Source organism: Gopherus evgoodei, chromosome 1 (assembly GCF_007399415.2).
Source record: "Gopherus evgoodei ecotype Sinaloan lineage chromosome 1, rGopEvg1_v1.p, whole genome shotgun sequence".
NCBI classification, from domain to species: Eukaryota; Metazoa; Chordata; order Testudines; family Testudinidae; genus Gopherus; species Gopherus evgoodei.
This window is the reverse complement of record NC_044322.1, coordinates 188,829,616-189,117,973: the sequence shown is the minus strand read 5'-3', so window position 1 is coordinate 189,117,973 and position 288,358 is coordinate 188,829,616. Positions and strand designations below refer to the sequence as shown.

General features: G+C 45.3%; 5 protein-coding genes and 1 long non-coding RNA gene across 7 annotated transcripts; 3 read left to right on the top strand and 3 right to left on the bottom strand.

Moving 5' to 3' along the window:
• Positions 1–10,894: 10,894 nt before the first annotated feature.
• Positions 10,895–30,580, bottom strand: POGLUT1 (protein O-glucosyltransferase 1). Its single transcript, XM_030580649.1, has 11 exons — positions 28,978–30,580; positions 26,437–26,527; positions 25,675–25,818; positions 22,715–22,850; positions 19,899–20,020; positions 17,409–17,468; positions 15,608–15,707; positions 13,474–13,532; positions 12,631–12,798; positions 11,802–11,858; positions 10,895–11,216 (listed from the first exon to the last, which is right to left on the bottom strand). The coding sequence occupies exons 1-11, from the start codon at positions 29,054–29,056 to the stop codon at positions 11,060–11,062; spliced, it is 1,173 nt and encodes a 390-aa protein (XP_030436509.1). The 5' UTR covers positions 29,057–30,580; the 3' UTR covers positions 10,895–11,059.
• A 29,163-nt stretch (positions 30,581–59,743) lies between these two features.
• Positions 59,744–62,386, top strand: LOC115644312 (olfactory receptor 2G3-like). Its single transcript, XM_030548505.1, has 2 exons — positions 59,744–60,657; positions 62,335–62,386. The coding sequence occupies exons 1-2, from the start codon at positions 59,744–59,746 to the stop codon at positions 62,384–62,386; spliced, it is 966 nt and encodes a 321-aa protein (XP_030404365.1).
• A 44,820-nt stretch (positions 62,387–107,206) lies between these two features.
• BCL9 (BCL9 transcription coactivator) lies at positions 107,207–181,468 on the top strand. Its single transcript, XM_030580635.1, has 9 exons — positions 107,207–107,511; positions 167,266–167,348; positions 170,169–170,469; positions 171,743–172,059; positions 173,236–173,425; positions 173,923–174,022; positions 174,487–176,725; positions 178,773–179,033; positions 180,003–181,468. Exons 3-9 carry the CDS (start codon positions 170,417–170,419, stop codon positions 181,115–181,117), a joined length of 4,275 nt encoding a protein of 1,424 aa, XP_030436495.1. The 5' UTR covers positions 107,207–107,511; positions 167,266–167,348; positions 170,169–170,416; the 3' UTR covers positions 181,118–181,468.
• Positions 181,469–187,888: 6,420 nt separating this feature from the next.
• On the bottom strand, positions 187,889–209,792 carry ACP6 (acid phosphatase 6, lysophosphatidic). The gene is made up of 10 exons (XM_030580625.1): positions 209,094–209,792; positions 201,102–201,230; positions 200,887–201,017; positions 200,286–200,365; positions 199,197–199,284; positions 197,460–197,592; positions 189,562–189,662; positions 188,780–188,875; positions 188,382–188,547; positions 187,889–188,062 (listed from the first exon to the last, which is right to left on the bottom strand). The coding sequence occupies exons 1-10, from the start codon at positions 209,289–209,291 to the stop codon at positions 187,925–187,927; spliced, it is 1,260 nt and encodes a 419-aa protein (XP_030436485.1). The 5' UTR covers positions 209,292–209,792; the 3' UTR covers positions 187,889–187,924.
• A 450-nt stretch (positions 209,793–210,242) lies between these two features.
• On the top strand, positions 210,243–240,548 carry LOC115659878. Its single transcript, XR_004002660.1, has 3 exons — positions 210,243–212,407; positions 217,581–217,703; positions 239,971–240,548. It is a non-coding gene; the product is annotated as an uncharacterized LOC115659878 (long non-coding RNA).
• A 3,412-nt stretch (positions 240,549–243,960) lies between these two features.
• Positions 243,961–271,601, bottom strand: GJA5 (gap junction protein alpha 5). Of its 2 annotated transcripts, XM_030580606.1 has the most exons (3): positions 271,278–271,601; positions 246,074–247,184; positions 243,961–244,484 (listed from the first exon to the last, which is right to left on the bottom strand). In XM_030580606.1, exons 2-3 carry the CDS (start codon positions 247,158–247,160, stop codon positions 244,474–244,476), a joined length of 1,098 nt encoding a protein of 365 aa, XP_030436466.1. In that variant the 5' UTR covers positions 247,161–247,184; positions 271,278–271,601; the 3' UTR covers positions 243,961–244,473. The 2 variants fall into 2 exon arrangements, with proteins under 2 accessions (XP_030436466.1, XP_030436456.1); XM_030580596.1 differs by lacking the exon at positions 243,961–244,484 and having other exon boundaries at positions 245,299–247,184.
• Positions 271,602–288,358: the final 16,757 nt, after the last annotated feature.

Sequence of the window (288,358 nt, the reverse complement as noted above, 5' to 3'; positions counted from 1 at the left end):
ATTGTGATTTGAATGTAAGGTGATCTGACGGCAAATGTGAAAAATGGGGACTGGGGTGGAGGTAGGGGGGTAATAGGAACCTATATAAAAAAAAAGACCCCAAAATCAGGACTGTCCCTATAAAATCGGGACATCTGGTCACCCTATTTGAATGTATGGTTGGAGGAAGTTATGTTTCAATCCTGATGCTTAGGTCATTCACACCAGTGCCTCTGCTTACGGTTCCTTACATTACAGTTCTCTGTATGGTTCAGTAGGATAAAAGGATATTTAAAAAAAATACAAGAAATGAAACCAAAGTTATATTCCTTTTTGAAAATGCAAAAATATAGTTCAGGGAAACCTTAACCATGCAGTACCCAGAACTGAAGAAATAAAAGAGGGAGTAGTACTTCCCCTAGATCTCAGAATCTCCAGTCCCGAGCTGGTCCTTGTGTATTTTAATGTTCATACCTTTTTTCTTCTTTTTAAATTCTGACTGGAAAATTAGTGCTGATGCTCTGAGACTAAGCTCTTGCTGCTTATACCCATTCAAAATGCTGCTGGAAATGATAATTTGCCTGGCTCATTGCTCTGACTACATCATCCCTTTCTATCGCTCCATTGGCTCATCCTTCTCCATCTCATCGAGCACAAACTACATACCTTCACTTTCAGAGCCCTTCCCAGCCAATCCTCACCTTACTTATCATATACGCCGTTGAGTTGGCTCCTGCCTCTGCATTGCTAATGATGCCAGCCTTCATCACCCACTTGTTACATTTTTTAAAAGCACTTTCATATTCTCTCCCAGGCTGCCCCTCAAGCTTGGGAGGAGCTCCCCATAAACACCTGCAAGACTATATTCTTGTTCTCCTTCAAATCCCTCCTTAAAGCTCCCCTTTGCCACGATGCCCACAACAAACTTGACAAGAGTTAGCCAGCTGATGTGTTGAGACCTCTGCCTATCATACTTACCAGTATTGGCTCACTGTTTCCTTGGGCTCCCCAGTCTCTGTCTGTATTCACCTGTTGTCTCGTCTTAGGGTATGGCTACACTTGCAGCTGTACAGCGCTGGGAGTTACAGCTGTCTTCGTACAACTGTGTAGGGAAAGCGCTGTAGTGTGGCCACACTGACAGCTACCAGCGCTGCAGTGTGGCCACATTTGCAGCACTGTTGGAAGTGGCTGAACAGGCATTCTGAGATACCTCCTAAAACCTCTGGAGGCCAATTACAGCGCTTTTGGTGGCCACACTGGCAGAGCAGCGCTGCATCACCAGCGCTGCAATCGTTATACCCCAGGCAGAGCAGGAGTACAGCCAGCGCTACAGCCAGGGAGATGCAGCGCTGTATGTGCCTTGCAAGTGTGGATGGTAAGTTGCAGCGCTGTAAACCCACCACCAGCACTGCAACTCTCCAGTGTAGCAAAGCCCTAAACTCTCTGGGGCAGGCACTGTCTTTGTATTGCATTTGTACACCGCCTATCACAGTAAGATCCTGGTCCTTAATGAGGGCTTCAAAACCACAGTTGCACTACAAATGATATACTCACAGACTAGGACAGTTTTAACACACTGCCCCAAGAATGTGTTACAAATGTTACTCTGGAGAGAGAAATCACCCCTACGATGGAGATGGGACTTCAGCCTCCTGCCAATGCAATCTTTGGCTTCTCTGCTGAGACAGGCAGTAAGAGGGCCAATTAGTTGCACCTGGTTTAGCGATGTGACCACCTGCCTACAAGGAAATGAACTTAGTTCCCTAAATTATTTCACATGGGCCACTGAATAGCTTTCAGGTGGTAACAATTTTTAATCTCTACCAATTTTGGACAAGATTTGAACTAGAGATTTAAAGGTATATCGACATTTATGGTGATGTGTAGAGTACTGACACTATATGCCCAGCTAGCATGGGCATAAATAGCAGTGCAGATGGGGAGACATGGCTTAGGTGAGCAGAATGCCCTCCATGCCTGAACCCCCAAGGTATAAACCCAACATGGTTCTCTACACACCCAGAGTGCCCTCCATGTCTACACTATTTTTACAAGGGTAGTGCCCTGTTGCCTTCCTGCTCTCTGAGCCTTTTCCAGTCACGTGTAGCTATACACCACAGTGACAAAGGTGGACACAGCCTGTCTTTCACTGTAGCATGTAGCAACACATGTAGTGCCAGTACTCTACATGCTCCCTTAAGTACAGATATAGCTTTAGATGCAAGAGGCTCCACTTCTCAATTCCATTCCCATGAGCTACCCAATTCCTCGAAAAACATCTCCTCAAAGAGAACAAATAGTAAGGAATGTATATATTGCTACATCCTGCTGGGTAGAACAGCTGTTGACTGTCCAGTTCCTTTATTATGATAGAATCATTCTTTTGGTTGAGAAATAATTCAGCCAATAAAAAGCATTTTTTGTTTTTAATCCAAAAGCACTTCATTAAAAACAAAAAGGATTTAAAAATACAGTAGATAAATCTATCATTTCAGATAATTCCATCTTCTCATTAAAACCTGTCATTCAAGCTTTTATTAAAAAGTCTTCCAATATTACACAGTTCTGACTCCAAGCTATTCATTTCCTGATTTCATTCTTTTACATGCTGGCTCAGTCCAGCCAGTGGTCCTGTAATTGGCGCTCTGCACTGGAAATTGATGTTTGCCTGTCATGTCTAGTTCTTCCTGCCCTGTACTGGGGCCTGATGTTGGGGTGTGTTTGTGTGTGAGAACTCTGCAGCACCCCAATCTGCCAGAAGTCAGAAAAATCAGGTCACGATTTTTCTACTACTCTGATTCAGTTGCCAGAGGAGGAGGAGGAGGGGGTAAGTTGTTACCTCCATGTCCCCTCTGTTTCCACTCCCCACCCCACCCCACCAGTTATCTAAGTAGCACATGGCCAGCCAACGAGTTGCAGTACTCACATGAGATGCAAGAACCTCAAAAGAGTGAGACCCCAAGCAGTTGCTTATGCTGTTGTGCTTTCAGACAGTCTTAGCACTTTATTTCATTCTGCAGTGAGCCCACCACACAACTAAGGAGCCATGTTGACGGGCTGCAAAAAGAAGTGCTCCAGTGACATCCAACCTTGCATATTCAAAGCCAATGTGCTGAGAATCATGCAAGCTGGTACTGTTAGCACAGCATGCACATGGTCTAAGGAGACAGAGTCTCAGCTCACAGAGACGGACAGTTCACAGTGTACATGGATAAGACAGAGGTTACTCTGTGCAGTAACTGACGTTCCTCGAAATTAGCGCCCCTGTGGGGGCTCCACTCCAGGTGTTGGTGCGTCCCTATGCCTTTGCACGGAGATTTTTACAGTACTCATACTGATCACGCACGCGCAGAGCCTTCCCCCACCCCCGCTCTGAGTGTACCTTAATAGTATGCGTGCATGACCAGTCTCCTCAGTTTCTTCTCTACGACGGAGGCTACCTCAACTCAGAAGTAGAGGGGAGGAGGGTGGGCAGAGGAGCACCCAGAGGGACACTCATCTCGAAGAATGTCAGTTACTGCACTAAGTGAGTAACCTCCTCCTCTTCTTTGAGATGTCCCTGTGGGTGCTCCACTCCAGGTAGCTTAAAAGCAGTGTACCTCAAGGAGGTAGGGACTTTGGATTTGGTAGGAATGCAGTAAATAATACAGCTCTGCCTAATTGTGTATCAGAGAGAGGGCTGTGAATAAGGGTACAGTGCTTAACAAATGTGTGTTCAGAAGATCAAGTGGCCACTTTACAGATGTCAACTAAGGGAACTTTACATAGAAAAGCCATGGAAGTAGCCACAGATCTAGCGGAGTGAGTTCTGATGCCGACTGGAGGCGTAACTTTCTTTATCTGATAGCACAGTCAGATACACTCAGAAATCCAGTTTGAAAGTCTCTGGGTAGAAACAGGTGTCCCTTTGGAACGCTCCGTGATGGAGACAAAAAGTCTAGAAGCGTTCCTAAAGGGCTTGGTTCTATCCAAATAGAAGCACAAAGCCCTGCATACGTCTAACATATGCACTGTGGATTCAAAAGAGTTTGATGTGGTTTAGGAAAGAAGGTTGGTAGGTGTATCTGCTCATTGATGTGGAATGACGAATGCACCTTTGGAAGAAATTTGGAGTGTAATCGAAGGATAACCTTGTCCTTAAAAAATAGTGTATATGGTGGGTCCACCACGAGAGCTGCTATTTCTCCTTCCCGTCTGGCAGAGGTGATTGCCACTAAGAATGCTGTTTTCATAGAGAGATGTAAAAGGGAGCAAGTGGCTAGGGGATCAAATGGTTGTTGAGTTAAGCAGGTTAATACTAAGTGAAGGTCCCACAGAAGGGTAGGAGGTCTAATGTCTGGGTATAAGGATTGGCGTCGTTTGAGAAAATGCTTGGTGACTGAATGAGCAAAAACAGAGGTATCGTCGATCTTGTTATGAAAAGTTGTAAGAGTGGCTAACTGGACTTTGATGGAGCTGAAGGAAAGGCCTGATTGCTTAAGGTCTAATAGATAGTAAAGTATGAGTGGAAGAGGTGCAGAAGTAGGAGGAAGTTGTTTAGCTGAACACCACTGTGTGAATCGCTTCCAGTTTCGGAGATAGCAGAACACAAATCTACTAGCATCACCTATGTAGAAGCACTCTTTGAACCTACTCAGAGCATGCTGGTTCATTCTGGGAGAATAATATAGGAACTAAGCTTTGAGATGAAGCATGGACAGATTGGGATGAAGAAATCGGCTGTGTTGCTGCGATAGGAGATTCGGAGTGAGGGGCAATGAAATTGGTGGGTGAAGTGACATTCTGGGGAGGAACGGAAACCACGGTTGTCTGGGCCACGACAGGGCAATCAGAATCACCGTAGCATGATCTGTTCCTATCTTTGTCAGAACTTTGTGGAGAGCAGGTATCAGGGGAAAAGCATAAAGTAAGTCCTGATGCCATGGGACCATAAATGCATCAACCAAGAGAATGTTTGCCCAGTCCCACTCTGGAGCAAAATTCGGGACATTCAGTGTTTACGCAATTGCAAAAAGGTCTATGGTTGGGTAGCCCCAAATGTGGAGTATGTTGCGGATGATCGTCTCATTTATCTCTCATTCATGATTCCTGGGAAAGTGTCTGCTTAATTCATCCGCTGTGGTATTCATAGCTCTGGGAAGATAGGTGGCTGATATCTGGATGTTGTTCGCAGGGCACCAATTCCAGAGCATCATAGCTTCTGTGCAAAGCAAGTGAGAGCGAGCTCCTCCCTGCCTGTTTACATAGAACATGCAAGAGATGTTGTCTGTCATTATCCATACGTTTGTTGCGGATTAATAGGAGGAAGTGATGGCAGGCACTGCATATAGTTTGAAGTTCTAGGACATTTATGTGCAAGGAGGTTTTCGGTTGAAGACCATAGCCCCTGGGCTGTGTGGTGGAAATGTGTGCACCCTACTTTGTGAGGGATACATCAGTAGTCATTATGAGGGATGGAGCATCCTGGAGAAAGAGGACTCCTGAGCAGAGGTTGGAGGGAACTGTCCACCATAGAAGAGAGTCTTTGACTCTGAAAGGTATGGATAGAGGCTTGTTTAGAGTGTGCATATTCGGTCTGTAAATTGTAGCCAACCAAGCTTGGAAGCACCTCATGTATAGTTGTGCATTTTGGACCATGAAAGTGCATGAAGCCATGTGACCTAGTGACAGTCTCGAGAGGTGACCTGAGGACTGTTGTGAAGTTTCGTTGCCATAGCTTTATGCTGTTGAAGCGGTCGGGAGAGAGAGATGCTATTCCAGTCCAGGAGTCGAGGTGTGCTCCTATGAACTCCAGGTGCTGGGTAGGAGATAATGTGGAATTGTTTTTATTTGTAGGTGGAGGGATAGGAAGCAAGTGACAGTGAGCTGTGTGAATCAAAGCTCTCCCTTGAGCGTTGAGGTGACAATCATCGAGGTAAGGAAATATTATGACCCCTTGTTTCCTGAGGTAGGCAGTGATTATGGGTAGGAGCTTGGAAAAAACATGGGGGGTGCTGGATAGGCTGAAGGGTAGCACCCTGTAGCACCCAAGCCGAGGGTAAAACGAACAAAACGTCTGTGGGCCGGATATACAGTCACACGAAAATAGGCGTCCTGTAGGTCGAGGGCTGAAAACCAATCGCCCTGTTCCAGCGCTGGTATTATGGTGGTGAGAGTAACCATTTTTAACTTTTGCTTTTTGATAAATTTGTTGAGCTGCCTGAGGTCGAGGATCAGTCACCATCCCCCGGTTTTCTTTTCTGTTAAGAAATAATGGGAATAAAACCCCTTCCCTCTGTGTCGTTCAAGCACGAGTTCCACTGCTCCCAATAAAGGAGATGTTGTAATTCTTGGAGGAGCAGTTGCTTGCGAGAGAGATCCCTGTAGAGGGAAGGGGAGGGTGAGCGGGTAGAAAGGAGGCAAGGATAGGAAAGGGATGGAATAACCAATTGTGACGACCTCTATAACCCACTTGGTGGTGGTAATGTTCTGCCATTGATGGGAGAATGGTCATAGGCAGTGTCCAAAAATAGGGACATACATTGTAAGTGCTGAAGTGGGAACGTTGTTCTCTAAACCCTCGACCAAGGCTTCAAATCTGCTTATTAGTTGGAGGGGGTTGAGATGCTGCCGAGCAATTGGGATGACGACACTGGTATCTGGGTCTCTGGCATTGCTGTTGCTCATGTGATCTATGGAAGTGCTGGGTATATGCGGGGTAGCGTGGACATTGGTAAGGTTGAGATCTACATTGTTGCTTTCTGGTTGTAGGCGTTTGAATTCCTAAGGACCGGAGAGTTGTCCTTGAGTACTTTATTGAATGGAAGTACATCATTCGTTGTGGAGGCAGAGTTTGTCGCCCTCAAAGGGAAAATCTTCAATGGTATTCTGGACCTCTCGAGGAAAGGAAGAAGAGGAGAGCCATGAACCTCGGCAAATGACCACTGCTGTAGCAGTGGATTTTGCTGCAGTATTGGCTGCATCGAGAGCCGCTTGAAGAGCGGTATGTGAAATGATTTGTCCCTCGGAAACTAGAGCCATGAATTGTTGTCTCTTTTCTTCTGGAATGTCACCAATAAAGTCTATGAATTTTTTGTAATTTTTGTGGTCATATTTTGCCAGAACGACAGTTTAATTAGCAATGCAAAATTGTAACGTGGAAGATGCATATACTTTACATCTGAGCAGATCTAATCAGATGGGGTGGAGGGGGGAAACTGGTGTTTGGTCTTTTGGTTGACTGCATCTACCACCAGCAAGTCTGGCACTGGATGAATGAAAAGGAATTCAGAGCCCTTGGAAGGGATGAAGTACTTGCCGTCCTCTCGTTTACAGGTAGGTAGGCTTGCAGTGGGAGTCTGCCAGATGGCCGTAGCAGGTTCCAAAAGGGCTGCGTTGATCAGTAATGCAATTCTAGAAGAAGAGGGCTGCAGGATGTCCATTAACTCATGCTGCTGTTCAGGAACCTCCTCCAAGTTAAGAATTAACTCACTCGCAACTCTTTGAAAAGGTCTTGAAATTTTGAGAAGTCATCCAAAGATGTCAGGGGAGGAGGAAGTAAGGCTTCATCAGGCATAACAAGTGGGTCTACTGGGTTGGAGGCATGTCGTCACTGATCCTGCAGTTGTGACGGTGCTGCCTGTTGCATTACGTCGGAGGCAGGTTCATCAGCTGGCGTTGCCGGTCAGGTGTCATGCCTGGCGGTGGTGGCATAGCGAGTGTGGTCTCGAGAATAAGATGCCCATGGAGCCCAATATTGCCACTGTGGTGGGAAGGGCATAGGTGGTGCCATCCAGGGTTTATGCACCACGGGGCAGGATCCCGAGAGTAGGACGAGGTAATTTTTCTATGACCTCTATTGATTGGGGTCTGAGGATGGGAGATTTGATATGGTGAAAATTCTCCCTGCAGTCCAGCTTCCTTATCAATGGAGAAAGGCTGTCCAGACCCTGACTAAGCATTTGGAGAGAAGTAGGTATTAAGTAGGGGTGACTGCAGGATAGATGACACCAGCCGGTCCCTTGATTGTGTAAATTGTGGTGCTGGGGCTCCTCTGTAAGTTGAGGGCTGTGCAAGAGAAATCTGCTGTGAAGTTTCTCTGCACTGGTGTCCTGAACATTGTTTCACTGCTGGCCAGGTCAGCAGGTGCCGGTGCTGTGAGAGCAATAACAGCCTGCAGGAGGGGTCAGGCATGTCAGAATGTGTCAGCCCCACTTCCTTTGTGGTGCCGAACAGTGCCATATGAGAGGCAGGCAACTGGAAGCCTGAAGCTTTGGCACTGGAGTTTTGTGTTACCGCTGCAGGCGGGTTTCGCGCAGTGCCAGAGGAGCCCAGGGTGTCAAAAGTGCCCAGCTGGGAAAGCGCTGGGAGGGAGGCTGCAGACCTGCCCGGGGAAGTCTTGTCCCACAAAGTTCCCTTTGTGGGTGAGAGAAAGTGCCGTTTTTCAATCTTTGAGGCGGGGGGGGGGGGGGGGGTGGGGGGGGTGTGCAGCAGAGTCAGCACCCAGGTCTGAAGCTAATCTTAGAGATTTCTGAAAGAAAAGCAGTTTTAGTCTCAGCTCCCTGTCCTTCCATACCCTGGATTTAAGCTTGTTGCAGTGGGCACATTTTGGGGGGATGTGGGACTCCTCCAAACATTTTATGTATTTTGAATGGCCATCTGAAAGAGGGATGGCATCATTGCAGGTAGAGCAGCGCTTAAAGCGTGGGGAGCCAGGCATGTCGGAAGCAGCTGCCGCTGACAGGAACAAAGAAAAAAAATTATGTATTTATTTATTTATTGAGAGAGAGAGATGGTAACTAAGTACAACTGGTAACAAACTAACTAGGAAGGAATTTGAACAAAGGAAGAGAAAGTCTCTAACAAGTCTGCTGAGTTCTGTCTCAGGCCAGGGATGGTAGAGAAGGAACTGAGGAGACCAGTCGCACACACGTACCATTAAGGTACATTGAGAGCACGGGGGGGGGGGGGGGAGGCAGGCTCTGCGCGTGCGTGACCGGTACGAGTACTGGTGTAAAAATCTCCGAGTGAAGGTGCAGGGATGCACCAACACCTGGAGTGGAGCAATCACAGGAACATCGCTCGAAGAAGAACCCAACTTTTAAAACATAAGTTAAAAGTGCCCAAAGGAATGCACAGACTAAAACCTCTATCCAGATTATCCTTGGTCAAAAGACAGCCGGTCTTTATGCAAGGCCTTGAGATTATTTAGGGCAAATGCAAGGGATGGGAGGTGTACACCTTAGGGTTGCAAAGACAGAGAACATTGTGCATTATGACCACACCTCACATCTCAGGATCAGAGAGCACTTTAAAAACATTCATCCATTATCATAACCCTCAGTGAGGTAGGCAGTTTAGCTGTTCAAAAAGTACTTTTTAGTGTCCAACATGGCGTTAACATCTGGGTGCTTTACAGACTTAAAAACAACAGCCCTAATCCACCCATAACTGTAACCTAAAATACCAACCATGGCTGCTGACAGGAAATACTTGTACCCAAACTGCCATCACACAATCACAATAACATTGGCAATTTGCCCCAAATAGGAGTCTATACATGGAGGGATGCATAGAGGGTTTAAATGACTAGCCTGAGGTCCCTTGGGGCTTGATCCAAAGGCCACTGATGACTCCCACTTACTGCAATGGACTTTGGATCAGGCTCAGTGAGCTAGAGATAGGGGTGGTAACAAAACCCAGGAGTCTCGATTGCCAGTTCCCTGCTCTAAGCACTAGAGTCAACCGCCTCACTGATTATATATGTTCTCCGGGAGTTTTGGGTCTAGCTAACGTGATTCACTATCACTGTACACAAACTGTTTTGAAGTGACAATAATGCTGCTTGCTGTAGCTTTACAGCAATGGTTTTCAACCTTTTTTCATTTGCAGACCCCTTTGGAAATACACTGTCTGTATATATAGTTGAATTCTGTTCAGTCAGTTTTCAGTCTTTCATGGACACTTCAGGCAGAGTCCGTGGACCCCGGTTGAGAACCACTCCTTTAGAGTATGAGATAATAAATCTAAGGGTATCTCTACACCAAGGGATTATTCTGATTTTACATAAACCAGTTTTGTAAAACAGATTGTATAAAGTCGAGTGCACGCGGCCACACTAAGCACATTAATTCAGCGGTGTGCGTTCATGTACCGAGGCTAGCGTATATTTCCAGAGCATTGCACTGTGAGTAACTATCCCATAGTTCCCGCAGTCTCCCCCGCTCATTGGAATTCTGGGTTGAGATCCTAATGCAAAAACAGTGTCGCGGGAAGGGTGTAAATTGACGACACATACCCTGAAACACCCAAGAAAATGTTTTTGACCTTTCAGGCATTGGGAGCTCAGCCAAGAATGTAAATGCTTTTCAGAGACTGTGGGGATGTGGGATTAGCTGGAGTCCTCAGTACCCCCTCCCTCCCTCCATGAGCGTCCATTTGATTCTTTGGCTTTCTGTTACGCTTGTCACACAGCACTGTGCTGTGGCCGCTGTCTATCATAGCCTGGAGATTTTTTCAAATGCTTTCTCATTTCGTCTTCTGTAACGGAGCTCTGATAGAACAGATTTGTCTCCCCATAGAGCGATCAGATCCAGTATCTCCCGTACGGTCCATGCTGGAGCTCTTTTTGGATTTGGGACTGCATTGCCACCCGTGCTGATCAGAGCTCCATGCTGGGCAAACAGGAAATGAAATTCAAAAGTTCGCGGGGCTTTTTCTGTCTACCTGGCCAGTGCATCTGAGTTCAGATTGCTTTCCAGAGCAGTCACAATGGTGCACTGTGGGATAATGCCCGGAGGCCAATACCGTCGATTTGCAGCCACACTAACCCTAATCCGACATGGCAATACCAATTTCAGTGCTACTCCTCTCATCTGGGAGGAGTACAGAAATCGGTTTAAAGAGCCCTTTATAGCGATATAAAGGGCCTCGTTGTGTGGACAGGTGCACGGTTAAATCGGTTTAACGCTGCTAAATTCGGTTTAAATGCGTAGTGTAGACCAAGCCTAAGGGAAGAAGAGTAACAGAAGGTACACCAGTTTTTGGATTTTCAGTGACCACCAGTCCCAGGCCTTGAATTGGAAAGAGAACCACAATGGTTTTAAAGTTCTGTTTTCAAGTGTTTGGAGACAATCTCATCATAGTTTTTCCTCCTCTTAACTTTGTAAGTCAGGGCTTTAGAGTATTCAGTCAGCAGAGTCTCCCAGTAACAAGAGACATCCTCCATCTGCAAGTGGTCCATGATGAACTGGTGCCCCCTGGAGGCAAAGAAAAATAAAGTGACAGCTCAAAGTCAAACTTTGTTCCTGGAAGATGAAAAATCCTTGGATTTAGCTATTTTTTTTAAAATGGGAAAACATGAGAATTTGGATGTACAGCGGTATATACTGTTTATTATTAATATTAATGTGACACCTTTCATTACCACTAGCAGCTCTGATGACTAATTATTCACAAGACAGGTACAGCCTAGCAAGTGGCACTGCAAGCTTCCCCTACATTGCCCCACCAATCAGTCCTATTTGACATTTATTGCCAGTTCTGGTGGTAGCATTTTTGTGAAATGGACATTTGCTCCCTGGGGCTAATTCATTTTGTACAGTGAACAAAAGTTATCAGGATCTGATACCTCTTTGGAGGACTATTGACATGGATCAGATTTGAACTAGAGGTGAAGAGTTCTGTTATCAATACCCTGCGCTCGCCACTCTCCCTGCTGAAGATAACTACATTGTGCACTGTTATCACCAGGTTGTACTTGACAGGTATCTCTTTTGAATGCTGTACGCACAAAGAGTATTGGAGGATGGGTGTTTGACAATCAGGAAGAATACACAATTTACCTCTCTGAAATTTCTTGTGCTACATCATCATTTTCCTTTACAAATTGCAACAGCTCCCTAAAAGGAAAAAGAAAAATTGCAATAAGTATTGGCTCAATGCATAATACCACACACCCAGCTAGTGTGTTGTGGCAGAACTAGATTTGGGGATCCTAAAGCCAAGCATGTGGCTGGTGCTGCTACTTTCATAACCAAACTTTTACCAGTCTTGGGGGGGACAAGGAGGAATCTGAATTCTGGCAGCTGACGAATGTTTGGAACCATTAACAGCTAAGATGACTGCTCTCCTTTTTACTCTAAGTCAGAAATACTGAGGGCTTGTCTCAATTTTCACTTCTAACCTTTAGGTTCAAGGTATGCTGAACATCGGCAACATCCTCCTGGCCTAGATCTCAGAATAGATATTACTACTAAAAAGGTAAGGAATAATCAAAAATACCTTCAATAATCAAACTTATGTTAGAAGAATGTCAACATTTACTGTGTATCTCTAATGAGGCCAATAATATATTTTTCCTCAACATGTCTATGGCTCTAAACTATTTCCTGTATGACTAATATGTACTGAGAATTGTGTTTGTTTCTTTTACAAAGAAAGGAGAATGAAACATATATATCTCCACTGTCTAAGGGATCAGCAAATGCCACATGATGTTCTTTCTACCTTTGGTGCACTGAATACGAGCAGAGCGTGGGTATTTGTCAATACAACCCAAGCCTGATCATACCTTGAGTAGCATGGGTAGCACAGAGCCCACTGCATGAAATACTCTGCATAACACACTTGGGATCATTGAGTCATTCCAGAAAATCAACTCTAGTCTCCTACCTGACATCAGAGAGGTCTGGTTTGACTGGTATGTAATGTACCCAAGGCTTCAGCTGTGGGTAGAAGAACTCAAGCCACTCTTCCCCTACATGAAAGACCAATGAGCTACACAAGAAGAGGTGTTTGAAGCGGAAACTGGCTGCTACCCCTCGGAAATTAAACAGGTATCTGTAAAAAAAAGAAGCAAAGAAAAATTTGATTTTGTATTGGCATTCCCCATCCACTAACTCAGGATTTTTTTAAGCACTTTTTGAAACTTTGGCTGCTTTTTAAAATCTGAAATGCTAAGTGCCCTCACCTCAAATGAAAAATGTGCATGGAGAGACTAGGCTCCAGCTAACAGGTTTGCATTTTCCATCCCCCCTGCCTCTAATGTAAGAACTAGTGACAAAGTGAGAACAAAGACACTTCACCTGCCAAGGTCAGATTACAGATACCAGACCAAGAGCTGCATTTCTTATGCCATGGAGATTAGTAATATATACAACTGTAGAGAACCCTGAACTCAGGGTTTGGTAGGGAAGTAAAAAGGACATGCTTAATTTTAAACATTTTGGTGTAAAGGAGGCTTTTGTAGTTAGTTTCCACAGAATTCTTCAGTTCTCCTTTACATTCCAGACTTGGCAGTCTCTTGACACTGACATTTAAAGAGGCCAAACTAAGCTCTCCCAAACCTTCAGTTGACTCCACATAGGTGCAGAGATCTGCCTGCCTGCATGGATTTAGTTGCAGGATTGGGGCCTTAAAAAGAAAATGACACTTTAAAACAAACAAGCCTAGCAACACTAACAATCAGACAAGATTTCAGCAGCTCCTGAACAGATTTATTGAGCAAAACCTCACTTGTATTTGCAGTGATCGACCAGAGGAATTTCCTTCGCAGGCGGTTTCCCAAGTGTGTCCTTCAAGAAAATGAGACTTCAAAATATTACTTCAGTACAATTTATTTTCTGATCACATTTTGCGCAAGGCTTCTTCTTCAACAAACCATAAATACGGCTAAAGTCTCAAAAGTTTCCCTGGTCATGGAAAACCAGTTTGGCTTCTAATTGCATCAGCATCTTTGGGGGCCTCTCTCATCTTTACCTGAGAAATATTCTCTGTCTGTTACAAACATTCTAAGAGCAAGTCTCTTACTTAATGACTATCAACAGGGTTGGGCTTTAGCAATGCATTTTCCTCATCTGTGTGTGCACTGGAACTTCTAAGTTAATAGTGCTGGGGGAAAGTGTTGATTAGTGTACAGGAACTGTTAAAAAGCCTCCAACGTGTTCCCTGAAGAGTTAACAGTCAGTCACAGTGAGAGCTTCCCCCATAACAGAGGAAGGGTTGCAACCTCCTGAGCAGATGCAGATAGCAAAAAGCCATGTTGGTCACTGACTCCCAGACCCCCATCCTCAGCAGACACACACCCTCAATCACAGGGGCCAAAATAATCTTTGCTACTGTCTCTGGTTGCTTCTCCCACATGTCTAAAACCTCAGTGAACAACAATGGCTAAACTCGAGCAGAGAATGCCCAGCCCTCTGTCCCCTAAAGAGCCTGCTCTGCTACCACAGTCTGAATCTAAGTGATGGTCTTTGCAAACTGACAAGAATTTTCCTCACTGACAATGAAATATCTCAGTCCAGCTTCCTAGAAGGATGCCTTCAGTGGGTCAGATCTTTCTTCTCAGAACAGCAGAAGATTGTTATGGGCAACAGTTCCTCTATAGCCTTCATGGGTGGAGTCCCATGAGGCTCTACCCTCCCCTCTCCATTATTGTTCAGCACATATATGAAGCCTTTGGGGGAGCAGGTCAGACAACCTGAGCTGAAGTGCCAGCCATTTCCAGATGACAGCACCAACTCTATATCAAACATGAGCAGCACAGTTGCCCAGATTTCTCAGTGCCTATTCAAAAGCAGCACCTGGAAAAAGAGCAGCTGGCTAAAGCCAAACCAAGGGAAGAATGAGCTAGTAGCAGAGGGAAGCACTTCAAAGAACTTGCTTCCCCCACAATTGTGGGCATCTCCCCTCAGTTCGTCAAGTCAGTCTCTAGCTTTAGGGTTCATTTGGACAGGTTAAGGCTACTAGATGCTCAAATAACCAGGAGAGCAAAAGATAAAAAGAAGATTGTGCTCTAGTCCATCAAACACAGACTGGGCTACAGCAATCCATGAATTCATGACCTCCTGGTCTGGTTACTGCAACTCTAGGATTGAAGCCACCCACCCTGGGAAAGCTCTAACTGGGATAAAACACCAATAGCATCACAGGTCATCCTGACCACATCCCTCCAGTGCTCCACTCTCTATATTCAGTAGGGAGTGCATGCAGAATTCACTCTAAAGTAGGGTGACCAGACAGCAAATGTGAGAAATCGGGGTGGGGGTGGGAGTGTAATAGGCGCCTATATAAGAAAAAGACCCAAAAATCAGGACTTCCCTATAAAATCGGGACGTCTGGTCACCCTACTCCAAAGTCTATCAACCACCAGGGGGAGATTCACAAGTGCTGGAAACAGAACTGCATAGGACTTGTGTTACACTAAGGGACTCATGCCTGAAAGAGATAGAAATGACCCTGGCTCTCGCTGCATTCAGATCTACACGGAAAACTCCTCTCTCTGATGCTACTTTCTCTTAACAACCTCTTCTGTCTCTCTCACACATACACAAGAAAAAAAACTCCTCAAGTTACTTATCCTACAGACTGGGAGAAGGGGGAGTGCTTGTTACTTATTTTTAAATACTTGTGAGATGCTCAGAGACTGCAGTGATGGAGCCATGCCCGTACCTACATTAGACAGTTACAGCCATCCGATGGCAATAATTTGAACGCCTGACTTAGAAGTGGCTTAACTAGTGACACAGCCTCCCCCACCAATATTATCACCAGTCTCCTAAGAAGCAACATTTACATAAAGCACTTGAAATCGCCCTTTTTAAACTATTGCTTCCTAAGCTGCTTATGCAGTTAGCTCCTTAGTGGTTACTTTTTCAGATTTCCAGGCCTGGTTTTTAGTGTACTCAGCATCGACGAGTTCTGGGTTCTCTCGAGACAGAACAATGAGGGGATCCCTCTCAGGACTTGTTCTGCAAGAGAAACAACATTCAGATCAGTCAGTGTCATTCTGAATGTCTCCAATTCCGCACGCCTGCATGACAGCCAACTAACAATGGGATTCAAGACAGAAATACCTCCTAGTCTCTATCAGACTGGCTCTTGTGTGGCCTGAAGGCAATATTGGTAAATGCTGCTCACAATATCTGTAGGAGGACATATCTGGGGGAAAGGGGACAGGGGGTATGTGAAATGGAATAACTAAGTGATATTCGCTTATCCCATTTAGTTTTAAGTGGTATAGTCTTTAAACATTATTCAGAACAAATCAGCAAAAGAGCTATTATCTTCATGCCTGATCCTGAGAAGTGCGGACTACTCTCAATTTATATCTAAATTATGAAGTTCAGAGATGTTTAGCATCTTTTAGGATTAGGCCCTTTGTTAGGAGAAAAATTAACATGGGTGTGACCTGAATGAAATCTTCATTCTCTTTGCCCCCTGGATACACTATTGAGAGTTGCACATTTTCATGTCTGTTTTCTTAAATGCACAACCTATAAACAATAGGACAAAAATAGTCTGCTCCTTCCTTACTTGTCCCATCATTGCTGCAAGGATACTTGCTGAGTCACTAAAGTGCACTGCTGCAGAGAATTACAAAATAAAGCATACAGATGCCCAAAAAGGAGCTATGATGATACCAGACAAACCTTCCAATGCATATCAAAATAGCTGTAGTTCCCATTGCAAGGGAAGCAAAATACAGAACAAAAAGAGTCCTTATTCAAACCATTCATTAATTAAGAACTAAAACAGCTGAACTCTTCCTAGCACACTCACCACCGCTATTGTTATATGTATATCTTACTACACTAAATTAGTTGCAAATGGCAGCGAATGCTTGGTATATGAGCCGAGAGGATGTTGTACAAGGTGGTGGACCCAATTTGCTTTTCAGAAACATATTTTGGTTACATTTTTGGTTAGTACCTAGAGAAAATTTCACAAGTCCAGACAGCTGACACTGTAAGGCACTGCAGCTAAGAGCAAGCCTCCCAGCCCAGGTCAACAGATTCAGGCTAGCGGGGCTTGTGCCAGCACACTAAAAAGTAGCTGTGTGGATGCTGCGGCAATGGTTGAGGCTCACTAGCCACCTGAGCTTGGATCCAGGGAGCAGGGTGGGTCTGAGCTCGAGTAGCTAGCCCAAGCCTCTGCTAGTGCCACAACGTCCACCGCTGCTATTTTTTAGCATGCTAGTGCAAGTCTATTTATTTGGGCTGGAAGGCTTGCTTCCAGCTGCAGTACCCCTAAATGCAACCCCATGCAGCTCCACTACTGCTCCTCAAGCCAAACATATTCTGCTTTCTTACTGATTCAAGCAGAAACTAGTGACTGAACCTAACTCTGTCAGATATTTTTCCTCATGAAGTGGACAAAAACAGCAGTAGCCATGTGGTGGGCTGAGGGTGAAACAAAGCATTATTTGCTGTGCAGCACTATTTCCCTTTGGCATGGTCTTTGCAATATTGCCTACACTTAGCACAGGAAATGTCATAGAACTGGACATACTGCTTTTTAAATGGCAACTGCTGTGTCAAGTAGTACTTAAAGATCCCCAGAAATAAAAAGCTAGTGCATATTTTCATCAGCCTTATTTTGGTCTTAATTAAACTGGCACCTGTTGGCAGCCTATATTGCCAGAATAACCTGGAGTTGGAAAATGCACTCACCTGGATCCTCGAAAATATCCTTTGGAGATTTTTTTCTTCCACGGCCATTTTTCTGCAGATCTGGAAACATTTTTTAATATGTGAGAATAAATAATTTAACACAAGCATGAAAAAGTGTCCTCAGTTTCTGCAGTATAGTCACATTTCATTATTCTTGAGGTTTGATGGGAACCAATTCTTTCATTAGAGCAGAAAAACATCTCGGCTAAGCCCAACAAGACGGGCCTTTTCCACAGACAGTAGCTCTCTAGCCAAGATGTTATAGGGGGGTGTATATCAATCTATACACACAAAAACAAACTCTTTCCTGTGTTATCAGTAGTACTGTGAATTATTGAAACTTAAATCATTCTAAAACTCCAGTTCACATTTCACTACTTATCCCGCTGCTTTCCTTTTTTTGCATTTCACTGAGCATCGGTCATGCAAATCAAATGAGCACTTTCTAGGCATTTTTACTTTCTACTTCTCTTGTACGTGCAAAACATTGTTCAGTCCCTAAATTTGCAGGCTAATGGTTGCATGAACCACCTTCGTTTTAAATTTAAACACATCACTGAACCATTAGAAAAACAAAATAAAAAGAAAGTTTAAATATACTGCTTGTGTGTCTAATGTGTATGTTCACACATCCACCAAAACATATGCATGTCAGAATTGTTATCCCACAAGATTAGTTTCTGTAATCCTTGTCCTTTCTTCCCCAATGTCTGTTGCTCTCACTTGTGTCTTGTCTAAAACATAGGTCCCAATCCTGCAGTCAGCTCTGTGCAGGTAAACCTTTGCACATGCATGGAGCCCCAATGAAGTCACTGGGGGTCCATATGGGTGGGAGAATCTGCTTGCATGGATCTGATTGTACATTTTTTAAGGTGGAAAGCTATTTTTAAAAAATCATGCCATTAGATGCCTGGCGTAATTCTGTGCTTGAGAAATAATGATTTATTTTATTAATGCTCCTCCAGTTTTTTTTTTTAAACCTGTATTTTGGGCATTAATTATTGCCTTAGGAATTCAAGGAGGAAAATACTTAACCCTGGGGTCTGTTGCTAATAGATCTTTGCTTCAAAATGCTTTGTTTCCCATTGCATTCCTATAACTGCTCACCTTCCCATAGCCTAAGGGCAAGTCTACACTACAAAATGAAGTTGACCTAGGTTATATCAACATACAGCCGCCGCAGTAATTAAATCACTTTTGCAGGTCCACACTATGCTCCTTGCATCAGCGGTGCATGTCCTCACCAGGAGTGCTTGCACCGATTTAACTGCCAGTGTGGGGCATTGTGGGATGGCTTCTGAAAGGCAGCAACAGTTGATGCAAGCAATGCAGTGTCTACATAGACACTGTGGGGTCAACCTAACTACACTGACTTAAGCGTAACACCTCTTACAGAGGTGCAATTAAGTTGGTGTAGTGGGAGATTTACATCGGTGGGACTGACATTTTAGTGTGGATGCTTACGGAGTTAGGTCGACGTAAGCTGCCTTAGGCCAACCTAACTCTGTAGTGTAGACCAGGCCTAAGTGCTGCTCTCTGAGGGAGACCAACCCTTAGACTGACAAAAGAATATCATGGCCAAATGAAAAATACCCTCTCACAAACTTCTCGTGGCTTACTAGTCAGTTACTCTGATCCCCTAGGGTATGTCTACACTACAATCAGACACCCACAGCTGGCCCGTGCCAGCTGACTCAGGCTCATGGGGTTGGTGCTGTGGGGCTGTTTAACTGCAGTGTAAACATTCTGGCTCGGGCTGCAGCCTGAGTGTTGGGAACCTCACAGGGATGTCTACCCTGAAATTAAACTGCAAGACTGGATGTCTACACAGCAATTAAACAGCTCTACAGTCCATGTCCCACAAGCCCGAGTCAGCTGGTACAGGCCAGCCATGGGTTTTTTAATTGCAGTTCAGACTTACCCTTAGATCAGTGGTTCTGAACTAGCGGTATGTGTAGCCCTGGGGGTACACAGAGGTCTTTCAGGGGATATATCAACTCATCTAGATATTTGCCTAGTTTTGCAACAGGTTACATAAAAAGCACTAGCGAAGTCAGTACAAACTAAAATTTCATACAGACAATGACCTGTTTATACTGCTCTATTTACTGTACACTGAAATGTAAGTACAATATTTATATTCCAACTAATTAATTTTATAATTATATGGTAAAAATGAGAAAGTAAATAATTTGTAAGCAAGTAGTTTTTAAGTGAGGTGAAACTTGGGGGTACACAAGACAAATCAGACACCTGAAGTGGGTAAAGTAGTCCGGAAAGGTTGAGAGCTATTGTCTTAGAAAAGTCCTGTCTCTTCTCTTGTGTAAAAACAGTCCCCCCGAGCACGAGATGATTTGGCTTCAGGAAAATAGACCTAATTGGCTTAGAAGTTATTGTCACCATATTGCATCAATGCTAGGAGGTTCTCTTGCATAGTTGTGCTGAGTGGTTTCTTTTCTATGAAAAAAACTCCTCTCTCCTGAAACATACCTTCGGAGGTCCTCTCTCATTAAGTCCCAGCGCCCAAGACCTGTCGGGTAAATTGGCCAAACAGCTGGTCCCCCTTCCCAAAACGTCCAGGCGGGATACATGATATCATGGTACTCAGAAGTCTTAAAAACAAGAAAATCACCGGGAATACAAGTGGCCATGCATTTAACCAAGTTTCACCCTCACCGTTAAGAAGAGGAGCAACTGGGCTTTATTTAAAAAAAAAAACAAAAAAAACCACACACAGGTATTTAGCCAGTACACATGATAGGGACAATTCCTTGTAACTAGCCTGATGTGATAGACCCAGGCCAGTTGGGAACAGCAGAGTAGCAGAAGGCAGATATACTGGCCACTGGATAAGGAGTTTTCTGTTCCCTGACAGACCAGAGCAGGGGCTGCTCCATGCTAATGAGAACACCTGACTCCAATTAACCTTAGAGTCAGGTGAGGCTGTTAAGCACCTGACTCTAATTAAGGCCCCTCTGATGCTATAAAAGGGCTCACTCCAGTCAGACCAAAGAGAGGTAGGGAGCCAGAGGAGAGGAAATGTGGCTGAAGGGCTGGGTAATGACGACACCCTGAAACCACTGGAAGGGAGTCTTACAGTAAGGGTGAAGAAGGCATTGAGAGACAGAAGCAGGGGAGCTGTGGAGAAGTAGCCCATGGAAATGTATCAACTCTGGCAGTGAAAGGTTGGCTGCCAACAGATGCTGCCATTAGGGTCCCTGGGCCAGAAACCAGAGTAGAGGGTGGGCCCAGGTTCCCCCCAACCTGCCACTACAGAAACCCCTGGGAAGAGAAGACAGGTCCCTGTCAGGAAGGGAGACTCAATTGTTCTTGAATAAACCCGTAGGGACAACAAAGACTATGGGAGTTCTCTCACCAACCTCCCTGCTGGCTTATGATGAAAATGGCTCAGTAGACTGTAACCCTGGCCCTAGAGAGAGAAGGGTTACATGAAGGTCACAGTGACTCTCTGAGGCTAACATAAACCGCGTGGGACCCTTGGGGCAAGGTCAGAGCTCTGCCACACTGAACATAAGCTTCCTGAACAGCTGGTGTTAAATAAGCCATTTTTGTGACTTGCCTGGCCTTCTTCTGGTTTCCAGCAATCTAACATTTTACTTGGGGGAAATGTTTCAATCAAATGCCCTCACACATGCAGAGCACGGATTGCAGGTTTATCCAGGGAAGCAGAACCAAACTTAGATTCTGTTTCTCAGTGTGTTGCCCTCACTTACCGCCCACCCCCCGGGAATGTAGCAGTGCCATCCTTGTAGTACTGAAAGGCCACATGCCCAACAAAGAGTCTGGTTTTGTTTGTGTATGTATGTGAAGGGGAAAGAGGTGCTATGTGATTTGCTGGACAGTTAAACCCAGTATCCTGCCTCGGGCCATGGCTAATACCAGATGCTACAGAGAAAGGGGAAGAGAAACCCATAATGCACCAGATTAGATGTACAATGCTCTACATGGAGAAAAAAAATACTCTTCCTGACCACTAGCATGATCAGTGAATACCCTGAAGCATGGCTTTCATTACCTTTTTAAAAAGATATGAATTATATATAGCTACAAACATTAATGGTCATAAAATAGGCAGTACTGTTATGACCATTTCCTGCAACACTTTGCCATCTAGGCTGCTCATGGCTTCTCTTTAATCCACATCAGACTTCCTGGGGACCATCCTACAAGTCACCGTAAAGACATAATCCCTTAAGCAATGCCACTTAACTTCACTAGCCAAATGGCCCTTATAGGAATTGAGCCTCCAATGGTCTATCAGCACTTCCCAATGGCTCTGTAAAAGCATTTGTACTGTACCCCAACTGGTATCTGAGCAGCTGGCTCCATTGGCCACATTCCACTTGAAATAAAGAAGGAACTTCAATAAACTCCTGTAATTTTTCACAGCCATGATGTAATCTATAAGCTAGAGTTCACAGGTGTGACCTCATAGCTATGAGAAAAAGTTACCGTTACTTTTCTGGACTATCAACCAAGAGGATTATAATATGCAAATTAACTCAAAGTAACTATATGATGGTCAACTGAGTTTTTAGTGAGGCCACAAGCCCGCTCCCTTAACAGTGATCTTAAAATGAAACTATCAGGGTTGGCTCTAGGTAATTTGCCGCCCTAAGCATGGTAGGCAGGCTGCCTTCGGCGGCTTGCCTGTGGGAGATCCCTGGTCCCGCGGATTTGGCGGCACGCCTGTGGGAGGTCCGCTGAAGCCGCAGGACCAGCGGACCCTCCGCAGGCATGCAGCCAAAGGCAACCTGCCTGCCGCCCTCGCAGCGACCAGCAGAGCACCCCCTGCGGCTTGCTGCCCCAAGCATGCGCTTGGCGTGCTGGTGCCTGGAGCCACTCCTGGAAACTATAACTTTATCAAAGATCTAAAGCTGATAATGAACCACAGGGAGAACGGCACTAAATCCAGTGGCGGTATGCATCACCCCACTGTTGGACTGATGAAACACTTATCTGGAGCATGAGCTTGTGAGGGGGTCATTCCCTTGAACAAATTTCTAATTCTTTGCACTGGAGAGCTAGAAGGAGAAAGTCTATAAATATGAAGAGCAAACAACTCCAGGTTTTGTATCTGAAAGAAAAGGGTAATTTTGACTTGGAGCCTTTGGGCATCGGAAAAAGAAATTACATTGTGGTAGAACCCCTACTCACTTAAAAATTCCTGTGTCCCATTAGGAAAGGAATTTTTAACTTCTTACTCTTGTGACTGCAATGAACTAGAGGATGAAATGCAGGTCACAGTGTCCCTCACTATCACAAAGGTGCCTGCAGACTCTCACCTTGCTGAAGGAGAATACTGGCATGACTGGCTTCATCCACTTGGGGACCTGGGGGTAATCTCGCACATTGATTACCATCTCCATGTCTGGGAGGCGGCTGCTGATCTTCAGAATGAAATGTTCGACCCCATTACATCTGCAGAGAATTGACATACAACGAAAAGCCATGAGCAAAAGGTTTGGTGTCACCAGGCCTTTGCTTCCCCCACCAGTTACTCTTCTGAAGGGGCAGAGCTGAAGAAGGTGGAAAAGAAAAGCTACAAGGGAGAATGAAGCTGGAGGACACAAACGCTGAAGTATGAGATGGCCAGGTTTGGGGCTAGTTGGAAACAAAGACAGTGAGGTAATTAATGCTTTCATCTTCTCCATGAACCGTTGGGACTCTTCTGTCGAGTGGTACTACTGCCTACTGAGTAGGTTTTTCTACATGTATTATAGATAAGGCCCGACTTGAATCATGGGATGATTGTCAAAAAATTGCAGCTGAGTTGTAGACAAGCCATGGAAAACTGCAGAAAAGTAATATTATTTTTCTGCGATTTTCCACTATCAGCCACCCGGGGCTGAGAGCAGGGGCACACTGCAGAATTCACAATTATTGCAATATTGCAAGTTAAGTACGGCCTTAATAATAGACATTTACATAGTACCTGTCATCCAAATGCCCCAGAAGCACTCAACAAAGTGTACAATCTGTAGACAATAGACACAGCAATCACTCCACCCACTAGTGAAATTCAGGAAGGCAACATAATAACAGTTTCAGAGCGCACACCACTACTCAGCTGCCTAGGACAGGAAATCAAGACTAACCCATCCAAATGGAACTGCCTAGGGAATCTAGAGTGGCAGAATGTAATTATAATCATGCAGGGTAAACATTCCTACTCTGGCAGAAAAAACTGCCCTGGGATTGTTTATAAGTGGTCAAAATCTTAGTTTTATGTCTCGTTTGAAACAGCCCATTTCAAGCAAGACATCAGGCTGGAGCTGGCTCTATGGGTGACTCAAAAGTAGCATGGCACCAACCAAATCATCAATACCACTTGTTGAAGAACCTGGGCTTTTACTAGAATCTCCCAGCCAAGGACTGACCTAACCCAACCATAGGAAATTTAACGGGTTAGCCCTTATTTAGCATTCACGTCCATCACAGAAGAGTTCTTCACCTAATGAGTGACTGAGGAAGCCACAAACATAATGCAGCAGATCAGAAGAGAACAAGATAACTCTGTTAAAGTGATTTCTCCCCAAGTGAGAAGATTTGGTCAGTAGGCTGTGCACTAGTGGAAGACACTGCAGTTCAATTCTTAGGTCAATCCTTTACTCTCAAGCACATAAGCAGGGAAGGACCCCTCATCCGTTTCCTTCTAGGTTGGCAAGGGACAGAAGCAAGCATCTCAGGTCACTTTGTAGCAGGGTGAAGTGATTTCAATTAAGATAATGTAATTAACTGATTTAAATCATATGCATTTTATTTTGTTAAAACTATTTAAATCAGGTTGAGATTCTGTAATACTAATTTGAAAATTTGTGCTACTGAAACTTTACATTAATATGTACAATGAACTAGATAATAAATGCTGGGTTTTTTAAAATGCTGTTACTGTGAGGGGATTTTAATCATCCAAAATTGCTATATAGAAAAAAACTCAAAATATTGAAAATGAAGGCTCTTAGCCTGAAAAACTTGGGCACAGAACTTTAGTCCCACAAATAGTCTCACTGACTTCCATTACTCAGATGTTTGAAGTTAAACACGTGCATAGAAGTTTGCAGTCTCTGAAGCTAAAACTGTATTTCCATTAAAAACTTCTCTTAGAAGCAATTTTGTATTGAAGTGACAAAGATTTTGACACTATGTTACCAATGAAAAGTTATTTATACTTTCAATATATTAACAAACTTATTGTGAACTTTTTAATACACACAAGTGAAAAGTTACAAAAACAGAGCCAGTACCCAGATTTATGTACCTACTGGTGGGATTTTCAAAAGCCCCTAAGCAACTTGGAGAGTATGTCCCAGTAACTTCAAAATAGGAAACCTCTAATGGAGGACAATAGTTTGGTCAAAACATTTCAAGCTTTCTTGACTTTAGGAAGTGTAGTCTATTGAAAAGTTGTGAGAATGTTACTGAGGCCCCTAGACATGTTTGTTTTTTTCACATGTCACAGATGAGCATTTTAATCATGGAACCTCCTTAGCAGAAAAAAATAACTATGTAAAACCTGAAATCCAACTAACATTTAAGAAATTAATTAAAGAAACAATTACAAAACAAACCTGTTTTAATGATTAAAGACCATTAAATAGGAAGAAAGTAAAAAATGAGCAATGCATTATAAAAAGATAATTTTTTTTTTAAAAATCATAATTTAAAACTAAAAAGATATTTCTGAATTTTTTTTAACCAAGATTTTCACCCACCCTACTTTGCAGTAAACCCTCCTGGTTAACTGAGGAGCAGCACTGATGGATCGTGAAGGCATCTGCATCCAACCCTTTTCACTAAAGGGATGTTACTATGATAGAGGGTGCAAATGAAGGGAAAATAGATTAGAATCTTCCCTCTGGATCCTCTCACTCCATTGAACAAAAGAGCACTAAATTATCTTCCCACACTATAAAGGTAGCTTGGATACAGTCACTAGCCCTCTCTGACCCTCAATCCAACCTTGATCCAAGCAACAATGAAAATTATCCCTTTCAGCCAACCTTGCTCCCCACAAAAATTTAAGCCAGCCTTCTCTGGGACTCTAATCTCTTCTAACCCCTGGTCCAACTAATTGCAGAGCCTAGATTTCAATCCAGTGCACGCTTCATCAGGATCTTCCCTCACACAGTGGGACAGAGACCTGTCAAAACACTCCTCCGTTCAGTAAGTGGTCACGTGGCTGGTTCTGGAGTAATTTTTTATTTCCCTGTGGCATGGATGAGATTTTCTGCATTGCTCTCACCTAGCAGGGAACATGCAGTCATGCTCACGGTACAACTTGCTCTTGATGATCTGGTAGTGCGTCCCAAGCTTCCGGCTAACCACATCGGACAGCAGGTCCTTGGAGATGCCTCCTTGAAAGGGAGCCAAGTCCCGCTCCCTAACACTGAGAAAGAAGAGACACCATCTTTCATTAGACACATTAGGGAAGATATTACATTCCCAGTTCTCATGTTTCCTAACTTTACTCTGATGGCTTTCTTGTCTTCCAAGTACTCCACTGTGTAGGCTGCACATTTTGATTCTTCCTTCTCTTCCCACCACTGTCTTCATTTAAAAGCATGGTGCTGTTTAGAGGTATCAGATAAACATGGGCAGAGACTAAAGCCCTTATCCACAGGATTGTTAAAGCACAGGAAGCCAGTGATGCAGTCCTGCTCTGCAGTGGCCATCAGCAGGAGGGCAAAAGGAGCATTTAGAGTAGACTATGGTCCAGTTAGTCACCTGCTTTACTGCTGATGCTGCCAACAAGGAGAAAATTAGGAGGGTAGCTTTTGTGTGTGGATGTCCCTTCTCTAGGAAACAGCAAGAACCATCAACTAATTTTTTTTAGAAGGCCATCAATAGTGTTCCCTTTAATACTAGTTTTCCCTCCTTGGTTGAAGATATGATAGGTTAGCTCTCAGCCACTTAACAGCTACACCCTACGTATCAGTGCACTGCAAGAGTATTTTCTCTCTCGTGCCAGAGGGCCCCTCAAGCAACCAGGAAAACATGCCCTCACCTTTGGTAGCAGCTGCAGTTCTCCCTTATACATGGTCTGTAGCTCTCCACTGCTCTGTCAATCTGGCCAATGAAATGTTTCCATTTTGCATCTGGAAGAAAGAAAGAGAGAACAAAAAAGACTTAATATAGTACATCCATTATATTATCACAGCAGCTACCAGGAGATGAATGGATCTTCCAGTCCATGAAAGCCAGCTGGTCTGATGACACCAATGGTGTGTGTCGAACACCACAGACCACTTCTGTTCTACTCTTATCTATGTGTCTAACACATTACATGGTGGTGCTGCCTCTAGGTGTGAGAGGGAGTTGAATGTCCATGTTTATTAAGTTCATGACTTCTCCATTGAAACTGTCAGCAAGGGGGTGCCAGAGGTGACAGTGGTTCTTTTAATGTGGATTCCTCAATCCAGATTGAAAGAACAGACTCAATTCACATAAGCCACTGAACAAGCATTAGGTAGCAATGACTCTGGTCAGTGCTAGAGAGAGCTGGATTTGAACCTGTGGTTTAAAGGAAAGTATTTTTACTTGTACATGCTACCTAGTTAAGACATGACCTAATGGCTAGAAATTGAAGATAGACAAATTCAGACTGGAAATAAGACATCAATTTTTAAGGGTGAGAGAAAATAACGACTGGAACAATTTACCAAGGGTCACGGTGGATTCTCCAACACTGACAATTTTTAAATCAAGATTGGATGTTGTTCTAAAAGATCTGCTCTAGGAATTATTATGGGGAAGTTCTATGGGCTGTGCTTTATAGGAGGTCAGACTAGATGATCACAATGGTCCCTTCTGGCCTTGGAATCTGGGAATCAGCTCTCCTTTGATTTTTCCCCACTTCTGAGAGGGACAGAAAGAAAGCTCAGTAATGTCTGCCCCTTATCTCCTAGGTACCAGAGCCCAAATCTTGGATTCCTGTCAAGGCATTGTCCTTACTCAACCAAACATCTAGATAAAGGGACATGTGTGATGTAGGTGCTGTATATTACTAGGACTACTCCAAAGCAATTAGTGAACATGCACAGAGCCATCTCAAGAAGGTGCACTCTGCAGTAGCTGGGCTACTCTCCTATTACAACTGTAAAATACCTCTGTCACTGGGTGGGCTAGCCTTTTAAGGGGACAGGTATCAGAGGGGCAGCCGTGTTAGTCTGGATCTGTAAAAAGCGACAAAGAGTCCTGTGGCACTTCACAAACTAACAGAAGTAGTGGAGCGTAAGCTTTTGTGGGTGAATACCCACTTCGTCAGATGAACGACATCTGATGAAGTGGATATTCACCCACGAAAGCTTATGCTCCAATAAATCTGTTAGGGTATGGCTACACTTGAAATTTCAAAGCGCTGCCGTGAGAGTGTGGTCAGAGCGCCAGCACTGCACGTAAACCACAGCCCTTACGGTGTAGCTTGCAGTGCTGGGAGATGTGCTCCCAGCACTGTGGCACTGTTTACACTGAGGCTTTACAGCGCTGTATCTTGCAGCGCTCAGGGGGGTGTTTTTTCACACCCCTGAGCGCGAAAGTTGCAGCGCTATAAAGCGCCAATGTAGCCAAGCCCTTAGTTTGTAAGGTGCCACAGGACTCTTTGTCACCTTGTAAGGGGAGTGAGGCTGATCCCGACCTGTGCCTAGTTTTCCACCTCCCAGGTGATGAGTTCAGATTTGGCTGGTGGTTGGGTCATGTGGTCAGGCATCACAGGATGGTAGTCTGGGTGAGGCTTTATATAAGAGGGATCCTGCTTTCTCAGGAATGAGAGATCAGGAGTCAGGGTGAGTCTTTTCAAAGAATCCTAAAGTTGGCTGGCAGAGGTACCCTGCTTAGAGAAGTCTGAGGAGCTGAGGCCTGATACAAGGGTAAAGAGTAGACACAGACCTACAAGGAGGCTCCTGTGGGTGGCACTAGAGTAAACCCAGGGTCAAAGAAGAAGCTCTTTATACCAGCTGGTTGGAGCTACTTGCAATAAAGAACAGCAGCAAAACTCTTCAGAGGGAAATAGAAGTCCAGGAGAAGCATCATGAAGTGGTGAGCCTGGAGAAGTCTCCGGCTTTCAGTTAAACTACTTTATACTACCAAATGAAACCCCAGAGTGGAGAGTAGCTTCATTTGGATATAGGAGCGTGTACTTCCTATCCTAAACTACGCCGCAGACAGCATCTGAGCAGAGTGGGTTGGTCACGGAGGCCTGCGAGGCGGCTGAGGGAGCTTGCACAGTGACCAGCAGGAGGCTGATCCAAACGGAAGGGGCAGCCTCTCCTAGGCGGGCAGAAGAGCTCCCACGGGACCTGGCTGCAGGCGGGGATGGGGGCAGAGCTGCAAGGGCCCGGAGCGGAGAAGCCCGAGCCCTGGAGGCGAGAAGAAGCGAGCACTGGGGACGCAGGGGAAGGCACGAGCTGGGGAGGACGACTGAGAGCCAGAGGCGGCAGCGGGCAAAGCAGGACGGGTCCCGGGGCTCTGGGGGCGGGAAATACCCCGCTCCCCAGTGCGGGGGGGGGTGCTGCTGGGAGGGACCCCCGCCCCGATCGCAGCCTCTCACCTGCCGCGCTGCTCCCCGGGCTGGGAACCAGCTGGGACCAGGCAGCCACTCGCAGCGTCCACGCCACCAGCGGCCCCATTGTGCAGCCCGGCGGGCAGTCGCCGCCCGCTTACTGCGCCTGCGCGCCCCCGGCCAGCCCCTCCATCTTCCATCGGGCCGCCGGCTGATTCAAGAAAAAAAGGAAGTCGGGGGAGCGAAGGGCGAAAAGCGCCCCACACAAAGATGTCCGCCGCAGCGGGGAAGGTGGTGGCGCGCCCCGCACAAAGGTGGCCGCCCTAGTCAATTCCTCATCGGTCACATTGCTGCAGCGCATCCGGGACAAAACTCGCTTTGCCTGCTGGGAGTTGTAGTGCCGGACGCTTGCACGTTACATCTCAGAGGGATTTGGGTGCAGGTCTGGGACATCCCCAGCCTCCCTCGGCCCCCCCCCCCCCGCTCTCAGCCCTGGGCAGGGGGTGCACCCAGACCACTGCCCTTCCCTGTCCAGGGTGACTGCGGTGTGGATTGCAGCCCTGGAGCCCCTCACTAACCCTGCTGGCTTGGGTGTACGCAAGGAGCACGTGAACGCCACCTGTGGGGTGGGTGGGAATTGCCCCACCTCAGGGGTACAGTTTGTATAGTGGGGGGGGGTGCTAAGAGCCATGGAACCAAACTGTAAACCCTGTATATGATGGAAACCACTTCACACCAGGGGGTGTGGCAGCACCCTAGTTCCAGCACCTATGTCCTGTCTCTTCAGTAGGGAGACCAGCTGTCCCAATTTTATAGGGACAGTCTTGATATTTGGGACTTTATGTTATACAGGTGGCTATGACTCCCCACCCTGTCCCAATTTTTCCCACTTGCTGTCTGGTCACTCTACCCCTCCAAAGGGCACTGCACAGGGTAAGTAAAGGGGGTGAGAGCCAGGGCTGAGGGGTTCATTTGCTTGAAGCTAGTGCCCAGACAATGCACTAGTGCTATTACTGCTGGAAGTCTGTGTCCATTTCTGGTGTCAGCCAAGAAGGAAATTGGTAAATTGGAAAGAATTCAAAGAAGTACCACAAGAATGAGTAAATGATTAGCAAACATGTCTTATAGTGAGAGACTCCAGAAGCTCAATCAATTTACCTTAACAAAGACAAGGTAAAGGGGTGACTTGATCAGTCTGTAAGTACCTACATGAGGAACACAAACTTGATAATGGGTTCCTCAGTCTAGCAAACAAAGGATAACAAGATCCAATGGGTAGAAACTGAAGCTGACAAATTCAGACTTGAAATAAGGCACACATTTATAACAGTGAGGGTAATTCATTATTGAGAAAACTTAACAAGAGTTGCGGTGGATTCTCCATCACAGGCTGTTTTTTAAATCAAGATTAGATCCTTTTCTAGGTCAAACAGGAATAAATTCAGGGATGTTCTCTAGCTTGTGTTATGCAGGAGCTCAGATTAGAAAATCACAGTGATTCCCTCCGGTCTTAGGGCTTCTCTTCACGTACAGCACAGCAGTGGTGCAGCTGTGCTGCTGTCGTGCTTTACTGGTGATGCTACTATGCTAACAGGAAAGCTTCTTCCATTAGTGTAGCTAATCCACCTATCTGAGAGGCAGTAGCTATGGCCACAGGAGAAGCTTTCCCATCAACATAGCACTGTTTATATTTGGAGTTAGGTCGGTATAACTATGTCACACAAGAGCTATGGATTTTTCACACCCTGAACAATGTAGTTATACCAAGAAAAGCCTGTTGTGTAGACCTGGCCTTATAATCTATGTATCTGTGAATTTGCTACCTATTTTCAAAAGTGCCAACCAATTTGAGAAGGCTGCATTACTGTTTTGAAAGCCACTTTTTTTGTTGGAAACGATTAGAGAGAAAAATATTTTGAGAATGATGCCTTGTCCACAGTGTCTAGCAATGGCCTGTGTAACTATGTTATCTGAAACCAGTTTGAAGTAGTCTGTTAATTATGGTGTGACTTTAATACATAAGAGAAGCGATACATCTTCCTGGAAGGATGTTACAAGCTGGACAAAAAGTTTCAGAAAATAGTCAATTTCTGAGAGTAACGGTAGTCACCCCCTCTCCTTTTTTTTCCTCTCTCCCAACCATCCCTTATATGTGCTTCTGACCCTGTCTATAAACAAATATTGAAAACCTGAGATAGATAAGGCAGTCTCAGAGCAGATAGGAACTACCTTATTTTTTGAGATCCGGGCGAGTGGGATTCTGGGAAATGTAGTAATGTAGTCCTTGCCTAGGGCAAAGCAAGCTAGGAAGTCAGGGAAGTATAGGAATCCTGTCCTCTCCCACGAGTATGTCTACATTACATTACAGATGCTATGGTGGTGCAGCACCATAGTATAAATGCTTCGTACAGTGGTAGAAGTGTTTTTCTATTTGTGTAGTTAATCCACCTCCCTGAGCAGCAGAAACTGTGTTGTCAGAAGAATTCTGCCATCAATCTAGCTGTGTTTACACTGGGGGTTAAATAGGCTTAACTATGGTGCTCAGGGGTGTGAATTCTGAGTACCATAGCTATGTTGCCCTAACTTCTAAGAGCAGACAAGTCCTAAGTACCTGCAAGGAGGTAGGTTGTACTGAGAGACTTGCCCAGGGGTGAAAGTGAGCTGGTAGGGGCTGGTACTCCATACTGGTAAGAACCTGCACCAGTCCATACCCAGCCCACATTAAGGCACTGCTTTAATGTCCCTGCCCCTTTTGTCTCCCCTGTCGGCAGCCCTGCTGGTAGGATCCGTACAGGCTGGGCTGCTGACGCGGGTGGGGTGGAGGGGGTGGAAGGGGATGGACAGCAACATTAAAGCACTTTAAGGATGGTCCTTTGCTGCAGCAGAGCTTTAAGGATCCTCAGGGGGGCAGGGACATTAAAGCACTGCATAGCCATTTACCATGGCAGTGCTTTAACATTACTGCCCATCCCTACATTGGTGGTCCTTTGCTGCGGCAGTGCTTTAATGTGCCTGTGCCCCCCAGTCGGCGGGGGGGGGGCACAGCAATATTAAAGTGCTGCATCGGCAAAGGGCCCTATAGTGCTTTAATGTCCCTGCCCCATTGTCCGCTCCTCCCCCCCGCAGACTTCTATGGGTGGGGGAGGGGTCAAAGGGAGCAGTTGCCCTGGGGCCGGCAATTTAAAAGGGTCCAGGGCTCTGGGTCCTTTAAATCAACACGGGAGCCCTGTGCAGTGCAGACCAGGTGGCCTGAAAGGGCTAATTGGGGAATGCTGACCCCCAACCCTGCCTCATCTGCCCAAGACCCCACCCCTTCCAGGGGCTGGGGCCAGAGCAATCCCCCCCCGCACCTCTCCCCCCAGCTGTACCAATAAGTGGCCTAGCTTACTTTCACCCCTAGACATGCCTGAAAATTATTGGTACATACAACAAGGTTTTTCATTGTTTTTCCTTTTGCTTTGTAATTTTTTTTTCTTAAATGCAGGTATCTGACGCTGGTCTCATCTGATTTCTAAGAAACTACAGAAAAGCTGAGAGACAAGGCTGCAAGGAAGCATCAGGAATGCTCTGAACAGGCATTTTGTGTGTGGTCCTGGAAAAGTGGAGAGAGAGCTTTTGGGCCAGGTTCTGGCAAAAAGAAGTACAGAACTGTGAGGTTTGGGGCTGTGAGCAAGGAAACAGTCTCCTATTGTTTAGCTCCTCCCATGTTCAGGGAAACAGAAAGTTGTACATTCTCTCTAAATGAAAAAAAGATTGCATTAAAGGTACCTGAACCCATCATAGATTTCTTCTCCTAACTGGAACAACCTGCAGGGACCTAAACTGTGATTAGCCACTTAGGTCAAAAGTGGTAACACTACCTACAGTGAGAAATTGGAAAATCTAAGGCATTCCTCGTATGCTGATCCAAAAAACTTTTCTTGGCATATGAGCCTCCTAGCAAAAACCCATTAGGTCAGGAAAAGAATCTACTCCTCTCAATGGTTGTCAAGAGCAGTCTTCTTGCTTTCTGTTTAAACAATCAATTTTTCTGTTCCTCTTCTAAGCTGTTACTGTTGCAACTGTGCAAGTGATGTGAATAATCCTAAAATTAAGAACATAAGAATGGCCATACTGGATCAGTCAGAGGCATAGGGACACCCAGAGCAGAGGGTAGCATCCCTGACCATCTTGGCAAATAGCCATTAACGGACCTATCCAATTCTTTTTTTAATCCAGTTATAGTTTTGCCCTTCACAACATCCCCTGCCAATGGCTTCCACACATTGACTGTGCATTGTGTGAAGTAGTATTTCGTTTTGCTTCTTTTAAAACTGCTGCCTATTAATTGTGGTGGCTAGGCTTATAAATCTTACAAAAGCCTGAAAAGGCAAGCATAGCGTGAATGCCTTAGATCTTTGTCACCTATACAGTTGCCCGAGACCCCATCTCTCCCTGGGCCTTCCTACACATCTAATCGAACTGCTATATTACTATTAATAGTGTTGTTCTCTATTTGTCTCCCATTTCAAGTTCCAGAACGTATTTCCCCATTGTTGCCTCTGATCACCTACTTGTGGCATCCATGTCCTGTGTCAATGTTCTCACTGTGGTTGCCTCTCGTAAGTTGCATGCCAACCTGTCACACAGCCAGTAGGACTGTAGTAAATGGCTCTGCAGCAGAAGGTTGTCATTTGCAGTGCTCTCTTTTAGGCAGACAGCAGAAATAGTCAATAGCCACTAAGTCTTTCCAGGGCTCAACTCATTTGAGGTAAATCTACCTTCATGGTCAAGTTTAAGAAGAGCAGCAAAGAGTTCTGTGGCACCTTATAGACTAACAGACGTTTTGGAGCATGAGCTTTTGTGAGTGAATACCCACTTCATCAGACGCATGAGGTTTAAGAAGTTAAGATGCATGATTTTAAGAAGAAACTCCTGTGAAGCCATAGATAGACACTTCCCCCCACCCTCCAGCTTTATGTAATGAAAATACCTCAGGCCATTGGTGTTTGCTTTTGGAATATGCAGCTTTTCTTAAGCTTGGAGCCTTCCCAAAGTGACTTGGCTGTGAGCTTAATTGGAACCCCTTAATTCTCATTTCAAATACCAACCTTGCCTCACCTTCCCTCCTCTCCCCAATTTCCCTCTAAGCCTGGAGCTTTGTGGAAGGAACACCTGGCTGTTTCAAACATCATTCCTCCCTCAATTTTTCTGTCAGGACAAGTACCAGCAGAAACCCATTTTCATTATGCTCCATCTGCCGGGAGCAGAAAAGCTGTTGGCTGTAAACCTGCAGTGTGCAATGTCCTTGCGCAGATAGTCATTATGGCACAGAAGATGGGTGCTTGGGGAAGAATTGTGAGATCTCAGGGCCCAATAGAGGAAAAAGCTATAGGTTGTGCCGTGCTGCCAAATCCAGATCTTGAGTCTCTCCAGGATCCCAGAATTTGGAATTCACTCCTCATTCCTGTCATCTGCTATGCAACAAAGATTCCCTCTCTTTGTCCCTTACATCAGGCTGTATTGAACAGCAAGTCCTAGGTATGCTGTTTAGTTCCTCAAAGAATGGACAGGCCTTTCCTTCAGCTCTTGACCTTCATTCATAGTCATGGGCCTTTTGGTGTTACATAGTACTGCCACCCCCAGCAGTTTGAAAATCATGATTCAGATGTCCCCCAAAATGAGATTTTTTAAAGAAAACCATTGTGATTCTTGGTTAGTTTTCAGACTCTCTTGTATGTATGAGGGAAGGCGGTGACATCTACTGTTGTCATCTCAGTTTACAGTAAGTAAAGTGACTTATTTTGGGGAATGGGAAGGAGGCCACTGCAGGAGCTCTGAATAGAAGATCCAATTGAGATAAAATTGCAAACTTGCCTCAGATACTGCCTGATAGTGTAGAGGGCTACAAACCGCAAATTTCCAATTACTTCTCCACACTCCCAGTCCCACATCTGCCCCTTGGTCTCTGTGCACCTTGTCTCCTCCTTGGCTCTTAATCTCCCACCCTCGCCCTGAGGTGGCATGCGGGGCACCTGCAGAAATTCTTCACCCCTCACTCCCAGGCCTGGTGTTGTCTAGCTAGAGAAGAGCTGCCCACCTCCATTTTTTTCTTTTTTCCACAAGAAGAGAGGAGGAAGCAAGCATCCCTGAGCTGCTGGTTCTCTCAGCTTCCTCCTCTCTTGGGACAATGGCATTGGCTGCTCCTTCTGCCTACCCAAAAACTTCTGTGGGTCCTGGGGCGAGAGCTCTGCCTGCCAAAAGCAGCAGCTACGGTTAGTTGTGCTTCTCCAGGATCCAAGGAAGTAAGGAAGGCAGCCAATAGGAGGCCCTTCTATCTTGGTCGGTCTGAAAAATCAGCATAAGCAAAGAACTTCTTTCTCTCTCTCTCTCACCAACACTGCCTGCAGTAATGGCCAAAATCTTAGGGTACGTCTACACTACAGGGTAATTTTGAATTAACTTAAACCGGTTTTATAAAACAGATATTATAAAGTCGATTGCACGCATCCACACTAAGCACATTAATTCGGCGGTGTGCGTCCATGGTCCGAGGCTAGCATCGATTTCCGGAGCGTTGCACTGTGGGTAGCTATTCCGTAGTTATCCCACAGTTCCTGCAGTCTCCCCTGCCCCTTGGAATTCTGGGTTGAGATCCCAGTGCCTGATGGGGCAAAAATCATTGTCGCGGGTGGTTCTGGGTACAGCCTCACCCCTCCCTTCCTGAAAGCAGCAGACAACCATTTCGCGCCTTTTTTCCTGGGTGAACTGAAAGCAAATGCCATAGCACAGCAAGCATGGACCCTGCTAAGATCAATAGCGCAATCGTGGACGTTGTAAACACCTCGCGCATTCTCGTGCAGTCTATGGTGAACCATGAACTGCAAAGGCAGGCGAGGAGGAGGCAGCTACGGCAGCGCGGCGACGAGAGTGATGAGGACATGGACACTGATTTCTCCCTAACCATGGGCCCCCGCGCTTTGGAGCTCCTGTTGGTAATGGGGGAGGTTCTACCCATTGAACGCCGATTTTGGGCCCGGGAAACAAGCACAGACTGGTGGGACCGCATAGTTTTGCAGGTGTGGGACAATTCGCAGTGGCTGCAAAACTTTCGCATGCATAAGAGCACTTTCTTTGAACTTTGTGACTTGCTTTCCCCTGCCCTGAAACACCATAATACCAAGACGAGAGCAGCCCTCACAGTGGAGAAGCAAGTGGCAATAGCCCTCTGGAAGCTTGCAACGCCAGACAGCTACGGGTCAGTCGGGAATCAGTTTGGAGTGGGAAAATCTACTGTGGGGGCTGCTGTGTTGCAAGTAGCCATAGCAATCATTAAGCTGCTGCTATGAAAGGTTGTGACTCTGGGAAACGTGCAGGTCATAGTGGATGGCTTTGCTGCAATGGGATTCCCTAACTGGGGGGGGGGGCGATAGATGGAACCCATATCCCTATCTTGGCACCGGAGCACCAGGGTACCCAGTACATAAACCACAATGGGTACTTTTCAATGGTGCTGCAAGCACTGGTGGATCACAAGGGACGTTTCACCAACATCCACGTGGGATGGCCAGAAAGGGTTCATGACGCTCGCATCTTCAGAAGCACTGTTCTGTTTAAATGGCTGCAGCAAGGGACTTACTTCCCGGACCAGAAAATAACAATTGGGGATGTTGAAATGCCTGTTGTTATCCTGGATGACCCACCCTCCCCCTTCGATTATAGCTTGCTTATGGAAATAAAGTCACTATCGTTTAAAAAGCATGTATTCTTTCTTAAAAGTCATTCCCTGTAAGCAACCCACCCTCCCCCTTCAATTACAGCTTGCTTATGGAAATAAAGTCACTATCGTTTAAAAAGCATGTATTCTTTCTTAAAAGTCATTTCCTGTAAGCAACCCACCCTCCCCCTTCGTTTAAAAAGCATGTAATTATAAAAAGAGGAAGAGAATTAACAAGGTATCCCGGGAGTGGTTTGGTAGGAGGACAGGAGGGAAGGAAAAGGCCATTAAGCACATTTCAATGTAATGACAGCTTTTTGGTTGGACTGTCCACGGGGGTGGAGTGGGCTGGTGCACAAAGCCTTCCCTCACGCGTTCTTACACGTCTGGGTGAGGAAGACATGGAACATGGTGAGTAATGAGGGTGGTTAAACATGGGCTGCAGCGGCACTCTGTGACCACCAGACGTCGGAGGATGTCAGTTTGATCACGCAGCAGCTCCAGCATTGCATCCCGCCACCGCTGATCTTCCTGCCGCCACCTCTCATCTCGAGCGTCTCTCCTATCCTTACATTCACTGGCATCTTTCCTGTACTTTGTTACCACGTCCTTCCACTCCCTCAGATAAGCTCTTTCATTGCTGGTTACTTCCATGATTACGGAGAACGTTTCATCTCGCATCCTTTTCTTCCTCCGCCTTATCTGAGCCATCCTTGGGGATGGAGTAGGGAGGCTTGAAAAATGTGCAGCTGCATGAGTGGGGGAAAATAGGGAGAGAAGGATTATAAAAGATACATTTTACAGAACAATGGTTATACTCTTTCACAGTGAACAATACTATTCACCTTACATAGCACATGTGATTTCACTACAAGGTCGCATTTGGAATCTTTTAATATTGAGTGCCTGCGGCTCTGGTGTTACAGATCAACACAGACGCAGGTCCAGGCATCACAGTTCAGCTTGCATGCTGTCATGATAAGGCATACCTTCTACCTTTGCTGCTTCTTTCCTGTTAACAAGGAGCAGCAGACGCCAACCCCTCCCCCCAATCCAATTCTCTAGAATTGCTTTACCCCTCCCCCGACCGCATGGCTGGTATCATGGAAGATCACTGCTAATCACCAACCTTTCTCTCCCTCCCACCCCCCACCGCGTGGCTGGTAGCTGGGAAGATTCCTGCTGGCCAAACGCTAAAAATCTCAGCGCTATCCTTCCTCCCCTCCCCCATCTCTCTGTCCCCTTACTTAAATTCCTTAATTTCAACCAGGTTACCATGAACGATATCACTCTGCTGAGGATAACAGAGCGAGATAAAGAACGGATGTTTCTTGAATGCCTGAAATCACCGGGACCATACGCAGCTAGGCTTTGTCATGCAATGATACCCGATTACTTGCTACATGCATGGTGTGGTCAAATGTCCTACCATGGTGGACGGAACAAGGCTGCCTTGCCCAGAAACCTTCTGCAAAGGCTTTTGGAGTACCTCCAGGAGCGCTTCATGGAGCTGTCCCTGGAGGATTTCTGCTCCATCCCCAGACATATTAACAAACTTTTCCAGTAACTTTACTGGCTGCTAATGCATCCAAAGCCCTCATGGCAAATCAATCATTAAAAAAACGCTTGCTTTTAAACCATGTTTTATATTTACAAAGGTACACTCACCAGAGGTCACTTCCATGGCTTCACTGTGTGGGCTAGTGGCCTGGGAGGGCTGGGAGGGTAATTCCGTCTGGGTCACAAAAAGCTCCTGGCTGCTGGGGAGAATGGAGTGCTGTGTGCTCTCCGCAAGCTCTTCCTCCTCTTCTTCTTCCTCATCTTCCCCCTCCGCTAAATCCTCATCCATGGTTGAGATTATAACCCCCACCTCGGAATCCACAGACAAGGGGGGGGGGTAGTGGTGGCGCAGCCCCCTAAAATTGCATGCAGCTCAGTGTAGAAGCGGCATGTTTTTGGCCCTGACCCTGATCTTCCCTTTGCTGCTTTGGTTTTCTGGTAGGCTTGTCTGAGCTCCTTAACTTTCACTCTGCACTGCACTGAGTCCCTGGTGTGGCGCCTCTCTATCATGGTCCTGGAAATTTTTTCAAAAGTTTTTTCATTTAGTCTTTTGGAACGTTAGCACTGAATCCTCTCCCCATATAGCGATAAGATCCAGTACCTCTCGTGCGGTCCATGCTGGTGCTTTTTTTCTATTCTCAGGAGACTGCATTGTTACCTGTGCTGATGAGCTCTGCGTGGTCACCTGTGCTGATGAGAGCTCCACGCTGGCCAAACAGGAATTGCAATTCAAAAGTTCGCGGGGCTTTTCCTGTATACCTGGCCAGTGCATTAGAGTTCAGATTCTTGTCCAGAGTGGCCAGTGGTGCACTGTGGGATACCACCGGGAGGCCAATAACTTCGATTTGTGGCCACACTAACCCTAAATCGATATGTTAATATCAATTTTAGCTTTACTCCTCTTGTCGGGGAGGAGTACAGAAATCGATTTAAATTTAAAATCGATTTAAATCGATTAAAGAGCCCTTCAAATCGATATAAAGTGCATTGTAGTGTGGATGGGTAGAGCGTTAAATCGATTTAACGCTGTTAAAATTGGTTTAACTGTGTAGTGTGGACCAGGCCTCAGCAACAAAGTGTGAGAGTTGATAACACCTGTTGCAGCTAACTTGTGAGGACATTAACAAGTGACCTTCATCTGTTGCTGGCAGTTTGTTGGACTGAATGATGCCCTGTTTGGAATGTCCAGTTGTGCACTGGGTTTTCCTGAATTACCGGCATTTGGCTATGACTGGTTCTTGTAGCTCCAGATGGCTACCAGTGCCTGATTATCTGTCTCTGGCCAGCTGGCAGCACATTCCTAGAAAATGTTCTAAAACATGCTTGATGAGAAAGGAGTTGTTAGCAGGACAATGCTGGAGAAGAAGCTGATACCGTTTAAAAGAGAAGGCAGATGAGCTCTCTGATGCATGCAGAGCTATTACCACTTGTAAACATCTTCTGGCAAACTTGACCTTTGGTCAACAGACCAGTAGTCCAACTGGACTATTAACACACAGAGGTAAAGGTTTATCATCACAAATATCTGTGCCATGGTAAGGATTCTAAATCATGTGTGATCCCATTAACAAGTTAGACTAGGCTAGGTGTTATCATACAACCAAACATGTAGTAAGTTATTTGGTATGTTTTATCAGCTTCATATACGGCATATCTATATTGTCTGATTTGTCTTTACAGTCACTTCTATTTCAGTGTTTTAAAAGTGTTTTTGTATGTTGTATCTGTATACAAAAATAGCATGAGAGGAACTAAGAAATGTATAATGCATAGGATGTGATGGGATCCCCAGGGTAAAACCTGGAACTGGGGTACCACTATGCCCCTGTAGAAGAGTTCGGCTGAGTTCGTCCCTCTCTGGGATGGCAGGGAACCAGACCACCTCACTACATCCCTCAGGTTATTTTGGGGGAACTAGCCTGGCCAGAGCAACGGTAGAGACAAACAAACAGCTCTATTCCACAGACCCAGGCCCTAGTTCAGGGCAGGGCAGTCAAGAGTCTTTTGCTCAGGCTCTTAGGTAGGGGCTGAGCAACAGTTAACACAGACCCTAGCCCTAAATCAGGATGGGGCAGTAGAGAGTCTACGGCTCAGGCCCTTATGCAGGGGCTGAGCAAACAAATGAATTCAAGAGGCCCAGGCCCTGGCTCCGAAGGGCCTGGGGTGAGGGGGAGACTGCTACCCGCATGTTAGGTGGCAGGGGGGACACTCCACTGCGCCCCAGCCCAGGGCCCCAGCCGCTGCAGAAGACCCACTGCTGAGCCAGTGGGGATCCTGGCCGCAACACACTGACATCGGCTCCAGCAGTGCTGCAGCCAGACTAGGGTCGGCTGCCCCTGGGCTACTTCCTACCTCCCCCTCTACAGGTACCTGCGTCTGGACGGTGTCCTCCATGGAACCAAGCACCATGGGCTCCTCCGGGTACTCGGCGAGCGGTAGGCTTGGCAGCTCCTCTGACTGGCTTGCCACAGGCAGGCTTAACAGCTTCCCTGGGGTCTGGTCAGCATCAGGCCTTGGCTAGTCTGGCCAGTCCTCAGGTCAGTCGCAGACTGCAGGAGTCTGCCCACTAGGCCACAGGCATCTGGCTTTTCTGGCAGCCGGGCCTCTAGTGAGCTCTGGGTTTGGGCTTTTGTACTTCCTGTCCTGTGCCCTGACCTCTGGGGAGCGGGCGCAAGCTCCACTGGCTTCGCCCACTTTGGCATCCAGAGGGACTCGTTCCCCTCCAGGGTGGTGGGGAACCAGACTGGCTCACTACAGCACCTTAACTCTCCAGCCTGGGCTGTTCTCACAAGGCTTTTCTTGTGACAACAGCTAACCCGTTCCAGGCACTGTTATCACTCAGTGCAATAGCATGTGGAGCCTGACACCAGCTAAATTTCATGAATGCTCACTGAGCCACTCACAAATCACACAGGGAAAAGCACCAGCAAATCTCCCAAGCCCCCAGCCTTGCACCCCAGGACTGTATCATCTTGCCCTGCTCAGAAGCCTGACCAATGTAAGTTCATTACCCAGTCCGCCCCTCCCTCAATGTGGTGAGGACACACGCCAGCCTTTGTAAATTGAGCTGTGATTTTCCAAGCACTTCAACCAAATCACACACTGTTTTAGATAAAATATAAGACAGATCTATTAACTACAGAAAGAAATATTTGAAGTCATTATAAGTGGTAGGCACAAAAGGTCAGACATAGTTACCAAAGAAAATAAAAGGTAAGAGTAAGCATGCAGTCTAAATTCGGAACCTCATTAGACTAACAGTATTTGGATTAAGCAGTTTTCTCACCTCACTGGATGTTACAGGCAGGTTACAGTCCTTAATATACAGGCTTTCCCTTTAAGCCTGGGACCAGTCTTCTCAGTCCAAGTCATTATCTTCCCCAGAATACTTGTTGCTTCCAGCGTAGGTGGGGGAGGAGAAATGTAGAAGCACGATGCCACTGTCCCCTATCTTATATCCTCAGCCATGTGCCTGAAAAATACTAGCCCAAATACATCCTGGTGGGCTTTGCTGAGTCACATTTGCTGAGCAATCCCCCATCATGTGATGCTTGTGCAGCTCTCTTACAGCATTGTAAATCCCTTGTTTACAACTCCCATGCTGACTAATGATCATTTAACACCCTCCTGGGAATGGATCACCTCCTTTGTTGTCACTGGAGAACTGTCAGTGGACACCCCATAAATTTACAACATATTCAGTAACAACCATATACCAAAAATCTCAAAATATGTATGTCAAGGCTGCTTCCCCACTCTGGCACTTTGAGTGCAGAAGGTGGGGGCCCGCAAGGATTTTAAAAATTAATAGTGGCCACTCCAGGCTTGTATTAAACTCCTATGGTCACAGCTTCTCTCTGATCCTGGATGGGTAGATGCTGCCACCACCTAGGTGCAAAAAACAACAACCCCTTTTGAGAACCCAGGAAGGAACACTTGGGAGTTCCTTCCTGTGGGGTACCCTCAAGCCCTTTCACCTCCCCTTGCCCGGGAAGAGCTGAAGAAAAAAGAGAAACCAGCTGTTGCCACCAGCTAATTAAACAACATACGCACAAACCTCTTAGGACACAAAACCCCAATCCTGTTCTTAAAAGAGGTAAATTTTATTAAAACCAAAAATAAAGAAAATACATCTGGAATTTAGGCTTTTGCCAGATTAAAAAACTCCATTTACAAAATTTAAACATCAAGAATAACCTTCTTGAGGTCCAGCTTAAAGGTCACAAGCAAAACAAAAAGCATTTGAGGTTAGCACAGAGAAGTCCACAAGCCTTACAGAAAACAAAAGAAATAAACCTAATTGTGTCTTTCTAGAGATCTCCTAAACTACTGACATATTTGGGTAGTTCTGGATATAATCTGATGATTTCCATACCTGGCAAAAATTTTTTTACAGCAGTCATAGCCCTGACTTTGCTCTGTCCCCTCTCTCCAGAGAACAACCACAGAACACAAAGGGAAAGCTTTATTCCCAATTTTAAAAAGTTCTAGCCCTCCCATTGGCTCTTTCGGTCAAGTGCCCACTTCTTTCCTTTTACCTGTGGGCCTGTTAACCCTTTGCAGGTAAAGCAAGTAAAGAACAAACACCCAGAGTGATTCTATAGCCAATTGGCTGGTTGAGTGTCCACAAAAGGGAGCTATCCCTCCTCTCATTTATCACCATGTATATCATTAGTGTGTATGAAATTACCAGAACAAGGGGCTCTAGCAGATCATGACCTTTCGTATGATATCTTACATGGCATGCTTTGTATGAAATATGTGATAATTATGTGACGGTGAATATGAGGGTTCCAGGTCGCTCCCTTGAGGTACAGAAATCTTTTCAAATTTCTGGAGACAAGAAGGTTATAACACTGGGTTGTTCCAGAGATCTCTTAATTTCCCTGTAGTTGCTAAACTTTATTATTTTATTGTAATTTGAAACTTCACTGACTCAAACTTGGAGCACCAATGAGTTTGGGGAGTTCTATAATCTTGTATTGCAAATCTTCAGGCCAAAGATCACCTATGGCTCACCTCTCACTTGCAACCAGGAAAGGAGTCAGCCCTGCAGCACAATTCTAACTAGTACGAGTGCAGTGTGAACTTGTTTACTTTCTGTTATGGAGATGATGATCCTAATTATGGCCTAATATTGGTATGAACAACTGCATGGCCAATATCTCTTTTCCCTATGTGCCATCTGCACTTATTTGATTTTCTTTCACTCTTACAGATGTAAGGCCACAATGTATCAGTGGGACATTTTGTATATGGTATTAATTGTTTATGTTGAAACACCTGCCTCCATTCACTCATCTTCAAGGAAGGTGCACTAATATCTCTGATAGGATAGCAGACTCTTGGCCTCTGCTCAGGCATGCAGGACTCTTCTGTTGAGACTTCTTGATACCCAGGGATTAAACTCTGCATAGAGATGCAGGGGTATATTTTTGTTGAGTCAGTCTGGAGTTACAAGCAGGTGTATCCATCTAGCTCCATCCTAGACATGTAAGGGGGGTGAAATTTCACTCTGAAGCAGAGGGAACTTGAGACTGAGGTCCCTCTGGGAAACTATGGGAACATCTGAATGTGGAGCGAAAGCTTAGCAAAAGTTTATGGGTTTTTTTAAGTTGTTACGTTCAGGCCATGCCCTGTGTGTATATAGCCTCTATTCAGAACAAGGGGCAACTCCAACCATTAGTCAGACTTCTACTATAGGAAGTGCTGCTTTTGCTGTGTAGCATGTGAGCTAATAAAATTATCAGTTTCTTCATAACTGTACATACTTTCTCATTAGCAGAGATCTGTTCTGAAGTTTGAGACACAGAAGATAGTACAGAAAAAGCTGTGTTATCCGGCACTTTACCACCCGGAAAGCTCTATAAACTGGCATTTCTGATCTTCATTGAAAGTCTGGTTTATAGTCCAGTTGGTGCAGGGCCGGCAGGCTCACTACCTGGCTCCATGTAGCTCTCCTGAAGTGGCAACATGTCCCTGCTGCTCCTTGGCAGAGGAATAGCCATGAGGGGTTTGGAGTGCAACCTGTTCCTAGGCAGAGGCATGGCAGGCGTCTCTGAGCACTGCCTCCGCCTGCAGGCACTGCCCCTGCAGCTCCCATTGGCCAGGAACCAGCTGCAGAGCCAGCATTTGGGGCAGGGCAGGGGCAGCATGAAGAGCCACCTAGCCATGCCTCCACCTAGGAGTAGCAGGGACATGTCGCCGCTTGCAAGGAGCTGCCTGAGGTGAGTGCCGGCTGCATCTGGCACCCCGCACCTCCTCCCACACCCCAACCCCCTGCCCTCAGCTCCCTCCTTTGCCCAAACTCCCTCCCAGAGCCTGGGCTCCGCACCCCCTTCTGCGCCACAGCCGTGAGCCCCCTCCCACACCCAAACTCCCTCCCTCTTAGTTAACTGGAATTTTTTACTTATCAGCGCCTCCCATTCCTCCAACAGGCCGGATACCAAAGCTTTTACTGTACAAATAAAAGTTTCAGACTTGTTCCTGAAATCTGTCCAGCACCTTCTCAGACACCACTCTCCCATTGCACATCAGTTGCAATGCTCCAATGCTAGGCTTCGGTCTGAAGAAATGTCATCTTGCATAGCACACTTAGTATGCTTATGGAAGTAGGAAGTAACACAACTAAATAGGTTGTCTGTTATAACCTAAACATCTCTATTAGCCAACTCTGTCAGGAAAACGGAAGCACGGTAATCCTTACTATGTATCATTCTTTATGTGGCTGAGCACTGACTTCATTCAGAGACTGATCTGAGATGTCAAGTTACAGAAACACATCATTTACTTTATTTGAAGCACTCACTTTCCTTAAGACCAAGCTGACAACAGACACAGACACATAGTACAGTTTTCCAGCCAGCTTACAGTATCAGTCACTGAAATAAACATGCCAGTTCACGGAATGTTGCATTTTCCAATTTTTCAGGCTTAAACCATTATCGTTCAGTTGTTCTAAACTAAAGTATAACTCTCCTTGCTTTCTTAAGTCATGGAACCCTTTAAGCCAAGAGAAACAGCTAAAATGTGGGGAAAGCCTGGACATCAATAGTCCAAATTTAAAGCTTCACCTGGCTAAGTGCTGAATTTTAGTCACAAATAAGGCATTCTAACATTGTGTGGAATCCATGGTGAAAGTGTCAAGACATGGAAACAGAATCTAGAGAACACAGTGCTCCAGGAATCATTGTATTGATTTCTGAGACATATTTGTTATCTCACTTGAGTAAATCTCAAGAAGTAGCTATTTTACTTACCATACACTCCCAACCCAGGTGGGAGAACTATAGAGTCTACATATGCATGACATGGAAGCAGCATAGCTCAGGGAATAGTACACTGGACTGCGCTCCTGGAGACGTGTTCTATTTCTAGCCCTCTCTCTAGCCTGTTGTGTGATCTTGGGAGAATTGCTTCACCTCTGTTAACTTCCTCCCTTAGGGTATGTCTACACTACAAAATTAGGTTGATTTTATAGAAGTCGATTTTTAGAACCTGATTGTATACAGTCGATTGTGTATGTCCACACTAAGCACATTAAATCGGTGGAGTGCATCCTCACTACTGTGGCTAGCATCAACTTACAGAGCATTGCACAGTGGGTAGCTATCCCACAGTTCCTGTACTCTCTGCTGCCCATTGGAATTTCGGGTTAAGCTCCCAATGCCTGATGGGGCAAAAACATTGTCGTGGGTGGTTCTGGGTACATGTTGTCAGGTCCCCCTTCCTCCCTTCCTCCATCCGTGAAAGCAACGGCAGACAATCGTTTTGCACCTTTTTTCTTGAGTTACCCATGTAGACGCCATACCTTGGCAAGCATGGACCCCGCTCAGCTCACCGTCACCGTATGTCTCCTGGGTGCTGGCAGACACAGTACTGCATTGCTACACAGCAGCAGCTCCTTGCCTTTGTGGCAGATGGTGCAATAGAACTGATAACCATTGTACATCTCCTGGGTGCTCCTGACAGACCACAGTGAAATCAATCAGGGGTGCTTGGACAGACATGGCTATCCCCCTCTTAGAGCACCGAATGGGAGCCAGAGACTCCAGGTCATTCTCTTCTTTAAGTTTCATCTCATGGAGATTCAGTCCTGCCTGGAATATCATGCGAGCTGGAGGCTTCTGCCTCAGACTGCTCTCCCAGGTGACAGCACCGCGTGGTCGCACCTACCCCAGCCTATCCCTTGCTCCCATGGCTCATGAAGCCTGGTCAGTAGTAAGGAGCAGTTCAATTATAGGCTGAGCAAGTGCAGAATGGTGGTAGAATGTGCCTTTGGATGTTTAAAAGCTCGCTGGCACTGTTTGCTGACTAGGTCAGACCTCAGTGCAACCAACATTACCATTGTTATTGCTGCTTGCTCTGTGCTCCATAATATCTTTGAGAGTAAGGGGGAGACGTTTATGGCAGGGTGGGAGGTTGAGAAAAATCGCCTGGCATCCAATTTTGAGCAGCCAGACACCAGGGCAATTAGAGGAGCACAGCAAAATGTGCTGCACATTAGAGAGGCTTTGAAAACCAGTTTCATGACTGGCCAGACTTTGATGTGACAGTTGTGTGTGTTTCTCCTTGATGCAAACCCACCCCCTTTGTTGATTTTAATACCCTATAAGCCAACCCCCTCCCCCCTTCGAAATAAAGTAACTATTGTTTTGAAACCATGCATTCTTTTTTTATTAATTAAAAAAAAAAACAACAGCAAGATAACAGACAAGGTAGCCCGGGTGAGGTGGAGGAGGAGGGAAGGACAAGGCCACATTGCTTATTGTAACCACACTAAAAATCAGACTGTTTGAATGACAGCCTTCTGTTGCTTGGGACATCCTCTGGAGTGGAGTGGCTGGGTGCCCGGAGCCTCCTCCACCCTACATTCTTGGGCGTCTTGGTGAGGAGGCTATGGAAATGGAGAGGAGGGTAAGTGGTTATACAGTGGATGCAGCAGGACTCTGTGCTCTTGTTGGCTTTCCTGCAGCTCCAACAGATGCTTCATTATATCTGTTTGCTCCCCCATTAGCCTCAGCATCGCATCCTGCCTCCGCTCTTTGCACTCACTTAATTCTTTCCTGGTCTCTGCCACTGAATGCCTCCATGCATTAAGCTGTGCCCTATCAGTGCAGGAGGACTGCATGAGCTCGGAAAACATGTCATCGTGAGTGCGTTTTTTTCACTTTCTAATCTGCGATAACCTCAGGGATGGAGATGAGAGGGGGAGTGTAGAAACAGTCTACACTCTATGATTCTGCATGATCATCTGTGCTGCTGAGTTCGCCACGCTGACCAAACAGGAAATGAAATTCAAAAGTTCCCGGGGCTTTTCCTGTGTACCTGGCTAGTGCATCGGAGTTCAAAGTGCAGTCCAGAATGGTCACAATGGAACACTTTGGGATAGCTCCCGGAGGCCAGTACCATTGATTTGCATCCGCACTACCCCAAATTCAACTCGGCAAGGTCAATTTTAGTGCAACTCCCCTCACCAGGGAGGAGTACAGAAGTCAATTTTAAGAGCCTTTAAGTCGATAGAACAGGGTCTAAATTTGACCTAACCCCATAGTGTAGACCAGGGCTTAGTTATTCTTATCTATTCAGAATGAAACTCTTCAGGGCAAGGCCTGTCACTGTGTGCCTATGGGGCCCAATCTCAGTTGGGCCCTCTATGTAGTACCGTAATACAAGTGACTTTTCAGAACTTCATTGATACTAGCAGGTTGACTTCTAAGCTATCACCTCCAGCAACAATTTTTCCAAAAGCATTTGCTGCTGGATCATATATGTAAATAATTAACTCAGCTCCTTAGTTCACTGTCCATAGACTAAGAAGTGTCTTTGAAAGCTGCTCTCCTCTGAATTCTCAAGCTTTCTTACTCCACTTTAGAGATTTTAAACTCTCGGTGATCTAAAAGACTTCCTGTCAAAGGAAAAATGACAGGGAAACTATTTAGTCCACCATTTGTATTTTGCCCACAGACTCCTGGGACAGTCTTTCATCTGCCTCAATTAATAAAACACTTTAGTCCCCAAAAGGACTCTTAGTGTGTTGAGGATGAAGAATAGGTGGTTGCCTCATCAACAGGAAATACTCCTCAACATATGGCTTTGCTTAACCTGTGGCTTTGTTTCCCACTTTTACTGCACTGGTGCCAATGTGGTGCCAGCTCCAGCTACTTTGATATGATGCAAAGGGTCTGGGCAGTGTGGGGCAGATGCTCCAGCACAATTCCCCTCTGTTGGAATGAGGAATTCTCTTCTGGAGCCTGCTCCTACCATAGCCATCTCAGCACTAGGTTTGGGGCAGAGCACAACTCCACTCAACCAGTACTCACCTAAAGAGGAAGAATGATTCAGTGCTCTAGGACACTAGCCTGGGCTAACAGGGAGCTGGGTTTAATTCTCTTCTCTACCATAGACTCCATGTATGACTTTGGGCAAGTCCCTTAGCCTTTGTGTATCGTTTCCCCATCTGAGAAATGAGGAGAATAGCACTACTGTACCTCATAGAGGTGTTGTAAAAATTGTGAGATGCTCAGATACTATGGCAATGGAAACCTGTGAGTACTACGGATAGATAGCCTTGTGTTAGAGCTGTGGGTGGGGAAGCCATCCTGTTTTGTGCAGATCTCATTGTCCCAGCTTTTCTCCTGACCATCTTCAAGTAACTAAGCAGGTTTTCCAACACTAAAATGTCATGCTTTTTATTTTTCAAAAACTTCAAGGCAGCTCTTACTTTCCCTAAATCCTACCAAATAAACTACTTTTCAGGACGCATTCTATTTGAACAACTTGTCACAACTCTGATTGTTAGGCTGAAATGACACAAAAGGTTTGGGGCTCCATTTAGCTCTGCTAAAAAATTCTTAGTTTCTGAGCATGCTTGATGGACTTTTCAATTGCTGTGCTTTTGATTTCTCCTTTCCCTCAAACTAATGGTTAATTATACCCCAAAGACTGTCTGTACTGTATTACAAGTTTCAAACATCAGTCACCTTCACTGAAGCCCTGTTCAAAAAATGGGGGGGTAAACTTTTTACCATAGAAAGTGTCTGTCTTTTATTCTTGTATAGCTCTGAAGTGCCTGAAAAAGATTCTGCTCAAATCAAACTTAAAAACAAGTTGCACCTTCAACCAGGGAAAATTTCAGTCACAAGAATGAATGTTACAGAAAGTTATAAAAACAGGGGGATAAAATTGAAGCTGTTTTACCATTTTAATAATAGCATGTACCACCTAACCAATGGCTATCTGAGAAAACTACTGTATATGGAGACAGTTACATGATTGTTATGTTGAAAGTGCAAAAATTAAAAATATTCGTTATTTAAAACTGCAAGAGATAGTGTATCTTACCAAAAGGTTCTTATTACAGAGATGACAAGCAAAATGATTGTGACTTCATGGCACTTCCCATTACATTTATCCAATCAGGAGTTACAACATAATTCCAAAGGTATTATGTTCCAACTTTTTCTTGCATGTCAGAGTTGAGAAGCAGGTCAGCTTTTCTGTTTTTAACTAGCTTGTATGTGGTACAATTTCCTTTCTTAATGAAGCCTCAGGACTCCTAGTTTCTAATTTAGGATGGAATAAAACGAGTTATGCTGTGACTTTCAGTCATTGGAGAACTCCCCTAATGTGTATTCACACCTACTGTTTGTCTTATGAACACGCTGGTTCCTTAACAATGCCCATCGCAGCTAATTTGCAACTACAGAGTGTAAACATTGACTTCTAAAGTTTTTTAATAGAGCCCTATGCAACTTAATTATCCATTATTGGCACTTGTTTTCTAAAGGTGATTAGTCTGAGGAAATTAAACTTTGCAAGAGCAAGGTCTCTGGTGGCAACAAGATGGACAATTTCTTTTTTCAAAGTAGAATGAAAAGTACTCCCGTGGGTCATGTAGCTCATCCCTCCTTTCCTCAGGCATGATTTCCTTTCCATTAAAATGTCTCTTATTTAAATGTCTGCTAGAATGTTCTCTCTTGTTCAGTTCAAACTTAAACTTCAATTTTACCTTAGTAATGGAACCAGAAACCCTAAAATGGATCAGAACTTCTTCAAAGTTTGGAAAAGTTCCCCCACTCCTTCTCTCCTGTGGGTCACTTGCTTTCACTGAAATCCATCTGGTGGCTTAGCAAGTCTACTGATCTCTGAGCTAGCTGTCCTCAGGTTCTTGAGTCCCAAGGTCTCCATGAGGTTTGAGGATAATGCAACCTGGATTCTGAGACTAATTTACCTTGGCCCAAGTGAAAGTACTTGAGCTAGATTAATCCCTACCACAACTCCATTGATTTCAACAGGGTCACACCAAGGATGAATTTGGTAGAGCTAGATTCTCCTCTGTTTACACCCAGTTTGCACAGATGTAAATGACTACTTGTGACACATGGTCAGAAAGGGTTAAGCAGCTTGCAGGCTAACTGACCAGATTCAGCCTTTAGGGATAAATTGGTAGATAATGTTTGTGTTATTGTTTATGTACATATATATTGTTAGAGGTTAACAATGTAATGGAGCAGTCTCTGTCTATGCTGTATTCTGTCAATTCAGAGATCAAAAGGAAATCTTAACATTTAAATGAACTGTAAAATAATGATATCACTGTATTCATCCCTGTTTGAAATGTATAGCAAATCACTTGCGAATGGTGGAAGTCAGGCAATTGCCTTATGTTAATTCTTGTAGCTAATTACCAGTGATGCTTAGGAAATAGGTCTACTTCAACATCTCCATGATTGCCTATTGTTCGCATAAGGACTCCGAGCTGTCAAGAGAAGGCCTAAAATTTTATAAAAACTCTTGGGTCCTGATCTTTTTAATCTCAGATCTGCTTGATGCGTCATGCTGGGGAAGCTCAAGTCATAAGACTAGGATCTCCAGTCCTATCTGGATCACCCTGAATAGCGACATTGGACTATAACCTATGGACTAATTCTGAAAGGACTCTTTGCAACTACAAAGCTCACCATCTGCTATGAATCTGGTCTCAGAACTCTACTCATGTCTGTATGTATATTGATTTTTTAACCAATACTTTCTTTTCCTTTTAAAAACATTTTAGTTTAGTTAATAAGAATTGGCTGTAAGCATGTATTTGAGTAAGATCTGAAATAATCATTAAGCTGGGAGATAATGTGTCCGATCCTTTGGGATTGGTAGAACTTTCATACATGATTAATAAGATTTTCAGTAATCTTTATCATATTTGACTTGGGTGTCTGGGTGGAGGCCTAAGGCTGGGTTGCTTTACGGGAACTGTGTTGTTGGCTTCTGGGTAACCAGTTAGGTATTGTAGAAGCTGTTTTGTGCTAGTTTGGTAAATCTAATTATTACAATATCCACCAGCTTTGAGGATTGTCTGCCCCATTCTTTGCAGCTCACCCTAATTGAGTAACTACAGCATGGCTTCCTGGGATCCCAGTCACACTACTACATGGACTCTCATATACCAAGGACCTGATCGGATCACAGCAGAGAGCAGAACATGAGGGAAAGGGTGGTGGTCCTCAATGAAATACTGAAGGGAGAAAGTATGAAGGGGTGAGTGGTGGGGAGGGTAATGGAAGTGTTTTGATATTCGGAAGAGTAAGCTGTGAAGTAATCAGGAAAGAGAAGGATTGGGAAAGAGAAGGGCAAGATGAACGATGTGAAGTGAAGAAGGGAGAGCATAAGAAAGGCCATACTGGGTCAGACCAAAAGTCCCTCCAGCCCAGTATCCTGTCTTCTGACAGCAACCAAAGGCAGGTGCCCCAGAGGGAATGAACAGAACAGGTAAACATCAAATGATCCATCCCCTGTCACCCATTCCTAGCTTCTGGCAAATAGAGACTAGGGACACCATCCCTGCCCATCCTGGCTAATAGCCATTGATGGACCTAGCCTCCATAAATTTAACTAGCTCTTTTTTGAATCCTGTTGTAGTCTTGGCCTTCACAACATCCTCTGGCAAATAGTTCCACACGTTTACTGTGTGTTCTGTGAAGACACAAAAAAGTTGGTGTTTGTTCAAACCTAAGACGTGAAGCTCAGCATCACTCATTTGTATTGAAGACAACATACCCTTATTGTTTTTTATTGGTAAAGTTTTGCACAATTGTTTATCACAGATAGGTGTGCATTCCCTGGGGATATCAAAAGCCACATATCCAGAGCCTTCCTTCTAACTCATAAATGTCAGGATGGGGAGTAGAGCTAGAATTTTGGAGGCAGCCTATTGCTCCTTTGGGGCCTAATCCAAAGCTCTTTGAAGCAAATGGGGGTGTTTCCACTGACTATAATGAACCTTGTATTAGGCCCTTCACTGGCAGCATAGTGCTCTCATGCTGATAAAACTTTTATTGCACCACCGCAAGCTATACAAAAATGAAGCAGGTACTCCTATAATTTAAAAAGGGTTTATACATGACAGAGATGATAATAAATGATATTAGGAATAGGTGTTAGAGATTATTATAAACACATCCATAAAAAGTGTTTGATAACCTGTCTAGAGTCCACCTGGCTGCTTATAACCATCTATGACCATTATCGTGATCCGTGTAACATGATTATAACACCTATTAATCACTTATTAATGCTTCAGAAATATATCCTTAATATACAGTGTGATCAAAAACTCTTACATGCACAAGATTTTAATACTTCACTAGGACTATTATCCTCGGTCTGTGAAACCAAATGCCTTAGTTCCAAGGAGTCCAGCTGTACAGAGAACAGAGAGGAAAATTTAGAAAAAACTCAAATGATCGAAAGTCTTTCTTTTAGACATAAAAATACTTGCAGCATCAAGCTGTGATATTGAGACTTTCCAGGGCTGGAAGCAAGTCTTGGACCCCTGTGATACTGGGATTTCCCCAATGAGAAATCTCCCAATTTTAGACATGATAGGTCACGGATATCTGACCTTCAATTTATCATAGATTCAATACTAAATAGTATCTGTCCTGGGCCTCAGGCCAGGGTAATTTTGAGGGGAAATTTACCCCTAACGAGAATATGGAAAACATTCCTCTGGCATACTGTTGCTTTGACTTTGTCAAGTTGGAAACTGCTCTGTGTTCCAGAAAGTTTGAAGTTCCTTGAGAGGATGGAGATAGCACAGATGGCAGAATGCAGATGAGGTGCATGATAAATGTGATTGCTCATATTGTTCCACTGTCAGGCTTTGGAGTGCAATCCAGACCAGTGAGAAGTTGTGTCACTGACTGCCCTGTAACCCTTTGTGCCTTAAAATGGGCTGCTGCTGTAGCTTCCTGGCCTGGATGCTCCCAGCCAGCAGACAAGCATGCATTGAGTATCTGTATAATAAACAGCCTGGATCAGCAACTCTGACTCCAACAGCCTGCTTGTTACACCACAGCCACACTCTGGTCTCCATTATGCTTGATTACTACTAGCCAAACAACCCCAATGCATGTCTACTCATAGAATCATAGATCATTAGGGTTGGAAAGGACCTCAGGAGATCATCTAGTCCAGCTCCCTGCTCAAAGCAGGACCAATCCCCAAGTGGCCCACTCAAGGATTGAGCTCACAACCCTGGGTTTAGCAGGCCAATGCTCAAACCACTGAGCTATCCCTTGCCCCCTGAATTTCCCCAAAACCATCAGCCCTGAAATGTTCAGCTCTCTTGTGGATCACTCAGAGTAAAAATGAAGTTCTTCTGCTCCTCTAAAGAGACTATACCCAGCAGCTTGCCACTTTAACTTGAGTTAACAATCACTTCCATTCAAATACAGCACTGGACTGGTTTAGATTAAAATAAAACAAGATTAACAACAAAAGGGCATAGATTAAATTATGCCAAGTAAAAGAAAGAAAGGTAGAGATGGTTATAAATAAACACAAGTGAAAAGCACTCATCTAAAATCTAACACTTAATCTAGCAAGACACAGTCTTTGTGTAAGATGGTTTCTCTCACCAATCACTCTTTGTCCAGCATGGCTGACTGTCTTTGACTCAGGACCTCCCACAGAAGTATAGGGTGCTATTTCTCCTCATCTTCCTGGGTGAAAGATAACTTGGTATTGTTTGCTCCTCTTTCTTATATTTCAGTGAACCTTTGAAATGGATTCTTCTGAAGGCTCTCCCTCCAAAATAAAGTTCATTCAAGCTGTGAGAAAGGAGACATTGAATCTGGTGGTGAAGGAAGTTCCATGCTGGTTTCTTTCCCTGCTGTTGTTTTTTGTAATGCAAATTGGGCTGTTCCTGTCCACTCCAATGCAAATGAATGGCCACTTGGCATATGATTGTCAATGGACTCTGATGATACCTGGCTGGAGGAACTGGCTAGTCCTTTGTCTGGGAGAAACCTGTTTACTCCCTCTCCAGACTTGTCTGATAAACACATTTCAGTTCTTTTCTTCACATTTGTATGGTCCCTTGAGTGTTTAGTATACACATCAGATACAGGAATATTAATGATCAGTGTGTTATTAGTTTTCCAGTGATACCTTACATGACACATATCAGATATGACATTAATGAATTGGGGTTCACTGAACTGGTCAGGTCAGCTGAAATTCACTACCAGATACCAGTCACCTCTTGCTCTCTTGCATTGGGATGCTGATAGGGACCCATCATTGTCTACATCACATACATGGAGATGTCAGTTCCATAGTTGCATGATACTTACTTGCCATGTACCTTTCACTGCATTACTTCCCCACTAATCCACCTGCCCCACTTCACATCCACAGTGCTGATAAATTATAGAAAGCTACGACAAGCTGGATTTAAGCTGTGAATAAGACTAATTTGAAAATGAATATCTGTGGATAACTCTTGTGGGTAAAGGGCTTTAATCCTTAGTGATGAACACACTGAATATGTCCAACTTGAAATTTCAGCTTTTTGAGCTTTGAATAACAAAGCATTTTAACTATTTTTTTAAATTCAGTATGTCTTTTCTTCACTCTCACTGTAGCTTAAATATTAGTAGTGGAATCTTGTTCAATTTTTCACCAGTGCGCAGAATTCAAGGGGGGAAGGGTCAGAGAAGTTGAGGATGATTAGGGGCACTGAAAAATTCATATGGAGATACTGAAACGACTGGGATTGTTTACCTTGAAAGGAAGACCCATATAGGGGAAATGCTGATAAAAGTATATTAAAAATGAATGGTCTAGAGCAGGGGTCGGCAACCTTTCAGAAGTGGTGTGCCGAGTCTTCATTTATTCACTCTAATTTAAGGTTTTGCATGCCAGTAATACATTTAAACATTTTTAGAAGGTCTTTTTCTATAAGTCTCTAATATATAACTAAACTATTGTTGTATGTTAAGTAAATAAGGTTTTTAAAATGTTTAAGAAGCTTCATTTAAAATTAAATTAAAATGCAGAGCCCCCCAGAACAGTGGCCAGGACCACATACATGGTCCTGTGAATGCCACTGAAAATCAGCTTATGTGCCACCTTCGGCACACGTGCCATAGGTCGCCTACCCCTGGTCTAGAAAATGTAGATCAGGAAGGTCTGTTCTCTTTCTCCTGTAACCCAGGAACAACGGGAAATTCAGTGATGCCAAAAGGTGGCACATTCAAAACTGACAAAAGGATCTTTCTTCCCTGACTCACTGTGTCATTAGATTGCAGAACTCATGGCCACAGGTTCAAAGAGGGATTGGATTTATATATGGATAACAAGAATATCTAGAGCTATAGGGATTGATAAAAGTTTTGGAATCTGTACAAAGTCTCATGCTTCAGGTCTCAAACCAATCTCCAGTTAGTAGGGATTAAAATAATACCTTAATCTGAGGGTCAGCAGCTTATTCCAACTCTTCCCACTTTTTTCTTGCACTTTCCTCTGAAGTATCTGGTGCTGACCAGTGTCAGAGCCAGGATACTGGACCAGAAGGATCACTAGCCTGATCCAGAGTGACAATTCCAATGGAAGTCCAAAAGGGAAATTTCTGTCATGACTTGAGAAATGGAAAGCTGGGGACTTACTTTGCAGCTTCCTTGCACCTTGTAGAGTCAGTTACACCTGAGTAAAATGGTGCCAAACCAGAATAATAGTATTTGACACCCACTTCACCCTTTGCATTGATGATTCCACAAAGGCGCAAGTTGTGAAGCTGGCCCCAAATGCTTTAAAAAGAGTCCCGTATATGGGCACAGGTCTGCCCCATGTGCACTGGAAGAATAGTTATGGACCTTCACCCAAAGACAAATCTTCAGACATAGATCCAGAAACCTAAGCCATCATATACTTTGCTTCTCTTATGGCATGCACAGATCTGCTAAAAGTTTCCTGGTAGGTACTTTTTCTCTAAATGAACAGAACTTCTTATTGTATACGTTCCTCACTGTTTATCACAACATGAAAATGAATATTAATAATTGTCTAGTTGCTGCATACATCCCTGAGATATTTCTGTGAACAGAATATGTCCCAGAGGTCCTGGACACATGGTTAAATACTGCTTTCGGAGGGAAACCATAGGAGTCCAGGATGAAAGGGTTCTTTTGTTCACTGGTAAGTCATGCAGTGTTAGATGTTCATAAAAGCTAGAATTTCTCTTATTTACTGCACCGTGTGCAAGTGACAGTATTTTGGATTGGGCTCTTGTTTGGTCCTGGATTTGTTCTTTGCCAGAGCTGCTTATATTACCATAGAATAAACCTTATTTGGGGGACAGGAAAACGGCAATGCAAGGCAAACCTCAGAAATGGTGGTTTGATCTGTAAGTGAAGCCTGGTAAGTACTTCCATGCTACTTTCCTTCTACTGTCTGTCTATACAAAACAGTGTATGGGCTGGGTTCTGCCACCCTTACTCACATCCAGTAATGTAATCCTTGACTAGCCTGACTGGAAATCAATGTGACCATTCAAGGAGCAAATCGTCACTCCATGTGAATAAGGGTAGCAGACTCTAGCATTCTGTCAGTAAATGTGAAGCCAGTTTAAACTTTTACACTGAATTGATATCAAATACTGACCGGGTAATAAGTGAATACTAATCCTGACTATTGGCTGCTCCCATCTCATTTCTGTTTAAAACAAGTCCCTAGTTTCAGTCCAGTTCTGTGTGGAGAAGTGTCTATAGCACAAATGCCATCACACTTGGTACTAAGTGGCCATTCCCTGGGCAGTTCAAGCACCAAGATAGTGTGGTAGCTGGCTCCTGGTGGCAACCAGCATGAGTTATGCACTTGACAAATAGTCCAGGCTTATAATGCTTCCTGATTCCTCAACCCTAGAGCTGGCAAAACCCACACGAAACAGTTAAAAAAAAAGTCTTCTCAGGTCTGCGGTTAGGCACACTGCTAATGGGATACTAATGTGACTCCTACTATATCAGATTAGAGACTGAATTGAGGAGCTCTGTTTCCAAGGATGTCATTCTGGCTCTTTGCAATAGTCCTAATTGCAAGCAAATTTTTCTCAAGTTTCTTTAACCTAACAAGAGTACCTTGGAATGTATCCTTCTTTCAGCAGACAGTTATGTATGTTAGACCCTCATGCACTGACAGAAGAGACATCTATAGCTACAGGTTAACTGAGGGCAGGTTGACACTTAAAACACTGCAGCTGTGGTGCTTCACTGAAAACACTACTGCACCGACAGGACAGCAGAGTTAATCCACCTCCCCGAAAAGCTGTAGCTATGTCAATGGAAGAAGCCCTGCTGTTAACGTAGCACTGTCTACATCCAGGTTAGGTTGGTATAACTGCATCACTCAGGGGTGGGGATTTTTCGTATACGTTTATAGTGTCGACCTGGCCTATTTTTGCTTCCAGGGATTGTAATATAACACAGAACAAAACATGCCCAATTTCCTTTTATAAGCTGAAGGGGCAGGTATTTCCCATTTATTCCCTGCTTTCACACTTTACAGTTGTAAAGTGTGGCAGGATTGCAATGTTGAAGCAGTAGGCTCATGCAAGATTCAGATTTCTTGTACTTCTATTGCCTGCTTCCCCCTATCCTCCACCTCTCTCATGTTCTTCCTCACAGGAGAAACTATCCTTCCCATCCTGCACCTGTTCAAGTCAATGCAGGGTTTTTTTGCCATTGACTTCAACGGAAGTAGAATTAGGCCCATAATGCTAAAATATCCCCAACTCTGCCTTGGATTAGATGATTCTCCCTTTATGGAAGTGTAAATCTCTTCTAGCTATTTTAATTGCCCTTCTCACTGTACTTGAGAACCACTTTTTTTTTATAGTCAGTCTGATATGTGACAGCATTGGAGGGTGAACATAGTACACTAACTGCTACCTAATGTAATATTTCCACAGTAATTCCTCTAAAAATATCTTACCCGCTTGATTGCTTTTGTTGTGAACTGGATAATGTAACACTTACCGCTGATTAAAACTCATAAGGCTTCAGTTCTTATTTACAGTAACTTCGCAATCAAACTGAAATGTCAGATCCTGAATGTTGTTTATGTGTCTAAAAACTCTCAGAAAAGAAAGAAAGAAGGCAAGAAGGTAGGGATATCCTACAGATTTGAGCTAGTTTGCATAGTTTAACTTTAACTTAATTCTCTCTCATGGAAATGTCCAAATGGATCTTATTAGGCCATGTTGGGACCAATAAAATGTAGATCTGACTTAGCAGAAGTCACATTGTATGAAAAATACCCCATAAAGAACATACACACAAAACTGAAATAAAGGAACAATTTCTTAATTATATAAGTGAAGACTGAAACAGTAACAAACAGTGGGAACATATTGTGGTGGATGGAAGTAATCTATTTATAGAGTAAAAAAATAAATTAAAAAAAATTTAGTTAAGGTTTAACTTAAAGAAACCCAACCATGTACAAGTCTGGAAATACACAGTTAGGGCACCTTAATACCCTTAACTCTGCCCTTTAGGGTAACCCTGGCAGGGGAGGCTAAAAGCTAGATGTGTCTTTTAAAAACTGTTCATTTATCATTGGACTTCAAACACTAAAAGTTATTAATCACATGGTTATTGCATGACATCACTACAGGGCAGAATTAAAGTTGTTTGGGTGCCTTAACTGCATCTCTAGATCTTTGCATGTCTGGATTTAAGTTTAACCTTAATTCTGAATGTTGTGGGTTTATAATAGCTGCTTTGGGGATAAATACACATCTCTCTAATATATCTTACCCGAAATTTACTGATATGTGCTGTCAACTATAACGCCTTCTTCTTGTAGTTTTCTCTTTTGTCTGGGAAATAAGAAGCATGCCATTACTAACCATGGCAACCACACTTCCCTTCCCCTCGCTCTTCTTTCGTCTGTCTTAATTTGTTATATTTTGCCCATGCTTAGACTGTAAGCTCTAGGGTACTGGGACCATGTCTCTTATACATTCTATACACTCAACTTAATGTATTAATAAAATAACAATAGCTCACTGTGGCAAGATCCCCAATTGATGTAAATTTGTGTAGCTTCATTGAGTTCAATGGAGCAAATGCCAATTTGCACCAGCAGATGCTCTGGCCCCCTACCTGAAAGATTCTTTAGAAAGAAAAAGTGGTGTTCATTGACTATTCTCATTGTCTGCACACTGACTGTTTCCCACATCCTTTTCCTTGACAGATATTTTAAAAAGCCACTGTGTAAATGGGAAATCAAACACACATAATGGAATTCATTTTCCTGGGCTTTTCAAACCATCCCAACCTTCAGATGTTATTCTTCCTGGTGTTCTTGGTCATCTACATGGTAACCCTCCTGGGGAACACGCTGATCTTAACCCTGACTAGGGCTGATCCAACCCTTCACACACCCATGTATTTTTTTCTTAGTAATCTGTCCTTCTTAGATATCTGCTACACATCCGCCACAGTGCCAGTCATGTTGGTCAACTTTTTCAGGCACAGGAAAACCATCTCATATGCCGGGTGCATGGCCCAACTATTTTTCCTCATTACGTGCGCTGGTACAGAGTGTGTCCTGTTGGCTGTCATGGCTTATGACCGATATGTAGCTGTCTGCAAGCCCTTGAGCTACCCAAGCATTATGAGCAACAGGCTTTGTGTGCAGCTGGCGGGGTTTTCATGGCTGTGTGGCTTGGTGAATTCCCTGGTGCACACTGTCCTCACATCAGCCATAGTCATATGCAAGTCCAATCAACTCAGCCACTTCTTTTGTGATGTCCCATTGCTGCTGAAGATCTCTTGCACAGACACCTCTGTCAATGAAGCTGTGCTTCATTTGGCTAGTGCCTTGATTGGACTGAGCCCTTGTCTGTTCACTGTGGTCTCCTATGGCCACATCATCAGCGCCATCCTGAAGATCCAGTCGATCAAGGGCCAATTCAAAGCTTTCTCCACCTGCACCTCCCATTTGATTGTGGTCATCATCTTCTACAGTACCTCCAACTTCAATTATAATCGGCCCAGCTTAGGCTACTCTCTGGACATAGACATCTTGGTTTCGTCATTATATTGCATTGTGACTCCCATGTTAAACCCAGTTATCTATAGTCTAAGGAATAAAGAGGTGAAGGGTGCATTGAAAAAAATGGGCAGAAAATATTTTGCTGCAGTGGCCAGGCCCAGAGGAAAGGAGGGGGAATGTCAATGACATGAGCTTTGCTTTAGCACAGAAGAAAGGGAGCCCCCATGTAAAACGAGTAGCAGGGCATCTTAATCTGGGTTTGCTGAGCTCCATGAAACTCAAGGGTTTGGTGACTCTCGAATCACTTTGTGGAGGCTGGTTCAACAATCAGACAGATTTGAGTTTACTGCTAATTCTTATTACCCCTGGAGCCCTTGACTGAGATAAGAGCCCCTGGGTGTTTACACAGGGGATAGCACAGAGTGAGAACAGTCTCCATCTGAAAGAGTTTACTATCTAAGGCCACAGTCCTACAAATTAATCCATCTGGGAGGACCTATGCACCTGTAGGGGAGCTACATGTGTGCAAAGAGGCATGACTCTGCCAAATTACCTTCTGGGATTGGGGCATCAGATCAGACAAAGGGAAGAGAAGGAAGGAAGTATTATCCTCATCTCACAGGTGGGGAACTGAGACACTGAGATCAATTGATTTGCCCCAGGTCACCCTGGAAGCCTGTGGCAGAACATGATCTCCTGAGTCCTAGTCCCTTGTCTTATCCTTCTCAGTGTCTTCCTTAATTTTGTTGGAAGCTACTGTACAGAGGCAGATCTCTTTGAGAGGCCCAGTCCTTTGTGAAGGACTAACAGGCATAACCTCCGGAAGCCAACATTGTTTGCTGCAAAGGCATCAAAGAGCATATGCTTCAGTTGCAAGGACTATCCAAACTGCAATGGTTATGGGCCAAACAGTATGCTAAAGACCTGAGCTTATCTTCAAACCAGAGTAAATGCCTATAGCCATCCATGCTTTCCATATAAACTTCCACTCTATGTTAAATCTGGGTTTTCTCAAAGGACAGTGTCTGTTTGTAGCTTTGAATCCAGAATGGTGTTGAGCTCCTTCCTCTCCTACTGAAGTTTGTAAGAGTTTCAAGGGCTCCTCTTACCTTCTGGATTTGGCCCAAAGTGAGGGAATTAAGCTTGTGAACTTGGTCCAGATCTGCCCAGATGCACTTGGTGCGGAGAGAAGAGGAGGTGAGAGTAGCAGGTTCTGGGGCTGGGAAAGCTGAATGCTCCCCTGGAGGCTGGACGACTCAGTTTGAGAAGGGCAATGTGATTCTCCTGCTCTCCCACTAGCCTACTGCTTGTACAATGAACTGAGTGTAGATGGACAAGATGACTCCATAAAGCAGATGGGGAAGATGTTTCTTAGAGAAGAGAGAGTAAGAGTTTGCCGTGTCCTTAAATCATAGGCTGTAGTAGTAAATATGGATTCTGTCTCACAGTCGTGGGAGTGGGCTGGATACAGCTAACTCATTTCAGGGAGACTAGAGCCCAGTGGAAATTCCACTGCCCAGATTCTGCGTTGTGGGACAGCTGCTTGGGCTGTGCTGCCAGTGCACAGAAGCTGGTGTCAGCAGCTGTGTATTTCCCAGGGGTGAAAGTAACTTACAGCACTTACAGGTACTGCTGGAGTCCTGAGGGGGCGTGGCCTCATCCAGAAGAGGTGTGGCCTCTCAAGATTTACAGGCCCTGGGGCACCAGCTGTGGCTGGGAGACCCAGGGCCTTTAAATCAACCAGGGGCTCCCAGCTGAAGAGGTGGCTGGGAGCCTCCCGGAGCTCAGGAGCAAATTAAAGGGCCCAGGACTCCAGCCGCCAGGGGGAACCCCGAGATTTGCGGAGCTGGGATAGAGATTTAAAGGGCCCAGAGCTCCTGCCACTGAGGGGATCCCCGCACTCTTTAAATCCTGGCCCCAGCCCAGCCGCCAAAGCCGTGGCCAGGATTCAAAGGGCTCTGGGCTGCCCACAGCCGCAGGGAGCTCTGAGCCCTTTAAATCCCAGCTGTGGCCGGGATTCAAAGGGCTCTGGACTGCCTGCAGCCGCGGGGAGCTCTGAACCCTTTAAATCTCAGCCACGGCTAGGATTTAAAGGGCTCTGGGCTGCCCACAGCCGCAGGGAGTTCTGAGCCCTTTAATCCCGGCCCCAGCCCAGTCGCCGGAGCTGCGGCTGGGATTTAAAGGTCTCTGGGCTGCCCGCAGCCACGGGGTGCTTTGAGCCCTTTAAATATCAGCCACGGCCAGGATTTAAACGGCTCTGGGCTGTCCACAGCCGCAGGCAGCCCAGAGCCCTTTCAGTCCCCACCGTGGAAGCCAGTGCAGTCCAGCATGGTGTACTGGCTTTTGCCAGTATGCCGTACGGGACCGGACCGGCTTACTTTCACTTCTGGTATTTCCCCAGTGTAGAGGGATCCTTGAGGAGTGTGAAGCCAGGATGGTGGCCCCTGTGCCACCTTCCCTCCCTGCTGCCTGCACAAGAGATGGTTTTTGCCTCATTGATTCCATTCTGCCATACTGGCCCCTTGGATCAGCTGGTATTGGCCAGTTCTACCATGCTGGGGTATTGGCCCAGTGCCCCAACACTTGCAAAGAAGGCCTCTCTTATCTGAGTACTGCCCTGCCTGACCTCTGCTTGTACTCTGATCTAGGGGGAACTGAAGCTAAGGAAGTATTGATGCAGTCCAGGACTGGACTCATGGGCAGGGCTGGTGCAACCATTTAGGTGACCTAGGCAGTCGCCTGCCTAGGGCGCTGGGATTTGGGGGGCACCATTTTCTTCGGCAGCAACTGCGGCGGCTAGATCTTCAGCCGCCCCAGTTGCTGTCGGCATTTAGGCAGAGGGAGCTGGGCAGGGGAGCGTGGGGAGGGCCGCCTGCAGCAAGTAAGGTGGGGGGGCAGCACGCAGGGAAACTCCCTGCCCCAGCTCACCCCTGCTCCGCCTCCTCCCCAAGCACGCTGTGGCTGCTTCACTTCTCCCAGGCTTGCGGCGTCTAAGCTGATTGGCGCCGCAAGCCTGGGAGGCAGGAGAAGTGAAGCAGCCACAGTGTGCTCGGGGAGGTGGTGGGGAAGGGGTGAGCTGCTTCACTTCTCCCACCTCCCAGGCTTGCGGCGCCAATCAGCTTAGGCAGTGCAAGCCTGGGAGGTGGGAGAAGTGAAGCAGCAACGGCATGCTCGGGGTGCTCGTGCTTGTGCTCATGCGTGGAGCAGGGGTGAACTGGGGTGGAAGGGTGGAGGGTGGGGAGCTGCCGCAAGGGGGAGGCCTCAGGGCGGAAGGGGTTGCCTCAGTGTGGGGGCACGGGGTGGGGGGGGGCACAAAGTGGAAGTTTCACCTAGGGTGTGAAACATCCTTGCACCGGCCCTGCTCATGGGTCACAAGAGGACTCTCTCCCCGCACCTTAAAACAATCTCTTCCTGGTATTCAAGGACCAGATCTTTGCATGTCCCAGCCAGCCAGGGGTGGACAATGTGAGGAAAATGCTCAGATTGGTGGTGCATCCTTCAGTTCAAGTAAAATGGCCCCTCATTTCTCAAACAACATTAATGCAATTAATTGCTTCTACCAAAATTTGTAACAAGCTTAACCTGCCTTTCTGCCCCCAAGTCTCACCCTGCTCCTTAGTTTGTGTTTCAGCCTGCTTCAGCCTCTATTCCCACTACCACAGCTTTCTGCAGGCTTAGATATTTCCTTGGGTAGTGTGCAGGGGTGGAAAGGAAGGCTCCCCAATGCTTGGATTGGGTACACAGAGCCAGCTAAGCAGCAACCTGGTGATTCTCTAGCGTAGAAGGCACTAGGATCTGAACCAGTGGCTCAGCTACCGAGATCAGGGAGCTGCCTGGAAAAAAAGGGGAATCCAGGAATTCCTAACATTTTTCCAAGCAGAGTCTTGTCAAGAGCCTGTCCTCAGGCTGTGCCTGCCACCTCTTGTCACATGATGTGCCACACTCAAAGGAACTGAAGGTAAGCACATGGGGCCAGCTTTGTATTTACACTACAGCCTCTCTTAAACTGTCAGAGTGGTGTAATTGGGCCTGCGTGAGTAATGGCCCCTTATAATGGCATTATGTGCTTATGGAGAGCTTGTAGCTTACATCCTCAACATGCTGCTCGTGGTTTGGGGAAAAGAGGCAGCTCTTTTCCCTCTTGGTATTGATCTTTTGTTCTGCGTACTAGGGTTCCTGGCAGCTTCTGGCTTTGGTGTAGCCTCGATAGTCCAGAGTGGATGGCTACAATTGCCAGCTTTAATTTCTCATGCAGTAGAGTAGAGCGGAGTGATGTAATTTTACTTTTGGTAGTGAATTTAGTGCTGGTGAAAGGTCCCAGCTTGGCAGCCATGGAGATTAAATGGTGTTGAAGCCCCAAACTGTGGGGAGAGCAAAGGGTTCAAGCCACAAGCTGTGTTCCTCATTCAGTTTTCATGACAGGGTACAGAATACAGCTCCCCACCCACCCCCAAGAGGCATCTTGCTCTGATTGTGTTGAAAGCTGAGCCCTGCTCTGCAGCTCCTGCAGTATGGAAGAGCCTTCCAGCCATCTCTCCTGCTTAGTGACTTCCTATCTACTCTCTGATCTCATCAAAAAATCTGGCTTTTAGCTCTTACCCATACCATTCCACCCCTGCTCTGCTATATGGTGTACACAAGGCCTACATATCATGTCATTATGCAACCCTATATATGGACACAGATCTTTTTATTTGTACAAATTGTGCTCCAAAATCTGTTTTCAAAACAAAATAAAAACATCAGGTGTCATCATGCAAGATGCTGCAGTCTAGAAAATAAAGTAATTTTAGACAGTTGTATTAATATGTTTAGAGATCACTAGAGCTGGAGGTGGAATCCTAGAAGTGAATCAATCTACACTGCATCCATCATCCAGTTAAATAAGTAATGTCAGACTGTCCTTTCTCTTTGTCACAGCTGTCGTTGATGTTCCCCTGCTGGACACTCACCAGCCTGCTCTGTTATGGCTGATGCATCTCCGCACACTGAGTCTGAGCAGCATCCCTGCATTGTTCTGGCTACTCAAGCTCACGCTCAGGCTGTACACTCCATGTCTGGTACCTCTTCTCGGAAATGGGAGCCTGCAGTCCAGTAGTCCTAGGTCCCAAGGCCAGTGCTGACCCCCTCAAATATCCCCAGTAGCTCAACCACACCCTTTCCCAAATTGCCACCTTCAGAGTACTCTGGTTTTCACTTTGTCAGTTTGGAGATGCATGACAGTTAGAGCAATGAACTGCAAGGCTTTGCAAAGTAACTTAACCACACACACCTTATTCCTAGAGACAGCATAGGGACTTACAGATCTATGCCAAAATCACAAAACCCACACACAGAAACCAAGCCAATGGTGTCCTTGTGAATCTGAAGGCCTTCAGGTTTTTGGAAAATCCTTCACTGCCCCCAGACCCTCCACTCCTTTGGCTCAGCCTTCAGGTTCTCTCTCCCTCCCAGGGCCGGCTCCAGCTTTTTTGCCGCCCCAAGCAGCGTCGAGAGGAAAAAAAACAACCAAAAAACACAAACCAATTGAGTGGCCACCAAAGTGCCGCTGAAGAGGAAGTGAAAGACTAAAGGGCCCACCACCGAATTGCCACTGCAGTCCTAGACATGCTACCCCAAGAACAGACGGACCTGCCACCCTTTTCTATTGGCCGCCCCAGGCACCTGCTTCCTTCGCTAATGCCTAGAGCCAGCCCTGCTCCCTCCCCCTGCAACACACTCTCCTTGCTTTGCTCAGGTCTGGCATCAACAGGTTCCCCTTGCGCAGAGAGCATGAACCTTTTGGACAGCAGTTTCTAATGCCTCCTTGCCTACAGAGTAAAGGGGACTTTCCAGTTTCCACAGCACCACCCTTGGGAGAGTGTAAGTTTTGTGAAGAGTTCAGACAGTTTCTATTATCATTTAGATAATGGCATACAGAGTACACTTATAAAGTTTGCAGACGAGAACAAGCTGGGAAGGGTTGCAAGTGCTTTGGAGGACAGGATTAAAATTCAAACTGTTCTCCTTTGATGAGGAATTTCCATTGCTCCAACTCATCTCCCTGCAGTCAACTTTGGGGGGAAAACCAGTTTCCTCTAGCATAAGAATTGTTCTATCAGCTCAGGGTCAATCCATGTGAACCATTCTTGTGATTGTCTTGTAGCTGTTTCCAGACAGGGAATGTAATACAGGAATCAGCCATTTTCTGACAGGGACTACGCCTCTTCACAGTGAAGATTAGCATTGTACACAGCCTTCATAATGTCAGTCAGAACTCATAAGCTGTACGAAGATCATTTCCCCAAACTGTCACAGTCTTCATCCTTCACCAGTAATAAATGACAACCAGTTACGTTCCTGGTGAGGTCTTCCCTATTTGAGCAGCAGGGGAGTTAGTTGAGCTGCTTTCCTAGAAGATTAATCTGTGCACTGATCCTGCAAACACTTAGACAAGTGCTTAACTTTACACACACACACATGATTGCACTGACATTAATAGGGCTACTTTTGAGCAGAGAGTTAAACATGTGCATAGGTGTTCACAGGTTCAGGGACCTATAGAAGGAAAGTTGAATTCTTGCCCTCGCTCTCTGGATCCCAAAAGTGAAAGGACCTTTTGGATTACCTACACTGACTGATGGAGAAGAGGTTCTTGGCATGGACAGACACATTTTTTGAAGGCTTGGGGATTAAAGTATTTGAACAGGAGTTGGGAGATCCAGGTACTCTTCCTGGCTCTGCTGCAGTTTTGTTATGTGACTTAGGAGCAAGTCACCTAAACAGATTCTACTTCATCAATTTCCCCACCTGAGATATAGGGATAATACCTAATTGGAGGTGTTGCAAGGAAAACACTTAGAGATCCTTAGATGGGAGCACTAGAGAACAGCAGAATTTCTACTCTGTCCACAATCTGGATTCCTCTATGTCCAATAAGCCATTTCAGAGAGGATCCCTCCAGGTTCCACCACGTGCAGAGCAGAAGAGAAGCCCATACATTTTCTATCATTCCTTTAATGATTCAAGAGATTGCTCATGCTTCCTTCATCACCCCTAAAATTGAAGGGATCCCCCCACCCCACCCCAGTACGGAAATGTATTTCTAAGCTTTATCTAGGTATGTATGGCCCTCATCATTGTAGTATCTGAGCACTTGCAATCATTTATGGATTTTATCCTAAAAGTGGGACATATTATCCCCATCTCTCAGAAGGGGGAACTGAGGCATGGGGAGGAACAAGTGATTTGCCTAAGGTCATGCAGAAAGTCCATCACCAAATCTGGATTTGAATTCAGGTCTCCCAAGTCCCATTCCAGTGCCCCACCCATAAGATCATTCTTCCTCCCTATCTCACTCCATGCTATTTGCCTCCTCACTTACATAGCAAAGGGCACTTTCCAGTTTCTACAGCACCACCCTTGAGAGAGTGTAAGTTTTGTGAAGAGTTCATACAGTTTCCATTATCATTTAGATAGCACCATACAGAGTACACTTATGAAGTTTGCAGACAATACCAAACTGGGAGGGCTTGCAAGTGCTTTGGAGGACAGGATTAAAATTCAAAGTGATCTGGACAAACTGGGAAAACGGTATGAAGTAAATAGGATGAAATTCAATCAGGACAAATCCAAAGTTCTCCACCGAGGAAGGAACAATCAACTTTACAAATACAAAATGGGAAATGACTGCCTAGGAAGGAGTACTGCAGAAAAGGAACTGGGGGTCATAATGGACCACAAGCTAAATATGAGTCAACAGTGTAACACTATTGCAAAAAAAGTGAACATCATTCTGGGATGCATTAGCAGGAGTGTTGTAAACAAGACACAAGAAGTAATTCTTCTGCTCTATTCTGCACGGATTAGGCCTCAACTGGAGTATTGTGTCCAGTTCTGGGTGCCACATTTCAGGAAAGAGGTGGACAAATTGGAGAAAGTCCAGAGAAGAGCAACAAAATGATTAAAGGTCTAGAAAAGATGACCTATGAGGAAAGACTGAAAAAAATTGGATTTGTTTAGTCTGGAAAAGAGAAGACTGAGAGGGGACATGATAATAGTTTTCAAGAACATAAAAGGTGTTATAAGGAGGAGGGGCAAAAATTATTCTCCTTAACCTCTGAGGATAGGACAAGAAGACATGGGCTTAAATTGCAGCAAGAGAAGTTTAGGTTGGATATTAGGAAAAACTTCCTGTCAGAGTGGATAAGCACTGGAATAAATTGCCTAGGGAGACTGTGAAATCTCCATCATTGGGGATTTTTAAGAGCAGGTTGGACAAACACCTGTCAGGGAAGGTCTAGATCAGGGGTGGGCAACCTATAGCATGCATGCCGAAGGTGGCATGTGAGCTGATTTTCAGTGGCACTCACACTGCCCAGGTCCTGGCCACTGGTCCAGGGGGCTCTGCATTTTAATTTAATTTTAAATGAAGCTTCTTATACATTTTGAAAACCTTATTTACTTTACACACAACAATAGTTTAGTTATATATTATAGACTTATAGAAAGAGACCTTCTAAAAACATTAAAATATATTACTGGCACTTAAATTAGAATGAATAAATAAAGACTCGGCACATCGCTTCTGAAAGGTTGCCGACCCCTGGTCTAGATAATATTCAGTCCTGCCTTGAGTGCAGGGGACTGGACTAGATGACCTCTCACAGTCCCTTCCAGTGCTATGATTCTACCACCAGAGTTTTACAGATAATTTCTTAACCAGTCGGAAGCAGGGAACACCACTCACCATCTGCCTGGCCATGATCATACTGCAGCTCACTGTCCGTATCATGAAAGAGGTGAGTTTTGAGGAGAGACTTGAAAGATAAGGTGGTGGGTTTGCAAACTTTGACTGGGAGCATTTCCCACTTGTAAGGGGTGGCACGAGAGAAAATACTTCCTGGAGAACTGGGCAATGAGGCTGTCATTGCAGAGTGGTTGGGTTATAATATTTAGCAATGTACAGATGTTTTTTTGAAAACAAGCATTTTGATGGCACTCATCACCATAGGGATAGGGAATAGGAAACAGTATTACTAGCCCAGATGAAGTATGGCAGAGCTAGGAACTGGACTGGTGAGAGGTGGGGGTTTTTTTAAGGGAAGCAATCCATCATAATATGAATTTTATTTTGGAAGTTTGTCTTATCTTCACTAGAGGGCAGCACAGGCTAGTAATAAGGAAGCGGGCGGAAAAACATCTTATGAGCTGAATACCTAAATGGTTATTTTCTTAGTAACATTGTGGCTGGGAGAATGAGGCTTACTTGTATTTTCATCCCATATTTATATTCCAATTTAAATCTAAGACCCAGGAGCTGACTATATAGAGCTGTGTTTGGTTTTTTTATGGTCTCCTCTCTAATTTCTAAGTTTCTTTCCTCTCTCATTTTTGTCTTTATTCTATTCTTGCTGTCCTCTCCCTGCCTGTCAGGTTCCTTCTGGCTCCCTCTGTCATATGTATGTAGCAGAGCATGTTTTTCTCACAGCAACATAGCCCTCCCTCTGTGCAGCTCTCTCCATGAAATGGAGCTGAACAATTCCACAAGAGCAGCCTTTTTTTTTTAAATGCCATATGCCAAGAGACCACTTCTCTTATGATGTTGAATGCATTTATGCTGGAAACACCTTGACAATGGCAGCATTGTGGTGTTTCTGCCAATTCATATATGGATCAGAATGGGATTAAGGACTGAATACTAACGAGACCTAATATTTGATTGCACAAATATTTTGTAAACCTGAGTTAAATTTGGGCTGATCCTGTTTGGACCCAGCCAAGACACACTGTCCTGGAAGTAGCACAGTAATTTTTCAAGAAGGAAGAAGATCATCCATCCATGTACTATGAGTAAGCAAGGGTGAAACTGGGCTGGGTCACAACAGGTCAACAACCTGCCCCTTCTTTTCAGACTTCCATGTTCTGCAGAATTTACCTTTTTAAAAAAATAATAAAAGCTAAATCTCTAGCCCTTATAGACACTGATGTAAACCGGTATAGTGAGTAATGCCTGCTGGGATTTGTACAGAGCCTGAAATGACAGTAGCGCTGAGAGGCCGAGAGCTACCCCATTCCTCTCAAGGCTGTTCTGAGCTATTCCGCTGCTGCCAAAAAAAGTTTCATTTTAGTGGCACAGGTGGATGGTGCTTGAGAGATACTGCCTTTTCCCTAAGTTGACCGATGGAGACAAAAAGATTAGAGGGGTTAATCAGAGCGCTAGGAGTGAATTGGTTTCCATAAAAAGGAAGCTGATCCGACAGAGGCCAGCAGGACACCCAGTGGGCAACAGGGTCTGGATCATTTGGTGATTACCTGTTCTGTTCATTCCCTCTGGGACACCTGGCATTGGCCACTGTCAAAAGACAGGACACTGGGCTGGATGGACCTTTGCTCTGTCCCAGTGTAGCCATTCTTATGCTCACACAATGTCTGGTGGTGGGTGTAGGGCCAGACAGCTTCTTCCCTGGCTCTAGTGACTGCTGCTCCTTCCTCTGTTGGAGGCAGTCTGCAGACTCAGACAGACACCACTGCAACAGTTACACCTGGGTCAGATGTTCAAGACATAAGGGCTAGAAAAAATAATATGACAGATGATTCCAGCGTCATCTCATGACTCTTTCCAGGAGCTGAGACTATCGATATGTGTCAGTTGGACCTAAGGCTTGATCTGGCCTAGGCATGTTTACTTCAGAACCCCTCTTACCCAGAGCCAAGCCTGAGGAGTCCAGAACAGCCCCTGTGATCATATTTTGACTAGGTTCACAGTCTGCTGTGAATGGTTTCAATTTGGCATTTCAGGTAGGTGGAGCTTGGCTTGCAGACAAAGCTGGGTAGTACACCACCAAACTCTCCCTTTCCCCTCATCAAGTCAGGAGGGATTGGATCTGGATAAAAGCAGGGGCTCAAGTGCTGGGGCTCTTGGTCTCTGTTCTGTATAAACTCACTGAGAGACCTGCTCAAAGCCACACAATCTCCGTGCCTCAGTTTCCATACCTACAAATGGATAATCCCTATCTCACAGGGTTATTGTAGGGCTTAAATAACTCTTACAACATGTCTTGGGATATAGTATCCTATTCAGTAAAATCAAATGATTAATTCAGTGTTTTTTCTCTAAGTACAGCTATCGCTTTGCAGATGTTCACAGCTGCAGGTTCTACTGCTGTCTCTGGTGGTATTATGGACTGGGATGTAGACAATCTGTCCTTGTGGTCAGAGCAGGAGTCAGGTCTAGTGATCAGAGCATGCAGCCAGGCTGGGGAACAAAGCCAAGGGTCAGCACCAGATTCAATTGCCGATTACCAGAGCCAGGGGTCAAGCCAGAGTCAGAGCCAGGAATCGAAGGTGAGGGTCAGAGCTGGGATCAGACATCAGAACCAAGGGCCAAGCCTGAGTTAGAGTCAGATGCCGGAAGCTTGGGTAAGAACCAGGACTAGTAACTGCTGATTGGAGGCAAGGTATAAGGGCAGGAACTGGATAAGAGGCAAGGATCAAGTTCAAAGCTGGAGCATGCCGGAAACAGGAGCAAAGGCAGGGGCAAGCCAGGAGCAGAGCAGGACTCAGGAACAGGGGTAGGTGCAGGAGGCAGGCACAAGCAGAGTCCAATGCAGCAACCACAAGAAATCACCTGGTTGCTTAGACAAACTTCCTGCGTTTCCTTCTGGCCAAAATAGCATGTTGGACAAATCAGTGGTGCTGGGCAATGGCACCCTCGGTGGTGCCTTGGCTGAGGCTATAGTCCTGCTAGCTCCTTGATCCACCAGGTTTCAGCAGACAGTGGGCAGAGGCCAGGATGCAGCAGATGCCTGGGGACTCTCAGGCCTGCGTTCAATACCCAGGACATCACAGAAAGAGCCATTCCAGAAAGTTCTTGAATTCAGTGTTTGCTGTTGCTTTCATACCTTTTACTCTCTTGCGCAGACTTGAGCATGACCCTGTCTGTGCTCTTTGGAATGATATATTCCTGATCAGAGTCTTGCAGTTTTTAACTATTTTGATCATGGTCTAGTTCAATTAGTCATTGAAACAAGCTGACTCAGCTGAGACTGGGAAGGAAGAAAATCTTATACATTTCTTTTTGTTTTTTAAGGCATTAGGAGTTATCCTGGGGATTACAGACCAACAAGTCTGACTTTGGTTAAGTTTGGTTTGCTAGCAGCTAAACGGGCTGGAAATGATAAGCTAAAACACCACAGTGAGTATGACATAGAGGGACAAACCAACACAGCCTCACCAGTCTATTGGAATTCCTTGAGGATCTCAATCAGTTATTGTTTATTCACTATTTTTAATAATACATATTTGGACTTTTCAAGAAACCTTTCATAAAATAATGTATAAGAGGCTATTAAGGAAATGCAGTAGTCATAGGGAAAGACACAATGGTTTAGAAACTGATTATAGCACTGCAAACCCCAAGCAATCAAAAACATGAGGCAGACCTCCCCCAAATCATGAGAAATAACGGTTCTAAAATTTCAGTTCTGCTTATTTGCCTTCTAGTGTTTTTAACCTTTGGAGTAGCTTTTCTCCCAGCCATGAGAGCTAGAAACAGTCACTAAAACAAAAATAGCAGAGTCTCACAAAATCCAGTGATTCCAAGAGCTGGGGCTTTAAGATGCTGCAGATACTATGGGACACCACTAGGAACTACAGAAATATGAGGGGACTGGCAGCATGAGGACAGATTAATGTAAGTGTAAACAAAGGGCAAGTGACGCACATTGGAAGGAACAGTTTGAACTACTCAGACACACTGATGCATTCTAAATTAACTAATCTCAGAAACAAGTTCTAGCGTCATTGAGGACAGCTCAATGGAAACATCTGCTCGATGTGCTGGTCAAAGCAAACAAGATGATAGGTTATAGTAAGGAAGGGATACAGAATAATACTCAGTATTATACTGCTATTATATAAAGTGATGGGACAGCTTCACTTTGAAAATTGGGCTCAGTGCTGATCACCCCATCTCAGAAAGGATATAGGAGAAACAGAGAGTCTAGAAAGGGCTACAAAAATTAGATGCATGGGTAGAATTTGGTATGAAGAGAGATGAAAAAGATTGGGACTGCAGGGCTGGGGAGTAGAAAAAATATGAGGTGACATGATTCAGAGATAAAATGAACAGTGTAGAGAGGTTAGATTGGGAGTTCCTATTTGGTCTCTTGAGAAACAAGAATAAGATGTCTTAATTTTGTTGGGTAACATTTCTAACTGATAAAAAGACATGCTTTACTACATACAGCACTTTTAAGATCTACTGATGAAGAGTGCTATATAAGAGCTGGGCATTATTATAATGCAAATGACCTGCAGAACTCATTGTAACATTGATACTCAGACACCTGCTGAACTCTTTAAAGGATTAGATATGGACAACAACACCCACAGTTATTAGTAAGGATACAAAGTTATGAAGGCCATATACACTCCTGTGTAAGAAAACCACCAACCACCATGGCTAGGAAGAAATTGCCCTTATGAGCAGGATATCTGTGCCCTCCCCCACTCTACTAAAATGCACCTATTATAGAGTTTCTTGGACTTCTTTGGAAGCATCTGGTACTAGCTATGGTTGAAGTGGGGAGACTGAATTAGATGGACTGTCAGTATGGCATTGCCTATGTTCCCGTCCCATGTTCCTCAATTTTAAGACTAGAAACTAGGAACTTCTGAAGGAGATTCCCTGCTCTGACTCTTAACTCCCTCTGTGTATGACTTTGGGCAAGTCACTGAACCTCTCAGTGCAATTTTTTTTTAAAAACACCTAAGTCACTTGGATGCTTTAAGTTATTGCTTTTCAATGAGACTCATGCTCCTAGGTCACATAAGGTAGGATTTTCAATAGCATCCATGTCTAAATTGTACAGATGGGAAAAGGAAACCATAAAACTCACCCAGGAGTAATCAGTATTCTGTATCTGCCAAACCCTTACCAAACATGAATGTTACTATTATTCCTTTGGCTGGTTTTCCAACCCTGTTCTTTTTAGTTTACATTTTTGAATACAGAGTAGTCACTTATGATCCAAAATTACCTGGAAAACTATAGAGGCACATCTCACTCCTTGCTGATACCCCCAGGAGTGCCAACTGCTTGCTACATTCTCCATCCTTTGTGCCATCAATGGAAAGTAAAAAACCTGGATATCCACTGTTGCTTCCTTCCTAAAATTTCCTAAGAAAGGCTTGGTTATGACTGAGTGAGGGTTGGCAGATTGTTAATTAATATTGTACCAACAGGGAGGCATTAATAGTCCTCATCAGCAACAGTGCTGGGTATAGCCCAACCTTTTGCCAGCTATGAGATGTGTGGGTTCACTGGTACAGATTTCTCCCTGGGGCCCTCAGAATCTCTGAATGAGACTTGAACACGACGCGTGGTGCATTTGGTCTTTCCTGGACTGGCATTGCTTTCTGGGTATCAGAGCAACATTCCTGAATCTGATCAATTTTGTCTGCAAAACAAGATGAGAGAAACATTCAGTCATGAGACTGGGAAACAATTCTTATTTGTAGCCCCGAAGTGCTACTTCAGTAGTCATGGATCAGGACCTCATTGTGCTAAGCACAGTACAAATGCATAACAGAAGATATGTCTACACAGCAAAAGCTGTGCATGGTAGGGTGACCAGACAGCAAGTGTGAAAAATCGGGATGGGGGGTAATAGAAGTCTATATAAGAAAAAGACCGAAAAATCAGGACATCTGGTCACCCTAATGCATGGCCTAGTCTGCATGAGCTAGCTTGAATCCAGCTAGCAGGGCTAACAATAACAGCCAAGACCGCATAGCGTGGACTTCGGCACAGGTAGTACAAGCCCAGCATAGACACTGTGTGTGTACTTGGCTCACTCTGAAGTCCATGCTGTGCTGTCTTCTCTGCTATTATTACCTGCACTAGGTGGATTCAAGCTAACTTAGGTCGGCTAGACTGTGCACAGCTTTTGCTCTGTCAACATGCCCAAAGAGGCATTCGCTGTCCATAGACTTTACAGCCTAAGGCCTGGTCTACACTGCGGGGGCGGGGGGGAGGGGGGAAGGGAAAATCAATCTAAGTTATGCAACTTCAGCTATGTAGCTGAATAATGTAGCTGAAGTTGGCATACTTAGATCTACTTACCACGGTGTCTTCAGTCCGGTGGAGAAGCGGAGTCAATGGGAGAGCACTCAGCAGTCAATTTATCACATCTAGTCTAGACATGATAAATCGACCCATGCTGAATCGATTGCTATCCGTGGATCCTGCGCATAATATAGTCATGCCCTAAGTAAACCAAGGTTAATCATTTGTCCACCTAGTAGGAACAATCCTGCTTATGCTGCAGTGGAGAAAAAGAGACTTGCATCATGGCTGCTGCATAGACTTGTAAGATCCTAATTCTACAAGCAATTATAGCTCTGCTACCATTAAGGCCAAGCGTGACTTTTAAAAAGATGACTCTTCTAAATACTGTAAAATCTGGGTGCTCTCTCAGATTGTCTTGAAATTTGCTGTGCCTCATGGGGGCATGGGATAGCCTTGGTAGTCAAAATGAGAGGTCATTTGAGTCAGGGGTTCCCGAGATAAAGGCCCCTAAAAAAAAAAATCTTGTGTTCCTGAGATACAGCCCCATTAAAAAATAAAAAATAGCATGTGTTTTACAAGCAGACTCTAATTTTACTTTAGAAGTATTGTTAGGGAAATTAACATTAATTAAATAGAGGGAAGATGAAAGACTCTACCAAGCAGTTATGATAAATATAATAATGAGTCATGCTCCTCACCCATTTTCTAAACAATGGGACTGAGTGTGAACAAAGGAAAGCAAGTCACTGGGTCATGTAGTCAAGCAGTTCCTGATATACAGCCCCCTAACATGAACTGCTCATAAGATTTTCATAGTCTTATAATTTTGGAGGGGTGCAGAGCTAGGCCAACAGGGGAATTGGAGCAGTGCTGAGGAGCAAGATGTTGGGGGTGCCAGGTGGACCCTGTCCTTTTACCAATCTTACAGCTATGCTCTGGCATGACTACTGAGGGGCCAGAACACACCAGACAATGATCCCTGTTAGTGCAAGGAATTATTTCAACATGGTTTTTGAAAACCCACTTCAATGACTAGAGCTTTGACAAAGAACAGGGTTTCCAAAACTGTCATTCTTCTACGATCCCTCAATGAATAAGGGATCATTCTTGAAGGGACCTTTGCTCTCTGGGAGTGTAAAAGCAAGGACAGAGCAGAACCACAGGGGAAGAAATTAAGGCACTTTCCCCTGCCATGACATATGTTGAGTGGTGAGAGGAAAGGGCAGTGGAAACATCTGTGCTCTCCCCCATTCTACTAAAAATACCCTCCAGAGTTTCTCCACCAGGCCAAGGCAGGGAACCCAGAGATTCCCCTTCCTTCTGCTGCTCACAATCAGGGGATGGAAACCAGAACACTTTTCTTTCCCATGCTGCCTCCAGCTGTGGGGAAGGAACCCCAGGCTCACCCTTTCCCCTGCTGCTGCTGCTGCTGCTGCAAGGGGAAAAGGGGAGGCTGTGCAGTGGTGGGGGCACTTCAGCTCTGCCCCCAACACTTTGACATCCATGCCTCCCCCCATTTCTGTCCCAATCCCACAGGTGCTGGCTTTTTCCCTTTGCCTGGGGGTGCTCAACTCCTGCTCAGTCTCAGGCCTGCCCCCACTCCACCTCTTTCCCCAATGCTCCACCCCTGCCCCGCCTCTTCACCCAGTTCCACCTCCTCCCCCGAGTGCCCCTTGTCCCCTACTCCTCCAGCACACCATGGAACAGCTGATCACAACTGTCGGAAAGCGCTGGGAGGGAGAGAGAGGAGTTGATCGGCAGCGTTGCTGGCAGGTGGGAGGTGCTGGGAGTGGGGTGGGGGAAGCTCATGGGTGGCGGATTTGTAGAAATTTTGGTGGTGCCCAGAACCCACTCCTGCTCAAACTCTGCCCCCCAAAACTCCTCCCCCCCACCTGCCCAAGGCTCTGGGAGGGAGTTTGGGTGAGGGAGGAGGTCTGGGGTGTAGGAGGGGTGCAGGGTTCAGCCACTGGGAGGGAGTTTGGGGATGGGTGGGGGTGTGGAGGGAGGGGGTGCAGGCTCTGGGAGGGAGTGGGTTTGGGGTGGGGCTGAGGAGAGGTTTGGGGTGTGGAAGGGGGCTCAGAGCTATAGCAGAGGGGTGGGGTGCAGGGGGTGTGAGGGCTCTGTCTGGGGCTGGAGATGAGGGGTTTGTGGTGCTGGAGGGGCTCAGGGTTAAGGCAGATGGTTGGAGTGCAGGGGGATGAGGGTTCTGGCTGGGGCTAAATATGAGTCAACAGTGTGATGCTGTTGCAAAAAAAGCAAATGTGATTCTGGGATGCATTAACAGGTGTGCTGTTAGCAAGACACGAGAAGTCATTCTTCCACTCTACTCTGCGCTGGTTAGGCCTCAACTGGAGTATTGTGTCCAGTTCTGAACACCACATTTCAAGAAAGATGTGGAGAAATTGGAGAGGGTCCAGAGAAGAGCAACAAGAATGATTAAAGGTCTTGAGAACATGACCTATGAAGGAAGGCTGAATGAATTGGGTTTGTTTAGTTTGGAAAAGAGAAGACTGAGAGGGGACATGATAGCAGTTTTCAGGTATCTAAAAGGGTGTCATTAGGAAGAGGGAGAAAACTTGTTCACCTTCCCCTCTAAGGATAGAACAAGAAGCAATAGGCTTAAACTGCAGCAAGGGAGGTTTAGGTTGGACATTAGGAAGAAGTTCCTAACTGTCAGGGTGGTTAAACACTGGAATAAATTGCCTAGGGAGGTTGTGGAATCTCCATCTCTGGAGATATTTAAGAGTAGGTTAGATAAATGTCTATTAGGGATGGTCTAGACAGTATTTGGTCCTGCCATGAGGGCAGGGGACTGGACTTGATGACTTCTTGAGGTCCCTTCCAGTCCTAGAGTCTATGAATCTATGAGGGGTTTGGCATGCTGGAGGGGCTCAGGGCTAAAGTAGATGGTGGAGGGTGCAGTGGGGGGGTGAAAGCTCTGGCTAGGGGTGTGGGCTCTGGGGTGGGACAGGGCTGGGGATGAGTTTGGGGTGCAGGCAGGCTGCTCTGGGATGGGGCCAGAGAGAAGGACTCCCCCCAGCATTTTCCCTGCTGGCAGCAGCAAGCTCTGGTGGAGGAGCCCCCCTTTCCTGCCCCCCCAGCAGCACACTCATCCCCACCACTGTCACTGCATGTGCTCCTAGGGCTCCTCTAGGTCCAGGAATCTCCCTCACCTCCCCTGTGATGGGTGCCGGGGGGGTGCTGCATGCGCTTCCTCCCCTGCTGTTGCCCCTGACTGTAGCCTCACCGGGGGTGAGGGATGGGGCTGCCTCCTTGCCCAGCATAGGACAGGAGCGGTGACTGGGGGGCTGAAGGGAGACTGTGCTGGTGGAGGGTCCTGCAAGAAAAGAGAAGGGTCTGAGGTGGACAGGCAGGCTAGTCAGTCTGCCCTAGTAGTCGATATGGGGGGCACTAGGACCCTGCGGCAGCAGTTGCTGCAGGGAGGCAGCATGGAGCTGCACGGAAGAGGCAGGGATGCTCTGCTCCCTCTGGGGCCCAGGGACATGCATGGGGTCAGCAAGGAGGGGCCAGGGGAGAGACCCATCCCCAAACATTGGTGGAGCTGGGCCCCTGGGCTCTGAATATTGCTGGTGCCTGGGCACCACGTGGGTATGGAACTCGCTGCCCATGGCCGAGCTGGCTGATGGTGGGTGCTAAGCACTGGCTAATTTTTTTCCGTGGGTGTTCCAGCCCTGGAGCACCCATGGAGTCAGCACCTATGCCTACACCTTCAAAACATACCCCACTGGCTCCATGTCAGTCCTCAGTTCCTGCATTCTTTGCCCAGCTCCCTAACCCGAGGGGACCTTGCTGATGCCCACTCCTCCCTGGGAAGGAGGGAGGACCAGGCTGCCCTGGACAGGGAGAGAGATGGGACATGAGGAGCTGATGCAAGGGCAATGAAGGTACCAACTGCAGCCAAAGCAATCTGAGGCCAGTTTAACCATTGCCAAGGAGCAGAGGTTGTGGAGGGGGAAAACTGGGCTGTGGAACACAGGGGTGCTTAGAAATTATTTGTAAACAAACAAGAAAATGAACTACCCAAAAACTTCATTTAAAACAGAATTAAGGTGCCTCATGCCCTTCCAGAAATGTTGAGTTCAGCAACACTCAAACCTCTGAAAACCAAGAGGTGAGGTCATGCCACCCCTGCAATGCCACCTTAACTCTGCTCTTCTTGCATGATGCCTGAACGTGTGCAGACTAGCCCTGTACCTTTACTGATGCTACTGAACACTCTAGGAACAGAGCACAGGATCATTGCAGGACAAAGTCTAACACCTTCTTGTTGCTAAGGCCAAACTCTGATTTAGGTAAGGCATAGTGAACAGGAGCTACTTACAGATGGCCTGCACTCAAACAATGAGCCTATGCAACAAGCCACCCCAGACTTGCAAAATGTTAGCACCTTTTCTCCATTGCCCTGAAGATTCCTTCAGAGACATTGCCTTCACTTTCCTGTCACTAAGGCCTAGGGGCCACAATCAGGCATGTCAAACTCCATGACAAGCAGACCCCTGTGCACTGCTTCTTTCTGACACAAACTGCAGAACTCAGTGCTGAAATGAGGCATACTGGACCCTTCGGGTGTACCTAGGCCTCTCCTCCTGTCACAGCAACAGCTCTTCCAACCTGCTCCAACTGTCCCTCTACTCTTCAGTACAGCTACACCTACACTCAGTGAATCTGACTGGAGATAAATGCTGTCATGGTGGTGACAAGCAGATAAATGCTGCAATTCAGATCTGGAAAGTAGCACAAACAACCACACCTTCTCGTAGTCCTTCATGTCTCCTGCTTGTGGCACCACCCTTCAGTTCCCACTTGATATTGGCAAAGGAGATGTTTTGGCTATACAGCCATCCCCTCTAGCTATGTGAACACTGAATATTGCACTAGGACTCTGCTTTTCTGTGGCAATCACCACCATTATAGCTGAGGATTTGCAAACAATTAATTAGCTCCTTCCCTGTCCCTCCCAACACTCCTGTAAGCAAGGGCAGTGTTATCCCTGTTTTATAGATGGGCAAAAGAGAGACATTTAGTGACTTGTCCAAAGTCACACAGGCATCCTGAGTCCAAATCAAAATGCATTCTTGCCACTACCCCACCCACACAGACTTAGGGTATGTCTACATCTACAATTTTGCAGCGCTGGTTGTTACAGCTGTATTAGTACAGCTGAATAGGGCCAGCGCTGCAGAGTGGCCACACTTACAGCAACCAGCGCTGCAAGTGGTGTTAGATGTGGCCACGCTGCAGCACTGTTGCACACCGCGGGGAAGGAGACTTGCTTGGAGGGGGGGTCGTGGAATGCCAGAGCACACCGCGGGGAAGGAGACCTGCTTGGATGGGGGGTCGTGGAATGCCAGAGCACACCGCGGGGAAGGAGACCTGCTTGGAGGGGGGGTCGGGGAACGCCAGAGCACACAGCGGGGAAGGAGACCTGCTTGGAGGGGGGGTCGGGGAACGCCAGAGCACACCGCGGGGAAGGAGACCTGCTTGGAGGGCAGTGGAGTTTGCTTAATTACCGGAGAGGCTTCCTCAGGTATGCTGGGATACCTGCTTATTCCACGGAGGTCAACAAAAACGCTGGTGAGTGTCTACACCTGATGACCAGCGCTGGTGATCCAGTGCTGGATCCTCTACACCCGAGGCACGACCAGGTGTACGGCCAGCGCTGCAAACAGGGAATTGCAACGCTGGTAATGCCCTGCAGGTGTGTACACATCCTAAGTTGCAGCGCTGTAACCCCCTCACCAGCGCTGCAACTTTGTAGTGTAGACAAGCTCCTGTCCTGACTAGTAAAGAGACTCACCTGCCCTGCAGCAAGGAATCCAGCTCCTTATCTCTCATTTCACAGAGCTGAGGAGGAGCCCTTAGCCAGAGGGAACCACTAAACCTGAGCAAGACTGGAGATCTGGAAGCTTACCTTTTAAATCCATGGCTTCCCTGGAAGAAGCAGTTGGTTCATTAATCCATTTCTTCTACTATGTAATTGTCAAAGAGACACTGAAAACTATTTCAAATCCTATTGATCCAGTCCTATGCTGTTTTATTTCACAGTGGTGTGTTTTTGAGGAACTATAGTAGCTCAAATGGGACCTAGAGATGTGTCAAGCAACAAATCTGGAAGGTCTATGCAATTATTACTCGCTATTCATATTGTGGGCTCTTCTAGACACCACAACCTAGGCTGGAGATCCCACCCCTAGGCACCACCCACCCACACACACACGTTAAAGATTTCCCCTACCTAGAGAGCTTACAATGTGAGTATAAGCCTAAAGACAACAGGTGGAGCCAGCAAACAGCCGGGGGAACACAGGGTAACAGTGAGGTGGCTGTGACAAGCAATGGTCAAGTACACCAACAATATGCAAGTGCTGGAGCATGCCCAGGGTGAATGAAATCTTTCCAAAAGCCTGCACCATCTTGGTATGAGCTGGCTGCTCTTGGCAGTAGAGGCGGCGGGAGCCCCAGCCTTTTAAATAACCCCTGGAGCCCCGCTGCTGCTACCCCAGGGCACAAGCAGTGGATCTCTGGTGGCAATTTAAAGGGCCTGGAGCTCCAGCCACTGCTGGGAGCCCCAGGCCCTTTAAACTGCCACCTGGGGAAGGCAGGCTGCCCCAGTACAGTGCACCGGCTCTTGCCAGTATACCATATCAGGGTGTACTGGCTTACTTTCACTTCTGCACATACCACAATTTAACACAACATCCTTCAGTTTCCCAGTGCTCTGTGTCTGTATCATGCACAGTCATACATGTAAAGCAAGGGCAGCTGCTGCTACTTACATATTCTGTATGTGGTTTTCAGTCACTGTGAAGTGACATGTTAGCATGCCAGAGTCTCGTTCATTATTGGAATTAACCATATAGATTGCTTCACCATGCACCACCCCCACCCCCAGAATTGAGAAAGAGCTATCAATCTGTCAATCCTTCCTGTGTCCGGGCTGGGTGAGGTTTCCTGTGTTGAGTCAAATTAAGCCACTGGCTCCACTCCTGGTGGTGCCCTTCTGTCAATTTCTTTAAGTTTCAGCTTTATAACCATATTCCCCTGAAACCCAAAGACTTTGGTTTCCAGGAAGCTGCCCGGTGGGTCATGGGAATAGCGCTGCTGGATCGCTAGTTGGCATCGTTTATGGTCGGAACTATGACGGTATCTGATCGGCTTCGAACCTCCGACTTTCATTCTTGATTAATTAAAATATTCTTGGCAAATGCTTTCGCTTTGGTCTGTCTTGTGCTGGTACAAGGATTTCACTTCTGCCAGCACAATACGAATGACCCTGGTCGTTCCTCTTAATCATGGCCCCAGTTCCGAAAACCAACAAAATAGAACCGGAGTCCTATTCCATTATTCCTAGCTGGAGTATTCCAGTGACCAGCCTGCTTTGAACACTCTAATTTTTCCAAAGTAAACGCTTCAGAGCCCCAGGACACTCAGTTAAGAGCATCAAGGGAGCGCCGAGAGGCAGGGGCTGGGACAGGCAGTAACTCACCTCACAGTGGACCGCCAGCTCGATCCCAAGATCCAACTACGAGCTTTTTAACTGCAGCAACTTTAATATACGCTATTGGAGCTGGAATTACCATGGCTGCTGGCACCAGACTTCCCCTCCAGTGGATCCCTGTTAAAGGATTTAAAGTGTACTCATTCCAATTACAGGGCCTCAAAAGAGTCCTGTATTGTTATTTTTCATCACTACTGACTGCCGATGAAAATAAGGTAGGACCAGAAGCCAAATTAGGAAAAGAACAAGTTAAAAATTACTTAGACAAATTAGATGTCTTCAAGTGACCAGGGCCTGGTGAAATGCATCTTAGAATATTCAAGGAGCTGACTGAGGAGATATCTGAGCCATTAGCGATTATCTTTGAAAAGTCATGGAAGATGGGAGAGAGTCCAGAGAACTGGAAAAGGGCAAATATGGTGCCAATCTATAAAAAGGGAAATAAGGACAACCCAAGGAATTACAGACCAGTCAGCTTAACTTCTGTACCCAGAAAGATAATGGACAAATAATTAAGAAATCAATTTGCAAACATCTAGAAGATAATAAGGTGATAAGTAACAGTCATCATGGCTTTGTCAAGAACAAATCATGTCAAACCAACCTGATCACTTTCTTTGACAGGGTAACAAGTCTTGTAGATGGGGGAAGTAGTAGATATGGCATATCTTGACTTCTGTAAGGCTTTTGATACCATCTCACATGACTGTCTCAAACAAACTAGGGAAATGCAACCTAGATGGAGTTACTAGAAGGTGGGTGCAAAACTGGTTGGAAAACCATTCCCAGAAAGTAGTTATCAGTGGTAACAGTCATGCTGGAAAGGCATATATAGTGGTGTCCCACAGGGATCAGTTCTGGGTCTGGTTCTGTTCAATATCTTCATCAATTATTTAGATAATGGCATAGAAAGTACACTTATAAAGTCTGCAGACGATACCAAGCTGAAGGGGTTGCAAGTGCTTTGGAGGACAGGATTAAAATTCAAAATGATCTGGACAAACTGGAGAAATGGTCTGAAATAAATAGGATGAAATTCAATAAGGACAAATGCAAAGTACTCCATACAAAATGGGAAATGACTACCTAGGAAGGAGTACTGCAGAAACAGATCATAGTGGACCACAAGCTAAATATGAGTCAACAGCTTAACACTGTTGGAAAAAAAAAAGCGAACGTTATTCTGGGATGCATTAGCAGGAGTGTTGTAAACAAGACACAAGAAGCAATTCTTCCGCTCTATTCTGCATTGATTAGGCCTCAAATGGAGTATTGTGTCCAGTTCTGGGCACCATATTTCAGGAAGGATGTGGAAAAATCGGAGAAAGTCCAGAGAAGAGCAACGAAAATGATTAAAGGTCTAGAAAACATGACCTATGAAGGAAGACTGAAAAAAATTGGGTTTGTTTAGTCTGGAAAAGAGAAGACTGAGAGGGACATAACCGTTTCCAAGTACATAAAAGGTTGTTACAAGGAGAAGGGAAAAGAATTGGACTTAACCTCTGAGGATAGGACAAGAAGAAATGGGCTTAAACTGCTGCAAGGGAGGTTTAGGTTGGATATTAGGAAAAACTTCCTAATGGTCATGGTCATACGCACTTGAATAAATTGCCTAGGGAGGCTGTAGAATCTCCATTACTGTTGAACCTGCTCTTAAAAATCTCCAAACATCTGTCAGGCATGATCTAGATAATACTTAGTCCTGCCATGAGTGCAGAGGACTGGACTAGGTTACCTCTCATGGTCCCTTTCGGTCCAATGATTCTATGTTAGCATCACCCTTTATTAAATGATAAAGTTATTCATTGTGTAACCAGGCACAGACTTGCCCGACGGTGCCTCCTGCTGGTCATCTCGGGGAATTAACTTTCAGCCTTCAGAGAGCCCCCTATCGGCCGGTGTCACACTACCACTGGCTCCCGTGTCGCTCCCAGATCCCAGGTAACCCTTTCACTGGGTGCTGCCTCCTGGCAGTACCCCTACTGTTTCTCCAGGTCTCCCCACTCAGGAGAACTCCCACCCACAACCCCTCACCTCAGTCGTAGGCAACTGCCAGTCACCAACTCACCCCCGCACCCTAGGGCAGACTGCAGTATAAGCCACTCATCACAGGTCTGGACCTGCTGCCTCTACCTATTGGTGGGCTGCCCCTTTGCAACCCCAATACTTGTCTTAGGCCCTCAGCTAGGCCCGCAGCCTGGGGGTGTTTCCAGGCTGGAGCTCCCCAGCTTCTCTAGCCTTCCCCCAGCCCTGCTCCACTCCCAGTACCCTGCTCAGCTCCCTAGCAGCCAGGCCCTTCTCTCTCTACAAGCAGAGAGAGAGTATTTGGGCTTCTGGCTCACAGTCTCTTATAGGGACCAGTTGGGCCTGATTGGGGCATGGTCCTAGCTGTTACTGCCTTCTTCAGTCAGCCCAGGCTTTTCTTCACAGCCTCAGCCCTCTCCCAGGGCTGGCTTTAACCCTTCTAGGGCTGGAGCGGACAACCACCTCGCTACACACACACCGCCCTCAAAACTCCCACCCTTGGGGATGGGAGGGCACGAGGGGACTCATGGCCTGAGCTCCCTGAAATTGGCCCTCCAGGGCCGCCTGCTTCCCCTCCGTAGAGCTTCCATCTTTCCCTTGCCTTGCTTCTTGACTCTCTTGCCATTCGCAGTGACTATTTTCTGTTTTTCTACTAGACTAAGGAATAAGGGTTGTGTGGATTTAGAGGCTTTTATTGTAGCTGTAGGTGTAAAATGCCTATATTGTGTCTGTAATTGGCTTAGTAGCTCTAATTTCTCCCTCTTTATTATCTTTGAATTGTTTGTCAGATGTTGTCTCCGAATTGACAGCTGTAGTGGTGGTAAATGGTTTGACTGAAGGAGGGTTAAGTCTAAATTGTGGCAGGATCATTTATGAGTGTCTTTCATCTCCTGTTAGGTCCCAGTTCTACTCCTACTGAAGGCAATGGAAAGACTCCTTCCACAGTAAAAGAACAGTAGTTTTAGATCAAAATATGCAGGATTTAGAATACAGTAAAAGCCTCTCTAGATCAGCCAGCACTGTATGATCGAGCCATTTCAAGGCTACATGTTACAGATAAGTGGTTTTCAGTTGTGCATGGTTTCTTCAATGGTTCAGTGTGTTCACACTAATCAGTCTGGCTTGTGCACACCAGTTCAGCACACCTAGTGCTCCCTCCAATTCTTACTGTTCTAGTGCATTGTAGGTCTCCCAGGTACCTATTCCATAGTTCCTGCATTCTTCAGACGGGGCTTCTAAAATAAACTGCAAAATATTGTAGCACTACAGAGGCCTTCTGGGAGATTGGATGAAGGTCCCAGAATTCACTGTAGATTGCCATCTTTTTCTGTACTGTCTCCATCCTGGACCACATCTCATTCTGGACCACCTGTGTCATCTCTTTGCAGTGGACTCAGAAGTGGGGCTTACTGAGCAATGCAAAAACAAAATGATCTCTGCAGCTCAAAGTTAGCAGTGGGCTTTCAGCTATGAAGGGGGGCTGCCAAAAAGCAAGAACTAGTGGACTCTGGTGTCACTGAGGTCAAAGAGTCTAGGCTGCAACTGCCGATGTTATTCAGGAGTTGAGACAAATATTGGGATGCCAACATCCAGTGCTTAATTTGTAATGAAAACAGTGCCAAGGCTCAAGCAATTAGGTGCCAGATGAGGATCACATCCAATAGCTGGTGGAAGAGTGTCAAACTGAAGACCCCTAGAGTGTAGGAGAAATAACTGCTGACTGTGCAAGGAGACCTTTTCCTCTCACTGGAGTGAGCTTATCCTGCCACAGGAATGCCAGGCTGTCTGAAAGAGAGTTCGGGTCACCATGAACAAGAGAATGGTAACTGCTCTGTGGAAGCTGTAAATGCAGGCAATTATTGATCTGGGGGACATCCATTTGGAATTGGGAAATGCTCCGTGCAGGCTCCTGTGCTGGCGACAGAGTTGTGTATGGCAATATGTAAGCTACTGCTGGGGCATGTGACAAACATACAAAACATCCCTGACATCATCGGGGGGTGGGAGGGTTAAAAGCTGGGTTTCTCAAGAGGAATGAGGCCAATGATGGCACTCATTCCTGTTTGTACTCCCCCATGCAAGCCAGCACAATGTGTCATCTGAAAAGAATGCTACTCTCCAATGATGAAATCCTTAGTGGATTGCAGCAGTTGGTTCCTAAATACATTGGTTTGCCTGGCAACCTGCATGCTGTCTGCATTGTCAAGAACTATGAGCGAATGGCATACTCATCCCAGCTCACACCATAGACATCCATGTGGAGCTGTAACCACACTGCGATTCTCAAAGGCCTCATACCCACCTCTGCCTCTGGCTTGTGAAACCCTACCCTGATTTCATCAACATGACTTCAGTTGAGGCAGGGGTACAATGGTGGCTTAGTGTGAGAATTTGGAAGGCAGAAGGCAAAATGGAGGTGTCTTCTGATGATTACTGCTATTGAAAAATTTCTTATTTCTCCTCCACTCCTATTAGTTCAACCTGCTGTATTGTGCATATTTGTTTTCTTAGAGATAAAGGGAAGATAGCGAGGAGAAAACCAAAGCTGAGGAGGTTACTGAATTTACCAGAAAAAGCACGTATTTGTGGTTCAGGACTACACAGCAGCTGCATACCTTCAGGTCCTACCACTCTCTTCATATATTTGGACTGCCAGTATTTTCTTGGGGACAGTGGATGTTTTGAGCCAGAGTGTGCTCCAGCTCACTGAAGAAGAGGCAGGTTTGCGTTTCTGGAGCAAAGTTCCAGTTACTGTCCTGGGCCTTAATGAACTTCACCAGCTCTGCCATTAGTCCTAGTGAGACTTGGCACTGCACTTCATCTCAAGATAGGCCAGCTAAAGGGGCACCTTTGCACCTACTAAGATGTTCCAGATACTGGAGTTCAGCTCACACTAGATCCCTACACTGCCCCAGATACCAGAGGAGGATGCTAACATCCACCTTGGACCAGTTGACAGTACCATCGCAGGAAGACTTTACAGCAGCAGGCATTATTTCAAAATCCAAAAGCAACAAGTGGAACAAGAACATGGCTCTCACACAGAAGTGGATGCTGGCAACAAGGTGAGTACTAGAGTTAGCTTATGTAAGTGTGGGGCATAGTTTTCAGGTAAGAGTCTTCCCGGACTGTTGCACCACAGAATCCCAGGGCAGGGAGCACAGAGTGCAGACAGACCATTACTCAGCATGCTACTGAGAGGCAGGCAGTGGTATCGTGTGACGGCGCTGGGTGGACCAAATCAACTGGGCAGCTGCAACATCTCATTGCCTCTTAATGAGAAATAGAAACAGCTCACACTGAATCGCAATGGGTGGGGACACGTATAAGACTTGCCTGGAACTTGTACAGCTGTAACTGTACTTGTGTGACACTTGTGAAACATTAGGAAATCTCTCTGTATGGCCACAAAGTATTCCTGTTCTTTGTACAGGGGCCACAAATATTTTTAATGCCAATGGACCTTGGATGAGCCAATATTTTATATAGTGAAGTACAACCAGTAGCCCACCCTTCTCTCACATTTGTCAGAAGGGAGAGCACAGCATTATGCCCTCCCTCCCTGTGCTATGCTGCCACAGCTGTGGTCAACAGGTATGCTTGAATTTGCCCCTCCCAACCCACTATAAAGAAGATGGGGCAGCTGACAGGGGGTTCTCTATGACAGGTCCAGGACTCACGAACGTGCTCCCCCCTTGAAATTACCTATACTTGGTGACAATCTGGTCATGCTGCAAAAGACCTGATTTATTTTTTTCTGGAGAGGGCTGAGGGTGTGTTTCCCATGACAATGAATGGGTGGGAAAGAGCTTTTTCTTTGAGTTGGCAATACTCATTTTTGAATAATTATTAAGGCTACCAGGGTTTTGTTATCACATTAAATATATGTTAGGGCACCTACAGTCTTGTATTGGCATCTTTTTATTATTTAATTAAAAAATATATGCAAAAAGCCAGATGCCACTCTTTGCTCTCTACTGTTTCATCATCACTTCTATCCAGAGCTCTCAAGCATACCAGATTTTACAGCACGTTCTGCAAGTGAAGCTGAAACAGAGTGTTAGTTAAATTAGATAAGAGAGTGGCTCCAAATTTCCTGCAGTCTAGGGGAAGGTGCACAGAGCTAGGAGCCATAATATCATGAACTCTGGTTTGTTTTCTACTGACTGCCATTTGTATTTCATAGCACTTCATAACCCTTATGATTAATCAAGACCATGTACCCCTCCCATTCCAGACAAGTATTAGCCCCTCCAATTTTACAAATGAAGTAATGGAAAAGTTTCACATGATCACATCACGTAGTGCTAAGATTAGAACCCAGATCTCTAAGATGGTAAATGGATTTTAGCCTGCCACCAATGCTACTTTTCAGGCCCCAGGGGTCGGCAACCTTTCAGAAGTGGTGTACCAAGTCTTCATTTATTCACGCTAATTTAAGGTTTTGCGTGCCAGTCATACATTTTAATGTTTTTAGAAGGTCTCTTTCTATAAATCTATAATATATAACTGAAGTATTGTTTTATGTAAAGTAAATAAGGTTTTTAAAATGTTTAAGAAGCTTCATTTAAAATTAAATTAAAATGCAGAGTCCCCTGGACCGGTGGCCAGGACCCAGGCAGTGTGAGTGCCACTGAAATGAGCTCAAGTGTCGCCTTTGGCATGCGTGCCACAAGTTGCCTACCCCTGGGTTACACCTATCTGATTTGATGAACCTATCGCTAGCTACTGCTGTGACCTCTAGACCTCCCTTCCCAGATCAGGGGATAGAACCCAGGAATCTTGATTTCCAATATTCTACTGCTGTCTGGCAGATACTTTGTAACTACTTGGCAAATTGTGAGTCAAGTCACTATCAACTAGTAGATCTCCATACCAACAACAATTATTCCTGTAGCTCTCCTCCTAGCATGCTTTACCAGGAATCTCAAGAGTGAGAGTTCAAACTTTCCCAGTGACTCATTTAGGTGGACCTTATATTTGCATACAAACTTGTTTTTCCAGTTTTCTTTTTTAATGGTTTATTAAATTCACACATTCAGAACATCCTTTAAAACTAAAACTTAACAAATCTGTCAAATATGGTGCAACAAAATACAGGTGTACCACACAGGTCATTTTTCACACACTTTGATTGATGGTGTCCCACATGCGCAGGTTTGAAAGTTAAGAGGTATGTTTGTATCATAACAGGAATCAGGAGCAGCATAGGGATGGCAGCCATGGTTCATCTTCAATGCTTGATTGTAGGTGTGCAGTACAGGGGTCACACTACAAAATGCTTTAGTCAAGAGGGGAATAGAACCTATTACCCCTTTTCTGTGACTGTACCTCATCTTTTCAACTTCGACTGTTCCTGTCAACCTGCTTCTGGTGGTATTTGCTGCAGGGGGTTGCTTTTGATCTGCATCCTGCTTCCTTGCCTGCCCTGGCCTAAATTCGGTGGTACCTGCCCCACAAGCTAGGGTTGCCAACAGTCTTATATTATGAGGGAAGTCCCTTATTTAAATAAAAAATTGCCTGTCCCAGAATAAATTAGTATGGAAAGCCTTTCAGCCTGCACTTCATCAAGGGGTGTGGTGCTGCCAGAGACTGCTCCAGCAGCAATAACCCCCCCCCCCGCCACACACACCCCTGAAATGCAAGATAAAAGGCATGTGTGATGCTCCCAAGGGGTAGCCAGGTTTGGGAGGCACCTCACCAATGCCTGCTCTTTGAATGAGGAAGTGTTGTCTGTGACTGATGTGGCTCAGCTCCCTGAAACCACCAGCCTCTAGCAGCACAAAACACTACCTTCCAGACCTCCACAGATCTAGCTCTCTCAGTACAGGTATGTAGACCAGCTGACTCATCTCCTGCAGCTCCTCCTGCTGGTGACTTCCTGGAAGTAGCTCATTCCAGCTCTGGAGCACCCTCTGCAGGCCAGTGATCCGCCTGTCCTCTGGCCCCCATGTCCCTCCCTGGACCCCAGTGCCCCTTTAACTGGCGTGCTGCCCTCTGGCAGTACCCCACCAATCTGGGTCTCCCCACAGGGAACCACCAACCTACTATCCCCACTTCAGCTCAGTTTTGGCTACTGCCCAGTCTCCATCTAGCCCCCATTCACTGGGGCAGACTGCAGTATCAGCCACTCATCACAGGCAAAGGGGTCTGGACTGGCTGCCTTTACCCACCCTCAGGCTGCCCCTCTGCAAGCCCAATACCTAGGTGGGCCTAGAACTAGGACCTGCAGCCTGGAGAGTTGCTAGCCTAGGGCTTCCCAGCTCCTAAGGCCTTTCCCTAGCCCTGCCTTACTCTAGGTCCCCTGAGTGAGTTCCCCAGCAGCCAGCCAGCCAGACAGGTAGGTAGGTAGGCAGGCAGGCAGGCAGGCAGGCAGACCGACCGACCTCCAGTCAGAGAGAAACTTCTGCTTCTGGCTTCCCTGGCCTTCTTATAAGGCCCTGTTGCTCAGTTTGGGGCATGGCCTGAGCTGTAGCCACTTCCCCCAATCAGCCAGGGTTTTACCTTGCCCAGCCCCAGCCCTCTGCAGGACTTTTCCAACCCCTCCAGGGTCAGAGTGGGTGCTAATCCTGCTACAAGATAGCAATAGGCACACACCAACCCCTGAGTCCTCCAGGCATTCCCTGTAGCATCCACCCCCTGATCCACTGAACACTCACAATTACCAGGCCAGCTGTTCCCAAAGGAACAGTACACCACAGCTTATTAGTTATACCTAAGAACATAGCTCTGCTAAATGCACAGCACTTAAGATATATTTGTAGGAAAAACAAGAATAAGTTTAGAGATTCAAGTGAGTGGGTAAGAATACTGGAAACAAATGGTTACATACAAAACAAAATCATAACATGTTGTCTAGAGACTAAATTTAACTAACAAGTTATATCCTTCTTCAGACAGGAGACTCTCACCCAAAGTTCTCACCAGTGTTTTCAACCAAGCCTGGCTAAGACCCCTATTTTGTGATGCAAACTCACTGTCCATTTACTTCCTAGGTGAGAATTGATAAGGAGTCTTCTTTGACCCCCAAATACGCCAGAACATCTCAAGATAGGGTTCCGCCATTGCTGCTTACCTCTTCCTGTTACTTTTCTGTCTTTGATGTTTTTTTACAATCCTTCATTAGCATTTGGTTCAGACTGAGTGGAGGCCCATTGTGAATCACACAATACTCAATTTACATGTAAATAGGCAGAAGGATAAACATCTCTTGTCTGAAAGAAAACTTGCTTTTCACCTTTGCTGGTGACCAGTCACTAGATACAGACGTGAAGAACATAATTTTCAATGTAGGTATGTAACTCCTCACATAACCTCCATACATGTGTGGAAAGGGTAGCTGGTCCTCTGTGACTGAAATAGGTCCAGCACTCCTGTGTCAGAGCAGGAGGGGTGAAAGTAACTTACAGGACTTACTGGTACTGCTGGAGTCCTGAGGGGGCATGGCCTCTCAAGATTTAAAGGCCCTGGGGCACCAGCTGTGGTTGGGAGTCCCAGGGCCTTTAAATCAACCAGGAGCTCCCAGCTGAAGAGGTGGCTAGGAGTCCGCTAGGGCTTAGAGGCAAATTAAAGGGCCTGGGGCTCTGGCCGCTGGGGGAAACCCCGAGCTTTGCGGGGCTGGGGCAGGGATTTAAAGGGCCCAGAGCTCCTGCCACTGAAGGGAGCCCTGAGCCCTTTAAATGCTGGTCCCAGCCCAGCCACCAGAGCCGTGGCTGGGATTCAAAGAGTTCTGGGCTGCCTGCAGCCGCAGGGAAGCTCTAAGCCCTTTAAATCCCGACCCCAGCCCTGCTGCTGGAGCTGCAGCCGGGATTGAAAGGGCAGTGGACTGCCCGCAGCTGCGGGCAGTCCACTGCCTTTTCAATCCCCACCATGGAAGCCGGTATGGTCCAGCACGACGTACTGGCTCTTGCCGGTATGCCATAGCAGACTGGACTGGCTTACTTTCACCTCTGCAGAGCAGGTGCTCTGAATTGAGCCAATTAAGCCGGTGGGGCTGCAGCTGGTCTATAAATGGTCAGAGGGCATTTAAGGAGGGCATGGCAGGAAGGGGAACTGTAGAGTGAAGCCATAGGCAGTGCTCCCTGAAGAAAGGTGTTGGGTCTGGGGAAGAAGACCCACCAGAGGCCGTACTGGGCTGTGCCCAGCTTAAGGCTGGATGGAGATTTGTTTTTGTGTTTGTTTTATTTGGAACTTTATAAATAAATAAACCACACCCTACCAAGGGCTGTGGCTAAATGAGAGGCTGTGTGGGGTTTGTTTAAGGAACCCTGAAGAAGGGGGAAATGGGTGGGGCACACTAGAGGCACCCTTGGCCATGAGGAGGTGCTCAGGTAGTGGTCACCATGTTACTATGCATTTTGCAATGATATTAATAATGATTGGGACACTGGTTTTTATAGGAGATCTCAAGTGATACTCTGTGGTGAACTAGAATGGTACCTACCAGACCCAGGAGGAGATCTGTGTAACCGCTATGTATCCCCTCTGTGCTTTTGGCAGTTGGCATTCAGAGAGTCCTGGGTCACAGCATCCTGTACTGATTTAGAATGCTGATGGAAGGGTAGCCAGGCCAAATTTGAGTGGTGTTGCTAATAGAGAGGTGACTGGGCCAAATATGATTGGCTGTACAACCTGGTGCATGTTCTTGCAACATCACTCAAATTTGGCCCAGCTGTCCCTCTATCATGCATATTCCATGTTTTTGAAAGACAATGCTGGCAACCGTACCAACAACACTCCTATTTAATGTCAAGCTGGTACTTGACTTTCTGGTATAACTATTTGTTGAAAGACAATCACAACAGATGTTTGGGCCACTTATAAGACTACTGGCACTATATGCTTGTTTTTTAAAGTTGCTGTAACTTCAGGTACAAATCTGAATTTAATTGCACACCTAATTTGCATGTTCAGTTGCCATGAGAGTAGCCACCTGATTTGCATCAATAGCTGCATAGGCAAATTACACACTTTTTCACAAGTCTGGTTGTCCCTGTGCATGTCCACATCCTTGGCTCTTGGGAGAGGAAACGTGGACAAGGAGATGATACCGCAGGAGCAGCATCCAACAGTTTCTGGGAATTTCATGCTGCCTGTCATCTGATGCACAAACTGAGGGTGGTTATAGGTGAGTGGCTCACCAGCTTCTTCACTCCCCCTAGGGTTTCCACCACAGCACGTGCTGTAGGTTTGCTTTTCACACATTGTAAACTTCATCTTTTCTTTTTCACTGATAAAGCTCCAGAAAATGCACTCTCCCCAAAATCTCACAAGCATGATATTTTGATCAAAAGGGACTTTTTGTCTGATGCACTGAGGCAGATAAGAAGTTTCCAGAAATTTCACAGAAAATGGAATCAGAATCAGCTGGAGGAGAGGAATGGCAGCATTTTACCCAACATGTCCTCACCAGTTTGACACAGCTCTGACCCGCTGTCCCTTGTGCAGGTTGGGTTGCTAGGAGAGGAAAGCTCTGCCCTCATAAGTATGCCTAGCTCTCTCTGCTGTTTATTCAGTTCAGCTCCACCTGTTGGTTACAATAACAAACTGCACCATTTCATTACATGGCATTACACCACCATAAAACAATGAAATGGCAACATAAATGTTTCCCCCTCAGTTTGAAAGGACGTAAGGGTACTCTTATACTACACTAGTTCAGAAACTGCCATTTGTAATAGTCCCTTTTCTACCTATAACCACACGTTAAAGAGTACAATAACCTTGCTTACAGAGAGTTCTAAGAGCAGCAAGCCTGCAGTTTTGCCAACCCTAAGTGTTCAAAAATCATTATTCAGGACCTCCAGAATCAGGAGATTGTCTTAAAAATCATAAGATTATTTTATAAAACACACTTTTGGTTCTTTTTATTTGTCTTCCAGTGTTTTGAGCCTTTGGGGTACAGTTGGGTCACATTTTTCAACTTTTTCTCCACAACTTGGAAGACTAGAAACTTACTTTTTTAAAAGTAAAAGCTGAAATGTTCACAAAATCTTATGAATCCAGGAGCTGGGGCTTTAAGAAAAATATCTGCTATCATGAGAGATGGCAACCCTGACTGCCTGCTTGAGTTTTAAGGCTCTCTAGGAATTTAGTGAGTCTGACCATGAACTGCATGTAGTGCAGGAGCAATGTGGACTACATTGGTGATGGAGAGGGACTGATGGGGCTGAGGTAGAAGAGCCTGTCAGTGCTGCCAAATGTGAAAGAGCACAATATTTCAAAACAACTACCACAAGGGAGGCAGGGGAAGAGAGCAATCAGAAGCAGACTGTATGTTATAGGAAGGAGTGTACATATCAGCAAATACAAAGAGGTCCATGAAGGCAGAGCCTTCCAAGTTAAGAGTAACACATTCTAAACATAACTCTCAGCTTTCAGGGCAGCCACTTGCATGAGGGAAAAAAAAATGGACAAGGAGCCGTGATGAGCAGAATTGTGAATGGCTGGTAAACGGGTACAGATGAATCACTCCCTCTGTTCCTGATGTTTTTCACTGTATGTGTAAACAATGGACCTGCTAGATGCTCCAATCTTGTGGAAGATGGATAGTTAGTTGGGTATATGTATGACGGCTAAACTATAACATTTACACATTTTTTAATATTACAATTATACCTATTATTTGTGTTACCGTAGGGCCCAGGAGCCCCAGATACAGACCAGGACCCCACTGTACCAGGCACTGTACAAACACAGAACAAACCAAGAAATTCCAACTGGTATCACTGTCCTATTATATCAGGCACTGTACATACATGTAGTAAGAATGACTCCCTGCCCCCAAAAGCTTACAGTCTAAATAGACAAAACAGACAACAGGTGTGAGAAAGGAACATTATTTCTTCTATTTTATGAATAGGGAACTGGGCACAGTGAAATTAAGTGACTTGCCCAAGGTCACAAAGGAAGAGCCAGGAACCAAGCCAGATCTCCTGAGTCATAGCCTAGTATAAAACTCACTCTACCATCCTTTCTGTCTAACCCAGTGATACGCAAAGTGAGGCTCACAAGCTGCAAGGGGCTCTTTAATGTGTCTCCTGCGCCTCTTTGCAGCGCATGATATTAAAACACTGTGTGATTTAATTATTAACCAGTCAGGATTTTTTTACTATGTTATTAACCAACTGTAGTTGATAAAACGATAATACTTGGTCAGTCATTTTGCTGTGAGAATAATATATATCTCAAAAAATAGTAAATGAAACAATGAATTCAATGAATGTGGCTCTTTTAGGTAATGCTGATCACTAATTTGGCTCCTGAACCACTGAGATCTGAGGATCCTTGCACTACACAGAGTATCTACTGCATATAGGAGTATAATTATACCAACCTCATGGCTCACCTCCCATTGTAATGTGTTAACTGCAGTTCAAGGATCAAATTCTGCCCTCAGATGTAACCAGGTAACCCCATTAAAAGGGTTTGTGTGTGTAGCTGGGAGCAGAATTTGGCTTTGATCATTGACAAGAAGCTCAAGAGTTGGGTGAGTCCTTTCTACAGCGTGTCCTGAGCTTTGGGAACTAGAAGTTCTGTATTAGTTTGGCAAAAGGGTGAGATTATAGTGGGGCAAACCTTTTGTGTAGTGACCATTTAGCAATTGCTCCCAGAACCTGACACACATGCTCACCAAGACTAGTGGATGTTCCATTCATCGTACCACTAGATGCACACAGCTGTATGTCATGCAGGTGCACAGACCAAACTGGCAACATTGCACCTTGCCCAGCTGCAACTGTGGTTCATGGTAACATCCTTCTGCAGAAAAGATATGTCTCCAGAATGAAGACATCAGAGTGTGCACAGCAGCACATTCAGTTTTCCTAACTGGCCTGATACTTTCAGAACCCCAATATATTATCAACTAATTTATATTCAGCCCAGTCATGGGCTTGATGATGAAGCAAGCACTGGGTGTAATTGCATAGCCTGTATTATGCAGGTCTACTAGATGATCATCATGGTCATTTTTGGCCGTAAACTCGATGAATCTCTTTTATTCGTGTCAATAAAGGAGTGTGGGGAGCAACCTATTGCACGTTAACAAATGTTGCATTTCACTATAAGGGATAAAAACTCCAAGGATGCTGCTTTGAACAAACATACTATAGCAACAACCATTATAATGGTCCTGTTTTAGGGACAGGAAGTGAATATTTCCACTAGTTAAAGCAACAGGGGAATGTACAGTGGATAGGCCCAATACAATAGCTCAAACTGGACTCTTGTGAGTTGTGGGAACTAGTGGTCCTACGCTTAAGAAACGAATCATGGTAACTTTAAAAGCCACAAGTGACCAGGACTTTTATTTGATGTGCCATTTGAAAAATGGTATCTGTATCATAGATTATTGTAGACGCCTGCTGTTGGGGTTTGCCCCTCTCTGGGGCAGCGGGGAGCCAGGCCGTCTCACTACACACCACAGCAAACGACAGTTCTGGGCTCAGACCCTCAGGCAGGGGCTGAGCAACCAGTTTAGTATATTAAGCCCAGGCCCTGGGGCGGGGCGGGGCAACAAACAATAGTTCAGGGCTCAGACCCTCAGGCAGGGGCTGAGCAACCAGTTCAGTAAGGTAGGCCCAGGCCCTCATGGGTTCGTCACGGCCGGGGCTGGGTAGTAGGTCCGGCAATGCCTCCGGAAAGTCGGCCCAGGGTAGCTCCAGCAGCTCCTCCGGGTAGCAGGCACGGGGGAGCTCTGGCGGCTCCTCCGGGTGGTGGGCGCGGGGAAGCTCAGGCTACTCTGGGCAGCTGCTCTGGGTCGCAGGAGTCTCCCAGTCCTGAGCTCCCTGAGGGACGTCGGCTCGCTCGGGCTGCTGGGGCTTAACTGAGCTCTGAGGACCCGCCTTTATAGTTCCAGGTCGGTGCCTAACCCTTTGCGGGGGGGACTCAGAGCTCTTTAGCTCCACCCAGTCTGGCATCCGACTGGGCTCTTCCTCCTCTGCGGTGGCGGGGAGCTAGGCTGCCTCACTACACACACCCCCACTCAAGTCTGGCTCCCGTGTGGCGAGGCCAGATCCTTCCAGGCCTCCCAAGCGGGAAAGAAAGTCCGCATTAGCATGGTCCTTCCCGGCCCTGTGGCGAATTGTAAAGGCATAGGGCTGTAACGCCAGGTACCACCGCTGTAGTCTCATATTATGGTCTTTCATTCGGGCCAGCCACTGGAGTGCGGCATGATTGATGACCAACATGAATGGGACTCCGAGGAGATAATATTGCAATTCATCACAAGCCCACTTTACGGCGAGGGCCTCCTTTTCCACTACTGCATAGTTCTTCTCCCGGGGGAACAGCTTCCAGCTGATACAGACGACCGGATGCTCTTCCCCGTCGACCTCTTGGGAGAGGACAGCCCCGACCGGTTCACGGCAGAGGCTTACCTTGAGTATCTGGAATGCACTATCGCACTCTCGGGTCCATACTACTTGCCGCGGGCTGTCCTTGGTCAACAGTCCAGTCAAGGGGGCTGCGATCGCCGCAAATTGGGGAATGAACTGCCAATAATAGCCGACCAGTCCCAGGAACTGACGTACCTGGAGTTTTGTGGCCGGTGGTGGGCAGGTTGCAATGACCTGAACTTTTCCTACGAGAGGTTTTACTTGTCCATTACCTATGGTATGCCCCAGGTAGGTCGTTACTTGCCAGCCAGTGTGGCACTTCTTTGAGTTGGCGGTTAAGCCGGCTGCCCGCAGGGACCTCAGGACTGCGGCTACCCGTTCTAAGTGGTTCTCCCATTGGCGACTATAAATAACCACATCATCCAGGTAGGTGGCAGCGTAGTCCCGGTGGGGCTGGAGGAGGTGGTCCATCAGCTGCTGAAACGTGGCTGGGGCCCCATGGAGGCCGAAGGACATCCACGTAAACTGATACAGACCTATAGGGGTGGCAAATGCGGTCTTTTCCCTGGAGGCCAGCTCGAGGGTGATCTGCCAATATCCCTTGCTCAAATCAAGGGTGGTGATGTAGCGGGCCTCTCCCAACTGGCTGAGCAGCTCATCTACCCGGGGCATCGGATACACGTCGAACTTTGAGATGGCATTGACGCGTCTAAAATCGATGCAGAACCATTGGGTGCCATTGGGCTCCGGTACCAGCACTATCGTGGTGTGCCATTCACTTTGGGATGGTTCAATGATGCCCAAGTCCAGCATGGCTTGTACTTCCTCTTCGACAACCTGTTGCATGTGATATGGGAGGGCCTGGTCGCGCCCTGGATCACAGCCCCAGGCTCTGTCTGAATGGTGTGCTGGATGAGGGTGGTGTATCCCAGTTGGATTGTGAAGGTGCCGGGTCTGTTTGAGTTGTTCCTCAGTCAGTGTATCTCCAAGCTGGGGCCCTCTGGGGTCCTCCGAACGTGTTACCTGGGGACCCAGCTCGGGTTCCAGTGGGTATGGGTTAATTAAGAGTCCCTCTTGCTCCCGCCAAGGTTTGAGAAAGTTCATATGATAGCATTGCCTTTTCTTGAGCCGGTTGGGCTGGTGGATCTCATACGTGACAGGCCCGATCTTTCGGAGCACCTCATAAGGCCCTTGCCACCAGGCCAGAATCTTTGATTTGCTTGAGGGGAGGAGGAGTAAAACCCAAACTCTGGGTTGGAAGTCACGAATCCGCACATCCCGGTTGTAGGCCTGGGCCTGAGCTTCTTGGGCGGCCTTCAAATTCTCACACACCAGGGCTCTAGCCTGCACAAGGTGCTCCTGGAGCTGGAGTATGTATTTTAAGAGGCCCTGGGCGGATGACGGGGCTTGCTTCCATGTCTCCCTCATGAGGTCCAATAGGCCCCGTGGGCAATGACCGTACAGTAGTTCAAACAGGGAAAATTTTGTGGATGACTGAGGAACCTCCTGAACCACCAGTAGCAGAAGTGGAAGTAACTGGTCCCATCAGCGGAGCTCTTCTTGGGGGAACTTGCGCAGCATGTCCTTAGGGGTCTGGTTAAAGTGTTCAACCAACCCGTCGGTCTGGGGATAGTAGACTGACATACGTAGTTGCTTAATCCCCAGGAGCGCACACACCTGCTGTAACAGCCGAGAAGTAAAGTTGGTGCCCTGGTCCATGAGAATCTCTCGAGGTAGGCCTACGCGGGCGAAGATCTTCACGAGCTCACCTGTGATGTTGCGGGCGGTGATGTTTCGGAGGGGTATGGCCTCGGGGAACCAGGTAGCATAATCCATCATGACCAGTATATACTGAAACCCGGCAATGCTTTTAGGGAGAAGCCCCACCAGGTCCATGGACACACGCTCGAAGGGGGTTTCGATCAAGGGCATGGGGACCAGGGGCGCCTTGAGGATCTGTGCAGGTGCAGCCAACTGGCAGCCTGGGCAGGACTTGCAGTAGTTCCTTACCTACTGGCGTATGCCCAGCCAGAAGAAGCGCGTCAATATCCGGGACAGAGTCTTCTCGTGGCCCAAGTGTCCAGCCGCCAGGACGTCGTGGGCTAGTTTCATGATGGCTCGCCGATGGCACTGGGGCACGAGGAGTTGGGTCTGGGACTCTCCCATGCAGGGGTCCCTCTCCACCCAATAAAGGCGCTCCTGCCGCAGTTCAAAGTGTGGATCAATGACAGTGCCATCAACAGTGGCCAATTACTCGTATGCCCGCTTGAGCGTGGGATTGGCCCTTTGATCACGGCAAAAGTCAGTGTGAAGCGAGGGCTCTCCAACAGCTTCCGGGGGCGAGTCCTCTGATTCTCGTGTCGGCTCGGTAGGGTCAAGCACTTCTCCTTCCCCTTCCCCAGTCTCGGCGGGGTCTTCTTCCAAGACTGGCGTGACCCTCAGGTGTTCCCCGGTGTTGCAGCGGAGGACTTCTGGGAACTCTGGCCAGTCCCGCCCCAGGATCACTGGATATGCAAGGCACGGGGCGAGACCCACCACCATCACTCGGGTAACCCCATCGACTGTTAGCTGGGCTTCAATACTGGGTAGGGCCATATGTCCCTGTGGATGCACTGCAGCCGGATCATCCCCAGACGGGCATCGGCCTGGGGGCCTAAGTTTTGGCGGATCAGCGTCTGGCCATAGCCTGAATCAATGAGGGCCACCATTGGGTAACCCTCAATGACCACGGGCACTGTGATCTTGGCGGCTTGTGGACGTCAGGCACGGGCTTCCCCTGAGCAGACCTGGCCAAAGTTGCACTCCATCGCTGTGCAATCCTGTCGTAAACGGCCATACTCCCTGCAGGAAAAACAGGGCCCAAGGTCCGCCCATCCCGGCCGTGGACATGTTCCTGCGGCTCCCCGGGGAGGGCTCCGGTTGATCCCTCGAGCGACTGGAGAAGGTGCTGGAGCTTGTCGCTCTGGGGCCTCCGCTGGATGGGGCCGGGGTTCTGGACCCCGGTAGGAAACTCGTGAGTCAGCCCAGGCAGGAGACCCCCTCCTCTCTGGGTTAGGGCGCCCCAACCCGGATGGGGCTGCTCGAATAGTCAGACCCACTGGTGCCTCAGTGGCCAGAAAGTCCTCCATCAGGGTGATGGCAGTGGCTAGCGTCGCAGGCCGATGGCGGAGGACCCAGGCCTTTCCTCATGGCAGGAGTATGTGGACGAATTGTTCCAGCACGATTTGTTCAGTGAGCTCCTCCGAGGTTCGTCTTTTGGGCTGCAGCCACTGCTTGCACACCTCCCTTAGCTCCTGGGCTACCATCTGGGGCCGGGCCCCTGTAGGGTAGACCAGGCTCCAAAACCGCTGCCGGAAGGTCTCCGGACTCATGTCCAGGGCATCTAAAATTGCAGCCTTTACTTGGCTGTAGTCCTGTGCCGCATCCGTGGACAGGCCTTGATAGACCGTCTGAGCAGTCCCAGTCAGGTACGGGGCCAGGAGGGTAGCCCATTGGCCTGGGGCCCACCGAGCGACGACCACCACCCATTCAAACATTACGAGGAAGGCTTCTGGGTCATCGCTGGGGCTCATCTTCGTTAGCTGGATAGGAGGGGCGTTGCCGAGTGGAGCTGGGGGCCCCTCTGGCTGGGGCTCGGTGGGACGGGGCAACAATGTTGCCAGCTGCTGCAGGCATTGCTGCTGGTGGTCCCGGTTCTGGCGTCCCAGTTCCAGGATCAGCTGCTGCTGCTGCGTCCCAAGCTGCTGGACCAGTTGCTGCTGCTGCTGGAGCTGGGCTGCCTGCTGCTGCTGTTGGTTCTCGGCCAAAGATTTCATCAGCTTCTGGTACCACGCATAGACGCCTGCTGTTGGGGTTCGCCTCTCTCTGGGGCGGTGAGGAGCCAGGCCGCCTCACTACATGCCACAGCAAATGACAGTTCTGGGCTCAGACCCTCAGGCAGGGGCAGAGCAACCTGGGCCTGAGTGTTGGGGCAAGAGGGAGACTGCCACCCGTGAGTGGGGTGGCAGGGGAGACGCAGGCCCACCCACTCCTCTGCGTCCCAGCCTGGGGCCCTAACAGCAGTAGGCAGCCTGCTGCTGTGTCAGTGGGGATCCTGGCCACAACACACTGACATTGGCTCTGGATGTACTGCAGCCAGACTAGGGTCGGCTGCCCCCGGGCTACTTCCAGACTCCCCCTCGGGGCTTACCTGGATCCTGGGGTCGTCCTCCACAGGGTCCAGGTGCATGGGTTCGTCACAGCCGGGGTTGGGTGGTAGGTCTGGCAACGCCTCTGGAAAGTCGGCCCAGGGTAGCTCCGGGACTCCTCCAGGTAGCTGGCATGGGGGAGCTGCGGCAGCTTTTCTGGGTAGCAGGCGTGGGGGAGCTCTGGCGGCTCCTCCGGGTAGTTGGCATGGGGAAGCTCTGGCAGCTCCTCCAGGTAGCAGGCGTGGGGGAGCTCCGGCTACTCTGGGCGGCTGCCCCGGGTCACAGGAGTCTCCCAGTCCTGAGCTCCCTGAGGGACGTCTGCTCACTCTGGCTGCTGGGGCTTAACTGAGCTCTGAGGGCCCGCCTTTATAGTTCCAGGTCAGCGCCTGACCCTTTGCGGGGCGGGCTCAGAGCTCTTTAGCTCCACCCAGTCCAGCCTCCGGCTGGGTTCTTCATCCTCTGGGGCGGTGGGGAGCCAGGCCGCCTCACTACAATTATAAAGCCCAGAAGTGACCATTGTGATTATTTAATCTGACTTCCTGCATAGTACAGACTACAGAAATTCACACAGGAATGCATCTGAAACATTGAAGCATAGAATAGCATTACTCAGGAGCAGAGCTTGAGTTGTTGCCCAGCTACCGGCTAATAAGCATTATCTATCCACCTCTTTTGGTCAGTGTTTTGACTCAGTCCTCATTACTTTGTATTTTTTCCATCATCACTTCCATAAGTCCCATCATCCCCATGTCCCTACACAGGCACATGCTGAGAGGACTAGCTCCCCCTACAAATCACCATGTAGGTGCTACTCAGTCCCACTTATCCACCTAATGCACACAGTACAGAAGCAGTTTGATTGGATGCAGCACCTCCTACAGTGAGGAGAAGTGCTCCCCTGATATCAATAAGCCCCATCTTTTCACTGATGGATGGGAGTTGCTGTGTCCAACCAAGCCACTTTGGTGTGGCACTTTGACAGCATAGGCAGACAGGAGAGAAACCAAGTGGGAAAAAGTAAGTACAAGTGTTAAAAGGGGTGGAGGAAATGGTTAAGACATAAGGAGGAAAAAGTGTCAGAGGAGGATAGCATGTAGGAGGAAATACAGAAAGCAACAAGGGAAAGGAAAGATGGACATCAGTGAGAATTAGGAACCTTGTACTTAAGTGCTGTCCTGAATTGGGACCAAAAGGAGAAAAACAACACAAACGAGAAAAATTACCGAGAAGAGGGAGAGAGAGGAAATCTACCTTACCAAGAGCAGTCAGTCATAGATTAAAGGAACTGCTTCAAGATGAGCCTATTCAGGCATTAGGAAGTTTAGGAGTGATAAAGGAAGACCAAGTCATCTGCCTCAAGACAAGAAAAATGGTAAGGGAGAAACTTGAAAATAAAAAAGACACAGGGGAAGCAGAGAGGGAAAGGTGTTGCCTCTTCTTGTTAGATGGAATATGGCCCAAACAGGCTCTGTTTAATGTTTAACCCTACGATTATTTTTCACAACAAACTGAACATGGGTACTTATATTGGTCAGGCTTTAGCCAATGGTGGTCAAGAGGGGTTCCTTTCATCTCCAAAATATTAAAAAACCCAGAGCTCTTTTTTGAGGGGGGGATGCAGGGAAGGGAAAGAAAAGTGGATTGCACCACACTGATCCACGCCTTTGTGACATATGGATAAGATTACTGTAACTTGCTTTACTAGGGGTTATCTTTGAAAATGATTTGTAATCTGTAGCTGTCATAGAACATGGTATCAGGACTATACAACAGCCTTTATTTACAAGTCAGCAATGCCCATGTGCACAGCCTTCACTGGCTGTACATAAGAAATGTTAGCAACTGCACATCAAAGTCTTACTGTTACTACTGCAAGCATTAAGTAATATAGGACCTGTCTCCTAGAAGGTTGTTGCCTTTATGTGCCATTGAACAACTGCACTAGATGAAGCTGGAACTGAATCATCCTGAGGTGTAATTTAGCTGTAGTTTTTGGATGATTAGAAATCAGGTCCTTTTTTGCTGCGGGTCTGCAACTCTAGAATACTCTGCCCATTGATATGTACCAATGTAAAGCCCCCTATTCAGGACAGCACTTAAACTCATGCTTAAAACCTAGCATGTGCTTAAGTGTTTTGCTGAATCAGAGCCTATAGCCATAGTATCCTTCTAATCAAAGCTTAAGACAGTTTTTGTCTTCTGCTTAGTTCTATTGGGGCTATCTGTGATTTTATTTATAGAATGGTAGGTTATCAGGTTGAAACTCTTTCCCCAGAATTAGTATATATATATTATATATATATATATATATATATATATATATATATAAATAAAAGCACAAAAATATTATTATTGTTATTACTATATTTTTTTAGGCTAGGTCCTTTGTCATCCTACTCCCTGCCCAAATACATCCCTAAATTAGAGATACAGAGCCTTCAGCCAATCTCCCTTCTCTTGACATCTCTGTCCCCCTGCTGCTTCGCCCTTCCATCCTACTAATTTCAAAACATCTTAAACCTGACCAAGGCTTTGCCCCTGGATTGTGTGGAGGTAGGATGCTAAACAGATTACAAAATGCTTGACTAATAACAGGTTTGTTTTTGTTTTCCCTCACCTTGAAGTTCCAGCCTACATGCTCCCCGAAACCTGATTTTTTCCCCAAGATTGCTTTGAATCCATTTCCCCTCCTCTTTGGTATTACACTAACCTTTCCATGCCATCAGGAAATTGCTTAATGCATTACTGGAAGGTGTTCAAATACTACAGTGATGAGTGAGTATATAGAATAGAATAGAAAAGAAAATGTGCACAATTATACATCTGAGCCATTTTTATATAACAGTTGTCTCTGATTTTTCCCTCCCTTCCTCCCTTCTCTTTTCATCTCGCTTTTTGACATCTTTACTCATTCCTCTGTCTCCCTCTCTCTTTCTCTCTTGCACTCTATCCTTCATTCTTGGTAAGTACCTAATTTACATCCTGTCCCAGTCCCAAAACTTCAGATTAGGTCTGGGTAAAATTTTCTCAGTGAAACCCTGAACCTGGCAAAACCTTGTTTTGGAGTTTGAATATAGAGACAGCATGGGCTAGTGTTTGGGGAGTCAGCTCTAAATCAGGAGAGTTGCACTCTCTCTTCTGTTACTGAAACACTATGTGACGTTGGACAAGTCATTTAATCTCTCTCTGTCTCTTTCTCTGCCTATGAAATTAGGACAATAGAACTTATCCACCTTTGTAAAATCACTTTGAGATCCTTGGATGGTGAATATTATTATTATTTCAAATGAAATTATGGAATAAACTCACTGAGTCATGTGCAAAACTTTTCCGTTGAGACTTGAAGCAAAACCTTTTGTTGTCTCTGGACAGGCATATATTTTTCAAGACCGAGTTTTGTGGTTTTGTTACAAAACTTATGACAGTTGGTCACATGGTCTGTCTTCTGGGCTGAATGAACCCTCATGAATTCATACACAATGCACAGAGCTTAATGAATCACACCACTTAAGTTTTGGTTTGCCTTTTACTGAACTGAGTTTGCATGAACCTGAATTTCAAGGGGTGAGGAACCCTGTGAATTGAAGCCAACAAAAAAAGTTTGCCCAAACCCATGTGAACCACAACCAACAAGTTATGCACAGCTCTACTACAAATCCTGCCCTCAATACACATATGTAATTACCTCTGATTCTCTCCTGGGTATAGAGGACAGGGATGTGGCCAATGAGAGCCTAGCACTGTGTAACCTTAGCTCCATACTTCCCGACTCTTATGGTTTACACTACTTGTGATTCTCACAATTTTTCCTCCAAAAGTGGCTTGATCGTTATAATCCTTCAGGTTGAAGTGAAAACCATCTCCTCCCATTACATCCCATGTGAGAGGACTTGTGGTTAGAGCAGAAGATTGAAACTCAAAGGACTCCTCAATTCTATTCCCAGTTTTTGCTACTAACTCCGTGTGTAATCTTGGACAAATCACCTAAATTCTCTATACACTTCCCCCATCTGTAAAATATGGATAATGATACTTCCCTACAATGGGTATGGGGAGGCTTAATTAATTAAGATTGGTAGGACTTTTACAATGCTTAGGTGGGAAATGCAATGCATTGTGTTATTTAACTCTGGGGATGGTTTACCTTTAAGCTAAAATCTCAACAGATTGAGGTGGAGACAATTTTGATTGGGCAAAAAATCCTGCCCCCCTCAAGATACAGAGTAAGCAATCTGATTTTTTTATCCCTCCTCCTCCTCCGCCGATGCTCATTTGAATTATTCCTCCCCGCACTGGGATCCTTAAAAGAGAGAAAAGGTTTTGATTGCACAGTGCTGTCTGCACAGCTTCTCCCTCTGCCATTTTACTGGGACACAGCAGACAGCTTTCTCCCTGCCCCCAACTCAGCCTGGGCTCTTTCCTGTCTCTGAGCTCCCCCAGTACAGGAGCAAACTGAGCTGCCTGCCTGCCTGGTGTGTGTGTGTGTGTGTGTGTGTGTGCAGCTAGGCCTGTCACTGGAGTTTTAGTTTGCATGCTGAAGAAAGGAGGCGGAGGGAGGGGGAATGTCTTGTTTGTGGCTTGTCAGCAATTGCTTGAGACAAGCTTCCATGTGTGAAAGCTACTTGGCATGAATGCCTGGGCTGTACCAAGTGCCGCGGCAGCGAGAGGGGGAGGCAGAAGGAAAACAGATCAGGCCAGAGCAGACAATAGGCCCCTAAAGTGTTCCCCCTAAGTTGCTTTGATGTTGTCCTAGTGTCTTGGTAGCAGGAGGCCGGGGATTGCAGGCGCAGGGGCTCGTTGTGTTGGCAGCCGCGGCCCCCCCCCCTCGCTGGGCGAAATGACTCCCCAGGAATCCCGCGCCTAGCAAGGTAAGAGCCGGCAGCCGCAGCCCCTGCTCCCGGCCCGAGCGCTCCGTGCTCCGGGGCTCGTTCTGCAGCCCGCTCCAGTGGCGGCGGCGGGGCCGGCCCCGCGCTCCCCATCGGAGAAGCCCCGCAGCGGGACCCCCGGGCGGACCCCACCGAAAGGCGCCCCCCCCGCTCCAGCCACCGGGGCAAGGGGGAGGCTGGCGGGGGGAAGCGGGGCACTGCAGGCTGTAGGAGGCCTCCTGCCTCTCCGGGCTCGGCTGCGGAGCCGCCGCGATTGCATCGCACCCTGCCGCGTCCCGGGGGCTGGGGAGGCGATGCACGAGAGCTGGGGCGCTCGCAGCCCCTGGGCTACAGGGACGTGGCAGGCGGTGGGAGAGCTAGGGGGAGCCCGAAACTTTTCCACTGCCGGGGCTGGGGGGACTCGGTGGAGAGTTTGATCGCTCGCCCTCCGTGCCTCCGTTTTCCCCCATCTGCAAACAGGACGTGGTGATAGTGACCTACCTGAAAGGGGCGAAAATCCATAATGTTTGTAGCCTGCCCTGCGAGCCTCAAGTGGAAGGTGCTAGAGAAGGTCAAAGTATAACATATTTATAATTAAAGAGACCCTGGCAGAACAAGACTAGAGAGCGCCGATCCAGTGTCTCAGCGTGTCTAAAGGAACAAAAAGCTTTTCCCACCTGTTGGCTTCTGTCCTTGTGTCTTTTTGGAAGATTTATTGGCCGATTAATAGTGAGAATGAGGTGGGAGGAGGGATTGGAGGTTTCTTCCGCCTCTCCCCCCCGCCCCAGTACATCTATTAAAGAAAAATAGTGAGATGCCAGGGAGAGGGAAACCCAGGGTCTTTTGTCACTGTGTATCCCAGACCTTGTGTTTTTTGGAACTAACTGAAGCAAAGCAGATCTGTAAACTGCCATAGGGCTGGAAGATTTTTATTGTGGATTTTGGAGATTAAATGAGATTTATTTACAATTGCTGTTTATCAGTGAGTAAATATGTCTGTGTGAGGTCTGTTTACTCACTAGTGGTTTTGTGGCTATAACCTACTGCTGCTGAGGTGATGGTGTGAAATAGCAAAAGAGGGTAATGCCTGAATCCTGTTTCCCAATCCTTACAAAATTAAAATCAGACATTGTTCTTGACTTTGTGAATTTTCTTTCTTTTGAGATAAATTCTGATATTTTACTGAAGCAAAACTTTGGCTCTAGGTGGATCCTCCTGATGTCTTTTAACTTTATCACCTACCATAATTCTAGAGTTTTCCTGATTCTTGCTATTTGTTGAAAAGTAATTTACAGGAGTGTGAACTGCACAAATGTTGATCAGCCTAAGGTCTTGACACAAGCTAGGACGTAGAGGAACTGGAATTGGGGGGGGGGTTCATGCTTTTCCAAGCAAGGCCTGGAGGAAAACATCATGTGTTAAAGAATCTGAGCAGAATGGGAGATGTGGGAGGGAGATGAATTTGGCCTGAGACCCTCCTCAGTCTAGCTAGGAAGATGGAGGCTCTGGTATGGTGCTGCAAAAAAATGTAAAGGAGAAATTCTACTCAGTTTCCCTCTGCCTCACTCCTCCATGTCAAAACAAAACAAAACAACCCCCCCACTAAACCAAAACTGGTGTTTGATATAACATGCTGCACTAGCTCTGTCTCATACACTCTATAGCATTAAAGAACACAGTTATGGAAATAAATAATAGCAGAGGGAGAATTTGAAACGTCTAGTCAGAGAAGGAAAAAAAAAATTTCAGGTCAGATTTTAAATGAGACTGACAGACAGTGAGGCAGTGGGATTAAGGAAGCCTGCTCCAGGTGGCAGGACCTGCAGAGGAGAAGGCTCTGGCACTTATGGCATTGAGATTGGATGAAGAGATGGAGAGGAGCCCAGTGCTTGATGAACAGACTAAGCAGGGAGAGAGGAGATCTAAGAGACAGGCTGGACCAATTCCATGAAGGGTTTTTTAAAAAAAGAGGGAATTTTGGAGTAGATCCTGACATGAATAGGGAGCCACTGGAGTTGTCAGAGGGCAAGTGTGATGTAGCTGTACTTCATTGCAGATAGGAAAAGGGAGAGAGCAACATTCTGCATATGGTGGGATTTAGGCGGGCCATAGAGAAAGGTGTCACTATGTCAAGGCAGGTGGAGATGAAGGCATCGGTGAGGTTTTTAGCAGGGGCCAAGTCAAGTATCTGGATAAACAGAGATCCTCAAGGTCTGCCTCTCATGTTAGTGATTTGTTGCTGAATTTCTGTTTTTATGCTGGAACCTGGTAACAAAAAAATGATCATCCTGTACTCCACATCCCCAAATAAATGTGTATTAAATACATCATTTTATGTGCATGCCCCTAAACACTGCTCCTCTGCACACATACGTTCACAGCAACACCACATGCATAACCACAAATGGTTCATGTATCTACACAGCGTGTTATTCCTGCAAAAGGGACAATGCACTTGGTTCATACACAGGTATGGCCTGATTCTCTATTGCCCTGCAACTTATGTGATAGTTTACGCCAGTGCACAGTGGATACAAAATGCTGTCACATCAGAATGATAGCCATTTACATCCACTTTACGCCGGTGTAAATGTCTGCACAAGCTGAAGGGCAGTTGAGAATCTGATCCATGTGTTCTGTACTATAGTGACTATGTACGTTACAATGGTCCTGTGCACCTAAGAAGACTCTCACCACAGCTGCTGTCTTGCACATTTGTGAAACAGACATCACACACACAAACCCCATACTACAAAACTTTTACACCACACCACACAGGAGTCAAACATACCACAACTTGTTCTCCTTATTAAGATGTAAAATAGGAAAGGCAGTTTCTGCTCATGGGATATGTGCATATCACACTTTTTGCACACAAGAAATACACACAGTCAGTGTGGCACCTGCTTAAAGTCAGCCCAGACCGGCAGTGAGTGAAAGTTACCACCTGATGGCTTGTCCATGTCTGTGTAGCTTCAGTTTAGTTCCTAGTGGATAAAGGTCAGGTCACAAAACAAAACCCAACAATAGGGAGCACTAATTGGCCCTTTGGTGGCAGTCTTAGCAGAAAGGCTAAGGACTGAATGGGCATGAAAACTGGGGTGGTGAACCCACTGGCCAAATGCTGAGAATCTGCACATAGTGAACAGTGAATGGGAGATGACAAAAGTCAAAACTAGCACTGCATTACGGGTGTCAGAGCAGTCCATGCTAGGGGCAAGGAGAACAAGATGCTGCTTCCTCTTATCATCTGACGACTCAATCTGCTGTCAGCACAGAAGGAAGGCTTGTGCATATTTTATGTCACTTTCCTCCTTCCAGGACAAACTGCTGATTTGATCAGATCTGCACTCTAAAATCGTAGATGCGCTGATCAGTAAGTATGACCTGAGGCCAGTTACAAGCAGTGGCCTCCTGCCTCTTGTTTCCTTGTGGACGTCAGTTACACCCTATCATGCCTTTAAGGGAGAGCACATGCAGAACAAACCATGTGTGCCCCTCCTAAAGTACAACACAGAATGCAACTAGCTGGATGGAGACAGAGGCAAACAATGGCAATGTGTCAGGAGGACATGGGGGCAAATTGGTCATTCTTTTCTGCTGTTTGGTAATGTTTAAAAGGAGACTAAAGTAGCAATTTGGTTTTAATTTTTAAGCTTATATGAGTTGCCCTGGTCAGTTGGTGCTTGCAGGATTTTCATGTGCAGTTTAGGATCTGTGGGGGTTGGCAGTAAATGGTTATATTTTATTTTCTTCAGACAAGATTTTTGGTTGTTTAAGGCTGCCAAACCAGGGTTTTTCCTAGCCTGCTCCACCAACATTATTTCTATATAGCAGAGACACTCAAGTCACAAACACTATTCCTGCACACTGAAGATTTGCACACCTCAAATGCTCTCTACATACCAAGAAGACGTAAATCACAAACTTTTTTTTTATGCTCTGGATGCACACACACAGAGCTCTGGAGACATACTGACCATCATAAGCACCATTCCTGCACTCTAGAGACCCAAACATTTTTACTACACAGCGACATAAGCAACTCAACTAATAGTGTTCTTACTTTCTGCTTCGCTGGGCCCACTTGAGAGACAGTATGTTCTAGTGGACTGAGCAAGGGGACTGAAAGCTAAGAACGTTTGAGATCTTGACACTGATTTGATGTGTAGCCTTAGGCAAATCAGTGGTAAATCTAGCATTAACCTCTGTGTGTCTCAGTCCCAATCTGTAAAATGGGGCTAATACTTACCTACCTCCTGAAGTGGTGCATTTTAGGTTGCTAGGATAAAAGTTTGTAAAGTGCTAAGTGTTTTTTTTGGGGGTGTACAGTATTACAAAATCATATAACATTATACAAACATGCAAAGCATCCATTTTTACACACAAACAGGTGAGACTCACTTGTTATAAATTCTAATATAAACTAACTATGCATGCACTCAGTGTTATCTTGAGTACTCCAGGATGTTCTATTCATTCAGCAAGAACAAAACAACTTTTCAGTGATATGCATTATATATATACCCAAGCGAGAATATTATAAACCTATTGTACACTTGATATAACAACTATTGTCCGCATTCCCAGGCACAGCAAGACTTTGATTAACAACGTACGAGTGCCTGAAGCAATATCACCGCAGACTGTGATCTCCCAAATTAACCAAGGTCTGGTCAATATCTGGGTTATAAACTTGGAATGATGCGGTGTGGGGAGAGTGGTGTGTGTTTGTGATTCGGTATGCTTCCCTCTAAGGCAGTACCGAACCAATTTCTCAGTATGTTGTGAGGGGACACAGTGCTTCAGGACGTGAGGGACCAATTTCATCCTTGCAATAGGCAGCCACAACTCCCACAGAAGTCAATGGATCTCATGTCTGCTTATTCCCAGGATGATTTTGTCTCAGTGTCTTTCAGATGAGATATAAAATCTAAATCCTGACCACTTACGACCATTAAAGATTCCATGGCAATTTTTTAAAAGTGAGGTCTTAGCCCTGGGCGCTTGGCCAGATTCAAACTCAGGAAATTGCATTCCATCTAGATAAATTTCCCCTATAGTTTATTGAATACAGTATTCATCGCTCACTGTGCTAAATTGTCATATAGTGTTTCTCTGCAGCCCTAAACAGTTGCTGTATTCCACCATAGAGGTGGCCACAATTCCTTGCAGGGAGAAGCATTTTCTTTGTGTATAATTTGTAAAGCATTTTTGGGATACTTCTGGCTGCAATGTACTATATACATTTAAGATCACTGTATGGTTCAAATGAATGTGAAAATCAATTTGCAAGCATACATGCAAGAAGATATGATGCAGTACCATTTGCACTGTGGGCAGGTAGTTAATTAATACACCTTTTTCTGCAACAGAGGAATGTGGGCCAGATTTTTAATATTCTGCTTATGTAGTTTTGTGTCTAATTTATATGATTAGTTGTAATTGTGTTTGCAAATGGTCATTAGGCATGTCATTGCCCATTTGCCTGTGCAGTTGCCATAACTGACTGTGTAAATGTTGTAACTGCACACACAGGTATACAACTGTCCATGTAAAATATTGATGATCTGGCCTTCTATGTGCAAAAATGAACTAAAAATGTGAGCATCTCTGTTTAATTGGACTCACCAGCATTTTTGAGTGGAATGCTTGTTTGGACATTTTGCAGTGTTGTCATTCATATTTTCACTCCAGGAAGAAAGGGTTAACTAAGTAATTAGAGATGATTAGGTCTTTGTTTCTCATGGTAAATGTAGAGAAAAGTTACAGGGGAGTTATGGTGAGAATTTTACAGATCATGGAGAAACTATGAAAACATGCAGGGGCAATTCCCACTGAAGTCAGTAGGACTTTCTTTAGCCATTGAGTTCAGTGGCTGGAGGAGCCGGGCCCTGGCTTCTAGAACCAACTGCACCTTTTGAAGATGCCTAATTATAAAATATATGTTTGTGTTTGGACACAGCGCTGATCACTGATGATAGACTGACAACTGTGAGGCCTGAAGAAATTTATTTATCTCCAAACAATATAAAGCATAGACTGCCACAGAGTAAGTTTCCTTCACACTGCTCTGCCAGTGGATTTCAACCTTGCCTGGTGGGACTACCTCTGGGGCTGAGAGAGTAGTTCAGTTTTCCTGAGTATTCATTCTTTGGCTTCTATGTTGACATTGCTAGCAAAGGGCCAGTCAGTACTAGGTGATAGAATCTCTCTCAGCTGAGTAGAGACCACTAAACTCATTCCACATATGCCTCTCAACAGCTATGAGAGAGGAGCAGTTTTTGTCTTTACCTGGGCTGGCTTTGAAGTAAAAAGCTGTATATGCCATGCAAGGCCTCTCATCTATTCAGTTCCTCTTACACTGAATTTTAAAAATGTTTTTGGATACCTCTTGACTTCTTGAGTATCTGGCTGCTACCATTTCCACCTTACATGCCTTTCCTTGTAATCTAATCTATCAATATATATTTAATGCACCCAGCACCTGAGTATCTAGGCAGCAGATCTCAGCCTTCTGTTACTTGTTTCCACAAATGTTGTCTTTAAGTTATAGTGGATGCTTTAATTTCACCATTTTTCCTTTTTGCTCTGTACTGTTCTCAGTCTCATGCTTGAAACTCAACACCACAAGTTCCCTCTGCTCTGTTTCTTTGCCTTGGATTTCAGTCTAGTGGCTAGAGCAGGATACTGGAAGCTAAGACTGGGTTTTCTTCTCATCCATGCCACTGACTTACTATATAATTATGGGCAAGTCCCATTAACCTTTCTGTGCGTCTGTTTACCTAGCTACCTTATAGGGGCAAAACTTAATTTACTGCAAACTCTTTTGAGGGCCACAGGGTGCTATAGAAGTGCAAAGTATGTGTTAGAAGTGTTATGTCTGACCCTGACCTCGCCTAGCCTCAACACTCCTGTGGAATATTCTCTTTAGTCTCTTACTAAAGTTTCTTTCATTTTTCACCTGCACATTTACGCACTCTGTCAGCTGCATGTAAAAATACCAAGCTGTCTGAAGTCATAGAAATATTTGTATAATCCTGACAGCTGTGACAAACATTCCTCCTCAGCAATAAACAAACAACATGCGCAACCTGCCATTAACATAGGTTTATAGCAGCTGAACCTCACTCACTGATCTGGGAGGGGGTACTGGGCAGTTCCTGTGCAAGCGAGTCTTAAATGTAGTGTTGGCTGAGGTTAGGAGTACACAGGATTTGGTATACTTCCTGTGGGAGAGTAATTGGGGAGCCTCGTGTAGGTGTTTGTGCAAACAGGCAATAGATGGTTGGTTTATTTGTGGTCTTACAGTGGATATGTGGCTCAAATGTGTATGGCGTAGGGGTTTGATATTTATTTATAGGCACAAAAAACATGTTTTCAATAGTGCAAGTTGAAATGTATACAGTACAAATTAAACTGTAAATATATAACATTTTGTTTTCAATCAAGTCTTACTAGATAGATTTACTTAAAGATTCTTATAGCACAAGTTTCTGTAGACACCAAGTCTTTCCCTGTTTTCCCTGAAACCAGCCTTCAAGCAGCTGGAGTGGGCCAGTAGTGGTACCAGCATTGTCAACACTGCCCCTGCCTCTGCAGAGAATTCTCTAAGCAAGCATCCCTAGCAGCCAGATGTTGTTTATTTTGCTGTTTTTTAGATTAATTTAATATGAATATCCATAATTCAGAGTCTAAAATTGGGTTTGGTTATATATCAGAAAGTGTAGGTCCCTATCCAAACCTATGGAGGCCCCTAAGAGAACCTATGATTCTCCATCCCCACAATCTCTTTTCCCTCCTACCAGGCTTTTCTCCTTCCGGTATTGTGGGGGAGGCCCTCTCAGATGTGTTTGGAGGGAGAATGTCAGGTCTGTTCCTTCCCCAGCACCTTAAGGAGAGGGCATCAGACTAGGAGTTGGAAGAGCAGGGGTCTCTTTCCAGCTTTGTCACTGACTCACTGTGCCACTCAAGTCTGTGTCTCAGTTCCCCCATCTTTAAAATGGAGATAGTGCTTTACCCACCTTTTGTGAAGCATTTTGAGATCCATGGATGTAAAGTGCTAAGTGTTAATTGTGGTAATTATTATTACCTCCACCTTCTCTTTTTTTCATGAGGGGGTGAAGTGCTTCTCCTTCTGGGTCCTTACCTTACTCTCTGCCCCTTCAGGTCTCCTCAGTTTCTACTGTGGTTCTTTTATCTATCCTTTCTCTGTAGCCTTTTATTTGCACTTCCTCTTCTTCTATGTCATTTTCCTCTCTCTCTCTCTCTCTCCGCATGCCCCCTTTATTCTGTAGCACTCTCTTCTCCTGTCTCCTCTCTTTTGTTTGTTCCCATCCCCTCTAAAATGCTTCCAACTGTGTTTCTCCACTTTGGCCCCCTTTTGTGTTCCCTCTCTCTGTATGTCTCCTCCTCCCCGCAGCCTGGGAGATGACAGCTGCTTCTGCAGGACTGGCTGGTGCTCTCTGAGGAAAGGACAATGCTCCCACGACTGTACAAAGCAGGTAGGAAGCTTATCCTTTCCCTACCTCAGCCTGTTCCGCCACCAGTGTTCTGCTACACACAGAACAACTGCATTGGGGCAGCACTCAACCTGCTGCCTGCTCTGTACGGAAACACCCTCTGTTTTCAGGAGTCCACTTGTATAGTTTTTGCATTTTTTATTACACTTGGTTGTCTTCTCAGGACAGAGAATACCCAGGACTGAATTTAAAAGTCCAGGATGGTTAGCAAGCAGCCTGTGGCCCAAAAACCAAACAAATCATAGTTCTGTCTAGTGCTTTACTCTTGAGCCTTAGTATCCGTGGGTATTAGTGAAGAAACAAAGACTTTATCTGCATACGTAGAATTGGATGAACAAACCCCAGTTGAGGCTACAGTGCAGGCCCCTAGCACCTGAAAGTGGAGCTTTCCCTCTGACAAAACAGGGTGAGACCCCTCTGCATGTGAGGCGGCTATTTTTGATTGTGCTTCCTGTGATCCCTTTCTGTTCTGTTCTATATAGGTTCTTTTACTGCACACCCTACCAGAGTATCTGAGCACCTACTTCCCTTTAGAGTGCCTGATTCAGTCCCAAGTCTTGCCTCCTGAGCTCACCCTGCCTGCTTCTTCTGGAACACAGCCACAGAGCTTTCCCTCTTTTAATATCACGAAATCACCACCCTTTCCTTTCCCACAGCTTCCGGTCCCTGTCTCAGTTTATCTGCACTCCATGCTAAAAACACAGATCATTAGCCTAGCTGGATGCAGTGTGATAAACTCCTGTGGTACCTAGGTAAGTTTGAAAGAGAGCCAGTGGGGACATGAAGCAGCGCTCTCTCCCAGGGAGACCTACAGTCAGTTGGTCAGGAAACGTCTCTCTTTCCTAGGGAAATACACACCCAGAAGGCAGAGAAACAGTACCAATGGATTATGGAAGTGTCCTCTCCTCCATGGCCATTGGAGAGTTACATTCTGCCAGCAAGAACCACATGCAGCAGGGCAGGAGAACTACACTCTGCGCCTAAGAGATCCACCACCAACGAGGGAAGAGACCTGCCCTCTCAGTCTAGACAACCACAGCAGCAGAGCCACTTTAGGCATAATTGTTCTTGCACTTGCTTTAGAAAGCCCCTTGATACAATTTAAGGAACATCCTGTATCTCCATTTTCCTCCAAGAAAGCTGGAGTGGATAAAACCTGCTCCTTCACCTCCTTGGAGTGACAGGGATTTTGTTGAAGGAAGATTGGCCAGAAACAGCTGGTGAGGGATTGTATTTCTTGCATAGCCTAGTCCCCTCCCCCTCCCCTTTAACTGTTCCACCTTCCTCAGAGTGCTTAAGTATTGAGGCACTCTTGTCCGGCAAGGCAGACTAGATGCGGCTCCCTCCACAGTTTACCCACACTGGTCCATCAGTCAGCCAAAAGGGGATCAGTCAAGTGGGCGAGACACCAGAGTGTGCTGGTGTGGGTTAAAACTCAACAGCCATTTTGAAGGAAGGGCTCATGTGATTTCTCTGCCTCTCTTGGGATCTCATCTCATCTCTGGATATCTCTACATCATCCCTGCCGGAGAGTATTTATTCATAGGGGGCTCTTTTAGCTTCTCAACCTTCATTCTCCCATCCAAACTGCTCCTGATCCCTCCTCCTCTGCCCCTGTAACAAACCTCTCAGCCTACTCCCCTCATCCCCAATGGAGTGCCCCAGCACGTTTCATATCTCTCACAGCCATTTCTCTCCCTCTTCATACATGTTTCCCCTGCTCATTCAGTCCCACTGTGGCTCTATGCTGGGTCACTGCAAGACCCTTGCCATCATGTTCGTTTGCCTGGCCTGCTATCCTGTCTTGCTTCCCAGCTGGATGGTTGGGCTGAGAACCACAAGCCAGAAGGTGGGTGGCATTGAGAGCACAGGCCAGAGATCAGTGAGGGCCCCTGAAAGCAGAGAGGTAGGGGAGATTGGGACTCAGTCCAGGCAAGTGACCCAATTCACCGTACTTCCCTGACCACCTACGTAGGCATCCTTAGCAGCACGTGGCTAAATAACCCTTTTGTTTTCCAGGTATCCTCCACCTCAGTACTAACCTATTTCTAAAAGGCTAATTAAACCACTTATTGCTTTCTGGATATTCTGTATAAATTAGTCTTGGGGATTATGTAACAGCCCCACAGTACATGCAATAGCGTCGTTGGCTGCTGTCACCCAGAATTCAGTTCCTAGTATCATTACTCATCCCCAGGATCAACTTGTGAAAATAATGGCAATCATTGCTCCCTCATTCATGTCTCTCAGCATCATGGGAGTGAAAGGTGGAGATGGCTAACCTCTTATCATTTCTAACCCTTCTCATCCACAGACCCTTACATTTCAGTGGGTCCTAATTTTCTCAAAGCTTATCTTTAGGGGCTGAAATGTTTTATGTATGGTCTCAGCCCAATAGGTGAGCTTTTTTTGGAAAGCTTGCATAAAATCCATTCAGCTGTTTATGAGTCACATGAGCATAAGTAGAAACCAAACCCAGAAACTAATTGTTCTGACCTTTACTGCACTCAGAATACTCAAAAAAGACCTTGTTTTAAACCACAAACTTAGGGCTCTGTTCTAGCTTTGTACAACAAGAGTCTGGGTTGAGCTGGGGAGGAAGGGGAAAGGATGGAAAGTCAACAGCATCAGGCCTTGGAGGCAGCATGCAACCCATAGCAGCTCCTACACTTTATTTTTGGAGGTGCAGTCTGTGCCAGCCCATGTCTGCAGGCCATTATGGAAGGGGAGCAAGGCCAACGGCCTTACCTCAGACAACGTCACTTTGGGGTGTTTAGTGCAGCTGGCAGCACTAGTACTCTCCTGGTACTTGTACTCAGGGAGAGCAAGCACCAGGATTGTTTCGGTCCCCTGCCCATTCATTGGGTTCCATGCACCAGGGATTCTCAACCTTTTTATTTCTGAGGTGCCCTTCCCTTCCAACATGCTGTAACAACTCCATGGCCCACCTGTGCCTTTTTTGCATATCCAATTTAAAGCTAGGGCCAGCATTAGGAGAAAGCAAGCAGGACAATTGTCCAAGGTCCCATGCCACAGGGGGCTTCGCAAAGTTAAGTTGGCTTCATCCCCATGCAACAGGGTTCAGGCTTCAGCTTTGGCCCTAGGCAGTGGGGTTCAGATGTAGGCTTTCTTCCCTGGGCTCCAGTGACTTTAGCGCCAGCTTTACTTTCTAGTTTATTTTGGCGGACCCCCTGAAATGTGCTCATGGACCCCTGGTTGAGAACCACTGCCATACATCATCTCCCTTTCATTTTCATATCCTCAGCATATCGGTTGCCCTGGGTGAGGAGTATGGGCATTGCTAAGTTTGAAAAAAACAGTCTGTTCAAAGGACAAAGTCTTGGAACATTTGAAAATGACACCATGAGCCTGGCTGGAGGGGTGACACTGTGAACCGCCACTCTTATAAAGCTCCCTAGGACTACAGGATTGTATCCCAGCAGGGTCAGCCCAATCTTGATCTGAGGGAGACAGCTGAATTCTGTGCACTTTACTGTGAGTTGGTCTTTTGGAGAAGAACAAGGCTCTGTTTGCCATGCGTGCAGAGTAGTAATGGTAGTAAATATGTATACCGTGATGAGTTGGGAGTGGGATCCCATTGTTCTGGTCAGGGTAAAAAAGCAGAAAAGAGACAATCCCTGCCCTGAGTGATTACAATCTAAAACAAAAGAGCCCATGATGCTCTCTGTAAGATTAAGGGTTTTGCCTCGGTGTGCTTCACCAACATTTTCCCTTTCTTCCCTCTTTGACCTGTGGCTTGTTTGCCTGGTTTTTGTCCTCCAGTTCCCATAGTGACTCCTGTCGGTAGAATTTGTGCAGTACTTTGGGACATAGGCATTGCATAAATACGTTATTTATTACTGATTTTTCCTTATCAGTTTCAGTGTACCTGTGGATTTCAGCCTAAGGACCCTCCCCTTATCAAGCTGATGTTCACTCCCAATCTAAAACTCCTGAATTCCTCCCCTCAAAACTTAAAGATGACGTCAAAAGAGACCCAGCAGATCTGGTGTCATGATCTGCTGGACGCCACCCAATCACACCTCTACCACCATCTAACTCAGATTTTGTATCCTCTGGTTACGGTCCCATGTATAGAAATCCTTCTCCCGCCCCCCCATCTTCTTGGTGTCCTAATGTAAGCAAATGCATATATTTCAGTGTTTGATTGGATAGTTCCTCCAATGTAGGAAAGCATGTGCATTCTGAAGATGCAATCCAATATACCTTATGTACTCGTTCATTAGCCCGTTCGTTTATAAGCCAACCCCCCCAAGATGGTTAGGTAAAAATAGCAAAATCTGTATGACCCTTTCATAAGCCAACCGTAATTTCAGGGATTGGCAAACTTTGGTTTCCGGCCTGTTAGGGTAAGCCTCTATTGGGCCTGGATGTTTTGTTACACGGAGCCCCTCAGTTCCCGGTGGTTGTAGTTTGCTGTTCCCAGCCAATGGGAGCGGCGAACCGCGGCCACAGGGAGCTGAGGGGCTCCAGGCCTGCAGACTCTCCAGGTAAACAAAACAACAATGTATTAGATATTCAATTCAATGATTCCATAGGGTTTAAAATCATCAATTTTTGATGTAGACACGTTTATAAGCCAACCCCCGCTCTTTGATGCATCACATTTTTACCAAAAATATTCAGCTTATGAATGAGTATATATGGTATCTATATGGATGCATTTTTGTCTATGATGGCACTTGGCCTCTGGGAGAGGCTGCCTGGGTGAAAGGGTTTAGTAACTGGAAAGGAGTGACAGGCTTGCCAGGGAGTGGAAGAAAGTTTGGTAGATTGAGATGAGGTTGAGAGATCATTATGGATGGGAGGAGATTGGATGTGTTTAGCAACTGGAATGGGATATCAGATTTGGGACTGCCTTGTACATTAATTTATTTAGCATTAATTACATTATTATTGTGGTTAATCACACATTGACAATGCTGGCCAGACAAAAAAGAAAAATAAATCAGGCACTTCAAGTTGGTGTTGGAATTTTGCAGGGTTCACATTTAAAAGGCATTGTAGAAGAGCAGAATGTTGAGACATTTGAAGAGGCAGGATATGTGATTCATGAAAACGTGGTGACCTTTCCAAGGATAGGGGGCAATGTGGAAGAAGGCATGAAGATCCTGGGTAAAATCTTGGCTCCAAGCTTTCACCCTGAAGTGGGAGAAAGCAAAAAAAAAAAAAAAAAAAAAAAAAAGTGAGCAGTTAAGGAGGGAGCCTAGGGAGTTAGAGGGTGAGTAAGAAGAAAAGCGAGAACTGTGTACAGAGTTGTGCAGGAGTTTGAAGTTAAGGCTGCGGACCCTAAATTTGGTGCAGATAGTGAGGGGAAGCCACAGAAGGGATCTGAAGAAGGGAGTGACATGTTAAAGGAATTTAGGCAAGGTTATCCTAGCAGAGGAGATTCATACAGGGAATTCTCAAATATGAATCAGTAAATCCAAAAGTTAAGATTCTCTTAGGAATGTATACTTGTCTACACTGCAGCCATGAGCCACCAGGCTCTGATCTTATCTGGTGTGACAAGCTAAGCAGAAGACTTTGAATTTTTCAGATACTGCAGGGTTGAGGGCCATATAGGTATCTATGATAGATAGATGGACCCAGATCAGACTCGGACGTGAGTCCTTCCCTCTCTCCCCTCCCTCATTTCCCTCCCCCCTCAAAAAAAAAAGCCAGTTGCTGCAGAAAATGATATTGGTGTTTCATAAGTTGGATTCTTCTCTCAGTCAATACTGAACCACTGCCAAAGAATACTAGAAGGGGGGAAATATGCTGCAAGAGATATCATCTTTCAGATGAGGAGTTGAAATTGTAAAATCCTAACCACTTTTAGTTCTTAAAATATCCAGGCTAAAATATGTTTCTCTAAAGCCTTGTTTATAGAATTTTGTCTCCCCACCAGTTTAGTTGTGCTGGTGTAGGCAAAGCGATGGTGGTTTATCCAGCCCTTCTCAGAGCAGATCTGATGACACGGTAATTAAGGCAACTGCTACCACTGAATATCTTATCTATACTAGTGTTCTCAGCATTGAAGTGGTTCAATACCTAAGGGGGGAAATATTATATACACAGCCTAATAGGGTTATACATTTATTTTTTTCTATCCACAGGGGCAACTAAAACTGTGTGCTAATGCGATTAGATCATTAACATGGTTTTGTAGCATAGGGAGCGCTTTGCAAATGATGGTGTTAGCCAAAACCACCCTCTTTTCCCACCCATAGCACGGAGCAAGGTTCAGACACAGTTACTAAATATAGTTAGGATGTAATTTCTAATTATATTCAGCACTGATGCAAACCATATTACAACCACACATTGTCATAACTGTATTTGAAAACTGTTTAAGACCTTGCCCTTTTTTAGGGTTTGTAATAATTTTTAAAGGGAACCCCTTTTACATCTGTGTTCTGTATGACAATGCTTATTGCCCCATGTTACAATAGAAATAGTAGTAAGAATCTCCAGATATTGGTAAGCTCACTGAGGAGGTAAAAATGAACTTGAGTGAGAAATCCCTCTGTTTTTTGACTTTGTGTGAGTTTGACTCTGGTTGGATGCCACATTGCTAGGCCAGTGTGACAGCTAGGGTTTGGCTACACTTGCAGCTGTGCAGCGCTGAGAGTTAAAGCTGTCTTCGTACAGCTGTGTAGGGAAAGCGCTGCAGTGTGGCCACACTGACAGTTACCAGCGCTGCAGTGTGGCCACATTTGCAGCATTTGCAGTGGTGTTGGGAGTGGTGCATTATGGGCAGCTATCCCACAGAGCACCTCTTCCCATTCTGGCGCCGTGGGTTGTGGCAAGGGGGCAGAGGGTGTGGGTCATTCTGCTTCCTGTCCCAATGCCCCATGATGCATTGCTTCACATCCCAGCAATCCCTGTGTTTCCCTCAATGTTTGGCGCCTTCTTGCATCTTTCAACGGTTTCTGTGCAGCACGATTCTGTGTTCCGTTTCAGTCTGCGGGAAATGGAGCCCGAACTGCTGAGGAATATGCTGACAAGTCTCACCAGCACATCACGTTTGGCAGTTGAGCTATTCCTTAAGATTCAAAGTGACAATGAGGAGTCCGACGATAGCGAGTCACGTAATGCATACGACACGAAATTGCTTGTGGCATTCACAGACATGCTCAGCACCGTGGAATGCTGCTTTTGGGCTTGGGAAACAAGCACTGAGTGGTGGGATCACATCGTCATGGAAGTCTGGGATGACGAGCAGTGGCTGCAGAACTTTCAGATGAGAACAGCCACTTTCATGGGACTATGTGAGGAGCTCGTGCCCACCCTGCGGCACAAGGACACGAGATTGAGAGCTGCCTTGCCGATGGAGAAGTGGATGGCTATTGCAGTCTGGAAGCTGGCAACTCCAGACAGCTACCGATCAGTCACGAACCAGTTTGGAGTGGGAAAGTTGACCGTTGGAATTGTGTTGATGCAAGTTTGCAGGGCCATTAATCGCATCCTGCTAAGAAGAACCATGACTCTGGGGAACGTGCAGGACATTCTGGATGGGTTTGCACAAATGGGTTTCCCTAACTGTGGAAGGGCTATTCTGGCACCACCCCACCTAGCATCCGAGTACGTTAATCGGAAGGGGTATTCTCTATGGTTCTCCAGGCGCTTGTGGATCACCGTGGGCATTTCATTGACATTAATGCAGGCTGGCCTGGAAAAGTGCATGATGCACGCATCTTTCGGAATAGTGGCCTGTTCAGGAAGCTGCATGCCGGGAGTTTTTTCCCAGACCGGAAGATCACAGTAGGGGACGTCGAAATGCCCATTGTGATTTTTGGAGACCCCGCTTACCCGTTAATGCCATGGCTCATGAAACCATACACAGGGAGCCTTGACAGCAGCAAGGAACGGTTCAACTACAGGCTGAGCGGGTGCCGAATGACTGTGGAGTGTGCTTTTGGCCGTTTAAAGGGGCACTGGTGATCTCTGTATGGGAAGCTGGACTTGGGGAAAAGCAGCATCCCCATGGTTATATCCGTATGCTGTACCCTCCATAATATTTGTGAAGGGAAGGGTGGAAGATTCAGTCAGGCACGGACCTCTGAGGTTCAACGCCTGGAGGCTGAATTTGCACAGCCAGAGAGCAGGGCTACTAGAGAGGCCCAGCATAGGGCTGCAAGGATTAGGGATGCCTTGAGGGGGGAATTTGAGGCTGAAAACCAACAGTAATGTTTGGTGCCTTGCACGGGAGTGAAGTGCAGAGGTTACAATGTTAGCTTAGCAAACACAGAGTCCTACTGATATGCAGTGCCTATTTCTTTCCTGGGCTAAGGTATCTTTGACTTTCTGCAATAATAAAGACTCCTTTCGAAGCCAAGAATTCATTTATTTAAAAGAAAATTACTTTCTTGACACACACACAACTTTTTGGGAACCTAAAAGGGCAAGGGGGTGGGGTGGGGAATTGTACAGTCACAGGCTTGAATATGTCCTGTCTGGAGTGCTGTGCAATGACTGCTGCACTTCAAGATGGCTATACTGCATGGTGAGGGGGGTTGAGTGCAGAGGGTAAGGGTCATAGTTCTCAGGGCTGGTTGGTGAACGTACAGGTGTTGGAGGCAGCTGGTGGTGGTAAGAACCTGGATGCTGGGGAAGGGGGTTTTCAGCTGACATGGGGGAACAAGAGAGAGAGCTTTGGGACAAGGGGTACAGAGGGGGGCGGGCACGGTAGTGCTCTTCATGCATGGCTACAAGTGCCTGAATAGAGTCCGCTTGCCGCTCCAGGATCCTTATCAGCTGCTTCGTGCTTTTCTTCCTCTGCGCTGCGTTTTTCTGGCGGATCCTGCTTTCCCTTTCCCTCCAGTCCTGTGCTTTTTGATTCTCTGTAAGAGATTGCTGCATAACTTTTTGCAGCATGTCTTTTTTGCTTTTTCGCGGCTTCTTCCCGAGGTTTTGTAGTCTCTCAGCTGGTGATAACATGGACAGCTGAGATCTCAAGGTTGCATCTGTAAAGCCAAAATGCAACACTTAACAGAGGCAGCATTGTTTATACCAGACAAAGTTATTCCCCCACAGTAACAGTCTTCACAATAGCATAATTTTCCCATGCCAAAGAGAGTGAACATAACCCACTGGAGCCCCGAAATGGTGAGTAAAGGGGACTGGTTCAGGGCTGTACTGGGGTTTCTGTGCGTTGGGGAAAACAGACAGCTGCAGGGGGCACCTGCACTGAACACTATCCCAACATTTTCCACAGGAGGTTAACCTGGAAGATATCTTGCTGCTGCGGGTCACCTGGGAAGCACGGGAGGGTCTTCTACTGCAATGCGGATTCCGCCCTGGCCCCTATGCAGCTTGCCTGTGTCTTGCAATGGTCCCCTCACCCCTCGCGGCACAGTGGTGCAGCTGCGTTAGCCTGACTGGGACAAGGATCACAGTGGCTCTCCCAATAACCTTGCGCAAGCGCATTGCCCACACTCTGGCTGAAACTTTTGAAGAGATTACTGAGGCCGATTACCACGGCGTGATAGACCACATCAATGCGCTGTTCCGCATCTAGGCATGCATACATGCAGCCCTAACCCTCTCTCCTCTCCCGAAAAATTTCCATCCTGAAAATAAAAGCCACTTACCGGGAACCCGCTCCTCTGCTTGTCCTCCACCAAGTACCGGCTGCTGCGACTGGCTACCTTCCTCCTGGCTTGAGAAGAGCTCCTGGCTGCATGCCTCCTGGGACTCCGGGGTGTCTCCTCCCACCCCAGTACCCTCACTCTTGTTTCCTCCTCCTCCTCCCCACCCCCCACTGTGAAGTGTCCATCGTGATCCTCGGAGTGGAGGTCGGGTCACCCCCAAGTATTGCTTCCAGCTCTTTGTAAAAATGGCAGGTCGTGGGGGCAGTGCCGGAGCGGCAGTTTCCCTAGTGGGCTTTGCAGTAGGCACTCCGCAGCTCCTTCACTTTAACCCTGCACTGCAGCGTGTCCCAGTCATGGCCCCTTTCCAGCATGGCCCTTGATACCTGCCCAAAGGTATCGTAATTCCTACGGCTGGAGCGCAGCTGGGACTGCACAGCTTCCCCCCTGCAAACGCTGATGAGGTCCAGCAACTCGCCATTGCTCCATGCTGGGGCTTGTTTGGTGCGTGGAGGCATGGTCACCTGGAAAGATTCACTGATTGCACTCCACACCTGGCTGAGCAAACAGGAAGGGGATTTTTAAAATTCCTGGGGCATTTAAAGGGTGGGTCTGATGGTTGGTCACCTGAGGCCAGGGCAGTAGAGTTCGAACTGATGAGCAGAGTGGTTAGAACAGGCATTCTGGAATACCTCTGGAGGCCAATAACAGCGCTTTTGGTGGCCACACTGGCAGCGCAGCACTGCATGAGCAGCGCTATAGTCCTTATTCCTCAGGTCGAGGTGGAGTACAACCAGCGCTGTAGCCAGGGAGTTACAGCGCTGTATGTGCCTTGCAAGTGTGGCTGGTGAGTGAGTTGCAGTGCTGCAACTCCCCAGTGTAGCCAAGCCCCTAGACTGATGGGGCAGAATTCCTTAGGAATGAGGTTTCCCTTCAGCCGAAGAATGTGGGGGTTATTAGAGAAATGGGAGTTGACTTTTAGAAGGGTTATCTCTTCAGAAGAGATGTTCCATTTCAAAAGCAAAATTCTGAATAGTCCAGGAATGATAAAATCACCCTTGTTTTTTCTTGTGAACTCCTAGAAGTCATCTATGTTGTATAAATGAGATCATTTGGCCTAATTAGTTCCAAGCTTAATTAGCAGTAATTATCCCAACATGGGAGTAATACCCGAGTAGGAAGTACCAAGTCCTCGATTAGATAGATCTCTAATTGGTGTTACAGTATTGTAATTAAAGCACGCTTATACGCCTCTGCCTCAGCAAATGATTTGTTTTATGTCTGATTAAACAGGGAGTCCAGCAGCCTCAAGGAGGCCAGGTCTTCAGCACTGATTGAGATAGTGCATTACGCCCTGTCGTAGGAAAGAAGCAATGAATCATGTATACTATAAAACACTGTGGGCCAAATAATTCCTGGTGTAATACTCCTGAAATTAATGACATTGTGAGAGAGATGAATTTGGCCTGGAGTGTCTAATCTAGATCTGTATAACACCCAGTTAAACATTCATTGGAATATGCACTTTGGCAATTACACATGCAGATAAATGCAAGTGACTTAATCTGCGTTTGTGATCACTGTATTGCAGGTGTGAGTTTAGGTGATTGCTGTGTGATCTTTAGATTGCACATTCCATTCAAAGTTTGCATGCTGTGGTGCCATGCGTCCCAGAATGCACTTTGCCCCTCAGAACTCTGCAGACTTTGAAATTGGTTCTGCCTGATGTCATACAGCGCTTAAAAGGGTGCCAACAATTTTCTGTCTGGAAATGTACCTACTGTAGTTATAAGTAACACCTAAGATGACTACAACTGAAAGAAATTAACAAACAGGCAAACAAAATTGTTCCCCTTTCTTTCAGCATTGTTACTTTGTGTATAATCTGTTTCTCCCTTGCTGCAAACACGCTTGTAAACATCAGAGAAGCAGAAAAACTCACACATTTTTAAAAAGAAATTAAAAAAAATATCAGAAATGGTAATTGTCTGAAATTAGTCAGCTTCAAAGCTTTCAAGTTGTCTGTGTCTCTTTAAGAAACAACCTCCTAGGAACTCTGGAAATGCAGTGCTTCATTTCTAATCTCCTTTGTTATGCACCAAATTATGGAATGGGTGAGTGCACTGTTTCGATTCTTCAACATATCCCAGAGATTGTAATCATAGACATGTGGTGGACCCTACTACTCTGCACCAACAGCAAACAATAAATAATAACGAAGTTGCATTTCTAAACCAGCCTTTTTTCAAGGATCTCAAAGTACTTTACAATCACTGAAAAATTAAGACTCACAATAACATCCTGGTGTATGATTCCATTTCACAGATGGGGAAATGGAGGCATAGAGTGGTTAAGTATCTTGTACAATCTTGCATAGCAAGCATCAGGCAGAGCTGGGAATAGAACTGAGATCCTGTGCTTTAACCACAAGACCATCTTTTTACTCAACTGAGAGGAGAGGAAGAAGGTAGGAGGGAGCTGGCTTTAGCTTGTAACCATGATTTTAAACAATTTCTAAAGACAATTACACACTAAAGAGTAGCTTGCACCCACACTCCTCAAGATTGCTGTTAGGATGACACTTGTAATACCAAAGGGTAAGCTCAGTATAATGAGTGTGTATATATTGGTTCCTTCATGCAGACGCTGACAGATTTTTCTTTCCCTTCCATCCCTCCTTTTTTCACTCTTTCTTTTTAAACAAGGAAATTAAATGCATAAAAATATGCAATTGTAAGGGTGAGAATTTAAAAGCCTCAACACCAGGACATTCAAAAGTTAAGGTTCCCATGGCAATATTAACTTGGCCATGTTGCATATATGCTGTTTTGAATGACTGTTTATGATGTCAAATGGATACTTTAATATATATATGTTCAGTATGTCTAAATTAAGTTTGCCATGGACTTTAGGGCTGAATTGTACCTGGAAGGCACAGCTCCTCCTGGTGTTAGGAAGAAACAGAACTGCATTGTCTCAGTAGGATCTGTAGAATAAACTGTGCCTTAGGTTTCAGAGTAGCAGCCATGTTAGTCTGTATCCACAAAAAGAACAGGAGTACTTGTGGCACCTTAGAGACTAACAAACTTATTTGAGCATAAGCTTTTGTGGGCTACAGCCCACTTCATCGGATGCATGCAGTGGAAAATACAGTAGGAAGATATGTATATACACAGAGAATATGAAACAATGGGTGTTACCATACAGACTCTCGTTCGAGTGTGTGTGGTAACACATCTTCCTACTGTATTTTCCACTGCATGCATCTGATGAAGTGGGCTGTAGCCCACGAAAACTTATGCTCAAATAAATTTGTTAGTCTCTAAGGTGCCACAAGTACTCCTGTTCTTTGTGCCTTAGGCAGGCACAACTAGATCTGGTTGGGAATTTGTCAAACTGATTTTCTGGTAGAAAATGCAGTTCTGCAAAATGGAAATGTTCTGTGAGAAAAGATAGGGCAAGGACTGCAGTTGTGCTCGGCTCCTGTGTTGGGGCATGAAGGCAGCACCTGGCACCATCCCTTATGAGGGCCAGGTAGATTTCTTGAGTTATAAGATTTTTAAATTTTTAAAGTTAAATTCTAAAGTGCTTATTTGGTTTTTGCTCAGTCGCTACTTCAAGAAAACTCCATTGTCACCAGTGATGGCTTTGACTAAGTAAAAACTGAGCAAAACCTTCAGGATTTGGCACTGAAGCCTTAATGTTATATCACTTTTTTGTAAAAGTGGCTGATCCACAATACAAGGTCAAATCCTGAGGGTCTTACTCAGCCTTTACTCAGGCCCTACTTGCACTGGGCTTTTTATTGGATGTTTGTCTGAGTAAGGACCTCAGAATCTTGCTCATTTGTCATTTCTTTTGAAGGACAACATGGTTTCCCTCTCTCTCATAATCGGCACTGGATATCTACACACCCTTTATACCAAAGTGCCTAAAGAATGTTGTCATTCATAATAAGTGAAAACCTAAAGAATAGACTTGTTTTGTGCCATCTGCTGAAATTCATTTTTGTATCTGAGAGAAACTGTGCAGGGGCATGGAAGAGAGGAAAAGAGGAAGAGATTTTTCCATACAGCACTGAATGGTGTTGCATACTAGATAGAGAAAAGCTGACAAATATCTGAATGTATAGAAAAGACTTCTAACCGAAAGGGAAGAGTTGTGGTTTAGGTTAAAGCCACAAAGGAAGTGAAGGAGGTTACCACTTTCCTGTCTGTGGGTAGATGGTTCTACTCTTGCTTATCTGAAGGCGTTGCTGCAGCTCAGTCTTCCTCTAGGCGCACATTCATCACTATACAGCTTCTAGAGAAACACTAGACTTATGGCTGGGTCCTGCCACATGTTGAACATCTGCAATGTCCAGTGAAGTCAATGGGAGCTGTGAGTTCTCAGTACCTCTCGGAATCAGGTTCATGGTTTAGTTTGCAGCCTCAAATATTTTAAATTTATTTTTAAGGCTACAGTAGATAAAAATCAGTGTTTTTTCTTTAAGAAATGTTTTTTATTTCAGTCATTTTTAAAAATGTAAATGAAATTCAGGTTTATTTTTATAAATAAACCTATTTAAAATTAAATTTTAAAATATGACAACTTATACTAAGGCCTAAATTTACTATAATCTATTACAATCGTTTAAATTAAATATTAAGCAGTATATGTTTGTTGTCCAAGTTTTTTAAAAAGTCAAACCACAGAACTGGTGGAAGTCACTGGCTAAGCACCCGGAACCAGGGTTTGTTGAAGTGCTAAACCAGCTTTTGACAGCAGTAGCCTCTTCTGCAGGTGCAGAGAGAATATTTTCATTTCAGTGTATTCAGTTAGTTCAGTTCAATGACTAGTTAATTAAAAGTTAAGATACCAACTGGAAGTTGAAAAAACAGGAAAGCTTGTGTACCTCTTCCAATCTATGAATAAAAACTAGGTCTGAGAGAACAAGATCTACTAGTTCTAAAATATTGAAGGACATGGTGATCAGAAACAATCAGTTTAGTTCACTCACTACAGATAATACTTCCTTTGTTTAATAAATCAGTTAGTTTTAAATGCAAAACAGGTTTTGATAAGCTTCCCCCCCCATTATGTATCCAGCACATTTAAGGTAGTTATACTGTATTTAACTAATGAAAAACAATTTTAAAATGTTGTTTTGGTGCATTTTTAATTGAACTCCAATTTCCATCCAAAACACAAATCACACAAGCTTGACACAAATCACAAGTAAAAAATTAATCTAATGAATAAGAAATGCATCATTCACTATCTAACAGTATACAAATGTAAAAATTAATAATAAATGTATGTTAAGTTCTATAATTGCTTAAATAAATGTGTACAGATATAGTGTATCCTCCTGGTAAATACCAAATGTAAGATTATATTTTGTTGGAAATGAGCATATTTTAATGGTTACCAGCCAATGAGAAGCAACATTTCTTTAGGCAAATAACTAAAGTACCAAAAGAAAACAAGATTAAAATTGATTATTTAAATCAAGGTTTCCTGCTTGCTGATTTCAAATCACCTTGATTAAATCAGTCCCCAGTTTAAAACACATGTATTGTCAGACAGAAACTAGTTCTCCTTGTTTCTTTCCCTCTTATTGACTTACAGTCAGCTCTCTTTGGAAGAACATCAAGGGCCATATTTGGAAATCAGTGGGATTACCTGAAATCAAGTTAGTACAGAATTTGTCCTGAAGTTTTGGAACTATATGCAAGTTGTGTTAAATTTTTCATATCATTTAATTTTGACCACTCTGTATTGCCCTTGGGTTAGTCCTTCCACCTCTCCTTTAATTGTTATTGAGTCATGTCTTTATCGTGATGCTAGATTTAGCACTAATTATTTGCCAAGTCAGTGTTGGTTCTGCCTGGATTTTTATTTCAAATTTCACCTATCCAGTCTGTCGGCTTACTGCAGATTCTGCATACATTTCAGCTCTCCGTTGTTTGTGGGTGATTGACAGTTTCTGCAGCTATCCCAGCTATGTCTGGCTGACTTGTTTGTTGATTTAGGGCAGATTCTGAATGAATTTGGATTCCTGTACTCTGTGTTGCTGATGTTTCCCTTTAGTTTTCACTGTGTGTTTTGTTTTGTTTATGGATCAGAGGCCTTAGCTGCATCTGACTGAAATGTTTGTTCTGTCATTGTAAGTTCTCATGGATTTCTATAGCTTTGCTCTCAATCACAGTGAGCTAGAGTGTTAGGATGGAGTGGCTGATTGAACCTGCAGAAGACATACCAGGAGACAGATGAAAGAATGTAGGATAGTGAACTAAGAGGGAACTAACATTGAGCAACCACCACTCTGAGCTCTGGAATGCAAACCAGGCCCCTTAACCCAAGCTGTTAACTGGATACAGCACACCTAGCCACTGTCACTGACAGTGATTTTATTTTATGCAACCTGTGCTTTCTGATGATACCGCATTATTGTACGAGACAAAAGTATTTGAAAGCTATTCCCTGAAGAGCCATTATGTGTTATGTAGTCCCTAACCTTCCATTAACAGCTCACCCTAACGCCTAACCCTGATCTTGGGACGCAACAGAGGCATTTCACTTACCAGGTGTGAAATCAGATTTTGCCATGTGGGGATTATTGCTCTATCAGGTGTGTTACATTATCTGGTGTTTTAAAAATGGCTTTGTTGGAAATACAAGATACCATTAAAGATTTATGTGTGGCGAATGAGTCCTTTTTTTGCAGCATGTTTTCTTTAAGAGACCTTCACAGTATTGATTTCAAGAGGAATGTTCCCCTCTGTTTTGCAACTTTTCCTTCGACTATGGATTTCCAATATTATCAACTGAACATGTGTACAGTTCCTACCCTGGCCTGTACTGTAAAGCTAGAGTACCTCACTGGTGGTCCCTAGGGACCACTTTTGAGGCTAAAAAGACTGTTAGCTCTTCATGTTCTTTCAGTCCAGGACTTCCCCCAGTGTTACTCCCTTCTCAATCCAAAAGATGCCTTGTCATCTAGCTAGGGCTGTGGGTCCACTTGCAAAGTCTGCAGATGGATCCAAAATCCGAGCTGGGTAGACCCTGTGCCCTGCTTTCTCTTAGAGTGAGAGAAGTAATCTCAGTATGTGCATTTGTTTTTGAGCTTCCTCCTTCACCACCACTTCGGGAATCCTTACATCCCTATAATGGCAACTAGCAATGTTTCTCTGAAAGGCGAGGTTTAATGGGTTAACGCACAGTTTCATAGTAAGACCTAGCAATCTGAGTCAGTTAAGACTAATTTGGAGACGAAACTAAGATTTTGGTACCAGCAGGTCATCTTTGGCCCCACAGTCACGAACAATGGACAGTTAAGAGGTGCAACTCTTAACAGAAACTCTCAAATCCTTGGCCCTGCGAATACATGAACTTATGTGTCATTACACTGCTACCAGAGACTAACATTAGTGACACTGATTGTCTACACTGCCACTTTCAGTGCTATAACTTTAGTCGTTGAGATGTGTGAAAAAACACCCCCCAGAGCGACAAAAGTTTTAGTGCTGAAAAGCACCAGTATGGACAGCACTTTATTGTCGGAAGCCATGCTCCCAGCGATAAAGCTCCTACTGCTCGTTCGGGGTGGTTATTTTTTATCACTGGGAGAGCTGTCCCCCGGTAACAAAGCGTGACTTCACTGCCTATGTCACAGAACTGTCGCGCCCGTGCTGTAACTTGGGCAGTGTAGACGTACCCTAGGATGCCAGGATTCCTGTATTTATTAAGGAGAACCCTTGGGCAGAAATTCCAGGGTCAGCATTCATTCACTCATCCCTCAGCCCAAGGACGGCAGCCTGGGTGTGGGGGGCAGAGCTATATCTGGAAGAGTTGTTGGTTAGTGAACTACAGATGTGAGTTCGATCTCTCGTTGATGGGTCATACGTGTAGTATATTGAAATCCCAGATTCAGTTCCAGATGCCAAGCACCTGGACTACGGTAATTGACCTAATTTACTATAGCCTTTGGTCCTCAGAAAGTGCAACTCCATTGAAGTCAGAGGATTTGTGCCTGCTTGTGCCAGTGGTGAAGCTGGGCCTTTGAGTGTCCCTGTAATTCTTCCAAAATGCAGAAGAGACTCCCACCAAGTCATATGATTTTTCAGTCACCCTACATGCAAAACAAGGAGTCAATGAAAGAAACAGCAATCCTCTTTGGAGAGTAACTTATAGGAGTGGTTCAAATAACAGCTTGCAAAACATAGTTTTTAATGGAGGGGAAGACATGATACCAGCTAAAAGCAGAAATTAGCAGGTCCCAGAGAGTCATAATGGTCACTGCGCTTCCTTCCCTACATGCAGAGTCCTACAGTAGGTCTCCGTCCTATCTCCACTCCTGTTTAACATCTTTTTACAGCAAATCTTTAGGAAACATCATAAGATGCCATGGATTGTGATGCCAGCAATGTGCATTCAGCACAGATCGTGCAGTCTTCCACATTTCTCAGTGCAGGGAGGAAATCATAACTTGAATAAAGAACATAACTGAGCCCGGGAAACCTCCACCACTTTCTCCTCAGCTGAAGGCATCTGCACACTGGCAATTAAAATATTGTTTACAGATGCTGGGTCTTGCTGGCCTCCTTCTTGATGTTAGATACTCAAAAAAGAGCAATCAGCAGCTCTGGCTAGAGAAATGACTCTGTCTTTTCTGTTCAGAAGATGAGTTAGCCCCAGCACTCGAAGCATTCCTCACCTCTAGGCCCGACTATTGTCATTCACTTTGCCTGTGTTTGGATTGGAAGGATACGAAAGACTGCAGCTGATAAATAGTGCAGCAGTCTGTCTCCTAAACCAGACAAGCCAAAGAGAGTATCACCTCTGTGCTTCATGACCTGTGCTGGACCCCTGTGCATTACCAGCTCCAGTCTTAAATGCTTGTTCTGGTCTATGATATCTGATGGGATGGGAATATACTATCTCAAGGACTGCCTTTCCTTCTGACAAGAGTAGTACTCTTCCTGATCTGCTTTGAGAGGCTGTACAAATCCTACCCTTGTCAGAAGGAGAAGCAGACCTTGAGATAGTAGGTGCTTATCCTATCTAGGACCTTGTAGATAAGAACCAGATCCAATCCAAAGTGCTTGTAAGCCACAGCAGAAGAAACTCCATAGCATGCTCTGAAACATAGGCCAATGAATAAAACAAAGAGTGAGGGGGAAATCTGCCTTTTCCTTTTGGATGGAGTTCTTTTGTTTTATAGAGCCCTGATACAGCACCTAAATATCACAGTGATTTGTGCTTTTGAAATTCATTTAATTGAATTAAATACAGTAACGCCTCACTTAACGTTGTAGTTATGTTCCTGAAAAATGCGACTTTAAGTGAAACGGTGTTAAGCGAATCCAATTTCCTCATAAGAATTAACCCCGCCAATTTACATTAAGTTCCAGGGCAGCTTCCCCTACTCTGCAAGTACCAGAGGCGCGGGGTTCAACCTTCAGCCTGCCCACTCTACTCCTTCCCCCAAGTCCCCACCCTTGACCCACCTCTTCTTCCCCCCCCCATCCTCCCTCTTTACTTTGTTCCCTGCGTCCAGGCTCTTCCTCCCTCCCTCCCTTCCCTTCTAAATGCCAAGCCAAGTGATTGCCTCGTAGGGAAGGGAGGGGGGAAGCACGCCAAGTCCTCGCTCTTCCCCTTGTCCCTTCTGCTGGGGCAGTCAGCTGGCTTGCCGTGTTCGGGAGGCATGAGAGGGAGGGGGAGCCTGCGTGCCAAGTCCTCGCTCCTCCCCCCTCCCTCTCCTGCCTCCCAAATGCCGCAAGCCAGCTGATTGCTGCTGGCAGGAGGCATGAGGGAGGGGGAGTCTGTCACAGAGTCCTCGCTCCTCCCCCTGCCCTCCTGCCTGGGGCAATCAGCTGGCTTGCCGCAGAGGCGGTAGGGAGGGGGAGCCTGCGTGGTGAGTCCTCACTCTTCTGCCCTCCCTTCTGCCTCTGAAACACAGCAAACCAGCAGATTGCTGTGGGCAGGAGATGGGGAGGAAGGGGAAGGCACTGATCCACAGAGTCCGCCGGTGGGCGGTAGGCGCTGGGGGGGAGGGGCCCGTAGGGAGGCTGCCAGCTGTGGAGAAAGCAGGCAGCCAACCAACGTAAGAGTGGAGCATTGCAGAACTTTAAATGAGTATGCTCCCTAATTGATCAGCAACGTAACAATGAAACCACACTAAGCGGGACGACTTTAAGTGAGGAGTTACTGTATATACAAAATTTTAAAAAGCAGCTGTCCATACACTCTAGGCTCCCTTGACGTTGTTTAATCAACAGATGCTGAAAATTCCTTAATTATAACTTCAGCAACTCCATTAGACCCCCAGCCAGCAAACATAGGCAAATTAAAGATTGAACCATCCTTCTCTCACCCCTAACCACCCACGTAAGCTTCCCCCTTCTTCATAATGTGGAGAAGAAAACTGAGCTTTCCAGGTGCCATAACAATAATCAAAAGCAAGCTAGTTTGGGTTAAGCAGGGAGAGCAAGTTCTGAAATCAAGGGGGCTTCCCCTAGAAGGACCTGTCAGCAGCTCTCTTATACCGAGTGGTTGCCAGTTTAAATGCTTCTGCTGATTGCAACTGCAGCAGTATGGCAAGGTGAGAGGTGTGATCCAGTAGGCAGGTCCCAGGCCACTTAGGGCTTTATATGTCAAGTGAAACATATTAAAATCTACCCAGAAGCCAACAGTCAGCCAGTGCAGATCATGGAGCACTAGTGTAAAAATGCTCGTGGTAGGATACATGGCTTACGAAGTGGGCTGCTGAATCCTGCACCAGCTTCAGTTTATGAATGGATTTAAAGTGCAGTGCCATGTGGAACATATTGCAGTATTCTAATCCTTAGATGACAGAGGCATAAATGACAGTTGTCAGATCTGCGTTGGAGAGAGACTGTCATTACTTCTTGGCCATATGTAAACTTTAAAAAACCAGCTGTCCTGACATTGCTGCTACCTGATCCTTTAGTAACATCTGGGAATCTAACCAGACCCTAAGTCTGAACAAAAGCCAAACACACATCCCCAGTCAAAGGAGCAGATGTTATCTTCAACTAGATTATATTTGCTACATCTTCTGGTAGTTTCCCGCAATCAGCATTGCTTCAGAGTTGTCTGGATTGAACACCAGCCAACTAGCTCTCATCTATGCCCCAGTCTCAACCAAGCAACTGCCAGTCGATAAATTAAAGAGAGAGAGTGAGAAGAGGGAGTATTGAATGTATTACAGAATGAAGCATGGACTGGAGTGGCTGCTTTATGGAAGAGGCTAGCATTGGGGAGTAAATTATAGGGATACGGGGAAGAATAGAGGCTGTGATGTTAGAGAAGGTTGTTATTGAAGCACACACAGAACAGAATTACTGGATAGAGGGTTGAGTAATATAGTTAGAAATAGTCATGGATATGTGATGTTTAAGGAAAATAAGTGTCCTTCAAGAACCAGTGGGAGATGAGTGCACTTCAAGCACCTTTTAGGGAGCTGAGTGGCAAACTGCAGTCCGGTTAGTGCTCCAAGAACCTCTGCGACCCTGTGAAATGTTAGAAAGAAAAAAGTTGCAGTAACAGTGAATAGAATTCATATTTCATCTATCTGAGCATGAGTATCTCAAGGTGAAATAACAGAAGGAGAGGAGGCGGGAATATTGATTTCTGCCTCACAAAACAGACAACAACGCCTACATTTTCATGGCAGGCATTTAAGCATGTGACTCCCATTCACTTTAATGGATCAGTCTGGACTACAGTGAGAGATTGGTTTTCTCCTTCGTGTACAATGTAAAGAGGAAGTCATGCTAAAGTTATTTTTATTTTATTATAGCATTGCAATAGAGATATTGAGCCAAATTCCACCCTTGGAGGCTTGTGCACGACTCCCATTGATTTCAGAGGGAAGTATAGTCTGTGGGCCTGATTCATCAATGCCTTTGGGCCAGGATGCAGGGTTGCACCCTAGGGTACAACTCCAGCTCAGAGGGCTTTCCCCAGAAGCCAAGGGGTCTGGGGTAGCCAGGTGCGAGTTACGGTAGCACCAGAGGCCAAAGGACCCCTGGCAGCCCAAGAAGTGTGTTCTGTATTAATGCTGGGACGATTTCTCTTGTCTTTTTCTATTTGAGGACAGAATTGAGCCTCCCATAGTTATTAGTGCTGAGTGGGATACTCATTCATCCACAAAGAGATTAGCAGAGGATTGCACAGGATGGACTACCATAGTTGTAAACCCCCAGTAATGGAGATGCCACGTAAGAAAAAGGACACTCCTACTGAAAACTCTTTTCTTCAGATGTTCATAATAATCTCAGAAATATTCCTTCTGTGCTGAAATTTCATTTGCTTTCTTTCAGGCCAGGGAAATACAGAGGTGTATGTCAGGGCAATTGATCGGCTTTTTGATGGGTGCAATAAGGGTGGTTTGGTGGGGGGATTGTTGTCATGGACTAGGCATGTGGTATAGTTGGATAGAGGCAGGATGTGGGTAGTTGGCAACTTGTGGGGCTGTGGGAGAATACTTTAAAAAAATTAAAGGTATTAAATAATAATAATAAAAAAGTCTAAGACTATCGTTTAACTTAAATGTAGAGCCCTGCGCAGACACAAAATGTATATCCACGGATATAACGCAGATATCCACGGAGCCGCAGGGCTCTAGCAACAACAAGCGAGACCAGCAGGGCGATGGCCAGTAACTGGGCCAGGAACTGCAGTGGCGAAAACAGCAGAATGTTGGGCCATCACTCGCAAGAGGCAGTGCCCAGTCTTGGCAGATACTCCGATCTGGCTGTGCTGCCCCCAGCCCTGCCCACTAGGATAGGCACCAGGCTCACTGGCAGCAGTCCCTGGTCACTCTGGTGTATGTAGTGGCTGGAACGCTCCTGGACAGGAGTCCTGTCCAAACGGTGGTGTGCAACATGCTATTGCTGCTGCGGTTCCTGGCCCGGTTGCTGGCCATGGCCCTGCTGGTCTCAGTCATTGTTGCTAGATCTCTGCAACTCCGTGGATATCCACATCCATGGATATAAAGTTTATATCCACACAGGGCTCTACTTAAATGCACAAAAGTCAGGACATTCTGAAGCCAAGCTCCCATGGCTTGTCCACATCTAACTGCGTGTGTAAACAAATACTCTATGTAATGTATGTCCAATGTAGCTGAGTTCCTGTGCAAACTTCAACTTTTGAATGTTCTAACTTTTGTACATTCAAGTTCTCAATCTTAATTTTGCATGAATATATGTTGTTCCATGTGTTTCATGAGCATATATTTTTCCATATTATGTTTATCTGATTTTCCTCCTGGTTTAATATAGCTTCTTTTTTTTAACATGGGAGATACAGTAATGTTGAATTTTTATCTATATTGCTAGCTAAAGTTTGCAGTGTACCTGCTTAGTAACTGCTGAGGCTGCTTTCTTTATAAGATGAGGGTTTCCTACAGTTGCATTTTTATTATGGATCAGGGAGGTTTTGTCTATTTGATGTCTAGATGTGGACTACTATCTTGAAAGGGGCAGATCAGGCCTCTGTGATGCAGGAGATCAGACTAGATGATCACAATTGTCCCTTCTGGATTTGGAATCTATGAATCAGAAATGTAGGCACCAATCCTGCTAACTGTTCCAGAAGTCAGACCACTGGTTCTGCACAGAACACCATTTATTTCAGGGGGTTCCCTGGAGGCATAGGGAGTCCCAGAATTGTAGAGAAGTTTGCAGGATTGGAGACCTAACAACTTTTAAATAGTTTCAGGTACTAAAACTACCTCTGAGTTCCTCTGCCAATTTTTACAATCTTTACAATAATGTTCTAATATTAACAATGTATTTTTGCTCTTCTGTGGCCATATGAAGTTCCACATGAACAAGGGAAACTCAGTGGGCCTACTCACATGAGTAAAGTTAAGTATGTGCTTAAACGTTTGCAGTAATAGGGCATACCTGATTTTGCTGGTGGCACAAAGAGGTTGACTGGACACACAATGTTGCCAATTGCAGAGAGTGACCAAACTGGAAAAAATAGCAAAAAATGTAAGCTATTATAGTAATCTTAGGAATTACTTGTAGCAGTAATCACTAAAACATTTTTTTTCAGATAGAAGAGTGGCCTTTAAATTAATAGTGGAACTTTAACTGCCTCTTTCACACTTCCCTGTTTTAGACTCTCAGCCTGCAGTGAGTTTCATGCAGGCAGCCCCCTGTGCCTATGCAGAGCTCATTGCAGTATTACAGCTTTAATCACCGTGGTTTCTTACAGAATTTATTGTTACCTTTCTGGAAGGCTCATTATAACAGACAGCCATGTAAAATATCAACCTTAGAGGAGAAAAAGTCATGGTGTCTGATTCTGTATGGTACATGCACCTTGTTTAATAACTTACACTTGAGCAAAGTGAGTTGGGGGAAGGAACTCCAAAAAAGCCTCCTGCCAATTGGAATTCTCCATTCACAACAGTGGAGCATTTTACACCCACTTTGCAGAAATGTACTCAGGACTGCATGAAGTGCAAGGAAGAGAAGATTAGATTCTTAAGTAGTGTGTGGTGCTTCAGTGCTAAAAGGGTACATCTCCACAGCAGTTATACACCTGCAGCTGGCCTGTACCCACTGACTCAGGCTTGTTTAATTCTGGTGCAGACATTTGGGCTCAGGCTGGAGTCCAGGTTCTAGGACTCTCCCCCCTCGCAGGGTTCTAGAACATGAGCTCCAGCCTGAGCTTGAATGTCTACATAGCGATTAACAGCCCCACAACCCCAGCACTGTCAGACCGAGTCTGCTGACATGGGCCAGCTATAAGTTTTTAATTGCTGTGTAGACATACCCTAAAGGTATAACCACTTTGAAAGAGGGAAATCGTACTTCAACAGATAAAATTATGCCACATATGTTCTAACAGACAGTTGTTGGAGGTAAAATGGTCTAGAAACTGAAAAGAATAGGAAGGGTTTTATATGCTCCCATTCTGTTCCTGTTGAAGTCAATGATAGAGTGTCCGTAGATGTGAGTGGGATTAGGGCCCAAAGGGCTGCTAATGCAATAATTATATCATCTAAGTGTAAGGAAGATCTGTAATGATCTGTGTGGTAACTGTTGGTAAATAATGAGTTCTTAATGGTGACTGCCTGTCTCTGCTCTGGGAATAATGGTCAGTCCATTGTAAAGAAGAAGAGGAAGCAGAATAATTTTAGGACTGAAGCAGTAGGGCTCTTACTCACCCGAAGGGCCTGATCTACTCATTTTCAAGCAAAACTCATGTTTTACTTGGAACAGCAATGTGTATCTACAGTGGGGGAAGAGGTTTGACTGGAGTTAATGACAGATGGGCAGGGGCTACTATATAATTTTAGAAGAGAATAAAGCCCATGTGCTGACACTTATGCTGTTAATTGTATTTGCTTGAGTAGCCCCATTGAATTCAATGGGTCTATACTTATGTGTGTAAAATAAGTACTGTACCTGTGTAAGTTTTTTCAGGATTGGGGGCTAAAAGCATGAAGGCAGCTATCAGAATATGCAAAGCTCTGAACCATATATAGAAAGCAGAACATAAATGTATTCAGCTGGTAGGCATGTGAACCACTACTGTTATGTGGCTAGAACTGGGGCTCCTCAGCTGTGCATCATAGCCCAAATTGTAGAGGACTGTGCTTTTGAGCAGAAAGATTGAGGTTGTTTTTCCTGCTGCTGCTATGAAGTTCTAAGATCATGGTATACAGTGTGGTGACAGTTGTGATGTTCTGGGTGTTCTTGGATTTGTTTTAATACTGTAAAGAACCAGGAGAGTTGGATTATTTGCAACAGCTTGTAAGAATATAAATGGGAAGGTGAAGGCCTCCTTGAGTGTAGTGTAGTTGCTGACAACCTCTAAAGCCCTGAATGGTCTGGGATTTGGCCACCTGAGAGACTACCTTTCCACCTTACAACCTGTCAGAGCTATTAAAATCAGCAGGGAGGCTTTTGTTGTCAGTTCCCATGGTGAAACTCTTCAAGGCCAGCAGTAGGGATTTCTCAGTTGAGAATTCCTGCCTTGGGAATTCACTCCAGTTGGCATTTTACTGTAGATAATTCCCAGAGGGGATAGGGCAAAGAACCAACTTAACTCTAAGAGTAAAGTAAAATGTTCTGATAACTAATTTCAAGAGCCCCCTCCAAAGAGAGGAAGGAATAGACACAAGGTGAAATGGGAGGAGAAAAAAAAGAGAGGATGGTGGCTTGGTGGGGTTTTTTGAGACTGAAAGAATGATTTGCCATTGCCATGCAGTTTGGCCAGTCATTTTTGCCTGTATGACCTGGTACCTTTCTGATCTAGTAGTGTTTTACACCCATTTCATACACAGGGGGCAAGGCAGTGGAGAACCATGCACAGGGAAAGTGCACCTGTTAACCTGTTGCTAATTTTGTTTTTTGTCAAGATTAATCTGTAAGGCTGGTATTTTCAAAGGCACCTAAATTGAACGGCAACTGGGTGCCTGACTCCCTCTGGCACTTGTTAAAATCCCAGCCTAAACTGCCTGGTCTCTTAAGGAGACCAAGATTGTGTCCATGATGTCAGTAGGAGCAGGACTGGGCCTATATGCGAATCACCAGTATTGCACAGCTCTTCATTGTTTATTACAGTAGCACTTGGAAGCCCCAACCACAGTGCGGCTCCATATTAGCGAGTATACACATATAGTGAGAGACAGGCCCTGCCTCCAGAAAGTAGGCCTGTCAAGCAATGGCGTAGCCAGGTGCTAAGTGTAGGGGGAGCAAACATAAAAAAGGCAGCCCCCCTTGGCTCCTCCTCTGGCCACGCCTCTCTGGCTCCTCCCATTTCCCCCCCAGATTAACCCCGGGGTCTGGCTCAGGACTCCTGCGGGCTTCCCGGGGGTGCGGATACCCCCGTCTCCCCGCGGTCCCTGGAAAGTCTCTCCTGCCCAGCGCGCCCTGCTGGTGTCCCCCGCCGGGCTGTGCCACCCAGCCCCACTTGTGGGGTTCTGTCCCTCCCACTCCAGGCTCCTGCGCTGCACCAGGGCCCCCCGTCCAGACAGCACAGCCTGCACCCCTCCCCTGCAGGCCCGGCCCCGGGAAGCCCCTTGCTCGGACCCCCGCAGTGCAAGGCACCGGATCCCCGCCGCTCAGCTTCCATCCTGCACTGCCGCCTGTCCCCGGCCTGCTCCCGGCACTCAGTGCGCTCCACGCGGGGCTCACTAGCCAGGTGGCTTTAAAGGTGCAGGGGCCCTTTCGTCTCCCCCTGCCTTCCCTCATCCGCCGCATTAGCAAGGGGCAGGGAGCGCTTGGCCGCCGAGCCCTGAGCCGCCGCAGGAGGTGGCTGCGGCGATGTTGGGGCCGTGCTGAGTGTGGGGTGCGATGGCTGAGGAGCCCCCTCTCGCTCCTCCAGCTGCACCTGCCTCCCCCTCCCCCCGGCTCCTCTGGCTGTGCTGCCGCCAGCACCAGCCCGGCAGGCGCCGCTTTTTGAAAATGTGCTGAGGGGAAGCAGCTGCTTCCCCTGTACCCCGCTAGCTATGCTCCTGCTGTCAAGTGATTAATTGCAATTAATTTTTTTAATCACATGATTAAACAATAATAGAAAACCATTTATTTAAATTTTTTTGGATGTTTTCTACATTTCAAATATTGATTTCAGTTACAACACAGAATACAAAGTGTACAGTGCTCATTTTATATTTATTTTTTATTACAAATATCTACACTGTAAAAAACAAAAGAAATAATATTTTTCAATTCCCTGAATACAAGTACTGTATCATGAAAGTTGAACTTACAAATGTAGAATTATGTTCAAAAAACCCCTGCATTCAAAAACAAAACAATGTAAAACTTTAGAGCCGACAAGTCCACTAGTCCTACTTCTTGTTCAGCCAGTCACTCTGACAAACAAGTTTGTTTACATTTGTAGGAGATCATGCTGTCCACTTCTTGTTTACAGTGTTGCTCACATGACACTGTTGTAGCCGATGTCGCAGGATATTTATGTGCTAGATGCGCTAAAGATTCATATGTCGTTTCATGCTTCAACCATCATTCCAGAGGACGTCATGCTGATGATGAGTTCTGCTCAGTAACGATCCAGAGCAGTGTGGCCCAATGCATACTCATTTTCATTATCTGAGTCAGATGCCACCAGCAGAAGGTTGATTTTCTTTTTTGGTGGTTTGGGTTCTGTAGTTTCTGCATCAGAGTACTGCTATTTTAAGACTTCTGAAAGCATGTTCCACACCTCGTCTTTCTCAGATTTTGGAAAGCACTTCAGATTCTTAAAGCTTGGGTCGAGTACTGTAGCTATCTTTAGAAATCTCACATTGGTACCTTCTTTGCATTTTGTCAAATCTGCAGTGAAAGTGTTCTTAAAATGAACAACGTGCTGGATCATCATCTGAGATTGATATAACATGAAATATATGGCAGAATGCAGGTAAAACAGAGAAGGAGAGATACAATTCTCCCCCAAGGAGTTCAGTCACAAATTATTTAATGCATTTTGTTTTTAACGAGTGTCATCAGCATGGAAGCATGTCCTCTGGAATGGTAGCTGAAGCATGAAGGGGCATATGAATGTTTAGCATATCTGGCATGTAAATACCTTGCAATGCCATCTACAAAAGTGCCATGCGAAGGCCTGTTCTCACTTTCAGGTGACATTGTAAATAAGAAATGGTCAGCATTATGTCCTGTAAATGCAAGCAAATTTGTTTTTCTTAGCGATTGGCTGAACAAGAAGTAGGACTGACTGGACTTGTCAGCTCTAAAGTTTTACATTGTTTTGTTTTTGAGTGCAGTTATGTAACAAAAAAGATCTACATTTGTATGTTGCATTTCCACAACAAAGAGATTGCGTTACAGTACTGGTATGAGGTGGATTGAAAAATACAATTTCTTTTATTATTTTTACAGTGCAGATATTTATAATATAATAATATAAAGTGAGCACTGTACACTTTGTATTCTGTGTTGTAACTGAAATCAATATATTTGAAATGTAGAAAACAGCCAAAATATGTAATACATTTCAATTGTTATTCTGTTGTTTAACAGTGCAATTAAAACTTCAATTTTAATCACAATTAATTTTTTAAACCACGATTAATTTTTTGAGTTAATTTGTATGATTGTACTATGATTAATCAACAATCCTATCAAAAAGCTTTCAATTTATGCTGTTCTTTAAGGGGAAGAAAATGGTGGAATGTCTGGAGGAGGAGGGATTGTGGATGTTAATTTAAAACAACAACAACTATAGTAAATGCCAAAATAGGCAAGGTTTAAAAGTTGATACCGATTGGGGTGGGGATGGATGGGTAAAGAAGCAGAGATTAGTTTAGGAGGAAGGCTTTGTCTACACTAGACTGATCTTTTTAAAAGTGTTCGACTGCTGCTACCATCAATGGAGCTTCTTTGGTAGCAGCCACAGTGGGACATTGTAGGTAAAAAAGACTCACATAGGCTACTCCTCTGAGTTCAGCCTGGTGGGCTGGAAATGGAAAACTACAACTGCAAAGAGTTAAAAGAGGGCCTGCTTTCAGCCTTCTCAAGAGGTGGGGGATGGGTAAGTGAAGGGGAAGAAATTCCCAATAGATGACTGTGTGGGAGGGAACAAGGAGGAGACATTTTAAGAATAAGGGCTGGAGAGGGAAAAGTATAAAACTAGCACTTGTCTACATGGGGAAATTGACTGGTGTTGCTATAGTGGAATAATACTACTGTAACTATACTGGTATAATTCTTCATGTGGACACTGTTCCAGAATAAGTGCCTTTATTCCATTATAATTATGCTGCTTCCACAGAGCAGGAATTTATTTTAAAGGGGGTGGGGAGTTGGAGAGGAAAAAGAGTGGTGTCATTTGAAGAGTGAGGAAGGGAGAGAAAATGCTACATTTCAGTACACTAACTTTATTGGCGTAACAATCTATCTAAATGTTGCAAAAGTGTGACAATGCCAGAATTTGGATTTCTCTCAGTGATTGATGCAATATAGCCACTGTGGTCAGTGCTCATCTCATGATGTGCAGGATTAAATATTTTGAGAACTTTTTTGTGGCAGTGGTGGAGGGAAGGTAGTGTGTTGGGAGGACAGGTGAGTCTTTGTGAGAATCTGTATCTTCCTCAAAATGATCCACAGAATGGAAGGAGGGGGGAACCACTGCAAACCTTCAAAACATTGGCCACAAGAGGGTTTCAAGTTGCATTAGCATTTAATCCCCAAAACATCAAGCATTGCTTGGGATGAGGCTTTCCAGCACTTTTGGGGTTGATAGGCTGTGCTTATTTGTCATTCTTGTCCATTCCTTCTAATCTAGCTGTGGACAGTTGCACAACCTAGTGCAGTGGTTCTCATACTTTAATATTGGTGACCCCTTTAACATAGCAAGCCTCTGAGTGCGACTCCGCCTTATTAATTAAAAACACTTAATATATTTAACACTGTTATAAATGCTGGAGGCAAAGCGGGGTTGGGGTTGAGGTTGACAGTTCGTGACCCCCCATGTAATAACCTCGTGATCCCCTGAGGGGTCCCGACCCCCAGTTTGAGAGCCCCTGACCTAGTGCTTTCTTCCTCATGCTAAGGTCTAAGGATCCATTGCAATGAGTACTTCAGCCTGCTGGGAACAGACCCAGACCTGCCAGTTACTGGCTGCTTGGGAATGCCCCCCTCCTGAAATTTTCTTTGCCTCCTTGTTGCAGAGTTTGTCTGAGGGAGACTCCGGATGTGGTGGTGTATTACTGACTAACTATTTGGTTCAATAACATGTCAATTCCCTGCCATGTCCCAGGGCTTCATTTGCCTTTTTGGGTGAATGTCCCCTTAGCTCTGCTTCCCTAGTGAGGTATTTGCAGCAGTTGGTGCCCCTGCAGGCTTCAAGGAGCCAGCTAGGCTGAGAAAGCCAGAGGTTAAAGGGAGGGGCCAGTCTCCTGCTCTTCCCCCTGTCCCCCACACAGATACTTTATCTAGCCTTTCACTGGGGAGCTTGCCCAGCTCTGTGGGTAGATAATTTCCCTCTTACAAACTAGCTAGGGATTACCTCTGTCTCCCTTGCTTGAGCAGGAGAAGACAGACAGAGCCAGGTAGGATTGGAGGGAGTGAGGGTGAGTGGGGGCACTCCGCTGGGCAAGATGCAACCCAGGTCAGATTGACTCACCTTTGTCCCTTCTCCTGCCAGGAAGGAGGCAGGCAGTATTGGGAATAAAATGGCTGGAGGGGAGGCAGTGCCCCCTATCTCTGTGATGGGAGTGAAGCCAGAAAGACAGTGTGCCAAGTGGAAGATCATGCCTGAGTCCCAGTAGCTCATACCTGCAGCCATGCCTCTGATTGCAGAATTCAGCCACCTTTTCCTTCTCTGCTTCCCTATGAATCATGAATGGAGGGTATTGCACAGAGCATGGACACTGGAAGCAACAGAGTGTGTGATAGGAAGCTGGGCCCAAAGGTCTCATCTCCCTCCCCAAGGAATTCTCTACTCATAGTGAGGCCTCCAGGAGAAATCCGACCCATGTGGACCCCACCCAATAAAAAGAAGTAGACCCTCTGCCAAGTCCGTTCTTGAACCCCAGAAGAGGCTCCTGTTGGGCTCACAACACAATAAGTCTGGCCTCTTTGAGGGCAGGGTGATCGCTATCCAATTGAAATATTTTTGGGAAAAAGACTGAGCCCACTTTCACCCCCTCCACTGAAGCATGATAGGGACAATCATCCAAAGGGGAATATAAAGAAGTATATGTTTGTATTCTGACCTTTATGGATGCAGCATGGTGGATAATCCTCAGTGCTTGGCTCCCCTGCTCACTTTGTCACAGAAACAAAAAACAATTCTTAGGGTAACCTACTGAGAATGCTGCTTTCACACACATATGTATCAGTGATCCAGAATTCATGTGATTCCTACCCTCTAATTGTTATCCCCTCTGGATCTCACACTATCACATCTATTGCAGCAGTCCAGTGCCCATTATCTATTGTCTGTTCCCTCAACTGGTAAATGTAGAGAATCAGATTTTTTTTGAAGGGGTCCACCTATGAGTTAACCAGGCAGCCGTGATTCATATGTCAGAAGCTAGCAGGGCATAATGGAGAGGGCTCATTGAGGACGTGATTCAATGCGGGGAATAGGTACCAAAAAGAGATCCTTCCACTGGCTGGAACACAGTGATTTACTGAGCTCTTGAAGCACTCTTCCTTCCATGTATAACATTTCTATTCTGGTCTTGACAGTCAACATGTCTAACTAGGGCTTTAATAAATAAACTAGAAAGAACAAATCAGCCTAACCCAAGAATGAAAATCAACTTCCGTCCTGGGCAGAGCAGTTTCTCGTCTCTGTGTGTATAGCCTGTCGAGGGGAAGATGAAACTGTACTTTTCCCCTTCAGATGATAGTTATCACCATCTGTGATTTCGGAAAAGAGATGAGAATTATCCTGGCTGTGGAAGTTATTGTAAGTGGAGGAAACTTCAGGAGGCAGGGCATGTTCCTGCTGCCCGTGACTGACAGGTCTGGTTCTGCCCCCAGCTTCAGGCAGGCTGGAGTTTCTATTGTAATAGTATTTCTAAGGAAGGCCCTTTTCAGGTGAGCACAGATACATTCTCCTAAATATCTGCCCCCGTCTCCCTTGTGCCCCCAGCGCAGGGGCAGCGTTGGGCGTGGGAGGCCGAGGACTGTTGACAATTTGCTGCCCGAGACAATTGATCGCAGCCCAGGGTTGGGAGCGCCGCCTCCGTGCCACAGCGGCGGGGGGCGCGCTCGTTCCGGGGCGGCCGTGCTGCTTTGTGCCCCCCCGGTCAGTGGGGCTGGCGGGGGGGCGGGTGCCCCGCTTCCCTGGGGCGCTGCCCGCAGAGCTCCCGGGGCGGCCGCGTTCCGGGCAGGGCTGGGGCAGCTCCGGGCGCAGCGTGGCCGGGGCCTGCTGGGGCTTTGCGAGGAGCCCCTAGCGGGGGCGGGAGGCTGGGCCGGGCTTTCACCTGGCTCCAGGGCGGGGCGGGGCGGGGCGGGGGGGAGTGGGAGGGCGAGGAAAGGGGGCGGCCCCGTCGCCACTGGGAAGGGGCAGCGAGAGAGGGAGGCAATGGGAGAGTATTCCTTTAAGAAGCACAATTGGGTGCCTGTCTCTTTAAAGGAGAAAGGTGGGGTGGTGCCACGGAGAGGTGGGGGATGAGCTATGTTAATTGAGGGGGAGGTACCAAGATGAATGGGGGAATGTAAGGGCGGTGCTTCGTGCAGGCGCGGAAGGGGCTTATGGATTTAGGCCTGCCTCTTTAAGAAACTGGTTGATACCATTGTGTGTGTGAGGGGGGAAGGGTATGTACAGTTTCCTCCGCTGGGACGGTACTATTCCCAAGGCGGGGTTGAGGGGCGGCACCATCGCCTGAGTAAGTAGGGGACAGTACCATTGCCGGGGCGGGGCAGAGGGGGCGATGGATGGTACCATGCATCTGCTGGCATGGGGGGAGTGACAGGCGATACCATGTATGTGGAGGGGGAGCGCTGGCGGACAATGGATCCTGTGTGTGTTTGCGGGAGGGGATTGGATCCGCCGCCACAGGGGGGAGACGCTGCGCCGCCCCCTCCCGCCCGGAGCTGAGAACCGCCCCCTCCCGCCCGGCGCCGCTCGGTAAGTGGCGCCGTGTGTGCGGGAGCTGGGTCCGCGTGCTGCCGGCGGCTGGGGGGGTCCTGGCGGGGCTGAGCCGCCCGCCCGCCCCGGGGAAAGTTTCAGAGTTTGGGGCTGGGCAGAGATTCCTGGGGGGGCAGTGTGTGTGGGGCGGGCTCGTGCAGTGGGGGGCGGTGGGCTCAGGCAGTCTGTGGGGAGAGGGCTTGTGGGGCAGGGGTGTGTATGGGGAGGGTTTGTGGGGCACCGTGTGGGGGAGGGGTGTGTGGGTGTGGTGGGCTTATGAGGCAGTGTGGGGGGAGGGCTTGTGGGATGGGGAGGGAAGCACCCAGTCTGGGGGTCCATACAGAGAGGTGGATGGGTGCACTCTCATAGCACTGTGCAGGCCGGAAGCAGGTGCTGAATCCCAGGGGAGGCATAGAGGGTGGGAATTGCATGAGGCTGGAGCAAGGGAGTCAGGAAATCCAGGGGAGAACCCCACATATGGAGTTGGGAGGTTAAAAGGAAGGATTTCTTATTGGGAGGAAAGTGAAGGGAATGCCATATCTGAGATTCCTGGTGGAGATTGGGAGATAACATCCCCTCTCAGTAGCTGATCCTGATTCTCCACCCATGGGTGACCGGGAGGTGAGAGGACCTCCTCATAATGCTATGGGTAAAAATGTGCATGTTGATGAGGGAGGAAGAGGCTGCTTAAAGGGTCAGAATACCGGGATAGGGTAAATTACATGAGGTGACAGGTGGGAAGAGTCAGGTATTGGCGATATAAGTATAGACAGGAAAGGATAGGGGAAGAATCCTGGGGGATAATTTGGGACTTGAAAGAGATGGTGGGTGATTAAGTGGTTAAGGTTAGAGGGGATCAGAGAGCCTGTTCTTTTTTTCAGGTTAGGAAGCATGGGATAGGGAAAGAGTTATGGTTGGGAAATGATGGTTGCAGCTGGTGGTGATAGAGTTGTGGACTAAGGGCTTGGCTACATTCGAAACTCCAAAACGCTGCCGCAGGAGCGCTCCCGTGGCAGTGCTTTGAAGTGCGAGCTCGGTCCCGGCGCCAGCGCTGGGGGAGAGCTTGGTCCCGGCGCTGCATGTACTCCATCTCCCTGTGGGGATTAGCTTGCAGCGCTGGGAGCGCACTGTTTACACTGGCGCTTTGCAGCGCTGTAACTTGCGCTCAGGGGTGTGTTTTTTCACACTCCTGAGCGAGAAAGTTGCCGCGCTGTAAAGTGCCAGTGTAGCCAGGGCCTAAGGAGATGATCATGGAATAATTGATACTCCATCAGATGAGGAAGATTGTATTGCAAAGAAAGCGTAGTGTTTTCAGAGTAAATGTGCATAATACAGGTTCCAGGATAATGGATTAAGTTGGGGACACTAACCTACTATTCAAGGACCTTTCTTGTGAAAGAAGAGAGAAGAACTCTCTTGGCTCTATCTTGGGAAGAAACTGCCACTCCTTGGTGATGTTAATAAGTGTCCAAACTGGTTTGGGGGGGAGAATGGTCATGCCTGAATGGGGCTTTTCACCTTAAATTCTCTAATTATTAGCTCTTCAGATATTCGTTTTAGGGACGGGAGGTAGGTACTACACCTCCCCAAGGTCCATACTAACAATTTATTTTTGGGTGGGGTTTACAATCTCACTTTCTTATTCTGAAAAAAGGTGGTTCTCTCCCAGGTTGCTGTGTAAAAGACATGAAAGACCCACACAAATATCCCAGAAAACCGACTCTTGAGTGGACAAAGTTAAGAAAAGGAAAAAGAAATGAATAACTATCTTATTTTTGTAAACAGTGACCTCGAGTGCATGTCATTTTAAAATAGCATGAAGACAAACATTGAAAGCCAGAAACACCTAAATTAATCAAAAACCACACAGGAAAGTATGGAAATATAGCATTAACATCCCCTAGACAGCCTTAATTCTGACTCCATTCACGTCCATCCTGCTTCTACTTAATGTTGTTATTCATACAATTAGGCCTCCTCTACCCTAGGGAAAAAACTACCCATAGCTGACAACAGTGTTGGTAATTTGCGCTTGGGAAATTGTATAAACATAGTTTGTTTTTTGTCTATATTTGCAACTAAACTGTCTTCAGTGCCTATTCACTTGCACCTATTGCCTGCAATGTAAATCTGCTTTTGCCTGGAAACCGTGTTATTGTAGTTGATTTGGTGATATATAACTGTTGTCCAATGTATACCTGGCCAACTAGGTCTGATGGCTATGGTGATTTTAAAGGTGGCCTCCAGAGATTTTAAACTGAGCTTGAGTGCTCTTTTGCTGCTTTATGTGTATCTCCCTTTCTCCTGTGTATGCCCCCACCAACCAATCAAAACAAACAAAAACAAAATCTGCTTTTTTTTAAAACTTGGAACTATCAAAAATTTCAGGCTTGTGTTTCCCAGATTTTGCTGAAGAACTTGTGTTGTGGGGTGGGGTTGAATCTCAGCATTATTGTTAACTCTTAACACCTTAAATGAAGGGGTGGAGAGGTTGAATCTTTAACAAAGACCTCTTTTATACAAAATGTTTAACTTTAATGATTAACAAGTGTAAACAAAACCGAACAAAAAAACTAAAGTGTTTTTTTTTTTTAAACAATTCAGTAAAACCCCTTCCCTCTCAGTTGCTCATCTTTGGCCAGGGCAGGTCTACATATTTGGTGGGATAGCAGAATCAGTTAGATGTAGGGCTTTTTGTGATGCTTCTATATTTTCAAAAGCTCTACTATAGACACACTTAACCAGCATAAGTCTTTTTGCTAGAATCGTTAGTTTATACCATTCCCAAGTTAAATTTTCCTGGCAAAATCACTTTTTTGCTGATGTAAACTGCCTCTCCACTGGGCATTTGCCAATATGACTGTGGTGGCAAATCTTTTCTAGTGTAGACCTAGCATTTCACTCTCAGCTCTTGTGAGCTCATAATTTAATTGTTCACCAGTCAACATAATCTTCTAGGCTAGGCTGGACTTGAATCCCTAATGTAAAAAGTAAGTAAAAATGCTTTATATTAAAAAAAATAAAAATAAAGCCTCTTCCAGGTCTCCTTCATACATGATAAAGAAACTGAGGGCTTGTCTACATCAGAAAGTTGCAGCGCTGGTGAGGGAGTTACAGCGCTGCAACTTAGGAGGTGTACACATCTGCAGGGCACCACCAGCGCTGCAACTCCCTGTTTGCAGCGCTGGCCGTACTCCCGTTTTGTCTCGGGTGTAGAGGATCCAGCGCTGGTGATCCAGCGCTGGTAATCAAGTATAGACACTTACCAGCGCTTTTCTTGACCTCCGTGGAATAAGCAGGTATCCCAGCATACCTGAGGAAGCCTCTGGTAATCAAGCTGGTCTCCTTTCCTGGTTTGCTCTCTCGTTCCCCGAACCCCCGAGCAAGCAGGTCTCCTTCCCTGTGGTTTGCAGGGTGGTTCGGGGAACGCGAGAGCAAACCGCGGCGAAGCTGGTCTCCTTTCCCGGTTTGCTCTCTCGTTCCCCGAACCCCCGAGCAAGCAGGTCTCCTTCCCTGCGGTTTGCAGGGTGGTTCGGGGAACGCGAGAGCAAACCGCAGCGAAGCTGGTCTCCTTTCCTGGTTTGCTCTCTCGTTCCCCGAACCCCCGAGCAAGCAGGTCTCCTTCCCTGCGGTTTGCAGGGGGGTTTGGGGAACGCGAGAGCAAACCGCAGCGAAGCTGGTCTCCTTTCCCAGTTTGCTCTCGCGTTCCCCGAACCCCCCTTGAAGCCGCCCAACAGCGCTGCAGTGTGGCCACATCTAACACCACTTGCAGCGCTGGTTGCTGTAAGTGTGGCCACTCTGCAGCGCTGGCTCTATACAGCTGTACTAATACAGCTGTAACAACCAGCGCTGCAAAATTTTAGATGTAGACATGGCCAAAGTGTACAGACTCCATTTTTCCTCCTTTGCAAATCACCTTTAAACCCTGTATGTTCTGCTCAATTCATATTAGGATTAGTCCATAGCCAGAGCAACAGGGTTTGAGACTTAATGACCAACGAATACAGAATTTAAAGTAACAACTGGTTATGGGATTCATATTCATAGAAACAAGAATCCTGTATAGGATTAAATTGGCATTTCCAAGCTACCTGTCTAAAGTCTTACTCTCCAACTTCCGGGCTTTCTCATAGTTGCCTTTATAAATCTTTCTTTAAAGGTTTTCCTCTTAATTTATTGAGACATGTTTTCAATCCTAAAAGTCTTTCAGTGTCTCTCTTTTGGGGGAAGGGGGATAGGGTACGAAGAGTGTAGGAATTTCTTTAGGGTTTTTGTGGGTGTTTGTTTACCAAAAAAAAAAAACCAAACCCAAAGTGAAGGGTAAAATTTTGGTATCCTTTTCATATGGGACTCTTAGGGTTCTAACTGCAAGTGTGCCACTGTAGTCTTTCAAGTATACACACTCATTGCAGTGATGGGAGGGGTTCTCTCATTGGTATAGTTAATCTACCTCACCAGGAAGTTGTAGTGTCAGTAGAAGAATTCCAGTGCTGTTGACATACCCCAGGTGTTAGCTCATCTGAACTATATTGCTCAAAGGTGTGGATTTTTCACACCCCTGAGTGACATAGCTGGGTTGACTTAACTCTTGAGTGTAGACCTGACCATAATCTTGACCAAATATGCAAATTTATGTCCTGCTATGTTAACCGACATGCCTTGGGCCATATCTACACTAGGAGTGATTTACTAGTAGAGAAGTACCAGTATGCTTTACCAGCAAAACATTCATAGTGTGGATGCAGCTAATGCTATCAAAGCCGGGGTGGCCAACCTGAACCTGAGAAGAAGCCAGAATTTACCAATGTACATTGCCAAAGAGCCACAGTAATATGTCAGCAGCCTACCATCCACTCCTCAGCCCCCAGTGGCTCCTGCCTGCTGGCAGCCCCCACCAATCAGCACCTACTCCCCACTTTCCCAGCCCACTGCAATCAGCCTTTTCACGTGCACAGGAGGCTATGGGGGGAGGAGCGAGGGCATGGCAGGGGTCTTGAGGGAAGGGGTGGAGTGAGGCAGAACAGGGGGTTGAGCAGTGAGCACCCCGGCACATTGAAAGTTAGCATCTATAGCTCCAGCCCCGGAATCAGTGCCTATACAAGGAGCTGCATGCGGCTCTGGAGCCACAGTTTGAGCACCCCTGGTCACAGCTGTGCTTTACTAGTATTAGTTTATTCCACCCCCAAACAAAACAAGCTATACTGGCAAAAGCACAGTTTTACATTTACACCAGGATCTTGTGCTGCCACAGCTGTGTCAGTCAGGGATCATATCTCTTCACATCCCTGATCAGTATAGCTCTGCCATCAGAAGTCTGTAGTGTAGGTATGGCCTTGGTGTTTCGCTTGCTCAAACTGCATCAGTATTTTTTCAGAGGAATGCAAGCAGCCTTAAAATCCTTCAGCCTAGTTGGCTTGGCCTTGACCTTTTTGGAAGTCCGTGCTTCAGTAAGATCTGTGGTTTATCTCCATAGATATGAAATCCTTTAACCCAAGCAGACTTGCTAAGGACTTCGAGTCCTTACTTATGAGCTTTATCTGAGTCCCTATGGAGTTTGAATTTTGCTAGAGAGATGAGTGCATTAAACCCAGGTTCTGGGACCAAATTGTGTGTGATAGGAGGAGGCATTGTGTGGACTGAATCTTTCCCCAATATCATTGTTTTGTGCAATGTAAACAAAACAAACCTGTTACACCTTTTGAAACTTCTCTGAAGTCCTACATTTTTGTAGACCAGGCAAAGTTCTTAAAAGTGCTGGCAGACTTCATACAACTCAGCAAAAATTAGGATGGTCTTCATGAAGTCAGCTGAGTCCTGATTAACCATTCTGATGTTTCTAGTTTGGCAACGAATAATTTAAAATTAGGGTTATTCATATGCTGTAGAAGTAGGGTTACATGTTTAAGTTTCTAACCTCAGTGTTTTGGAAGCATAACATCTTTTGCTTTGTTCTAAGAACCTGCAAAACTTGCCAAATATTATTTACACCTACATTTTCCAACTTCCCTAGCTCAAACAGCTTTTTCAATTTACGTCAGGTTAAAGATGGGAGGGGAAAAATAGGACTTAAAATTGTAACCAGATTTCTGTGATAACTATGGAAAAGCTTGTATCGTCCCATTACTGACTGACTGAATGTGGAACTTCAAGATAGTGTAAATTGGTAGAATATTTGATGCAATTGTAATTAAGCTGTGGGAGTCATTGCCACAAAATTGTTGAGGCCAAGAATTAGAGATTCAAAAAGGGATTGGATATTTATATGGATATTAAAAATATCCAGAGTTGTGATCATTGACAATACATTTTTTGGACGCGCTGCCAAGCCATGCACTAGCAAACCATTGCTTCAGCCAATCTCTATTAGTAACCAGGATGAAATTTAAATGGGGGTCATATGCTACTGCATAGTTCTTATATCACCCTCTGAAGTAGGTGGTGCTGGCCACTGTTGGAGATGATACTGGACTGCTGGCCTGATCCAGTGTGGTAATTAGTATGTTCCCTCCCGGGTCTTAAACTGCTGCTCTTGATAAAAAGTAAATGTTTCCTGGTGCATTTTGAATTTGCTTTCTGTACACCTTTTGTGGAATATTCTGCCTGCTCTTGAAATCCTAATTACAATATAAAGATTATGATCAAATGAGTACATAACTCTCAATGAAGAAGGTTCTCAAAAATACTCTGCAAATTTTGCCACCAAATTTACAAATTACAGCTGGAGAGTGAGTGGTGTCTATAGTTAAGTTAGCCTAAATGTTTCTGTTCTAAGCCCTCTGTTTTTAAACAAACAACTTCTAATAGCAGATCTGAATTTTTTCAGGCTTGGTTTCTGTCTGGAAAGAGGTGGGGAAAAGTGGAGCAGTTTGTTTGACTTTTTTTCTTAAGTTTGAGCAGAAACAGTCAACTGTTTTTGAGAATGGAAAAATACACTTGACCTATTACAAAATTTTGTGCAAAAACCATGGGGCTGAAATTTGGCAGATAAATGTCCTCCTTTGAGGGAAATTGCCTTTAAGCATTCAGTGAAAATTGGATGCTTTCTCATCTTACCAAACATACTCGTTCATAAACCAAATATTTTTGGTAAAATGTGACGTATCAAAGAGTGGGGGTCAGCTTATAAATGGTTCTACAGCAAAATTTGGTGATTTTAAATTCTGTGGAATCACTGAATTGAATATCTAATACATTGTTGTTTTGTTTACTTGGAGCGTCTGGTGCACCACTTCCTGCAGCTCCCATTGGCTGAAAACGGCGAACCATGGACACAGGGAGCGGAGGGGCCCCATGTGTGCAGACTGTCCAAGTAAACAAAACATCCTGACCTGCCAGCAGCTTACCCTGATGGGCCGGAAGCCAAAGTTTTCCAACACCTGAAATATAGGGTTTTGAAAGGGTCATACAGTTTTTGCTATTTTACCTATCCATTTTTGGTGGTTGGCTTATAAATGAATGGACTAATGAACGAGCATATATAATAATACTTTTTTTTTTTAAACACTCTTACCAGTGTTCTATAGGACTATAATAGACTTCACTAGTAACTCAACTTCATATTGAATAGAGCCCTTGCCTCAATCCGTGTGAAGTTCAGAGCAGCTGCCGTGCAGATGTAGCTAAATTAGCTATGCACTCAGCTTTTCTTAAAACTTTGGAATACGCTGAACTGGCTTTGTTCCATTTCCGTATGTTTCAGGGAGCTATACGCCTGGTGAAAAGGTTTCTGATTGTGTCCCCAAAATGTCTCCTTAACCTGCCTGAGGGAATGTGCATACGATCTGGAGCCAGGAAGTTCTAAGTTCTTGGCTCATCTTTTCACTTGGCTGATCTTTATTCTCTGTACTTCATGACTCTTGCACTTGCCCAGCTATCATTACCCCATTGTATAGACAGGGTTAGTGAGGCCCAGAGACTTTTACTTAGCCAGGATTACATAGGAAGGTTTCAACTAGCAATAAACACGCCTCGGATTAACCTCATTAGTAATGCTGTGAACAGAACCCAGAACTCTTGTAATATAGAATCACAGAATCTTAGAAATGTCGACCTGGAAGGGACATTGAGAGATGTGGCTGGACAATTACCTAGGCCGTCCCTGGCAGTTTCTGCTCATATTTTATCCACTAGACTACAGTGCCCCAGAAAAAATACCTTAAATCTGTGTGCTTAGTTAGGCTGTCTGTAAAATGGAGCAACTAGTACTTTTTTCCCTTTTATCAAGTGCTTTGAATTCTACAGATGAGAAAATCTTAATGCCAGAGCATTAATTACTTTAATGATTTATATATTTTATGCCACATGAAAATTAAAAGCACTGCATAAGAGTTAACTCCGAGGCCCATTTTACAGATAGTGACATGATTTGTTTTATGACCTTGGGGAAGTGTTTTCATATCCCCATTTGTCTTAAACAGTGATTAATATTTATTGACATACACATCTGGGTGTGTTTGAGGATTAATTAGAAGTGCTTGCACAGTTAATTGAAAAGACAGCTTTATTTCATTGGTGAAGTAGTAAAAACCTCTCTGTAGTAGGGGTTGTTATACTGGAAAAGTTGCGGTAACTTTCTTTTGAGTAGCTCACTACTCTTCAAAAATTTCAACTATTGAGTTGAAATTTTCCAGACTTTTTGTTCTTTTATATTGGGGGTGGGGTGGAGAATTTGAGACAAAATGGTTAAACTGCTTTTGAGGAGAAAAATATTTTCTTTTTTTAAGCAAAATCTTACAGCCTTTTTTTGGTTAGGAGTAGAAAGTTGAAATTGTCAGAGAAATAGGGCCATTGAGCAGAAATGCTTCTGAATATTCCCCTTAAACTAGTTTTGCCTTGCCTTTGAAAATAGCACTCTGTGTATGCAGTACAGTTGATGCTTTGAAGTACTTCAGGTTTTGCTGTGCATGTGTATTATGCAGTGTATTCTTGCAGCAAACTGGGGCACTAGTTCAATAATTAATGGCCCCTACCACTTACTGCAACACCTGGACTTTCCTTGGAGGAGGTGGTCTTTCCACAAGCTGATCAATCCCTTCCCTTTGTGGCTTGTGAGAGATGACAAGATCACAGCTTGATGTGTTATGCCTGCAGACTCTCTTCATATCTTTCATTCTAGAAACTTAGTGACTGGCTGCCAAAATGAATAGCAAAAGCACTTGCCACTTTCCATACCTGGCTGATAAGTGCCTCATTCCTTCTGTTTAAACAATGCAGTGGTGTTGTGTTGCATACTGAGGAACAAGGAGGCTTCTTCACTTCAGTTGCTCCCACCCTCGCATCCCCTATTCAAGGGGTGCCCAACCTATGGTCCACGGGCCGTACGCTGCCTACCAGAGCATTTCGTGAGGCCCGCAGCCTGCTTCAACACCATATACTAATGGCTGATTCATTAGCGTTTTGTCATTGTGTTATACAAGTATGTAAATAGGTTGTTCCTATGTAGAGCATTGTCTATCCAAATACATATAAAACAAGGTGAACTTAAAATATAAATCAATACAAGTGACTTTAAATCTTATTAAAATGGGTAAAATCAGTTTGGCCCACACAAGATTGTGCTTAGGTTTATGCGACCCGCCTGTGTAATAAGGTTGAGCATCACTGCCCCATTCTGTTCCGTTGACTCTAGGTTCCTACCAATGTTTCATGTTTGAGCTGATAGTTTTTTTTCTTTTCCATGTGGTTTTGACCTGTCCTGAAGTTTGAGCTGAAATGTTAAATATCTTTTAGTCTGGTGAGTGACTTCCTTTCTGGGGGCAAAAAGAGGTCGCCACTGGCTTCAAGCCTGTTTCTTGCCTCATTGTGAAGGAGGAGCTAGAATTTGGAGGTGAAGATGTGGAAGCCTGCATAGGCAACATATTTGCATAGCTCCTAGTTCTGGATGAGCTACTGTTCAAAGACCAGGGCTACCTGCTGGACATCTATGTATTGTGTTGACTGAGATTAACTTTGAGCTGCAGACATAATTTGTTAAGCCCCAGAGGCCCTGTCTGCAGTAGGGAAATGTAACAAACATTTTCCTGTTTGCTGCTAATAGCAGTTTGGTTCCACTGATGTTAACATTATTGGCAGCAACTGAAGTCCATTAAGGCTGGGATATTAAGGATGGTTAGGTGACACTGGGCCTAAAAATGCTAGCAGCTGCTTGTCTGCTCATGAGTTTCAAAACATAGCTAACACTGGTGGAACTGCAATGGAGTTAGTAACAGTGGGAAACATTTGCAGAACTTTCTTGGTGCAGACATGATGAGTGTGTATCGTAGCCTGGCTCGCACTTCTGCACAGCCAAAACCCCCCAAAACCCTTGTGGCTGAGAGTCCCAGAACCTGGGCCAACTGATTTGGTCTCATGGTGCAGGGCTAAAAGTAGCAATGTAGATGTTCAGGCTCAGACTGTAGCCCAGGCTCCGAGACCCAGCCCCACTTCCTGGATTTCAGAGCCTGGGCTCCAGCCTGAGCCCTACTTTTAGTCGTGCAGCATGAGCAAGTCAGTTGATCCAGGCTTTGAGACTTGCTATGTGTTTTTGTTGTTGTTGCTGCTGCTGCTGTGTAGATGTACCTTAGGTGGCTTCTGGAGCAGGTAAACTGCATCAGTGGTTGTTGGGAGATAGTGTGAGCATATTGTTGATGTGATAATTGTACAATATATTACAGGGGATAGTGTCAACTCAAAATCTAGTAACTTCAAAATGAATTGAAAGTAACTGTAGATACTATTCCTACCCCTGAATCGCTTGGCAATTTTTGTCTCTTTTTAGGTGTTCGGATATCTATCTCTCGTGTAGAGAAACTGCCCAGTCATGCTCATTCTTTGTCCTGTACAGTTAGTGATGTAAAATGTACAGTTTTTAAAAGACCTGTTTTAAAAAACGTCATCTTACCTGCTATTGCAAGCAATACCTTTTAATATTACCAATAATATTACTGAAAATTAGAAGATTAGAGGAAAATATGCAGAAAATAATTAATACTCACTTAGTTCAGAAGAGCTTGTTCTATATTCTTTTAATTATCAAGCTGTACACATACCTATAGTTAGTAAATGCATGATCTTGTTGCCCCCTCCTTAGTCCTACCTTACACAATATACTCCCTACTGTTTGGTACCTCCATCTGTTCTGTTGCATCTAAAATTACATGTGGGCAAATTCTTGTGCTTGTGAGAAGTCTTTGCATGTATGAAGTTTCAGGACTGGAGTCCTGAATTGTAAACTCTTTTGGGCAGGGACCCAATATATCTACTATACCGCACAACATCTAGCACACGTCTTGATACTACAACAGCGGTTCTCAAGCTTTAGCAACCTGAAGACCTCCATTTTGATTTAAAATTTTTCACGGACGCCCCTAAGCACCCCTGCTCAGCCCCAGACCCTGCTTCCACTCGACCCCTGCCCTTCCTTTTCCGTGCCTCTTTCTGCCCTTCCCCTCAGCGCACCCCACCTTGCTCCTCCCAGCACCTCCTGCAGGCTGGGGAACAGCGGGTCCCTGGTGTGCAGGAGGCGCTGGTAGGGAGGAGAAGGAATTGGGGGAGGAAAGGGGAGGGTTGATCAGCAGGGCCCGCAGACCCCCTGGAGTACCCTCACTAACCCCACTTTGAGAAAAGCTGCACTATAATAACAGCCAAGTCTTAAATCCAATGATTATTGTGCTGGGCTTCCTGTTCCATCCAAACCTTCCCGCCCCACTGCCACCAATACATCACCATGCACAGCTCAAAATGGAAGTTGGTTAAATCCATGACTGTGTTCTCTAAGGCATTTCACAAAAGGGAAAACATTCTGTGTGTCTACATGACAGTATGTGATGGGACAACTTGGGCAAATGGCTTGAAGAGATGAGAGAGTAGGCAGTGAAGAGACCCTTGTAGGGGAAGGGAATAGTTACGTTACAAATATCATAGTGTACATATTTATCAATACTTTTCCGGTTTGCATGATGTGGCATCAGCAACTGGGATGACTGCACTTCCCTCAGGGTCGAGGTGGTTATAGGAATCCCAGCCACCACATCTGCTCTGTATGGATTCTAGGGATTAGGGAAGGTTGGTCCTCTGATTAATGCCCCTACACACAGGAAAAGCAGCAGAGAATGGGTGAGAAACATGAAAGAAGACTTAGAAGAAAGGCAGAAGGTATGTCTTCCCTGCAGAGTACACCTGGGTAATCCAAGCCCACCTGCCAGCGTCTACACTGTGGAGCCACATTTGACTCAGCCCCATCTAGTTGCATTCACACTGGTGCTGCAGTAATCCAGGTTAGGTGCTAATATTTCTGGGGATATATCCCATGGTTCTTAGAATTGCACTGAGTTGAGCTGCTCTAGGAATTATTTCACAGTGTCTTGTGAGAAAACTTCTGTCCTTCCCAAGCCCTTGTGTGGAAATGGTGTTAGCCTGTCACTAAAGTATTTCCAGTTCTGCAGGCTGCTCACTTTTGTCTGTTTCACCTGTGCCAAGGCATGGATCCAGTTTGTGGGCAAAGACCTGTTCCTGCATTTGGCACTGTTCATGCAGCAGGTTGTAGATGGTGGTCATGATAGAGGATGCAGTGGCTTGTGTCTGACATGACGGTGGAGACAGCTGGTATGGGTTGCAGTAGCTGTGGATTTCCCCTCTGTAGACTGGTGGTTCTCTGCAAGACCACAAGCACAGAGTTGGGGGAAATACCTTATCATGCAGATCTGGGAGGGCTTAGAATTTCCTCATGAGGAGAGCTATGTTCATTGAGCAGTGTGAAGAGCTTGCCTTGATCCTCTAGTGCCAGGACAATCATATGGGGGAGGCGAGGCCCTGCCAGTCCATTTGAAAGCTGTCTACTGAAGACCGTTGCATGTTGGTTGGCTAACCAGTTTGATATTGGTAAATTGACTGTTTGGTGCTGTTGTGGTTGAAGAGCAGTTACTGCTGCAGTTATTTACCCCAGGTGACGTACATTGCTAACATCCCTGAAATAATTAACTTTGTGACAAATTGGGTTCCTGAACTGCGCTGCTGTCCATCCATATAGTGCACATGCCCATTGTCTTCCCACCTTAAAGGACACTTGAATATGGCAGATTTAAACAAAAAGCAGACTTTTAATGTACTCAGAGAATGGGTAGGTAAGGTCCCATGGAAAAGAAATCTAAGGTAAAAAGGAGTTTAGGAGAGCTGGCAATTTCTCAGACAGTATTAAAGGCACAAAGCAAACTGTCCCAATGTGAAGGAAAGAATAGTAAGAGGTCAGTATGGCTCCATCAGGAGCTCTTTAGCGACCTGAAAATCAAAAAGAATCCTGTGGAAAGTGGAAACACAGACAGATTGCGAAGTAGGAGCACAAAAGAGTAGCTTGGGCATGTAGAGACAAATCCAAAATGCCTAAGGGACAGACTGAATTACACCAGGAAGGCTGGTAATAAGCAATAAGAATAGGTTCTGTAGATATATTAGGAGCAAGAGAAAGACAAAGGAATGTGTGGGTCCACTATCTAGTGGGAAAGGAGGGCTAATGGATGACAACAACAAGACAGCTGAGGTATTTTATGTCTGTTTTGCTTCAGTCTTGATTAAAATGTTAATGGTGACTCGATGTTTAATACAATTAATATTAACAAGAGGGAATGAACACAAGCTAGAACAGAAATAACAGGTTAAAGAATGTTTATATAAGTTAGATGTATTCATGTCAGCAGAGTCTTGACACAATTAATCCTAGGGTCCTTAAGGAACTAGCTGAAGCAGTCTTGGAACCATTAGCAATTTTATCTTCAAGAACTCATGGAGGACAGGTGAGGTCCTAGAGGACTGGAGAAGAGCAAACATAGTGGGGAGTTATAAACTAGTCAACCTACCTGGAAAGATACAGGAACAAATGATTAAACAATCAATTTGTAAGCACCTAGAGGATGACAGGATGATAGTAATAGCGAGCATAGATTAGTCAAGAACAAATCATGCCATGCCAAATCCATTTCCTTCTTTGATAGGGTTACTGTCCTGGTAGATAGGAGGGAAGCAATAGATGTGACATTGTAGGGTGTTCATGGGTCCTTCCCTGTCTGTCAGGGTGGGAGACCACACCCCTTACTACGCTCTCTCCTGGAGCAACTCATTTGGGGGGGGGGGGGTGGAGTGGAGGCAAGGGTGGGAGGAGTCACTTGGTTCTATCCTGCAGCTGACTGAGCAGCAGGGAGTCTATAAACCCAGGGCCCTCAATCGGGGTGGGGCAGCCAGCAGTTACTGGTCCTGGCTGATAATTAGTCAAGGCAGCAATTTATCTGCCCGGGGCCCTCAGTCAGGGCAGGCAATCCACAGTTAACAGTTCTAGTTGGGTCTACGCAGAGCAACACAGCTATTCGGGGGGAATCACCCCTTGCAGGAGCTACAGCCAAACTTGTCTGGTGCCCTATCTCTGGCAGGTGCCAAACCAATACAGGCCTCATGGCCTCACAGAGCAGACTGCCACCCTCCAGGGATGGGTGGCCAGGGTAGGGGGACGCAGGCCCTCCCACTCAACTGCGTCCCAGCCCAGGGCACTATGAATGGCAGAGTGGTCTGCCACTGGGTCAGTGGGGATCCTCCCACAACATGCTGGCTGGCTTACAATCAGTCCCACAGCCAAACCCTATTCGGCTTCCCTGGACTCCTTCCTACCCTCCCAGTCCTGGGGTACCTGAGTTCCGGGGTTGTCCTCTGTCTCGCTTGGGTAAACAGCAAGTGGCAGCCCCATCAGCTAGTTGGTGTCTGGTAGCTCTGGCAGCCCTTCTGGGTCTCGGGCATGGTGGCAGCCTCCATTGGCTTCAAGCTGCACCAGCAGGGGAGAGACATCCTTGTCCTCCGACAGCTCTCCCCAAACTGAGCTAGAGGGCTGGTCTTTTATAGTTCTGGTTCCTTTCTCACCCCTCTGCTTCCATCAGGGCGACCGCAGGTGTCCCAGCTCTGTCCACAAGGAGGGGCTTGGCGGTCTCTCAGGGCGAGAGACCATGGCCCCTCTCTACAGATATCTTGATTTTTTTTTAAATAACATTTCTGATGCAGTTGCATATTACATTTACATAAACAAAGCAGGGAAATTGTTCTAGATGAAATGACTATAAGGTGACCAAATGGTTGAAAAACTGTACTCAGAGAGTAGTTATCAGTGGTTCACTGTCAAACCGTGAGTGCATATCTAGTGCGATTCCACAGCAGTGGAATCCTGACACAGTGTTCTGGGTCAGGCACTAATCAGTTTGCAAACAACTAGAAGATAAAGTGATAAGTAAAAGTCAGCATGGATTTGTCAAGAACAAATCATGTCAAATCAACATGATAGCTTTCATTGACAAGGTAACAAGCCTTGTGGATGGGGGGAAGCGGTAGATGTGGTGTACCTCGATTTTAGTAAAGCTTTTGATACTGTCTCGCATGATCTTCTCATAAACAAACTAGGGAAATGCAACCTAGATGGGGCTACTATAAGGTGTGTGCAAAACTGGTTGGAAAACAGTTCCCAGAGAGTAGTTATCAGTGGTTCACAGTCATTCTGGAAGGGCATAATGAGTGGGGTCCCACAGGGATCAGTTCTGGGTCCAGTTCTGTTCAATATCTTCATCTGTGATTTAGATAATGGCATAGAGAGTACACTTACAGTGTTTGCGGACGATATCAAGCTGGGAGGGATTGCAAGTGCTTTGGAAGATAGGATTAAAATTCAAAATGATCTGGAGAAATGATCTGAAGTAAATAGAATGAAATTCAATAAGGACAAATGCTAAGTACTCCTTTTAGGAAGGAACCATCAGTTGCACACATACCAAATGAGAAATGACTGCCTAGGAAGGAGGCGGAAAGTGATCTAGGGATCGTAGTGGATCACAAGCTAAATATGACTCAACAGTGAATGCTATTGCAAAAAAAGCAAACATCATTCTGGGATATATTAGCAGGAGTGTTGTAAGCAAGATACGAGAAGTAATTCTTCTGCTCTATCCTGCGCTGATTAGGCCTCAACTGGAGTATTGTGTCCAGTTCTGGGCACCACATTTCAGGAGAGGTGTGGACAAATTGGAGACAGTCCAAAGAGCAGCAAAAATGATTAAAGGTCTAGAAAACATGACCTATGAGGGAAGACTGAAAAAATTGGGTTTGTTTAGTCTGGAAAAGAGAAGACTGAGAGGGGACATTGACAGTTTTCAAGTACATATAAGATTGTTGCAAGGAGGAGAGAGAAGAAATTGTTCTCCCTAACCTCTGAGGATAGGACAAGATGCAGTGGGCTTAAATTGCAGTAAGGGAGGTTTAGGTTGAACGTTAGGAAAAACTTCATAACTGTCAGGATGGTTAAGCACTGGAATAAATTGCCTAGGGAGGTTGTGGAATCTCCATCATTGGAGATTAAGAGCAGGTTAGACAAACACCTGTCAGGGATGGTTTAGATAACACTTAGTTGTGGCATGAGTGCAGGGGACTGGACTAGATGAGCTCTCGAGATCCCTTCTAGTTCTGTGATTCCAGTCTCTTTACTCATGTGAAAACGTAAATTTGGGCTGCATTGGATAGCTGCTTAGGGCTAGGTTAGGTAGAGAGGTGTTGCTGTACTGGCACTGGTTTGGCCTAGGGGGGATTATAACTGGGGATGTTGAAGGGATGTTGGTGTTGCTGTGGCTAGATTTTTGCTGGATTAAATGGTTTATGGCATCAGTTGTCTTGTAAGATGCTATTTATATGTGTGACTTATAGGGACAGTCTATCCTGTTGATGGTCTCATTGATTTGGTGGAGGATGCAACTCTTTATTTAGGACTGGCTGACTAGAGTGATGGCTTCATTGGTCTAGATATTGCTACACAGTTTAGGTCAAATTGGAATGGATGATACTTTGAGGTGGAGGTAAGGGGCTATAGAAGTACAATTTTTCACCACTCTGAATGACTTTAATGTCAAATCACAACTCATGTTCCCTGTTTCACAGATGTGTTAACGGAGTTCCTTAGGGTCAGACGGGAAGTCTGTGGTAGAGCTGGGAATAAAAACCAAGTCTCCCGATTCCCAGTTGTGCTTTAACCACAGTGCCATCCTTCCTGTGTAAACAGTAAGAGGCACATTGTGTCTTCAACTGAACTTAGTATAGTGGTGTATCTTGATGGTCAGAATGGATTGAGTGGGTAGAAGAAATAAGTCTGTAACAGGAGTTCTGTGTTTTTCTGCCTTGACACAGAATTTATCCTAGAATCCAACACTTACTGTAGAATTGTGCTGCGGAATCTTAAGTTTTCGTTTTATAAAGTAAAATTTGCCAGATGATGTGGTTGACAATGGTTCCTACATGAGAACTGAACATTAACTGATGTGATGTTTTCCTCAGTACTGACAGTAGGGAGAGTGGAACTGATTAGTTCAGCAGTGACCTCTTTGGCAATATGGGGAATAACTGGCAGCATCTGATGCTCAAAGATACCACCAAAACTGCAGCATGCCATGCTTTCAAATGGATAAACATCCACATGTAGGGTGGTGTCTTGCAGTGGAATGGTGGCCAATGGAACAGTAGATGAAGCTGCCTTACTGTCTCCTATTCTGACATTGGCCTGATACTTCTCCTGACTGATCATAGAGAGTACCTAGCTTTACCAGACTATTGCATTTTCATTCACACGTGGGCAGGCAGGCTGTCTGGCCTTGGAGGCAGGCACTGTATAATTGTGAAGAGCAGGGGTTTGCACAGGTAGCTGGGCTCATGAAGTGAGTGGAAGGCAAACCCTTAAGGTTAGGTGGACAAGGAAGTTGGGAGAATGCTTATGTAGGCATTGTGCCAGTTCTTGGGAGTACAGATGGGCTCATGGGAATTCATCTAGCTGAACAGGAGGTGTGCCAAAGCAGGTCTAAGCTGTCCCTTGCTGCATTTGTTTATAGCAAACCAGTTAAACCTCACTGCAGCTTTCTCCCTGTAAAGGCTATCTTAACACTAACAAATCTTGCTTAGTTGAGCTGAGGCTTTCTTGTCAGCTATTCAGAGAAAGCTTTGGTCTCGTTTTTGTGGCCTGGGAGGGGCCCACAAATTCCTGTGACTTCGCTGTGATGGAGCTCTTCCCTTTTCTTCTTTTTCAGGTAATCTTTCCTTGTGTGAGAAGGGGCCCTGAACTTATCACCTCTACGATGAGCACTGCAATGTCGTGACACCAGAGGTCTTGGTGAGTTGTGTACAGGGAAGATGCTGGGTCGTATAAGATTTTCAAAAACTTTGGCCCCATCTACATGGGTCTCTGAGACACTTTGCTGAAACGTTTTAAAACACGGTTTGATCACCCACAATGGCGCCAGTCTCTGAAACTAGAACAAAAATTGTTTTGCAAGTCAGAGAGACTCCAGCTCTGTGGACCGGAGTCCATTTTCCCTGAAACCTAAATGACTGCAAGGGAAGAGCATATCCAAGTTTAACACAAATGAAGGGGAATTTTAATTTATTGGACACCGAACTCCCACAAATAAAAATTGTGATGCTTTCCATTTTGAGTCTCACAGTATTGTACAGTTCCATTGCACAGAAGAGGAAAGCAAAGGGGGAAAAATAAGAGTTGTCAATCATTTTGTCATCAACCAGTAAAGAGCAAAACTTAGAAAAATGGAAAATTCTGTTAATATTTACCCCCTCCATTCAAATCTCTCCTTATAATTCACTCCTGCGAAGTTTCAGTGCTAATCCATTGAAAGATAGTGTGTGTCTTGTGTATTATATTTAAAGACATGTTAAAAGAACAATATCCATGTTGCCAAATAAAGCAGTCAAAGTTAAGAAATGTCGCATTTATGGTTGCTTGTTCAATCTTTATTCTGCTACCTTTTGTGTGTGTCCTGTGCACTGAATGATACTGAGGTCCTGTGGAAAAAATAACGTGTGCTCATATAATGTATCGTAATGCAAATGCACAAAGGGGTAGAATTAAGGCATTATTCTTGAGTGAAAAACAGTATAATGGAAATAACTATATAAATAACAAGAAATCCACAACACAGACCTCTATATCCTGTCTTTTGCAGCAAATTGTGCTCAGTGTTATGCCATTATTCTTCCCTCTCCTGCCATGATATGTTGTGCTTTGGTCTAACTTTCAGTTTTAAGAGTGGCCATGAGTAAAATTTTCAAATGTGCCTCAGTCCCAGTGACTTTCAATATGACAGGCTCTTAAGTCTTCTGAAAATTTGAAGTCCTGTTTTCAGGAGGGACGTAGCAACCTAAGACACAGTGAGAGTCAGTGGGATTTAGAAACTTTTCAAAATTAACTCTTCATGTATGCCTGTAAAGCACCATGCACACTGGTGGCATGCTAGAAATAACAGTAACACTCCATTGCTCTCAAACCTCAAAATGAATGAGATGCTTTGCTTGTGGCCCTAGAGATGCATCTGGAATCTGTGGGTCTGATCAGAACTCATCTTGCTCTGTCCAATATCAGGGCAGAACAAATGAAGCTCTTAATCCAGGAATATTCCCTGCATTTGTGGGTTTAAGCAGGGCAGTGAAGACAGGAATATTGAGCAAACTTACTGGGGTCACCAGGATCCCTCTTTTTGTCTCCAAGCAGCAGGAGAAGCTGTGGAAGGAGAATATCTGGAGTTGTTGAGATCCACAAAATCATTACATTGTGGTGTCCTGACACTGGATTGATGTTGCATCAAAATGTACTGGTATAATATCGACAAGTGTGACGACATACCAAGATCACTTGAGGAGCTGGAGAGCCACAAAGCTCCATACCAATGCCTTACTAGCCAGTCTTTCCTGGCAGCAATGTGATCATATGGTGGAAGGTATTTCTTAATCCACCAGTAGCGACACATCAGTGAATCTATTCGTGTCCTCTTAATATCCTTAAAACACTAGTTCCTTCATAATAGGCAAGACCCTGCCAGTCTGATTAAATCTTATTTTGTTTCTATTGTTTCATACAAGAAACTGCTGCTTCAGTGCTGAGAAGGAATACTGGGAATATTTACATTTGAATAATTTTTGACTAGCAATATTTAATACATTCAGAATATAACATTTATTGTTAATTATGTGGATTTACATCTTGAGTAGATGAGATGAACAGAAGATCTTCTGTTAAAATATAAACGAGACAGAAAATTGTTCCAAAATACTTTATCTCAAAGGACCTAAGAAACCTAAAAATCCAATATTTTCCTCCTCCAGTAATGTAGAAGAAATGATTATGTTGTTATGTATGGCCAGCATTGTGCATGTTGCCTCTCTTCAGAAATAAGCTGAAAAGTCCTCAGGTTAAATTAAAAAATATTTTTAGATAGTTAGTATGATGTTGCTGAGCAAATTTGGATGGGCAGCTCTCTAATGATCTATCAAGCTTTGTTAGAGGCAGTAACTGACCACAAGTTCTCCTCTGTGTGCTCAAAGTAATCAAGTTTCATGCTTCATGGCATAAACTGGTTGCTTACAGGTGATCAGGAAGGCATTTTCTGTGTCTCTACCTCCCTCCTGTGCACCTTCCACCATACAGCATTGCATAAATGGCTAATTGTCATTGGGGGAAAAGAGTTTACCTTCCTCTGGGAAATCAGGTAATGGCCATTCATACTGGGAATTCTGGACGATCGGGACTAGCGATCTGGTCTGTCTAGTTCCATGTTCCTAGTGATTTGGTGTAGGGCATGCTTAAATAAATTATGTGAATTCTTCCATGACTTGGATCAAAGAATCTGGGTAAAAAGAACTTCCCTACCTCTTTCTTCCCTGCTCTTTTGAATCCAGCATAACTCGTTCTGGGTGAAGGGAGACTGGCTTTACCACTTATGGGTTTTTAATACCTGCCCAGAGCTTCCTCCTAGCTGTACATTTCAGCTATCTTCCAGCCAGCTGAAAATGCCAGTCCCTCAGCCTGTTTAACGAAGGGGAAAGGATTGTCATCCGCTGGTCTGTTTCATTCAGTTAATTCCAGGGTTTGGAATGTACCTTACCTATTTTCTGTTCTTTCTTTGGGGGTGGTTTGGCACAGTGTGCCCTGGAGATGCGAGACTTCCCCTCAGCAGCAGGAGGCACACATTCAGAGAATGCTGGAGCTGCAGGAGGGAAGGGCCCAGTGCAACGACAGAGAGAGACAAAGAGAAAAAAGACAAGCAGACGGACAGCGGTGAGAGAAGCGTGCGGCAGAAGGTGCTTCGAAGCTGCCAGCAGCAGCAGGCCCCCTAGAAGAACTTGACGAGAGCCCATCTGTGTGAGAGTGTGAGCTCAGGATTTCTGTCAATGCATTCCAGTAACCCCAAAGTGAGGAACTCCCCATCAGGAAACACACAGAGGTGAGACGCTTCAGTGAACTGTTCTGGGTATGGAGAGGGAGGTGTCCCTGCTCTGCTGCAGTGTTATCAAAGGCCTGTGTCAAGCACAGATGATCTTTGGGCTTGCGCTCCCACACAAAGTTCTCCCTGTGCTGCTGGCAGGAGCAGCATGGAACTGATTATCATCGCACAAGCCTTGTCCATGTCATTCATCTGCCTGTGCCAAACGACATCATCCATTGACTTGGAAAAGGAAAAGCTTGAAGGACAGGTGATGCACTGGATGTATGGTGTGATTGAGAGCACACCTATGTTTGACCATTCACTCCTGGGGTCAGCGAGAGCCAACAGTAACTTAGAGGGAGTGCTTCTGAGTCAGCTGTCTGGCGGACTGAAGGAGCAATAAGAACAGGCTCCATAGTGAGGCTTGCTACAGTGCACTGCCTTTTAGGGGGTAAAATGAGCTCCCAGCAGATACCTGCAGAAGAAAGGAAGGGGGATGACAGTGGCTAAAATAAAGGGAGGAAGGAAGACTGTCTCTGAGTGGAATCTAAGGAGACGGAGTTTTAAGCTGTAGTTTGTGTAATGGGTCAGTGAGTGGGAAAAGACTGGGTTTTTTTGAGTTTCTTTTGGTAAACTCTAATGCAGTCTCCTCCACCCCAATTTGCAGGAGAGTGTGTGGAGACAGTATCCTCTTCTTTCCCCATTCAAAGGCAGGTTGTAGCTGGTTTAATTGCTTTCATGGTCAGAGGTTTGTATTTTTCTGGCGAGTTTCCATGATCTATGATGAGTGCTGTAATAATGCTGGGTTTTCCTTATGCTGCCTTGGGCTGGCTTGTGTTGGGTTTCTCTGCTTTGTGATCACAGCTGTACTGTGTCATTTGGGTCTGGATGGGTAGTGTGGTGAACTTTATGGTGCCCTGTTTGTTTACTTTGAGCTGGTCTTGGTGTGAGACGCTTTTCTGTGTACATAGAAACCGTTGTCTTTATTGACAGAAGCCCCAGAGGTGGCTCCTCATGTGACTGAGCAATTCCTGGGATCTAGCAGGCCTGCTGCTTGTTCTTGTGCCTTCTTGAGCACTGTGATCCCATATTGGATAATAACCTTTTCAAGGCCTGTTTGAAAGAGCAGCTGGATGAAGCTAAGCATGTAGGCATTTCTTACTCAGCAGCAACTGCCTTGCTCTGTAAAGGTGGCAGCAGCAGTGGTTGCTGCTGCTGCTGCTTCTCTCTAGTCCATTCCTGCTGAAGTGAATCAACAGTTTAATCTTTATTTTTAATTTTTTTTTTTCAGTAGCCCCAAATCAAAGCAGGAGGTGATGGTCCGTCCCCCTACAGTGATGTCCCCATCTGGCAACCCCCAGCTGGATTCCAAATTTTCCAACCCGGGTAAACAGGGGGCCTCAACCAGCCAATCGCAGCCCTCTCCCTGTGATCCCAAGAGTGGAGGTCATCCCCCCAAAGTGCTCCCTGGCCCAGGTGGGAGCATGGGGTTGAAGAATGGGTCTGGAAATGGTGCCAAGGGGAAGGGAAAGAGAGAGAGGAGCATTTCAGCGGATTCCTTCGAACAGAAAGATGCTGGGACTCCCAGTGATGATTTGGAAATCAAAGGTGAGTGCTAAGTATTGGTGCGAGGTGATCCTTTGGCTTGTGGGTGTTAGCGAAAGCATCTATCTGCCTGAGGTGGTGACTGTGTGCCAGCTGAAGGAGTCTAAATGTCCTACAGAGAGGGGAGGATTTTCCCAGCTGGTAATGGTAAATGTATGTCTCCATGTTCTGTTGAAGTACAGATTGGAAAGTTGTTTCATGATAACACTGAAGCTCCCCAAGAGGTTTTGGGAAAATAAATAAAAGCTGTTTGTCTCCTTCCACCCCACTCTGTCCTTTGGCCTCCCAGGAGCTGCTGTGTTTGAATTGGAGTGTCAAAGCCAGCATGCAAGCCAGTTTTGTGAATACAGATGAGTAAGGTGTATTGGGTGATGATATATCACTTACACTGCTGTGACTGGTAGGAACACAGGACTGGAAGACAAGACTTCTGAATTCTGTTCCTGGCTCTGTCACTGATTCATTGTGGGACCTTGGACATGTCACTACCATACTCTTCACTTTCCTAACCCGTGAAATTAGGTGCAGCATAAATATCTACTTATTGTGTGTCTCAGTTGTGATATTTGATTAATTGCTCTGAGATTCTCACATGAAAGGTGGCGCAGAAGTGCAAAGAGTTATTACTTCCCTGTGATGTTAGGTCTTCCAGGGTTTGCATTTGATAGACTTCTTGACAGAGTGGCAACAAGAGAGCTTTGGCTGTAAAGGACCTGGGTCCAGTTTGAGTTAGTTTCCAACTGATGTGATTAGCAGCTGTGTGGTTAGTCTTACAGTATAGCAGACTAGGGTTTAGGTGACATGAGTAAGGGGAAAGAAAAAAGGTCTCATACAAAACTTTCCTCACCTTACAAGAACTTAAATGCTTATCTGCTCGTGTGTGTGTGTCTCACATATGCTCTCTGACCTAGTCATTTGTGAAAGCAGGAAACTAGCTAGAGTTGAGACAGTATGAGCTTCCCCTCAGCGGTGCCTGCAGAGTTTTTTGGAGTGTGAGTGGGAATCACAGTGTAACAGGACAGCTTCCTTAGTACTAATTGAGAGAGGAGTCTGAGCCTTCTTTATAGGAACATTTGGGCGTTGTGATGCCAACTTAGAGTCAAGGGTGAGAGGAGTATCAAACTTCCTCACAACTTCCACGCTAGTCAGACCTTTCCCCCACACCTTCTTCCTTTCCAGACTGCAACTCTGCCGATCATATGAAGACCCAGGATTCCCAGCATACACCACACTCTGTGACTCCTTCAACTGCTTCAGCCCCAAGGTCTTCCACGCCCTCCCATGGCCTCACTGCCACTTTGGAGCCAGCTAGTGGACAAAAGACTCCATCCAAAGTGGTTTATGTCTTTTCTACTGACATGGCCAATAAGTAAGTAAATGGTTGAATGTGTCCTTCGTGTCCTTTCCCTACATTTGTGTGCACCTCATTACATGAAATTCAAAAGCGTGTTTCCTCCTTCAAATCCTTTGTGAGGTGGACAGCCATTTACAGATCAAGGGGAAGCATTACTAACACCTAGGCTTGGAGGAGGATTTTCAGTTTCTCCCCCCTAGCTTTGTTTTTGGCAAATGTTGGCAGACAGCCCCTTGTTTCATGAGCTACACGGTGGATGAGTTAGGGCTGGGTTAAATGGTGACATGAACCCTAAAGACTGATTAGCAAGTTTCTGTAGATGTGAGGATTTTTCTTCTCCTTTGATTTCTCTTCTCCCAGACCTCTGGGGTCAAAAGACAGGTGACCCAGCCTTTCACTTTTCTTTTCTCCCTGCCCCTAGTAGTTGGGGGAGAGGAGGATTTAAGAAAGATAATCATCTAACTGCAGCCTCACCTATGTCTGTCTGTCTGTCTGTCTGTCTGTCTTTACAGGGCTGCAGAAGCTGTGCTGAAGGGACAGGCAGAAACCATTGTGTCCTTTCATATCCAGAACATCTCAAACAGCAAGGCAGAGCGAAACACTGTACCCCTGGTAGGGAGCCTTTACTTGGAAGAATGGGGAGATGTAGTGGTGTGTACATGCATACACCGGTGGAAGAGGTGTGGGGCAGGGGAGGGTGGCTGTTTATGCTCTGAAAAACATGTTCTTGGCTGGAGGGAGCACTGTGCAGAATGAATGAAAGGTTTTAGCGCTTCCAGAGTAGTTTTTCAGCTTTATAATTTTTGGGTAGAGTAATCCTGGGGATATAGGAGGGGGTGTCAAACATCACCCTTTGGGTCTGTGGGTTACACGTGAGCGAAATGAACACTTCATCTTTGTCCAAGGCTCTAGTTTGCAAAATATATGTGCAAGGCATCAGTTCCTGCAGAAAGTGTTTGTAGTGGGTTTGTGAGACTAAGGTGGGGACGATACAGCACATCTTGATCTTTATCCCCCTCTCTCCATTCACACAGATGTAAAAAGAGCTGATTAAAATGTTCTGCTTTGTCTTTCAGAACACGCAGGTCGCTGCACTTCGGAATGAAACCAAGCCTCTGCCACAATCTCAGCCGCAGCCCCCTGCTTCGCAGGAACACAATCCTCCCCAGAATGCCAAAATGCAGCCAACTCCACCTGTTTCGGCACCAGCACCTAAATCCACTGGCCCCCCATGTCCCATGGATCAGGACAGTCCTGGAGTAGAAAGTAAAGTGATGTCTGTTGGCAGCCCTGCAAACTCCACCCCATTGCAGACTGAGGGATTTGGGCAGAGTTCAACCCCAAATAATCGAGCAGTCAGCCCAGTCTCCCAGGGGAGCAATAGCTCCACTGCAGACCCCAAAGGTCCCACTCAGCAGGTATCCGGTGGCGACCCATCCAGTTTAGGTGAGAACCCAGATGGATTGTCTCAGGAGCAGCTGGAACATCGAGAGCGCTCATTGCAAACTCTACGAGATATACAGCGCATGCTTTTCCCTGATGAGAAAGAATTCACTGGAGGGCAAAGTGGGGGGCCTCAGCTGAATTCTGGAGTTCTGGATGGTCCTCAAAAGAAACCTGAAGGGCCAATACAGGCCATGATGGCTCAATCCCAAAGTTTAGGCAAAGGGCCAGGGCCTCGGACAGATGGAGGGGCTCCATTTGGCCCTCAAGGACATAGAGACATGCCCTTCTCACCAGACGAAATGGTGCCACCCTCTTTGAACTCCCAATCTGGACCCATAGGACCAGACCACCTGGATCACATGACTCCCGAGCAAGTGGCCTGGCTGAAGCTACAGCAGGAGTTTTATGAGGAGAAGAGAAGGAAGCAAGAACAGGTTGTGGTGCAGCAATGTTCTCTGCAGGACATGATGGTCCACCAGCACGGGCCGCGAGGGGTGGTTCGAGGCCCTCCACCTCCCTACCAGATGACCCCTGGTGAGGGCTGGGGTCCTGGTGGTCCAGAATCCTTTGCTGATGGCATGAATGTGTCTCATTCCCTACCCCCCAGAGGCATGGCCCCTCATCCCAATATGCCTGGGAGCCAGATGCGCCTGCCTGGATTTGCAGGAATGATGAATCCTGACATGGACAGCCCCAGTGTCCCAAACCCCACATCCAGACCCGGGCTTTCAGGAGTCAGTTGGCCAGAAGATGTGCCAAAAATTCCAGATGGCCGAAACTTCCCTCCAGGCCAGGGTGTCTTCAGTGGCCCTGGTCGAGGGGAGCGGTTCTCAAATCCCCAGGGCCTGCCAGAGGAGATCTTTCAACAGCAGTTGGCAGAAAAGCAGCTGGGCCTGCCCCCTGGTTTGAGCATAGAAGGCATCAGGCCTGGCATAGAGATGAACCGAATGATTCCCTCCCAGAGACACATGGAGCCTGGGAATAACCCCATCTTCTCTCGCATGCCTGTTGAAGGGCCCCTGAGCCCTTCCAGGGGGGACTTCCCAAAAGGAATGCCACCTCAGATGGGCCCTGGTAGAGAGCTGGAGTTTGGGATGGGGCCTGGCAGCATGAAGGGGGACATTAGTCTGAACGTTAGCATGGGCTCCAACCCATCCATGATACCTCAGAAGATGAGGGAAGTTGGAGTGGGGCCAGAGGAGATGATGAAACTGCGTCCAGGTGTCTCAGAGATGCTCTCCTCTCAGCAGAAAATGGTGTCCTTGCCATTTGGAGAGCATCCCCAACAGGAGTATGGCATGGGTCCCAGGCCTTTCCTTCCTATGTCTCAGGGCCCAGGAGGTGGTCTCCGTAATCTCAGAGAGCAGATTGGGCCTGACCAAAGGACTAACAACCGGCTCAGCCACATGCCGCCACTACCTCTCAACCCAACCAGTAACCCTAATAGCCTCAACACAGCTCCCCCTGTTCAGCGCAGCCTAGGACGCAAGCCCTTGGATATCTCTGTTGCAGCCAGTCAGGTGCATTCACCGGGCATCAACCCACTGAAGTCTCCCACGATGCGGCAGGTCCAGTCTCCCATGCTGGGTTCTCCATCGGGGAACCTTAAGTCTCCTCAGACTCCATCCCAGCTGGCAGGAATGCTTGCAGGCCCAACTGCTGCAGCAGCTGCTGCTTCCATTAAGTCTCCCCCTGTTTTGGGATCTGCTGCTGCCTCACCAGTCCACCTCAAGTCTCCTTCCCTCCCTGCACCTTCTCCTGGCTGGACTTCTTCTCCAAAGCCCCCACTGCAGAGTCCTGGGATTCCCCCGAACCACAAAGCCTCTCTCACCATGTCTTCCCCAGCCATGCTGGGGAATGTGGAGTCAGGTCAGTGCTTCCTATTCTATCCAAACGTAAATTCTTTGGTTCACGTATGGTCATCTTGAAGTGTGGTGTGAGATGAGGGCTCACAGAGGCTACCATTTGAGGCAGGGAGTGCAAAGAGGAGAGAGAACAAGGAGCTTTTCCTGCCAGTTTGAAGCAGGTTGTGTCTAGGCTCAGAACTAAGTGAGAGGAACATGTGGGTGAGCTCCATAACAGATTGCCTCCTCTCATCTTACCTTGCCCATGTGCACATGTTGAATACTGCCCTTGTTCCAGAGATGACTGTCAAATATATTTGGATTGGTTGGGAGGAGGAAGTCACTCTTTATAAAAGAGCTTAGAACAGTTTGTTTGCTAACCTGTCCTTAAGTGAAATATTGTAGCATTGGGGAGAAATTTTGCTTTTTAGATCCTAAAGGTGCCTCAAAATAAACGAGTTTGTTAGAATAGAGGAGAAACAGAAGACATACCTGTAAATAAATGTGTACTGGCCACAGGAGCTATTGTTCACAATCTGTTCAGACACAGGTATAGTTTTACTTTACAAATCCTCCTAGGAGGCACTTTGTTGATATAAATTCAGATTTTGTCTATTTCCTGTATAGTTAGAGGTAGCAGGTGGATTCTCTGCAGCTGGTCCTCAGAGATGTGCTGCAGGTCTGTGGAGTGTATCGGTGGTGGTGTTTGTATTATCCTAGCACCTGGGAGCCCCAGTCATGGACGGTGATGCCTGGAGCAGGGACTACCAGTGTCTAGCACAAAAGATGTACAATCTAAGAACGTAGATCGTATGAATCCAGAAACCTGTGTGTTTGGCATTTCAGCAGCACTAGTCCCATCTCTCCTTCATAGATTTAGAGCTTATACATGATTGAGTCTGTTTCTCCTACAAGCTTCCTAATATGTAAATCCCTGGTGTGCAGTGTTTCCAAGCAGCAGTGTGATGGAACCAGCTCTCAAGAGCTTTTCAGCCTGTGAAACCTCCTCCTTATTGCAGGAGTTTGGGAGGAGACTGTGAAAGATGCATGACTACATTGCCCTCTGGTGTTACAGAATGATAGCTATTGAAAGGGACCAGCAGGCTTTTTTCCTTTTCAAAGTGAATAGACTGCTCCTGTGGCTCAGAAACGCATGCTAGTGAGTTGTGAGCTCCTGTGGCAGCAATGGTTCTAACTATAGACACTTCATGTCCATTGTATTCTAATATCTGCCATTTAGCCATCTTATTCTGCGTCCTATGTCTAGAAAGTGCCACACTGGGAAGGAGGAAGAATCTGGATACTTCTGTCTAGAGTGGCCTCTGAGGCTGAGTGTTAAGTTTGGCATTGAATCTGGGCTTGAATTGCTGCAATTAGACCCAGACTCTCCAATCTGTGGCTACTTTTGTGCCTAGAGGGGTCTTTAATACAGAGGGTTTTTTGGTGGTGGCTTTTGTTTGGCTGACAACAGAGTGTTTTAAACTTTTTCCTGAAATCAATGATCCCTTGCTCCAAAACTGAGCCAGGCATCTTGAAGCTTATTGGTGTGGAGACATGGGGACTGGGAGCAGCAGAAAATAGTGTTTACACTTTTGGAAGAGGGAAGGATATTTTAAATTAATAGGGAAAGAGACTCCTTGAGACTGTAACTGTAATGAGCTTTTATATGCAAGATTCCAGTTTTGATTTAAGCTTAAAACTTTGTATAAACTTTTAATAGAGCTCTCCAGAAATCAGCATGGATGCCTATAATGTATGACCCACTGTGGCTGTATGTCCTCTGGGTTCTGTCTCTGTGCTCGCATTTGAGGTATAAATGTAAAGGGAATTACAATGGAAGTTTGGGAAAAAATTTCCAACTAGTTGACCATGCTTCTGGGAATAGTATTGTCTTCCTCCCAAAAGAAACCACATGGATAGAAGTCCACTGTCTAAAAGTACAATGTGTATTTCAACCATACTTAACTGTTTGCCTCACTACTACTATTTGGAACCACTGATGGGTTTTTCTGGGAGAAAAGGGGTTTATTTTAAAAGGGGAAAAAACCCACCTAAATCCTTTCCTCTTTTAGGTGGCCCACCACCTTCCACTGTCAGCCAGTCTGCTCCTGTGACTCTCCCTGGAAATCTTCCCTCTAGCAGTCCCTACACGATGCCTCCAGAGCCCACGCTGTCCCAGAATCCCCTCTCCATCATGATGTCTAGGATGTCCAAGTTTGCCATGCCCAGCTCTACGCCACTCTACCATGATGCCATCAAGACTGTGGCTAGCTCGGATGATGACTCCCCTCCAGCACGCTCCCCAAATTTGCCACCGATGAACAATCTACCAGGTAAGGCAGGTTCCCAGCCAGCCTTCTGTGTGCTCTGTCTGTGTTGGAGAAGAAGTGGTTGGAATGTTTCCCAGAAACGTGCACCCTCTTTTTACACAGAGGACGGAGCATGGTGACTGTCTGGCCTGTGCCAGAATAAGGGAGAAGCTGCTCTGTTCCTTATCCAGGCATTAGGGGAGAAGAGAAATGAAAGCTCCTGTCCCTTTGGGCTTAGTGACCTGCTCTACAATGAGTGAAATGTGTTTACGCTATAAGCCCCTGTCCCAAATTGTTTGTTGTTCACTGGAACACAATAGAATTTTTTTTTTTTGGTTAAAAAGCCAGTGGGATAAGAACACAATTGAAAAAGATAACTCTCAGGCCCGTGAGTCTAGTAACAGGTATTTGAAGACTTTGCCTGTAGTTTACTGGTTTACAGTCTGCCCAGGACAGTAGTGATTGGAGCTGATCATGTACTTGGAAAAAAATGACTTGTTAAATAAATACTTGATGGCAAATTGCAGCATTCATAGAGCTGGTCAAATTAATTAGTCCAACAGCAATGAGAGCCGTCTGACATGCAGGTGCCATATGTTTGGAAGGGAGGTATTGAGTCCACTTACACAAACATTTGTCCACTGGATGTTTATAAAACAACTCCTACAAACACACGTGCCACTAATTTTCCCACTTGTTGACAGTCTTGACAAAATGGTCACAACATGGATTAGCTCTAGAGTGACCACTTCTCTTGCTTTAAGAGCCCTGTTGAGTCACATTGGAACAGTGTGAGGACAAGGTAGGGCTGCTGAAGCCCGTGCTGTGTAAGTTTTATGGTTAAATAGAACCGTAGCCCTAGAAAGTGAAGTTTCAGAATCTTTCACTGGCACTAATTTTGTTTTTTAAATTGGAGCCAGGAATATTACACACAGTTCTTCTGTCTTCATTGATTGTCTGATCTAAATTTGATTTTTTTTATTTCTTTCTTAGGAATGGGCATTAATTCCCAGAATCCTCGAATTTCAGGTCCAAACCCAGTGGGTCCAATGCCAACCCTCAGCCCAATGGGAATGACCCAGCCTCTTTCCCATACCAATCAGATGCCCTCCCCAAATGCTATGGGATCCAGTATACCTCCTCATGGGGTACCTGTAGGACCTGGCCTGATGTCACACAATCCAATGATGGGGCATGGTTCCCAAGATGCTCCAATGGTACCTCAAGGACGCCTGGGCTTCCCACAGGGGTTTCCTCCAGTACAGTCCCCGCCCCAGCAGGTGCCCTTTCCACACAATGGCCCCAGTGGAGGACAAAGCAACTTCCCTGCTGGAATGGGCTTCCATGGAGAAGGACCTCTGGGGCGTCCCACGAACCTGCCCCAAAGTTCAACAGATCCAGCACTTTGCAAGACTGGAGGTCCTGGGGGTCCAGACTCCTTCACTGTTCTAGGAAACATGCCTTCGGTTTTCACTGATCCAGACCTGCAGGAGGTGATCCGCCCTGGAGCCACTGGAATACCAGAGTTTGACCTGTCCAGGATAATTCCATCAGAGAAGCCTAGCCAGACACTGCAGTATTTCCCTCGTGGGGAAGTTCCAGGCCGCAAGCAGCCGCAGGGTCCCGGGCCTGGATTTTCTCATATGCAGGGAATGATAGGAGAGCAGACTCCAAGAATGGGACTTGCATTACCTGGAATGGGGGGCCCAGGGCCAGTGGGAACTGCTGATATCCCCCTCGGAACTGCTCCATCTATGCCAGGTCATAACCCAATGAGACCACCTGCCTTTCTGCAGCAAGGCATGATGGGACCTCATCATCGGATGATGTCACCAGCACAAACAGCAATGCCTGGTCAGCCCACGCTAATGAGTAACCCAGTAGCTGCAGTGGGTATGATTCCAGGCAAGGACCGAGCCCCTGCTGGGCTATATAGCCACCCAGGTCCTGTAGGCTCACCTGGTATGATGATGTCAATGCAGGGCATGATGGGACCCCAACAGAACATCATGATTCCCCCCCAGATGAGACCCCGAGGTATGGCTGCTGATGTTGGAATGGGAGGATTTAGCCAAGGCCCTGGAAATCCGGGGAACATGATGTTTTAAGCTGCTACCATAAGACTGGATGTTCTGATCCTTGTCAAGATGAGATTCCATGTCCTGACGGCTTTTGGGGAGCTTCAGGAGTACAGTTTGGCCATGCAATAGGTGAAAAGAGACCAGGGGATGCTTTGGGAAATCTCGAATGTATGGAATTTACCTGAAAACAAATTATTCATTTTAACAGGTTTTTTTTTAAGATTTATTTTTTAAAAATTATTTTTGTGGACTTCAGTATCCCATGATGGCACCTGCTTTGAGAATCTGTAGCTGTATTTTGAGAATTGCCATTTGTCACAAGTTGCACCATTCTCTGTATGTTTACGTCCTTTGGACTGGCTTATCCCAGGACTCTCGGTTATTTTTTTTTTTTTTTTTTTTTTTGTGTACTGTACTATATTGTAAAAGGGATTTTAGCAGAGACTTTAGTCTTTGGGGTGAGAGGAGAATGGGATTCTAGGCTGTTTACTTTAGGTGGAGAATCCATCTTCAGAACTTCGGACTATTTTCCTTCAACTCTAATGTATAGAAAACCAAACTACGACCTCAGAGCAGAGTATTAATGAAAAGCACAAAAAAGGAACTTAAGTTCAGTGAGGGGAATCTTTTAAAAGAAATAATAAGTTAAGGACATATTTTTCAAATTATGGAGTGCTGTCCAGCACCTTCTGTCTCTCCCTCCCACTCCTTATTAAATAGGCTTCTCTCTCCGTCCCCTTTTGTCTCCTCCTTTGGCAGCTGCAATACAATGTATTATTTTGGGGAGTAAATCTAGGAGAGCCTCTCCTCATGTGGGGAGTTTTCCCACTTTCAGGAAGGGGCTGGACTTGGACACTGTTACATTCTACAGTAGTCTTTCTCTCACTGTTTCCTATTCTCCTTTTCTTAGAAACCCCAAGTGATTTTATTAATGTGGGAGTGGAACAGACACTAAAAGTTATCCAGGATTTTTTTTTGTGGTTATTTTTTCTTCCTCCCCAGCGTAAGACGTTCTGTGTAACCTCCATTAAATTTGGTACAAAACCACTCGCCAGGGCTGTGGTGTCAGAAAAATAAAATATATTGTTTCTTACAAAAATGGACTGTGTCTTTTTAAAATCCAGTCCAGTGGTGTCCTGTGTGCTTCAGGTGACTGACAAGCTTCTCCTTGTTTGTTCACTCATTAGCGTCACAGTTGTATTAGCCGCTACATGGGACTAGCTTTCGTATCTTATGAAAGGTACTGGATTGGCTGCTGTGTGCCTCTTTCAATTCACTTCTCCTTTACTCATTTTACCTGGCCTGAGCTGAACATGATTGTTTCTTTGAGTTTGGCATTATCTCAAAGGGGCAGACCTGAACCCTGGAGATGGTATCCACAGCCTCTTTCAACACCTTGAGGGCTGGAGAATTGGTTAAAAACTCCTGCTTCTGGACATCCTTCTGGGTTAGTGGTTCTTGGTCCACTGCAAGGCGAGTGTCTCCTTTCTGTTACAACAGGGAGAAAGTATGACACTGTTTGCAAAGTCTGTTCACTGCCAAAGTGTCTCTGCCGAAATGGCAACACTCGATGGTTCTTTGTCACACTGGGTTGTTGATGAGTGAGGTAGGGTCTCTGACGTGTGGATTAGAAGCTAAGGTAAAGGGAAGAATTAAATGACAAAGGTGTTAGATAAATCTTCAGTGAGCAGGTTTTTTATCTAGACAACCTTGGGTAAATGTTGCCTTACTGCTGTTTCATTGATCCCTGTCTAATTCCATCTCTGCTTTTTCAGACCTTTTTGAGAGAATTTCAGCAATGAAGTTTTACGTAACATGCATGGGGAGAGAGACTGGATACTAAAACATAGTTCTTTCTCCAAAGTAAAACAGCAATTTATTCTCAAATCCTCCTCCTGCTTTGTTTGAAAGTATGAGATAGACTTTATTCATACAAGCTTGGCTGCTCTTTCTCTTTAGTAACATGGGAGGAAACATTCTGCTATTCAGACTCTCATTTTAAATCGCTGCACAGCCTGATGGCAGAAAAGCCCAAAATGTAACCCCCAGATGGTGAACTTCTGAAACTTAATGGTAACATCCCTCCTATATCACAAATACATGGTAAATATTTGAAATCTGTTTAAAGTTGTAGATTGTGGTATTGCAGACAGTTCATCTGTAAAGTACACACACACTTCTCGGTATCAGGGTCTAAAAGACAGTACACTCTCCAGGTTGCAGACCATATAACAGGTTAATCTACTCAAGAACCATGCAGGTAAGGCTCTGTATCTTGCATACAAATTATCCTACCAGCTAGCTAATATCTGTCTTCTGGTGGTACCCACTAAGTGATGCTTCAGAGGAAGACTTACAACATTCCTTATGCTCTTGGGATCTAACCAATGTTGAATCAGAAGGTACTGGGACAGGTTACTGCCTGAGTGGCATCAGTGCCTAAGCCTCATTCTTTGATATGAATTTAGGCGTCCGCATATCTTAATTTTCGTAATTATAAATGTGACTCCTAGACAAATTATCTAGACCTCTTAAATGTAGCATCTGTTATGATGAACTACTAAGGCACTGTAGGCCACAGATTGCAAATATGTTGCATAAAAGATTTAACTTAGTCAATAAGCCCAGCACTAATAATTTAATCAAGAATCTGCTTGTTCTCTGACAACAGAAAGAAGTGCAGCTGATTAATTTTCACCACACTTCATAATTTTGAATATATCAATCATGTCTAATCTAAATATTCTTTTCTACTTGTAATCTTTGCACACTCATGTCTTCACACACAAATATATGCAGTCCTCCTCTGCCAAATCTATTCACTATTTGGTGTTTCTTGAAGAGAAATGAACAAAGTTAGAAGGCAAGACTCTAGTTAGAGAATACCATGGTCTGCTACATCAATTTGGTAGCTGTGACTCTTAAAAGATCTCATCTCACTTCTGCCACTGGCCTGCTCCGTTCATTTTTTCTCCCACTTTCAGCAGCGGATCCTCCAGGTTCAGAGCCAGCCAATGTAGATAATTTCCAGTTATTTTTATAGCTGCCTATTGTAGACATCACACTTCAACACCTTGTGCTATATACTATGTTTTAAACAGCTGGTGTCTCTTTTTAATCCTTAAAAAGAAAAGTCCACTAACATTTATTGTGTTGGAGCCACAGGCCCTACTTCAGCTCAGTATCCACTTCTGCTATTCTAATGAAACTTCCACACCAAGTTCTAAGACCTTCTCCCTAGCAACTCCTCTGCATGAAAACCAGTTCATTACTTTAACTGCTTGTTGTTCACCGTCTTTAAATCAACATCAGAAATGTTTCCCCATAGTTATTTTTTCTTAAGTTTGAGGGACTTCTAGTTTAAAAAACCAAACAAAAATGTTGGATGCTGCATTGACAGGGAGATGGACTGGATATCCTAAATGAACTTGTATTACATTAAGGCTTAGTTTTGCTTTCTAGAAACTTCTCAGTTAATCATATTAGATACAGCGATTGGCTCTACTAGTCTATCCTTAGACATACATTGCATAAACTGTGAGTAGCGGGATTCCTCTTTACTGACTCTTGCAGAGAGAAGCCCTGTTCCCTGTTTTGGAGTTGATGACTTGAAAAATATTATCCATGTTGGCATCAGTACCTCAGCTACTTCATACCTGTATTTGTTTTTTAGCAGTTGGCAGTATCCTCCAGTCTTGTAGACTTACAGCTCTTAACTTCCTCCTTTGGTATTTCTGTCTTTGTGTAAAAGTACACTAATCTCCCATCAGTATTCCTTTCAAAACTATTATTTATAGTGTCTAGAAGTCTGCTCGACTTTATATAGACATTAGAGATCTACACCTCTACCCAGATAAAACACGAATTTGGATATAACGTGGTAAAGCAGCACTCCGGGAGGGCGGGGCTGCGTGCTCCAGCGGATCAAAGCAAGTTCGCTATAGCGCAGTTTCACCTAGAATGTGGTAAGATTTTTTGGCTCCAGAAGACAGCGTTATATCAGGGTAGAAGTATATATAGTCTTGGACAAAGCCCCCAGCACACAGTGCTTCTGCTGCCTCACTTCTGGTTGAGTGTTGTACAGGAGAATATTACTGCTAGTCATGAACAATGAGCAAAAGACAGGGGCAGCTTCCTCAGCAGATCTTGGCTTAATTCTTTCATCACACCACCACTCTTCCCTGGTAATTTTGTGCTTATATTAGAGTTGTCATACTGAATTAGACATGTAGTCCATTTAGTCCATTATCTTATCTGACTGTGGCCAGTGCCAGAAACCCCATATATAACATTATGGAATAACTGTTGAGAGGGGAAGTTTCTTCCCAATCAGTCAACTAGAACTAGGTTTATGAGCTGAAGCATGAGGGTTTTATACTCCTAAAATGTATTTTATGCTACCTAGGGTAAGCAGTTCTTTTTGTTAGCTGTATAGTTCTTCAAAATCTGCCTGTGCTCTTGAGTGTATCTTGTGCCAATGAGTTCCACAGAACTTCTTGTTCACTTTCACTAGATGGCATCTTGTTCTTATATGATGGGGGTAAACAAGCTTATAGACTCATATGTTTTACCTTCTGTATATCTTTAGTTATTGCATAGACTTCTATAATGTCCCCTTTCGAGAGAGTCCACATCACTTCAGTCTCCACATAAATAATTCATCCTTATCCCTGTAATCACTTCCATTGCTCTTCTTGGAACACATTCTGCACTGTCATTCTTGAGCTAGTGAGCCCAGAGCTGAACATGGTGTTCCAGATGAGTGTACCATTGGCTTATATGGTAGGTTCAGGAGGTATAAGAAGTTTGATAAAATATTACTAAGGCTGTCAGTTAATTGCTGCTAACACGTGATTAACTGAAAGTAAAAGCTGCTTTTTTTTTTTTTTAACATGCTAATTGCATAACTGAGATGGGGCTTGGTGGCTGGGAGATATGGCCAGTCTTAAGGATGGATGAGGGGCAGCCACTCACTAAGGTGCCATGCACAGGGGGGTGCTGCATCTAGTGCCCCTGGTGAACCAGGACTGGCCGGAGAGCTGCAGCAAGATGCAGCCCCTGTGCAACAGCACAGAGTCTGCCTTGAGCTGCAGACCGAGTGCCAGGCACTACAAGCTGCGGCAGCAGCACAGAAATAAGTAACACCCAAAATATTTAAATAAATGGTATTCTATTATTAACAGTGTGATTAAAACTCTATTTTTTAATTTTGCAATTAATCATGCTTTCTAATCACTTGACAGCCCTAAAAATTACTAATATTTTGTTTGCTTTCTTTGCTACTGATTGCAATTAGTTTAGAATTTGGTGATGTATCCATGTATTCAAATCATTCCTCCCATTGTGTATTTGTCAACATAAATAGTGGTTGGTGGGGGCAGTTTAATGACATATCAAAGGAAAGTCAAGCCCATGTTTCTCAGACAGGAATTACTCTAGTACCTCCAGTCATATATCCAGCAATTAATTACAGCAGCACTACACTATTTAGTGCTTCTCTTTAGGTGGGAAGGGATAATATTACACAGTGACATTGTAGGGGCTGTTTAGGAAAACTGCATGTAAATAACCAGATGTGCTAGGAGAGGAGGGCTATTGCATAATGCCAAGGGAGTCTTAATGGCTATAAATGATGAAGAGCCTGAGTTTTACATACTAACTAAAACATGGCGTCTCTGGTAATGCAGTGCTCCTTACTACTCTCCTAGGGTAATGAGGTCAGAGAAGAAGAGTGTTACCACTTAAATCAACAGCACTTCTACAGTAACCGGTGTATTCCTAGAGTGCTCTCACTGAATACAAGCTGCCATGATCCTTCCCAGCTTGTGAAAGCCGCAAGCATAGGCTAGAGTAGTTCACTAAACTTCCCTGTTAAATTGAGAAGTCAAATTCACCTAGGAGTTCATTGAGTGTACATTCCCATGCTTAATCTTGGTTTGGTGTAGTTGTATGCTCAAAGCACATTTCCATATGTATCATGATGGTAGGAAGGGATTTCAGCAGCCTCTTTACTGCCTTGGAAATGGGAGAGGTCTGCATGGACTGTATACACTATCAGTGGACTAGAGTACTTAAGTCCCAAGCAGCATGTTTGCACTAAGGTGAGATAAGGAAGGGGAAGATAGCTTCTGTGCAGAGCATGGCTATCATGGTGAGAATAAGAAAAAGAGGCAACAGTATATTGCTTTCAACATAAACAGCATTGGAGGCACCATGGAGAGTGTCATCTCTAGAAACAGGCTGCAGATTATCTGACATACGCCAGCATTTTGCTATTAGAGGGGAAAATATCACTCCCCCTCCATGTCCACAGCAGCAGGTCAGGCCAAAGCTTCCGTCCTGCTTAGCTATCTTCAGCCACCTTCATAGTGAGACACAATCTCCAAACGCCTTTGTATTCAGACAATAGTTCATACAGGCAGATGCACTACCCAGCTGTGAGGTTGAGTTATTCAGGGAGAGGGATAGCTCAGTGGCTTGCGTATTGGCCTGCTAAACCCAGAGTTGTGAGTTCAGCCCTTGAGGGGGCCACTTAAGGATCTGGGGCAAAATCAGTACTTGGTCCTGCTAGTGAAGGCAGGGGGCTGGACTCAATGACCTTTCAGGGTCCCTTCCAGCTCTATGAGATTGTGTGTGTGTGTGTCTGTACACGCACACTACCTCCTTGCTGCAAATGCACGATTTAGCAGCAGTGCATACCAGACAAGCAGAATCCTACAACTGGCATGAACAGGTCTAGTCACCTTCATAACGACTTGTCAGATGGAGAGAGGGAGGAAAGAATTCAAACACCAAAGATTGAAGGCAGGAAACTGAGTTTTATTTAAATACTACTTATGAATTAGTTTGGTTCTTGTCCATCTGGGAGCAAAGGACACTGTACTCCTCTGGACTTACAGCATAGTGTGATAGAGCATTTAGAAATTCCTCCAGCGGGCAGACACCTGCTCTGCATCCTCTCACCAATTGTTCCTGCAGGGGGACAATCAAGTTCACACACATTTAATAAATAACAAATTCTTATGTTGCCAAAACTCCTTTTGTATGATCTCAAACAGGTGAAGTTGAGGCAGTGGTTAAAGAACTTTTCCAAAAGATCTCACTGAATCAAGGGCCAGGTCAGAAAGATAATTAGGCTCCTGCCTACCCATCTTGTGGCTGAGTATTTTATCATGTTCCCTCTGACAATGCAATCAAAATCTGTCTCATTCCACAGCTTAGTGGGCTGGAAATCTGCTGCAAGACCCTCTATCTAGCCGCTTGTATTGCAGAGCCACCACTGAGTCCTTACCTCTCCATGGTAAGACAGATGTACAAACCATTCTTTGGATTGCTGATGCTGATACAGTTCCACTGTCACATCTGCAGCATAGGGTGGCCACTTGTGATCAAAGATCCCCAGTGCCATCAACAGAGGAATGAGGGTAACATCATGAGCAGCATAGAGAATGAGCTTTCTGGGGGAGGGAGAGAGATACTAAAATAAACATTTTGCATTTATTTATCTGGATATCTAGCTACCACCCTGCATGCCTTTGCTAATGATGGATTAGCTTTTAAAACTCATTTAATAGTTAAATACACAGCTGTTCCTTTACTCATACACACTCAATGTCTATGTCAATTGGCTCTTTACATGTGCAGCCAGTCACTGATGGTAGCTAGAGAGACAATTATATTGCCCTGTACCTGGCCTCTGTAGCAGGAGATGATGGATCCATTGCTTTCATTATATTCTCATGTACAGCATAGAGAAGAGGACCAACACACATCTGGAGAACCTCCCTAGAACAGATGGAATTGGAAATTAGCCTGAACAAAAAACTCTGGACCACACGAAGAAAGAGTTGAAGAACTCTTGATCTGTCCCTTATTTCACTTCCCCATTTTGTTTGCTCTGATATACAGATACTCAGCCTAGGGGTTGTGACTTGTACTGGTCTCATGACTATACCCTCCACTTCTGTATGGCTTGAAGGAAAGGGGGAATTCTGAAACATTTTTGTTTTATTGCAGGGCCAACATGTTTAGAACCACAGCCCTAATAAAAGGGGAAGTGTCCCCATCACCAGAGAAGAGCTGCTGAGCATTGCAGCTGGGGGCTGTTTTTTTTAAAAGGAAAAAACACCGTTTCCTTTGGCAGTAAGTTAGCCTATCATCTTCTACGAACAATTGTGAAAGCTACTCAGCTGTGTATATCAGATGATATGTTCTGCAAGTCATGTGCTGCAGGCCAAGAAGGTACTCTTTGCACTAGTATCAACCACTCTTTGCAGCCCTGCTGTGCGTTACAGGTGATGCACTACTGGGATAATTCTCTGCCTGATGGAAATCAGATTCCACGAGTCTGGAATGACATCCTGTAAAAGGGATTCTTTGCTCATCCAGACACAGTCTTCCCGCTTCCTCCTTCAATCTAGTGAAGTGCAGAACTGTCCTTCAGGCTGGGGGCTGGAGATATGAGACATCACCTTGAATTATGTTCCAGGATGTAAATCATTGAGTCGATGGATCGACGCTCAATCGTTTTCAGGAAATTCTTCAGCACAGGGCAGCTGGGCAAGTCATGTACCTGAAAGAACATGTGGGGTGTAAGATCCAGTGTGCTGCCACCCAAAAGCAGGTACCGATGACACACTCGCACTTAAACACAGGCATTCATGGGCTGTTTCACAATATGTACACTCCACAGGCCTGCACTTACTGTAGGAAACTAACTTGTGATGGGTGTTGCAGGTTTTTGTTTTTGTTTGTATTTTTTTTGGGGTAGGTGGGGTGTTAATATAAGGAGCTGGCCCTTATACCAACTGCAAGTGTCAAACAGATGGTTAAGGGTTAATGTCTCTCTTACCTGTAAAGGGTTAAGAAGCTCAGTAAACCTGGCTGACACCTGACCAGAGGACCAATAGGGGGACAAGATACTTTCAAATCTTGGTGGAGGGAAGTCTCTTTGTGCTTTTTTGTTCATTGTTCACTCTTGGGACTAAGAGGGACCAGATGTACACCTAGGCTCTCCAAATCTTTCTGAATCAGTCTTTCATGTTTCAAAATTGTAAGTAATAGCTAGGCAAGGCGGATGAGTCTTATTTTTGTTTTCTCTACTTGTAAATGTTTCTTTTGCTGGAAGGATTTTTACCTCTGTTTGCTGTAACTTTGAATCTAAGGTTAGGGGCGGGAGTCCCTCTGGTCTACATGAATCTGAGTACCCTGTAAAGCATTTTCCATCCTGATTTTACAGAGATGATTTTTTTTTCTTTCTTTCTTTAATTACAAGCTTTCTTTTTAAGAATCTGATTTTCCTTGTTTTAAGATCCAAGGGGACTGGGTCTGAACTCACTAGGGATTGGTGGGGGGAAAGGAGGGGGGATGGTTAATTCCTCCTAGTTTTAAGATCCAAGGAGTTTGGATCTGTGTGAAGCCTCTCAAGGCAACCCAGGGAGAGGAAAATCTGGGGGGAAAGGAGGGGGGATGGTTAATTTCTCCTTGTTTTAAGATCCAAGGGGTTTGGATCTGTGTTCCCCAGGGAAGGTTTTGGGGGAACAAAAAGTGTGCCAGACACTAAATTCTGGCTGGTGGCAGTGTACCAGATCTAAGCTAGTTATTAGGCTTAGAAGTGTTCATGCAGGTCCCCACTTTTTGTACTCTAAAGTTGAAAGTGGGGAAAGAAACCTTGACATGGTGAGCAGCGGTGTGGGATTTTTAGGAACCAAATGCCAGTAGGATTTTTTTCTCTCCTTTCTAGCTGCTTGGAAAGCAGCCTGAGGGCAGAGGTGTTAAGTTTTTTAACAAAGGTCTTTGTTAAGAGGAGGCTTCAAGCTGTGAGCAAGCAGACAGCAAAAAGGAATTTACAAGTTGAATTGTTTTCTTTCTTTCTACCTCTCGGGTATAGCTAGTTAGAAAATCCTCTGTTAACCAAGCAGCCCTGAGCGGAGTGCATCCCAGGATCCAGGGAGCTGCAGAGGGGAGTGTGGCCAGCACAAGAGAGCAGAAAAATGAGTGCCAGTGGAGCAACTAACAAACTAGAAATGGCTAGGCTGGAAGCAACAGAGAAAGACAACAAACATAAGAGACGGATGGAACTAATTAATGCAGAAATAGCCTGGGAAGAAGCGGTCCACAAGAGAGCTATAGAGATAAAACAAAAAGAGACGAGAGATGAAAGAAAAAGCCAAAGAGGCTCACCAGAGGGAGGCTCACCAGCAGGCCCTGGAATTAGAAAAGGCTAAGCAGGATGGAACAGCCAACCCTAACAACCCTTCTCCAGGTACTGTTCCCCATCCCAGGAAATTCCCCACCTACAAGGCAGGTGATGATACTGAGGCCTTCTTAGAAAATTTTGAAAGGGCCTGGCTTGGGTACAACATCTCTACAGACCAGTACATGATGGAGCTGAGGCCACAGCTCAGTGGACCCTTAGCAGAGGTGGCGGCTGAAATACCTAAGGAACACATGAACAATTATAATCTTTTTCAAACCAAGGCCAGAATCAGAATGGGGCTAAGACCTGAGCATGCCCGTCGGCAGTTCAGAGCCCTAAGGTGGAAACCAGATGTGTCATTTACCCGACACGCCTATCACATTGGAAAGAATTGGAATGCCTGGATATCAGGAGCAAGTGTTAACTCTCTGGAAGAGCTGTCCCGCCTAATACAAATGGAACAGTTCTTAGAGGGTGTTCCTGAGGAAATAGAAAGGTACATCCTAGATGGGAAACCCCAAACTGTAACCGAGGCAGGGGGAGATTGGAGCCAGATGGGTGGAAGTGGCAGAAAAGAAAAAAACTACTAGCAAGGGGAGCGAATATCAGAAGGGGCAAACCGAAAATAAACCCTATCACTGAGGGCAACCCAAGACCCCACCTACAACCTAAGGAAAGCCCCAGACACCCTTTTGTCTCACCTCACCAGTGTCCAGCAACCCACCTCGGCCCAGTGACCAGTCAGCTGGGCGATGTTTTAAATGTAATGAACTGGGACATATAAAGGCCAGCTGCCCCAAGAACCCCAACCGAGTACAGTTCATTACACCACCATCACACCAATGATCCCCAGGCCCAGATGCCTCTCAAATACCCCCAGAGCAAAGGGAAACTTTGAGAGTGGGCGGAAAGAAAGTTATTGCGTGGAGAGACACCAGGGCACAAGTGTCAACTATCCACCAATCCTTAGTGGACCCCAAATTTATCAACCCAGAGGCCCAAGTGACAATTCACCCATTCATGTCAAAATCTTTAAACTTGCCTACAGCTGAATTGCCTGTCCAGTACAAGGGCTGGTAAGGAATGTGGACTTTTGCAGTCTATGACAATTATCCCATCCTCATGCTACTGGGGGAAGACTTGGCCAACCAGGTGAAGCTGGCCAAGAGGGTGGGAATGGTCACCTGCAGCCAGGCCAAGCAAGCTTCCACACCCATCCCTGTTCCTGGGCTGTCCACCAGGGCCTCGTCTGTGTTACCAGAGACCCAGACAGAGGTGGTGGAACCGGATCCCCTGCCAATGACTGCAATAGCCATAGTGCATCCAGTCCCAGAACCAGAACTGGAAAAGCAACCAGCACCAGAACCGTTGCCAGCATTGACGCCAGCGCTTGCAAACCCATCTACCACTCCAATGCCAGAGGGCACCAGCGGGCCTGAACTGGCAGAAGCAGCAGACAACTCTACCCAAGAGGCTCAGCCAGAGCCTGAAATATCACATAGTGCACCAGCAGAAAGCAGTTCACAATCAATGAAAACAAACCCATCACCTACATCGCTTCCAGAGGGACCAAGCCCAAGTCCACAGTCTAAGGAGGAACTGACGTCTCCAGCCTCAAGGGAACAGTTCCAGGCTGAGCAGGAAGCAGATGACAGCCTTCAGAAAGCTTGGGCGGCGGCATGGAGCACCCCACCGCCTCTCAACTCCTCTAACCGATCCCGGTTTGTTGTAGAACAAGGACTTTTATACAAGGAGACTCTTTCTGGTGGACACCAGGAAGGCTGGCGTACTCAAAAACAGTTGGTAGTTCCAATTAAGTACCAGGTAAAGCTCTTGAGCTTAGCTCATGATCATCTCAGTGGCCATTCTGGGGTGAATAGAACCAAGGACCGGTTGGGGAAGTCCTTTCACTGGCAGGGAATGGACAAGGATGTTGCTAATTATGTCTGGTCTTGTGAGGTGTGCCAAAGGGTGGGAAAGCCCCAAGACCAGGTCAAAGCCCCTCTCCAGCTACTCCCCATAACTGAGCGAGTAGCTGTGGATATTCTGGGTCCTTTCCCAAAAAAGACCCCCAGAGGAAAGCAGTACATACTGACTGTCGTGGACTTTGCTACCTGATGGCCGGAAGCAGTAGTTCTAAGCAACACCAGGGCTAAGACTGTGTGCCAGGCCTTAGCAGACATTTTTGCCAGGGTAGGTTGGCCCTCCGACATCCTTACAGATTTGGGAACTAATTTCCTGGCAGGGACCATGAAAAATTTGTGGGAAGCTCACGGGGTGAATCACTTGGTTGCTACTCCTTACCACCATCAAACCAATGGCCTGGTGGAGAGGTTTAATGGAACTTTGGGGGCCATGATATGTAAATTCGTAAATGAACACTCCAATGATTGGGATCTAGTGTTGCAGCAGTTGCTTTTTGGCTGCAGGGCTGTACCACATCCCAGTTTGGGGTTTTCACCATTCGAACTTGTGTATGGCCACGAGGTTAAGGGGCCATTACAGATGGCGAAGCAGCAATGGGAGGGGTTTATGCGTTCTCCAGGAACGTAACATTCTGGACTTTGTAAGCAGTCTACAAAGCACCCTCCGACACTTTTTAGCCCTTGCTAAAGAAAACTTACAGGATGCTCAGGAGGAGCAAAAGGCCTAGCATGATAAACATACCAGAGAGCTTTCCTTCAAAGTAGGGGACCAGGTTATGGTCTTGAAGGCGCAACAGGCCCATAAAATGGAAGTGTCATAGGAAGGGCCATTCACGGTCCAAGAGCGCCTAGGAGCTGTTAACTATCTCATAGCCTTTCCCACCTCAACCCTAAAGTGTACCATGTTAATTCTCTCAAGCCCTTTTATTCCAGAGACTTCAAGGTTTGTCAGTTTACAGCTCAGGAAGGAGATGACGCTGAGTGGACTGAAGGGGTCTACTATGAAGGAAAAAGTGATGGTGGCGTGGAAGAGGTGAACCTCTCCACAGCCCTGGAACGTCTGCAGCGGCAACAGATAAAGGAGCTGTGCACTAGCTTCGTCCCAATGTTCTCAGCCACCCCAGGACGGACTGAACGGGCATACCACTCCATTGACACAGGTAATGCTCATCCCATTAGAACCCCACCCTACTGGATATCTCCTCATGCCCAAGCTGCTATAGAATGGGAGATCCAAAACATGCTACAGATGGGTATAATCCGCCCCTCTAACAGTGCATGGGCATCTCCAGTGGTTCTAGTTCCCAAACCAGATGGGGAAATACACTTTGCGTGGACTACCATAAGCTAAATGCTGTAACTCGTCCCGACAACTATCCAATGTCACGCACCGATGAGCTATTGGAGAAATTGGGACGTGCCCAGTTCATCTCTACAATAGACTTAACCAAGGGGTACTGGCAAGTACCGCTAGATGAACCCGCCAAAGAAAGGTCAGCCTACATCACCCATGCAGGGGTGTATGAATTTAATGTGCTTCCTTTTGGGCTGCGAAATGCACCCGCCACCTTCCAAAGACTTGTAGATGGTCTCCTAGCAGGATTGGGAGAATATGCAGTTGCCTACCTCGATGATGTGGCCATTTTTTCTGATTCATGGGCAGAACACCTGGAACAAATCTTTGAGCGCATCAGGCAGGCAGGACTAACTGTTAAGGCTAAAAAGTGTCAAATAGGCCAAAACAGACTGACTTACCTTGGAAACCAGGGAGGGTCAAGGAACAATAAACCCCCTACAGGCCAAGGTGGATGCTATCCAAAAGTGGCCTGTCCCAAAGACAAAAAAACAGGTCCAATCCTTCTTGGGCGTGGCCGGATATTACAGGCGATTTGTACCACACTACAGCCAAATCGCTGCCCCACTAACAGACCTGACCAAAAAGACCCAGCCAAATGCAGTTAAGTGGACTGATGAGTGTCAGAAGGCCTTTACCCAGCTTAAGGCAACACTCATGTCTGACCCTGTGCTAAGGGCCCCAGACTTTGACAAGCCATTCCTAGTAACCACAGATGCATCTGAGCGTGGTGAAGGAGCAGTTTTAATGCAGGAAGGACCAGATCAAGAATTTCATCCAGACGTATTTCTCAGCAAGAAACTATCTGAGAAGGAAAGCCACTGGTCAATCAGTGAAAAAGAATGCTATGCCATAGTGTGTGTCCTGGAAAAGCTAAGCCCATACGTTTGGGGATGGCGTTTCCAGCTACAAACCGACCATGCTGCGCTAAAGTGGCTTCATACTGCCAAGGGAAACAACAAAAAACTGCTTCGATGGAGTTTAGCTCTCCAAGATTTTGATTTTAAAATTCAACACATTTCAGGAGCTTCTAACAAAGTAGCTGATGCACTCTCCCATGAAAGTTTCCCAAAATCAACTGGTTAAAAATTGTCCTTAAAATGAGAAAAGTCTTGTAGTTTTACATAATTAGTAGTATATGTAAAGGTGCATGTGTTTTATTAATCTGTTTATTCTAAAGTTCAAGGAAGAAATCACCGCCAGTGTGGTTCCACGCTGTCAGAGATTTGGGGGGCGTGTCATAAACAGATGGTTAAGGGTTAATGTCTCTTTTACCTGTAAAGGGTTAAGAAGCTCAGTAAACCTGGCTGACACCTGACCAGAGGACCAATAGGGGGACAAGATACTTTGAAATCTTGGTAGAGGGAAGTCTTTGTTTGTGCTTTTTGTTTTGTTCGTTGTTCGCTCTTGGGACTAACAGGGACCAGACGTACACCCAGGCTCTCCAAATCTTTCTGAATCAGTCTTTCATGTTTCACAATTGTAAGTAATAGCCAGGCAACGCGGATGAGTCTTATTTTTGTTTTCTCAACTTGTAAATGTTTCTTTTGCTGGAAGGATTTTTATCTCTGTTTGCTGTATCTTTGAATCTAAGGCTAGGGGTGGAGGTCCCTCTGGTCTATATGAATCTGAGTACCCTGTAAAGCATTTTCCATCCTGATTTTACAGAGATGATTTTTATTTTTTTTCTTTAATTACAAGCTTTCTTTAAGACTCTGATTGATTTTCCTTGTTTTAAGATCCAAGGGGATTGGGTCTGAACTCACTAGGGATTGGTGGGGGGAAAGGAGGGGGGATGGTTAATTCCTCCTTGTTTTAAGATCCAAGGAGTTTGGATCTGTGCGAAGACTCTCAAGGCAACCCAGGGAGAGGAAAGTCTGGGGGGAAAGGAGGAGGGATGGTTAATTTCTCCTTGTTTTAAGATCCAAGGGATTTGGATCTGTGTTCCCCAGGGAAGGTTTTGGGGGAACAAAAAGTGTGCCAGACACTAAATTCTGGCTGGTGGCAGCGTACCAGATCTAAGCTAGTAATTAAGCTTAGAAGTATTCATGCAGGTCCCCACTTTTTGTACTCTAAAGTTCGAAGTGGGGAAAGAAACCTTGACTGACAGCAAGGTTTATATACATTCCTCCTTAAGCTTTCATGCACATAAAGAGCACTAAACATGTTAACACCTGTGATGGAGATACAGAGCTATTCTGACAGCCAGATCAGGTGAATCCTATTAGTTCCAATGTAGAATAGGGATATAAAAAGGATTTTGAGCTGCTCTCTTTGAGACAGGGAAATTTGAGCAAGGACAGAATCCTGCAAGAAAAAGCCTTGGAACCAGGCAAACTCAAGAGGAAGGATAGGTCAAGGTCTATATCAGTTAACAATAACGGCAAACCTCAGGAAGACAGTAAATTTGGATCATGTGCAGTGTGGTAGGAGCTGAGTGGAAATGCTGCCTGCCTGTTGGCCCAGTTCTTGGCATGATGATTAGAGCTAGGTAAATAACAGTAGGAAAAAACTTTGCAAATATATAGGTCAATGTTTGAATTATTTACTGAGATTTGTAAGCTGAGTGAATGAAGAAAAATATTTCTTGAATAACTTAGTTCAGGGGTGGAGGAGAACTTGCCATTTAAATAAATTTTTCTATTACATTGCCACACGCCGCCAACTCTTGTTGGTTAGAGAAGAGGGTGCTCTGAGCCTTGCTTCATATTAAGACAATCTTCCTCAGGCTGCTACTTTTGAAGAGCCGCATCAAGCCAACTGAGCTGCATGTGAAGATGCCTGTGGAACGCCACTGACTTTAGGGAGCTCTGCACTTGTACAGGGGTCTACCTGTGTGGATCAGCTTGCAGGACAGGAGCCTGACATTGCTGCAATTATGTCCAACCTCACCTGCTCAGCAAAGATGTTGTCTAGTAGAAGAAAAAAATCCACAGGCTTCTCACTGTTGATTCCCATCTCCTCTCGAATCATTTTCAGATCATCAGAGATGCCCGGCTGCAACAAGACACTTTCCATTTTACCCCTGTCGAGAAAAAGGAGGCTTTTTAGATCTTCAGGCACTCTGGCAAGAGCAACAAGATAGCAGCAAGAGAACCTCCCTGCTCATGGGGTAGGGCTGTCTTCCAGGAGTGCGAGGGAAGGGAATGGAAACTGCTCAGTGCTGGATGGCGTCCCAGCGCTTGGAATGCTGACACAAGAAGTGACAGATTCTCTGTCTGAGCTGATGCCAAGATTTTAGATTTGTCATTAGGACTCTAACCTGGGGAGGAGATGTTAATTCCAAGGAGGAAATCTAAATGAGACACAAGCAGTTCAAAAGCATAGGACACACTCAGCAATGATTACATATCAATTAATAGTTGGTGTCACTGGAACTCAGCCCGTCTGTACCTCCAGGGAGCACTACTTTGCCAAGCTTGCCTCACAAGGAATGAGCAGTGAAAAAATCCTGGACTGACTCCTACATTTGTTGTATTTATTATAGGGGCAATGCAGAGTGATGCCATTAGTTAACTTGGCCTTTAGCCCCTCTTTTCAATTCTTTTTAAACTTCACCCAATTGGGCTGTGAATGTCCATGCTGGATCTTTGCCTCAGTCTAAATGAGGATGGGGAGGGTGTTTCAGCAAAAACTCTTCAGCCTTTTCCCAGAACTAAATTGGGGTAAAACAGCTTTATCAATGTTAAAAAGAAAAAAGTCTGACCGTTTCTTTCAAGAACTCCAGCACCTCACAAATCCATTCCTATTTGGCAATCCTCCCAAAAATTTTACACATATGCAATTGTTCAGTGCTTGCTCCTTAGTGATGTGAATGTCCTAGCTGCAGTGTGCATGCTCTCAGGCTTCACTGAGATGCCTGCAGCAGTCAGCCAGCTTGCCTGTCCACTACCTACCCCATCAAAATACACCCTACATTGCAAAGCCACGCACTCAGTTTTCATACGCCAAAATTAAGGTTGCCTCTTTGTGTGAGAGAATTCTGATAGTCTCTACAGGGCCATGGACAAAAGCATGTCATGTAATCCAATCCATATGTACAAAGGGGACAGAGTTAGATAGCACTGGCAACCTTAAATCTGGCATTTATTAACATGAGTGCCTGACTTTGCAAACTTAATGTTCTTTTCATGTAGATTTTTATAAGAAATATTTTAAATTCTCAGATAAAAACTTTGTTAAACAGGTGCTCAGCTTTAACTCCAATCAGTAAAAGGTATAAACATTACACAGATGTTGCAATGATCCCAAACCAAAACACTACACACCCTGGACAGTCAGAGTTAAGGTTAAATTTAAAATAAATCCAAACACATTAAAGAATGGAACTGCAGAGTTAAAGCTCTCAAGCAAGCTTAACTCTGCTGGGTAGTGATGCTGTGCTATAACCATACAAGTATGATTTGTGCTCAAGTGTTTGTCGTGATTAGACTAAACTGATCTTTCAAGAGCTATTAAATATTTTTCCCACATAGTGTCACTAATACCTTATGCAACTGTACAGAGACAAGGAGTACAGCCATTGCAATAGGAAGAATTCAGAGAATGAGGAAAACATGGTGCTTTCAGTTATTAGCAGTGATGTGCCATGATGGGGACCTCAGAAGGAGACATGTGACTGGGGGTTACCTGCTCAGATGCTTCAGGCGCTGGCAGTTCTCGTAATTGGGGTAGAGGATTTCAGTGCTTGCTTCATCAGTGACAATAGTAATGGGTCCTGTGGAATGGACAAGAGGAGGCTTCTGTCATCCCTAGCACAGCTGGGGTTGCCTTATACTAGATCTGTTTTCACCAATACAGGAATACAGAACTGGGCCTTTGTGCAAGACTATCTCCCATTAAAGTCAGTTTCCTTGTACAAGGTCTCACCTTTGTTTTCATGTCCTTCCAAGGCTCTGCCAATTCCCTTTTTGTTAATCAATATTTACATTGAGGTACCACCTAGAAGCCATTCAGATTGGAGCCTCATTGTGCATAGCTGTGGTCATACATCTCATAAATGGCAATCTCTGCCCTAAAGAGTTTATTGCTGTAGGAATCTTAACTGAGCTGGGGTGTGTGTGGTATTTCCTACTGCTGTGTTTAGCATTACTGTGTGCCACAAAATATATCCCTCCCTGTAACTCATCAGGAGTGTTATCATCTGGTAGGTCACTTTGCTGCTGCCAGGACATTCAAGCCCAGGGACCAAGAGCAAATGAGATGCTCTCAAGACAGGCATATCCATAGGGCCTGCTCCCTGTGACATTAGTCTCACATTGGTGAGCTTCAGGGTGCAGGTGAAGGTGTTTCTGGATAGTCAAACTTTTAACAGGGCTCAGGACTCTTATGGGCAGAATGCTCCAGGTTCTCTCAAGAGACATTTCAGACCTGACTATGTATTGGGGCCTACTCTTCATTTCTCATTGCCTGTTTCTGACACTGGTAAATGCTGCCCTATTCAGTCAAGCTGAGCTTGCAGCAGGAGGGGCAAGGGATCAAGATGAGCATCAACATGAAGCCGAGGAAGAGACAGAGCAAAAGGCGAACTGACAACTCATGCACTAGGCAGGAGATCCTAGATGGGAAGGTTGAGAAGGAAGAGCAACAGAAGGGTGGTGGGGAGACAGCAACTGGAGACCAGAGCAGTTGGGATATGTGAGAGGAGAGTGTATCTAGGGTAGGTTGGGTGGGGGGTGGGGAGGGAAGCACAGTCAGACATGACCCCCACACCCATACCTTCTTTATGCTGTTGGAACAGCCCAGCCAGCAGACACCGCGTGGACTCCAGATTGCGAACAATATTAGTGGAACGGACGCTGAAAGAGAGAAGGCAGCTTGTGAAACAGTGACACGGTCTTCCTCCTGTAAACACGGCCACATCCAAGAACAACCTGTTGGACATGGGACCTTGATCCTCCCATGAATCAGCAGCTCCAGATACCCACTGTCAATATTAGCATCACTGAAATGCAATCCGGACACTGAAGGCACTAGTGTCTCAGATTTTTGTACTGGTGACCCCTTTCACACAGGAAGCCTCAGAGTGCAACCACCCCCCATAAATAAAAACATTTTTTTTTTATATTTGCCACTATTATAAATACTGGATGTGAAGCAGGGTTTGGAGGTAGAGGCTGACAGCTCATGACCCTCCGTCCTCTGTTTAAGAACCTATGCACTAGTGACTCCTGGTACCACATTGTACTGGCCATGTGGGAGGGGTCAGAGGCCTTCACTGAGAGACACTGGGGGAGGAGCATGTCAGTCAGGGAGCCTTCATCCAAGAAGTAGGAGTGAGGGCTGCGGGGGACTCATGCAGGAATTTTCAGAAACTCACAAGACCTCGGAAGGTTTGAACATCGGAGATAGAAAGTTGATCTTCTCCACGTAGCTTCTCTTCAGCCTTTCTCCTAGTTCAAACATTTGCTGCATCCCCACTGTTGTCAGCTGCCCAGCAATGACACCACCCTGGGGAGAGAAACAGCAGTCACATTCAGTGGAAAGATGCGAGTCTCACAAGGGGAACCTGATCAAGGGGAAAAAGTCTCTCACCTTCAGTGTGGTCTTTTTGTATTGATCTTCATAAGGGGAGTGGGGTTTTGGCCCACCAGAGAGGTCAGTTACTGTGTAATCAAACTGGGTTTGAGCAGGGACTTCTAACAGAGTTGGATGCCACTCCACCTGATGCAAAAAAACAAGAGAAATGCTTCAGTAGAAAATAATCATCTTCCAATCACATCAGAACTACTCTGGGCTACACCCAGGCACGGGGGAATACACTGCGCTGCCTCTGTGATAATGAGACCGGGTGAAGTAATATATAGTACATAACTCCATTATCTCCCATTATATAGCACAGCATCTTGAAACGTATGGTCCTAGGACATCTGAGACCGTCCATTATTGAGACATGCAGCATGACTTCTATTGCTCCTGAGAACCTCCAGCACTGAGACCACTGTACCCCTATAGCAGCTGAAGAAATAACAGGCGATCACACCTGCTACTAACAGCAAACTGAATTTCTCCTTGAGCTAAATGGTAGAGCTAATACTCTCAGATTCAAGAGCCATGAAAAGCTGGGTCAGTCACAATGATGCCCAGGTAAGTGGGGCAGTGTAGTGCCTGCTTACTGGAGCAGCCTGCATAGCAAGTGCTCCTTGCCATGGAACAGCTCTCTGTGTCTGAGTACTGGGAGTCGAGCACTTGGTTAAAGCGGCAAGTAGAAATGGTTTTGCCACTTCAGTGGCAGGAAGTGTGAGAGGGATGATCTGTATTGCTGCTGCTATATTGGCAATTAATGGCTAGGACTCCAGAGGGGGAGCATGTACTTCTGAATCTGTAGGCTCCCCCAGCCAGATTTCTTACAAACATTACATTTCCTCTGTATTCAGCACAACAGCCAGCAGTTCAGAAGGTAAAAGCTGGATCTAGCCAATTTTTGTTCCCAAATCCTAATGTCTTATCCTGGTTACCCTATTTAAAGGTACACTCTAGTGACAATGCTCCTGAAAAAACAGATGCATGTAGACAAAAATGGTCTAAAACCCCCAAGTCGGTACCCTAGATCTAGCCATTTTTTTGTTTCAAGCCCTAAATTTGTACCACCTACAACAGAAACCAAAGCCAATACCCATTGTACCAGTACAAAGAAGGCATGGACCCTGATAGATCTTGGTTCAAAAGGGCAGCAAAAACTTAGATCTAGCTGGTATTTGGCAAACACTAATTAAAAGTGGCTTTGTGCACTTAAACAGATATGTATCTTCTACAGTAACAATGTGTAGTTACATATGTTTGGAGAAAATGTGACATTGTCGTTGGATCTCTGCACATAACGCTATTTGAGTCAGAAGTATGACAGACATCTTTTTGAGAGTGTTGGATGCCAAACTCTATTTTATATCAGATACTAAGTGTGGCTAAGGGATAGGGCATCAGCAGCTTCTCAGTACACAAAAGTGAATTTATAGTATTTCCATGTAGTTAAACTAGTTATCATAATTATGTGTACTTATAGAGTAACAGAAGATCCAGTTCTACCCTCAGCTGTGCACCCACACCGACTTCAATAGAACATCTCGGCGCACTCAATATTAACTGCGTTTTAAATTAATACATTAGAACCTTGCTAAACTGCAATTTCCTAATTCCCATGTTTAAATAAATGGTGTGAACCCTCTTCTCAGCAAAGATTTAACAGCAGACTCCCGTAGTGAGGTTTCATATTGCCAAGACTTCATTACTTTTGCACATTATTAGAGAGTATGTTTACTACTACACCATATTGTATAAATAATTAAAATTAAACTACAGCTGTCACAATAAATGAATAGAGAACACTAATGAAATAGCTTTGTTATTCTGTTCACTTACTAATTAAAAAAAATCAGCGCTTGGTAATGGGACTCCCTGTTGTTATGCCAAATGAGCAAGGCTTTATGGTATTGTTAACTGCATCTAACTTTAATTAATTACTATTTTATCCAATATTGCTATTTTTTCCAAAATGGTATCCTAACAGTTCTGACTCCCTTTATACTGCTTGGATTTGTGTACAAGTCAATTTGAATCAGAGATCTCTCTCATCCCTGTTTTAAAGAGAGCCATTACACCACCCCGGCTAATGTATCTACCAGAGCCACAAATTTGATAGCAATCTAGGTCACAGTTGGAACCACATTTGGAACCAAACACTCATATTCACAGTTGCACTGAACACACTAACATCAAATATGATCTGAACAACACTAGACAAGATGCTCCCCCTCTTCTTCCACCTCACCAGCTCCATTTATTGTCTACATAGACAGTAAAAAACCTAAGATGTAGGGGCAAAAATGGACACTTTCTGATAGGATCCAGATACCACATCCAGGAGCTGGAAGATGAACCGAGTCTGAAACCCTGCAAGTACAAATATCTCGGAAGCCGGGCACTGACTAAGGCCTGGTCTACACTATGCGTTTAAACTGAATTTAGCAGCGTTAAACCAAATTAACCCTGCACCCGTCCACACAACGAAGCCCTTTATATCGATATAAAGGGCTCTTTAAATCGATTTCTGTACTCCTCCCTGACGAGGGGAGTAATGCTTAAATCGGTATTGCCATGTCGAATTAGGGTTAGTGTGGCTGCAATTTGATGGTATTGGCCTCCGGGAGCTATCTCACAGTGCACCATTTTGACCGCTCTGGACAGCAATCTGGTGTCTGATGCACTGGCCAGGTAGACAGGAAAAGCCCCGTGAACTTTTGAATTTAATTTCCTGTTCGCCTAGCATGGAGAGATCATCAGCACAGGTGACCACGCAGAGCTCATCAGCACAGGTAACAATTAAGTCTCCTGAGAATCGAAAAAGAGCTCCAGCATGGACTGCACGGGAGGTACTGGATCTGATCACTGTATTGGGAGAGGATTCTGTGCTAACAGAACTCCGTTCCAAAAGCCGAAATGAAAAAACATTTGAAAAAATTTCCAAGGCCATGATGCAGAGAGGCCACACCAGGGACTCAGTACAGTGTCGTGAAAGTTAAGGAGCTCAGACAAGCCTACCAGAAAACCAAAGAAGCAAACACAAAGTCCGGGGCAGGGCTGAAAACATACCGCTTCTACGCTGAGCTGCATGCAATTCTAGGGGGGTCCGCCACCAGTACCTCACCCCTGTCCGTGGATTCCGAAGTGGAGGTAGTAATCGCAGCTATGGCTGAGAATTCTGCAGACGGGGAAGATGAGGAGGAGCTTGTAGAGAGCACACAGCACTCAGTTCTCCCCAACAGTCAGCAGCTTTTTCTCACCCTGACAGAATTACCCTCCCAGCCCTCGCAAGCAACTATCGCAGACAATGAAGCCACAGAAGGGACCTCTGGGGAGTGTACCTTGTAAATATAAGACGTGGTTTAAAAGCAAGCGTTTTTTAATGATTAATTTGCCCTGAGGACTTGGGATGCATTCACAGCCAGTACAGTTACTGTAAAAGTCTGTTAACATGTCTGGGGATGGAGCGGAAATCCTCCAGGGACACCTCCATGAAGCTCTCCTGGAGGTACTCCAAAAGCCTTTGCAGAAGGTTTCTGGGCAGTGCTGCTTTATTCCGTCCTCCATGGTAGGACACTTGACCACGCCATGCATGTAGCAAGTAATCTGGTATCATTGCATGACAAAGCCTAGCTGCGTATGGTCCCGGTGATTGTTGGCATTCAAGCAACATCCGTTCTTTATCTCGCTGTGTTATCCTCAGGAGAGTGACATCATTCATGGTAACCTGGTTGAAATTCAGGAATTTAAGTAAGAGGACAGAGATGGCCATTCCTACTGGGCTGTTTGCCTGTGGCTTAAAAGAAATTCTTCCCTGCATGTAGCCAAGCAGGGGGAAGAGCGGGGGGGGCGACTGGCGCTGAGCTTTTCCATGTTTGACTAGCAGGGATCTTCTCTGTTACCAGCCACGCGGTTGAGGAGGGGAAGGGGGGTGTTTAGCAGTGATCTTCCATGATACCAGTCACGGGGTGGTTTCTGCTGCTGCAAGTTAATAGGAAAGAAGCAGCACTCAACGGGCTTTGCTTGCTATTTGGGAAAGGAGGGCGCTGGATAGATGAAGGCTGCAGAAGCCAAAGGACAATGGCTTACCATAGCCGCATGCAAGCCAAATTCTGCTGCCTGGACCTGCATCTGTGATCTGTAACAACAAAGCTACAGGCACTCAATATTAAGATGCAAAATGCGACCTTGTAATGAAAACATGTGCTATGTAAGATGAATAGTGTTCACCGTGAAAGAGGATGACCATTGTTCGCTAAAATATATCTTCTCTCTTTTTTCCCTCCCTCATGCAGCTGCAAATTTTTCAAGCCTTCCTACTCTGTCCCGAAGGCTATCTCAGAAAAGATGGTGGAAAAAAAGATGCGAGAAGAAATGTTTTTGGAAATCATGGAAGTGACCCGCAATGAAAGAGCTCATCTGAATGAGTGGAAGGACGTGGTAGCAAAGTACAGGAAAGATGCCAGTGAACGTGAGGACATGAGGGACCAGCGTGAGGACAGGAGGGATGAACGTGAGGACAGGAGAGATGCTTGAGAGGAGAGGTGGCGGCAGAAAGATCAGCGGTGGCAGGATGCAACTCTGAGGCTGCTGCGTGATCAAACTGACATGCTCCGGCGTATGGTGGAACTTCAGGAATGGCAGCAGGATCTTAGAGTGCGGCTGCAGCCCCTGTGTAATCACCCTCCCCCCTCACCATGTTCCTTACCCTCCTCACCCACCAGGCGTGTAAGGACTCATGGGGGGAGGCTCCCTGCACCCGCCCACTCCACCCCCATGGACAGCCCAACCAAAAGGCTCTCATTATTATGAAATTTTTTAGTGGCCTTTTCCTTCCCTACTATCCTTCTCCCAAACCCCACCAGGGTTACCTTGTCAGTTCTCTCCCTCTTTTTATAATTTAAGTAATAAAGAATACATGATTTTTAAACGAGAGTGACTTTATTTCCTTAGAAAGCAAGTTGTGATCGAAGGGGTGGGTGGGTGGCTTACAGGGAACGAGTCAATCAAAGGGGGGGGCGGGTTCATCAAGGAGAAACAAACACAACAGTCACACTGTACCCTGGCCAGTGATGAAACTGGTTTTCAAAGCTTCTCTAATGCGCACCGCTTCCTGGTGTGCTCTTCTAATCACCTTGGTGTCTGGCTGTGCGTAATCAGCGGCGAGGTGGTTTGCCTCAGCCTCCCACCCCGCCATAAAGGTCTCCTCCTTACTCTCACACAGATTGTGGAGCACACAGCAAGCAGCAATAACAATGGGGACATTGGTTTGGCTGAGGTCTGAGGGAGTCAATAATGTGCGCCAGCGCGCCTTTAAATGGCCAAATGCACATTCTACCACCATCCTGCACTTGCTCAGGCTGTGGTTGAACAGCTCCTGACTACTGTCCAGGCTGCCTGTGTATGGCTTCATAAGCCATGGCATCAAGGGGTAGGCTGGGTTCCCCAGGATAACTACAGGCATTTCAACATCTTCAACTGTTATTTTCTGGTCTGGGAAGTAAGTCCCTTGCTGCAGCCGTTTAAACAGAGTAGTGTTCCTGAAGACGCGAGCGTCATGAACCCTTCCTGGCCATTCCATGTGGATGTTGGTGAAACGTCCCTTGTGATCCACCAGTGCTTGCAGCACCATGGAAAAGTATCCCTTGCGGTTTATGTAGTGGGTGCCCTGGTGCTCCAGTGCCAAGATAGGGATATGGGTTCCATCTGTCGCCCCCCTCCCCGAGTTAGGGAATCCCATTGCAGCAAAGCCATCCACTATGACCTGCACATTTCCCAGTGTCACAATCTTTCATAGCAGCAACTTAGTGATTGCTTTGACTATTTGCATCACAGCAGCCCCCACAGATTTGCCCACTCCAAATTGATTCCCGACTGACCAGTAGCTGTCTGGCGTTGCAAGCTTCCAGAGGGCTATTGCCACTCGCTTCTCAACTGCGAGGGCTGCTCTCATCTTTGTATTCTGGTGTTTCAGGGCAGGGGAAAGCAAGTCACAAAGTTCCATGAAAGTGCCCTTACGCATGCGAAAGTTTCGCAGCCACTGAGAATTGTCCCACACCTGCAGCACTATGTGGTCCCACCAATCTGTGCTTGTTTCCCAGGCCCAAAATCGACGTTCAATGGCTAGAACCTGCCCCATTACTAGCAGGATCTCCAAAGCGCAGGAGCCTGCAGTTTGACAGAAGTCTGTGTCCACGTCCTCATCACTCTCATTGCTGCGCTGCCATAGCCGCCACCTCCTCGCCTGGCTTTGCAGGTCCCGGTTCAGCATTGACTGCACGAGAATGCACGAGGTGTTTAAAATGTCCGTGATTGTGGTCTTGAGCTCAGCAGAGTCCATGCTTGCTGTGGAATGGCGTCTGCACAGTTCATTCAGGAAAAAAGGCACGAAACGGTTGGCTGGTGCTGCTTTCACGGAGGGAGGGGTGAGACTGTATCCAGAAGCACCAGCGGCAATGTTTTTTGCCCCATCAGGCACTGGGATCTCAACCCAGAATTCCAATGGGCAGGGGAGACTGCGGGAACTAGGGGATAGCTACCCACAGTGCAACGCTCAGGAAATCGATGCTAGCCTCGGTACATAGACACACACCGCCGAATTAATGTGCTCAGGGTGGCCGCATGCACTCGACATTATACAATCTGTTTTTAAAAAATGGTTTCTGTAAAATCAGAATAATCCCATAGTGTAGACATACCCTATGTTTGAGAGACATAGTGTCATTAGATTCTTAGGTCCAAAGCCCTTACCTAGAAATTGCAGGTGTTCTCAGCACAATGACCAAAGGGCAAGCCAACCTTCAAAAAGACACGTTACCCTTCAAAGGCACTTTGGTCTTTTGGAGTGTTTAGACTTTAGGAACGATTTAATGAGACGCCCAAAATAAAACAAATGAACAAAAAAAACCCCTAGAGTCTAGGCCAGAAGCCCCACCATGTGGCAGCGCCATTTCCCAGTGTTGGATGCCAGAACCACTAGGCTCCCTGAGACAAAGGGCTGCCATGCCTTCACTTTGTCATACCCATCCTGTTCACCATCTCTTCTCTGCCTGCTAAACCACACTGCCACTTCCCTGAAGGATAACTGCTGTTCTCCTCATAAATAAGTGTAAAGCACACAGCAGATAGGGAGGTAGTGGAGAATGGTGTACAGGTAAGCATTTTATTTTTAACACTAGTTGTCATTATACATAGTAAATGATTTTGAGTTGGGGGAGAAAAATAAAAAATAAGTGGATTCAGCAGTAGATTTCCTTCCTCTCCCCGCAAGCTTTACTGCACCAGAATGCACTGGGAATCAGACTTTTCTAGTGCAAGGGCACTGTATATAAGTGTTGTTTATAAGGAGCCAACATGGCCTAATAGACTGGGGCTTACAAGAACTGATTTCTAGTCCTAACCCTGCTGCAGGGAGACCTTAGCTAAGTTATGTGCCTTGTGCCTCAGCTTCCCCCATCTGTTAAATGGGGATAATGATACCTCCTTTGTAAAACACTTTAAAATCTAGTAATAAAAGAGAAGTGGTATTATTAAATGGTAAAATGTGGAAACCAAAATATAGTTGGGTCCAGAAGGATCCAAATGCTAGATCTGAAATTTTGCCACCCTAGTTGATCTGTCAAGGTCTAGATTTTACTATTGTAGTGTCGTCAGCTATACTTGTTTGTAAATATGGTACAAAAACTGGGAGTTCAGAGCTGAGTCTGGGACTGTGAATCAGCTGTACCAGGAAGAGTCAAAATTCACACTTTAGCACAGTAGTACTTATCTACTTGCCAGTACATAGTACAATTTAGGAACAAAATTTAGATGGATTCAGATTTTACTTGAGGTCAAACTTTTAAATAACAATACACTTCACTGTTGCGTTCCACTGCTCTAGTGCACACCTTGTCACTGCAGATACTCTCCCTCCCCACCCCCAAGATACAGGGACAGCAGCTTCCTCTGCTCCTCAGATCAGCTATGCTGTCCTTACAGTCAGAGTTTCCAGAAGCCCCTTCTCACCTGCTCCGGTTTCGGGATAGGTCTTAAAGGAGTGCGAGCTCCATGCCGAAATATGACCTGGACCAACTTCAGCTCCAGCCCATGGCGATCGCTGCTGTACTGCGTTTTGTCCGTTCTCAGCTCAGCCAGGGCTACCCTCTTCTGGTGCACATAGAAAGCCAGAGTGCCCAAGACGCTCACTCGAGCCCAGAGACCCATGCCGAGGTGCTGCGTGTGGATTAGTTTATGTAATACTGGGAAAGGGTGGAGGCGGAAGAAGGCTGCACCTCAGCTCAGAAATTCAGCTACCACAAACAGGCGCATTGGGGGATAGGGTGACCAGACAGCAAGTGTGAAAAATCAGGACTTTTCGGAGGGGAGGGGGAAGGGGTGCTAGCTGCGTACTGTATATAAGCCAAAGTCCCTAACACGGAGACGTCTGGTCACCCTAGCTGCGGGGAGAGGAGGAGGTTCTTGACCCCGCGCTTCTCCTTTAGCATAACCTGCGAGCGAGGTGCCAGGGCTAAGCCAGCTGCGCTCCCAGCCCGGGGCGAGCAGAGGAGCAGGGAAGCGATGCGAAGCGTCACTTCGCAGCAAGAGCTGCAGCCTCCCCTCCTTGCTGCAGCCCCTCTCCCGGCGGGCAGAGGAGGAGCGCGCCCGTCCCCGCCACAAGCTCCGGAGCCTCCCAGCCGGACCTGGGATCAGTTCGACCGCCCCGGACAGTGACAAGAGCGGAGCCACGCACAGGTTTATGGGAAATGTAGTTTTCCCACCAGCACATGCCCTTGCTGGGAGCCAGCGGATGGACTACAACTCCCAGGAGGCAGCGCGGCGAGGGGGGGACCGCCTCTTTCCCGGACGAGTTCGGTGCGCTCACCAGTGAGCTGGGAGGGCGACTGGGCTTGCGCCGTGAGGATAGCGCATGCGCAGAAGGGAGACTCCCGGGCCGGGACGCGGGGGCGGAGTGAGGGCCTACGGGCGCCGGGCTCGGGGCTCCCTGTAGTTCCAGCAGCGCTTGGGGTGTCCTGGCCTCGGGGCTCAGGCGGGGGAAGAGCGGCCGATGCTTTTTCCCGTGCGTAGTCCGCAGTGAGCAGCTCCCCGTGCCCCGCTGCAGAGATCTTCCTTCCGTGCTCCTCAGAGATTATAACCCCCCCCCCCCCCGGGCCGCACGCCTTTCCCCCGCCCTGCCAAGGTGCCTGCCAGGGCAGGGCCACCCACCCTGTGCAATCCTCTTCTCCCACACCCCCCAACAGCTCCCCTCCATAGTCTCCTGTGCACCACAAGATGTTCAGGACGCCCCCCTCCCCGACAAATCCAGTCCCCAACTGTCACACCTGGACTCGGCTTCCTACGCTATGTCTAAAGGCTGGTCTACCCTTGAAAGTTCATTTAGATTAAGTTAGGGTGTGAATTTAAAACGCAACAGCTCTTCCAGAATAGTCCCCTGCGTGGACATTCTTATTCTTAAATAAGAGTGCTCCCATGGATTGGTTAATTTCCCCAAGCAGATGAGCCCTTAATTAGGAAAAGAGAGAAATTAGGTTAATGTTGGGTAATATTGACCTCTTTTGCTCATCTGGATATATCCCTAGATACCAAATGTGTAGCAAGGCACTTCTCCACCCCTTAAACTGTCTGCATCCAGCTCTGGAACTGTACCTCCCATTCCATGCATTTTAGTGACCACTACATATTTTTTTTGGAGGGACACATTTGTGGTGGAATACAGTGATCCTATTGATTTGTCAATCGCAAAAATCCTGTTTATTTTCACAGAGCCAGGATTTCACCCTTGGTGTCTAAGATAAGAGCACACCTTGAGCTGAGCTGAGATGCCATGCTCTAGCTCTAGGCAGGGTGATTGTATTGTGTGCTGGAACTTGCCATCTCCACATACTACATGTCCATATTATGAATGAAGTTGGTTGCAAGCTGTTCCATTTTATGCTGGTTTTGGGCAGCCTGGCAAATTGCCAATGTATCTCCCTCAGGTGGGCAGTTTTTTAGGTGCCTTTGTATTAACCAACAGAGCCTTTTCCATGTAAACATCATCCTTTTTATAGACCCAGTTCCTTATGTTCTTGTAAAAATGATTCAAATATATCTCTTTCACCTGGCCCTCAGGATTGAAATGAGAGAGAGATGCTGAAGTATAGTGAGTTTTATTGTCTGAAAAAGAAATAAATAAAATCAAATAATCCCACAGTCCACTGGAGGGCTATAGTGAGTGCTGGAAAGGATTTGTACTGCTTGCTGAGAGCGTAATGAAGAAAGTGACTGTGGCAGCGAAAACAGCCCATTCACTTTTTTTATCTGGAAGGGGAACATTTTACATCCCCCAAGTTAGGAATTATGGGGTCGTCAGCTAGAAGTACTGTTTGATCTCCCTATATAAGGTGAAGGGAAGTTGTGAGAGAGAGATTGTTGTAGGTACTGTATTTTGAAAGGTGGCACCGATAAGAACAGTGTCTCAGCAGCAGGTAGTTGAGAGTATTTTGTGTATTCTGTCTTTTGCTTTTAAAATATTTTAAAACCAGAGAAGTGTGTGGGTGTTGGTAGGAGATGGTTTGGTGAGAGAGACAGATACAACGTCAGGGACATTAAAAAGAGAGACTGCAAATGGTGCTGTGCACTAGCATCTGACTGAGAGACAGAAGCCTCCAGGGAGAAGAAAGGAAGGAAGAAGGGCCTAAAAGGGTTGTCTGGGAAGTGGTGGCTCAAAATGAGTCCACCACAACCACTACTGCTATGACTCAGGGGACTGGTCTTTCCTCCCTTTAGATAAAGGGGTTGGAAGCTCTACTGTCAGCTCTTTGTGTTGTGATTCTCTGATAGCCCCAGTCGCCTCCATGCTGGGCCTACCATATGCACTGCCGTCCTGGCATTGAGGTGTCTCAAATGAGAATCTATGAGGCATAACACAGTAGCTTGCTGCCTTCAAACACAACGGGCAACAGAGGACAACGAGAGCCGGCTCCCTCCTCCAGCCAATGTCCTCACCTTTTTTGCTTCCTGAATCCAGTCTTGTCCATTGGAATGCCCTGGACCCCAAATTGATCTGTGTATCTAAGTTCTGATGGACACTGAGTCCCCTTCTAACATAATCAATGCCACTCCTGGGTGGGGCCTTGGGGATCTCCAAGTCCTAGAGCCTCCTGGGAAATGCCTCTATAGCCTTATAGATCAGTCCAGGCATGCCGTGGAGACACTTTTACAGTAGAACCACCATCCTGGAACTCTGCTGACCATCCTCACTTCCCTCCTTTCCCTGCTTCAGTTACCTGCTCGCGGTCTGCTGCACTATCCTGCTTCATCACCTCATGGGGGATCATCAGGTAGGAATACAAAAGAAAACTAACTGAATATTTATGCTGGCTGCAGAACTATTATAACAGAAAACCCTAATTAAACAAACAGGTAAAAACATGGGGAGGGCATTGTAATGCTGCCTCCTGTGACTCAAGAGAACCAACCTCAGGGCGGATTGTTAAGAACTAGGGCACAAACCCCAAACTGGTTGTGAGTTCTATACTTAGATTTCACCAATCAATTATCAAATGTAAACTCTTCAGGCACTATAACAGACTCAATGTGGAGTCACAAACAGCGTCCTTGGGTACTCTGGTCTATCTTGCTACCCAGGTGAGCATACCTTTGTGATAGATGATTTCGTACACCAGGAGTCACAGCAATATTCAGTTGCTTTCAGTTCCAAAAGACTAGTCACTTACCCCACATCAATTGCACCTTAGATCTCACACCAAAAACAAGGCTTGTAATCAATCCTGTCATAAATTATATAAAGATATATTAAATAGAACAAGGAAACCAGAGAGTTGTTTACAAGATTAAAGCAGGTAAACATACACACACAAGTGAGTTACAGTCTTAAATTTTAAAAGGTAATAAAAGTTTCTATAATCAGCAAGCTCTGTATGTCCTCTAGGACTAACCCAAGCTAAGCAGCTGGGGATCTCTCACATATGCCTAGAAACATTCCCCCTCCTGTACCCTCTCCCCCTCCCCCCTGCAGTCCAAGCAGCATAAAAATATTAAATTCCTTTTGTTTGGGGTTTTTATCCTCCTGCCATGTGATCTATGCTGCAAACTCAGCTGCTGATAGAATCCACTTGCATGACTGCTGCAAACTCAGCTGCTGATAGAATCCACTTGCATGACTAGGGTGACCAGACATCCCGATATTTAGATGTTTGTCCCGATCTTTCTCTCCACCGGCAGCACTCGGCTTTTTTTTGCTCTGCTGGCAGACCCCCCCCCCCATGTGTCCCAATGTTTTCTTCCTCTCATCTGGTCACCCTATGCATGACCCATCTTCACAGAGGAGAGAACAGGACAATAAAAGGTGTTTTTTTGTCCTCTTGTTGACAGTATGTAGGGAAATTCCAGTTGCAATATCCGTCTGGTATCAGTGGACCTTTCTTGTTGGGAAGGGCATAACACTTGTTGAAGATCGGTCCTACACACGAATTAGTGTTTCTCTTCTGTTTGGTGACTTACACAGTCCCAGAGGCTCACAATATAACCACTCAGATACCACCTTACAATATGGAATACAGGTGTTATAAGTGAGATTAATGCATGCAACAACTCATAAGCATTCAATAAAGTCTAAATACAGTCTTATATGTAACAGTTTAAACAATACTACCACACAGGTGAGACAGACTGATTCCAGCTGTGTATTTGTCAGTGTTCAAATGAGACATGGGGACCTTGGTATGAGTTGGCACCTGTCTGCCAGCATCGCAAGCATATCTGGAAGGGGAGAGGCAGGGTAGAAGCTGACAAAGGTGGATTTAAACTCTCAGTCTAGAGATGAAATGTTCCATATTCCAATTTTACTCCTTTCAGACATTTAGTTCCCCTTGTGTAGTGGTGTTTTGCAGCACATCATGGAGTCTACAGATAGTATATATTTACACTGAAATGATATTCAAGAACCTAACTTAAATATATAATGAAGCTATGTAGCATCTTTATTAATAAATCTTTCCTCTCCTTTTTTTTTGGAAAGGAGTTTTAGTTCTGAATCACACAGATTCATTTCTTATTAATTCCTATGAGCCTTTTGTGACCATGGCCCGGTGACCATTCTCTCCTCCATTCCACCCAGGCTTTTCCCCGCTACCTTATGCCTTTCTCCTTCTTTCTCCCCTCCTTTGGTCCTTTCTCCTTCAGGATGTCAAATTTTAAACTCCACTGGGTGGATGGAAGCGTTCATGGCTGCCATTAGCGGGCTCTTTGATTTATAGACAGTTACAGAGGTGGTTCAAGATGCTAGCTCTGCTATGCAGATGGCTGGGGCTCTGGGATTAAAGAAACCTTAGAACTGAGGCTTGCTCTACACTGTGTGTGTGTGGGGGGGATCAACCTAAGTTACACAACTTCAGCTACGTGAATAAAGGAGCTGAAGTCGGCGTACTTAGACCTACTCACCGCGGTGTCTTCACTGTGGTGAGTTGACTGCTGCTGCTCCCCCTTCGACTCTGCCTGCGCCTCTCGCAGCTAGGGTGACTAGACAGCAAATGTGAAAAATCAGGATGCGGGTGGGGCGTAATAGGAGCCTGTATAAGACAAAACCCCAAGTATCGGGATTGTCCGTATAAAATCGGGACATCTGGTCACCCTACTCACTGCAGTGGAGTACAGAAATCGACGGGAGAGCACTCAGGGGTTGATTTATTGCGTTTAGACTAGACGCGATAAATCGACTCCCGCTGGATCGATTGCTGCCCGCCGATCTGGCGGGTAGTGTAGACATACCCTGAGTCTCAGATCCCAGGTCAGCTGACTTAGGCTTGCAGGTTTTAGGCTGGGGAAGGAGGGAGCCACTAAAAATAGCAGTGTAGACATTTGGGGTTGGGCGGTAGTATGGGCTCTGAGACCCTCCACCCTTATGGAGTCTCACAGCCCTGGCTTCAGCCTGAGCCTAAACACAGCTCGAGCCGTGAACCTGTGTCAGCTGATCTGGGCCAGCCGTGTCCATGCCACGGGTCTTTTATTGCAGTGTAGACATATCCTGTATGTCTCCAATTTACACCCTTCTGGTGTTCTGATTTTAATCAATAGCATTCTGTCCACTGATGCCAAAGTTATCATGTTACAAACAAACATCCATACAGAAAAATGCCATCAAGTTGAGTGTAAGGCCTTGTGCGCTCAGGACTTAAAGAAAATGGAGGAATGAGGTTCATCTCAGCCTTATATTAATATCTTCAGGTTCTCATAATATGGCCATGTTTTTGTTATCTGGATTAAGAAGGTCTTCATAAACCTTATCATCTTTCTAATCAAAAACATTCTTTAATAAGAGTCTGACTCCCACAAAGAGAGACAAACACTGGGCTTTCCTGACTTATCTTCCTAAGCTTCCTGTTTACATTGGTTTAAAATTCACAGGTCTGCTAAGCCATCTGCTTGAACTGTGATTTTCTTGCATTAGCAACTTTCCACCACAGTTCTGCTGACAAAGCAAGATTTGGGGTGCCAGCCCAGCCCTAGAGGGAGAGTATCAATGCCCCCCACTGTCCCTTTCCCAAGTGGGGTTCCAAAGCTGCCTGATGATGCCTTCTCTCCCCCTTACTTTTATCTCCCTATATGGCCCCCATCACCATAGTATCTCAGCACTTGGCAAACATTAATGAATATAGTGTATTCTCATATCAGCCCTCTGAGTACAATTACTGTTATTCCCATTTTACAGATAGGGAACTGAAGCACAGAGAGACTGTGATTTGCCCAAAGTCAGGTGCAAAAGTCAGGAATTGGACCCAAGAGCTTCCGAGTGCCAATCACAAGACCATCCTTCATCAGCTCTCTATACTGCCTAGACCTAGTGAGGGACTTAAGGACCTCTTGGAGGAGCACTCTTCTCTCTTTCTGATGTCAACATGGTCCCCCATGGCTTTCTACCCTGCTGGTGTGATTCAGGCAGAGCACACAATGCAATGCTGCTGATTGGAGGGGTTGATGAAGTAAGCAGACTGGTGGTATACATTACAGTGTTCTCATGAAGCTGGCAGGATTTGGGTGCATGGAGCAGGACAAAGATGTGGGAATGGGCAGGCTTGAAGATATTGTCTAGCAACCTGCACAGAACTTAGAGCAGAGGTCGGCAACCTTTCAGAAGTGGTGTGCCAAGTCTTCATTTATTCACTCTAATTTAAGGTTTAATGTGCCAGTAATACATTTTAATGTTTTTAGAAGGTCTCTTTCTATAACTCTATAATATATAATTAAACTATTGTTGCATGTAAAGTAAATAAGGTTTTTTAAATGTTTAAGAAGCGTCATTTAAAATTAAATTAAAATACAGAGCCCCCCAGACTGGTGGCCAGGACCCGGGCAGTGTGAGTGCCACTGAAAATCAGCTAGTGTGCCGCCTTTGGCACATGTGCCATAGGTTGCCTACCCCTGATTTAGAGGAAGGAGGACAGGTTGGAGGGAGTACCAGGAAGTCAGTCTGTGTGTGGATGGCCAGTATGCTAGTTACAATTGCAGCACCTCTGTGAATAGTTCTGTTAATGAAGAGCCAGCTTAGTTTTACAATCATGGAGTCTTTGCATTCTATTAACCCAGCAGGCAGTATATGAAACATAGGGGAGAGGAAAAAACAGAAGGAAACAAAAAGGAATGAACAGGGGGAGGAGAGAGGAAAGAGACCGAGAAAAGAAAGTGAAACTAAAGCAACAAAACAAGGAGAAAGAAGAAGCTGCTTCAAACTGTGTTGTGGGTGTGCTCAAGGAAGAGTATTATGTTTTTACGCAGAAAATAAATGTGTGAAGGAATTAGTAAAAAGACAGAAAATAGCAGCAGAGTAAGCAAGAGAGAATAGAATAATGAAATATAAACAAGGAAAGGAAAAGCAAGGAAACAGGCCCACAGCTTCTATACTAGTGAATCACCTTAATTCATGTTGCTTTCTGTGCTAGTATTTCCCTGGCAGATAGCCCACAGCTCTGTAAATCTGCAGAGAGAGAGAGAGAGAGAGACAACAGAATGTTGCCCCTCTGGGGATTTGACTCTTGCTGCTTTGTACCATTCCTGGTAAGCATATATTTTAAAATCTAACATGCCACAGCAGGTGCATGCAATTACAGGAGGGCTCCCCAAAATAGCAGGCGGCTGTCCATTTTTCACCATATGGTGTTGCCCTTTTTTCCTTTATCCAACTGTGCAGAAATTTATTCTAAGATGCATCATATTTTCAAAAACATTTTCTAACTGACCTATATTTCCCCCTGCATCTATACTAATATGACCAGGAAAGAGGGGAACTACTATTTAAAATGCCGACTTTGATGTGGTTTGTATTAGTGGTATGAGTTAGGTGTACTCCAATAGCTAAACAGATTTCAGGCAAACTTGCCTCCCAAAAGTGGATTCCAAATTTCCCTTTGGCTGAAATTTAGCAGCCCTGCAAAGACCTGCACCTCTTCAATTATTATTATTATTAATTACTAAATACATATTTTTGTCTTTCTATAGAGTTTCCAAACCGTGAATTAATACTAACCTACCCTACAGGGGAGTTGTGAGACTTAAGATCCTCACTTTACACAAGGGGAAAACTGAAGCACAGAGAGTTTGTGGTTTGCCCAAGGTCACACAGTGAGTGCGTGTCTGTTCTGTGAATAGAGCCAGGACTTCCTGTCCATTGCTTTGAGCACAAGACCAACCTTCCTGATTATTATTATTGTATTATAATGTGACTTACAATGTAAATATGCTTAAAAAAACAGTTTAGCATTAAAAGTTCAAGCCTGGCTTTTGTTGCTTATAGGAGTTCATGTAGGTTGCTGGGGAGGAAGTGCCCTCCTCCCAGACAAAGGGTTATAGTCACCCTGTGTGTTAACCTACTAAATCAATGAACCTGTCTGAAAGCATCTGAACCAAATGTAGTGGCATGTAGTTTAGGCCGCCATGCAGGTTTTGTTTTTAAAAGGTAAGGGGAAAGTGGAGGGATTGTAAGACGTAAGGGCTTCTTTCATTACTTTTTAGGTAGGGTGGTGGTTTGCCCTGAATAGGGAGGAGAGAGGAGGCAGATTAAAATAGTCTCCTGCAGTACTCGGAAACCAAAAACAATAACAGCATCCTGCTAATGCTGGAAAACCTGCAAGTGAAACTAACTATGAGCAGAAAGTGAAAGCTGATCAGACTGATTTCATTGTCCACTTTGAATGAATTGCAATATGTAAATACATTACCAAAACGGTGAAAAGGATTTCTTGACTTTCTAATGCCATTTTCCCAAATTCACTGGAAGTGACTAGCTCTCTCTGTTCTGCTAATTAGATAACATAGCTAAGTGCTGCCCATCGTCCATTGGCCACTCGTAATTATTCATGGCTACATAAGCACACAGTGACTGTGGTTGTTAGCTCACCGCATATGCGGCATAGGAAACAGAACTTGCAGTCTTCAGCTTCAAAAACACAGGCCTCTAATACTGCAGCCAAAAGGGACTTCTCCTATTACCCATCAGCAGTGCTGACAACTATATCCTTGTTGTTTAAAGTCTCCAGTCACTGAAGATTTCTAATATAACCACATAGGCACATTAGCTGTATTCCATCAATAGAGGGCAGAAGCGCATTTATAAATGAGTATAATACACTGTCTTGCATCTTAGCTTGCTGTAGTTAGTAAGTGAATTAATCTACTGAGGCTACATCTACACTACAGCATAAAATCGAAATTACTAAAACCGGTTTTATAAAACCGATATTATAAAATAGATTTTATGCGTCCACACTAGGGCACATTAATTCGGTGGTGTGCGTCCATGATCCTAGGCTACCATCGATTTCCAGAGCGGTGCACTCTGGGTAGCTACAGTAAAAGAATGAGACCAATAACTTCGATTTCCGTCCACACTAACCCTAAATCGATATAGTAATATCGATTTTAGGGTTACTCCTCTCTTTGGGGAGGAGTACAGAAATCGATTTTAAGAGCCCTTAAAATCGATTTAAAGTGCCTTGTAGTGTGGACAGATACAGTGTTAAATCGATTTAACGCTGTTTAAATCGATTTAACTGCGTAGTGTGGACCAGGCCTCAGTCTGGCTGTTGCAATGTCTGTAACCAACTCCTTTGTGAGCAAGTCAAGTCTGGAAATGGAAGGAATGTTGCCATTTCTAACTTGTATGATCCACAGGGGTTGAACTGGAAAAAATAATTATGTACTCTCCTAAATACCACCGCAAAGCAGGTCCCTCCCACTTCAGACACCAAAATGAGACACCACTGGTAGCAGATCTTTGTGGTATCCCTCTCTGGTTATTGCATGCTCTGCATGCGCAACCATCAGCTTATCACTCATCCTCTTTTTTTATTTGATCAGCAGAGAAATAATGTAAATGTCAACACTAAAATAAATCACTATGCTTGATAGCTAACGTGACATTCAGATGAATGGGGTAGTTTACACCCCTTATTTCTGGCTGTCTGCAGACTCAGGCACACAGCACAGCAGTGGTTTACACTAAGTTAACAGCAAGGAAGTTATAAAAATTAGAGGTTCTTTGTCTAGGAAGGTTTAGATTCAGAAGTAGCATGCTCTAAGGACTAAGCAAGGTAGCACCATCTAAAAACTAGCTTGACAAGATGGTAAAAACCATACTACTTTGACTCCTGGTGATTGGATAGCAAAATTCTCCAGGTGCACTATGGGTACTTTTCATCTTTCACTGAAGCATCAGATACAGGCTACTGCTAAACGCAAAATACTTAGCTCTGACTTGCTATGGCAAATTTATGTTCCAATAGCTATATTTAACTGTTTCACATTCTTAACCTCTGCCACTTCAATTGCTATTTAGTGCTAGTTTAAAAAGTGTTTTGCGATGATTTGAATAAGAGGTGATGGTATATGAGTCAGTTATTATAACTATTCCTCTGCCTTTGGAGGGGTGGGAAGCCTGAATTCTGAGCATTACAAGATGGTCCTGGTCTAACAACTGATTATAATATGCCTTCATATATGGATAGAAGCTTCTGAACAATGGAACTTATGTGTGTGGTATAACCTGCAAACTGTGCCTATACCTGCCCACCCATATACTGCATCAAGAGGGGGTGAGAAGTGATCAAATGGAACCTAGGGAAAAAAACATCATCTCTTCATTTTGATGCAGGCCTAGGTAAATCTTGAAATGTTAAAGGCCTCTTATTGATCAGACCATTGTTGTTGGCAGAATAGTGGGTTTCAGTATAAACTCAGACATGATAGCCAATAGTGCTTGAATCCTTTGTCTTCCTCCTAGTACTCTGAATTGTTTTCTGTTTTAAAGTAGACCCCTGCACTTGATGTGGGTGAGGATCAGGCCGGGGGTGGGGACAGAAGAAGGGACACAAACCTTGTCTCGGGGCCCATGGTATTTAAATTCAAGACATTTCTGTCCACACCAGCTGTTCTGTGCATGTTATTTTCAGAAATCCAGTAATCCCTGAGAGGTCAGAGGGTGGAATTGTGTGAATATATTGGGTGAATGAGGTGAAAAGGCTTGAGAGTCCTCAGGCTCTGCCGCAGGAGAGCTTCTCTGGGGAGAGATGATTATGGCTGACAGACTAGGAGAATCCTGAAAGGAAGGAGGGCACGTGTGATGCTTTTGCGGCTGGTCAAGTCTGCTCAGTTTGGTGTTTGCATGGATGGCTCTTCTTTTTTTACTCTGCCTTTAAAGAGCACCTGTTCTTTCCTTAACAATATATATATATATTTTCTCCATTTCTACATTTATATTTAGCCCAGTTTAAAAGTCCCCAACAAGTTTGAAAGATGTTGTGGCTTAGGATGGTGCCTAGAGATATTGCTAGAGTTCATGGTTTGTCAGAGTTTCCATTGTAAATCTCCTTTTTGAAAGGTTTATAACTCATCATCCTATTCTTAGCTGATGGGTTCTCTCAATCTGGGAATACACTTTTATTTTTTATTCTCCCAAATTTTCATGAAAATCAGTTTGCTGACCTATGATATATGTACAGCCAAGATTTTCCAAAAAGATTAGTGATTTTGGTTCCCTCCATTTTTGGGTGTTTAGCTAGACACAACTTAAAGCAGACTCATTTTCATCACGTGCTGAGCACCCGCCCCCTGAAAATCAGGTCTCTTTAAAGTGTCTCAAAGGAAGACACCCATCAGTTTATTTTGGCAAAAAAAGTTTTCCAGCCAAACTTGACTGTTATCTGACAGTATTACAAAATGAATGGATGAAGGGAACTTGGTAGATCTTTTAGTAAAGGTGTTATCACATGATATCTTACTCTCAATAACATGAATTCAAATTGCATTGCTAATGCATACTTGTCAAATGGATTGAAAACTGATTGGAACACAGCAAACAAAGCACAATAATAATAAACCACAGTGTATCAATCTGAGACGAGGTTTTCATTGACTGGCAGATTTTGAGGCCGGAAGGAACCATTATGTGACAGCTTAGTCTGACTCCACAGGCCAAAGAAATGCATCCAATAATTTCTGTGTCAAGTCTATAACTTCAGATTGAGCTATAGTATTATTTTTTTAAAAAATAAGCCATGATTTAAAGACTGCAAATGAAGGAAAATCCACTGTATCCCTTTGGGAAGGGGTTCCAATGGTTAATGACCTGCTCTGTGACAAATTTGGCTCTTGTTATGCATTTTCTGCTCGGTTAAAGAGCCATCTGCTCTTTCCAGTATAGGTTCTTGTAGACTATGATCAAGTCACATCTTAACCTTCTCTGAGATAAACTAAATAGATTGAGCTTTATGCTCTCACTGTAAGACATGTTTTCCAGACCTCTATTCAATCTCGTAGCCTTTCTGTGGACCCGCTCCAATTTGTCAGCATTCTTTCTGAAGAACAGACTCCTGAACTTGGACACAGCATTCCAGTAAAGGTCTTATTAATGCCATACACAGAGGTAATATCACCCTCTTACCCATTTTTTTATAGTCCCCCGCTTATGCATCCAAGAATCACATTAACCTTCTTAGCTATAGTATACACTGGTACTTATGTTCAGTTGTCAATGTCCAGCAGGATACTACTAGAATTATTTTCAGGTCTTTGCGTAGTTAATAAATATATTGATGATCTAAAAGGAGGTAAAACAGCACACTACTAAATTCACAGATAGCACTCAAATGAGAAGTATTGGAAACATCAGAAAATAATTAAAAAAAAACCTAGAGAAGCTAGAAATATGGGAGGAAATAAAAAATGAGTAAGATCCTGGGAAAAGAGAAACTCGTACATTTAGAGAAAAATAATCCAAAACACTGATCTAATGGGAAGGACAAGGCTGAGAAACAGTAATACTTAGAGAAAGTTAGTGTGAGAGCAAACGGCAGGTTAAACTGTGTATTCCCTGGGAGATGGAGCTGAAGACTTAATGCATTTTTGGTCTTCTACATAATATTATAAAGTGGGGAGATAATAATACCATCCGATATGCACATGCGTAAGTGCTTTCCTGCATTGGAGCCTGAAGAAGGAAAAAAGCAAGGTGGATTTTATTGAAATAATACTTGCACTTTACATTTTGCCACCACTTTTCAAGAATTAATGAAGACTCACAGCACCTTTGGGAAGTGAATATGTATCATTCCCTTTTCAAAGATGAGAAAACTGAAAGATATAAGAGGTTAAGATCAAAATTTTCAAAACCAGGAGCCTAAAACTAGGCTCATAAATCCATATTGAGACTTCTAAATAAGTGATTTTTAAAAAATGCTGAGCGCCCTGTGGCTCTGGGATTTATCTTAGTACCGCATTCTGGGTGCCCAGCACTTCTGAAAATCCAGGCTACTTTTATAGTCATCTAAATATGGAGTTAAGAGGCTCCTGTTTTTGAAAATCTTGGCCAAAGCACCCGGTAAGTTCATGGCAGAGCTTTGAGTATATCTTTTAGATCATACTGTCATTAAGATCTGGTATCTTGTGACCTGCGAGGCCTTGAAATGCTCTGGCTGATCAATACAAATTCTCTCGGGAACGGCAAACTTTCCTCACTGATCCTAGATCTATGATCAGAAAGAAAATATTATGATTGCCTGTGTGTGTACGTACCGACTTTATATATATAAATTACTAGCTATTAGAGAGTTAGGTCAAGATTTTCAAAATCCATATGTAGGCGCCTAAGTTGATGGCCTAGTTTTCAAAAGCCCTGAGCCCTGCCAGTGCCTGAATATGGATTTAGAAGCCTAACTTTAGCCATCTATTTTTGAAAATTTTGGCTTTAGCCTGGCACTCATCAAACTGATAGGGTTAAGGGTATTTTTCATCGTTAACTTCAACTTTGTTTCCAGAAGTGAACAGCTGGCACAACATCTACTTCAGAACAAAAATAGCAGGCATGCTTCTGACCCAGAGCTGCCTTCCTGCTAATCTGATTCCTTTTAAGGATAGGAGCTGGTGGCGACTAAAGCAATTTTCAGTATAGTCCTTGCACGTAGCAGAGAATGAGTGTGTTGTCTCTGGTGAGTGGCACTGTGAGGAATGGGAGACTTGTTTTAATTTCCAGTGAAGATATGCCTAAAAAGTCAATGTATGTGTTTTTGTTTTTTGTATGTTGTTGCTCCACTGTGAGTCACTGGCATGACTTCTTGATCCAAGAGGGATTACAAATTTGGTTAAGGAAATCTAACTCTGTGGTAGGTTCTTTGCAGCCCTTTTGTGGTTTTTGTCCCATTCATCACATGCCTCAAAACGCTCGATCCAATTGGCCCTGCATGGGTGTGGAGGTGCTGGATATGAATAGCTATGGGTTTATTTAGTGAAGTCCAGATCAGACTAACCTCTCTTCCACTGAGCCCCACTCCTTTTGCATGTCATGGAGAGATGTTCTCTCAAAAAGCAGTTGATCTATTCGGAGCTGGAGTTTGATTTGGGCATGGAATTGTGTTCTAACCTGTAGATCTTGGCGGAGTTTTGGTGCAAATGAGAACTGAAAAATTCAGGTTCTCATCAGAATATGTTGATGTTTATTCCCAGCCCTCACTGGCAGTTGCTCAGCTCCCCCACCTTCCCAAAGACACACATTTACCAATTTTATTGTTCCAAGACACGCTTCTGGTGCTCTAAGAACTTGCTTTCTCTGTGGCCTGTAAGTGGGAAAGGGTAGCTGAGAGAACATGAGTTGTTTCCCTGCACTGCTACACTCACTTGTTTCGGCTGGCTGTGGGTCTGCTTGATCACCTGAACTCCTGTCAAATATATTCATTCCCTTGTGCTGATTCTCTTCCCATGCCATGTCCCATCACACAAGTATTATATGATAGGAGTAGAAGCTGTGGCAAAAAAAAATTTCAGCTGTTTCTTGAGAATGAGATTAGGGAAAAATACATTAATACATGTTAAAAATTATTACATATATTTTGTTAAGAGGCCCCATACTTTGGAGCAAGGACTGTAAATTTGGCAAGTGGATTACTTCGGTGTCCCAGATGTGCTTTTCACTATTTTCATGAAAAGCTGCCCAAATTTGGCAAAGTTATAAGCCTCTGAAAAATCTAAGTTTGCACATGCTCAGTAGAAAGTTGTGAGAGTTTGCCAGCTAAATTCCTTGAAGAGTCCCTCTCACTGAGCATGCTCCAAAGCAGGATCTGAGCAGAATTTTCCTTGCAATTCCTGCTCTTAGAAACGGCAAGCTGTTGTGGCACTGGAACTAAGAGCAGGCAGATTCTTGCTCCTGTGCTGTCAGTGCTCCCACTGGAGGGCCCCAGCCAGAGTGGTGGATGAAGCCACCTGACTCAAATGCAGAGGAGTGAGGTGTCAGGCCTCAGAGGGTGGGTGGGACAGACAAGGAGCTGAGGAGGAGGGATGGGAGGGGAGATTGGGATCAGGACCCAACTGCAGGGGGAAGCTGTCTGGGCCATGATACTGAAACAAGAAGCCAACAAGAAATTGGGAGGTGTGGGGAGAAGAGGGGAATGGGAAACTGAGATTGGATGAGGAGCTGGAGTGGCAGGGAGGAGGTAGGACTAGGTGGGCAAGGGGAGTAGAACAAGGGCCCTATGAGGAGAGGTGGAACTGGGATGAGTGAGGGGCAAGACTGTAATTGGATGAGGATCCCAGGTGGTGGGTACAATGCGACTAGCTGGACAGGGAGTGTGGGACTGGAATGAGGAGTCTCAGGGGATGGTGCCTGGGACTATCTTGATGAGACTGGAAAGGAACAATAAGGTGGGGGCAGGGTAAAGACAAACTGGAGTGGGCATAAGAGTTCAGGCTTGGAGGGAACAGGGGTACCAAAGTCTGTGCCAACTAGAGCACCTGCAGTTGAACCCAGTATTCCTGAGTTTCACCATTCTTCTGGAGTGGGCAAATGGCAGAGTAATACAGTGTCGAAATATGTAGCTTACCCTCCTTTAGGGCTGGTCCACATATTGGAAGATAACTTACTACTGCTATCAGTTTCTCTGTTAGTTCGAGCAGCAGAGTTCTATGCAGTGAATTTAAAGGTTCCTGCCCTGCTGATGATTCATGTGGGTGTCAATCTGGTGCCGCATGCTGAAGAGAAAGAATGCCCAAGCCATCTTCTCTGAGATCCTTCCTGTCCTTCAAGCAAAGAAAAACAGAAGGCAGAAGATTCTGAAAGTGAACTGTTGACTAATTAGTCATGTAGGATGGAGGACTTTGGTTTTGTGGAACACTTGTCCGCCTTCTGTGGGGAGAAGGGGCTACATAGTTTGGATGGCCTCCACCTCAGTAGAAGAGGGACCAATCTCCTTGGAGACAGGCTGGCTAGAATAGTCAAAAAGGGGGTAAAACAAATAACGAAAGGGGAGGGTAAAAAGAGGGCAGATATGAGCTCTCAGTCAGCACAAAATCAAGGTGTTGAAAATAAAATTAATCAAGGAACCAAGTTACATGACATGAAGAGAAAAAAATCCTGAATTGCCTATACACCAGTCCCAGGAGCCTGGGTAACAAACAAGAGGCATTGCAATTGCTCATTTATGAGCATAAATTCAATCTAGTTGGTATTACTGAAACCTGATGGGAGAATTCGCACAACTGGAATGTTAAAATTAATGGCTATAACCTATTAGGAAGGATTGGGTAGGCAAAAAGGGTGGTGGAATGGTACTCTAGATCAAAAATGGCATTACCTGTTTCTGAGTCACTGATGACTCAGAAGAAAATCATCTTGAATGCTTAAGGATCAATATCCTAACACAAAAGCACAAGATGGGGGTATCAGCTGGTGTCTGCTACTGACCACCAAATCACACTAGGGAACAGGATGACCACTTCTTTACGTACCTATCTGTGATATGCAGGAAAAAAAAGCTGCATGATCATGGGGACTTCTGTTTGAATTATGTATACTGGAGGTCTCATGCAGGAAAACATCCTTGGAATTTCTAAACACAATAGATGACAATTTCCTAACTCAAAAGGTGTTGCAACCACCATGGTGGAATTCTATGTTAGACTTTAGCCTAACAGATAAAGAAAAGCTGATCACAGAACTAAAAATTAATGGTAGCTTAGGTACAAGTGATCATGACTTGGTCACATTTATAAAGTGCAAGCAGAATAAAATCCAGACCAATAATATATATGTGTGCTTTAAAAGTATCAGTTTCACAAAGATGAAAATAATTATGAGTCAAATCAGCTGGGAGGAAGAATTTAATCAGAAAAATGTGAATAATAATTTGGAATAATTTAAGAACACTTTACTAGAGACCCAAAAAACCACAATCAAGGAAGAAGGCTGTTCTTGTTAAAAGCCAACCTGGTTTAGAGGGGAAGTGAAGGCAGCTGTAAAAAATAAAAATTATATATAACAAAGGGGTAGTCAATAGTCAAGAATATAAATCAGAAGTTAAGAATTGTAGAAGATGGATTTGGGGAAGCCAAGGGATACAAGGTAAAATCTATGCCCAGCAGAGTTAAGGACAACAAGGAGTTTTTAAAATATATTAGGAACAAAAATAATCCTGACAGTGGCATTGGTTCATGTGACATTCCCGTCTGGTGTTATCTGGACACCAGATCTGCTAGGTGACTCCAAACCTTGACTCTGGGAGCCAGCCTTACCCTGCTCTGCTGTGAGAACCCCCACTCCTGGGCTGTTCACGCTCAGCCTCTGGCATGTAAGCTGCTCCCAGATGCTTGCAAGCAAATGACACTAGCCAATATCTCTGGTCCCAGACACAACCCTAGGAACCTCTGTCTTACAGTGTCCAGTTATGCCCACTGGACTCTGCAAGCTTATATGAGTTTGTCAATTTAACAAAGAAATTGATATGTACCAGGCATGTTATCTCAAGGGGAGCCTCTGACATGCTTCAAACCAAATGCACTGCTTCAGGTAGAATAAACAAATTTATTAACTATAAAGATAGATTTTAAGTGATTATAAGTCAAAACATAACAAGTCAGATTTGGTCAAATGAAATAAAAGCAAAATGCATTCTAAGGTGATCTTAACACTTTCAATGCCTTTACAAATTTAGATGCTTCTCGCCACAGGCTATCTGGTTGCTCTTCAGCCAGGCTCTTCCCTTTGATCAGCACTTCAGTTGCTTGGTGTGGTGTGTGTAGGTGTAGGTGGAAGAGAGAGGAAGAGCATGGCAAATGTCTCTCCCTTTTATCATGTTCTTTTTTCCCTCTTGGCTTTGCCCCACGCCCCTTCAGAGTCAGATGAGCATCACCTCATCGCAGTTCCAAACTGACCAAAGGAAGGGGGGTGACTCCCTCGAGAGTCCAACAGATTCTTTTGTTGCTTTCTAGGCCAGCTTCCTTTGTTCCTGTGACACTGGGCTGGGTTTGTCCCATACATGCCCTGATGAGGTGTGAACTGCCTCTCTGCTCTTGGAGAGTTTTTGCCTGGGCTTGTTTTAAGCCATGAGGATACATTTCAGCCTCATAACTACATACATGAAATTATAACCTATAACATTACTATAACAATTACTGTAACAGTTACTATAACATCACTGTAACAACCGTGCTTAGTGCGTCATGAGCCTTCTGAAGACACCCAACATGACAAACTTTGCATTGGATGCCACACAATTTTTTTATAAAGATGAACATGGGGATATAGAGGGTTCCTCTGAGGTACAGAGCATCACAGTTCATTACTAGATGGAAATGGTAGAGTTATCAATAATAAGGCAGAAGAGTTCAATAAATATGTCCCCAAATACAGAACAGTATCAGAGGGGTAACCGTGTTAGTCTGGATCTGTAAAAGCAGCAAAGAATCCTGTGGTACCTTATAGACTAACATATGTCTGTTAGTCTATAAGGTGCCACAGGATTCTTTGCTGCTTTTAGAAATACAGAACAGAATGTGACAGAGTGCAGGCTCACCTGTTAATTCCCTGCACTCTGATCACGCTGACACTAGAAAGCTCCCTCAGAGAGGTCTGGCTGGGGAATGAAACGAATCAGGATAGCAGGCTGGGTAAACTAAGGGATTTATTAGCCATCAGATGAGTACTGATAAAAAGGCACAGGAAGGCAATGCAAGGGGGAGGAGCAGGCTAACTGAGTCCAGAGCCAGAGAGATCTTCAGGAAGGCAGACCCATCCCCTCCTCCTCTTGGGTCCTGGGAAAAGATCTGAGGATACAAGACAAGGGACATTGTACCTAGTATTTCTGCGCAAACCCAAAGGTGTTGGTGGAGGAAACCTAAAAGCAGCACAGTGTGGAGATCCAGTTAATGGAGTCTGAGCAGGTTTCTGGCCTGGTCTACACTATGCGTTTATACTGATTTTAGCAGAGTTAAACTGATTTAACGCTGCATCCGTCCACACAAGGAGGCCCTTTATATGGATATAAAGGGCTCTTTAAACCGGTTTCTGTACTCCTCCCAGACGAGAGGAGTAGCGCTGAAATGGGTATTACCATATCGGATTAGAGTTAGTGTGGCTGAAAATCAACGGTATTGGCCTCCAGTGCAGCACTGTGACCGCTCTGGACAGCAATCTGAACTCGGATGCACTGGCCAGGAAGACAGGAAAAGCCCCGCAAACTTTTGAATTTCATTTCCTGTTTGGCCAGCGTGGAGAACTCACCAGCACAGGTGACCACGCAGAGCTCATCAGCACAGGTAACAATGCAGTCTCCTGAGAATCGAAAAAGAGCTCCGGCATAAACTGCACAGGAGGTACTGGATCTGATTGCTATATGGGGAGAGGATTCTGTGCTAACAGAACTCTGTTCCAAAAGACGAAATGAAAAAACATGAAAAAATTTCCAAGGCCATGATGGAGAAAGGTCACACCAGGGACTCAGTGCAGTGCACAGTGAAAGTTAAGGAGCTCAGACAAGCCTACCAGAAAACCAAAGAAGCAAACGGAAAGTCCGGGGCAGGGCCGAAAACATGCCGCTTCTACGCTGAGCTGCATGCAATTTTAGGGGGCTGCGCCACCACTACCCCACCCCTGTCCGTGGATTGCAAGGTGGGGGTGGTAATCTCAGCCATGGCTGAAGATTCTGCAGACAGGGAAGATGAGGAGGAGGAAGAGAAGAACGAGCTTGCAGAGAGCACACAGCACTCAGTTCTCCCCAACAGCCAGGAGCTTTTTCTCACCCAGACGGAATTACCATCCCAGCCCTCCCAAGCCAGTAGCCCAGACAATGAAGCCATGGAAGCTACCTCTGGTGAGTGTACCTTTGTAAATATAAGACATGGTTTAAAAGCAAGCGTTTTTTAATGATTGATTTGCCCTGAGGACTTGGGATGCATTCGCAGCCAGTACAGTTATTCGAAAAGTTTGTTAATATGTCTGGGGATGGAGCGGAAATCCTCCAGGAACATCTCCATGAAGCTCTCCTGGAGGTACTCCAAAAGCCTTTGCAGAAGGTTTCTGGGCAAGGCAGCCTTATTCCGTCCACCATGGTAGGACACTTGACCACACCATGCATGTAGCAAGTAATCTGGTATCGTTGCATGACAAAGCCTAGCTGCGTATGGTCCCGGTGATTGCTGGCATTCAAGCAACATCTGTTCTTTATCTCGCTATGTTATCCTCAGGAGAGTGATATCGTTCATGGTAACCTGGTTGAAATTCAGGAATTTAATTAAGGGGACAGAGATGGCCATTCCTACTGGGCTATTTGCCTGTTGCTTAAAAGAAATCCTTCCTTGCAGGTAGCCAAGCGGGGGGGGGGGGGGGGGGGGGGGGAGAGGAGGGGCGTAATGGCGCTAAGCTTTTTCATGTTTGGCTAGCAGGGATCTTCCCTGCTAACAGCCACGCAGTAGGAGGGGAAGGGGGGTGTTTAGCAGTGATCTTCCATGATACCAGCCACGCGGTGGGGGGAGGGGTAAAGCGATCATCCCACAGAATTGGATGAGGGGGTGGTTTCTGCTGCTGCATGTTAACAGGAAAGAAGCATCACTGAACGAGATTTGCTTGGTATTTGGGAAAGGAGGGCACTGTGTATATGAAGGCTGCAGAAACCAAAAGACAATAGCTTACCATGGCCGCATGCAAGCTGAATTCTGCTTCCCGGACCTGCATCTGTGAGATCTCTAACACCAGAGCCGCAGGCACTCAATATTAAGATGCAAAATGCGACCTTGTAGTGAAATCACATGTACTGTGTAAGGTGAATAGTGTTGTTCACTGTGAAAGAGTATAAGCATTGTTCTGTAAAATGTATCTTTTAAAATACTTCTCTCCCTTTTTTCCCTCCCTCCTGCAGCTGCAAATTTTTCAAGCCTCCCTACTCCATCCCGAAGGCTATCTCAGATAAGGCGGAGGAAAAAAAAGATGCGAGACGAAATGTTCTCAGAAATCATGGAAGTAACCCGCAATGAAAGAGCTCATCTGAATGAGTGGAAGGACGTGGTATCAAATTACAGGAAAGATGCCAGTGAACATGAGGACAGGAGGGACCAACGTGAGGACAGGAGAGATGCTCGAGATGAGAGGTGGCGGCAGGAAGATCAGAGGTGTAGGCAGGAAGATCAGCGGTGATGCAACTCTGGGGCTGCTGTGTGATCAAACTGACATCCTGTGACGTCTGGTGGAGCTTCAGGAACAGCAGTAGGGTCACAGAGTGCCGCTGAAGCCCCTGTATAACCACCCTCACCACTCACCATGTTCCATGTCTTCCTCACCCAGACGTGTAAGAACACGTGGGGGAAGGCTTTGTGCACCCGCCCACTCCATACCCGTGGGCAGCCCAACCAAAAGGCTGTCATTACTTTGAAATATTTTTAGTGGCCTTTTCCTTCCCTCCTATCCTCCTCCCAAACCACATCCGGGCTACCTTGTCAGTTCTCTCCCTCTTTTTATAATGACTTTTTAATAAAGAATATGATTTTTAAACGATAGTGACTTTATTTCCTTAAGCAAGCTGTAATCGAAGTGGGAGGGTGGGTTGCTTACAGGGAATGAGTCAGTCGGGGGTGGGGAGAGGGGTTCATCAAGGGGAAACAAACACAACAGTCACACCGTACCCTGGCTTGTGATGAAACTCGTTTTCAAAGCTTCTCTGATGCGCACCGCTTCGTGGTGTGCTCTTCTAATCGCCCAGGTGTCTGGCTGCGCGTAATCAGCGGCCAGGTGATTTGCCTCAGCCTCCCACCCCGCCATAAAGGTCTCCCCCTTACTCTCACACAGATTGTGGAGCACACAGCAAGCAGTAATAACAATGGGGACATTGGTTTGGCTGAGGTCTGAGCGAGTCAGTAATGTGCACCAGTGTGCCTTAAACGGCCAAATGCACATTCTACCACCATTCTGCACTTGCTCAGCCTGTAGTTGAACAGCTCCTGACTACTGTCCGGGCTGGCTGTGTATGGCTTCATAAGCCATGGCATCAAGGGATAGGCTGGGTCCCCCAGGATAACTACAGGCATTTCAACATCCCCAACTGTTATTTTCATGTCTGGGAAGTAATTCTCTTGCTGCAGCCGTTTAAACAGTAGTGTTCCTGAAGATACGAGCGTCATGAACCCATCCTGGCCATTCCATGTGGATGTTGGTGAAATGTCCCTTGTGATCCACCAGTGCTTGCAGCACCATGGGAAAGTATCCCATGCAGTTTATGTAGTGGGTGCCCTGGGGCTCCGGTGCCAAGATAGGGATATGAGTTCCATCTGTCGCCCTCCCCCCCCCCCCCAGTTAGGGAATTCCATTGCAGCAAAGCCATCCACTATGGCCTGCACGTTTCCCAGAGTCACAACCTTTTGTAGCAGCAGCTTAATGTTTGCTTTGGCTACTTGCATCACAGCAGCCCCCACAGTAGATTTGCCCACTCCAAATTGATTCCTAACTGACCGGTAGCTGTCTGGCATTGCAAGCTTCCAGAGGGCTATTGCCACTCACTTCTCAACTGTGAGGGCTGCTCTCATCTTTGTATTCTGGCGTTTCAGGGCAGGGGAAAGCAAGTCACAAAGTTCCATGAAAGTGCCCTTACGCATCCGAAAGTTTCGCAGCTACTGCAAATTGTCCCAAACCTGCAAAACTATGCGGTCCCACCAGTCTGTGCTTGTTTCCCGGGCCCAGAATCGACGTTCAATGGCTAGAACCTGCCCCATTACCAGCAGGATCTCCAAAGTGCAGGGGCCCGCATTTTGAGAGAATTCTGTGTCCATGTCCTCATCACTCTCGTCGCCGCTCTGCCGTAGCCGCCTCCTCTTCGCCTGGCTTTGCAGGTCCTGGTTCAGCATAGACTGCGCGAGAATGCGTGAGGTGTTTACAACGTCCACGATTGCGGTCTTAATCTGAGCAGGGTCCATGCTTGCTGTGGAATGGCGTCTGCACAGTTCACCCAGGAAAAAAGGCGCGAAACGGTTGTCCGCTGCTTTCACGGAGGGAGGGGTGAGGCTGTACCCAGAACCACCTGCGACAATGTTTTTTGCCCCATCAGGCACTGGGATCTCAACCCAGAATTCCAAGGGGCGGAGGAACTATGGGATAGCTACGGAATAGCTACCCACAGTGCAACGCTCCAGAAATCGATGCTAGCCTCGGTACATGGACGCACACTGCCTAATTAATGTGCTTAGTGTGGCCGCGTGCACTCAACTTTATACAATCTGTTTTACAAAACCGGTTCATGTAAAATCGGAATAATCCCGTAGTGTAGACATACCCTTTGTGGTGCAAGAAGTCAGGAATGGACTGTGGAAAAAGAGATGTTCTAGTCTCATCATAGGATGATAACATTTTTTATAGTCCACAAGTATCTCGGGAGTATGTGACTGAGGAGTTTGCTGGACTATTGATTTTCAATAAGTCTTAGAGTGCTGGGCAAGTTCCAGAAGACTAGAAGAAAACTAATGTGCCAATTTTTAAAAAGGGTAAATGGGATGATCCAGGTAGTTATAGGCCAGTCAGCCTGACATTGATCCCAGGCAAGATAATGGAGCAGCTGATATGGGACTCAATTAATAAAGAATTAAAGGAGGGTAATATAATTTATGCCAATCAACATGGGTTTATGGAAAATAGATGCTGTCGGACTAGCTTGATATCTTTTTTGATGAGATACGTTTGGTTGATAAAGATAATGGGGTTTTGTAATGTTCTTAGACTTTTATAAAGCATTTGACTTGGTACTGCCTGGTATTTTGATTTAAAAAAGATAAAATCAGTATGGCAAGCTTTAAATAAATTAAAACTGGCTAACTGTTTACTCAAAACATAATTGTAAGTGGGGAATCATCATTAAGTGGGTATGTTTCTATCAGGTCCCCTCTGGGACTGATTCTTAGCCCTATACTATTTAACATTTTTTATCAATGAATCTGGAAGAAGACATAAAATCATCACTGATAACGTTTGTGGATGACACAAAAATTGGGGGAATAGTAAATAATGAAGAGGAGAGGTCACTGCTTAAGAGCAATGTGGAGCACTTGATATAAACTAGGCACAAGCAAACAATATGCATTTTAATATGGCTAAAAGTATACATCTAGGAACAAATAATGTAGGTCATACTTATACGATAGGGGGCCCAACCTGGGAAGCAGTGACTCTGAAAAAGATTTTTGGAATAGTGAGGCACAGTCAGCTGAACATGAGCTCCCAGTGCGATGCTGTGGCCAAAAGTGCTAATGCAAGCCCAGGATCCTTAAACAGGGCAATCTCAAGTAGGAGTTGAGAGGTTATTTTACCTCTGTGTGTGGCACTGCTGCTGGAATACTGTGTCCAGTTCTGGCGCTCATAGTTCAAGAAGTATGTTGATAAGTTGGAGAGGGTTCAGAGAAGAATCACGAGAATGATTAAAGGATTAGGAAACATGGCTTATACCAAAGTAGCTCAATCTGTTTAGTTTAACAAAGAGAAGGTTAAGAGGTGACTTGATTACCGTTTGTAAGTACTTACATGTGGAAAAATATTTAGTAATAGGTTCTTTAAGCTAACAGCAAAAGGTATAACATAATCCAATGGCTGGAAGTTGAGCCTAGCCAAATTCATACTGGAAATGCAGCATAAGTTTTTAATGGTGCGAATAATCAACCATTTGAACAGTTTACCAGGTGCCGTGGTCAGGGCTGTCCTTAGGTTTTATGGGGCCCTACGCAGTATTATTAAACTGATACCCCAATGCTCCACCGAAGGCGGTCCCCAGCCAGCGCCGCTGACCCCAGTGTGTCGAGGGCACAGCCACCACCTCTGCCCGCGGACCCCCAGAACCCTCCTTATTGCTGACACACACCGAGCTTTGTACGCAGCAGATGCTGTGACAGTGGCTCAAGGCAGGCTTCACACTGTCACATGGGGGCTGCATCTTGCCAGAGCCCATGGCCCTCCTGCAGGCCCTCGCCACTCCAGGCTCACCGCAGGCATTTTGACAGGAAGTACCTAACAATAATAACAGCAACAATAATACAGGTGTGTGTGTGAGTGTGAGAGAGAGCCAGTGCTTGTGAGAGAGACAGAGAGAGAGAGAGCGCCTGTGTGTGTGTGTGTGTGTGTGTGTGTGTGACTATATGACAGTGTGTGTGTTGGGGAGTGTGAGACTGTGTATGTGACAATCTGTATTGCAGAACTCTGACTCGTGAGAGGCAGAGTGTATGTGGCTGTCAGAGTCAGTCTGTGTGTGAAAGACAGTGTGTGTGTGAGGGAAGTGTGAGGTACAGTGAGCACACTATCACTTTAAGTCCCTCTTCCCTCTCCCCTTGGCCCGCCTCTCCCCCTCCTCCTCCTCCTGTGCTGACTCATGTGGAAGTTTCACTCCTAGTGTTCTGGCCCCCTGGCGGCACAGGCAGGCAGGATCCAGGGAGGGACTCCACTCCGGGCAGCAGTAGACTGGGCCTCCAGTGACCATCCGTGCCGCTCTGGGCTCCCCGGGGCTGGGGCAGCAGAGCAGGAGGCTGGAGCCCTCAGCCAGCGGGGTTGGAGCGGGGAGAAGCCCGCTGATCCAGCATGGGGGAAGGGCCGGAGAAGATAGGATTCCAGCTGCGACCAGCGAGGGGAATGGTGCCTCAAATTTTCGGGTGCCCTACGCAGCTGTGTATGCTGCGTATGCCTAAGGACGGCCCCGGTCGTGGTAGATTCTCCATCACTGACAATTTTAAAATCAAGACTGGATGTTTTTTTGAGACGATCTGCTCCAGGAATTATTTTGAGGAAGTTCTATGGCCTGTGTTATACAGGTCAGACTAGATGATCGCAATGGTCCCTTCTGCCCTTGGAATCTATGAATGTTTTCAGTTTGCTTTTTTAAAACCTAGGAAATTACACACACAAACTATGTTAAAAGAACATTAAGGTTGCAAAGTCAAGCACTTAAAAGTTAGGGAATACCAGATTTAAGGTTGTGCAACTGTCATTTAGCCACATTGTGTGTATGAGTCTTTAATTCCAGGATCACATAGTGTTTTTTCTACAGCACTGCTGCCTCATTCAGTGCACAGGATGGATGGTGCTCACTGAATAAGCAGCTAATTGATATTTTATTTTATCATCTTTATACAATATGTGGCCGCAGACCGTATTTACTGCACAGTGTTCAGACCGTGCTCTGAATGCAGAATTATTAATTTCCTCATGGGTTTTTCTGTGGTGCTCATCACTATAATATCTGCATGCTTCATAAACATGGATTTATTTTCACAACACACTGTGAGATGAGGGAGTGCGCTTATCTCCATTTTACAAATGGGGAGCTGAGGCACAAAGACATTCAGGTAAAAAGTGTTTGCTAATTTTAGGTGCCCAATTTAAGACTCCTAAGGTCTGATTTTTCAGAGCATTTAACATTATATGGCATTTCATATGTCCAAAGCACAGCAGCCATTGGCTTTAGTTGCAGCTGTGAATGCTCAGCACTTCCGCGAACCAGACCCTAGGGTCTCAGGTTGGGCACCCAAAAAATGAGGAACACACAATTAGTGACCATCTGGGAGAAGTTTGCTTTGAGTGACTGGCCAACATCACACAGGAACTCTCTGGCAAAGGCAGGGATGGATTCCAGTTCACCAGAGCAGCAATCAACTGCCTTAGCCATGAGACTGTCCTTTCTTTTCCTGCAGTCCCCTGCCTCAATCTTTTAAACATATTTTTAATGTAATCTAAGATTAGAGCAGTAAGGGGTCTGGGTGGAAGGCAAAGGGAGTTCCCCATGTTACAACTTTACCACACAGTTACCCCCTTTTCACCTTTGTATAGTTTTCTTTTGATTTTATAACATAGTACTTGTTGCAGATAATAAGCTGAGGAACTGTTGGGGTTTTGTCCTCTTCTACTTTCCTCTCTTTCTGGGCTCAGAGCAACTCCATTTTCTAGTTAAGCTATTCCTCGTCCACCCATTCCTGCTCTATCGATGAGACATGAGAAGTCCAGGTACTGGAGACTGATGGTTCTGGAAACAGCAAGTACTGATGGGCCAAATTCCATCTTCATTTTTGTGCAAAAGATTCCCATTAACATCAGCGGGAATTGCACATGTTTTGAGAATTTGTTTTGGCTTGAGAGGGGAACTATAGCAGAAGGACAACAAAGCAGGTCTGGAGGAGATGGAGCATCCTCTTTATTCTGTGGGAAGCCAAGAATGAAAATCCACTGTATTTTTGGAAGTAGTTAGTGATAATGCTCTTTCTTTTGTAGAGCACCTTTCCTTCTGGGGGATCATAAAGTGCTTAACAAACTGATTTACAAACTCTGGCCCCAATCATGGACTTTAAGGCCAAGAGGAACTATCACGATCATCTAGTCTATCGCAGGCCATAGACCTTCACCCACCCACTCTTGTAATAGACCTCTGGCTGAGTTACTGAAGTGCTTAAGTGATGATTTAAAGGACTTCAAGCTACAGAGAATCCATCATTTACTCTAGTTTAATCCAGCAAGTGACCTGTGCTCCATGGTTCAGAGCAAGGTGAAAATCCCCCCAGGGTCTCTGCCAATCTGACCTGGGGGAAAATTCTTTCCCGACCCCAAATATGGTGATCAGTTGAACCATGAGTATGTGGGCAAGACTCACCAGCTGGACATCTGGGAAAGAATTCTCTGTAGTAACTCAGAGTCCTCCCCATTTAGTATCCGATCTCTAGCCATTGGTGATTTTTTTGCTGTTAGCAGTCGCGGATGGACTACATACCATTGTAGACAGTCTCATTATATCATCCTCTCCATAAACTTATCAAGCTGAGTCTTGAAGCCAGTTAGGTTTGTTGCTCCCCACTGCTCCCCTTGGAAGATTGTTCCAGAACTTCTCTGATGATTAGAAACCTTTGTGTATTTCAAGCCTAAATTTGTTGGTGGCCAATTTATATCCTTTTGTTCATGTGTCCACATTGACCCCTAACTTAAATAACTCCGCTCCTTCCCTGGCATTTAACCCTCTGATGTATTTAGATAGCGCAGTCATATCTCCCCTCAGCCTGCGTTTGGTTAGGCTAAACAAACCAAGCTCCTTGAGTCTCCTTTCTTAAAATAGGTTTTTCATTCCTCTGATCATCCCAGTAGCTCTTCTCTGCACTTGTTTCAGTTTGAATTTATCTTTCTTAAACATGGGAGACCAGAATTGCACACACTATTCCAGATGAGGTCTCGCTAGTGCCTTGTATAATGGCAATAATACTTCCCTATCTCTACTGGAAATACCTCGGCTGATGTATCCTAGGATTGCATTAGCCTTTTTCTTGGCTGCATCACGTTGGTGGCTCAAAGTCATGCTGTGATCAAAAAATACATCCAAGTCTTTTTCCTCTTCTGTCAATTCTAATCATGCAAACACTTAAGCTTGTGTGTAGTTTATCCACCTGGAGTCATTAGTACTACTTACGTGAGTAAAGTTACCCATGTGCTTGAGTGTTTACATGATTGAGGCCTATATAACATACAGTATAGAAAGGGATCACCTCATGTGCCACTGAAATGCAGTCAGCTCTGAGGTGGAGCAGGGCAGATGGCATGTAGCAGCACTACACAACTGCAGACAGGAAGCAAAAAGAAGAAAAGTATATTGCAGCCTTTCAGATTTCTACGTTCCCTCAGTGAGGTGTTTTTTTTTAACTGCAGGCACAATATCATTGTTTTTATTATTTTTATGGGAAGTGCTTCTATATCAGGGGTCAGCAACCCTCAGCACGCAGCCCATCAGGGTAATCCGCTGGCAGGCTGTGAAACATTTTGTTTATATTTGTTCCCAGCCATTGGGAGCTGTGGGAAGCAGCGTGGGCCGCAGGGAGCTCTGATCAAACTAGCCGAGAGAGCAGGAGTGCTGTGTTCCCCTTAATTTCATCCTTCCATGTGAGTCTTGGGTAGACTTAGGGGATTCCTGGCCACTGTCTGAACTACTAATTAGGGCTGAGTAAATAATTTGCAACTAATAATTTGTTAAATGTAGCCACTTTACTGCAAGTAGAATATCTGCAAGCAGATCACGAGTCCCTCAGAAGTACACCTCTGCCTCGATATAACGTGACCTGATATAACACGAATTTTGATATAACGTGGTAAAACAGTGCACCGGAGGGGCGCTGCTGAGCACTCCGGTGGATCAAAGCAAGTTCGATATAACGGTGTTTCACCTATAACGCGATAAGATTTTTTGGCTCCCGAGGACAGCATTATATCAAGGTAGAGGTGTATTTGCTATTCCAGTTTAATCAACAGCTGTCTTTTCAAATATGTTATTGTTGGATTTATTGCAGATATTCAAAATTTGAGCTATGGTGTTTAGTTGTGATTGGTCATATAACTCACACAGTGGTGTTTCTGTTTCCCGAATGGATGAACACCTCTAGTGTGAATGTTTGCATACATTAATTTAAAATTTGGCTTCAATGAATGCTCAGATGTGATTGAAATTTCCTTTTCATGAACGTTTTTGACAGTCAAATCCAATTTCTCAAACATTCGTGGGTAGAAAAGAAGTGGGTGTGCAAGAGGTTAAATCAAATTAATCTAAAAATGTGAACAAATATTCATTGGAGAAAAAAGATATATTTTTACATCAATTTCCCAGATCTACTAACGAGAGGTGTAAATTCATTTGACCTGTTTCCTTTCACCCTATTCACCATGGAATGCTGAAACCATGGCGTTTAGAGGAAAATTTAAACACATCCAGTCATTGAAATTTCCATGGACTCACAAGGAACTTCAATCATCGTGGCAGTACAAGTTGTCAGATAGTTAAGGCTAAGATATTACCTCAGAAAACTCTAACCACTATGACCAGCTGTATCCAATGCCTGCTTGAAGTCCAGCAGGAACATAGGAGTCACCTTTCTGGATCAGGGCAGTGGCCCACTGTGATGTTTCACTCCATATTATTTATGAAATATGCTTATGATATGAATATGACATAACTGAGATGTACTTTATGCAAGATAGGTCTTGTAAGATATCATTGGAAAGGTTATAATTTACTGAATGTGATTATCCAATTTGTATGCCTGTATCATTTCTGTATCTGAAGTTAGAAATATTGACTATGTATCTGTATTTCAGCTATGCTACTTTGGGTGATGCCCACTGCTAACACATCGGGTACAACAGTGGAAAAGCCAGACAGGGCTGATGGCCCATCAGTGAGGACAATGGACTGTGGAAAGGCTTGGACTTCCATATGGCCACTGATTCATGGATGCTGTAATACTATAGAGTCAGGTGGTCTTGTCACCTGATACTAATCATTACCTGGGACTTCTTGTAACTTTCCACTGGAAGGAGGTCAAGTTTGGAAAGCAAAGGATTTTCGCCTTATGTAAAACCTGTTTAAGGGTGGGGAGGAAGACAAGCGGACTCCTCCTCTTCATGGCCTGTTTGCCCAAGAAGAAAGACTGCTAAAGCCACCTGAAGGGAAGGCAGGGGGAGTGTCCAAACTGAGACATGGGTCTAGTCTGAAAAGGAATATAACTGGAACTCTGAACCACAGAAACTTTGCAACCTGCCTAAAATAACATTTAGGGTGAGAATTTCCATTTTGTAACCTGTTTCTTAAGCATTTTGAGCTTAGCTTGTGTGTTTTGCTGTATTTGGTCAGTAATCTGCTGTGTTCTGTCTGTTATCTCTTATATTCACTTAAAATTCACCTTTTGTAGTTAATAAACTTATTTCTTGTTTATAGTATAACCCAGTTTACATAATTTCTAACTGAGGCAGGGGGCAAGATGTGCATATCTCCTTCCACATTTAGAGAGGGGGCAAATTTCATAAAAGCTTTGGGTTTGTACCCCTCAAAGGGAGTAGGCACCAGAATGTTGGGAGGAGCCCCTAAGGCTGAATCTTTCCAGAGAGGATCTCTATCTCTCTCTGCAGCTGGGTGTGGCCCTGCCTGTATGCTTGGCTGGAAGAAGCATGTGAGCCTAACCCAGCAAGGCCAGGTAAAGGGGACCTAGGCTGGCAAAATAGGCTGACTCAGTGGCATCCCAGCATATCAGGTGACACCCCAAAGGGCCCAAAGCCATCACACCCACCTAATCTGATACCCTGTCTCCAACACTGGCCAGCACCAGGAACTTCAGAGAAAGATGCAATTATGAAGTGACCTAAAGCGGAAGCGTCTTCCTAATCATAGGCTAGTCGAGACTGCTTTTCAGAGGTACTGAGCACTCACAGCACCCACTGACTTTAGCTGATATTGTGAGTGCTCAGCAACTTTGAAAATCTGGGCCTTAGTGGTTGGCTAATGCCTTGAAACATGAGGTTTATTTTCCTTGTATGTGTCCTATGCAACTGTAATGTTCTCATCTAGATAAATGTCTGCTCTTTTTTTTGACCTCCTACTAAACTCTTGGCAACGAGTTCCATGGGAAACAGTGTTTTGTTTCCAGTTTATCACTTTGAAATGTGTTGTCTTTCAGTTTTGTTGCCTAAGAACATAAGAACGGCCATACTTTGTCAGACCAAAGGTCCATCCAGCCCAGTATCCTGTCTTCTGACAGGGGCCAATGCCAGTTGCCCCAGAGGGAGTGAACCTAACAGGTAATGATCATGTGATTTCTCTCCTGCCATCCATCTTCATCCTCTGACAATCAGAGGCTAGGGACACCATTCCTTACCCTAGACTCTTGTTCTCATGAGAGGGGAAAGCGGAATTCTCAGCTTGCCTTGTCTAGGCCATTCATTATTTTGTGAACCTCTCACGGGTTCTCTCTCATTTGTCTCCCATTCTCTGCTGTTTGGATGAAGACAGAGGAACAGACTGTAGTCTTGAATTCATCCTGGTATCTTGTTTTGTTAGTTTTGGCATTAGAAACTTTTTAAACAGTTTTTAAATATAGATTTTCTTTTTATAGGATTAAGTACTTTTGCTTTAAGAGCCTGGCTGCACATAGCTCAGAGTCAGCAATTCAGACCTCAAACAGCTGAGCAGCAAAAGACTGTAGAATGAGGTTTACTGCTGGATTGTTGAGACAGCCCCTTAATTTGACATGGTATGTCAGAGAGGAGGAGATGCTGATCTGGTTTGAAGCGCAACAGGAGGAAAAGACATCACGGAGCTGGTCCATTCTAATTAAATTAACCATGAACTCTAGCTGATGCTCCAGGAATCTGAGTTATTGGGAACAGGAAACTACAATATGGAGAAAGCACCAGTAAATTAGCATTGATGCAGAAGGAAGATCTATATCCTATTGTTCTTTTATTCTGAATGCTTTGTAAAGTAAATGACAACTGTACCTTGACTTATGCTATGAGAAAGACAAAGATTGAGTGCCAGCTCCAATGCTAAATTTTGTAAGTATTATCAACTTAGCTCACACCCTTAATGCTATCTGCCCATCCTTCCAATCCAATACAGTGTGCAAGAAATCTGCCTGAAAAGACAGCTCTTGCTCCCCTGCTCACTGGCAGTTAGAACTAAATATTCACTTTGTGATATGATTTGACAGGCAGTCTTTACAATGGATTCCAAGCATCATAAGCATATGAACTGTCAGCAAATGCAAACATCCATCCATCACACATCCTCCATCTGTGATATCCAGGAGACAGCCAGGGAGGCATGCAGAAGAGAATGGGAGCAGGAGAATATATGCTCGGTACTTGGCTTTAATGCATGTTTTCTAGGGAATGGTTGAGGTGTGATCTTGTCAAAGAGATGGGCATGAACCATGTCCTCAGGTGTGAACATCCCTGAATTTAGGAGGGTTGATATCTTAGTATGTATCCATATCTTAATTTCCCAGCTCTACCCCATATTTATAATGAGTAGGATCAAATACCCCCATTTGTTTGGGGATGCATTTGATTAGAGTGGGGCTTTTACACTTTGGATTCATTCCCTCTCATAAATTTAAGATTAGTCGGGCCTGGTTTAATGCTTGGATGGAAGATCTCCAGAGAAAACTGAGGGCATGGTGTGATAATTCAGTGGTCCAATTTTCAAAGAGGTGACTGCTCCAGTGCACGTGTGCACTTTTGCATTAGCCTGCCTTAGGCACACAGAGCTCCCGATGCATGTGCATAATGGCAGCTTGCATGCTCTGGATGGGCACACTCAGAAATGCCTGTGAACTGCTTTGAAAATGGGGAGCACTAGAACTCATCCTTCCTGCATGGTGCTGGGGGACACTGCTGAAGGTGCAGTCTTTCAGATGAGGTGCCAAATCAAGGTTCTGACCACTTGTGGTCTTAAAGACACCGTAAATCTTTCCTGAAGGGTGGAGGTCATAGCCCTGGTGTCCTCACTTAATTCCAGCTTGGGTAATTATGTGCTCCCTAAATTTTCCTTTCATTTTCAACAGGATACAATGATTCCCCTTATTTCTGCTTTCCAGCCTTCTAGGTCCCATGGCTTGGGAGATGAAGTTGGGATGGTGGTAGGAGGGGAGACCCCTTGAGTTTGACAGATGGAGCAGGGGAGAAAAGAACCTTGTGGGCTGAGAGGTGACAGCAAAGGAAGGCCAAGAACCTCTGAGTTCGATCTGGAAAGGAGAGAAGTCAGCTGTTTGGACAGGGGAGAGAAGGGGAGTTTGTAGGTCAGGCAGCCCAACTTGTGAGAGATGAGTGCACCAAACTGCTCTTTGAAGACAGCAATGAGTGTGAGTGGTCTATTCCTCTCAGGATCAGGTGCCTAGAGGAGCCTCTTAAGGCCCTCTTCCTGATTGACTGATTTTGATGGAAGCACAATTGAAGTCTTCAGGCTGGATTTTGCTACCCTTGATCCCTCTGAGTACGCCTTGCACAGCTACAACCAGTGCTGTTTGTCCCTAGCTGGCTTCCTGTATTCCTTCCCTTTTCTGATAAACCAATGGGCATAGAGTGTTCCCTTGACTCCACCAGCTGGTAAAACAATAGTTTTTCAACATTTATAGTTGACATATATTTCCTCCCACCCCCTCCCCTCAAACACACAGAATTCCAAGCAATGGCTCACGTTTGTTTTGGGAAACTCTGTGATAGTTGACAGGCAGAAGTTGGGATGGAAACCCATAGATGTTAGCAGCTCATTCTTTCATTCTTGGACGCATAAGAGATGATACATGAACAAGAGATGGAATCAGAACTTTATTAGGACAAACTAGGCACAGTTGTTTAAAATCTCTTGTTCAAGGAAGCATACGTCTTTTCCGGATTCAAAAATACATGTACATAAATCACTTACAAACTAAAATGTTTTCCTCCTGGTTCATGTGCAGGCAATTGTACCAAACCATGCACTGCATTGGACTCAAGGAGTGACAATCACTTTCAACAGCAGGTATCAGAAGGAATAGATCAGTCCTGTCTTAAATCACTCCAAGCCCATACGCACACAATTCAACGATTTATAAGCAGCTGCACATGTTCAAAAGGGCAAGGTAAATGCAAGGGAGTAGGTTGGACTAGGCTAGTTTATCCTCCAAAGATGGAAAGATAAACTTAATTGTTTCAGTTCTGCAATGACCAAATGAATGGAGGTCAAGGTTGGGTTTGGGGACTAGGAACTATCCTATGTGGTGCTTGAACAGCCTTGCTTTGGGATCCTTGTTTATCTCATTGCCAGTGTTGCCATCTGATGAGGGCTCAGGGTGACCGGCATGGTGAAAAGAATCGGTGTGTTTGTCAATTTCTTAATGAATAGTTGCCTATCATAAGAACTGGCAGACTCAGCAGAGCTGCCAAGGACTGACTGAGTCATGGAGGCCAGAGAGTACTCTCACTCTAGATTGAAGTTGTGTTTCCTTGGCCGGGCAATGGGTTCATTAGTCAGGTGGAGGAAGCTGGCACAACCACTGCCTGTGCTGTAACTCTTCTGAGGATGAACAGAGGACATCACTCTCCAGGGCTGTCAGTCTAGCACCCTTTCGAAAGAACTAAATGTACTTAAAACATTTGTTAAAGAGAAAACAAAATCATGTCTTTCCACACCATAGTCCCTCCTTTTTCCAGTGACATATTTGCATCCATAGGAAAATCTATTTATTTTGGTTAAGTGGACATTTCTCTTGAAACTAGTCTAATATGTATCTTGGGAAAATTCTTTAGGCCCCTTCAACAGGTAATCTGAATAATATCTCAGGGATGCCAGGATATGTCTGTTGGCCTGACCCTGGGATGAAGGTATTTTCATAGCTGGACACTAAGGCACTTTATTTTTTTGAGGAAAATAGACAATTCTTAACTACTAGTCAAATCTTGAAGGGGCTATGTACATAGTGTCAAAAATTCAAGTAGAATTCATTGCACATTTACGTGGTATAGGTAAGGCAAGGTGGTATAATGTGCAGGAGCGGTTCTATGTATTTTGCCGCCCCAAGCACGGCAGTCAGGTGGCTTTCGGTGGCATGCCTGCGGGAGGTCTGCCAGTCCCATGCCTTCGGCGTACCCGCCACCGAATTGCCGCTGAAACCGCGGGACTGGCAGACCTCCTGCAGGCATGCTGCCGAAGGCAGCCTGACTGCTGCCCTCACGGTGACCAGCAAGCCACCCCCCATGTCCTGCCGCTCCAGGCACATGCTTGGTGCGCTGGTGCCTGGAGCCACCCCTGATAATGTGTCTGGGCCCAGGCAGAGAAAAGTGAAGAGAGAGAGAGCAAAATATAAAGCATTTTATTCAAAGGCCTAGTGTTTTATTTCTGTTTTTCTCAGGAGAGAAAAGTTGTAACTTCGTGTGCTTGCAAAGTGGATTTAGCTCCATGTTAAAGTAATTCCAAAGCAACAGTGAGGTATCCAGTGTATGGTGAGTTCAATATTGCAGCTCATGGCCAGCCTCATTTTTAAAGGGGAGATGCAATCTCTGGAGATTACAGGTCCTGCTAGCCAATGTTCCATCTCTATCTGACTAGGAATGGCAGGTCCTGTGGTCCCTGTAGGTGGCGCCTCTCCATTAAATATGAGGTTGGTTACCATCTGCTGTATTTTCTGCAATTTAAGTGCTGTGTTCAGGCTCCTGGCAAGTTGCCAGTCTGCCGTCTATTGGGAAAGTTTGCCCCTCCCTGTTTTAAAAAGAAGTGCTATCTGGAGTAGGGCAGTGCCATTCACTAAAAAGGAGCAGAGGGACATAAAACAGAGAGCAGAATGGCAGGAGTTCAAAGGCCACACTGCAGAAGTTTTGCTTAGCATTGAGGCTTTCCCTCCCTCCTTGCCCCACCTGGCAACAGGTCACACGGACAGGTCATCTGACCTAGCCTTACTGCTGGCGCGGCTGGTCTTACTGAGCCTGCGTTTCTCATTGAAATAGCCATTGGAGACCTGGTGGGGGGTAGAGTCATTGGGTGCCTCAGGACTCTGTGCATAGTTGATCTGAATAAATTGGCCTTCTCCAGCTGCATTGTCTTGACTGTGGACCCTCTCAGTGGCAAAGTTGTCCGTGTTCTGCTGAGAGGCCATTTTATTGCTGAAAGGGCTGATGAATTTCCCATTGGAATTGACCAAACACTGATTAAAATCTGGAGGGGGAGTGCAACTTTGAGCCATCTCCACTTGGGGTGCAGGCTCCAGTTTGCCAGCAGCCATAGTGGGGCTGGGTTTGTAAGATTTAGCACACTTCTGCTTGGCTTTTTTCCACCCCAGGTGGTACAGCTCGGCCAGGCTCAAGAAGAGCGACAACACCGCCACGGACAGCATGAAGATGATGAAGACGTTCTTCTCTGTGGGCCGCGAGACGTAGCAGTTCACGGGGTGAGGGCAGGGGTCCCGGTGACAAGTGTACAGGGTCTGCAGGAAGATCCCGTAGAGGATGTATTGTCCAACGATGAAGGCCACTTCCATTGTGATGCGGATCAAAATGCTGTAGACATAGGTGTTCAGCAAGCTACCCTGGAGTATTATTTTCCCACTTGATTCCTCCCCACTGGAGAGCTCTGCCTTCTCTGCCACAGGGTACTCCTGTTGGTGGTAAGAGTCGCCACTGCTTCTAATCCCCTTTGGCCTCATTTCTGCCTCCTTCATTTTTCTCTTCTCCTCTATGCGCACCGTGTGCATCGCATGCCCCATGTACACCAGGGACGGGGTGGAGACGAAGATGACCTGAAGGACCCAGTACCTGATGTGGGAGATGGGGAAAGCCTTATCATAGCAAACATTCTCGCAGCCAGGCTGCCGGGTGTCACACATGAAGTCAGACTGCTCATCTCCCCATGAGGACTCCGCCGCTGTGCCCAGGACCAGCATCCGGAAGATGAAAAGCACCGTCAGCCAGACTTTCCCCACCACGGTGGAATGCTTGTGGACCTCTTCAAGGAACTCTCCCAGGAAGGTCCAGTTATCCATCTCTGCTCAGTGGAGCCACAGCCTCTGTGGAGAAAGGATGGTGAGAGAGAGGTTCTGAAACAGGTGAGAGGAACTCCTTCCTTATATCAGAAAATGCTGCATTTGAAAGGCACTGAGAGTCCGTCAGGAATCTGCTGTGAATGTGTGTACTGAAACACCCTTGTGAAAGAAACTCTCCCTACCCCTACTTCAGTAGGGTAGTATAGCTATGTAAGTTCAGCATCTGGCTTTGAGCCTCACTGCTGAAGACAGAACACAAAATTAGATGGTTCATTGATCTGTTCTGGTTGTGGTAGCTTCTATAAAGTGTACATTAGTATAAAGACTACAGAGTGTTAACTGGGCTGCTAAACTATTTGAGATGTACCCGACTTTATTCTTGGTTCAGGAAATATTTACTCTGTGGTCTGAGCTTAAATTTATCCTCTGTGGAATCTGCATCTAAGATAGTTCTCCTTCTGCTGTATGGATAGCAGAACTGTTCTCCTGGGATTCCCCAAATGTACTGATACTTTGAGAGGTGAGATTTGAATCCAAAGATAGGACTGAGCAGTATCCTTTCACTTCCTCTTGCATATGCTGGCCCTCTGCTCTAGCCTATTTTAAATGGATACATCAGTGGCACAGATGTGCTAGATGTTTGAAATGCATGCAGCATCTTCTTATTCTGCTGGGTTTCATTTCAGAATTGAGTGCCACCATTAAAATAAATGTGTAGGGAACCCCCCTTCCCTCAACCAAGCTCTAAGATTTCATTTTGTTGTTGCTATGTGTAGTTAATTCTAACATTTTCAGTCATAAATCAGAAACATTTTCTGGGCCATCAATGATCTCAGGTCCTCTTCCAATCTTGTAATCCAAATTCTGATCTTTATTCTTGCTTCAGAACACCCCTTTGTCTGATACAGGAATGCTGTAAAATCTTAGCATCAGGCCTTGCTATTTTTAAGTTTGTAAGTCAAAATTCATCATTCAGGTGAAAAGAAACCTCCCTCTGAGATGTACCATGGGACTAAAATTATCTATAAAGACCATTAGTTAGTTATAAAGATCAGATAAGAGGCATGGAAATATGATCTTGTACTGAAAGCTCAAGGTTAGGAATTGAGAGATCTGGTTTCTGTTCTATCCCAGATCTGCTAGACTCCCTCTGGTCACGTCACTTAATCTCTCTGTGCCTCAAATCTCCATCTGTAATATGGAGATAATGGGCTTGATTCAGCTTTATTGTAACTCTGGAGTAAGAGAGATACAAGAGAGATTAATTTGGTCCAATTATACTCACCGTACCTACCTTACAGGGGCATTATGTGGCAAACATCTGCAGAAGAAGTTGTGATCCAAGGGCAGATGTGCTATAGGAGTGTACAATGTTTTGATGTAGATAATATGCCCAATAAAACACCCCTTTCAAAGACATAGTATCTTATGACCTCTTAACAAATGGAAAACGTATTAACTACAATGGCAAGATAATAAGAATCACCACATGAGGGAAATACGGACACCACAAAGGTCAAGAAACATAAGTCTTTCCTAATCATCCCTTGTCTTGTCTACAAGTGCTAATGACTCTCCCTGAGCAAAGATTGTATAACTTCTGTGGAGAGTGGAGTTTCAGACTTCATTGAATTGTGAAAATTTACTGCAGCAATATGGTTGAGATTTTACATGCACAAAAGTTGAAGTATACAAGGTGTGACAGACCCAGGCCAGTGGGGTACAGGAGTCTGGTAGAGGGCAAATATACTGGTCATTGGATGAGTAGTTTTCTGTTCCCTGAGTGGCTGGAGCAGGGGCTGCACTAGAGTAATCAGGAACCTGCTAGAACTAATCAGCCTTAATTGGAACACCTGCAGCCAATCAAGGCATGCTAATCAGGGCACATACGTTTAAAAAGGAGCTCACTCCAGTCAGGGAGAGGAGAGCCAGAGGAGAGGAAGTGCATGTGAGGAGCTGGGAGCAAGAGGCGCAAGGAGCTGAGAGTGAGAGGGTGTGCTACTGGAGGATTGAGGAGTACAAGCGTTATCAGACACCAGGAGAAGGTCCTGTGGTGAGGATAAAGAAGGTGGTTGAAGGAGGCCATGGGGAAGTAGCCCAGGGAGTTGTAGCTGTCATGCTGCTGTTACAGGAGGCACTATAGACAGCTGCAATCCACAGGGCCCTGGGCTGGAATCCAGAGTAGAGGGTGGGCCCGAGTTCCCCCCAAACCTCCCAACTCCTGATCAGACACAGGAGAAGTTGACCCAGACTATGGAGAAGATCACTGAGGTGAGCAAATCTACCAATAAGCGCAGAACCCACCAAGGTAGAGGAGGAACTTTGTCACAACTGGTGTCGGCACTGGGATTTGGTGTGCACAGCACGGCAGAAGAAGGAGGGTGATTTAGAAAAAAGAAAAGGAGAGGGTTTATTTTTTTTTTCACTACAATGGATGACTTAGTGCTGGCATTGATATAAGCTACAGCAGCCCAGCAGGAGGCTACCCCTGTCCAGGCAGCTGCCCAACAGGAGGCAGTGCGGCTGCAGCAAGAGACTAATCGCCTGCTGATGGACCAGGCTTCTCAAGACCGAGCTATGTTGCGGTAACTGGTAAACCAGGTAAAGACCCTTACAGAGCTGAACCATGGCCATGATGGGATGCAGATCATATGGGCCAGCCATTGGCTGCAGAAAATGATGCGAGAGGATGATGTAGAGGCATACCTTCTGGCCTTTGAGAGGACAGCCCTACAGGAGACCTGGCCTCGAGATCAGTGGTCTGGCATCCTTTCCCCATTCCTGTGTGGGGAGGCCCAAAAGGCCTACCATGATCTGCCTGAAGAGGCTGCAGCAGACTACCCCAGCTGAAAGCAGAGATCCTGACCAGATCTGGGGTAATGACTGCAGTGCGGGCCCAGCGGTATCACGAGTGGAGGTACCAGGAAAACAAAACCCCGCGGTCCCAATTGTATGACCTCATCCATCTCGCATGAAAGTGGTGGCGAACGGAGTCCCGGAGTCCAGAAGAGATACTAGAGGTTCTGGTCATCGACCAATACATGAGGGGACTACCACTAGACCTTCGTGCCTGGGTAAGCCAGAACGAACCCTCCACCTATGATGAGGTTGCCGCACTGGTAGAGAGGCGAAGGACAGCGAGGGAGCTGACCCGACCAGTTAAGGAAGAGGCACCCTGGGTTAAACTAGCGGCACCAAGCCCTAGAGCTCGGGTGACTGGGCAACCAGGAGATCACAGGTGGAAAAAGAGAGGTGCTGAAGGCCCACCAGAGGCCACAAAGAGTCGGAGCACTGAGGGAGAAGAGGATTGTGATGTTAGATTGCCCAAACCAAGAGACCGGGGAGTGCCTAAGGCCCCATACAGATGTTATGCCTGCGGGGCGTGGGGACATATAGCTGCACAGCGACCCAATGCGGAGGAGCCTATGCAGTGTAACCTGGGGAACTTGGGAGACCCATGCTGCCTAATCCACCTTGTGGGGGTCTCACTAACCCCACATAGGTACACCAGACCTATAACGCTAAATGGGTTAGAAACCACAGCACTGGTTGATTCGGGGAGTGCTATCACGCTTGTCTCGGGGAAGCTCATGAAGTGCAGTCAGCTGCTGCGGGCTAAGCGTACGGGGATAACATGAGTCCATGGGACAGTTGGTTATTACCCCACTATCCCAGTAAAAATTGAGATTCAGGGGAACACTACTGAGGTAGCAGCAGGTGTAGTCCCTAAACTCCCATATCCGGTGCTCATAGGGAGGGACTTCCCAGGTTTTGGAGACTTACTCCCAGTAGGAGGATTGGAGAAAGAGGGGAACTCTGAAGTAAGTGAGGCATCCACAGTAGACTGTCAACCCCCAGTCTTCTCTGAAATATCCCGTGATTTATTTTCCATTCTCAGACAGGGTAGAAAGTCGAAAAGGGAAAAGAGGTCAGCGAAGGCTTGGAAACCCGAATACTGACTCAAAGCCAGTGGGTCGCTCTCGTAGGTAGGCAGACCCAAGCAGCTGAAAAGGAGGCCACCCAGGAGGGAGAAGCACCCAAGTCTGACCCCCCACCCTAACGCTTCTGAACCAGTAGAGGCAACAGAGACTGGGCCCCTAGATCTTGGGCAGATTAGCCCTGGAAGAGGAAATTTTGGATGGGACCAGGCTGAAGACTCAAGGTATGACAACATTAGAAAGGAGGTGACTGAAATAGATGGGGTCCCCGTGGAAGGGAAAACCCAAGGACCAGGACCCTACTTCATAATGAAGAAGAATCTCTTATACCGGGTTGCACCAGTACAGGGGCAGGAGGTACAGCAGATCCTAGTACCTCAAAAACACCAGAACACTGTATTGTCTTGCTCATAGTCATCTTTCTGGGTGGCACTTGGGGGTAGAGAAGACCCTGGCACGAGTCCTACGATGGTTCTTCTGGCCTGGAGTTCATGAAGAAGTGCAGAGGTACTGTGCATCCTGTCCAGAGTGTCAGCTGCACAGTCCCCGTCCCCACTTGAGGGCACCTTTAGTATCCCTTCCCATCATAGAGGTCCCCTTCGAGCGAATAGCCATGGACCTAGTGGGACCCCTAGAGAAGATGGCTCAGAGCCACCAATATATACTTGTTTTGGACTGTGCTACTCGCTACCCAGAAGCTGTCCCCCTGCGGAACACAGCCTCTAAAACGATAGCCAAAGAGCTGGTGGGAATCTTTGCCTGAGTGGGGCTACCAAAGGAGTTACTAACAGACCAAGGAACCCCATTTATGTAAAAACGAACGAAGGACCTCTGTACGTTGCTCCATATACCCTGAGAACGTCAATCTACCATCCGCAGACTGATGGGTTGGTCGAAAGGTTTAACCAAACCCTCAAGGCTATGATAAGGAAGGTGGTAAGTCGGGACGGGAAGGATTGAGACACCCTACTACCCTATCTTATGTTTGCTATCCAGGAGGTACCTCAGGCCTCAACTGGGTTTTTCCCCTTCGAGTTATTATACGGGCGTCGCCCCCGTGGCATACTAGATATCGCCAAAGAGATCTGGGAAGAAGAACCCAATGAGGGGAGAAATGTAATAGAACATGTAATACAGATGCAAGACCGGATAGCCCGGGTCACCCCTATTGTACGGGAACGTTTGGAAAAGGCACAGAAGGCCCAGAGAACCCATTACAATCGCCAGGCAAAAGTCCGACAGTTCCAACCAGGGGATTGGGTGATGGTGTTGGTACCCACAGCAGAAAGCAAGCTTCTGGTCCAATGGCAGGGGCCCTATGAGGTGGTTGAACCCATGAGGGAAGTAACCTACAAGGTGCGGCAGCCAGGACGCCGAAAACAAGAACAGATTTATCACATCAACCTTCTGAAACCCTGGCATGCACAAGAGGCATGCATAACTGTCCAAAAAGACCTAACCCAGGAAAACAAGCCTTCCAAAAAGGTGAGAGTGTATCCTGATTTAACACCAGACCAGAAGAATGAGGTGTCTGAGATGATCTTCCCGAACCAAGATGTGTTCTTGACAAAACTGGGTCGAACAACCGAGACATATCACCACATCATCACGAATCCTGGGGCCAGAATAACAATGAGGCCCTATTGGGTGCCAGAGGCCAAAAGGGAGGAAATAAAAGCAGAAGTAAAAAAAATGCTGGAGTTGGGGATCATTGAAGAATCCCACAGTCAGTGGTCCAGCCCAGTCGTGCTGGTGCCCAAATCGGATGGCACCACAAGGTTTTGCAATGACTTCCAGTGACTAAACGAAGTATCCCAGTTCGACACATACTCCATACCTCGCATAGATGAGCTAGTGGACCATCTGGGTAATGCCCGGTACTTGACTACCCTAGACTTGACAAAGGGGTACTGGCAGATTCCCCTTGCAGAAGACGCAAAGGAAAAGGCTGCGTTCTCTACACCAGAGGGTCTTTTTCAATATACTGTCCTCCCTTTTGGACTACATGGGGCCCCAGCTACTTTCCAGCGCCTCATGGACAAGCTATTATGCCCGCATAACAGTTATGCAGCTGCCTAGTTGGACGATGTGGTCATTCATACCCCAGACTGGGAAACCCACCTAGAGAAGGTGGAGGCAGTCCTTGATACCTTCAGGTGAGCTGGCCTTACAGCAAACCCTGCCAAGTGCTCTGTAGGGTTTACGGAGGCCAAATATCTTGGCTACATTGTGGGAAAAGGTCTGGTAAAACCCCAAGTGAACAAGTTGGAGGCCATCCAAAATTGGCCCCGACCACGTTGCAAGAAACAAATCCGGGCATTCCTAGGTGTAGCGGGTTATTACCAACGATTTATCCCCCACTTTGCCACAAGGGCAACCCCCCTGAAAGACCTAGTGAAAACCCGTGGACCTGATCTGGTGAGATGGTCTGAAGCAGCAGAGGAAGCATTCACAGACCTATGGAGTGCCCTCTGCAGTAACCCTGTACTGATAGCCCCTGATTTCACCAAGGAATTTATCCTGCAGACTGATGCATCGGAAATAGGATTGGGGGCCGTTCTATCACAGATGGTCGGGGAGGAAGAACACCCATTTCTCTACCTCAGTAGGAAACTCCTTCCAAGGGAACAAAAATATGCAGTGATGGAGAGAGAGTGCCTCGCTGTAAAATGGGCCATGGAGGCATTGCACTACTACTTGCTTGGGAGCAGATTTGTCCTCGTGATCAACCGTGCCCCTCTTCAATGGATGCAGTGGAACAAGAAGAACACAAGGGTGACCAGGTGGTTCTTATCCCTCCAACCTTTCCAGTTCCGTGTGCAACACAGAGCAGAGAGCCATCACAGTAATGCCAATGGCTCGTCATGTGTGCACTGTCTGGCATCCCAAGCTGCCCAGCCCCTTAGTGTTGAGCAGGGAGGAGGGATATGTGACAGACCCAGGCCAGTGGGGTACAGGAATCTGGTAGAGGGCAAATATACTGGTCATTGGATGAGTAGTTTTCTGTTCCCTGAGTGGCTGGAGCAGGGGCTGCACTAGAGTAATCAGGAACCTGCTAGAACTAATCAGCCTGTCTGCCTTAATTGGAACACCTGCAGCCAATGAAGGCAGGCTAATCAGGGCACCTGCATTTAAAAAGGAGCTCACTCCAGTCAGCGAGAGGAGAGCCAGAGGAGAGGAAGTGCATGTGAGGAGCTGGGAGCAAGAGGCACAAGGAATTGAGAGTAAGAAGGTGTGCTGCTGGAGAACTAAGGAGTACAAGCGTTACCAGACACCAGGAGAAGGTCCTGTGGTGAGGATAAAGAAGGTGTTTGGAGGAGGCCATGGGGAAGTAGCCCAGGGAGTTGTAGCTGTCATGCAGCTGTTACAGGAGGCACTATAGACAGCTGCAATCCACAGGGCCCTGGGCTGGAATCCAGAGTAGAGGGTGGGCCCGGGTTCCCCCCAAACCTCCCAACTCCTGATCAGACAGAGGAGGAGTTGATCCAGACTGTGGGGAAGATCATTGAGGTGAGCAAATCTACCAATAAGCGCAGGACCCACCAAGGTAGAGGAGGAACTTTGTCACAAAGGATATGATTATTATTGTAACAATAAGTTACCCCTTTGTTAAATAGTGTGGGGAGTAAAATGTAACACTGCACATTGTGCTTTATACTACAATATATATGTACAGTGTCCTCCAGTTACAGCTCATTGTGAGCTTAATCCTCAAAACTGGCTTTGGCTGCTCTATGCTCCTGCAGGCTGCACTTAAGGGATAGCCAGAAATTCCCCCTGACAGAGGAGAATTACTAGGTGGCTGTTCACTTCCCCCACTCCATGTAGGGAATGTTTCAGGATGGAGAGGGGACATGCCACAAATGGGACTGGGCAGAGTGAGTGGATGGGTCTCAGGCTGATCCTGTATGGCACACTGTCTGAATTTTCTGACTTTAGTTTAATGTTGTGGGAAAACACTATAAACAGACAAAGAATTAAATGTAGGTTGATATGTTGGTGATATGAGTTATTTATGAATAGTTACTATGAAATGATGGATCATGTTTCTTGGATGTTGCTTGGTAACTCCATAATGGGAATGATGTGGTATCTACCCTGTTATCTCCAGATAACTCTGTAAATAGTCTATGTTACCAGTGAGTCCAATGTGCCATGGCATAGTTGTATGTATGAAATGTTTTTTCCACAGGGCACAGTGAACTGAGATTCAGCTGTACACTTTTCTCTCATCTTATGCATGTGCATGTCTACTACTTGCATGTGTTCTTTTAGGATTCTGCCTTTGCTAGGGAGCCACCCATAATTTGAAGTAGATGGGTGACTGATACTGCCAATATGATTATATCCTATCAACAATGGTTAATGCTAGTTGGCTTTTCTCTGTATACCGTTTGCTAAGGCAAAAATTTCCAGTGCCCTCTTTTGCAGTAAAATTTTAAATCCAAATAGTTGCCACACTGGTCTTCTGTGGACTTGAATCATGGATTTAGCTCAACTTCTCATCAGTTCTAATGGTTTCTGTCACACACTGTAATTGTGTACAGTGTTCCGATGTTTCCAAAGCGCTAAAACTTGTTGCTCAAGTTACAGGACTCTGCAGATCTAGACATGAATTAAATATAAAAATCTAAATTAATGCAAGATTAAGGTGAAAAAATAAAGTATATGAAAAATCCAGAAATAATGGAAAGAGTTATTGGAGTAACATTAACTTACCCACATTTCACATTCATAATATTTCCCCATGACTAATTGGACTGTTTAAATACATACCTAACTTTATACTATGGGTTGAATCTTCACTAGAAAGAAAGGTGTGTTTTTAACTCAAGTAGCTAACATGAGGTAAAATTCTACTGAAGACTACTCCTGGGGGAATCCTATGTCCTGTGGGGAGGAGGTGCAGAATTCATACCTTCTGCAGATTTCTTGGCTCACCCGCAGAAAAATGGAGGAGCAAAGAAACCTGTGCGGAACACAGCCTGGGCACATTTGCTGGCAGCAGCCGGCAGCAGAAAGATCACCACTGGGGGGAGGAGGGAGACTGGGCATGCGTCCCTGGAGAGACATTAAGGGGATGGGGCTGGGTGCCAGCCTGCTTGCCAATGAGTGAGTAGGGTGACCAGATGTCTCGATTTTATAGGGACAGTCCAGATATTTGAGGCTTTTTCTTATATAGAAGCCTATTACCCCCGACCCTGTCCTGATTTTTCATGCTTGCTGTCTGATCATCCTAAAAGAGAGAGAGACTCACTCTGTCCCTCTTGTTCCTGTTGCTACATCCTGGGCTTGGAAGCCTAGTGTGAAGCAGGCTCTGTCCCTGAGGCAGAGCAGAAATGTACCAGTTAAACAGGCAGGCTGCTGATGTTCCTACCGTTAGTTAATTAAGGCTCCTTTACCTTGCCAGAGTGGTGTAAAGGAGCCTTATTGTGTATGACAATAACAGAATCCTCAGCTAGGAAGGTCTATGTGCTTTCTTCCTTTTTTTTTTCCTGTGCCAGAGAGGCACAAGATTAGATTACAGCTCAGGATCTATTTTACTTATCCATTAAAAAAAAAATAAAAATGCCGGACAATGATTAGTAAAACTGTATGACTTTCTTGTGTGAAAGTCTGAACAATTTAAAGTGACATTCTACTTTATAGAACACCAAACACCAAAATAAAAGTAATGTCATTTAAATGAAAATCCGGGATTATAACTGGAATGCGGGATCATGGTTACCAAGTATTTGTAATTTAACTTTCATCTGTTTAGGAAATGCTGAACAGTTATTGTGATTGTTTTTCTGTATGGTAGTTTAAATAAATTACCCAAATAAGTGAAACTGGTGTGATTATATTGCATTATTTTGACAAATAAAATTTGCAGAATTTTGCATTTTTTGCCACAGAATTCCCCCAGGAGTAGAAGACACACCAGTTTGGAGTTTTCATAGGAATGAGCTGACTGAGGCGAACTCTAGGCTCCTTCATAGTCTTTAACTCCACCTGCTAACATGAAAATGTCATTCTGCCTTTCTTCATTAGGATTTTACCTCATGATAACAGGTTTCAGAGTAGCCGCCATGTTAGTCTGTATCCACAAAAAGAACAGGAGTACTTGTGGCACCTTAGAGATTAACAAATTTATTTGAGCATAAGCTTTCATGAGCTACAGCCCACTTCTTTGGATGCATAGAATGGAACATATATTGAGGAGATATATATACACATACAGAGAGCATGAAAAGGTGGGAGTTGTCTTACCAACTCTGAGAGGCCAATTAAGTAAGAGAAAAAAACTTTTGAAGTGATAATCAAGATAGCCCAGTACAGACAGTTTGATAAGAAGTGTGAGAATACTTACAAGGGGAGATAGATTCAATGTTTGTAATGGCTCAGCCATTCCCAGTCCCTGTTCACACCTAAGTTGATTGTATCTAGTTTGCATATCAATTCCAGCTCAGCAGTTTCTCGCTGGAGTCTGTTTTTGAAGCTTTTCTGTTGCAAAATTGCCACCTGCAGGTCTATCATGAATGACCAGACAGGTTAGTGTTCTCCTACTGGTTTTTGAGTGTTATGATTCCTGATGTCAGATTTGTGTCCATTAATTCTTTTGCGTAGAGACTGTCCGGTTTGGCTAATGTACATGGCAGAGGGGCATTGCTGGCACATGATAGCCTGTATCATATTGGTAGATGTGCAGGTGAACGAGCCTCTGATGGTATGGCTGATGTGATTAGGTCCTATGATGTTGTCACTTGAATAGATATGTGGAGAGAGTTGGCATCGGGCTTTGTTGCAAGGATAGGTTCCTGGGCTAGTGTTTTTGTTCAGTGATGTGTGGTTGCAACAGAAAAGCTTCAAAAACAGACTCCAGTGAGAAACTGCTGAACTGGAATTGATATGCAAACTAGATGCAATCAACTTAGGTGTGAACAGGGACTGGGAATGGCTGAGCCATTACAAACATTGAATCTATCTCCCCTTGTAAGTATTCTCACACTTCTTATCAAACTGTCTGTACTGGGCTATCTTGATTATCACTTCAAAAGTTTTTTTCTCTTACTTAATTGGCCTCTCAGAGTTGGTAAGACAACTCCCACCTTTTTCATGCTCTCTGTGTGTGTATATATATCTCCTCAATATATGTTCCATTCTATGCATCCGAAGAAGTGGGCTGTAGCTCACGAAAGCTTATGCTCAAATAAATGTATTAGTCTCTAAGGTGCCACAAGTACTCCTGTTCTTCTTACCTCATGATAGTTAACTAAGTTAAAAACATACCTTTTATTTGTATTGAAAACAAGGCCTGTGTGCAGAGTGGCAAGCTGATAATATTATGAGAACCTTATCTTTTCCATTTTCACACATTTGTGTCTTTAGATTTAATAACCTTAAAATTAATGTGAGTAGTTAATTTTTTGTGCATTTTTAATAGTCTTAACAGTGAAGTGAAAGTCGTAGCTGCTGTTCTGCTGTCTGTGATGTCACAGAAGTAGGACTTTATTAGGCTCTACTAAAATCTTAGCAGATGCCTATTGAGCATACTCAGAAGAGTTTATTTTCAATCACTGACCATTTTATTTGCTTGTTAATTCATCCACTCTGCAGCTTAGATTCTTCCTCACTGAAGACCAGTCCCATTATAAGACTGGAGGTTTTTGTTCAGCTGTTTTTTATTTTTTAGTGAGCTAGTAAGCCATTCATAGAGCTTCAGCCAGGGTTCTCAAACATTTTGAAGTCATGACTTTGTTACAACAGAGAAAAGCTTCAGGACCGCCGCTCCCTTCCCCACATCATCCCATAAAGTGAAGAAAGCTTGTCATAGTCCCCTGAAACCTGTTTCTGACCTCCCCAGGTTGAAAATATCTGACCTAAGCTTTCTCCCTGGGCTTGGTTGTTCCTAGGCGTTTTCCCTGCAGTAAAACTCCATCCTTGCTCCTAGTTCCTTCTGCTTCTGAGAACGAAAGAAAGAAAGAAAGAAAGAAAGAAAGAAAGAAGAGTGTGTGTGTGTGTCTAAGACCTTTTATACTCCTAAACTGGAGCTAATTGGAGACCCTTGTGATCTAATCCCACTGTGACTCAGCAAACATACTTCTGTATATCTGCAGGGTCCCATCACCTGATATCCAGATGACTCAACAAAAGAGCTCTGGATATGCATACAGAGTCTTAGAATCGGCTGCCCTGTTACGGTCCCTTAGGCTGCTAACTTTATACTGGATCAACAGATGAGCTGTGTGCACTCATGAGATCTTGGCAACAGTGGAAGTTCAGCAGAGAAAGTGTATGTGACAAAGACCAGCTGTGTATAAAATGGTGGCCATCCCAGTTTTAATCATCGCCTGGAACAATATTAATGTTAGGGGAAACCAAATATCAAAGAGCCGGACTACACATGGAATCCAACCAACTTTATGCCTTGCGACAGAAGAATTCTCAGATAAAAATGCTTCAGCAAAAGCAGCACGTGTTAGAACATCAAGCTGGCCTGAGTACAAAGCACTCATATCGGCTGTCATTTGTGTTACCTTCTTCTGGAGGAGGTAAGTGTTCAAGTTCCTAGTTTCCCTTTATTGATAGCACATACTCTGAATGACAGACAGGCAGTATTTATGCACTATTACTTCTTGCTCTGGATGACGCACTGACCTTGACAGACAGGTGATGGCTTCAGAGAAAGGTTAAGAAATTCACACTGATGAGGTAGGTGGGTGTGGCTGTGGCTGTTACAGCCACAAGTTTCTGCACTTCACAATTTCCTTATTCCCTAAGCCTTCCCTCCTCTTCTGCTCTGGAGATGCCAAAAATCCACTAGCTCCCCTCTTTGGAGGATTGGCTGGAATATCAGCAGCAGTGACATAAATAGCTGAGCTCAACACTTTGCACTAACTTTTCCCACAAAAAGGTGACAGGAGGACGCTGGCCCTGCAGGATGTTTCTAAAATTAGTGGAGAGACTGATTATAGCAATGCATCAGCTCCATCTGGGCTCACTTCTCCCCTTTAAATGGCATGCAGGGCCGGCTTTAGGAAGTGCAGAACCCGATTCGAATAGTTTTGATGGGGCCCCAGCAGGGATGACTCACTCGGCAGCACTCCAGGTATTCAGCAGCGGGTCCTTCACTCGCTCCAAGTCTTCGATGGCACTTAAGGACCCACCGCCGAAATGAAATGCAACCAAAGACACAGTGTGAGTGAAGGACGTGCCACCAAAGTGGCGCCGAAGACCTGGAGTTCTGCCAGGTGAGTAAAAATTAAAAAGACACTTAAGTTAGGCACTCTTCTGTAGGGTGTGGGGCCCTCTTAGACGCGGGGCCTGATCCAAGGGAATTGGTGGAATCAGCCTAAAACCGGCCCTGATGGCATGGGACCCTGATTTGGACATACTGACCATGCACATTCAAAGAAACTCTCAGGCAAATATTCATTTATCTGCCAAAGGTCTGTTAACTGGAGAGAGAGAGAAAGAAAAGAAAATAGTGGCTTGATCTCTCATGTATCTGACATCTGGTTGAAGTGGGGCCGAGGTGTGATGGGGAAGTGGGAGATGTCAGGGAACCTGAAGATCCAGGGGCAGCTCCAGGCCCCAGCACGCCAAGTGCGTGCTTGGGGCGGCAAGCCGTGGGGGGTGCTCTGCTGGTCCCCGGCAGGGCGGCAGGCAGCCAGCCTTCGGCAGCATGCCTGCGGAGGGTCCTCTTGTCCCGTGGCTCTGGTGGACCTCCCGCAGGCGTGCCTGCGGAGGGTCCGCTGGTCCCCGCTGCTCCACCGAAGGCACGCCTACGGGAGGTCCACCAGAGCTGCGGGACTGGCGACTGGCAGAGCGCCCCCCTCGGCATGCTGCCATACTTGGGGCAGCGAAATGTCTAGAGCCGCCCCGGGAAGATCATACACCAGGTAAGCATTGGCAGAGTAGAGCACCTCCCCCTCCCAACATGCATCCTACACTGGAGAGAAAGATGTTTTTGTTGGAGGAGCCAGCTCTGCTGGCTTCACCCCAGTGAAGAGAACCATTCCCTCAAAGGGGGGATTTTCAATTGTCCAGTTACAGCCAGACTCTCTGGCTCCTTTGCGCTACCTGAGCAGGACAAAAGGAGCTGCATGGGAAGTGAGAATCTGGCCCTCATGTCCTGCAGAGGTGCTAATCACTTGCTGGCCATTCACACACAGAGAGTGCTTTTAGCTGTCCAGATCCCATCACAGACAGACAGAGCTTAGATAATAAGACTTTTCCATAATACCGCTCATCTATGTATCTCAAAGCAGTATGTAATTAAGCCTCATAACACCCTGTGAAGAAAGAAAGTGCCATTATCTTTATTATGGAGATGGGGGAATTGAGGTGGAGAGAGACTAAGGCCCAGAAGTGCCTAACTCTCATTGAAATCATAGGAGTTGGACACCTAAATACTTTTGAGGATCTGGGCCAAAGTGGCTTGTTCAAGGCCGCACATTGAATTGGAGGCAGACCAGGTGACGGAGCCCTGACTCCCAAACCTATGTACTATAGACTGCTACAGAGAGCTCTGCTTTAACAGATTCCATCACAAACTGGAGCTCATGCTCAAACTGGGACATGGTGGTCTCTTGACACTAGGAAGAGCTTCTTCGAGGGAAACTAACAGGGACTACCCCTTGCAATCCTGCCATCCTCAACATATACACTGGTTGAGCCAGTAAGGAGCACTTCTCAAGAGGATGTCACTTGTTGAATGTTTTACAGGCCACCGATCCAATTAGAGGAATATATACAGCCTGCATCCACTGGATATTGTTTTTCTTCAGTGTCAGGGTCTGGAATGGAGGGCTTCTCCCATCTGTGTAGTTAATCCACCTCCCCAAGAGGCAGTAGCTAGGTCAACAGGAGAATTCTTCTGTCAACCTAGAGCTGTCTACACCAGAGGTTAGGTTGGTTTAACTGTGTCATTGAGGGATTGGATTTTTCACACTCCTGAGTGACATAGTTGTCCTGACCTAATTTCCTAGTGTAGACCAGTACTTTTTGGGGAGGACAGATATATGTTAAAATAGAAGTGATAATGCAGAAGAGTGAGAAATGCACCTGTCAAAGTAGGTGTGCCCCTTAAAATTCAGTAGGTGTCTGACAGTTGGAGCATAAAGTGGTACTAAAACCTAACACAGCACTGTGTGATCCCTCTTTACTGACATTGGCTGTTTCATATGCAGTTACAGAGAACAAGCAGTGATTAGTCAAGTGATGTCTTCCCAATCGTGTGTGTGTGTGTGTGTGTGTGTGTGTGTGTGTGTGTGTGTGTGTGTGTGTGTGAAAGAGAGAGAGAGAGAGAGAGAGAGAGAGAGAGAGAGAGCAGCCTGGTCTTCCTTACCAAGGCATGCAATGAAACAGACTGGTTTCCAGGCTTTGTGCCAATGGTCAGATCTGTGCATAGATCTGGACCATCCTGGTTTCCAATCACTCTTGCTTAACAGAGTAGACTTGCATGTTCACTCAGGTTCTTCTCCTGTCCCTTTGGACCGGCTTATGTGTAGGTCAGATATCCCTCCACTCCCTAGTCCCTGTTCTCAGTTCATTGAGATGTTTGTGAGGATCACACTGATGCCTGGCCCCTCAGCTCTTCCTTGATGAAGTGTCCTTTCCTTCCACACGCCAAATGTGGAAAATCTCAGAGTTCACAAAAAAGGGGAGTGAGAAGATAAGGCATTTGAATTAGTTCTCACCCCCTGAACACACATGGCCCTCACTGAACACCTTCAGGTGGATACATCTGAGATATGTCATACATGCAAGGCAGCCTGATGCAGAACATTTTAATCTGAAGAGTTGGTGGAAATTTTAAACTTTTCCAGTTGCTGAGTTAAATGGCTCTGAGTATTATTGTTTGGTCTGTGGAACCTGATGCTTTCTGTTCTTGATCAGTGTAGAATCATGCATTCATTACCATAGCCAAACTGAGCCCTGGCATAGTCAAGCTGAATTCAGTGGAGTAACACCAAGAATGAATTTGGCCCATAATATTTTAAAACTGTGATTTACAAGAAAATTTATTTTGCGCATGCGCGCACGCACGCACGCGCGCGCACACACACACACACACTGTTGAAGGCATCTTAATAAGGTTGCCTAGCCCACCACTCAACAGTTAGGAAATGCCAGTATTAAGGTTACTTGTGCATTCTTCATTCAGCCCTTTTGTGTATATGCATTATAATACAGTCTGTAAGTACATGATCACATATTATGATTCCACAGGACCTCTGCTTCCTTCAGTGCTCAGGATGGATGATGCTCACTAAATGAGCAGCTATTTGATATTTTATCTTATTCTCTTTGTTCAGTGTAAGATTACATGCCTTATTTTACTATACATTATTCAAACCCTGCTCTGAAGCCAGAATTATTATTTCCTTGTGGACTTTTCTATGGTGCTCATCACTATAGTTTTGAGTACTTCACAAACACTAATTTATCTTCACAACATCTCTGTGAGGTGAAGGGGTAGTATTGTCCCATTTTACCGACAGGGAACGGAGCTACAGAGAGATTAAGGCCAGAAGGCCCCTTAATATTGGACGCCCAATTTGAAACACCTAGGACCTGCTTTTTCAGAGTACCTAACACTACACGGCACTTCATAGGTTCAAAGCATAGGCGTCGACTTCTGCTCCTGCTGGTGGGTGCTCGACTTCCCTCTACCCCCAGCCCTGCCCCTATTCCACCTTTTCCCCAAGTCCCCACTCCCACCCTGCCTCTTCCCACCCCTGCTCTGCCTCCACCCTGCCTCCATTCCACCCCCTTCCCCAAATCTTCACCTCTGTCCCGCATCTTCCCCGCCTCCTCCCTTGAGCACACTGTGTCCCTGCTCCTACCCTCCCTCCCAGAGCACCGCCAGACAGCTGTTTGGCGGCGGGCAGAAGTGCTGGGAGGGAGGGGAGGGAGCAGGAACACGGCACACTCAAGGGAAGAGGCAGGGGGGAGCTTGGCTGCTGGTGAGTGGAGAGCACCTGCAAATCTTTCCCTGTGGGTGCTCCAGCCCCAGAGCACCCACACAGTCGGTGCCTATCGTTAAAAGCACAGTTCTCATTGACTTCAGTTGCTTCATCTGTGTTTGCTCAGCATCTCTGTAAGTCAGGCATGAGGGCCTCAAGCTGGGCACCCAGAAAATGAGGAATACAGAAGTAGTGACCATCTGTGAAAAGTATGGTGACTTGTCTAGCATTGCACAATAGAAACTTTGTGGCAGAAACCAGTACGGCATCCAGTTCTTCAGGGTAGCATTCAACTGCCTTACTCATGAGACGGTCCTTTTTTCTCCTGCTATTCCCTAACTTATTCACCACACACTTCCAGCGTCTGCATCAAATAAAGCAGGTGTCCTCAAAACACCAGCTTCTTTCACTACACCAACCTGAATCATCCCCAGAGCTAATCAGTCCTGTGCACTGAGTGAGGCAGGGAGCCTCTTTTTTTTTTCTGGATGAAAAATACAATTTTATAGGAAAAATTTTAACCAGTTCAGCTCTCAAGGCATGTCAGTAATAGCACAGGCAATGCTGCCTTACAAACAGGGACAGAAGCACTGGTGTAGCAAAGCTCTCTCTAGTTCCTCCATTAGAAGAGGTTGACCCCTTATTCCTTTACAGTAGGCAGTTTGCTTTATAGTTTGCATTACTTATTGTATGGCTATAAGTATTTCTTTGTTTCAGGAAAGTTCTGGAATGTAGAGTGTTGTTAACAAGGATCTCTCTGTTTTCTGTTAATAGCCAGAAAATTGATTTATTTTCCTCTTTGTATATTCTGATCCCAAAGATCACAGTTTGCCAGGTGTCTCCTGAGGGCCATTTCTAATTTTAAGACTTCGTCCTCGTGCCTCACGCAACACCCGAGGCGTGCTTAGATTTCCAGAAGGCCTTTGACAAGGTCCCTCACCAAAGGCTCTTACAGAAATTAAGTTGTCATGGGATAAGAGGGAAGATCCTTTCATGGATTGAGAACTGGTTAAAAGACAGGGAACAAAGGGTAGGAATAAATGGTAAATTTTCAGAATGGAGAGGGGTAACTAGTGGTATTCCTCAAGGGTCAGTCCTAGAACCAATCCTATTCAACTTGTTCATAAATGATCTGGAGAAAGGGCTAAACAGGTGCTAAAGTTTGCAGATGAAGAATTTTATTAAAGTGAATGAAATGAAATATACACGAGTTAAGAGGGAAGGTACTGTACATCTGGGGTCAGGCATGGGTTATGGAGGGTTACAGATATCGTTTGTAAGGATGAAAACATACATACATATCACATAACCGGCATAGACCCAGATTGGGGTGCAAAGGTTTTTAAAGTGTCAGTGGATAAGTGGGCTTGGGTATGCCACCCATGGAATGAATAAGGAGTCCAAGTCAGTATCGGTGTAGTGGATAAGTACATGGGTGGGGTTTGTCCCTTGGTCCATCAGGGAAGGAAGTGGGTTATTTCCCTGGTCGGTGGTCTCGGTTACTAAACTGCTCAAGATAAGACCAAAGCAGACTGTGAAGAACTTCAAAAAGATCTCACAAAACTAAGTGATTGGGCAACAAAATGGCAAATGATATTTAAGGTGGATAAATGTAAATTAATGCACATTGAAAAAAATAACCCCAACTATACATACAATATGATCGGGGCTAATTTAGCTACAACTAATCATTAAAGAGATCTTGGAGTCATTGTGGATAGTTCTGTGAAGATGTCCACGCAGTGTGCAGCAGGATGTTAGGAATCATTAAAAAAAGGATAGAGAATAAGATGGAGAATATCTTATTGCCCTTATATAAATCCATCGTACGCCCACATCTTGAATATTGCATACAGATGTGGACTTCTCATCTCAAAAAAGATATGCTGGCATTAGAAAAAGTTCAGAAAAGGGCAACTAAAATGATTAGAGGTTTGGGAATGGGTCCAATATGAGAAGAAGTTAAAGAGGCTAGGACTTTTCAGCTTGGAAAAGAGGAGATTATGGGAGGATATGATAGAGGTATATAAAATCATGAATGGTGTAGAGAAAGTGAATAAGGAAAAGTTATTTACTTGTTTCAATAATATAAGAATTAGGGGCCACCAAATGAAATTAATGGGCAGCAGGTTTAAAACAAAAGGAAGTCAACCTGTGCAACTCCTTGCCTGAAGAGGTTGTGAAGGCTAGGACTATAACAGGGTTTAAAAGAGAACTGGATAAATTCATGGAGGTTAAGTCCATTAATGGCTATTAGCCAGGATGGGTAAGGAATGGTGTTCCTATCCTCTGTTTGTTAGAGGGTGGAGATGGATGGCAGGAGAGAGATCACTTGATCATTACCTGTTAGGTTCACTCCCTCTGGGGCACCTGGCATTGGCCACTGTCGATAGACAGGATACTGGGCTGGATGGACCTTTGGTCTGACACAGTATGGCCGTTCTTATGTGCCACATATGCCCTGGAATGCTCTGTGACAACCATGCTGGACTGCTGAATTACTGATTCCTGCTAGTCTATTTTCAATACACTGAGATAAGTCAGAAATGAGACCAAATCAGAGCAGAATGTGTGAAATCTGTGTGAAGGTCAAAAAGGAAAAAGGGTTGCGATAGGAAGTTCTGCATTTTCTGGTAAGCTGCAAATTCCTTCTAGCAAAGCTCTGGAATTCCAGATCCCAAAGTATTGGGAGAAAATATAACATAGGGAGGAAAAAAATAGCTGATGCTTATAGTTGCAGAAATGTTTAGCATAGTTCCCCAGTGAACAGAGCTTCAGCGAGTCGGACGAGTATTTTGAACTCTGAACCCTCAGGAATTCTCTCAAACCAGAAGAATCAAAAGATGGGAAAAGAAATGTTTGCTCTCTCCTCTGGGGTGAGTTTCAGAAAAAGAGGAAGTACATAGTTGCTTGGCTTATAATGAAAATGTAGCAACTGTGTCCGGGGATTGTAGAATAACTGTCTCTCTCTCACTCTTTCTCTCTCTCTCCCCCTCCCTCCCCCCTCGGACAGCATAGGCAGCAGCAATACAAACCTCCCACACATGCTACCCAACCAATGTACTTCACCTCTAACCAGTAGAAACCCCATTGCTTAGTGATAAGACAGGAGCTCAGTAGTGGTGTCCCATTCAGTCTAAGGGCGTCTCGTGTGAGTTTTGCCAATAGGCTGTTGATTTAGTCCCTTACAATGTGGTTATATATATTCTATCAACTGGACTGCAACAACTACTCAATTTAGCTAGGCAATTGAACTGCCCTGAGAATGTCACAAAATCCTCCAGAGACTTCGCTATTGCGGCATGGATTTAATGTGAAAGGTGCTCAGAGACTATAGCTAGCTAGCTAGGTAGAGTGCGATTACATAGGGTCACTACAAACCTTTGACTGGTTTGGACCAAGCAATTAGGAGATGAAAGGCTCTGTCTCCCATGACAAGCGCCGTCACTAGCTCTCCCACAGTGGGAAGAATAAAGGCAACAATTTCCAGCTGGTTATGTATTGAACTCTGTTACTATAGTACCACAAATATTCAATATTAAAAGGTAAACAATGCAAAAATAAAAAAAAAAAGGTAGTTGGGGGAAAATAGGTGCAAGAAAAGCTACTAAGGAGAATGGAAAGTGCTGAGTGTTTGTCTCTGTAGGGCTTTAAAGTTATCAGTTTTTAACTGGGTTTGCTGGAATTAGGATGTGAACCAAGAGGAAGTTCAAAGAACAAAGGGCTTACAACTCTGAGTCTCAGTTACTGCACATCGCACACAATATATATGATAAGGAGACTTTACAGAGGTGGCACTGTACATTTCCATTGCTCTCCCTAGGAATGTCATGCAGCATTCTCAGGCTCTATGTAACGGTAGAGCTGGGATGTGACACCCACAAGGAAATGAAACTGGAACATTTTAAAAAGCATTCAGCATTCATTAGAAGAAAGCTGCTCCCAATCTACTGTGTGAAGCATTTATACATTGAACCCTTTCAATAGCAAGAAGTTCCCCACACCCTCCTGCCTCAGGACAGCTTCACGAAAAGCTGAGATTAACTTTAACCAGTGCTGCAATCTGCACATTTCACTGTAACAAGGCTATTTGGGGCTTTCATTCCACCTCATTGAGAGGTATCCCAGCTCACTAGCGACAGGTTCATCTGTAACTATTGTAGTTGCTTGTAATGAAAGGAGTTAAATTTTTAGAATGGCCATAATTGTCCTTAGTACTAGTCTGCATGTTATAGAAATAAATGGAAAAAAGAATGTGTATCCAAGTTCTTATTCTTTTTATGGCTACCCTTATCTTCACCCCCACCACCATTCCCCCTTGAGTCTAGCAGTGTGACTTCTCCCTAATACCTCTACAGCTCTATTCTTTTTTTCTAAATGACATTTTTTACTTACCTGATGTTCAATATCTCCTCTCTGGTCTCCTCCTTCTTCCTGGGGCTCCTTCTTCTTCTTCTGATATAGTCTTCTTTTCAGTTTTTTGTTCTATACTCCTTTAATCTTTCTCTCTCTTCTCCCCTTCTTTTCACCACTTTGTCTATCTGTCTGTCATTTGTTTTCCCCCACCACCACTTTCTGCCTTTCTCCCTCTTTCTCTCCACCTACTCCCTTTCTGTCTCTCTCTCTCCACACTGTCCCTCTCTGTCTCCTCCCCACTGCCCCCCCCCACTTTTTCTCTGTTCTTTGCACTTTCTCTCTCTCAAATCCAATTATCCATCTTTTTTGCTTCTTAAAAAATATCAGTTTCATGTGTTTTCCACCATTCTTGGGGTTTCTCTGTCACCCTGGTCTGTTCCTCACTGCAGACGCCTTGCACTGACTGCTGGCTTCACACTGTCCCATCCAGTTGCTAATACACATAGTTCATGCACCTCCTCTCTTAGATAACAAGCCCTGGTTTCAAACCTTCCTTTAAATTAAAAGAGATGGGGCTGCCCCCTCACTTATGCCAACCACAGCTAAGGAAGTTACTATGGGACCAAAACTAAAGAGGGTGCTGAGTGGTGTTTTAGGACTCTCTTATTAAAACCCAGCCAATCAAGCTAAGTTCCTGTGATGCAAGGGGGGGTCTCTTATTTAGCCAGGCATGCCTTGCACACCAGAAAAACAAAAGAAACATTCTAAATATAAATACATGCACAGCTCCAAAAGTTAAAATAAACCCCAAATACAGGATGCTTTATTTGGAGCACAGGAACATAGGAAATGCCATACCAGCTCAGATCAGAGGCAGGGCACTCCAGAATCTCATCTTTGACTATGGCAGAGGATGGGGCAAGAAACCTCTTTATGGACAAATATGGAATGACCTGCCCACAGGGGACATGTCTTCCTAATCCCTTCACATAGAGGTTGCCTTATGTCCTAAAGCAGGAAGGTTTATATCCCTTCTAAAAATGTTTTCATCCTAGCTAATGTTGGCTGTGCTCATTACTCATACTCATGTCTACTCCCATCATTCATTTCTATTTAATGCTTGCCTTCTGTGGTGAAAACAAATGCTGAGATTCCAGCCAATCTGAGCTATGGCTGCTGGCAGAAAACAAATCTGATGAACGTGTGATGTGGGCTTTGGCAAAAGAAAACTATATTCTGCATAATGGTTTCACCAAACGCTTTCTCTGGTAGCCTTCCTTCCCTCCAGTGACCCCACATGTAGTCAGAAGTAGTCCTTCTTTCCCATCCACATTATACTTTTGCAGTGATCCTTACTTGCTTACATCAACTAAAACAGATCAAGTCATTTGAGAAGTGAAGGTTGTTCTTGTGAACTGAGTGGAGGGTCAAGAACCAGGAGTTCCTGAATTCTAATCACAGCTCTGCCACTGACTTGCTGTGTGGCCTTGAGCAGCAAACTTAACTCTTGGTACTATATGTCCTCTTTATAGAAAAATCTTATGCAATAGAAAAGGATAACTTTTCTACAGGTTTTGTTGAACCTTCATATGTTATTAAATAGACAATTATATCCCTGCTATGGAATTCAATTGTATAGACAAAAACAAACAAACAAAAATATGTGGAAAGGAGAACAATATTAAATTCTTTAGGTTATTTATAGTCATTTCTATAGAGCCTTATTCAATTTCCACAGAGCCCTATTAGCCCCATGAATTTTGATAGGATTTGTCCATAAAGGCACATCTATAAAAATATGATAATGATACAGACCTAACTGACCAGGGTGGTTTTAGGATTGATTTGTTAATACTTGTTTGCTAGAGAGGTGCACACTGTTGTTATTGTTGGGTATGCTGTGGTTGTAATGAAACTGAAACTGCCCCTGCCCCTGGTGGTACTTTGCTGTACACATGAAGTGATCTGATCTGCTTTTCCTGGCTTAGTTCTTTTTTTTTTCACCCTAAGACTGAGCCAGGAGGATGCACTCTTCATTGGGTTGATCTGTAAACCCTGAATGTAGGGGGTTTCTGTGAGGCTGTATATGTATGTATGTGTGTCTGTGTGTATCATGTATGGTGTGGGGCTGATCCTGTTATACTATGCGGTCACAGGGACCCCTGCCCACAAAAGAACTGGGTGGTTTTTCTGCATGGATTGGAAGCAGGATTTAAGGAACCTGAGAGCAGATGAGCCTTTTTTTTTGTAGTCACATTAATTCTTTTAGTATAAAATCTTCAGTGTTTTGAATTTAATAGGATGTTTGCCACCCAAATCTCTCCCTGCCCCGAAGTATTAATCCAAGACAGGCACAGCAAAAAAAAGTGAGACACAAGAATGTCAGATTCATTTGAATTCAGAAACAAAGTTTTAAAGAGTTAAAATCAGGGCAGATTTCATCTTTCCTGAAGTAAATGGTTAGTTGCAAGCCTTGTGTTAGCAGTAACAAAGCATTGCATTGCTTTGTCGTCTGCTGCTGGTACTACTGATTACCTTTCACCTCCTTAGCATCTCAGAGAATCTCCAAGCATTTTGCAAACATGAATTTAATTAAGTCTCACAGCAGTCCTGCGAAGGTGAGAATTGTCTCCATTTTACAAATGGGAAAACTAAGTCATGGAGGGGCTAAGTAATTTGCCCAAGGCTTCAGCAAGTCATTTGCAGAGCCAAAAGCTGAACCCAGGAGTCCTGACTGGCTGCCTATCCCTGACTCTAGCCACCAGACACTGTTCTCTGTCTTATAAATATACACACTCTGGTTAAATCAATAACCATCTCACACAAACATGTTATTTTAATATAATAATAAGAAAACCATAAACTGTTACCTCTTTCTGCTGATTCTGGACAGGTGGATGGAACAACACACAATGCAGGGGGGTGAAGGTTACTGTTAGCTTTGGCACAGACTCTAGGGCAGGCTGGAACCCATCTCTCTGCTAGTGTCCAGTGCTCAGTCGGGCTCCTTGTCTGAGGGAGGACCCTTTAAATGGGGCAGACAAGCCCCAGATGGCTCCTGGAACACAGCCTCTTGTAGTCTGACACCAGCTGACTGACTGGAGATTCTCTAAAGCTTGAAGGATATAAGCTGGGGGTTCCCAGCTCCTGCTCTCTGCCTGACATTCACTGGCAGCTGTCTGCCCGTTGCTCTTTTAAAGAGTTGTCCAGGATCGGGATATAAATGTGATCTTACGCAGGCTGTATTGTAAGCAGTGACTTGGCCCAAGTTCAGCTCTTCCTCTGGCTCCCAGCTACTCTATTTTTAATGAAGGGTTTGGGGTTATCAGAAAGGAAGTCAAATTGTTTCAGGAAAACAATAGCAAAGCAACTAAAAGTTTATTAGCTTCCTCCCCGGGGTCTGGAACCAACTTGTCAAACTACTAAAAAGATGGCAGGGCTATTTATTTAAAGGGCTAATGACAAGCCTCACAATTTCATTCCTGTTTGTCTTTGTGAAAACAAAGGAAAGTAAAAAAACAATATCAAAAGGGAACAGACATTCCTAATCTGTGAAAAGTGCAAGTAGGAGTTTAGGGTGGGCAACTCAGGACAGCTGTTATGGTTATGGTGGGATTTTCATGATAAAATGAAGGTCCACGCACACTTTTCCAAGGCACCACAAAAAAATCTCCTTGCTGATGGAAATCTTCCATGCTAAGTCTTAGCTCAGCCTTTGCCTTTAAGTAAAAGTTTGAGGAGAACATTTCTTCAGCCATTTTGAGCTATGCAAAGGAGAAAGAAATACAGCAGACCAATGGCAGGGCCAGGAATAGACCTCTAGTCTCCACAGTCACAGTCCAGTACATTACCATTGGCCTATTAAAAATATTTACACTGCTCCAAACTAGCTGCAATCAGCTTTTCCATGCGGTTATACCGGCATGTCGCTGGAGTCATGCTGGTATAAGAGAGTGGAGAGCCACGCTGCTACATTTGGAAGCATAAAACCTTCAGGTTGGCTAGTCCTCTCCAAGCACTTTCACTGTTTGCACCAACAAGAGAAAGAATAAAAAAGGGAACCAGGTTCTATGCATTTGCAAACTCCCTTTAACACAAAGCAGTAACATTTACTTATGGTGCTAACTACTTAATTGTGGCCTTATCCTGCTCCCTTTGAACACAATGGTAAAACTCATCACTTGCTTCAATGGTGCAGGAATGGGTGCCTGAGACACTGATCCTGAAAGGCGCTGAGCCGGCACAGCTTCAAAATTCTGACACTTCCAACCTCTGAGCAGCTCAAAAAGCAGGGATTTAATTTTCCTCTGTTCTCTAAAGTCTCGGACAATATTCAGTCCTGGATCAGTGACAGGTTTAAGGTGCGATCCGGTGTCTTTTGTCATAATTCGCGAGGACTAGAGTTATCTGCTACGTCTCATAAGAGAGCTGTGTGATTGCATGATCTCTGGAAGATCCCAAGATACTGGCTCTCAAAACTGCAAGAGCCTGATATACAGAAAAGGTATCTTCCTAGAGGTTTAAAAAATATGTTTACAATGTCTGTTGTTCTGAGCTCTGTACAGCTTTTAAAGCCATGGTTCAGCACAGCATTCCCAGTCAGCAAAGCCCTTAAGCACATGCTTAACTTTGAAGACATATTTAAATCCCATTTTGTTCATTGAGACTTCAGCATGTGTATATAGGCAAGCACTTGCCTTAATGTATTGCTGAAGCAGACCCTCACACAGCCTGCTTTACTGGCAGAGGGTTATGGCAGATATTAGCTATACAAAAATATTTCTAAAGTATCATTTTTCTAAAATGTGTCACAGGAAAAACACATGATGGTGTTTGTTAAAATAAATGTTTTAGGTGCACTTGTTTGGAGTGACCTGTGTAACTTATTCATGGCTTAGTCACTTATGAGTAATGTAGTCATCCCAAGCTTACAGCTCTAAAATTTCTATACTGGTGCCGCACCACCATATATTCTTTCCATATTAATCACGTTGGTTCTGATCCTGAAAAACTTGGGCATGTGAGTAACTATGTATAGGAACAGTCCTACTGTCTTTGATGGTGCTACTCATGTGGGTAAAGTTACCAGTGTGCATAAATGTTAATTCCATGGTATGTCAGTTGTGTATATACTGTGCTAGTGTCCTCAACACAGAGATAACATGTAGGATGATACTCCATGTCTGGCATCATGAAGGCAGATGTGATAACTTGGAAATTGTTGATTGACAGATACTGCCAGGTAAAAATACTCTGGGACCTCTGTCTGCAGAGTGCTGCCATCCGGAGAAGACTAGTGCTTCATGAGGCCACCTGCTTCTCTGCTAGCTGTGGCACTGGAGGGCTTCCTGGCTCCAGAGCATAAGCCTTGGAGGAAGGATGGTGCCAGAAGTGTACGAAAACAATGCCAGTGGAGAAACCTTTGGATAGGAACAGGTAAGAGGGCGTGATAGGGAGAGTGAAGAGGGGAAGACACACAAGAATGAGAGGTGAATTGCCTAACTTAAAAAAAATGATTTTTGCTGTGGGAAAAGAGGACATGGGGCCTGCTCCACAACCATGACAATTAACCCTATTGGGGAGGTAGAGGACCCAGGATCCAATCTTACCCTAAACACAGTGCTCTCGCCATAAGGACTGAAAGCTGTGGAGCCTTCCCTGACAGAAATCTCTTGGGGAAAAGTGATGAAAGAAGAACAGGCATATTGCTGAACTTGCTGTTATGGCAGTAATAGCATTTAAAACAATTGTCCTGAAGCACAAGGAGTTCCTTTGACAGGGCATATTGCCCAAAGCCTGAGTGCTATCTTTAGAAGCATTCTTAAACTGTTTCAAGACATGACCCAGTAGGTAAAATTAAGAGCTGCTTAATTGCACAAATTAGTAAGAAAATATTCTTATTATCCACTCTTTTTATTAGTGATTTTAGTGCTGGGGACAGCCTCAAAGACTGAAGTCTTCTCTGAACAAAGTAATTATAGTATAGGCAAGTGGAGGTGCAAGCTTCGTGCTGCCTAGCCAACATGTCTCAACCCTGAGTGACTGCCTCTAGGAATAAGAGGGTTTTTACTGTCCGTGAGACTATTCATCTTTGGCCTGTCTCACTGATAGACAGTGCCAATTGTGGTGGTCTTTTTGGCGAGGTGGACTAGGAACTGGATTAAGACCTCGTACCCTTTTCATACAGGTTATTAGATAACACAGACCTGCCTTCCCTGATAAGCTTTGATCACTATCAACTGGGGCTGGATTCAAAGCACTAATCTAGAGGTGAAAACCTCTCTGTTCCATTACTCATCCCTGGAGACCTCTGGTGACAAGGATTCTGACCAGTTGGTCAATCTAGTCTCATACAGGTGAAAAATGTGCTGTGGGTATATTACTGAGAACTGCAGAGCATGCAACAGAGAAGGGAATGGAAGGAGACAGGAAGACATCCCTGCCCAAAGACACACACACACAAAGTAAAAGGTTGAAGTTCTTTTGTTAGGAGAACTCCAGCTGCTTGCACCATACTCTTAACAGCTCATGCACTAGATGAAGTTCTAGCAATGCTGCCATTATCAGATCACACCAGTATGGTGGACTTAAAAGGGGCTCATCATTACAAAATCTGCTGAATTACCCTCTCATCCCAAGAGATGCTCCTACCACATCAGACTTAAGGTTCTCTGGCCACAGGCACTGACTTTTGTTTTTCCCGGTGGGTGTTCCACCCTCACTCTGCCCTAAGGCCCCGATCCCTCTAGGCTTCTCCCCCCAGGCCCCACCCTTGCTCTGCCTCTTTTTGCCCCCACCCTGCCCCCTCTCCCAAGTCCTACCCACCTGCCACTCGGTTCTTTCTGCCCCCATTCCCTGAGTGCCTCCTGCCAGCTGCTCACAGATCAGCGGCCAGCCCTGGGGCCTGCCAAACAGCTGATCCACAGCCAGCACTGGGGCTGCAGAAACAATGGTGGCTGGTGGGTGCTGAGCATTCCCTATGTTTTTACTATGGGTGCTTGAGCTCCGGAGCACCCACGGAGTCAGCGCCTATGCTCCTGGCAATGAGATAGGGTGAGGGAAGCATGCACTTCTGCTGCTCATGCACACCTTCCAGGGCTATCAGTCTGGCACCTTGCAGCAGCACCAAAATTCACTGGAAAAAGGTGATAAGAAAAAGAAAACACTGCACTGAACTTCTTTAAAGCTCAGTAAAGTTTTATATCCAGTTCTGCTTTCTGGATGAGTGAAGGGTTTTTTGTTCTGTTTTGTGTGAACCTGCTTTTCCATCCTTACCTGTATTTCTGGGCACCTTGGCCTTTATAGTAAAAGACAACATTGGATTCATTTTTTAATGGCCCTCCAAACAAACATTGCAAATAAGAACCTGCAGTGTGTTAAGGAAACAGGGAGACTGAAGTCCCTGGAGTTATGTAGACCTTTTAATGGTTATGATTACAGCACAGTGCAAAGCATGATTCATGAGGGACTGTTGGGTAGAATTTGAACGATATGTGGTGGGCAATTGACTAGCATGGGAAATACCTATGTTACATAATGGGCAATATATAACTTGTTTGTTTGGAGAATAAAATAAAAAACTCAATAATAAAAATGGGGGATTTCAACTATCCCCATATTGACTGGGTACATATCACCTCAGGAAGGGATGCAGAGATAAAGTTTCTTGACACCTTAAATGACTGCTTCTTGAAGCAGCTGGTCCTGGAACCCACAAAAGGAGAGGTAATTCTTGATTTAGTCCTAAGTGGAGCACAGGATCAGGTCCAAGAGGTGAATATAGCTGGACCATTTGGTAATAGTGACCATAATATAATTAAATTTACAATCCTTGTGGTGGGGAAAACTCCACAGAAGCCCAACATTGTAGCATTTCATTTCAGAAAGGGGAACTACACAAAAATGAGGTTAGTGAAACAGAAATTAAAAGGTACAGTACCAAAAGTAAAGTCCCTGCAAGCTATGTGGAAACATTTTAAAGACACCATAATAGAGGCTCAACTTAAATATGTACCCCAATTTAAAAAACATAGTAAGAGAACCAAAAAGAGCCACTGTGGTTAAACAACCAAGTAAAAGAAGCAGTGAGAGGCAAAAAGGCATCCTTTAAAAAGTGGAAGCTAAATCCTAATGAGGAAAATAGAAAAGAGCATAAACTCTGGCAAATGAATTGTAAAAATATAAGTAGGAAGACCAAAAAAGAATCTGAAGAACAGCTAGCCAAAGACTCCAAAAGTAATAGCATAAATGTTTTTAAAAACATCAGAAGCAGAAAGCCTGCTAAACAACCAGTAGGGCCACTGGATGATCGAGATGCTAAAGGAGAACTCAAAGATGATAAGGCCATTGCAGAGAAACTAAATGAATTCTTTGCATCGGTCTTCACTGTTGAGGATGTGAGAGAGATTCCCAAACCTGAGACATTCTTTTTGGGTGACAGATCTGAGGAACCGTCCCAAATTGAGGTGTCATTGGAGGAGGTTTTGGAACAAATTGATAAACTAAACAGTAATAAGTCACCAGGACCAGATGCTATTCATCCAAGAGTTCTGAAGGAACTCAAATGTGAAATTGCAGGACTACTAACTGTCACCTGTAAACTATCATTTAAATCAGCTTCTGTACCAAATGACTGGAGGATAGCTAATGTGATGCCAATTTTTAAAAAGGGTTCCAGAGGTGACGCTGGCAACCAGAGACCAGTAAGCCTCACTTCAGTACCAGGCAAATTGGTTGAAACTATTGTAAAGAACAAAATTGTCAGACACATAGATGAACATAATTTTCTGGGAAATAGCCAACATGGTTTTTGTAAAGGGAAATCATGCCTCACCAATCTACTAGAATTCTTTGAGGGGGTCAACAAGCATGTGGATAAAGGAGATCCAGTGAATATAGTGTATTTAGATTTTCAGAAAGCCTTTGACAACATCCCTCACCAAAGGCTCTTAGGCAAAATAAGCTGTCATGGGATAAGAGGGAAGGTTTTCTCATGGATTGGTAACTGGTTAAAAAATGGAAACAAGGGTAGGAATAAGTGGTCAGTTTTCAGAATGGAAAGAAGTAAATAGTGGTGTCCCCCCTGGATCTGTACCGGGCCCAGTCCTATTTAACATATTCATAAACGATCTGGAAAAAGGGGTAAACAGTGAGGTGCAAAATTTGCAGATGATACAAAACTACGCAAGATAGTGAAGTCCCAGGCAGACTGCGAAGAACTACGAAAGGATCTCACAAAACTGGGTAACTGGGAAACAAAATGGCAGATGAAATTTAATCTTGATAAATGCAAAGTAATGCACCTTGGAAAACATAATACTAACTATACATATACAATGATGGGGTCTAAATTAGCTGTTACCGCTCAAGAAAGGCAGTCCCCAAATATGGAATCAGTGCCCTTGAGAAAAACCTGTGGGAAAACATCAAAACATCAAACATATAAATTATGTTGTTAAAAAACCAAAAACAAGAGGAAGTGTCAACTGAATGTGAGAAATCTGAGGTGATAAGAATGACCTTAACAAATCCTGAGGAAAGCTTGAGCGTGATTTGTGGTTCTGCGAGTGTGAGAAACCAAAAGGCACATGCTAGTGAGATAGATGGTTCTCACATGTGATACCAATGTGAACTAAGCTAGGGCTTCACATAATTAGCCCTTGTTGAACCCTCTCCCCCTTCCCCTGATGAAGGAAAATAACTTCAGCTGGTTCTTCTGAGATCAAAGGGAACCCAAGACTGGTTTCCAAACAATGCACTCAGTATTTGGGAGTGTTGTCACCAAATCAGAGACACCACGGGATATGACCATAGAAAGGGCAATGGAAAATATAAATGGAAATGGTTCAAAGCCATGCAAAATTTTTCCTGAGGGTGGGGTGGATGGGAAAATGGGGCTTCTGACTATTTGCACAGGTCAGTCCCCGTTAAGAACTAATTTTCAGTCTCAGGGAAGGTAACAACTTAACAGCGCACAGAAGTAGAAGGAAGCTCTGAAATGTGCAGTATGGAATAATGTAACATCACCCGACATCTGATAAAGGTTTCTTAAATAGCCTCAGCTGCATGATTCTGTGTTTCTGCCGTCAGTAAGTTTATGGCAATAATAATGAGTTGTGAGTTTATGTAGGAGAACAGATGGCTGTAGACTGGGGCTTTCTGGAAAGCAATCTAAAGGGCCTTGAAATGTGCTGATAGGAAAATGCTGAGCAACCTGTTCCAATTATTGGGCTTAGATATCAGCATTTGTCTGCAGATCCCGGATTGTTTGGAACACGTGTGAGATACTGCCCTGAGAGCTGTTGTTATGGCTATTAATGCCATTGGATACTCAAAGGATGAGAGAGGGGAACCTCAGCAGGTTCAAAGATTCAGCTTAGCTCTAGAATGCAGAAGTTGCAATGCTCCTCTAAACCGTGGAAACAATAGGTGTCTCCTACCAGCTAGACCCACAAGTGCCTCTCCTGCAAAAAGTCAGGAGAGCCCTTCTTCCCATGCCAATCAGCAAGGTCTGTACAAATCTTTTTCCTTCCAATCCAGGGCTTGGACCCTTCTTAAAGCCTGAACAAATCTTCCTATTTCTTCCTCTTCAGCTAGGTGTAACTCTTCTTCCTGCCCATGGAATCTGTCCCAAGGTGCTTAGTATAAAAAAAGAATCTTTGAGAAAACATGCCCAATAGTAAGAAAATATGGGAGTTATTTTCCTCCACTATGAATCAGATTTGTACTCCTGCAGCAAACTAAAATCAGTCAGTAAGGCAGACACCATGGTGATGGGCACCAGTATACAAACCTGGAGAGATAGCTAGCTAGAGTAATTTTAAGGGAATTGCAAGCAGGTCAGTGATGGCATGTGCTGAATGGTACTGGGACTGCTGAATGAATGGCAAGCTGCACTTTGCTTAAGTAGATGGATACTGAGTTTTTATTTGCAGTTCAACACACTTTAGAGCAGGGGGAGTCAATAGGTGGACTGCCTGCCAAATCCGGACTGCCAGATGTTTTTGACTGGACTGCAAAACTCATGGGGTGGGGGGGGCAGGCATGGGCAGTCAGTGCGGGGGAAAGGCGAGGGGGCTAGTGCGGGTTGAGAAGTGACTGGCCACATGCTAGTAGGCCTGGGGGAGCTGGTAGGGGCTGTGGGATAAGGTAGAGGAGCTTGGCACCAACACTGTGCCCCTCACCTGCTGCTGCCACCATCACAGGCCACCACCGTGGTGACGATGACCATGGGGCAGCATCAGCAAAGGGCTGACAGCGGGAACCCCGGCTGGCGTGCAGGGTTGACAAGCCGAGCCCCACCACATGCAGAGCTGACAGCAGGAGCCCTGCCTGGCATGCAGGGTTGACAAGCCAAGCCCCACCACATGCAGGGCTGACAGTGGGTGCCCTGCTGCCCCAAGGGCTGACAGCCAAGGAACCATGGTTAAAGTTGCTTCTCCCATCAAAATTTGAAGTGGTGCCCCTGGGTCACGGACTCCACAAATAAAATGTCCACAATTCCACCTAAGCTGCTGAGGGGTGCATATTTCCTGTCTATCTTGGAGAAATCGCCTCTGATTGGCTGCATTCTCCCTTGCTGCCAATCAGGGCTGCTGCAGGAAGCAGGAGGTGCTCTCTACCCCTGCTGCCCCTCAGGAGTCAGGAAGGAGAAGAAAGAGTTCAGTGGCTTGGGGCAGCTCTGCTCTTCCCTTCCGTCTACTCCTGTGACATGGGGAGGGCTCTTGTGTCTTTCCACCTTCTCCTTGCTCCCTGCACCCCCTCTCCCTGCCTTGTGAGCAGGGGGTGCAGAGCCCCAGAGCGAAGGTAGTCCCTCCTCCAGCACGTCTGATGTTTAATGGCACTTTGTTTAAACATGGCAACAACAACAACAATAAAAAAAAGAAAGGTGACACCAAAAATGATTCATTTAAAGAAGAGCAGACTGATGCTTACTGTTTTATTTTGCAACAACATCCAAAGGGTCGACCAGTATGTTTAATTTGTACAGAGACTGTGGCTATTGCTAAGTGGTAACATCAAACAGCACTACAAAATGAAGCACATGGAATTTGATCATAAATATCCACTGGGCTCCCTTTTAATGTACTAAAAATATAAGCAGTAGGCCCTGATTATATTACTAATATACAATATTGTATGTGTTCATTGAACAGGGGCACTTACAGTGTGAAAAATGTTTCTCTGGAGTCTGGATCTTGACTATACCTTGACCAAGAAATTTGGACCTTGATAAAAAATAATTGACTACTCCTGTGAGTTTGGTTCATACGACCCAGGTACCGCTTGGTGTCAAGTGGCAGACGGTGCAGGGGTGCAGGGGAGTACAGGGATCCCCTGAGTCTGATCTCTACATGATAGTTCATCAAAGTGTGTCATGTAAGATCTCTACTGAAAACCTGTGTCACAGTAATCATCATAATCATTGTGAAATGTATGTGTGGCTGTTCCATAAGGAGATACATATATGTACTGACAATTATGCTCTTCAGATCTGTGAGTTTATCACCAGAAGATAAACAAGTTTTTTTCAGGCAGGAGATACTTATCTACTTGTCTGGCTATATGTAGATTGAGTGTTGTATACTTCACAATAAATACCTATTTACAGTCTGAGAAAAATCATAATCAAGTGAGCAAAATGCTAATCAAGAGATTGTGAAGTCTGCAGGAGTGATTCTCAACAGGAAAAAACAAGCACCAGGGGTTACATTGTTTACAAGACTGTGGATTGTTTGAATAATATCTGGGGGTGCAGAGATACTCCAAGATATCCTTCACCTAGGAAAAAGGCTGCCTGCTTGCTTGTCTTATGGATGTAGGATTGTAGCTGGTTTGGCTGTTTAATGCTGGGAGAAACACGTGGGGTGAGTTAATCTTTATGAGACAGGGGAATGTCTTGTTAATTAAGTTTAGGCTCTAGAAAGGGTGTTATGATTTTATTTTATATGTTACCTTTTGTTTTAATTAATTCTACTTTCTTCTTCGCAAATCTCCATTCTTTGTTAAATAAACCTTTACTTGTTTTTACTATAAGCATATCTAAATGCTGTAAGGGGAGCTGAGCGGTGATCCTGAGGTGTAACTGGTAAGCTAAGGTGTACTATTCCTTTGGGAATTGTGTATCTGGGAATACTGCAAGTATTCAGTGGACCAGGGATTGGACACTCCAAGGGGCTGATGGGAAGGCTCAGGGGTTGTAGTGTGCCTATTGCTTACCAGCAGAGGGGTTTCAAAGCCTGGGCAGACTGAGAGGGGAGTGCTTATGTTGCCCATAGCTGGTGGAGTTGGGGAGCTGACCCCAGGCAAGCACAGACAAGGCTTCGTCATGCACAGGGCAGGTGGTAGCGAGGTGCCTCACAACCCTGGGTACTCCCAGGAAGTGTCACAGTTCAGCTGTGAGAAAGGGATGTATCTGGAGGTGGTTTGTACATTTGGATCGTTCAGTCCGAGTCATAGCCAGACATATGTAAAGATTTCTCCCTCTCCCTCTTCATTTCTTTCTCATGCTATTATCTACCATTTAACTCACTGAAATGGATGGATAAAGGCCATCACAACCACTGCAATTTTTCTAGCTGTCATATATTAGGTGGTGAAATAAAGGAGCGCAATGATGGAGGGACTCTCACACATACTTAGGTTTTACATTGCAGTCAGGGAGAGCAAGAACATTGCAGAGAAGATATGTAACTCTTTTGCCTTAAGCCACTGTGCACCGTGCACCCCTCCAGGGATGCTTGGGGCCATTTCATCCCTGGCATAACTTTGTGCAGCTTCAGAACTGCCCTAAATTACAACTGACTGCAAGAGCCCAAGCTGCTGTTCTGCTGCTGGGATTGCCAAAGTACAGCCGTGCTCCAGGTATGCCTTGACATCCCTAGCACTCCTCTCTGACGCTGGGGCAAGGAGTGGATGAAGTATGGCCACCCAGGCTAGTTCTAAACTATGAGCACATTCCCAGGGGGATCCCCAGGTAGCCGTTGAAGATGGTTTTAAAGATGGTCTCAGAAAGGTGCAAAGCCATCTGGAGGACAGGCAGGTGGGTAGGTGGGCAGATGGGGTGGGGGGAATCAGGACTCTGGATCAGGTCCCTACTCTTTTTAGTGCCAGAAGCCAAGCTAAGGCATTGTTACCCAAAGTGTCAGAAGAGTGGTGCTGGAACAAACTGATAAATTAGAGAGCAGATTGTCTCTGGGAACAGATGGTCCAGACTGAAGGGTTCAGAAGGAACTTCAGAATGAAGTGCCCCAACAGGTCACAAAAATAGTCACTCTCTGATTCAAACTAACTAATCTACTGGAGAACTGGAGGGAATAAATGTTTCTTCTGTTTTTTAAAAAAGGCACTAGGAACTACAGACTAGCAAGCGGGCCTTGGACCAGAACCAGGATAGTGGTGGAAGCAACAATTAAATACAGAGTTATAAAACACTTGGATGAACATGGCTTGTGGCCTGATGAGTCTCCCATTTACTTCAGTGGACACTGGATCAGGTCCATAATAGGGAAAGATCAGCACAGCTTCTGTAAAGATAAATTGTGACTCTTCAATCTACTCAAATTGTTCAAACATGTTAGTAAAATATTAGTGAAAGGAGACCTGGGGGACACAATGTATTTGGCTTTTCAAAAAGCCTTGGGCAAAGACCCTCTCAAGAGATTATTAAGAAAAACCAAATAGTCACAGGGTGAGAGGGGAAATTCTTTTATGGTTCAGAAACTAAATGATAGAAAATAAAGAGCAGGAACAGTTTTGTCAATTTTCAACATGGAAAGAGATTAACAGTGGGGTGCCTCAAAGATCCCTTGCAAGAGCAATGATATTTAATATATTATTTTATTAGTGACCTGGACAAGGGGATGAACACTGAGGTGGCTAGATACGGAGATGACACAAAATTTTCTCTTTTAACTAGGATTTTTACTGCCATCCATCACTGTAGTGTCTGAGCACCTTCCATGAAAAATCAATAGCAATAGCTAAATTCTAGTGAGGTCTCTTGCACTTCTTCCTTTCCAGGGTAGAGTTTGGGGGAGTTTGCTTTTTTCAGATTTTACTTATTTTTTTTAAGGTTGATATGTTTCAGGGTAACTTTTTTTGCTTGGTTGGGATTTTTTGTGTCGAAGTTGGTATCAATATTATGAGCTAAACTTATGGTGGAAAGACTTTCTTGGAGAGGAAGGTCTTCACTTGATCTCCTCTGGAAAATTGTTTCGTAGCCAGCTCTCCTTGACAGAAAATGCTTTGTTCCCAGCTGTCATGTATGTTGTCCTGGGCTTTGAGATCTGCATTTTCCCAGAGGAATGCAGCTATAGTGGCAGTTCATAAACTGAAATTTGGTCTTTAATGTAACTGGGACTTGATCAGACTGGGAGCCAGTGGAGGGATGTGGGATAGACCTGATATGCTCATGGCAGCCAAAACCATGGAGAAGGCAGGCAGCAACATTCTATACCAGCTGGAGTCTGTGTACTGTTTAGGTTAGTCTAGGCCAGGGAAGACTGTCAGGAACTCCAGAGGAACCTAATAAAACTAGGCGATTCAATAGCGTGCTGACAGATGAAATTCATTGTAGACAAATGCAAGGTAATGAACGTTGTGAGGAATAGTTTGAAGCAGTGGCTCTCAACCTTTCCAGACTACTATGCCCCTTTCAGGAGTCTTATTTGTCTTGCCTACTCCCAAGTTTCACCTCACTTAAAAACTACTTGCTTACAAAATCAAACATAAAAATACATTTTACCATAGATTTATAAAATAAATCAATTGGAATGTAAATATTATACTTACATTTCAGTGTACAGTATATAGAGTAGTATAAACAAGTCATTGTATGAAATTTTAGTTTGTACTGACTTTTGCTTTTTATGTAGTCTGTTGTAAAACTAGGCAAATACCTAGATGAGCTGATGTACCCACTGCAAGACCCCTGTGTACCTCATGGGGTACATGTACCCCTGGTTGAGAACCACTGGTTTGAAGTACTCATGCACTTCTGGGTTCTCAGTTAATCGGAGCTCATCATGAAAAACATCTCATGGACATTACTGGGAACAGCTCTATGAAAATATATGCTACAGTACAAACAGAAGTCATGGGCTTGATGCAGATATTAATGGGTGACGGTGTTGGCCTGGATAATACAGGAGGCCAGACTATGTCTTAATATCTATGAAGTTATGAACATCTACACATTGTGCACCAGTAGTCTAAAAAAGCAAACTATAGTATGGGAACTTTCAAAGAGCAAGTTTTGGTGTAGTACATGCAGTTAGAGTAGAAGTGAAACCAGTAACTATATCCCAGGTAGAGAGGGTGTGTTGGGGGATCTTTCAGAGCCCAAGCCTGCTCCCACTGACTTCTGTGATACAGGATATAGCCCTCTATGACTGAATGTTCAACTCACTTTTTGCTTAGTTGTTTCCTGAACATTGGAGAAGAACCATGGATGAGCCCTGATGGGTTAAAACTGGGAATGGAAAGAAATGCTAGGAAGAAATTAAGCTGAAGAATGACAGCTCTCTAAAGGGGTTGGCTGATTCACACCATTAGCAGACTGTAAAAAAGTGAATAAACATAAACACATACACAGAAAGATGTGCTGCAACACTATGGAGAATAATATGCTAAACAGAGAATACCCTATGATTACGCTACCAACACAACAATGCATTGGGGAGTTTCATTTTGGATTTCTTTCAAGTGAATTTGAATGTTCAAGTTTGTCCACTCACTGCCTACTGGATTTTTTTCTTTTCTTTTGATTTTTTTTTTAGAGACAGAAAAAAACAAAGTCTCCTAAAGATGGAAACAGCAGACCCAAGGGATGATATTTGGGAATCTTATGTGAGTGGAGAACAAATAGTAGTATATACACAGTGTCTAGTTTCACCTCTCTAAACGCAATCAGGCAGAATTTGGTTGGTCAGAATCCTGTCAGACATGCATGTAGCACCTCTGTCCTTTACTAGATTAAATCAGTCTTGCTCAAATGTTTAAGATTCTGTCACTCTCTAGTGGATGGAGGTTTACAGAGAGGATAAAACTCTGATCCTTGTTGTACACTACAAACTGAGCAATGCAGTTATACCAACCTAACTCCTAGCGTAGACAGCGCTATGTCGATGGGAGGGCTCCAACAGTTCCAGCCCACTTCAGCTAATTTCTCCTCCCTGAAAGGACAGTGTGACAGCCTAAGGCTGACTCACCACTCCATGCACTTGGCGGGTGTCCGGACATGGGCCAAACTGAGGAGATAATTGAATAATTGGATAAGGACTGGAGGGTTAACCAATTAACAAATTAACAAGGTGATTTAGTGCCTCAGCTAAGGACAATTAAAAGAGAGACGGGAAGAGGGAGAAGGAAAGGCCAGAAGGCAGGTCCAGAGAAGCCCAGGATCTCAGGGAGGTGAGATCTCTTCCCCCCGTTGCCTTATGCTTATGGAGAAGGTAAAAGCCTTATGGGAATGGGAGGAGACAAGGAGTTGTATATCATGCTGAAAATAAAGCAACTGGTGTTGAACTTGCTGTGGGAGTGTATGAGGGCTGTTAGCAGAGAGGAATCCAGGGTGAGGGAGGCCTGCCCTGTGAAAGACAATTTTTACTTTCTTTGATACCATCTACAGGAGAGTAACATAAGGGAAGGGGCTCATTCCTTCTAAAAACTTTCTCTAGCTAAAGGCAACAGGGGATGCTGTTAAAATTATTCAATACTTTGTATTTCAAATGCTTTAACTGTTTCCCCCCTTCTTTTCTGAATTTCTAATAAAAGGTTAAAAGGACTTCTGATGGTATGTTGGCCATGGTACTAAGCAGGCAAAGGTGTCTGTATATCAAATCCTGAACTTCATGTAGCACAGCTTAATGTTGGACTGTGACTTGGTTGTGTTAACACTCTTGGTTCACTTGTTCCATCTAAATTAATACATTGAGACCTACTGTTTAGGAAACACTAACTGAGCCTGGCCTGAACACCTGTAAGCTCCTATATGCTTGGATAGAGACGAGACTGGAGAAAACAACCCAGGCACTAGGCCAGACAAGCTCTGACTCTCAGTTGGGCTGCCCCAGGGACCCAAAAAAGAACCACTGTTGCTCACTTTGAACTGTAATTTTTTAAGCCTCTGTACCGAGGATATCTGCAGACTTTCCCTTTACCATCCCTAGTAAAATGCCCCTTTTCCTTAGCCATGTGTCTGGGTGATTATGGGGACCCACCAAGGCAGCACTTACAAGGCCTAGCTGCTGAAGCACCTACAGTGCTTGGCTCCAAGTCACGGTAACTTGGCACATTACTGGCAGCTTAGGGATTTGGTACACTCAGTAACCTCTTTAATTACAGCAAGTATAGTTCAGGGTCAGGCAATGCTGGATTGCTGATGAGCTAAATCAAGTAATATGTGTAGGAGGTGTGTGTTTGGGCCTCCAATATACACTCCATTCTCCAAATAAGACACTCTGTTATAATGCCTCTCTCTGCCTATCAGACACACCATCTGTAACAGAGACCTTTCTGCTCAGTGTGGTGATAAGAGGAATTTTTAACACCAAAGCTGCTGGGTTCCCACGGCTGGTGGTGGTGTCACAAAGGCAGTGAGTGTTTAAACAATAGCAGAGGAACAATAAATAGCCCCTCTACTCAATATCCTGCCTAGACGCTGAGTCAGATGGCAGCTTCGGCCTCTCTAAAACTTTGGCATTGTTGCTGGGTATTGATGCTAATTTTTATCTTGAAGGCACGCAGGAGCTGCTGTCTCTGCCTGGTCCCCTGCTTCTGCTGTTTCTGTCCCTGCTCTAGCATCTATCAATAAGGGATAGTGATGGCTTGTTAGTCAAGGCTTTGAATGGAGTACAGTTTGTTCCAGTTATAGCAAACTAGAACTGGTCTGAGCAGGATTCCCCAGGTACCACGTACTTACCATCCTCTTCTTTTCTTTCATATGCCACCATGGAGAGAGAAACTGGGTCCTACACACCCGTATTTCCATTCATGCTGCTATGAAAGCAACTAGTCCTAAAATGGCCAGAGGAGAATGCAGACATGGAATCCCTCTGGATTTCTCTAAGGCAGTGCTTCTCAAAGCTGGTCTGCCGCTTGTTCAGGGAAAGCCCCTGGCGGGCCAGGCCAGTTTGTTTACCTGCCGCATCCACAGGTTCAGCCAATCGTGGCTCCCACTGGCCACGGTTCGCTGCTCCAGGCCAATGGGGGCGGCCGGAAGCAGCGGCCAGCACATCCCTTGGCCTGCACCATTTCCCGCAGCCCTCATTGGCCTGGAGCAGCAAAGCGTGGCCAATGGGAGCTGCAATCGGCCGAACCTGTAGATGCGGCAGGTAAACAAACTGACACAGACTGCCAAGGGCTTTCCCTGAACAACGGCAGCCCGACTTTGAGAATCACTGCTCTATGGATGTTTTTATGTGACTTTAGAGCCCCAGCAGGGCACTGGAGCTGCCTGGTTCTCAACAGACACTTGGAGAATTAACAAACAAAACTTCCTTAAACTAACTGAACACAATGCTTTGGCCCTGCTGCTGGATCTGGCTGAGCTGCACTCAACATAGCAACCAAAGGGGGGTGGGCCAAGGAGTCTTGACACACCACCTTTTATTATCTCTGATTCTGGGGCCAGACAAGGACTAGTTCAGACCTCAGGGTATGTTAGAGGAGCCTCAGGGTTGTTGTTGCCTATGCCTGACTGCTCATGGTCCCAGGAGACCATTCTGGCAGCTTGGGACAGCCAGAGTGCAGCTGTGCTCTGGCCAGACACCCATTTCCCCTCAGCCACAACTGTATGGGAGAAATGGTACAGAGCCACCCAGGGATTCTCTCTACTCTTGAAGAATCTCCGGGTAGCTGGTTAATCCATCTTTATGGTCCTTTCACTCTGCCTGAGTGCTGCAAAAAGGCTGTACCAGAGGGGAGACTCAAGCCCTGAGTGTGCAGCCAG

What these genes read in the sequence shown, in the direction of transcription:
- POGLUT1 (XM_030580649.1), bottom strand. Translation starts at nt 29,056, where the DNA reads ATGGGGCCGCTGGTGGCGTGGACGCTGCGAGTGGCTGCCTGGTCCCAG. An exon ending in CAGTATTCTCCTTCAGCAAG is followed by an intron (nt 20,021 to 22,714) that starts GTGAGAGTCTGC and finishes CTTGTTTTTAAG; the next exon opens with ACTTCTGAGTACCATGATAT. An exon ending in CCAGACCTCTCTGATGTCAG is followed by an intron (nt 11,859 to 12,630) that starts GTAGGAGACTAG and finishes TTTTCCTTTTAG; the next exon opens with GGAGCTGTTGCAATTTGTAA.
- LOC115644312 (XM_030548505.1), top strand. Translation starts at nt 59,744, where the DNA reads ATGGGAAATCAAACACACATAATGGAATTCATTTTCCTGGGCTTTTCA. An exon ending in TTGAAAAAAATGGGCAGAAA is followed by an intron (nt 60,658 to 62,334) that starts ATATTTTGCTGC and finishes AGGGCCCAGGAC; the next exon opens with TCCAGCCGCCAGGGGGAACC.
- BCL9 (XM_030580635.1), top strand. Translation starts at nt 170,417, where the DNA reads ATGCATTCCAGTAACCCCAAAGTGAGGAACTCCCCATCAGGAAACACA. An exon ending in TGATGATTTGGAAATCAAAG is followed by an intron (nt 172,060 to 173,235) that starts GTGAGTGCTAAG and finishes CTTCCTTTCCAG; the next exon opens with ACTGCAACTCTGCCGATCAT. An exon ending in ACCGATGAACAATCTACCAG is followed by an intron (nt 179,034 to 180,002) that starts GTAAGGCAGGTT and finishes TTTCTTTCTTAG; the next exon opens with GAATGGGCATTAATTCCCAG.
- ACP6 (XM_030580625.1), bottom strand. Translation starts at nt 209,291, where the DNA reads ATGGGTCTCTGGGCTCGAGTGAGCGTCTTGGGCACTCTGGCTTTCTAT. An exon ending in CTATCCCGAAACCGGAGCAG is followed by an intron (nt 201,231 to 209,093) that starts GTGAGAAGGGGC and finishes TTTTTGCATCAG; the next exon opens with GTGGAGTGGCATCCAACTCT. An exon ending in ATCTGTCTTACCATGGAGAG is followed by an intron (nt 188,063 to 188,381) that starts GTAAGGACTCAG and finishes GTCCCCCTGCAG; the next exon opens with GAACAATTGGTGAGAGGATG.
- GJA5 (XM_030580596.1), bottom strand. Translation starts at nt 247,160, where the DNA reads ATGGATAACTGGACCTTCCTGGGAGAGTTCCTTGAAGAGGTCCACAAG.